This window comes from Arachis stenosperma, chromosome 4 (assembly GCF_014773155.1).
Source record: "Arachis stenosperma cultivar V10309 chromosome 4, arast.V10309.gnm1.PFL2, whole genome shotgun sequence".
Taxonomy (NCBI): domain Eukaryota; kingdom Viridiplantae; phylum Streptophyta; class Magnoliopsida; order Fabales; family Fabaceae; genus Arachis; species Arachis stenosperma.
This window is the reverse complement of record NC_080380.1, coordinates 785,359-1,072,079: the sequence shown is the minus strand read 5'-3', so window position 1 is coordinate 1,072,079 and position 286,721 is coordinate 785,359. Positions and strand designations below refer to the sequence as shown.

The 286,721-nt window shown below is 33.9% G+C and overlaps 27 protein-coding genes across 36 annotated transcripts in view; 11 read left to right on the top strand and 16 right to left on the bottom strand.

Annotated features, from left to right (window-relative positions):
* The window catches only part of LOC130973287 (uncharacterized), a 22,225-nt gene extending 6,995 nt beyond the window's left edge, over window positions 1-15,230 (bottom strand). The window contains exons 1-18 of the mRNA XM_057897749.1: window positions 14,965-15,230; window positions 14,770-14,871; window positions 14,491-14,672; window positions 14,072-14,333; window positions 13,915-13,982; window positions 13,608-13,677; window positions 13,148-13,513; window positions 10,215-10,294; window positions 10,039-10,090; window positions 9,666-9,819; window positions 9,430-9,517; window positions 6,762-6,864; window positions 6,585-6,672; window positions 3,814-3,911; window positions 3,179-3,361; window positions 762-1,013; window positions 124-219; window positions 1-45 (exon numbers count right to left, since the gene is read on the bottom strand). The exon at window positions 1-45 is cut by the window's left edge and continues 50 nt beyond it. Coding sequence (XP_057753732.1) covers window positions 1-45; window positions 124-219; window positions 762-1,013; window positions 3,179-3,361; window positions 3,814-3,911; window positions 6,585-6,672; window positions 6,762-6,864; window positions 9,430-9,517; window positions 9,666-9,819; window positions 10,039-10,090; window positions 10,215-10,294; window positions 13,148-13,513; window positions 13,608-13,677; window positions 13,915-13,982; window positions 14,072-14,333; window positions 14,491-14,672; window positions 14,770-14,871; window positions 14,965-15,162 — 2,487 coding nt within the window. The 5' untranslated portion in view covers window positions 15,163-15,230. The remainder of the gene's footprint in view (window positions 46-123; window positions 220-761; window positions 1,014-3,178; window positions 3,362-3,813; window positions 3,912-6,584; window positions 6,673-6,761; window positions 6,865-9,429; window positions 9,518-9,665; window positions 9,820-10,038; window positions 10,091-10,214; window positions 10,295-13,147; window positions 13,514-13,607; window positions 13,678-13,914; window positions 13,983-14,071; window positions 14,334-14,490; window positions 14,673-14,769; window positions 14,872-14,964) is intronic.
* Window positions 15,231-30,631: 15,401 nt separating this feature from the next.
* LOC130974098 (B2 protein-like) lies at window positions 30,632-35,480 on the top strand. Its single transcript, XM_057898849.1, has 5 exons — window positions 30,632-31,274; window positions 32,124-32,224; window positions 33,156-33,239; window positions 34,073-34,183; window positions 35,003-35,480. Exons 1-5 carry the CDS (start codon window positions 30,707-30,709, stop codon window positions 35,072-35,074), a joined length of 936 nt encoding a protein of 311 aa, XP_057754832.1. The 5' UTR covers window positions 30,632-30,706; the 3' UTR covers window positions 35,075-35,480.
* An 11,114-nt stretch (window positions 35,481-46,594) lies between these two features.
* Window positions 46,595-57,348, top strand: LOC130976005 (heat shock 70 kDa protein 17). Its single transcript, XM_057900731.1, has 14 exons — window positions 46,595-47,701; window positions 47,980-48,212; window positions 50,408-50,567; window positions 51,135-51,380; window positions 51,508-51,644; window positions 51,761-52,094; window positions 52,197-52,352; window positions 52,796-52,870; window positions 52,949-53,049; window positions 53,139-53,208; window positions 55,804-55,860; window positions 56,235-56,296; window positions 56,494-56,566; window positions 56,657-57,348. Exons 1-14 carry the CDS (start codon window positions 46,931-46,933, stop codon window positions 56,885-56,887), a joined length of 2,706 nt encoding a protein of 901 aa, XP_057756714.1. The 5' UTR covers window positions 46,595-46,930; the 3' UTR covers window positions 56,888-57,348.
* A 492-nt stretch (window positions 57,349-57,840) lies between these two features.
* Window positions 57,841-63,095, bottom strand: LOC130976006 (OVARIAN TUMOR DOMAIN-containing deubiquitinating enzyme 11). Of its 2 annotated transcripts, none has more exons than XM_057900733.1 (10): window positions 62,809-63,095; window positions 62,162-62,380; window positions 61,594-61,655; window positions 61,240-61,294; window positions 61,063-61,137; window positions 60,429-60,502; window positions 60,275-60,323; window positions 59,257-59,341; window positions 58,232-58,288; window positions 57,841-58,151 (listed from the first exon to the last, which is right to left on the bottom strand). In XM_057900733.1, exons 2-10 carry the CDS (start codon window positions 62,327-62,329, stop codon window positions 58,108-58,110), a joined length of 669 nt encoding a protein of 222 aa, XP_057756716.1. In that variant the 5' UTR covers window positions 62,330-62,380; window positions 62,809-63,095; the 3' UTR covers window positions 57,841-58,107. The 2 variants fall into 2 exon arrangements, with proteins under 2 accessions (XP_057756716.1, XP_057756715.1); XM_057900732.1 differs by having other exon boundaries at window positions 61,582-61,655; window positions 62,809-63,081.
* A 3,557-nt stretch (window positions 63,096-66,652) lies between these two features.
* Window positions 66,653-73,007, top strand: LOC130973524 (uncharacterized). 2 transcript variants are annotated; one of them, XM_057898090.1, is made up of 7 exons: window positions 66,653-66,973; window positions 67,808-67,997; window positions 68,413-68,502; window positions 69,762-70,011; window positions 70,102-70,201; window positions 72,277-72,342; window positions 72,509-73,007. In XM_057898090.1, the coding sequence occupies exons 2-7, from the start codon at window positions 67,850-67,852 to the stop codon at window positions 72,698-72,700; spliced, it is 846 nt and encodes a 281-aa protein (XP_057754073.1). In that variant the 5' UTR covers window positions 66,653-66,973; window positions 67,808-67,849; the 3' UTR covers window positions 72,701-73,007. The 2 variants fall into 2 exon arrangements, with proteins under 2 accessions (XP_057754073.1, XP_057754074.1); XM_057898091.1 differs by having other exon boundaries at window positions 70,105-70,201; window positions 72,509-73,001.
* Window positions 73,008-76,322: 3,315 nt separating this feature from the next.
* Window positions 76,323-77,728, bottom strand: LOC130973890 (uncharacterized). Its single transcript, XM_057898575.1, has 2 exons — window positions 76,684-77,728; window positions 76,323-76,357 (listed from the first exon to the last, which is right to left on the bottom strand). The coding sequence occupies exons 1-2, from the start codon at window positions 77,726-77,728 to the stop codon at window positions 76,323-76,325; spliced, it is 1,080 nt and encodes a 359-aa protein (XP_057754558.1).
* Window positions 77,729-79,057: 1,329 nt separating this feature from the next.
* LOC130973518 (uncharacterized) lies at window positions 79,058-95,025 on the bottom strand. Its single transcript, XM_057898082.1, has 20 exons — window positions 94,801-95,025; window positions 94,473-94,557; window positions 94,172-94,328; window positions 93,248-93,320; window positions 93,033-93,076; window positions 86,379-86,421; window positions 86,086-86,304; window positions 85,852-85,968; window positions 85,448-85,519; window positions 84,024-84,068; window positions 83,625-83,704; window positions 83,466-83,530; window positions 83,321-83,387; window positions 83,089-83,202; window positions 82,314-82,387; window positions 81,336-81,433; window positions 81,149-81,208; window positions 81,002-81,070; window positions 80,871-80,924; window positions 79,058-79,389 (listed from the first exon to the last, which is right to left on the bottom strand). The coding sequence occupies exons 3-20, from the start codon at window positions 94,300-94,302 to the stop codon at window positions 79,321-79,323; spliced, it is 1,494 nt and encodes a 497-aa protein (XP_057754065.1). The 5' UTR covers window positions 94,303-94,328; window positions 94,473-94,557; window positions 94,801-95,025; the 3' UTR covers window positions 79,058-79,320.
* A 1,058-nt stretch (window positions 95,026-96,083) lies between these two features.
* Window positions 96,084-104,287, bottom strand: LOC130976323 (membrane-associated progesterone-binding protein 4). Its single transcript, XM_057901161.1, has 8 exons — window positions 103,982-104,287; window positions 103,833-103,909; window positions 103,587-103,658; window positions 103,297-103,334; window positions 101,555-101,598; window positions 99,746-99,792; window positions 97,745-97,919; window positions 96,084-96,521 (listed from the first exon to the last, which is right to left on the bottom strand). Exons 1-8 carry the CDS (start codon window positions 104,102-104,104, stop codon window positions 96,354-96,356), a joined length of 744 nt encoding a protein of 247 aa, XP_057757144.1. The 5' UTR covers window positions 104,105-104,287; the 3' UTR covers window positions 96,084-96,353.
* A 1,014-nt stretch (window positions 104,288-105,301) lies between these two features.
* Window positions 105,302-113,007, bottom strand: LOC130976557 (choline-phosphate cytidylyltransferase 1). The gene is made up of 8 exons (XM_057901447.1): window positions 112,768-113,007; window positions 112,577-112,690; window positions 112,353-112,448; window positions 112,202-112,244; window positions 111,732-111,887; window positions 111,557-111,625; window positions 105,911-106,021; window positions 105,302-105,827 (listed from the first exon to the last, which is right to left on the bottom strand). The coding sequence occupies exons 1-8, from the start codon at window positions 112,881-112,883 to the stop codon at window positions 105,615-105,617; spliced, it is 918 nt and encodes a 305-aa protein (XP_057757430.1). The 5' UTR covers window positions 112,884-113,007; the 3' UTR covers window positions 105,302-105,614.
* A 3,279-nt stretch (window positions 113,008-116,286) lies between these two features.
* On the bottom strand, window positions 116,287-118,321 carry LOC130973929 (protein CANDIDATE G-PROTEIN COUPLED RECEPTOR 7). The gene has a single exon (XM_057898626.1). The coding sequence runs from the start codon at window positions 118,123-118,125 to the stop codon at window positions 116,800-116,802; it is 1,326 nt and encodes a 441-aa protein (XP_057754609.1). The 5' UTR covers window positions 118,126-118,321; the 3' UTR covers window positions 116,287-116,799.
* A 9,623-nt stretch (window positions 118,322-127,944) lies between these two features.
* Window positions 127,945-128,998, top strand: LOC130976486 (uncharacterized). Its single transcript, XM_057901359.1, has 2 exons — window positions 127,945-128,447; window positions 128,539-128,998. Exons 1-2 carry the CDS (start codon window positions 127,983-127,985, stop codon window positions 128,866-128,868), a joined length of 795 nt encoding a protein of 264 aa, XP_057757342.1. The 5' UTR covers window positions 127,945-127,982; the 3' UTR covers window positions 128,869-128,998.
* A 692-nt stretch (window positions 128,999-129,690) lies between these two features.
* On the bottom strand, window positions 129,691-132,429 carry LOC130973889 (methionine gamma-lyase-like). Its single transcript, XM_057898574.1, has 2 exons — window positions 131,625-132,429; window positions 129,691-130,268 (listed from the first exon to the last, which is right to left on the bottom strand). The coding sequence occupies exons 1-2, from the start codon at window positions 132,325-132,327 to the stop codon at window positions 129,691-129,693; spliced, it is 1,281 nt and encodes a 426-aa protein (XP_057754557.1). The 5' UTR covers window positions 132,328-132,429.
* A 957-nt stretch (window positions 132,430-133,386) lies between these two features.
* On the bottom strand, window positions 133,387-134,485 carry LOC130972958 (uncharacterized). The gene has a single exon (XM_057897310.1). It carries the CDS (start codon window positions 134,251-134,253, stop codon window positions 133,627-133,629), a length of 627 nt encoding a protein of 208 aa, XP_057753293.1. The 5' UTR covers window positions 134,254-134,485; the 3' UTR covers window positions 133,387-133,626.
* Window positions 134,486-141,935: 7,450 nt separating this feature from the next.
* Window positions 141,936-162,667, bottom strand: LOC130976049 (oligopeptide transporter 7-like). Its single transcript, XM_057900790.1, has 7 exons — window positions 162,473-162,667; window positions 161,845-162,317; window positions 160,952-161,049; window positions 155,419-155,988; window positions 153,656-153,911; window positions 152,948-153,130; window positions 141,936-142,554 (listed from the first exon to the last, which is right to left on the bottom strand). The coding sequence occupies exons 1-7, from the start codon at window positions 162,507-162,509 to the stop codon at window positions 141,949-141,951; spliced, it is 2,223 nt and encodes a 740-aa protein (XP_057756773.1). The 5' UTR covers window positions 162,510-162,667; the 3' UTR covers window positions 141,936-141,948.
* A 3,710-nt stretch (window positions 162,668-166,377) lies between these two features.
* LOC130976050 (serine/threonine-protein kinase WNK8-like) lies at window positions 166,378-169,767 on the top strand. Its single transcript, XM_057900791.1, is given in 8 exon segments — window positions 166,378-166,882; window positions 166,990-167,027; window positions 167,123-167,350; window positions 167,446-167,666; window positions 168,025-168,182; window positions 168,264-168,648; window positions 168,741-169,457; window positions 169,460-169,767. Coding segments are annotated over 8 exon segments (1,842 nt in total). The 5' UTR covers window positions 166,378-166,828; the 3' UTR covers window positions 169,501-169,767.
* Window positions 169,768-173,472: 3,705 nt separating this feature from the next.
* On the bottom strand, window positions 173,473-181,393 carry LOC130973285 (calcium permeable stress-gated cation channel 1-like). 5 transcript variants are annotated; one of them, XM_057897744.1, is made up of 12 exons: window positions 181,278-181,393; window positions 179,858-180,205; window positions 179,610-179,759; window positions 179,099-179,234; window positions 178,474-178,575; window positions 177,499-177,615; window positions 177,324-177,404; window positions 176,443-176,783; window positions 176,103-176,348; window positions 175,320-175,644; window positions 174,927-175,160; window positions 173,473-174,067 (listed from the first exon to the last, which is right to left on the bottom strand). In XM_057897744.1, exons 2-12 carry the CDS (start codon window positions 180,169-180,171, stop codon window positions 173,789-173,791), a joined length of 2,325 nt encoding a protein of 774 aa, XP_057753727.1. In that variant the 5' UTR covers window positions 180,172-180,205; window positions 181,278-181,393; the 3' UTR covers window positions 173,473-173,788. The 5 variants fall into 5 exon arrangements, with proteins under 5 accessions (XP_057753727.1, XP_057753726.1, XP_057753729.1 ...); XM_057897743.1 differs by having other exon boundaries at window positions 181,006-181,338; XM_057897746.1 differs by having other exon boundaries at window positions 181,010-181,338.
* Window positions 181,394-199,010: 17,617 nt separating this feature from the next.
* On the bottom strand, window positions 199,011-201,907 carry LOC130976748 (zinc transporter 5-like). Its single transcript, XM_057901671.1, has 3 exons — window positions 201,219-201,907; window positions 200,834-200,983; window positions 199,011-199,444 (listed from the first exon to the last, which is right to left on the bottom strand). The coding sequence occupies exons 1-3, from the start codon at window positions 201,813-201,815 to the stop codon at window positions 199,139-199,141; spliced, it is 1,053 nt and encodes a 350-aa protein (XP_057757654.1). The 5' UTR covers window positions 201,816-201,907; the 3' UTR covers window positions 199,011-199,138.
* A 1,112-nt stretch (window positions 201,908-203,019) lies between these two features.
* On the bottom strand, window positions 203,020-204,785 carry LOC130976749 (uncharacterized). The gene is made up of 2 exons (XM_057901672.1): window positions 204,275-204,785; window positions 203,020-203,269 (listed from the first exon to the last, which is right to left on the bottom strand). Exons 1-2 carry the CDS (start codon window positions 204,722-204,724, stop codon window positions 203,156-203,158), a joined length of 564 nt encoding a protein of 187 aa, XP_057757655.1. The 5' UTR covers window positions 204,725-204,785; the 3' UTR covers window positions 203,020-203,155.
* Window positions 204,786-210,014: 5,229 nt separating this feature from the next.
* LOC130972879 (major pollen allergen Ole e 10-like) lies at window positions 210,015-211,901 on the top strand. Its single transcript, XM_057897209.1, has 3 exons — window positions 210,015-210,121; window positions 210,523-211,032; window positions 211,757-211,901. The coding sequence occupies exons 1-3, from the start codon at window positions 210,046-210,048 to the stop codon at window positions 211,786-211,788; spliced, it is 618 nt and encodes a 205-aa protein (XP_057753192.1). The 5' UTR covers window positions 210,015-210,045; the 3' UTR covers window positions 211,789-211,901.
* Window positions 211,902-221,859: 9,958 nt separating this feature from the next.
* LOC130976361 (mitochondrial import inner membrane translocase subunit Tim13) lies at window positions 221,860-224,281 on the top strand. Its single transcript, XM_057901210.1, has 2 exons — window positions 221,860-222,097; window positions 223,810-224,281. The coding sequence occupies exons 1-2, from the start codon at window positions 221,984-221,986 to the stop codon at window positions 223,960-223,962; spliced, it is 267 nt and encodes an 88-aa protein (XP_057757193.1). The 5' UTR covers window positions 221,860-221,983; the 3' UTR covers window positions 223,963-224,281.
* A 3,206-nt stretch (window positions 224,282-227,487) lies between these two features.
* LOC130973674 (50S ribosomal protein L11, chloroplastic) lies at window positions 227,488-229,057 on the bottom strand. Its single transcript, XM_057898290.1, has 4 exons — window positions 228,762-229,057; window positions 228,525-228,697; window positions 228,379-228,442; window positions 227,488-227,874 (listed from the first exon to the last, which is right to left on the bottom strand). Exons 1-4 carry the CDS (start codon window positions 228,961-228,963, stop codon window positions 227,666-227,668), a joined length of 648 nt encoding a protein of 215 aa, XP_057754273.1. The 5' UTR covers window positions 228,964-229,057; the 3' UTR covers window positions 227,488-227,665.
* Window positions 229,058-231,464: 2,407 nt separating this feature from the next.
* LOC130973542 (beta-carotene isomerase D27, chloroplastic) lies at window positions 231,465-236,192 on the top strand. The gene is made up of 6 exons (XM_057898124.1): window positions 231,465-232,014; window positions 233,854-233,946; window positions 234,880-234,941; window positions 235,561-235,667; window positions 235,778-235,873; window positions 235,953-236,192. The coding sequence occupies exons 1-6, from the start codon at window positions 231,601-231,603 to the stop codon at window positions 236,000-236,002; spliced, it is 822 nt and encodes a 273-aa protein (XP_057754107.1). The 5' UTR covers window positions 231,465-231,600; the 3' UTR covers window positions 236,003-236,192.
* An 808-nt stretch (window positions 236,193-237,000) lies between these two features.
* LOC130974086 (methionine aminopeptidase 2B-like) lies at window positions 237,001-248,728 on the bottom strand. The gene is given in 13 exon segments (XM_057898837.1): window positions 237,001-237,476; window positions 237,668-237,885; window positions 237,970-238,113; window positions 239,522-239,618; window positions 243,129-243,223; window positions 243,320-243,411; window positions 243,491-243,576; window positions 243,578-243,637; window positions 244,390-244,489; window positions 247,128-247,235; window positions 247,322-247,358; window positions 248,358-248,500; window positions 248,598-248,728. Coding segments are annotated over 12 exon segments (1,275 nt in total). The 5' UTR covers window positions 248,485-248,500; window positions 248,598-248,728; the 3' UTR covers window positions 237,001-237,365.
* A 4,040-nt stretch (window positions 248,729-252,768) lies between these two features.
* On the bottom strand, window positions 252,769-261,901 carry LOC130973888 (protein BREAST CANCER SUSCEPTIBILITY 2 homolog A-like). The gene is made up of 19 exons (XM_057898573.1): window positions 261,706-261,901; window positions 260,563-260,679; window positions 260,305-260,442; window positions 258,547-259,670; window positions 258,256-258,404; window positions 257,796-257,915; window positions 257,509-257,706; window positions 257,351-257,432; window positions 257,215-257,265; window positions 256,928-257,006; window positions 256,722-256,833; window positions 256,534-256,605; window positions 255,474-255,669; window positions 255,224-255,400; window positions 254,138-254,283; window positions 253,988-254,050; window positions 253,696-253,909; window positions 253,054-253,221; window positions 252,769-252,949 (listed from the first exon to the last, which is right to left on the bottom strand). The coding sequence occupies exons 1-19, from the start codon at window positions 261,899-261,901 to the stop codon at window positions 252,893-252,895; spliced, it is 3,459 nt and encodes a 1,152-aa protein (XP_057754556.1). The 3' UTR covers window positions 252,769-252,892.
* Window positions 261,902-261,946: 45 nt separating this feature from the next.
* Window positions 261,947-268,031, top strand: LOC130972917 (U11/U12 small nuclear ribonucleoprotein 48 kDa protein). Its single transcript, XM_057897258.1, has 7 exons — window positions 261,947-262,053; window positions 263,274-264,436; window positions 264,614-264,728; window positions 265,025-265,132; window positions 265,285-265,971; window positions 266,069-267,344; window positions 267,669-268,031. Exons 2-5 carry the CDS (start codon window positions 263,274-263,276, stop codon window positions 265,912-265,914), a joined length of 2,016 nt encoding a protein of 671 aa, XP_057753241.1. The 5' UTR covers window positions 261,947-262,053; the 3' UTR covers window positions 265,915-265,971; window positions 266,069-267,344; window positions 267,669-268,031.
* Window positions 268,032-268,844: 813 nt separating this feature from the next.
* LOC130976686 (uncharacterized) lies at window positions 268,845-272,624 on the top strand. Its single transcript, XM_057901602.1, has 6 exons — window positions 268,845-269,350; window positions 269,507-269,537; window positions 269,671-269,684; window positions 269,796-269,846; window positions 270,488-270,549; window positions 272,163-272,624. The coding sequence occupies exons 1-6, from the start codon at window positions 269,111-269,113 to the stop codon at window positions 272,440-272,442; spliced, it is 678 nt and encodes a 225-aa protein (XP_057757585.1). The 5' UTR covers window positions 268,845-269,110; the 3' UTR covers window positions 272,443-272,624.
* A 1,013-nt stretch (window positions 272,625-273,637) lies between these two features.
* LOC130976059 (uncharacterized) lies at window positions 273,638-279,825 on the top strand. 4 transcript variants are annotated; one of them, XM_057900803.1, is made up of 5 exons: window positions 273,638-274,267; window positions 274,913-275,000; window positions 277,908-278,620; window positions 278,708-278,791; window positions 279,401-279,825. In XM_057900803.1, the coding sequence occupies exons 3-5, from the start codon at window positions 277,975-277,977 to the stop codon at window positions 279,484-279,486; spliced, it is 816 nt and encodes a 271-aa protein (XP_057756786.1). In that variant the 5' UTR covers window positions 273,638-274,267; window positions 274,913-275,000; window positions 277,908-277,974; the 3' UTR covers window positions 279,487-279,825. The 4 variants fall into 4 exon arrangements, with proteins under 4 accessions (XP_057756786.1, XP_057756784.1, XP_057756785.1 ...); XM_057900801.1 differs by having other exon boundaries at window positions 274,901-275,000; window positions 279,401-279,824; XM_057900802.1 differs by having other exon boundaries at window positions 274,887-275,000; window positions 279,401-279,824.
* The last annotated feature ends 6,896 nt before the right edge of the window (window positions 279,826-286,721 follow it).

Here is a 286,721-nt window from a genome sequence, read left to right as displayed (position 1 = left end):
AGAAGACCTCACCGATGGAACATCATCATTTATAGCAGCATTGATCTACAAAATGTTTATAAGAGAGACGTTAATTCATAACAAAAAAAGGAATTAAATATGGCATTGAGTGTGATAACTTACTAAAGAAGACAAAATGAAGCCTTGCTTCTCCATAGTGAATGAGATGAACACCGAAGAAGTCATCCCCGCAAAACATGTAATGGATGCAGCTCTCACCTTTCAAGTGGAAGAAACAAAAGACAATAAATATGGAGAATGCTAGCAATAGCACAAGCTCTTGCTACTGAGATCGACACTGAGCTTACCCATGGTGTATGCTTTGTAATCCTAGCTTTAGTTATGAATTATAATGCCTCATAACTTGGGGATAGTGTCAAAAATCATGTGATGCATTTACTGAACATTAAGTACCAATCTTATTTCCAAACTTTATCACATCCTTGCATGACATGACATCAATCTTACCTACAAATTAGTAAATACTATTATGCCTAGCCCATTTTTTAGATGTTTGCCTTGCTGTTACAACCCAAAGTATCTAATTCGGTACTTCCTTTACCTTTTCTCTCTACACCTTCAGTTTCTTGTTCGCGTATAAAGTTGGATATCCTAGTCATAGCATTTAGTATTCCTGTTCATTTAAGCAAGCCTATATTCCAAAATCTTAAATGAATCATACTCCTATGTACTAACTTTCAAATCTAAACCCTAAACAGTATATCTATCTGAAAAATGATTTTTAAAATAAATATTATTACCAGTGAAGAAGAATGACATAAGATACAAGGCATATGTTTCTCGATAGCCTCACACCATTCATGAATCCCACATTCAGATGCCTCAGAATTTACTACATCATCATCTTTGCCTTCTGATTCATACAATGGAGCAGATGACACTTTCTTCCCCCTTATGAAATCAGACGCAAATGGAATATCCGCCAACTTATCATCCGAAAGATCTTCTGTTCCTTGAAATCCAGATAACGCACGAAGACACTCATCCAAAACCTTAAAAGTTATAAAAGATTTATGGATACCCAGTATTGATGGTAGTTATCATAGCATTAAAGCAAAATCAGCTATAGTATACCATGGCCAGTAAGAAACATATTTGTAATAAAGTATCCTATTCTATCAAGGAATTTTAAAAGCATTTATATCATGTAAAGAACTCATGCCACACCAAACAAAGAGGTGCTTTTAACAACAACTAAGACATGTTCTAGTAGGAAGGGTCTCACTGCATGAATCAATGTTATTGTTACTATAAAAAATTATCATAACATGTAAATCTTTTCAGTTTCACCTATAGTGTTCCTAGGTTTCCCTCTACCATTGAACTACCCTTCATCTAATACACTCTCCTTGTTTAGGACAAGGAGATTTTCTTCTTAGAAACAAGAATATCACATAATATTACTATTGTAGAGTAATAAATACACTCTCAATTTGCCCCACTCATAACACACACATCAGGGAAGATAGCCTTGTGTGGCCTCCTACAACTAGTCATTGGTATTAATCATGTTAAGCATAGTTGTCCATATAAAAGATTTGACTTTAGAGGGAGCTTTGGACTTCCAAATGGGTTTATCAAGATGGAAATAACTTATGTTGGAGGAATGAGTAAGAAATTGGAAGAAGGATTTACAACTAAAATTACTGAAGGAGTCGAGATCATATCCTTTTGTCAGGATTAGAAGTCAAAGGAAAACCATCAAAGGGACCTAATACAATCAAAAGCTCAAAAGATTCTCTATCATTAAGGTTATGAAAAGTGGAAGTTCCAATAGAAAGTGGAGTCATGTGAAACGTAAAAGGACTGAATAGGAGAATCATGTTCGGAAGAATAGATGATAATGACATGGAAAGGCTAGTTTTGAAGAGGTATCTCCTATCCAACGGTTTGAAAGTAAGGTAACCTTGAGAAATGAATTTCCAAGGGCTAGAAGGAGTAGCGCAAGTAACGGCGTTAGCATCCCACCCATTCCTGTCCATACTATATTTACTTATGATAACTTGATGCAAAGACATTGAGATTCTAATGGAAATACCAGAGCCATTATGCCACCCAAAAAAAAATGTTCTTACTTCTTAGACACAATAAGCCAAGACCTAAGCCTCCATTTTTAGGACAACAACAAACTTCCCGATTCGCCAAGTGGACCCTCTACAAATCCAAAGTGCCATACCAAAGTAAGTCCCTCAATCTTTACAGCCATGTTCGCCACTCCCACTGGAATACGGAACAACAATAAGTAAAGAGCAATACTTGAGAGGCAAGACTGATAGAGAGTGATGTGACCACCTAGAGAGAAGTAGGGCAGTAGGCTCTTTCCGAATTGCCAACCGTTAGAAACCTTCTCTAAAACAGGACCCCAAAAAGAGATATATTTACGATTTCAACCCATCAAAACACCTAGATAAACAAGAGGACACTCCAAAACAGGGAATCCAACCAAAGACGCTAAATCAGAAGGTCCTGAGGAGTTCTATTAATCCCAGCTATAACATTTTTGAGCATATTGATCTTTAAACCATAAGCACACTCAATTGAAAAATAGAGAGAACATTTAAAACGCTCGCCCTATCAATTTCCAGGAACAAGATGGTGCCATCAGCAAATTGTAAATGGATCTCTACTTGGACTGAGTTCCACCCATACCTGGTGAATTGCCAAGTTATGAATGGACTCATAGCATGCAGTCATGCAGTCATGCAGTCATGCACTTTACTTATTTATCCTAAAATCTCATAATTATTATATCAATAGATTAGTGACTCCAAGCTTTCTACCATACCATAAACATTTGTGTGGAATTGAAATAGTCTTCTATTAAAGAAATCACTTCTCTCAAATGGAAAACAAAGTAGATGCTCAATTCATACAGAACGTATTTGAAATTAAATTTTTCCCAACTAGGGGAACCTGGTTACTTGGATCAGACAATGCAATAGTATCCTAAAAACAATACCGTAATGAACAAAAGAACTACATAATTTGGTAAACATGAACACAAATAAACAACAGAATTCCTTGTCTACAGCACATAAACATTTTGATTTATATTTTTGGTTACTGAACTATAAGACAAACAGAAAGGAACTAAAGGATGAGTCACTGAAGGATTTAAGAAGAATAAAGGCAAAATGAGTAATAGAAAACTTGCCACCTTAATAGCAGCTGCAAGAACTTTTTCACTAACAAATGCAGTAGGAGAACCACCATGTTCACTTGACTTCCTTGAAGATATTTCAGGGTATCCAAAACTAAGGAACCCAGACACAATTGCAGAAACTCGTTCCCAACAAGCAGTGACTATGCTGGGGTAATTGTGGCAAACAGCCTTCAGTGCCTGCAGAAGATCATACTGAATCAGCTACCATGATATGTCAACTTATTCTTGAAATATCAATAATGAAACACATCAACTAATTAACTATTGGTTTGAACTTTCCACTCAGCTTAGTGTAACTGTGTAACTAATCATGACAAATAGCAAGTGACCAAATTAGATTGAAGAATAAAGCACATTACAGTTTGCATTTACAAGCTTAATCATCAAATTTGCAGTACTGTGTACACCATCTAATTTCAGCAGCCACTCCCAGAATAAACCATCATTAAAGATAACAGTTACATTATTTTTTAAACAACATAAATTTGTCCAAAGTATGTAAGAGTACAAGAATGGAGGAGAATAGGCACACAGGTCAGACAAACTTTGACAACTACGTGCACCATCACATCACCTTACAACCAAATCAGCAATATATGTCGAAAATGTATATTAGCTAACAAGATTACCTGAAGTGCCTCAAGGCAAATGGTTGGGCAGCTCCATTGCAATGAATACTCAAATAACATAAAGAGAACACCTGACTTCTTTTCATTTTTAATATAACCTGAACAATGGCCAACAATTATTTACTTTAAGTCAAACCAATAAATATCAACAGCCTGACAACAATTATCAGTCAACACAACCAATAATATTTTGTAGCTAAACATGTGCTCCAAAGAAAAAGTTTATCGAATTAGAATGCTACTAGTATAGCACTAAGAAGTGGTACTGCAGATATTGTCACTAGTGAACATGAAGAAAAACAAATCATATGAGGAAAACTTAAGGGACATGCTTATATCTTGTCATGAGAGCATGTACTTGAAAGTGTAGACACAATAGTAGTTGATTAATACTCTGCCATAGGTATGCAAACAAATCAAGACTACAATTCTAAGTTCTAACACTCTCCTCAAGCTGAAGCACAAAGATAATAAGCATTAAGCTTGTTTGATGTAATGGGAATTTATAAAAATAATGTTCTGAAATAATGCCACATATAATCATTGAGTAGGAAGTTTACAAGTACCACCCCCACTGGTACCACCCCAGTGGGGTGGTTGAATCTGCACTATCCAGTCTGTCACACACATCAAGCAAAAGAATGTATGTCTGCATCTATTTCTTCTTTTTTCTGTCCATTCTCCAATTATCTATTGACCAATAAATGGTTCATTTCTTCTGTGTCTCTGACTGTCTCTGTTTCCCCTTTATTTCCCATTTTTGTTTTTTAATTTCAGTAATGCTCTGTACCTTTCTTATCTAATTCTATTTCTGTTCGCTTCACTTATAGTTTTCAGCTCTGCTCTCTGTGAGGAGATTCAGTTCCAATTCACTCGCCATTCAATTTAGTTCTTCATTAATCATTTCTATTTTACTTCTCCATTTTGTGTTTGTTTCTCTTTAATTTTTTCATTTCTATTATTCTATTCTTGAATCTTTTGAACTTGGCTTTCAGTTCTCCATCAAGATCATAATGTCAAACCTATACCTCCAGCTAGAAAACAATCTGTTGAGGCTCCACCAGCAGGTGATCACACAAAGGGAAGAGGCATGTTAACCATCATGATTGCTACCTTTTCCCTTTAGAAAGTAAGAGACGGATGCATTCCAAATTTGAAAAACTTAAAGTAAGTTGTTTCTAGTCATTTAGCTAGGAGATGGATTAAGGCAACAAGCAACAACAAAGCCTTATCCCATTAAGTAGGGTCGTTGTTAGGGATATGGTTTTTATGAGGTGCTCAGTGTCTTATTTCAAGAAGTATCGGATACTTGATGTTGTATTTAAGAGTGGTTCTTTCATTTCCTTAAGTAACAATGGTAAAGAGTCAGGTTGTCGGAGGCATGGAAAGGACTAGCTATAGGCTGGATAAAGGTAAATGCCAAATTCTAATAGCCAATAACCAGGTGGCTACCCTAGGTCAGTATCGATAGAATGAAGCCAAATTCTAATGATGGTATAATAAAACTTACTCTTAAGTTTTAAAGGTATTTTTTTCATTACATATAAATCTTGAAGCACTACATCTGACCTCGCTTGAATCCTATAGTTTACATCATCTTCTATCTCTCCATGGTCTTGTATAACACAACCAAGATACTAAAATCTCTTGATCTGTGATATGATATTTTCTCCGATTTCCTCTTCTATTTTAAAGTTCCCTCTTACTGGGCTGAACTTACATTTCATATACTCCGTCTTAATAGGACTTGTGCATAAACCATATATTTACCAAAGCTTGTCTCCACAGTTCTAACTTCCCATTGAATATTCCTCGATTCTCCCATAAAAACAATGTCATCAAAGCATGACCATGGTATAGGTTCCTAGATATGTTCAATAAGCACCTCCAAGTATGGACTTAGAGATGACCTTTTGTGTAATCCTACACCAATGGAAAATTCCTCTACTACACCACCTAAGGTTCTCATACAAGTTGTATCCTTATCTTACATGTCCTTAATTGTACAAATATATGTAATTTTTACTCCCTTCTCCAAAATTTTCTATAAGACTTCTCTTGGTTCCCTATCATATAACTTTTTCCAACTCAATGAAGACCATAAATAATTCCTTCTTGTTGCCCTTATTCCTTTGTAATTTCCATAATTTTGTATGTCCTCCAATATCTTCCTTCATTCAATTAACATCTTAGGCTTTAAAATCTCATTAAAAAGCTTGGTTGACCAACAAATGTCTTTCCCTCCTAACTCTTTCCAAACATCAATCGGTATATTGTCCGAACCCATTGATCTACAATTCTACATCTGGTTTTAAGAGATTCTGAAATCGCAAACTTATTTCTATAAATTACAAAGGCATTTGGGATCTTGAAGAAGCTCCTCATGGAATCAAGAGTGAACCCTACATTTTAAGAGAATGCGAATTGACTTCTTGCACTTTCCAGAATATGCAAATTAACCATTCTTTTAATTTTTCTACAATTTGTTAATGAAAATAGCACACATTCGAGAAAAAATAACCAGTTGTGCATTTAGGAACATTCAGGGTAATTGATTTGGAAATGACCTGGAGTGTAAGAGAGCATACACTTATTTGATTAACATGCACATTAACAAAAATGCACAATGTTGATTTGCGCTGTTGTAAAATGCAGAAGAACAAATGTGCATAACTTATAATTCAAGGTGAAGCGCCTTTCTCCTTTCATTTTATATAACATTAAGCATTAAAGCAAATTACTTTTGATATCAAAGAACTATCTAGATCTACCTGAAGAAACCTCCTCATAAAGCATCTTCCGCACTTCAGTTGATGATGAGGAACATAGAGCTAGAGTCAAGCAACCAACAGCAGCAGCCTACTATTACATTTGAGTGTTATATATAGATGTTACTGCACCAGAGGGGAGAAGAGAAGTATGAACAATCACTCAAAGGAAAAACTAACCAATAGACTACTCTGGTCACTTTTAAATTGAAATCCCTCTCTTATCCTTGTTCTAACAGATGTCACAACAGTAGCCAACAAATTTGGTGGCATTCTTGAATATCTGAAAAAGCAACAAACTTTGTTCAATACCAATTTTTCATGAAGAGCAATAGATAAGAAATAGAAAATCTTGGCTCAACAGCAAAAGAAGCCTTCAGACCAGATCCACAGTCTATCATGAGTAGGCACCACATGTTTTTCATACACCATATGGATGTTCAGAATCTCATCTATGTATATAAACATGAAATATTGGCAAAAAAAAAAAAAATTTCTTCAAAGAATCTCATCTAATATCAAATGCTATATCTATGGCATAATTAACACCCATGACATTTTCCAAGTATGCAGGTTACACAAGGCTATGTTCCCTAATATGTGTGTTACTTTTGCAATGTCTTGGGGCTGATATTTTATAGAATATTTTGTTTGGTATCTTTGGTGAGTGTTGGGTGTTCCTTACAACCGTAGATTAGTTTTTCTGGAAGACAACCTCTGTGGCAATGTGCACTATACACCATTGTTCAAATATTTGGTTGGACTGCAATTAATGCACCTACGATGATGGATTTTCAGACAAGCAAGTTTTATGGGATACAATTTGTAGTTTAACCTCTATTTGGTGTAAGGCCCAAGGTCTTCTTTAGAAGAATGTCCTTTAAGACATGAGAGATTGAAAAGGTATGCTTTAATAATATCCTTTTTCTTTCCTGGTTTCTCTTAACTACACATATGTTACGTAGTCGGTCCCATGCCTGGATAAAAAAGAGGGTTGTGTTAGACCCTTGACAATCAACATAAAAGTTTGTCGAATCTTCATGACATGGACCAAAGACAATAGTGCACTAAGGCTAGTCATTGCCTAGAAGCAACGCGTTGTATGGTTCGAGTATAATGTCAAATGAATAATGGCCGCTGCATCAATGCCTCGGTGTAGTGCAAAATGTACAAGGATTACCATGTTTTTGTCAACAGATGAGAACAAACAAACTAGTTCACAAAGGTAAAGGAAAGGTAAAAGATAATAAATGTAAAGATAAAGGCAACAGAATGTTGCAGTTTGGGAAATGGAATGTATGCACGCTTATAGGAAAATATATGACAAGGAGAATGATCAACATAATGTGCCTACAAGAAACAAAGTCGGTGAGGACAAAGGCAGAGGAGGTGGATACTTCCTAGTTTAAACTTTGGTATACAGGAAAGATGAACAATAAAAATGGAGTAAGTATTATCGTGGATAAACAGTGCAAGAAGAATGTGGTAGATGTTAAGAGAAAGAGCGGTCGAATCATTGCAATAAAACTTGTGGTCGAAGGAGAGACCTTTTATGTGATTTGCACCTATGCACCACAAGTGGGTTTGGGAGAAACACCATAAGACAAGTTTTTTGGAGGACCTAGAAAGTTGAATTCAAGATATACTGTCGAGAGATAAGATTTTCTTGGATAGAGACTTAAATAAACACGTTGAAAAAGATGTGATTGGATACAAAGAAATCCATGGGGGGGTCATGGTTTTAGTGTTGTCGAAGATATCTCGAAGTCCATATCTTTCCGCATTAGCTTTAGAAGTGCTTACTAAACATATTGAAGTACGTGTACCAGGTGCATGCTTTTCACCAATAGCATCGTCCCTATGGGAGAATCAAGATAAGATTTAAATCATAAACTAGATTTTTGGAGGGAAGCCTTAGAGGTGAATGGTTTGCCCACAAGCCATAGTAAAATAAAATATATGAAATGTAAATTCGACACAAGGAGGGAAACACTAACAAAGAAGTGAAAATTGGAAAAAGCACCGTATCATAAGTAGAGAGATTTATGTGAACCATAGAATTCAAGTGGAGTTATGTGACAAAACATTACCTTTAATACTTCAAAGTAAATTTTATCTCACTACCATTATACCAGCTATGTTATATAGAACAAAACGGGAAAGAATGAGCATAAGCATAAGCAAAAGCTTAGTGCTCAGAGATGAGAAAGCTTATATGGATTTGTGGCCAAACATGTATGGACAGAATAAAGGACAAATATAGAAGAGAAAGTTGAAAAGCATCTATTCTTAAAAAGATCGTAGAATCTCATCATAGATAGTTTGGATATGTGGAGAAAATATAGGCAGTACATCCAGTTAGAAGGGTGGATTCAGATGAAAGATAGACAAGTAGCAAAAAGTAGAAGATTTAAAAAGACCATACACAACAGTTAGAGAGCACAGTTGAAATATTATTCATCTCTTCTTTTATATAAAACCATTGCACGCATCCCCCCCCCCCCCCCAACAAAAAAAAAATCTTTTTCATGTCCAACTATTTCTACAGTACTCCTCTGATTTTAACAAGGTAACTATGCAAATATAGATTAAAACAACTGACTTGACAAAATTCTTATTTGGCCTCCCACTTTCATCATCCTATTTCAGTTTTTCAACCCCAATGCATTTTAAATGAGACCAAAGAAAATGACTAACTCCAAAATAACAGTATCAAACACCACGAAAAGCAAGAAACAAAATTGAAAGATTATCCCACTACAAATAAAACCAAAAACAGAAGGGAAACTTAAGATTGCAACTTCAACTGAAAAGTCCAAATAAATTGTATTGGAACAGAGGAACATACGGTGTAGATAATATCACAAGCCGAAGAATCTTGAACAACAAAGCCAGCAGTTTACCATGGGCCTCTTGCTGTATTGAGAACAAAATACCTACAAAATATAAATAAGGACACAAGTATAAATAGATAAGAAAAAGTTATTCATGGAAAAGTAAAGAGCAAAAAAATCAGCACAACACAAAAAAAAAAAATTTAAAACACAGCCTAAGTCAGTTAAATTTCTCAATTTCTGTCGGTACCTCTATGAAGTTCCAGTAAAATCTGCCCAAGGGAACTTGAAAGAGCTGTAAAAGATCCAAATTTGCTAGAATCCTTATATTCTGCTACTTGCAAGAAGATGGAAGAAAGACCATCCAGCATGGCCACTAGTGTGGATGCAGATGCCATTCGCACCTACATAACATTGACAACCTTCTCTAAGCTGGTAATAACTATAACAAGAACAACAATATCATAGAAGAAGTCTAAAACCTAAATGTATTATAGCAGAAAAATGCCAGAAAACTACGATATTGAAAATTGTGTTGGGCTAAAACTAACAGATGAGATGAATGCATATCAAAAGTATATGCAGCTACACTCAAATATAATTATATAAAATAGAGCTATTACCTTCAAACATGGATCAAATAACAAGCATGTCATTAAAGTTGCATCACGCTTCCTATGAATATGAAAAACTAAAAATTTAGTATTTTGAATATTGAAAGAAAATAGCAAAGTCAAATAGAGAGAAAAATATAATGGAAGTTCAATTTAAGAAAGGAAGGAGAATCCTTTGGTCATACCTTGGTTGTAGCACATCACTAGTTGGTAAAAGCAGGGACCATTGCATAGAGAAAGATTTAGAATCCGCTTGACAAAGGTCCTTCCAAACAATACCAAATTGTAATCCATAATTTAGCACACCAAAATAGTAATAAGGCTTAAATTATTCTCTCGGTCCTTATAGTTTAAAAGTTTGTAATTAAATCCCTATATTAGATAAAAATTTTCAATTAGATCCTCTCAAATTATCTTTTGTTAGAAAATACAAAATATTTTTGGAATAGACGTTTTTGCGTTTGACGTAGGATGAATTATGGAATATTCTAAAAGCAAATATTATAAGACTATTGCATTTTTCTAAAAAATAACTAGTAAAGATCAAATTACAAATTTTTATCTAATATAGGGACCTAATTACAAACTTTTAAACTATAAGGACCTACTTAAAAATTTAGTAAAGCTATAGATACTAATAGAATAATTGAACCCAATAATAATAGTAATAGTAATAATATAATAAATGTGACTCGTTACAAAAAATAAATTGAAAAAGAGGGGGGGGGGGGAATAGAAAGTCAATAATTGCCCATCATTGGTTCTAGAGGAAATATGTTCAAGATCTATCCCACTTATGTGTTCTTGAGCAAGAAAGGGGCAAAGTGAATAAAAAAAAGAAACATATAGGTTTGATATGACAAATCTTATTCCCCCTCTCTCTCTTGTGCATATTAAAACATTAATTGTATTACAAGTCCTAAGTTGATCAAAGATACGGCCTCTATGATCCTTCTCTATGGAGAAATGCTCACATCTTTAATTAACTCTTGGGTCAAGTTAGACACACTCGTTCTAATATGATATCAAAGTCTATCCAAACCAATGTTAGTTGGGTCACCCCGAAATGTCCAATCCTGCAACCTTCACACTCTAGAAGTCTGGTCCTAGGTGTGAGAGTTTATTACAAGCTCCATGTCAATCAAAGATATAGCCTTTTTTGTTTCTGTAAGTGTAAGCCAACTCTCTCCTCTTAAGCTAGATTTTGAGGTTGAGTTCAGACCATTCAATTCTAATATAGTATCAAAGTTGATGAATCCAATGTAGTTGGGTCACCCGCAAATGTCTAGTCCTGCAAACTTCACACTCTAAATATCCAATCCTAGGCGTAAGGGGTTTTACTACAAGTCTCATGTCGAACAAAGATATGGCTTCTGGTCTTTATAAGTGTGACCCAACCCTCACCTCTTGGGCTAGTTTTTTATGGTTGAATTAAACCCAATCAATTCTAATGAAATTAATCAGAAGCAATTACTTTTCATGCCCCATCTTGTATTATTCTTTCTTCATTTTAATGATATTTTTCTTTTATCTTTTCCACACACCTGCACTCCTCGTGCAGTTTGGTTCCATTTAAACAAAAGCAAGATTTTACCACCTCTACAATAAGATGAGTTCATAATATAAAATAATTATAACATTAACATGATTTGACAAACATTCAAACTTTTTACTTCAAATAACAATCTCTAGCAACACAAACTTATCAGTTCATTAAGGAAAGAAGAAATATATAGTACTTTTCATTTTTACGACAACAAATAAATAGAATTTCACCCAAAACAATCCGGATATAAAATTTCTACATCTTATGCTACTAAAAAAGATTGCTTTCTGAAACTAATGCTGCAGAAAGCAAGTTTAAAGAAAAATTCAAAAGAATCCAAATTTGAGGAATTGGCTTCATAGTGAGTTTGGACTAGTTTGTTTTGGGATAATAATAGGTTATTTATCTATCACTCAAGTTTCGAATATAATGAAAGTTCCAACAAAGATTATCCCAAAATTCAATGATATATCTCCCCTTTGTTTCCTAGCCATTATGGATAATGGGCCCAAAATACTTACAATAGTACGAAAATAGGTCAAACATTGGTTCTATATTCAACAAAGCTATTGTATTATGAATTCTGTTAAATCAAGTACTTACCACTAGACCAAAAAAATATTTTTAGTTAGGGTGCAACTCATTTTACTTAAACTCACTTGGCCATTACCAAGTGTCATGGTCTGATTTGACATCAACCATATATGGGCCTTGTAAGGTAGGATCCTAGCCTATTGCCAACAATCCCTCCACTCTGAAACATGTCAAAGTCATGCTATCCAAGAATCAAGCCTCCAACCCAATCTAAATCCAACCTAATCCGGGTCTTGCCAAAGGTAGAATGTTAGCCTCCAACTTACATCCCTCTCCCCCAGTACCTGCATCCGATACTTGGGCATTACCTGATAACCAAACTCATGGCGTTGATTCTAATACCACTTATAGGAGCCAAAAAGCTATTAGTTAGGGCACAACTTTTTCTACTTAAATTAGTTGGCTATTACCAAGTGCCAAGCTATAATTCAACTCTAACCTTGCGGCCTTGTCATGGCAGGGTGCTAGCCCATTGCCAACGAAATCTTTGCATTCTCTTTTACCAATTCTACGGTTTGTCGGATAGGAATAGGCATGTGGCCATTTTTCAGTGTAAAGCAACGTTAGAAGAATTACCAAATATTTCAAGTGATTTGAAAGTTGAATTTCATTCATAGTTTCTTATCTGGCTAGCTTTTTCTTCCCTTTTGTGGTCCATTTGTACCCCTACTTGCAAATTTCTATCTTCTCAATAGAACTCCTCTTTTATCCAACACAACTTTTCTAGCAAAGCTTTGAATTTGAAAATTGGGCAAAATAAACTTCAGATCTTCACTCTTAATTATTGAAGTTCTAATAAATTTACCTTAGAAAGTTGAGTAGGAAAAAAAGATGGAATTTACAAGCATCACCCTTCAAGATTTAGGTTTTCATATATAACTTTTTATTCTTATTGTTTGGGGGGGGGGGGGGGGGGGACCTTTCCAATCTCATATATTCACAATACAAAGGTTGCATCACAATAGTTTTGAAATTTACCTGTATACAAATGAGGGCAGCCACTCTAACCCTTGAGTTCAGTGTTCCACCGCTCTCTTTTGCTGATCCATCGCCATCACTAAAATCTGAATCTGAAGATGTAAAATTAACAGCAAAAGATTCACTATCTGACATATTTTGAGAATCCCAAGCTCTACTCAGCTTCATTTTTGAACACTCTCGCTTGCGCAAGTGTGGAGGCCTATAGGCAGTACGATTCGACCTGTTCACTTGTTCCCAGCTTGCCCGTGGACTCTCTGCATTACATTCCTTCTCCCCACGACCAATAAGAACCGGTGTACTTGGTGTTAGACCACAAAGTCCATATGTTAAGAACATTTGCAGAACGGCAACAAAAACCGACACCTAGAAAAAGAATCCATATGTCAAATTTAATAGGAATAAAAACACATTAATTTGTACTTCATAGTTCATATCAAAATAAAATGTCTTGACTTACATGATCAGAAACAGAGCATTTAGAATCAGTGAGGATCAAATGAAGACAGCTTAGAAAAGATTCATAAAACCTGCAAATAAGATACATCAACTTGTAAGAAATAACAAGCTGCCTAAGCATTATTATCTGCCAGTTTCATCACTGCCTCTGTCAATCACACCCACATGCACACACATGCAAAGGCTGACTTTTTTTAAAAACTGAAAGCAACTCTACCAACGGAAAAAAAAAATGAAAAACACAAAAACAAAGCTATGAAGCTTCTACATATCATACTTCGTAAAAGTCTTCTCAGCAAATGGGTTACCTGGACATCACATTATCTTCCACAAATGAACTTTTTTGTGCCAAGAAATCCATTGTTTTCCTCACCACCTATGTCAAAATAGATCATTCATAATATTTTGCTTGAATTAATAACTTAAAACAAAAATAGAAAGAAAGACTAAAGTAATATTGCATACCTTAATCATAGATCTCCACATATCAACTGAGAAGGATGAACCAGCTCGTGAGATTGCTTTGCTGAGCATCCCAAAAGCAACAGTCTGTAATTCACAGGAACTGCTTTCTATGGATAATCTCATATCAATCTTGTCTTTGCTCATTGAATGAGGCATCAACCAAAATGCAGCTTGATAGCTAGCAATAATGTTAAGTAGAAATTTAACCAGTAATGTATCTTCAGACTGCAACCATCTTCGTTGCGATGAAGTAATAATACATCTGGCAAGGAGCAGATAAAAGCATTACTGCAGTGATAAACCTTAAACTCTCTAGGCAATATCGCATTAAGAATATGCTGGTTAGTAGTAAAAATTGAGGTAGAAATTTTCATAGATGAGCTCAATGTGTCAATTCTGTTTTGACAGCATGAAAGAACCTGAAAGCTTGCAAACATTCAATAGCAGAGATTATTCCCGCGCTACTGCGAATTCTGTTTGACTCATCGTCTATGGCAACTTTTCCAGGGAAGAGATCCAGCATCTTACTGAAAGCATTAACAACACCGGTGAAAGATGAGGGATTCACATCGAAGGAGACACCACGACATATATCATGGATCTGTAAAATCAAAATATACGAGCAAGATCACTTTCGCTTCAAGAAACATTCGCCTGTAAAATTAAATCAATCAAGAATAAAGAAGAAAAAGTGATACCAAACGTGATGTCTGAGTATAAATATGAGTACATTCTTCTTGATTTAAGCAGCTGGCGGAAACTAAAACTAGTTCCATCAGAAACAAAATGTCCGACAAAACCTAGAGAGAGAGAAATTCGAAAGAAAATATCAGGATCAGATGTAGAGCGAAGAAGAAGAGAAGGAAGGAGTGAATGAGCGAGAAGAATAGGACCTCGTGAGAGGGAAGTTCAGGGAGCGCGGATAGCAAAGTGTAGGATTGGGAGAAGATGAGGTTACGGAGCAAATCGGGTGTGGAAGAGGAAGAAGGAGGGGCCGTTAGGGTTTCATCCCTCAGCGTCAAGAACGCAGTCCTCCACAACCTGACCGGCGGCGTTGGAGCTTCCGCTGCATTTGACGCCGTTTCCGCCATCAAAAGCAGTGAGTGTAGACTGTAGAGCGAGAGATCACTCAACAGTGACAACTGCACGGTGCTTTCCAGTTTGGATAGATTTTGGAGTGGTTTTGCAAAGTTTTTATTTTTTAAAAATAGGATATGAAAATTAGTTTTTAAAAAATATTTTTAATAAGTTATATTATTTATGTTTAATAAATTATATTAAAAATAGTTTTTAATAAATATAAACAATAAGGGTAACGCTAGGGAGACAATGAAATATGTCTACAATGGCTACAATGGACCGTTTTATAAGGCCCAATTTAGTTTAATAGGATAAATTAACCCATTAATAACCCTAATCTTTTATAAATGTTTGGTTAACTATACCACAAAATTATAATTAATTACATTTTTTCCCCAAAATCCTAATAAAGGAGATTGAGGCCATTTCACTCCCAATCAATTAACCTTGCATTTGTTGAACAGAACCAAGAAGACCTCTCAGCACCGTTTTGTAAGGAAGACTCCGCAGCGCCGCAAACGCCAACCAACCGTGGCCGTCGAGAAGACCCCACCGTCACCGCCCGAGGCCGTCGAGAGAACCATGCCGTGACCGCCCGAGGACGTGGAGAACAGCCCGCCTTCATCGCCCGAGGAAGTCCGTGCCCCGCCTCTGATCAGCGCCGAAGGGAGAGCGGCGGCTGAACACCCCGCCGTCACCGACCCGGAAACCGTCCGCGCTGTGCCTTCGGTCAGAGTTGAAGGCAGAGGAGCGCTCACGACCGAAAGGAGCATTCTAGCAGTTTTACTCGCGTGGGCAACGCCATCGCCGACCAGCTGAACATCCGATCCGAGGTAATATGTCGCGTTCTCGAAGTATCTGTTAGTATCTGTAGTTATTCATTTTTTGAATGCTTATTGCTGTTGCATGTTGTGTTAGAGATAGATTTTGTTGATTATATGAGCGTTTAACCATGGTGAGAAAGCTTTGGGTGCCATTGTAGCATCCCGGAGATTGTGGGATAGGTAGTTCATTTACGTTGTTGCAATTCATGTTGATTTAACTTTAGCGCGGGAAAAGTATGAAAAAGTTTGTTCCTTTTGGTTTCATATCATTTTAAATTAATTTTTTTTCCTTTTTTGGTGTGTATCTGTGTGGACTATGTGCATCTAATTTGACGTTTTCTTGGTTGACCATTATTGAATCTTCGTTGACATTATCACGGATGGTTACTTTAGTATGATAATGGATGTTTAGTCTTGAAATTTTGATAAAGATTGGTCAATTTTCAGTACCAAATATGTTTCTCTTGTCACTGTAACCAAATAATTAACCTCTCTTTATGATATTGATATGTAATAACACTAAAAGAATTTTGTTCTCAAGCCTGGACCCCCTGATTTTTAGACCTGAGCGAAGAAATTAAAGTTAGTATGCTCTAACAAGGTAATGTTTGCTACATGGACAAAGGAATGTGTTGGTGGCTTTGCGAGGCATCTTTGTATCATGCTGTTTTGTGCAAAACAAGCTTGACTTTATATGCATTAATATACTTAAATCCTGCTTCCAGCTACATGAGCCAGATAAATACACAGTATTAATTTTTTTGTACCGCAGGAAGCCGTAAAACAACCATTCTATCTCAAGTTCAGGCTCTCAACAAATCAAGCGTGTTAACCTACTATTAGGTGAATCCCCTTTGTTTAGTTTTTCTTATATAATAATTCTCACAACATGCATGTTGGTTTATACAACTTGATATCACGGTGTCCGCTTTCTATATGTTTGTATTTGTTGCGTTGTTGGATGGCTTCTAAGATTCTGCCTGAAACATGTATCTATAATCTTTGTTCCAACCTACTGATGAACAGCTAAGTGCCTTCGCTGAATCTTGTGCTAGAAAGAGGACTGAAATCATAATTGTATCTTTGGTGCATCTTATAATTTCTAAACGGTCTTGTTTATTATGTCATTCAACAGTTTATAATGAACACGCTTATTTTATCTTTTGGTTTTTGTATGATTATTGATTGTTAAATAAAAATTTCAATTCTATATGCTCATGTCAGACTTGCCTAAAGTGAATAGCTTTTTTGTGAATCATTTATTGGCATGTCCTCTAGTGAAGGAAGAAAACAATATCTGGAGCTCTCTACTTGATGAATTGTGTGAAACTAATTTTCCTTGATGTTTGGTATGCTTGTAGTTGAAAGATGTGCTCCTGGTATTCGATTGTTAGTGATATTTGACATGACCCATAGTTATTTTGATTGTTAGTTAAGTGTGTGGATGGTCAGTTGTATTGTGTATCTGCTGATATATGTATTGATGAATTAGTTTTTCATCCTAATTATAGATGGTTTACTGTTTCTGTTCCTTCTAATTTTAGATGCAATGAATCTTGCTTAGATGCTTGGTTGTTCCTAGTGAAGAACTCCATTGTTTCAATTTCAGTATATTGGAACGTGTAGAATAAATTATGGATGTAGATGGTTGCAATTGATTTAGTGTTAGATAAATAATACCTACTGAAGAGATTCATAGTTGAGCTATTGTTGTTGGTGGTGAGATTCTAGCACTTATAGTCTTTAAGATTGGATGAAGGTTGTCTAATTCTATTAGACCTTCTTGGTACAGGGCATGTGAGTGCATGGATTGGTTTTTGTGTGTTTGAGTTAAGGGTGCAGGAGTTGTCACTATTTGTGTATGTGTGCTATTTATATCATTATGTGCAGTATCATCACGTATATTGTTTTGTGCAGTGTCATCATTTATTTGAACATCATTATTAATGTGAGACTTATTATGACTACTTGTGTAATTTCAATTTGAAAGTTCAACGGCTGATTATTTTCTCCATGATATTCATGATAGGCATAATCATATGAAAAAGGATCCTGGCTTATGGTTTTATTGTAATACTGTTCATAACCTTCAGGTATTGCATGTTGCTTTAGAAAATGAAAATAAAACTCATAATTCTACATTTCTTGATATAAAAATTTGTCTGCTTATAAATCTAAGAGTACAAGGTTGAAATGGTTACAAGGTTTATTTGCTATGTTATTAAATTTTTTTTTACTTGTGTATAAACTGAAAAGATGTTTGCATTGAATTGCAGAGGACATATTGCATGATTTTATATGTGGCTTACCCATGAAGAGGACCATTACACAATAGATTGAAGAATTATCCAAGAAAAAGACGGACAAAAGAAGAAAAAAATAAGTCGAATAAAAGTGAAAATAGTACAATCCTCTTTGATATTGTTTATTTGTTGAATAGTTAGAGTTTAGTTATAAGACAGAATGATGTTTTTTAGTCACAAATGTATAGATATTCCTTTTTTTATTTTGCTTGTCTCAATCGAATAAACATCCAGTTAAGAATAAAAATAACTATCCGCATACCTAGTGAATTGAACATCCGTCGTATCGTAATTAAAAATTATGATTTGGAATTGGCCATTTTACTAGTGATCAATGATCATGTACTGCAGTTAGCCAGCAATAGTAAGGTAACTATTTTGTGACAAAACTGACTCACTTTTTTTGTTTCATGCATTTTATTATTCTATTATTTTTTTGGGTTCTAAAGGGTAAAAATTAATTACTTAACCTTTCTTTTTTTTATTATTGTTACTTTTCATGCATTGATGACACGAATATATCATACTTTAAAAAGAATTGCAATCATCTGAATGATGCAAATGCATAAACCACATACATAGATGTAGGTTAATTTTGAAAAACATTAAAATCAAGGGAGAATTCACTCTTATCTAATCTTGGTCACAATTTAATTTATACCACTATCAATAAAATTTATATATATTGAGAATGATAAAATTTTCTAGTAACTCTTTCTAACGACTAAAAACTTAATTTAATTTTAATACATTGTCAGTGTAAATTAGTTTTATGCAATTTTTGTTAGTACTATTTTACTTTGATTACGTGAATAATCATCTAAAAAGATAGGTGTGATTAGTCAATTAGGTAAAATGTTTTACACAATCAATACATGAAAATTAAATTCCTTAAAGTTATAAAAAAATTTGCTTTTTTATGTATTACAACCAAACATCTACTTGAAAATGAAAATAACAATTCGCATACCTATTAAACTAAACATCTAGCATAATTTAATTGTATCTACTTGAATCTAATACTAACAACCAAACATCCACGTAACAGTGAAAATAACCATCTGTACACTTAGTATAATGAACATCCAACATAATTTAATTGTATTTATTTGAATCTAATACTAACAACCAAACATCTACTGAACAATGAAAATAACCATTCGTATATCTAGTAAAATGAACATCTAACATAATTTAAATGTATTTACTTGAATCCAATCCGAACAACTAAACACTTAATAATGAAATTGACCATCTACAGACCTAGTAAAATGAACATACAACATAACTTAATTTTAAATCTACTTATTGTTAAATCAACAATAAGTTAAAATTTGAACCTCATGCCTCAGTTTCATCACATCCAACATAATTTATTTGTATTTACTTGAATCCAATCCAAACAACTAAATAATTAATAATGAAATTAACCATCCATTAAAACTTCAAAGGAAAGGATAACTTCAAACAACTAAACACATAATTTATTTGCACAACATAGGCATATAGAAGAAATAGAATTGGCAAAAATAAATAGTGAAGATAAGTTTGAGTATACTATTATCCTAGTAAGTATTTAGGATTAAAAAAATTACACAAAAACACAATAACATACATTAAAACCTCAAAGGAAAGGATAACTTTAACAACTTATATTGTCAAGCTAATTTTCAGTCACACTAAATTAGAATTGTTCCTACTAATTACCTGTGACCAATAATGAATCTAATAACAATTTCCTTCTCGCGCTCTAACTGAAGAAGTTGTTTTCCTATTCAAACAGGTATTAGATATATATTAAAGTTGGTCATGCCATTCTAATTCAATGTCCTCTCAATGTTAGGATCCATATAAACATCTATCAGCATAAAACTTTTCCTCTAATATTTTATCCCATTTTTTAAAGGTAGATACCAACATTGACTCTTAGCAGAAACAGTTTCTAGGGGAAATATAATATACCCTGAGGCATCCAAGTCTCTCGGACCGAATCACGCCTCTTCCTACTGTTTAAAGCTGTGTTTATTCCAATCACTACAAAGGCCTTCTTCTTAGGAGCACCTTCCCCCGGATATCCCCATGATAGTGGCCGTGCTATTCGAGTCTGAGAACCTGGCTTCATGAGAACTCCTAGTAGCTGCTAGTTCCATTTGAAGCATGAAAAACTGCTTATCTAAAGCCCTGGCATGCCTCAATATAAATACAGAGAGGGAAAAAAAGCAATTATTCATTTATTATTCAACCCCAAAATACAATAAAAATACAAATAAGAAAGCTCCAATTGCAACCAAATCTAAGCCAAAAAGGGAAAGAGACTCAGGTTAATTAGTTAAATGCTCACATGCTCAAATTATGTTTCCCTTTCAACAGACGCGGCGCAGGGGAGTAGAGGGCAGCCTTCTTCGTTGGGAACGCGTGGCGCATCGGAGCAGAGGGCAATCTTCTTCATCGTCGGGAAGGCGACGCAGAGTATCAGAGGCGTTGCGGCTTGCGGCGCAGTGGCACGACTTTCGAGTGCCGTTTTAGGGTTGGGTTTCTTCATCGTGAGTGGGGGAATCGCGGTGGTGTTGGGGGTGGCTTTGTGCATGGAAGAAGCCGCGGATGTCTCGCCTCACGGTTGGGGGAGTCGCGGCAAAGAAAGAAGTCGCGGTGGGCTGCACGTTGCGCCGATCAATTTCATGTGGGAAAAAGATTTTCAGGGGACGGCAGGTGCTCGAAGATTGCCGTAGAGGGGGGCGGCGTTGGCTGTGGATGCACGGCAATTGCTGGCGTCCAGTAGGTGAGAGGGTCCAACGAGAGTAAGATAAGCTGAGAGGCTAGTTGCAGAGCCTCAATTCACCAATATGAAAACCCTAATTTGTTTCAAATTTTAAATTAGAAAGAATTTAAAATTAATTAATAACCCATAATTTAATTTTAATTTCAATTAAACCCCATTGTATGCATTGTACAATAAAGCTATTGTTTCCTCATACTTTCCCATAATAATATTTATATTTAGTAAAATAATTTTAAAATTTACATATTATAATAGGTATAAATATAAGAGTAATATTTGAAAATTAATTAATGAATAAAGTTTTATTAAATTTTTTAATTTTGATAAGTAAAGCTTAATTTTAAAAAATTTTACTTTAAGTATTTTTAAAAGTACTGTTTTTTTTTTTAATTATAAGATTTTTTTACTTACCAAATATAAAATGAGTGTACAAAGCACTTATTTTAAAAATTTTACTAAATTAAGCCTACATGAAACTGATCTAGTTCTTTAAAATTGTTTAGTCATTTTAAAGAAAAAATAAGTTAATCTATACTATTTAATTACTGAGTAATTATGATTTTATCCAATGAAAATATTTTTATAAAATAATTAAAAAAAGATAAAAGAGGTTTTTTAATAGAAATTGATTTTATAAAACTTTCACTAAATTCAATACTTCGAATTCTAAAGAGTATATACCTTCTTTATATAGCAATGAGTCCATTTTTCTTATACTTTATAAATGCTCTTTAACTAAGCATAATACGCTAAACACGTAATTCAAATTTATTTACTTTTAGACATTTTCCAAAATAGCAATTTGCATAATTTTATAGGAATTTTGTACAAATTTTGAATTCATTTAAATAGCAAGCTATTTCAATCAATTCAAAATTATTTACTTTTAAGCTTGTTAAAATTTACAAGCTAAACTCACAATTTGGTCATAGTATCTTTGGTTACTATATGAACGAACTCTGCTAGGATTTTGGATCAAGAAGAAAATTTGGTTCAACGTAGCACTAAAAAAAGTCAAAACTTGAGAAGAAGTTGATTTGAATCAACCAGGTGAAGCAACAGACCTAGGTAATCCTCATACCGATGCTAATATGGATACTAGTGATCGACATCTAGAAACCAATGTTCAAGGACCGAAAGTTTTCTATAAGGATCATTTGCTCACTCTTACAGGTCCTGGCCTCGAAGGAGATAATATGGGTATTGAAAATATTGAGGAGTATGCCTCTGATCCAGAGAATCGCTGGTAAAAAGATATGGAGGAGGAAGAATCAGAAGAGAAGCCTTTTGATCCCTGCTCAACTATTCCTGTCTCGCAAACGAAGTTTGAAGAGTGGTGCAAATCTTGGAAGAATACCCTTGTGGTCAAGGTGCTAGGCAAAAAGTGTAGGTTTGGGATTCATAGAGCAGCGTCTAAACAGATACTGGGTCAGAAAAAGGTAAGATACATGTCATCGATATAGATCGTGACTACTTTTTTGTTCATTTTTCATAGGAGGAAGACTACACTCATGCCCTTATGGAAAGACCTTGGATAGTGATAGGACATTATCTTATTATTCAAAGGTGGCGACCGTTCTTCCTCACAACTGAGAAGGCAGTTAAAAAGATTGCTGCTTGGATTCGTATACCTAACCTCCCTATTGAGCTTTATAACCATCGTTTTTTATGTAGAGTGAGTTTAGTGTTGGGGCATATGCTCAAGATTGACTGCACTACTTCTATACACTCGAGAGCAAGTTTGGTATGAAACATATTTTGACATATAATCAGGATCCTCCAAACTTTGGTCCGTGGATGATGGTGAGAAGGCAATATCGACGTAAAAAAAAAGAGTCCTGCTGGAAGAGGTGCTTATTGCCATAAAGATCATTCCAAATATGGATATGAGAAAAATCAGGATGATGAGGATATGGGCAACGGCTTGAGATTTTCTATTTTGCATTAGGACAGTGAAGCAGATAGATAGCGAAGTGCATGAAGAAATTTAAAACAAAAGGCCCCTCTACGTGCTGAAAAGAAACAGCCCATTTTAAAGAAGGTTTTGAGGCAAGGAGCTGGAAAAAAACCAAATAATAAAAAGAACCTCCTATGGGAACTAAAACTGGGCCCAAAGATAAGCCCAACAAGTCTAAACCTAGAACCTTGAAGGGGTTGTCCCCATCCAGAACAAGAAAGCAACCGAGACAATAGAAGTTTGCTCAAGCAAGAAAACGAAAGACTCGAAATTAGCGACTATAAAAGTGGTTGTCTTGAAAATATGAGGCACATGCAGCAAGATCAATAAGAAGCTTTTTAAGCCTCAAGTAGGACCGAAAGTGAGTCAAGCCAGCTCATGAGCTAGCTCGAGCTCGACTCGTTAATAGTTCGATAAGCTAAGCTCATGAGCTAGTGAGTCGAGCCGAGTCTGAGCTTGGATAAGCTCAGCTCATTAGCTCGTGAGCTGACTCGATTAATTATTTAAAATTTTATATTTATTTTTTACATATAATTTTGATGTAGGACATAAATAAAAAAAATTATAATTTATTGATAGATAACAATATATAAAATTGATCTTTTTAAATATTTTTAAAATATATAAGTTATAATTTATTGATATAGAATTATAGATTATGTATTTATGTTTCTATTATTTGAGTCAACTCGTGAGCTTGAGCCAGCTCATGAGCTTTCAGTGAGTCGAGCTTGAGCTTAAGAAATTGGCTCAATTGTTAATGAGTCGAGCCGTGAGCCAAGCTCAATTTTTGTGAGCCGAGCTTGAGTTTGGTCTAGCTCGACTCAGCTCGGCTCACTTCCAGCCCTAGCCTCAAGGGAAGCCAATAAAATCCTGGAAAGCTTTGTTATGGAAAACAATTTCATCACCTAAATGGGAAATCAAGCTTCCTCTTCCAAGGACAAAAAACTTGATGACAAGTCGAAAAACATCGTGGGGAAACCACAGGATGGAGATACTGATATAGTGGTGGAGAACAGCACAAATGGTGGGGTTAATTCCACCACGGCACCGGGTTCGGGTAGCGGGGCTCAAATATAAGTCTGATCTTTATCTTTGATGACCTTTCTCTCTTTTATGTTAATAATGATGAACATTATTAGTTAGAATTGTCATGGTACTGGGGGCAAATCTTTCCACTTTCTTAAAGAATAGAACACAAACGTTTTTGGTAACATTCTCCAAAGGAAGAGGAAGATTCTCATAAGGCTTCAAGAAATCACAAATACCCTTGATCAGGGGAATAATTATTTCTTGGAAGAGCTTAGAGGGCAACTTTGGAAGGAATACTAGGAAATTCTAACTTAAAAAGAAATTATGTGGTATAAAAAATCAAAGAGTAAATGAATTAACTTCGGAGATCATAACACTAAATTCTTCCATGGTTTCACTATGATTATAAGAAGGAAGAACAAAATTAATTTCCTCCGAGATAATACGGGTAACACCATTTATGATCCTATTGTTCTGGAAAATATGGCTTTTAATTATTTTATTGATTTGTACAAAGATGATAACTTTGATTTTATTTTTGTGTTGCGGGGTGAATTTCCCACTCTCTATGATGGTGATATTTTGAGCATTGTTCAGAATATCATGCATCAGGAGATTAAAAAGGTTGCTTTTGGTATGGGAGGGTTTAAATTATCAGGCAGAGCTGGGCTTCAAGCCATTTTCTTCTAAAGCCAATGGGAGAAGGTGGGTAATGACTTATGCCTTCTCATTAGTGATATTTTTCGGGTCCTAGAAAAGGTAAAAGAGATAAACGAAATGCTCATCATATTCATCCGTAAAGTGGAGCATGTTACTAGCCTTAAGCAACTTCGCTTTATTAGTCTCTGCATTGTTTCTTACAAAGTGTCACCAAAGTCTTAGCTAATAATTTGAGGAATCTTACGAGTGATGGCCACTTAGTGCATTTTCATTCCCAGGCATCATATTTCTGACAATATTATTATCACTCATGAAATTATTCATTTTATGAGATATAAGAAGGACAAGAAAGGATGGATGGCTATCAATATTGATTTGGAAAAGGCATATGATAGATTAAATTGGAGGTTTATTCATGATACCCTTCTAGATGTTAGTTTACCGCTTCATATGATCAATCTCATCATGTCATGTATTTCAACAGCTAAAATGAGAGTTCTTTGAAATTGCGAAGAGCTAAAAGAGTTCACTCTATCTAGGGATATCCGACAAGAAGACCCAATTTCTCCTTACATCTATGTTCTATGCATTGAGCGTCTTTCTCAGCTTATAAATGCGGCAGTGAATCATGGTTTTCGGAAACCAATTTGCTTCAACAAAGATGGCCCCCTTCTCCCACTTGTGCTTTGCAGATGATTTGATCTTGTTTGCGAAAGCTAGTATTGACCAAGCAAATATCAAAAGATGTCTTAAAGCCTTTTATATTAGCTCTAAGCAGAAGGTCAGCCACTCAGCCTTGACAAAATAAGAGTCTTCTTCTCCAAGAGTGTGGAAATATTACGAGAACATAAGTCAGTGAAGTTCTCTAAGTTGCTATGACAGATAACATTGGAAAATATTTTGGAGTTTCTTTGCTGCATTCCAAGGTGTCTAAGCATACCTTTGATGATATCATCAACAAGTTGGTTTCGAGGCTAAATTCATGGAAAGCATCTTCTCTTTCTCAAGTCGAAAAATCAACTTTGGTGAAATATGTTATCTCTTCTATTCCTTTATATACAATGCAAACTACTTTACTCCCTTTTGCTACTTGTAATGTTGTTAACTGTAAATGCAGGAGCTTCTTTTAGGGAGACACTAACTAAACTAGGAAAATTCACTTGTTGAGTTGGGATAGAGTTGGAAATCCGAAGAAGTCGGGAGGCCTTGGGATTCGCTATGTGAGGGAAATGAACTAGGCTCTTATGATGAAGAATGGGTGGGGTCTAGTAAAAAAGAAAGATGCCTTGTGGTCTAAAGTGCTCAGGGAAAAATATAGTGCGGGTAATTATATTTTGCCCGTTGTTGAGCGCAGAAAACAAAATTCAAATCTTTGGAAGGGTATCTGCAATGCTTGGCCAAAAGTCCAAAAGCATCATATATGGAGGATTGGAAATGGATCTAAAATTCAGTTTTGGAACCATAATTGGATCCCCACCTTGGGAACTCTCAAGCCTCTAGCTCTGCAGGTAATTGATAATATTAGTTATGATAGCATGTTGATGGATTTCCTAACTGTTTCAGGATGCTGGGATATAAATAAACTGAAGGAGTGTCTTCCCGATGAAATAGTGCAAAGAATTGTAGCCATGTCACCTCCTTCTCCATGGAAAAAAAATGACCATATAGCATGGAGTCTCTCCATAGATGGAACTTTTCAACTGAAGCAAGCCTACCAGGCCCTTATAGAGAACAACACCACATCAAATTGTCCTTTAAATTACATCTGGCATTGGCGTGGCACAGAACTATCCGATACTTCATGTGGTTATGTGCTCATAGGGTGTGTGTGGTTGGGAGAATTATAAATAATTCTTAGGAATCTTAAGATGGGAATATCATATTTCTATGTTTGGTTCAAAATTTGAAAAGATATTCACAAGCAAGTTTGAATCCAGGAAATCAAAATACCATCATTTCAATTCCCACCTTTTCCGTGGGTATTTTTTAATCCCATGGAAATGGAATCCGAGTAACAAAGTAATACTTAAACCACACACACCCATAGTGCTATCCTTACAAATACTGAGAGAAGACGGCGTCATCTTACAAGCTCGGCCACCTGCCCACGATATACTTTCTTTAATGAAGATATCACCCATGTCCTCCGGGGTTGTGCTTTTGTGAAATGCGTCTGGTCTTCTTTTCTTCCCCTTAACTAATTTGGGAATTTTTTTCAATATGGATATTCAAGATTGGTTGATGTTTAACCTCTCCCAGAGGACAAGCAAGCAAACCATATTTGAAATAGCTATTTCATCACTTTGGTATTATTGTAACAAGGTGATCTTTGAAGGAGTTCGAACACCACCAAGCGTTATGGTGGAACATATCAAAGTTAGCTTGGAGGAGATTAATCGCTTCACCAATTTTGATATTCATCGGAATATGCAGTGCCCCCCATTAGTCGTTACGTTTGTTGGAAGCCTCCACAAGAGAACATTATCAAACTCAATGTGGATGGGTCTTTCTTGAGCTCTTCTAACAATGCTGCTTACGATGGTATCTTTCGAAATCATCTAGGAAGTTTCTTGAAGGCTTTTTCATGTAACCTTGGTAGTTGTACCATCACTCATGCTGAGCTTTGAGGATTTAATTATGGACTCCAATTATCAGTTACAAATGGTTATACTAGTCTCATTGTGGAATCGGATTCCTTGGCAGCTATAAAGCTCGCCAACAATGGCTGTCTTGCGACTCATCTGTGTGTATCTTTGGTGGAGGATATTAAAATCCTTTCAAACCATATCCCTAACATCATTTGGAATCACACTCCTCGCAAAGGAAATGCTACAACTGACCAATTTGCGAAAAAGGGTCAGACTTTTCCGCTTGGCCTTCATATCTTTGATCTGCCCCTTGATTTAAATCATGTTTTAGCTTTTGATTGCTCTGGCTCTCTAGTTTTCAGAGACCTTGATTAATTTGCATTTTTTGTTGTTTGTTCTAGACCTTTTGGCCTCTAATTCACCAAAAAAAGCTCAATTCACAATTTTAGAAGGTAAAATTAATCGTTCCATGAGTTATGATGATTTTAGGTTGTTTTTCAAATTTAATAATTAATCACAAACATATTTTAAAAAGTCGGTCAAATATTATTAAAACTTTTTAATTTGAATGAACTACCAACTCGACCCCTGACCATTTCGCATAATGACAAAGCAACTCTTGACGAATATTGTAATCCATTTCGGTCCCTGTTCCATACTTCTGTGACACAAGGCATACCCTGTGTGTGAATCTCTGGTAACTACGAACGAAAAATGTTGAGCTGTCACGATGAGCGTGTATTACCTTGCTAATGTGGATGAATGCTGCAGACGTAAACACCTCAAATGGTCAGGGAGTTAATTGTCTCTATCCACATCAACCAAAAACGTTGTCGTTTTGAGGGGAGGAGACTTCTTATACAAGTTAGAGCACTTGTCGTACAACTCACTGTATATGATCACCACCTCTGTTAAGCACTTCATTTAAAAATTCCTTCTCTAAGAACTTGAAACAATACCAACTCTAAGTATTTTTTCTCGAGTATTTAATGTACTCTTGATATCCTCCCCGACTATAGTGTATAGCAAATATCACCACTTAAAGAATCATAACCAAAGTCTCTTGATAAATAAGAAAAGCTACAAAAAAGTTTCTCTTACAAAATGATATAGTGAATCACAGAATAAATAAACCCTCTTCAAAGAGAATATCATTACAAATGAAGCACTATGAATAAGCTCAAAGTTATTTATCAAATTTTGATGAAAATTCATTTGAAAACTTATAAATTTTTATTAATATAATAGCATATAGATATAAAAGAAATAGTATAATGAAAGACAACTTAAAGACCTCTATTTATAGGCCTCCATGCACTCATATACGCTAAAAATGAGTGGGAGAAAACTAAGTATCAAGAACACACGCTCTTAGTAGGATCTTGTATCCCAAGAACGTATAGGATTGATCCTCCAAAACAGGGATCGATTCTCTAGTTTAAAATTACCCAAATTTAGCAAACAGACTTCATGAAAATTTATCCTCTGAAAATACATAAGGATCAATCATCTAATTTATTTTTTAACAAAATTTGAATTTCGAACTATGTCGCTTTGTGCACGATTAGGTTGAGTCTTACTCCCCATAATTCATCAAGACATGATTAGGATCATCATAGCACGTTCTATACCTTTCATAAATCATGGATTTTGAAAATCATATTTTGAAAATTATTTTAACTTTGATAAAATTTTATTTTAACTTGAGAGATAAGATTGATTTATTTTTAACAAGTAAAAACTAATATCTTAGAACTAAATCTTATTTGTTGGACTTCTTTTTGTTATATCATCTTCATTTCATGTATTATTGATTTCTTAATGAACTTGTGTTTAAATATAATATATGAATATTTTCGTAAAATCTTATTTTTACACGTTGTAAAAAAGTAAAATTTCTTTTTCGTTTTATATCAAATATTTGTCAAAACTTTATATTTAACAAAATCACTCATTAAACTAGATATTACATAATAAAACATATGTCATGCAACGAATTTTTCATTTACCATATAATCAATCAATTGTTTAGGTTATGTACAAGATATAAATATGTTGCTTTTTAAAATACTAGTTAACTCATAAATACACTTGTCATTCATCAAAATATATAAGCATGCATCTCATACAAAGATAAAAAAACATCCATTCAACTAGTATTTCTAACACTATATATTTTCTATTATTATATTTATTATTTTTCTTTTTTACATTTTTTGTAAAAAAATAAAAGAAGAAAGTGAGAGAAGAATAAAGATAAGAACAAAATAAATAATTTTAAAAATAGTTATAGATAAAAAAGTCAAATTTTATATTTTATGCATTATATTTTAGTATTTTAACTTTAATAAAAAGACACTAAAAATATATATTTTATGTATATTATTATATTTATAAAAAAATTATGTCTTAATAAATAAATGATAGACATATATTACCATATTTATATTTTAATGTTCATGTTTCTAGGACTATTGGGGTATCTAATCCCATTTGCTCCCCTAACTTTCGTCTCTCAGTCAGTGTCAGCTTAGTAGAATATTTTCGCCGTTGGTGTTCTTTCTAATCTCTACGCATTTTATCGCTCCATCGAAAATTTCTTCTGCCCCTACCGTACTCTAGCTTAGTAATTTCCACCGTCTGTCCAGAATTGAGCCCTGGAATTTGACGGCGAACTTAAAAAGTCACCTACAGATGCTTTACACCTAATCATTTCGAATAACATTTGCATCCTCTGTCTTACTGCGACTGCTGGCACAGAATTAACCGATGCTTATTCCCCGTTTCTCTAATCAAATCCTACCTATAAACTCACCTAATTGTCAATTATTTATAACAAAAAATGACATCATTTTCTATGGGTTCGAATCTCGCCTTTAACTTAAAAAAAAAAACACCTAATCTATTTTTACCGGGAGGGCCGCATCAATTCAAACTTTAGCTACATCTTCTAGAAATATGTATACTAGGAAGTTTCCATGTATACTAAATCAAACAAAAGGAAATACTCAACGCCATACCCAACTAATCCCTGCCCCCTGTAGTCCCTGTCCACTTCCCCCCACCCCACACACTCTTTCTATTTGTCTTTCACCTTTGTACGCGGTTTGGTTCCGTCACCAGTTGAATTATTAACTTATGAAATAAAATAATCAAAATAAAAAGGGAAATAGACCCACTCAATGAAAAAGTCAGTTCTTCATATTTCAAATTTAGATTATACTCCATCTTCTTTGACAATTACACATGCCCTGCCCCTGTCCCACTCAACTTCACTTTCGTGGGAATTTCATACCCCCCCCCCCCCCCCCCTCTTTATTAGTTAACACTTGTTCATTTCTTTATCATTTCTATCATTCCTATCCCAATTCTAATCTCAAGGGTTTCTTCTATCTTTAATTTTTTGGTGGCCATGGAGAACAACAATCAGCAATCTTTTTGGCAATTTAGTGACCAGCTTAGGCTTCAAACATCTAGTTTGGCCAATCTGTCTCTTAATAATTCAATTTGGAGCAACAATTATGTCACAAAAAGTACCACCGATCAGAGGAGGAACTTAGATGTGAAGGGCACTGAATTCAACCCATCAAAATCCTATGATCTCAATTCCGATTCCAATGGATCCCTTTTCTCTATGCCACATATTCAGAACCCTTCTTTTGGGGGTCTTAATGGAGGCTTCAACAAGGGAAGTTATTCCGACAATACTCCTTCTTATGTTAGCCTCAACAACAATAGTGGCCTCAACTTGAAGGGTCACAAGACAGGTTTTGTTGACTTTCAAGCAGGCAAAAAGGGCAGGAACAACACCAACACCAACACCAACGGCAAGAAGCATGGAGACAATAGCAATGATGTCGCAAAGAAACTCAAAACACTGCCACCATCGGAGTCTTTGCCGAGATATGAAACCGTGGGTGGATATATCTTTGTTTGCAACAATGATACCATGGCAGAGAACCTCAAAAGACAGCTATTTGGTGCGTCTTACTATCTCTAACCCTCAAATTACTATTACTATTATTATTAGAGAAAAAATCCTAAACTCAGAATTATCTGGAAACACAACGAAATTCTTGATAAAAAAAAAAATTATAGTTTCGCAAAATTTTTACTTATATTTTTTTTTATTAAGTCCTTACACAGATTTTTTTTAATTAGATTTTTATATTTTTTTTCTTTTATTTAAATTTCTATACCAATTTTTTTTAGTTTGGTCCTTTAGTGTAGGAATCTAATTGAAAATTTCACGAAACTATAAAGACCAATAGAGTAATTAAATCCAAAAAAAAAATTAATTCAACTTCTGAGCTTTATTTTTATGGGATAGATTAGTCCTTTGCAAAAAAAAAACCAATATTATTTTTTTTGACACAGAGGTTAATCAGTAAAAAAAAATCGAGAGTCAAGTTGGGTATATTTTTTTTGTCAAAAATCTCGTAATCCTTTCGAAATAATTATCAAGGATCGGGTGGGTATTCACTCTTATTATTATTATTATTGTTATTATTATTATTATTATTATTAGCCATTTTACACTAATAAAGATTTTAATTTTTGAGAAAATGATATTAAAAAATACAAATCATAAAATGATCTACAAAATATATAATGTTTAACAAAATAAAGCAAATGTATATAAATGTATAAATAAATTGACTATATTTTTAGTTTATTATATGAAATGAGATATATTTTTTAAATTTATTTTATTAAAATCGTAATTTGCATAAAGTAATGTGAACTTTGCAACTAGATTTGTGTCCCCCGAGATTTTAATTGTTATCTAAATGAGTTTTGATGGAAAATATTTGGGCTTTCTTTTGTAGGTCTCCCTCCACGATACCGTGATTCTGTTCGAGCAATTACTCCCGGGTTGCCCCTTTTTCTCTACAACTATTCTACCCATCAACTTCATGGAATTTTTGAGGTACATCTACTTTTTTATATCTTAGATTTTTCATTTTATTTTATTGTCTTCGTTTTTCTATATTTATTAGGGGTATCATGAAATTTTTGGATTGAATTGAATGATTTTTTTTAGAAAATCTAATCAAATATGATCTCATTTCAAACGATTTGGATTGGATTGAATTTACAGTTTTGTAAGTTAAAAAATTTAAATATATATAATAAATCTTAAGATTAAATTTTTAAATACCAAAAAATATTATAATAAGTCTCAATAATATATTAAAAAATTAATAATAACATAATAATAAAAATAAAATTATAAACTACTTAAAATAAATAAATAAATTTTGAATTCATAAAATATTTACTAAATAATAATACATAAATAACATAAAAATTTATAACAAATTAAATATACTATAAATAAAATTTTAAATATAATAATAAAATAATAATATTATAGCACAATCTCGATTTGGAAATTCTGAACAGCAGCAAGGTAAGGTAAGGTGTGGAAATTCTGTTCTGGTGCAGAGTTTGTGAGATGAGAGCGACAGAGAAGTGAGGGCCAGAAAATGAGAAATGAAATTAAGGGACAACTAGAAGCTTGCAATTTGCATACACCTAAGTTAATTTCCTAACTGAATAAGTTATAATCTTAACTCACTTGTGCTGAATGAATAATAATCTAACTAATTACTAATTACTAATTACTAATTAGATTCTAAATTAGCTAAATTGCTGAGTCATCTTTATTACACACTAGTTACAAGAGAGATGATAGGTGATTATGAGTTAATACTTTGGTGATTAGAAAAGAACACTTTATTTTGACCGAGATTGCATGTTTTGAAACATTTTCCAATCAAGTCATGTATATATTAATCAGTTAATCCATGTCTTTTACTAATCAAAATTTTCCTCTTCTTTTTCTTTTTCAAATTTAGGCTGCAAGTTTTGGTGGAAATAATATTGATCCAACAGCTTGGGAGGACAAAAAGTGCCTTGGTGAATCTCGTTTCCCTGCTCAGGTATGTTAGCCAATCAAATTTTCGGGTTGGTTTGAATTGGTTTTTGAAAGAATTGCCTATTTTGTTTATCCTTTAAAAAAGATTTTTATTTTAAACAAACAATTTTTTTCATATTTAAATAGATTTTTTAAAAATAGTTTTTAAGTATTAAAAATATTTTTTGTTTTTTTTTTAAAACAAAATTTTTGTTAGCTTTTAAAAAATTCAAATAATTTATTTTTTTTAAAAAAATATTCAAATAGGTTTTAAATTAAATAAAAATACTTAATTTTTTTTAAAAATTATTTTTTTATTAAAAAAAATCAATCCAAACTAACAATTCATCTTTAAAAATATAAGTATATTTATTATTACGATAGTCCTTTTTCTTTACTGTTCAAATTATTTCTCGCTTTCGCATAATAACAGGAAAGTAAAATCAAGAGTTTGCTGTTAAAAAATACCAAATTACCTTTGTTTAATAACTAATTTATTATATAAATATTAATCCATTGTTTGATTTACTCAAAATTTTTGTATGTAGAAAGTGTGAACAGATGTTTCATTAAGTGAAAAGAGAAAATAGATAAAAATATTTACTGACATATAACCGGTTCTGTTAGTTTGTGAAAACTCATGAATTGCCTTTGTTAAAAACAAGAGATTAAATTGAAGAAAGAATTTGTATATTATTAAGTGTATTTAAATTGTTTAGAATGATACAATATAAAAGGATATTTATAAGTATTAAGATAATCATAATAATAAAGACGTAATCTCCTATAATAAATATTCAGATATATTAAATAATACTAATTGATCATAGTTATATTCTAACACTTTTCATGATATAGGTTCAAGTAGTCACTAGAAAAATCTGTGAGCCACTTGAGGAGGATTCCTTCAGGCCAATTCTTCACCATTATGATGGTCCCAAGTTTCGTCTTGAGCTTAGTGTCTCCGAGGTATTTTCATGTTTTTACTTGCTTATTATTTCTATCCTCATTGATTTTTGGTTTTATTTTCATTATTTTCCGGGTTTAGGATTTTTTCTTTAAAAAATATTTAATTGGAAATACTAAAATGTGAAAATTCAAGTACAGTTAATTTCATGTAAAGTTGATAGTCGTTAGATGACAATTTAGTCAAACTTGTTAACTGTCCAGTTTAGGAAAATATTTTAATTAAGCTACTTTTAAAAAAATAACTTAAACAATAAATGATTATATTAAAAATAGTTTATAAATAAATTATTTTGTGTTTGAATTTTTAATTTTAAAAGTGCTTATTTTATAGAAATGTGATAAAAAGTAGTAGTATTATAAGAAAAATAATTTTTTTACTTCTTTATAAGCTCCTAAATAACTTCTTAAAAAGTTGCAATTTGGTTTTGAAAATTGTACCGGACATTAATACTACTACTTTTTATAAGTCAAAAACTCAAAAAACTTACTTTTGAAGCTTTCCAAACGAGTTAATGACTCTTATCTATCAACTTCACATGAAGTTAATTGCACCTGAATTTATTAGAGAAAGTCTAGAGGCCAACATTTTTATTAAATTCTGGCCAACACTTAACTATCAAAAGAAAATTAAATAATCTTACACCATTAGATATAATCTTACACTATTAAAAACATTATTAATAACTAATTGATGACTATAAATCACATAACTTGCTAAATTCCTAACACTCCTCTTTCAATCATACTAAAAATAAAAATAGAATCCAATCAATTTTTGCTCTGAAGTTACTGACATATATTTTTTCTTTTGGTATGCAGGCATTGTCTCTGCTAGACATTTTTGCTGATCAGAATAGCTTCGATGATATTTTCAAGGCTATACCGGCATAAAAGAGTAGTAATTCTAGAGAATAATAATATAAGGTGAAGAAGATAAGAACAAGGAATATAGTGGGCGATGATTGGATATTCAGCATATATATTTGGTGTTGTGCTATTTGTACAGAAGGCTGTTATGCCTGATTATATAACATTATTCTTGTACTATAAAATTCTATTGAAACATAAAGTGCAGTAAGGATGAGTAATCCTGCTTATGATTTATGTTATAAAAGGAGCTATAAATTGAGGTAGTGAAAAGATCTACCAGAAGGAAATGGGAGACTATAATGTAAACTTAGCGTCAGTTCAAATTTCAAATGGATGTTTGGTACACTTCACTTTTATCATGCGGTGAGACAGGTATGGTAAACATAAAACAAAAATATTATTTGTATAATAAAATTAGTTATTAATATATTTGTCTATAAATATATATGTGGTTTAATTTATTTTTAATATGTATTTATATTTTAACATATATTTTGTATTGATAGCTAATTTTAATGGCTAATTTTAATATACACGTAATATTACCCAACATAAAAATAGAGAAAAAAAGTTATAACCACATGTATGTTCATATGCCACATATATGCGACACATGAGCATGCCCATATTGGCTTGGCCCTTGGGCTCATTCCATTTCCACCGCATCTAATGATAATAACATAATTAAGGTCCATCAAATTCTGGATCTCTCCAATAAAAAAAAAAAATAGACAATATTAATTGTTTAATCTTATTTTTTGTTACGATGGGTAACCGGAGATTAATGGGCTGGATGGCGTTGGTTGGCCCAAACGTATGAAGGAGGAGGCTTCAAGTGGATCTGCAACTAGGGAACCTCCGTCCGACTTGCGTGTGTGATAGAATGGGGGGTGGTACTTGCAAAGACACTCCAATGTCTAAGTTAGCAAGGGTGTGAGCAGGTCTAGAGAGTATTGGGACTTAGAGATACCTGAGGGGTATCAGCGTATTTATAGTGGTGAACCAATAACCACCGTTGGAGTAGTGCCACCTTTTAAGGGTGTTAACCGTCCCTTTATCTTAGGGAGGTTAAGATATGACTCTGTGAAGTGGTTAGAGAGATTCTTGTGGCAGTTACTCATTTGAATGAGTGTTTATCTGCCAGCTAACTCTCGTACCCGACTTCTTTAGAGCAAGTCGTGGTGAGTACCAACTTCATAAGATGAAGATTGGTACTGGGTGAGGTCCAATCCTTTGGATTAGGCCTTTTGCTTGGTCCTGGACCTTTATTATTGGGCCAGGGTATTAACAGTGCCCTTACTCGAGCCCAATTTTCTTTTCGAGATTTGGGTTCGAGTATTCTACTCGGGGTCGTAGTCGACTTGTAGGAGGACCGACGTGATGGTCTGAAACCGACGTGACTTTTCGTAGCCTTTTGGTTCTGACAGTTACGTCTAATCAAGCGTCGTGTCCGTTAGGGATGTGCGTAGGGATTGATGGCCTTGGTAACGGTGCATTCTCATTAATGACTACCCCGCTTTTACCATTATGCCCCTAACGTGCTTATAAATACTTTCTCTCTTTTTCGTTGTTTCGTTTCTTCGATTTTTCAAATTTTCCCTTTCATCCGTTCGTGAAGCATTTTCATATCAGTTTGTGGGACTTCTTTTGTTGAAGGCTTTCGTCTTCTCCTACCTTTTTCCGGCAAAGGTTGGTTCTTTTTTCTCTCCCTTTGTTAATCGCTTTTGCTTGCATGCTTTTTATTTTATTTGGAGAGGGAGAAGTGACGTTGTAGGCTTCTGTTAAGTTTCGTATCCCCTTAGGGACTCTCGTTTTTTATTCTTTTTCTTTTTCCTTTGTAGGCTTTCATCGTATTTTTAGAAAAAATGTCTTCTGTAGAAGTTCTTGCTCAATGGGTTGATGTTACGGTCCTGGGGGAGGAACCCTTGGTTGATGCCGAGTTCATCACCCATCTTCGCACTCATCACCGCATTTGTACTTTTGAGGAGGATGAGCCCAAGTATGAGTTGGTGGCCCCGGGTCTGGAAGACCGGGTTTGTTTTGGGAGGGGTTCCGAGGAGGTCCCTCATTTTTTCTATATGTATGAGAACATGATTACCCGTTTGGGTGTTTTTCTTCCGTTTTCTGAATTTGAAATGGCTGTTTTATGCCACTGTCGAGTTGCCCCTACCAAACTTCACCCCAATTCTTGGGGTTTTCTGAAAATTTACCAATTTATTAGTCACACTTTGGACTTTCCGACCTCTTTGAGGATTTTCTTCTATCTTTTCCACATGACTAAGCCCTTCGGTGGGCTAAATAACAAGCAGCAATGGGTGTCTTTCTGAGCCATACAAGGTCGGAGAATTTTCACCCTTTTTGACGAATCCTTCCACGACTTCAAAAATTCTTTTTTCAAAGTTCAAGCTGTAGAGGGTCACCACCCCTTTTTCTTGGATGAGAATTCTTCCCCTCGTTTTCCCCTGTATTGGTTGGAGGCCTCCCCCTGTGAAAAATACAGTCTTGACGACCTAGACGAGGTGGAGGCGGCCATTGTGGGGTTTCTCCGAGAAGTGTGGGGGAGGGCCCCATACTTGGATACTAGAAAATTTCTCCAGGGATCGCCGACTTTTGTTCGGTCGCAACTAGGTAGCTTATATATATGTATATATATTTCTTTTTTTCCGACTTGTATCTGCCGACTTTGAGGTTTGACGACTTGTTGTTTTTGCTAATTGTTTCTTTTGCAGATATGGCGAGGAAGAATGCTCAGGAGTCTTACCAAAGAGTTCGGGAGGCTAAGGCAAGGTCTCGGGCTAGGACTAGTGGCACCAAGGCGATCATCTCTCCTCCTCCTCCTCCTCCCCAGAACACGGGGACTCCTTCCCAGCCCATTGTGATTTCTTCTTCAGCTTTGTCTCGGCCGCTCCCCTCCGCCCGACTTCTTCCTGAGTCGGAGAAGAAGAAGCGCAAGATTTTAGAGTCTATCTCTTCTTTTGATGGTGGGGTTAAGGCGGATGCTATTGAATTCGTCCGAAAGAACATCTATCCTCATATAAGTATGGATGATGTCTCTGTTCGGAACCACCTTACCACTCTGGCTGAGGAGAGTTTTAGGGCGGCAGGTATTTGTGGCAAGCTCTTGGATATTTTTGAGAAGACTCCTATCAGCTCTTTGGGGTTAACCTCGAAGGTTGAGGAGCTGGAAGGAAGGCTTCTTACTTATCAAAAACATGAGAGGGAGTTGAAGGAGGAGGTCGCTAAGCTGAGGGAGGAGAGAGATAGCCTTCGGGAGAAGGAGAGTAAGTTGCAGGCCCAATGCAACATGGAGGCGGGTTTGAGGAAAGCAGCACAGGAGAGTTACCAGAGTTTATTTCAAGATCTTGTGTCTGTGAGGAAGGATTTGCAGAATTCTCGGAATGCATATGCTGAGTTGGAGGACTCTATTGCTGATGGCGCCGAGGAGGCTTGGAGGATTTTCAAGGAGCAGGTCGGAGTCATTGCCCCTGACTTGGACCTTTCTCCTTTAGATCCGGACAAAGTCGTCATTGATGGTGCCATTGTGGATCCTCCTGCCCCCATAATCGTTTCCGAGTCAGAATTGAAGACTCGGGGGCAGAGGATTATTGAGTCCCCTCCTCGTTCTAAGGACGCTCCGAGCTCTTCTATCGTTCCTCCGACTTTTTCTTCATCTCCTGTGGATGCCTCCCTTCCCGGTCCTGGTGGCGCTCTTCCTGACTCTGGTGGTGGTGATCCGTCTACTCCTCTGCAGAAATAACTTTATATGGCTATATGGGGGCTCGGTCTGTGGGTCCTCCTTTTTTAAACTCTTTATATCTGTTTGTTGGTGGTGACGTTTGTTGAACAATTTCTTTTGACTTTTTAAGGCCGTAAACAAAACATTTAAAAATACCCTTTCTTAATAAGGGTTTAAGTTACCAAAATAAATACCCTTTTTGGATAAGGGTTTAAGTTACCTTATGCGTGCATGCTTTTCTGGTTTCGGAAGTTTCCTTAATCTTTTCTGAAAACTCTTGGCTTGTCTGTCTTTTTTTAAACCTTTTTGTTTTCAAAGATTTTTAGGACAGTTTTTAAGCTTTTTTTGGGTTTTTCGATCTCTTTTGTTATTCCTAGTACTCAATTTTGATTGAGTTTTCATAATTTAGGTTACTTTCGTGATTCATTTTTATTTTACTTGGTTGTTCATTTCGACTTATGAGTCAGAATGTTTCCGAGTTCCTCATGATCAACTTCTATAACCTCTTTACACCGACTTGTACCTCGTCGTTTTATCCTGACGACCATCTAGGTCGGTTCATGGGATTTTTATGTTTTGTCGAGCTTAAGTCGGTGCGTTTCGTCGAAAGAAAGAGAAAACAACAAAAAAAGGAATTTAAGAGATATTTGTAAGATGAAAAAGATCTTTATTAGTTGGGGAGATACTTTATTGCTACTAAGGGTTTTTGACAGTCTGTTTCCCTTAGCCCCTACTATGATGCCTCGTTAAAAACCCTTCTCCAAAAAAAACCCTTTGATTTTGGGAAAAAATCATGAAGTTGGGAAAAGAGTACATCAGGGAGTAGAGTTCGCTTTTAACTGTAGTACCTTTTCATATTACAAGCATGCCACGACCTTGGTAACTCGGTGCCGTTCAGGTCGGTCACTTTATAATAACCTTTTCCTAAGACCTCGTTGACTTTGTATGGTCCCTTCCAATTAGTAGCGAGTTTTCCTTCCCCTGACTTGTTGACTCCAATGTCGTTTCTGATCAAGATCAAGTCATTCGGCGCAAATTTTCTTCGAATGACTTTTTTGTTGTACCTTGTAGTCATCCTTTGCTTCAACGCTGCTTCTCTTATATGGGCATCTTCTCGGACTTCGGGGAGCAAGTCGAGCTCCTCTTTGTGCCCCTGTATGTTCCCGATCTCGTCATGGAGAATTACCCTTGGGCTTTGTTCATTGATTTCTATTGGTATCAATGCTTCTATGCCATAGACTAGTCGGAAGGGCGTTTCTCCAGTGGCGGATTGGGGCGTTGTCCTGTAAGCCCATAGCACTTGTGGGAGCTCTTCAGCCCAGGCTCCTTTTGCCTCTTGTAATCTTTTCTTTAGCCCTGTCAGTATGACTTTGTTGGCTACCTCGGCTTGCCCATTGGCTTGCGGGTGCTCCACCGAGGTGAACTGGTGTTTTATTTTCATACTGGCTACTAGGCTTCTGAAGGTAGAATCGGTGAATTGGGTTGCATTGTCTGTAGTAATGGAATAAGGTATCCCATATCTTGTGATGATATTTTTGTAGAGGAACCTCCGACTTTTTTGAGCAGTGATGGTGGCCAATGATTCTGCTTCTATCCACTTTGTGAAGTAATCTATTCCCACGATCAGGTATTTGACTTGTCCTGGTGCTTGGGGAAAAGGACCTAACAAATCCATTCCTCATTTTACAAAGGGCCATGGAGAAGTGATACTGATGAGCTCCTCTGGGGGAGCCACGTGGAAATTTGCATGCATCTGACATGGTTGGCACTTTTTCACAAATTCTGTGGCATTTTTCTGCAAGGTCAGCCAGTAGAATCCAGCTCGGATTACTTTCCTGGCTAGTGACCTTGCTCCGAGATGATTTTCACAGATTCCACTGTGGATTTCCTCTAACACCTCGGTGGTTCTTGAGGTCGGTACGCACTTTAACAATGGTGTTGATATCCCCCTTCTATAGAGAATATTTCTCACCAAAGTGTAATGTTGTGCTTCCCTCCGGATTTTCCTGGCCTCTTTTTCCTCTTTTGGAAGGATGTCAAATTTTATGTATTCGACCAAGGGGTTCATCCATCCGAGGTTTAAACCGACTACCTCAAGGACTTCTTGTTTGTCTTCTATTTTTACCACTGAGGGTTCCTGGAGGGTTTCTTGGATCAGGCTTCTGTTGTTCCCTCCTGGCTTGGTACTTGCTAACTTGGATAGAGCGTCCGCTCTGCTGTTTAGATCCCGAGTTATGTGTTTAACCTCGGTTTCTGTAAAGCGCACAAGGTGCTCCAGAATTTTCTCCAAGTACCTCTTCATTTTTGGGTCCTTTGCCTGATACTCTCCGCTTATCTGGGAGGTCACCACTTGAGAGTCGCTGTATATCGTCACCTTTGTAGCACCGACTTCTTCTGCCAGCTTCAATCCAGCAATCAAGGCTTCATACTCTGCCTGATTATTTGAAGCTGGGAATTCAAATTTTAGGGAAACCTCTATCTGGGTTCCTCTTTCATCTACCAATATTATGCCTGCACCGCTTCCTGTTTTGTTGGAGGATCCATCTACATAGAGTTTCCATGTGGTTGGTTTTTCCTCCTGATCCCCTGCGTATTCTGCAACGAAGTCGGCGAGGCATTGGGCTTTAATCGCCGTCCGAGTTTCATATCTTAAGTCGAACTTGGAGAGCTCTATTGCCCATTGAACCATTCTCCCTGCAACATCCATCTTTTGGAGGATTTGCTTCATGGGTTGGTTCGTACGGACTCTTATTGTCTGAGCTTGAAAGTAAGGCCGTAGCCTTCGTGAGGCTACTACTAAGGAGTAGGCAAACTTCTCTAGTTTGTGGTACCTTAGCTCAGGGCCTTGTAGAACTTTGCTGATGAAATATACTGGATGTTGTCCGACCTTGTCTTCTCTTATCAGGGCTGATGAGACAGCCTTGTCTGCTACAGATAAGTATAGGACGAGCTCTTTTCCGGCTACGGGTCGGGTCAGAATAGGAGGTTGGCTTAAGAATTTTTTGAACTCCTGGAACGCCTCCTCGCATTCAGGGGTCCATTCAAACTGACATCCATTTCTCAATAAGGAGAATAGTGGAAGGGATTTTAATGCTGATCCTGCCAAAAATCTGGAGAGGGCTGCAAGTCGGCCGTTCAGCTGCTGGATCTCTCTCAAACAAGTCGGGCTTTTCATCTCCAGGATGGCTCTACACTTATCGGGATTGGCTTCGATCCCTCTTTGTATTAGCATAAATCCTAGAAATTTCCCTGTCTCCACCGCGAAGGCGCATTTTGCAGGATTTAGTCTCATCCCGTGCAGCCTTATGGTGTCAAAGACTTGTGAGAGGTCTGACAAGAGGTCGACTTTTTCTTGGTCTTTACCAGCATGTCGTCGACGTATACTTCCATTAGGCTCCCAAGGTGAGAGGCAAACACCTTCTTCATCAACCTCTGGTACGTGGCCCCTGCATTTTTCAATCCAAATGGCATGACCACGTAGCAGAAATTAGCTCTGAGTGTGATGAATGATGTCTTCTCCTGGTCTGGCTCGTACATCGGGATTTGGTTATACCCCGAGTAGGCATCCATGAACGACAAGTATTGATACCCCGAGCTGGAGTTTACTAGGGTATCGATGCTTGGCAGTGGATAAGGGTCCTTGGGACATGCCTTATTTAGGTCGGTATAGTCCACACACATTCTCCATTTGCCATTTTGTTTTTTGACTAGCACTACATTGGCTAGCCATGTTGGGTACTTGACTTCTCTGATGAAGCCGGCTTCCAGGAGCGCCTGTACTTGCTCCGCTATTACTAGGGCTCGTTCTGGGCCGAGCTTACGTCTTCTTTGTTGTACAGGTCGGGACCCCGGGTAGACCGAGAGTTTGTGGGACATGAGCTCGGGGTCTATCCCAGGCATGTCGGAGGCCTTCCAGGCGAAGAGATCGGAGTTATCTCTTAGGAGCTTAGTCAACCCTTGTTTTAGGATTTTCCCTAGGTTGGCTCCTATGTGAGTATTTTTTCCTTCCTCTTCGCCGACCTGTATCTCTTCGGTTTTTCCTCCCGGTTGTGGTCGCAGTTCCTCTCTAGCCCTTGTACCACCGAGCTCTATTGCGTGGACTTCTCTGCCTTTTCCTCTCAGGTTTAGGCTTTCATTGTAGCATTTCCTTGCCAACTTCTGATCTCCCCTCACCGTCGCTATCCCCGCTGAGGTCGGGAATTTCATACAAAGGTGAGAAGTGGATACCACCGCTCCGAGTCGATTGAGGGTAGCTCTGCCGATTAAAGCATTATATGTTGACCCCACGTCGATGACTATGAAGTCTATACTCAGAGTCTTTGATTTCTCCCCCTTTCCAAAGGTGGTGTGGAGGGGCAAAAATCCTAGTGGCTTTATTGGCGTGTCGCCTAATCCGTACAAGGTGTCGGGGTAGGCTCTTAACTCTTTCTCATCCAACCCTAGTTTGTCAAAAGCGGGCTTAAAAAGGATGTCCGCTGAGCTTCCTTGGTCTACTAGGGTTCTGTGGAGGTGGGCATTTGCCAGGATCATAGTTATTACCATTGGATCATCGTGTCCAGGGATTATTCCTTGCCCATCTTCTTTTGTAAATGAAATGGTGGGGAGGTCGGATGACTCCTCTGCGACCTGGTAGACTCTCTTGAGGTGCCTTTTGCAAGAGGATTTGGTGAGTCCCCTTCCCACGAATCCCCCTGAGATCATATGGATATGTCTCTCGAGAGTCTGCGGTGGTGGGTCTCTTCTATCCGTGTCATCTCGCTTTCTCTTCCCGCGACCGTCCGACCTTTCTATGAGATATCTGTCAAGCCGACCTTCTCTAGCCAGCTTTTCTATCACATTTTTAAGGTTGTAGCAGTCGTTTGTGGAGTGACCATATATTTTATGGTACTCACAGTAGTCGCTGCGGCTCCCCCCTTTTTCTTAGTCTCCCTCTCCCTTTCTTTTGTTGAGGGAGGGTGCCCAGGTCGCCAACTCAGGTCTCTTAGCTTTGCATTTTCCTCCATGTTGATGTACTTTTCAGCTCTTTCCTATACATCACTTAGAGAGATGGGATGTCTTTTAGATATGGACTGTGAGAAGGGACCTTCTCTAAGCCCATTGACTAACCCCATTATGACTGCCACGGTGGGCAGGTCTTGAATCTCCAAACATGCTTTGTTGAACCTTTCCATATAGGCTCGTAGGGATTCTCCGACCTCCTGCTTTATTCCTAGGAGGCTTGGCGCATGTTTCACCTTGTCTTTCTGGATAGAGAACCTCATCAAAAACTTTCTTGAGAGGTCTTCAAAACTGGTGACCGACCTCGGGGGGAGGCTGTCGAACCACTTCATCGCTGCTTTCGTTAGAGTGGTCGGGAAAGCTTTGCATCGCGTAGCGTCGGAAGCATCAGCTAGGTATATCCGACTTTTGAAATTGCTTAAGTGATGCTTCGGATCCGTGGTTCCGTCATAGAGGTCCATATCGGGGCTTTTGAAGCTCCTTGAAACTTTTGCCCTCATTATGTCCTCGCTAAAGGGATCCTTTACTCCTATGGGCGGTTCTTCTCGTTCGTCGTGGGAGTTCCGGCTTTTGAGGGAGGATTCCAACTTCGAGAGTTTTTTTTCTAACTCTTTTCGTCGTTCCATCTCCTCATTTAGGCTCTTTTCTGTTTCCTTTTGTCGCTCCCGTTCTTGTTCTAACTGTTCCAGGCGACTGTGGACTAATCCCATGAGTTTAGTTGCATAGGATGGTCCTTCTTTCTCTGATTCGCGCCCTTCTGAAGAGTTCATCTTCGGATTTTTTACTCCGGAGGTGCCTTCCCTGTGTTGATCATTGGTTCCCTGGTGGAGGGTCAAGTCTGCATCATTATTACCTGTGTCCAGATTCTCTTGTTCAGAATCTGACTCCACATGACCCTCTTCGGGGGATCTGTCCGTCATCACTGGTTGATCTCTTGGGTCCCCGGCAACGGTGCCAATGTTACGATGGGTAACCAGAGATTAATGGGTTGGATGGCGTTGGTTGGCCCAAACGTATGAAGGAGGAGGCTTCAAGTGGATCTGCAACTCAGGAACCTCCGTCCGACTTGCGTGTGTGATAGAATGGGGGGTGGTACCTGCAAAGACACTCCAATGCCTAAGTTAGCAAGGGTGTGAGCAGGTCTAGAGAGTATTGGGACTTAGAGATACCTGAGGGGTGTCAGCGTATTTATAGTGGTGAACCAATAACCACCGTTGGAGTAGTGTCACCTTTTAAGGGTGTTAACCGTCCCTTTATCTTAGGGAGGTTCTTGGGGCAGTTACTCATTTGAATGAGTGTTTATCTGCCAGCTAACCCTCGTACCCGACTTCTTTAGAACAAGTCGTGGTGAGTACCGACTTCATAAGATAAAGATTGGTACTGGGTGAGATCCAACCCTTTGGATTAGGCCTTTTGCTTGGTCATGAACCTTTATTATTGGGCCAGAGTATTAACACTTTTTATTATTATTTTTTATATTTATTTTTAGTTACACTTTATTTTTTCAAATATAAAAAAAAATTAAGAAGATCTATTTCCATCAAACTCCACTGCAACTCTTCACACATGCTATTGCGTCGTAGCCACTCCTTCCATTAAAGACATGCCAAATCAAAAAGGCATTAGCTTCACTAGGATAGGGTAGTATCGGTCTAAGCATGGTACACAAATAACTCCTATGGTGTTAAAAAAGTAATAATTTATTAAAAAAATTTTATTAAAAATTTTATTTAAAAAAATTAATAATTTAAAAATTAAAAAATATATATTTTATTTTTTACATTAAAAAAAATAACAAAATTCACTCATATAGAATAAAACTCAAAATCATAAAACAATACTAATTTGTCAAACAACTCAAGTAACGAAAATTAAGATTATCATAAATTATCAGAATCAAAAATAAAATAATAAAACTATATACAAATAACACATAAATACTGAGCATAGAACAATAACACAAATAATCAAAACTAACACTCTGGTAGCTCACAATAATTTGTCAGAATCATTAAAAAAGTCATTCGTATTTGCTTAATTACGTTTAATAAAAAAAACTCTCAATTCACACTGATTTAGCTAATATAAACTACAATTTTTTATTGTCATTAAAGATTTGCTAATTTAACAAAAACTCAAATCCAATTTCATAAGTACTGTGTTGTAAATTAAAAAAATCTAAAACAACATGTAATTAACATAAAATTCTAAAACAAAATGCAGTAAATATCTAGTATAATGTAGCAAACAATCGTAAGAAAGAAGGTGCCGTAAATGAAGAAAGAGAATGAACGTAATGAAAAAAGAGAGTAATGTATAAACATATTTTTATTTTTAACAATTTGGTTATATTTTTTTTGTTTCCTACAATATCTTTTAACTTGTCTGGTCGAAAACTAATCCGTTGCAAATTTAAGTTTTATTTAAGAGTTTGTCGCTTATTAATAAATTATTATATATAAAAAACAGAATTTAAATCTCGATATTTGTTTAGCTCGACAAACCCAAATTAGTTGTATTTTTGATAATTTAATACATGCGTCTTTTTCACTTTTAACGTGCTTTTAAATACATACTAGTTACAATACGGTTTGAAAAGTAGCACCAAACCAAACTATCCCACACATTCCACAAAATTTCGATGAACAACACTAGGTGGCTTCTCGTTTTGTGCCACGTGTACATATTGCCACGTGTGATCTCCGCACTGGCTAAACCCTCTCTCACTTGGTCACTTCCCACGTCATAAAACATCACACAAAGCAAAGCTCTGCTCTAATTTCTTTATTTTAGTAGAGAAAGAAAATATAACTAAAAAAAAATAAAAGAAACGCAGAAAAACCCTTTGATTATTGTCAAACCCGTCACGCCTCGCCTTTGCTGGTCTGAGTATTATACCATCACTCGCCACATTCCCTGCAATTCATCGCCTAACTTCCTCGGCAACGAAACGCTTCCCGCAATGTCACGCTGAAGGGAATGCGATCTGCGTATTCAACCGTAGCTTTTCTCCTTCTTCCCCCCATCTCCGAAACGCATTCCCCTTCCTCAACCACCTTCTTTCTTAAGCCTTGAAACCGAACTCGTTGCTAAATCCTCAACTTTTCCAGCTGCGATAGACGATCCGAGAAGGATAAAAAGAAATGGCGTCGTTCTTCTCGAAGCTGGCGTTGATTCTCTCGTTTTTTCTGCTTTTCTTCCTCTTTCCTGCTCAATCCGCGGTGTTCAGCGTAGATCTGGGGTCCGAATCGCTCAAAGTTGCTGTCGTGAACTTGAAACCTGGTCAGACACCGATCTCTATCGCCATCAACGAGATGTCGAAGCGCAAATCACCGGCGCTGGTTTCCTTCAACTCCGGCAACCGTCTCCTTGCCGAAGAAGCCGCTGGCCTCACCGCTCGCTATCCGCAGGACGTGTACTCTCAAATCAGGGACCTCATAGGGAAACCCTACGGCTTCGCCAAGAAGTTTCTGGATTCAATGTACCTCCCTTTCGAGGTGAAGGAGGATTCCAGAGGCACAGTGAGCTTCGTGGTGGAAGGCGATGGTGGCGCCACTCAGTATTCCGCGGAGGAATTGGTGGCTATGGTGCTGGGCTATGCGGTGCATTTGGCGGAGTTCCACTCCAAGGTTCCGATCAAAGACGCCGTGATATCGGTGCCGCCTTATTTCGGGCAGGCTGAGAGGAAAGGGGTGCTTCAGGCGGCTCAGTTGGCGGGGATTAATGTTCTCTCGCTGATAAATGAGCATTCTGGCGCTGCGTTGCAGTATGGGATTGACAAAGACTTTTCCAATGAGTCCAGGCATGTTGTTTTTTATGACATGGGTTCTGGCAGTACCTATGCTGCACTTGTTTCTTTCTCAGCGTACAAGAGCAAAGAGTATGGGAAGACTGTGTCTGTGAACCAGTTTCAGGTATGTGTGAATGTATTAGCCAGTTTTAGGTACAAATTGACTTGCAGATAATCAACAGGGGACTCCAGTGACTTGTATTAGTCTAAAGCAATTAACCATTATGTGTTTAAATATGAAATCTGATGGAAACACAACTGTATTTTCAATATTTCGTATCTGATGCGTGTGATCCAGAAGTAAATGAAGTGATCAGTCATTCATTACGTAAATGCTTCCATGATTTCTTCCTGAAAAATTTAATCCTCTTAACTTGCTCACTCACTTTGTAATCTGTGTAGGTTAAGGACGTACGTTGGAACGCAGAGCTGGGTGGCCAGAATATGGAACTACGGTTGGTGGAGCATTTTGCAGATGAGTTCAATAAACAAGTTGGTGGTGGAATAGATGTGAGGAAATTTCCCAAGGCTATGGCAAAATTGAAGAAGCAGGTTAAGCGAACAAAAGAAATTCTTAGTGCAAACACAGCAGCTCCTATTTCAGTGGAATCACTTCATAATGATATAGACTTCAGGTACCAAATTATAAATCTTCTCAGCGCTTCTTCTCTAGTTTTGATTTAAATGAATTTGTATATTCTTATTGTATACTAACATTTTGAAATGCTAATCAAAATTTTGTGTCGTACTTAATAAACAATTATATTAAGCCACTAAAAAATGTAACCCTTGCAAACATACATGGTATTCAATAAAGTTATGCTGCTTTAAACAAGCATGCGGTGATCTTGCCTTGTATAATGATGCAGCTTGATATGTTCTGTGAATATTACACATTTTCCATGTTTGGTTTGTCTTTGGGTTTTGTGATCTGTATGCTTTGGTGATATATTAAGTTTAAAAGCATGACCTTCACTTTTCTTTATTGTTATTTTTCTTTATCCTAAAGTGTTAAGAATCCTAGCAGAGAATAATTTTGAAAGAGAAGGATTGAAAAGAGAGAAAGCGAGTGAAATTGACAGGGAGAATTTAGAGAAATTTAAGAGGGAATCTGTGTGAAACTTTCATTGACTTATCAATTGATGGGTGAGGGGAGGAAAAGGCTTTGGAGGGAAACCTCATTCATGAGTTTTATTATTCAGAGGGCTAGGATTTTGGAGCTTTTTGTTAATCCTCCAAAATCCCCATTGTCAAGTTCCTCCAAATTGGAGGTTTCATGAGATTTAGATTGTTACACTTTTATTCCAATAAACTATTGTATTACTATTTATTCCCTTTTACTTTTTTGTACTTAATATTCTAATAAAAGATAAAATTGTAAAAATATACAGTCTGTCTTCCAATCCTCACATTCCTAATTATTTTAAACTCGTGAATGAGAGGGGGTTTGAAAATCTCAAACCCTTCCTTCACTTCCCCTTCCTTGTCGTCTAAAACCTTTCTTTCCCTTTCCCTTGCAACTTGTAGACACACCCTTAAAGGTACAAGAAAATGAAGTAGAGAGCAGTATCATTACTACTGGATCTAATAACTCTGGAGTAACATATCAGAAATATTCTAATAAGAACACAAACCAATGTCTGAGCAATGCCATAGCTCAATTTTGATCTAATTCCAATTGTTATCTTTATCTTTTCATCTCTCACTCATTTATGGCATTATAGTCTCTTTCCTTTATCTGCCAGCTCATTGTTCTATTATACATTTTAGGACACCACACCCACCTTCATATTTCCCTCGTTAAGATTATAGAAATATCATCTAATCCCTCTTCTACCCATGGAAACAGCCACTAATGTAATTATCAGGTTAGGCTGCAGATATTACACCCTTTGGGTGCGGCCATTCCCCGGGCCCTACATTAACGCGGGATGCTTGTGCAACAGGCTGCCCTTTTCAAGTTGTCTCTGTCTTTTATGTGTGAGCTGTTAATGTTAGCTGGCCTAACTGATACTAATAGGAATCTAAGGGAAAAACTGAATACATATAATTTAATGGGCTGATTGTAGTCTCAGATCAATGAAATATAATCTGTTTATTCATTTTATACTTCAATTTTTATTATTCTTCTCTGCAAACAAAATTCAACACAAACGAAGTGCAACAAAATGGGAGATTAACCTATGTAGCATTAAAACTCGCAACGCATCATTTATGCAAGCACTGCTGTTCATATAAGAGATTTAACTTTGCGGGAAGCTTTGGACTTACAGATAGCCAATAGGTTTACCAAGGTGGATGGAGGTTATATCCAAGGGATGAGTTAGAAATTGAAAGTATTATTACAAGAAAACATTTCAGATGAATCTAGAGACCTGGCCTCTGACTGGATATTGCTATCTCCACTGGATTTACAAGCTAAAAATTTCCAAGAACCAAGAAGGAACTTGAGAAAGAAATGCATTTTGATGGATGAAATTCTTTTATATGATCAAACTTCTCTAAGGAAGTGCTTGCTTCAACCAAAATGATGAGAAAGAATATACATACCTATTTGTCAAGAAATGTCTTCAAAATAAATTCTTTTTTTGTCAACAAAAAAAAAAAAAATCTATTTGGTGTTTATTATCAAATTACAATACATTAGACTTTATTTAATACTTAAGGCTTCTAAAGAGATTTAAATATAAATGGTTTGAACACATGATTTATATTGCTACTTTGGTATTGTTTAAATCATGTAGCTGACCCACCTAGTGAGACAAGACTTAGTTGTTGCTAATGTTGTAATTCTTAAGGTCTTTTTCGATCATGCCTTCTATTCTTCCAGGAGCTCAATAACCCGTGAGAAGTTTGAAGAGCTTTGTGATGATATTTGGGAACAATCTCTTCTGCCAGTGAAAGAGGTGATTGAGCATTCTGGCTTGTCAATGGACCAGATATATGCGGTGGAGTTGATTGGAGGTGCTACCAGAGTGCCAAAGCTACAGGTTTGAATAATATTTTCAATTTTTGTTGTCATTCTTTGGGCAGTATGCTGTTAGGGAAGGTTGAGAGTTTATCTGCAAAGTTTGAGATCCATCCTTTTATTCCTTTGCATATAATATATGTTATATACAGCATTGATATTTTGACAAAATGTTTATTCTTGTTGTCAATCTTTGTAATCCTTCTCAAAATTGAACCCATTTTACTTGAAGATTTGCTTGGAGTTGGTATTGCTATCCTTTATTGATATAAATAGTGAAGGAAAGTGAAGAGAAGCTCATATGGTCATGTTCCGGTATAGACATTATAACTGAAATATGCAAATTAACTATCTTGAATGAAGTTTAAATATGACGAAATTGGGATTCAATAATCTCCCTACCAAGTTGTCAACTTATGTGTGGTACCTATTTATTTTGGAAATGGTACGCATCGCATTGTGTTTTTAGTGTTGTCTGAAACACCCATATTGTCTGTGTTTTTTGTTTAAGCAGAGTATTTCACTTAACACTACAGCATCATGCCCAGAGATTTACTTCTTATATATATACATATATATGTTATTACAGGCTAAGCTTCAAGAGTTCCTTGGGAGAAAACAACTTGATAGGCATCTTGATGCTGATGAAGCTATTGTTCTTGGTGCAGCGTTGCACGCTGCAAATTTAAGTGATGGAATTAAATTGAACCGCAAGCTAGGAATGATTGATGGTTCTTTGTATGGATTTGTGGTTGAGTTGGATGGTCCTGATCTTCTGAAGGATGAAAGCTCGAGGCAGTTACTAGTACCACGAATGAAGAAACTACCGAGCAAGGTAAACCAGTTCATGTTCTTGCTTCAAGTCACAGCATACTATAAGAAGAATTTCCTGATACTTCATATTGTAAGAAGAGCAAACAAATTGATTATACTAATGGTTTATTGTATTGCATACTTGCCAGATGTTCAGATCCGTTAGTCACAACAAGGATTTTGAAGTGTTGCTAGCTTATGAAAGTGAAAATCATTTACCACCGGGTGTCACTTCTCCTGAAATTGCAAAATACCAGATTTCTGGTTTGACAGATGCAAGTGAGAAGTAAGGATAAAAAACTTTGGAACTAGTTATGATTTGAGACCCTTAAGGAATTGTTTGCATACAAAATACTTAGAAACTCTAGTGCCCCCTCTCTGTGTTTCTCTAATATTTTCCAGATACTCATCTCGAAACCTGTCGTCCCCTATCAAGGCAATTATACATTTCTCTCTAAGCAGAAGTGGAATTCTCTCTCTTGATCGGGCTGATGCTGTTATCGAAATAACAGAATGGGTGGAAGTTCCCAAAAAGACCCTGACCGTAGAGAACTCGACTATTTCATCGAACCTATCAACTGAAGCTGGTGCTAACAACAATTCCACAGAAAGCAGTGAAAAAATGGAAACTGATAGTGGGGGTAATACAACCGACAGTATTGCGGAGGAGAAAGTAGCTGCTGAACCTGTCATGGAGAAAAAGCTTAAAAAGAAGACCTTTAGGGTACCATTAAAGGTGAAGATAATTACTTGCACCTAGTTTATGCTCTTGAAATTGTCTCGAGGGGAAAATTTGAAATGTGAGCTAATATACAGTATTTACTTTAACTTGTGGCAGATTGTTGAGAAAGAGCCTGGAATGTCTCTGTCTAAAGATTTTCTTGCCGAAGCCAAAGGAAAATTGGAAGCACTAGACAAAAAAGATGCCGAAAGAAAAAGAACGGCTGAGTTAAAAAATAATTTAGAAGGTTATATATATACCACTAAGGAAAAGGTTGGTAGAGAGAAATATGCTTATTGTTTCCTTTAGTATAGAAGGCCTTCATCATTTATATAACTTGTAAAGCTTTATCCTTTCAGTTTTCCATTTTCTTTGGGGTATTTGAACTCCTCCATGGCTCCATCCCACATCTTGGCCCAAAAAAGGAAAAAAAAAAAAGAAAAAAGAAAAGGGAGTGACATTATCAATTTGAGAGAGGCAAAAATATATTCTCCATCAAAATTCAACTAAAGAATGAAAGTTTTAATAAGCATTTCTACATTTCTTTTATTCTGTCAAAAACTGTCTATAGCCAAAGTAACTAACAAGCTTCAGTCCTTCAGTCTTTGTCTGTCCTCAAATATCAAAATAAACCAATTGAACTATTTATTATCCACTTGATAGTGCTGTATGCTATTTTTCAACTTTTCTTATTGCTGCGTTCTTTTTATTACCAGATTGAAACTGTTGAAGAGTTTGAAAAAGTTTCTACAAGTGAGGAACGCCAGTCCTTTGTTGAGAAGCTTGATGAGGTTAACCTTTTCCTTTGGTGACATGGAAAAAATGTTATCTTGTGAGAATTCTGACCCAATCTTCTTTCATTTTGTTAGGTGCAAGATTGGTTGTACACAGATGGTGAAGATGCCAATGCTACTGAGTTTCAAGAACGTCTAGATATGTTGAAAGCTGTTGGTGATCCAGTTTTCTTTAGGTTTGTATTTTGAGTTGTAGAGTAGCACCAGTAACTTTATTGTGCCTTTTTAGCATGGTGTTTTATGAATTGGTTAACATCTGTTTCAGGTTAAAAGAGCTTACAGCTCGACCAGCTGCTATTGAACATGCCCAGAAATATCTCGAGGAGCTGAAGCAGGTACCAAATTAAAAGCTTAAGATGTAATGTGTCTTGTAGATTTGTCTTCCCTTCATTTTCCATTGTTTAAAAACAGAAAATTTGTGACCCTTGTCCTCATAGAGAAGACCTTTAGCGGGAACACCTTTGACGTACTTTAGAATGTTGATCAGAGCATTCAAATGACCTTCATACGATGAGTTCAAAAATTGACTAGCCACACTTATTGCAAAGAAGATTTTTGAACACGTGGTAGTGAGATAAATAGATAACTTAGTTTCTCAACTAATTTTCTATACCTTCCTAGCTTAGATAAGGATTTCCCTTTTATGTAGTAGAAGTTTGATAATGGGATCAATAGGAGAATCAATAGGTTTGGCTCCAAGCAAGCCAGCTTCATCTAAGACGTCCATAAGCTGTGCATGTTCAATGCCTAAGAAGTAACAATTCTATCAAGGTGTTTGATATGAAAGTGCTGACATGGATGTTGTTTAATGCGAGTTATGCCATCATCACCACTGCTAGTAATGACAGTATCATCAACATATACAATCAAATATGTGCATCCTTGAGGAGTGTGGTGGTATAACACAGAGTGGTTTCTCCTTTTCATGCCAAATTGTTGAACAACAGAGGATTATCTACCAAACCAGACTCAAGGGGATTGCTTAAGACTATTAAAGGGATTTGTGGAGTCTTTCGACAAGCAGAAAGACATATGGTACCTGGAAAGATTTTGATAGAACTAGGAGCTAGCAGAAGGTTAGGATTTTATTGATGCACTGGGACTGCAAATTGCACTCCCTAGAAGGTTCTTACACAGTTCGAACTACCAACTTAGAGAGAGAGAGTTTCTCTCCAACTCTAAAGAATTAACAAACAGCAAAAGTATGAAAAACATAACTAACTACAACACAGCTATTTATAGGTAGTTAGGAGTACAGCTAACTAACCAACAGCCAGCTAGACCAAGCTAAAACTGCTCACTATCAGCTACTAGAGTAGAGCTACTTACCTCTTCTCTTGTAGAATAGCCCAAACCTGTTACTAGGTGCCATTCTATCAGATTTTTTTTTCTCGCTAGGCTTTGGTACCATGTTAACTGTGACCGAATATGTACACGATTAGCTACCGTTTCACAATAGATCCTATAATTCCTAATCCATTTAATAATAGATATTCTAACATCATCCACCCACCCCTCTCCTTCCCGCATATTTCTTGTCTTCTCTTTCTCTCTCTATGTGCCACGTGATCCTTTTAAAGCTCAAGTAGTTAATGAACTTTTAAAGAGATTATGGTAACCATGTGCTTGTTTTATTTGATAGGATAGATTTAGAGGATTGTGCTTGTTTTATTTCTATTATTTTAAATTGACTTTTGAAATTGAGCAATATCTCAAATCAATCAAAAATTTTCGTCGGACACTTCATTTTTCAACAAATTTTAATCACCAAAGCATTCGCTAAATTTTTTATTTTGTTAGACAAATCAGCCCCCACGTTAGATTGTTCGTCTATATGTAGGGATGAGAATTTAAAAAATTCTTGGGGATTGTTTTTGCTTAACTTTTTACCAAAAGTTGGCATGACGATTGATGTGTCTAATAAAATAAAAAATTAGGGACTAATTTGGTGATTAAAATTTTTTGAGGATTACAGTGTTTTAACTAAATTTCTTTTGGGGATTGATTTGGGATGTTACTCTTCCCAATTTGAAGGAATTTTGCAATATAGAAAATTTTGAAAGGTTCAAAATAACAAATGGAGAAGTGCATCTGGTGTAATTTTCAATCGAAAAGTATCACACTTAAGAACAAAAGTTACCACAAATGAGACTTCTGAGTGTGAGAATAAGAATAATATGTTGTGGAGATGTGAATGCTATGTTGAATGAGCTGACACTACTACACTAGATGAGATTTTGTTGAAAAGTTAATGCATGATTAAGTTAGGACTTAGTGGTACTATTGTGGAACTTTTGAATCATGCAGTAGGTGGTTTGTCTATGTGGAAGTTGGATGGGTGGACTTTGGAGGGTAGTTCAACTATTAGATGTAGAAGGTGGACCAAGAAAGGTTATAGGTGAAACCATCAAGAAACATTTAGCTTGAAATAGTCCATCTATAAACGGTCATGATGGCATCATTTGATCCATCTAGTCAACCAAGTGGAAAATGACCTAGTAGTTATATTGTATAAATGGAAATATTGATAAAGATGCTTATCTGTTCTTTATCTATTTTTTTATTATGTCAGCCCTTGTGATGCCATTATTATTAGATTTTGTTTGAGCAATGTTCAACTGTCTGTTGCATTTGGGATTCTAGATGTGTATAACTTTTTGTTATGAAACTATCAAACTCCATGAATATCTTAAAATGACTGCAGTTGCCTTTATTGAGCTTTAGTAGATTATAAAATGCTGTAATTTTCTTTAGAAAACCAGTTTGATGTTGAACAAACGAAACATGTGCAAGCACTTGGATATACGCTGGTCTGTCTGGTATATATCCGAAGTAGTGTCTGGTTTACATAGTTCATGTGCAGTATCAATTAGGTATTTGGGTATCGAACTGGAAGCATTTATATATTAATCTTTTTCTGACATCTGCAGATTGTTCAAGAGTGGAAGGTAAACAAGTCTTGGCTTCCAAAAGAACGAGTAGATGCGGTACCTGGTTTAACCTGATTTCAATATTCTATATACTATTATTAGAGAAAACGACAAATAAGTCCCTAACCTTTTATTTCGAAGACAAATAAGTCCTCGACTAATTGAAAATACAAAAGCGTTCCTCACTTTCTAAAACGTGAGACATCTAAATCCTTCCAGAGGACCTATTTGTCCGTATATATTTTGGACGGAAGGGTTTAAATGTCTCACGTTTTAAAATGTGAGGGACGCTTTTATATTCTCAATTAGTCAGAGACTTCAGTGTTTTCGAATTAAAAAGTCAAGGATTTATTTGTCTTTTTCTCTTATTATTATTATTATTATTATTATTTGGAAACTCATTCTTGGTTTTTGGGTCAATTATTTTCTAGATTCTAGATGATGCTGAAAAGTTAAAGAAGTGGTTGGACGAAAAAGAGACTGAACAACAGAAGTGAGTTAATGCAGTTTTAATTTGTGTTACCTTTGGTTATTTCAGTATTCTATTGGTGTCGGTTAGCATTTATTTTGATCTTCCTGACTAGTCGCTAGTGTTTGGCCATTGAGGAAATTGCATTATGATTACTGCATGGTGGGTTTGTTGTAATTGGTTATGGAATTTGATGTGTTGTTGTGTACTTTTTTCTGCAGGATTTCTGGATTCAGTACACCAGCTTTTACTTCTGAAGAAGTACTTTTGAAGGTGTTTGATCTTCAAAACAAGGTACTGTCTCTCTACTTTTCTTGATCAAGACAGTTTACAGGTCCGAGATGGGATCATTGCCTTATTTAAGTTTTCTATACTCATTTTCAGGTTGCCAGTGTTAATAAAATTCCCAAGCCTAAGCCTAAAATTCAGAAACCTGTGAAGAATGAAACTGAGAGCAAAGTGCAGGAGGATTCGGGTAATTCTAACTCCACCTCAACTGCCGGTGATCAATCCAGTGACAGTTCAGAAGGCACAAGTGAAGAATTTGCTGACAATCAAGAAGGTCCAAGTGATGAAAAGAATGATGAGCAAACAGAAGTTCATGATGAGTTATGACCGAGCAGGAAAGCATGTAGGCCCAGTTTTAATCAGCTACCTGCAGGACTTTTAGTTAGTAGACTAATTTCTAGTGGATAGGGGAGAGGATGCATTGTCAATTTTCGGCGATCAGGAGAATTTATCTGAGGAAGTATTTTCTGGATAAATGGTTAGTTTTAAGGTTAGAACATGTGGTTTCTAATTATTTTCCTCTTGCAACTTAACAGAAGAAAAAATTGAAAGCAGAATAGAGGAGCCGGTGTTGTGGGTTTTTTTTTTTCTTTTTTCTTTTTCCCTTGTGTTTTGTTTTTTTTTTTTTTTGGGGGGGGGGGGGGGGGGATTAGGTTTTCTAAATTTGTAGTTTACAATATGAAGGGTTATATTATCTGCTGAAAGATTATAGGGGAGTAAATGAATACTAAGACTCAGTCGCTCGACAGGGCATTTATAGAATTTTTTAAACAGCTTTTTCTTTTTCACTCCGATTTACACCAAGTAGCTGGTATAATTTTGTTAAAACTTAAAACTAACTCTGAAAGACTGAACAAGTTTTTTCACCCAAAAACAGCGTTATTTCCCTTCCTCTAATATTCCAGTTAACGGCAATGAGGAAAGGCGAAAAATAATAGATACATTAATCAGATTAGGTATTACATGTTTGCCTGTTATATTATTAATTATAATTTAAAACCGAATTTAAATGGTAAATGCTATAAACAATGAAATGAGAAAGATGCGTCTTCCACGGTTCTTTCCTGTCATCCAGGTTTCATCGTTTTGTCATGTTTCCTATCTTTATTTTGGAAATAAGAAATTATCTTAAAAACTGGCAGAAGAAAAATTTTTGTCAAAAAGAAAAAAGTTTCATAAATAGGTTTTACCATTCAACTTGGCAGAATATCACAGCTGCGTAAGAAAAAACAATGTAAGAAAGTTTGATAACTTCACTGAGTTTAGCCGAATAATGCTACTGGTATAAAACAGTGAAAAGAGATATGAATATAAACCTATACAAAGTAGAAAATAAAACTGTACAATGAAGTTTCAATAAATTTACAGAGGGAAGCCAAGCTTAGCATCATGCATTGACTGTTGTTTATCCCTGAAAGGGGATTTAAATTGATGATTTTCTGTACGCAATTCATATATTAAAATGTCATATAAAATACAAAAGTTGGAAACCCTTTATTACTTATTATAAAGTTAGTTGATGCATGATGTCAGCACCTGGCATCAATCTAGAAGAGCCAATATTTCTTCCTAGGTGCTCTAGCAGGAACATCTGTAAATAATTTGAGAAATAAATAAAAACATAAAAGATTAGGTTATAAGAAGAATTACTTTGATAGTTATCAACATTACCTCCACTTGCGTACAGTGAATTGTAGTGCACTTCACTCCAGAAGCTTAGCCATAGCTCTATAATAAAAGAATCAAAAGGCCATTTCAATTTTGTGTTGTGACTTTATATGAAACAAGTAAAAGTTTATCAACAACGAATAAGGGCTTATTTGCGTGAACTTCTAAGAAAAGATCTTTTTTTCGAGTTATCTTTTTTTAAAAAATCTTATGGAGAAGTAAAAGTAATTTTATGTTTGGATATCTCATGCAAAAAGATCTTTTTATCTATCAATTATGTTTGAGTATAATAATATAAAAGTATTTTTTTGTTTATTTATTACATGAAAAACATCTTTTTTTAAGGAAAAAAGATCTTTTAAAAAAAGATGTAAATTATAGCTTCTAAAAAAAGAGATTTTTTTTTTTATTTTTTTAGTGCTTTTACTTGTACTACTAGAAATTTGCCAAACACGCTAAAAAATAAAAAAGATCTTTTTCATTAAAAAAAATCTTTTTTTAACAAAATAATGATGCCCAAACAAGCACTAAGTCTTGTTCATCCGAGTGGTATTTGGTAACACACCATAATTTACTACTTATTGAAATATAAATCTTCCTTAAATGGTTTTGCATATATAGTTTGATTTAATAACTTACTCTTTGACCTTGCACCAAAAAACCACTTGAGCTTTGGGTCACTACTAACTTAATTATTGCAAGAGTAGAAAAAAGTAGGAACGCCTTATCTATCAATAATTTGCCGAAGTATAAACTTAAACTTACAGGAGAATGTTGAACAATTTTAATTCAAAGCTAGATACAATTACTTACTACCATTCTTTTCCCTTTTAAATTTTTCTCAACCATTTCTTGGACATGACAATTCATGTTTAATCATTTTCACCAGAAGTGAAACTTGTCGCTCTCGGGCAACATGGCAACAACCACCATGAGGAAAACAATATTCAAGCCAAACGCGATTCAAGTCAGGTATCATAGTAGTCAGCAGACATAATAGAAATATAGAATTGATTTAAAATACTTGCCTATAGTATAGTTTTTGTCCGTAGGAAGGATCTCGATATAGCAAGTGTCTCTGAACGAGGTGACTAAACAGATTTTGGCATTGAACTGAAACCAAATAAAACACATCCATGAGTAGTCAGAAATCAATTTTAACAATTGAAAGAACAGAATTATGGAAAAGTTATATCACAAATCTAGATATTACAATCATAAGAATATCAAAAGAAGTTAAAATTAGCACCCTCACTTTATTATTATTCTTATGAGATTTTATCAGAGTGAAAAAAGTTTGGATCACAACACATTCTTTGAAACAAAAAACCAAATTTATAAACTGTGAAAATCCAAGCATGTTGCAGACAATAGACTATACACTTTACCATGCTCAATAATGCTCCATTATATAACCCAATTACAGTTAACTTATTTTAAATCTTTGAATCTTTTGAAGACACACCCTTTAAATCTTTCAAAGATTTTATCATTCATTCACTCCATTTCTTCATTTTCTGTTACTTTTATATTGTTATTGTCATTTCCACTGGTACCAGCTTTTACAGTAACAAAAGGCAAACACAGACACATAGTGTATCAAAGATTAATCCACATATATCAACTTTTTGATTCAGTGCTGTGTATGACCATTATTTTATTGAAATATATAACAGTTTATCAACGTAAACAAGAAGATATAAAGGCACCTATGTATATTTTTGTCCAACATTATAATATTTAGGAGAGATGCTTCATAACACTGCATCATAGATATTTTTTGATGAGGTAGGCTACTACTTGATTATTGTTTCCCTTTACTCATCTAAATAAACAAGTTATATTTCAGATCAATGTAAAGTGGGCTATGGATTGCTCACAATGCAAGTTCAAAGGCTCCTTGCATACGATATAAGGCCATTTATGTGGGCTCTACGTAACAGCTTAAATATTTGAGAGGCATATTATGTCAAAATGTCATTCATACATAAAAGGGATGAAACTTGTCAAGATTTGACAGTTAAGTAAAGAAGTTAGATAATTTACCCGGTCTGCAGCTGCTTGTAGAGTAATATGATCTCCCCATTCTCCTGATCTATTGGCAGACAACATGCAAATGTTGAATTAGTGTAATCTCAGAGCTATATGCTCTCAATTTTGTGGGAAGAAAAGCAAAAAGTGATCAGCAGTGATATCTAACTTTTTCATCATCTTCAGGTAGCTTTTGTACTTCATTGGTACATAACCTTCATACAACTTTTTGTGATGCTTTAGCTGTTAAATACAGAAAAAAAAAAAGAAAGGAAAAACAATAAGCAATCATAGCCATTGGATTAAAAACAACAGCCAAAATTAAGGAGTCAGAATTGAATGCTATTTAATACTATTTGTTACTCTATATTACAACTAGTGGATTAATAGGCACTACATTTTTATTTACTAAAGGTTTGTTTTGTGTAATAATAACGAATGTAAGATCAGTGAAGATGGTAAGTATTTCCTATTTTAACTAGGAGGTCTTAGATTCGAGTCTTAGAAATAGCAAAAATTATATATGTACATGTATATGTGTGTGTGTGTGTCTACATGTATATATATGTGAGGATTGATAGAACTCTAATTTTTCCTTCAAATCCTCAACAAGTGGGGGGAAAAAAGGAAAAATAAAAGAAAATGAAGAATGAGCAACAAAACCAAAATACAAAAGGGAAAAAGAAAACCTTGCAAGATTATGCATGTAATACTACCATGTAGTGATTTTAATTCACTGAAATATTTAAAGTAGACACCGTCACACAGATATAAATGCACAGGGAGAGATTTAATAGTCACACCTGCTTGATAACCTGCCTCCTTACATGCTTGTGGTACTCAGGATTACGGAACAACTGATCTGCTAAAGCTCGAAACTGCCAGATAACATATTTGCATTCATTAGACAAGATATGAAATGAAAAGGAGATTTTATCAAAACTCTAAATCTGATCAAACAAAATGAAACAGGGATAAACCTGGCAATTCCCATCACCCTCCATCTGCAGTTCGGCCAAACCATATGTAACTAACCTACAGAAGATGTACAAGTGTAATTATTAAATAAAACAAAATACCTTGTGCATAAAACATATTTTGGTTTATATCAACTAAACTCTGTCTGTTCCTCATACATGTCTAAACTATCATCATGGACATAATTGCAATTCTCCAATGTGAAGAATTCTCAATCAAGATTATATTTTTATCCTGTGTTTCCTTTCCTAAACTGAAAAATAAAATTGAACTAATATGTGATACAAGAGAACCACATAAAAAATAATAAAGTGTAACTGTAAAGAAAAACTAGTGTATGCAACCTTTCAGACAACCTCTCATGGTCTAGTGTTGCGTCATTTACATCAGGAATCTCTCCATTAACACGAGGTGTGTGCTGCCAAGATACTGAATTAGTATTCTTATTCCATTGCAGGTAAAACTATAAAGCTAGCAGGAAAATAAAGGATTTTTTTCTAATATAAATTATGAAAAATATTTATTTTCCCAAAACCCATTTCTGAGTTTTATTTACTGAAATGCACGTTTTTTTTTTTGTATTTGGATAAGTTCGCCGCACCCCACCCCATCCCAAACTCTATAAAAATTAGCAAGTTTGCCTTACTCCCGGCGAACTCTATAAATTTTATAGAATTCGCCTTGCTCCGACAACTCCCCTTCAAATACATTAAATTAAATTGAGTTTCAAAAGTTAACAATGGTAAGCATTATCATCGTCTCCAAAATACATAAAAGTACACAGGAGTAAGTCGTATTTTATTTTTAGGAAATAGTTATTTTTTTTAATTTATAATTAAAAAAATCTTTGTGGTCTAATTTGTTTTGCAATTAGGAGGCGTAATTTACATAAGATGCAGCAAAATAGGGCAAAGATTTTCATACCGGAATTGAATCTAAATGAGAAAGTCGCTTCCCAAGCTTGTTTCCATCCCTGAAATTCTCGTCTTCTGCCAAGATACGAGCAATGGTTTGATCATCCTCTGTATCCTGAAAGCTGCTGTTCAAACTTGAGCTCGAGCTGCCACTTGCAGATCTCAGGTTTTCACTCATAATTTTCGTCGTAGTAGTAGTAGTAGAAGTAGAATCACCTCAAAAAGTACGCTACAAAATTGTTGAAAGAAAATAAATAAGCAGAGACACAATTTGATAATGAAGCACAGATTCTAACTAACAATTAAGGTGAAAACTCAGCTGAAATCGAATTCACGTGAAGTTGATACTGAGAGCCCTTGGATGAAAATTTAGTCAAATCAATCAAATCATTCCACAACTCTCAATCATCAACTTCACATAAAATCGACTTTACCTAGTTTCCTACAACAATTAATTTGTCTCTCAAAAACTTCATTCCCGCAAAATACATAAAACAAAAAGGTTGCATTAAAAATGAGAGCTTGAGAGGAGCACAACACAACTGCACAACTTAATTTATGAGCGCAAATCGTTTGAATCACGTGCTTCTTTGGGAATCATGTGCTTCTCAATGAGCTGTTAGATTATTTGTTAATAATAAACAAAAAAATAATTACCTCTCTGTTCCACAGAAAGAGACAGAACAGAATAGAACGCAAGAAATAAGGGTGGAATAAGGAGGGTAAGAGGAAAGTAATTGAATTGAAGGGAGATGAGAGGAACTTAGAAGAGAAGAAATGAAGGGAAATAGTTTGGGTTTGGGTAAAATGTTAGAATGGCAAAGGCAACACGCTTCGCTTGTTAAAGTCTGAAGAGCAGAGTTTCTTTCTTCCTCAACCCTTGGATGTTTTCTCGTCCGAAATGGAGGGCTACAGATGCATGAAATTCTTTCTTCGTGATTGTGTAAAAGCATGTCCCGGCCACAGGGGAGGTCATCATGTGTGTGACGAAAGTATGCAGTCGCCTATCTGGAAGTCTTCAACGTAGTAAAAGTCTAATACAACCACAACAATATATATCTTGTTTGTTATAAAATAATTAGTGAAAATTCAGATTCAGTCGACTTTACGTGAAGTTGATAGTTGAAGACCGTTAAATAATTTGACTGATTTGACTAAATTTTTATCGAACGATTCTTAACTATCGATTGCATGTGAGTTTTCACTTTTCACCAAAATGATTATTATGGTAGATGTCCATAATATTATCATATATAATGGAATATTAAAATAGAGTATGAAATTGAAATATAAACGTCTAATCATAATAGAGTATGAAATATTATCAATTAATAGAATATAAAATTTCATAATGTATTTGTATTATTGAGTAAGTAGGCTAAGCAAATAATATTATATTATTGTTTATTTTAAAATATTTATTTAGAGAAAATTTTAAGACATACTAAGAATAATACATAGTAAAAAAACTACATATAACTACTTATTTGAAATAGTCTTTTAATTCTTTTAAAAAGAATATTGTGTATGTAATATTAATATAAATGTATTACATTATATTGAGTGATACATATTGTAGTGTATACTTTATAATTCGATCAATGTAATTAGCTTTAGATATATGGAAGAATACTCCTTTTGAGGGGACTGTGATTTGAATTGTTGTGAAGGTGTGTTGATTTAAAAGAAGAGTGTATACCTAAGATATCTCAGAATTTTTGGAATTAGTGTATCTTAATTTGTTAGTTTATTATTCTGAGTAGAGTTCTCATACCATTAATCTACTATTATGTTTTCTTTGTTGCTTGATACATGTGTTGCTTACTTACTTGTTTTCTACTTGTTTGGTGATAATAGACAATCATTTGGAATTTAAAAGTATTTAGTATTTACTTGTGTGGGTCTCTTTGTTTATTGTCTTAGTAAAGGATTCTCATTTTTTTTTTCTATGGATTATGCTGAAGTATGGTTAAAAAAAGTTGATAGATATTATTTAATTACGTGTTGACTGATGTTATGAATTGAAATTGATTGGATTTATGTTAATAATAATATATGTCGATTACTGTTAGTAATATATTTGCTGTGCAGACATGACGACAGGTAGAGGAAGTAGGTCGAGTCGATCACGTCGTCCAATCATTGTCCTCTATCCTGACTACTCCGTTGATCTCTGTGACATCACAGACGAATCCAACAAACCAGCAATTCATCATAGTCCCAAACCCGAACCTCCTTTTACTACGCTCTCTACAGATCCAGTGATGACAGACTCCACGGTGGGTGATACCTCCAATGCCTCCAGCAGGATGCTCCTCCACCATCGCTCGTCATCCTGCTAAGGATTTGGTCTAATGGCATGCAGTCGTGAATATGTACAAAATTTTAAGTTTATTATGCGTTTCTATGTGTTTATTATGCATCTCTATGTGTTTGTTAATCTTAAGTTTAATATGCATTTCTATGTGTTTGTGAATGTTATGTTTTTTTTTCTCTCCTAGGTTTGTACCAAACCCCAATGCTTGCACACAGGAGATTACCGAGGTCATTAAGCCGATGTACGACTATCCGTGACTGACCTACACGCAGATCTCGGCTGAGATTAGAGAGCAATGGTTTCAGAAGTGGACCGTAAGAACCCAATAATGTTGAATTAATTAACTATATTTGAACTGTATCTTATTCCAACTAACTTTTGTAATGGTGAAGTACTTTGTGCAGTTGGAATTCGTCTGGAATGCGGAGCATAATCTCATTATCTAAAAGATATACGATCACCGAGCAACCAAACGACTACAGCAAATGATGAGTGACGTTCGTCAGGGGCACGATCACTTAACATTATGGATCCGTCCAACCATCAAGAAAGAACTGAGGGCCTATTTTGCTAATGATGACAGGTTCAAGTGTTGCCGTCTGAAAACGTCGCTAACAGGGATTCGCCCAGGTCGTCGAAGTATATGGGTGGGATGGCAACCTTCATGAAGACGAAGAGCAAATTGGTAGGTTTTTTGTTATTATTTAATATTTTAGTAGTTACTTGAATTAGTTGTTTAATTTGTTCATTTATTTTTTTGTTGATATATTAATTTATAGTCTAAGTTGTTGCACCGTGAGGCGACAATGACGAAAACCTTCAAGTATACCTATACTTTAAAAGCCGACAAGGAGAAATTTGCTGACGAGCGGTCAGTGGCCCATTATGTGAGTTTAAATTAATCCGAAGTTTTAAATTTGTAGTGGTCCCTCAGATAGAACTTCGACACTATAGTGGTTCCTGTGTTATTTCCGGTGCAGAATAAGCTGTCGGAATGCTGATGTGGCTATCTTTTTTAATGTTGGACAATGCCAATAGTTAGGTGACGTGAATTCATTATAATTTGGACCCAATTTAGTCCTTCCCCTAATTTGTAACCCTAATTCCATTGTGTTGAGCGTTTCTTCTGGGTTCCTCTTTGTCATCTTTTTCATTTATTTTTTTTCTTGATTTTGATAGTTTTGATGATCCTTTAAATCCAACAAATTGTATTTTTCTAATTGCTTTTCAAGTGTGCCAGCAAACTTTTTCTAACGCTACTATAAGAAACAAGATCAGTTATCTTACCCGATTCATATTGCTTTAAATGATGATTATATTATCGAGTCCAATCTTATATTTTGCACAAAATTGACTCGTCATGTCTTGCCATTTTCAATATATAGTAATATATGGTGAAAACCATTATATTTGGTATGATCAACAAAAATTTTTAAAAATTGATGCTTTCTTGGTTGCAACGTCTTCAACAAAAGGACTGAACTCTATAAATTTATTTTTTTTTACCCGTTACAAGTCACAAACTTAAACTTGAACTAAACACTAGTATTTTGCCTTATTTTAGATTGACTTTTAGATCAATTCGTTTTCTTTTTCTTATATGTTACCAAAAAAATGTTATTCTAATTTTATTGCATAAACAAATTTAAGTAAGCTAAATATTTTAAAAAACATTTATCTTATGTATATGTACGTATAAATATTTTTATTCTGTTAGCTTTATAAATTTTTTAGACAAATTAATACGACAAAAAAAATAATAAAAAAGAAAATAGAAGAAGTACTCAATAAAATTAAAATTATAAATCGAAAAAAGGATTAAATTGGATCCAAATTAAAATGAATCCACCTTACTTAATTATTAAAATTGTCCATCATAGTAAAATATGGCTATATTAATACTCCGATAATTGACTCAATATAAAAAATGAAGAAGTTTTATATGAAGATTCATCCTAAGTGAAAATTCAGGTGCAGTCGACTTTACGTAAAATTAATAGAGCTATTAAATAATTTAATTGATTTAACTAAATTTTCATCTAACGATTCTAAGATATCAATTTCACATAAATTCGACTTCAAGTCTTCACCTCTCCAAATATTAGAATCCCATTTAAACTTTAAAGGAGTAAATAATTAATTTTTTTATTTAAATACCCCCTGCAGTTCTGCTATTCACTTCTTCGACGGACCCACTCAAAGCTCACCGCCGTTGCACGGCGCCTCTCCTTTCCGACTTCTGTGTGCTCTACTTCGTCGGCTGGGAGCTTGTGCTACTTTTTCACCGCCTTCGCCTCTACCTCTCTCTGCTGCGCCTCTTTTTCGCCGCCACGTCCTCTCTCTGTTGGTGTTTCTTCTCCGCCTTATCCTCTCTTTTCTGCTCCACTGTCGCCTCCTCTTTGCTTCTCTTCTCCGTCTCCTCCTACGCCTCTGTGAAGCTTTGCTCCACCGCCTCCTCCTCTCAACGCGTCTGCTGTACCTCTCTACCTCTGCCATTTTTTCTTGGTACTTATGTTTTAATCTTCTATTCTTGATTACGTGATAATGTTGCTGCTGCTATATAGGAAATTCTGCTATCAATGTATTATGGCTGATTGTTTAGCAAGTTTCTGATTGAATTGTTGGTAATGTTGCTGCTGCTATAAGGGAAATTCTGCTATCAATTTGTTATTGCTGATTATTGAGCAAGTTTCTGATTGAATTGTTGATAAAATTGCTGATCATATTGTTTGATCAAATTACGTTAGGTTTTCAATTTTCATCTAAGGTTGTTAGGTTCAATCTTATTGATCATGATTGATAATAAAATTTAATGTTAGCTTTGTTCTTTGTTTTTGGGTTTGGTACTTGAGATTAGTTACATGGAATTTTGGTTCTGGTAGATGATTTTTTAATTTTATCAATAACCCCCTCGTCGGATATTTGACAACTTTGAGAGGAGATCAAGGTATCAATAGTGGATCACGGCTCATCGCGTCTTGCTAAATTTCCTCTACTCAATAGGTCTATGACACCGATATAGCGGACATTTCGTAGCTTGGGTCTCATTGTGGCTGGCTGGCATAAATTCTGCTGGTGTTCTGCTTGCTTTGTTCTTCTAGTCATTGTGTCATCTTTGTCTTTGAGTGGCATCTTCTTTTCTGCTAGTCACCGTCCCCAGTCGTCTTTCTCTGTGTCTTCGTCACTGTTGCCTTGTGCATGTTGTCTTAGAATACGAGTCTGATCCTTTTCTTTAGTTCCAATATGTTTTTTTTTTTATCGGATTGAATTGAATTTGCCAGGAAAATATGTCAATGTAAGCCCTTTTGTTACTTTGGTTTCTTGGGATATTAATTTCAGGTTTCACAGTCGCGCCCTTGCTATACTGTGAGTATTAAGCCAATGGAGGCACTGAAGGCTTGTTATGGGGATGGATCTTCTGATTCGGATTCTGAAGCTGCCCCTTCATGTACAACTAAAGCTCGCTCCGAAGAATTCACACTGTTGCCACCACCTCCTATCTCGCTCCTTGACCCTCTAAGTTTGCTTGGTATGGTTGGTTTTAAGTTTATTTTCTTTCAGCTTATAACAAAAGGGCATCAGATTTCTATTCATCCCATAACAAAAGAAATTTAAGTATGAATGTGTTAAACATGTGATATGTGATATGTGACAAGTCACTATTTATTTATAAGGTATTGTTTTTGTTTTTGTTTTTCATTTTTGGTTGGTCGTAGGCATTGTTGTTGTATAACAAAAGTACAACAGAGAATGGAATATGGTCTTACTTGGATAGGTTGAGGGTTGATGATCCATGAAGAAATTTGTAACATTCATTAATTGCACCAACCTTAGAATATGTTTCAAATTTTATTAAATTTTGCAGTTGAACAAACTTTTATTTTATTTTTTACATGTGCATGTATGATGATTTGGATGACAAATTCACTGTTTTGTTGATGAAGGTTCTCAAGATCTGGAAATAGGACAGACAACTAGAGTTAGGAGTTTCCCTCATGTTGATGGTAACTATGTCCTACATGTATACATACCAAGTAAGTGGATTATGGTCTCCTTGTCTGATTGCTATTAACAAGCACAGTCTTATCCGCTATATTTCATTTTTCATCTTTTTTTCCCCTTTGTTGGCCTCTGGTGGTGAGTTGTATTGGAAGGAGCCTTAGAAATATTGTTATAGCGAGGGTCTGATGGATTTCTTTTCCTCTAAATTTTGTAATTAATTGAAGAAGGGGTAGGAGAAATATTATGATGTACTGTAGTGATTTTAGAAGAAAGCATAAACGAAAAGGAACTCCAAAATTGTTTTGCATGTGCAGGATCAAATTTCAAAAGGAATAATCATCTGGTGGACTTGATATTATTTTAGAGTTCCACCTAGGAATTACCAAGTAGAAACTTATTGATTAGCCAGAGAAAAGTAGAAAAATCATTGGGAGAACATTCTGTTAGGATTTGAACAGAAAGAACTAGACTTAGACATTATGGAATCCTTATGGATATGATGTTGAAATTGTTCTGTAGTACTTGTTCATGGAAAGTATTGCTAGTTTATGGATTAGATCTTTATATACTGTTGCCTATGTTAAGAATGTTAGCATGTCTTATTCAAGTTTTGGTTTCCTTAATTTTATCATGGGTAGTGTTAAGATCAAAAACCATTTATTGCTTTTGGTGAAATGGTTCTTCTCATGATACTAGATATTATATGATCCCTATATGAACTAGTTATTTTCTTCCATTATTTTCTTCCGTTCAAGAGTTTAATCCTTTAGGCAAAGATAGCTATCAAAAGAATTGAATTTGAAGAAGATATAAGACGACAAGTGTGATAAAATGTGTGGTCAATAGTCGTAATTTTTCGGTTCAATGCTTGAATGCTAGTTAACATAATAATATTCCTCTAAATTTTGTAATCATCTCCTTGTTATTTATTGGCCATTTGTTTGATTAGAATGTGAATATAAGTGGACGAAAAGTGATTTAGTCTCTGCATATTTTTCTGGGCAATCCCTGAGCCAAGCCCATTTTAAACTTGGATGATTCTTCTTAGGTGAAAACTCAGGTGAAGTTGACTTCACGTGAAGTTGATATCTGAGAGTCATTAGATGAAAATTTAGTCAAATCAGTCAAATCATCTAACGGTTCTCAGGTATCAACTTCACGTGAAGTCAACTGCACCTGAGTTTCCACCTTCTTCTTATGACTTCAATACCCTTCACAATGTTCTCAAAAGTTGAGTTATTCTATATAATATTCAGTTATGTTGGACTCAGATTGCTATTGTTCTTTGCAGTTCATATTTCATCTTCATCAAAAAAAGAAATAGCCACTTTCTTGAAGAAAGTCACCTCTCAGGAACCTAATCTTCATGTTGTTGACATTGATCTCCCACTTAAAGTCCTCTGCAAAAGTGATGAGAAGCTTGAACAGGTTGTCTTGGGAAGGGAGTTTCACATAAGTTTGGGACGAACTGTTCCAATAGGGGTTCATCAAATTGACTCAGTGGTCTCAATGCTTCGACAGAAACTTCAAACACGACACCAGTCAGTTATTTTTTATTGTTATTCTATTATGAAAATGAAACATGTATCTATCCAACTGACCTTCTTATTTTAACTTATCTTGTTTTGAAGTAGTTATTGGATTGACTTCAACCAGTGGGAGGTATTTGTAAATGATGATCATACACGCACCTTTCTCTCCTTAGAAGTTGTTCAAGGAGGTTTAGTAGAGGTTTGCTTTGCAGCCCTTTCTTTCCTTTTTCAATCGCCCTATATTTTTTGAGTTCTATTTTCGCACCAAGTCATCAGTTGGATTTAGATATTGCATTGCTGGTGACATTAATGGCTTGGTATTTATATTTCATTTGTTTTCTATATAAATCTGTTGGGTAGAATTTTGGTAAAGGTAAAGCTTGAGGGCCATAAAACTCAGGCTAATAATGGGTAATGGTGACATGACGAAACTAAAATACATCAAGGATGAAATGTAAAACTGCCAATACCTTGTACAGTAAACCTTTTAAATATGTTTTTCACACAATGAGGATATCTTTTTTTCTCTTAGTCTTGCAACTTGCAAGGAAAATGGCACAGCTCAAGAAGTTACTGGAGCATATGAGAGTATCATGCAAATGAATAGTTGATAGAATGCTATATTATATTGAACAACAGAATATCTGTATACATGTAGATAAAGTATCTAGAAAATAGAGTTAAACATATATTATAACGATATTAGCTAACTTGATGAAAATTAAAACAGGAAATGAAAATGCAAGGTGAAAGCATAGAACTGCAGCTTTTAATAGGATTTGCCATATGATATGCTCCAAAATCACAGGCCTCTCCCTGCTTTGTCTTCTAATATATCTATGTGTTGTTGTCTAGATTTCAGATGATGAGCTTTTTTTTTTTTTTGGCATTATCCTATGGTGAGATCTCTTTGTATTAGATGTTTCCGTATCTTTAGAGAATCATGGGTTTGCTCTATTGACTTGCGTAAGCTTTCATGAACAAAATGAGAGGTTTTGGATCCTACAACACAGTTCTTGCTGTGCATTGATATATTTGGTTGGAAAGGCACTCTGAAGTATACTTCCTTCTTGACTATTGATTTTGTTCCTTCCGAGGTATACTTCATTCTGAGGTTCCCTTCAGTGCTGAGAACATAGTACTTTGTTTAATAATCTTCCTTGGCATGCTTTCATCATATTGTCTTGTCAGTTTTGTGAGCCGTATATTCTGCATCTATGTGGGAATGTATCATCCTCTTCTGTACATTCTTTTCTCTCTTGATAAAATTTCCTTTTTCCACATAGATTGTGCCACAAACCTTCCAATATGATCCTTCGGGTTAAAATCAAGCTAAAATTAAACATTGTCAAGATGCTAACAACAGGAAGCCAAAACCAAAATGATAGGATCAAGGTACTAGCAGAATTAGGGGATTTTATTGATGAACTAGGGCTTGTAAATCACAATCCCTTATTGAAGTACACTGTTGGATCTAACCAACTCTGGAGAGAATTTTCCTCTCCTGAACTAACAAACTGAACAGAATTTTCTAACTAACTAAAAACTAACTAACCCCTAGTATTTATAGGCAACAGCTAGGCCTAGCACTACTGCTCCTAAACCTTCTAAACTAGCTTAAAAGAGCCAACAAACAGCCATCTTGCAACAATTATGAATTAAGCAGCGAAAGCAGTGAAAAATCAGCCCATCAACTCCTTACCCTTCCTCCTATAAACCAAGCCAAACCTGTTTCTATCACAAACATCAAAGACAGAAGAACCAAACTGAATCTGAATTTACTGGAAATCTCACTGATAACAAAATTGAAACTGTTGTCCGCCTCACCTGCTCGAAGGTGATGTTAGATGTTAGAAGTTAGAACATTCAGAGGAGGAGGATATCAAACCGAAATTTGCTGGAGTCTTAACTGAATCAGCCGGCACTGGAAACCTGATCTCTACTGGAAAACATAGCATCTAACAGAGGGTGCTCCGCCTCCGAAACCGGTGAACAGTACTCAGATCTGAATAGGTTTCCGATGGATAATGTTGTACCATACAATAGACTAATACCCTATATGTACTAGTTATCAGATCAAATACTAGTAGTAACATATTGTTGTAACTTGCAACATAATCAGAAGACATTTTTCTTACAATTCTCTAGCATGATAGTTTTACATTCTTTCATTCATTGTGCTTGTTGTCCTAATTTGCCCTCTTTTGATCTAGTTACTTCATCCTATTTAGTTGTGATGTATACGAAACGTGTTTCCTTTTCAATGATTTTCAGATAACAAAGCAAATTGAATTGATCAATGCAATTTATAAGCTTCATAGCCTTCCTGAATTTTACAAGGTATAATCTTCTCTCTCTCTCTCTCTCTCTCTCTCAATGCAATTTCTTGATTTTTCTCTGACAAACTAGACCTACTTTCTACAGGATCTATATCAATAATTCATGTTTAATTTTATTTTATTTTTATCCTTTTCCCTCATATTACAACTAGACCTACTGTCTACAGGATCCACGGCCTCACATATCATTAGCATGGGCATTGGGTGACATAAGCCATTCCCTAAATAATACTGTAAACGAGGTATCAAAGAACTGCGTTGCGAAATCTCCAAACAAATCTATTTTTAGCTGTAAATTCAAAGGAATTGAGTGTAAGATTGGCAAGAAAATATATACAGTTTGTAAAATCTCAGATTGAAAAACAATGTTAACTATGAAGAGCATACTCTTTTTTGAAATATTCCTGGCTGCATAGATTTCCTTTGTAAAAAAGAAGTCATACTAAGCTTAAACACACTGATGATGAGCTTTTTACTAGTGAAATGTGAACAATAGGTTGCTTCTCTATATAATTTCTGAAATATAGGCCCATGTATCAATTTGGATACACTTATCATGCTTCACACAATGTAGAATGAGTTGATTAAACAACTGTTAGAATCGAGAAAAATACCACTACTTTGTTCAGTTGTTTTACTAAATAACGAGCGCCCAAAGTTTTTTCTTTTTGTTTTCTCCAAGTTATCAAGGAGTCTCCAATTGAAGTGTTTAAATGTATTGTATTATAAAATGTACAGGGAATCAGCTTCTTTATAGAGGAATTACGAAATAGAAATAACTAGAAAATAGGAAAGAAAGGAAAAATACTAGCCTAAAATAAAGGAAAGATTTCTAATCATAAAATCCCTAAAATTAAACTAAACCTAAAAAGGAAAAGATTTATAATTAATTCTATTTACATAAAAGATTCAAGAAAGGAATTAGGAATCTGATTTTGATTTGATCTAGTCAACACTCCCCCTCAAGCTGGCTTGAAGATATCATTCATTGACAGCTTGCTTATTATGCTATCAAAAGTCTTCTTGGGTAATCCTTTAGTTAGAACATCTGCTAATTGTTCCGTAGTTGGAACATAGGAGATGCAAATCTGTCCTCTCTCAATCTTTTCCCTGATAAAATGCTTGTCAACTTTAACATGTTTAGTTCTATCATGCAACACTGGATTATGAGAAATGGAAATTGCAGATTTGTTGTCACAATACAACCTCATTGGTGGAGAAATGGAAACTTTTAGTTCTTGTAGGATTTTCTCTACCCATAGTGCTTCACATATTCCATGAGCCACTGCTCTAAACTCATCTTCTGGACTACTTCGTGCCACAACACTCTATTTTTTACTTCTCCAACTAACCAGGTTTCCGCCAACAAAAGTACAATACCCAGATGTTGACCTTCTATCCATGACATTCCCAGCCCAATCTACATCTGTATAAGCTTCTACTTGAAGATGTCCATGCTTTTTATAGAGTAACCCTTTCCCAGGCGACCCTTTCAAGTATTTTAGAATTCTAAAGACAGCATCCATGTGTTCTTGACCAGGTGAATGCATAAACTGGCTTACCATGCTCACAGCAAAGGCTATATCCGGGTGTGTATGAGATAAATAGATTAGCCTCCCTACTAACCGCTGATATCTCCCTTTATCCATTATATTTTCTGGTTCAGCTGGCTTCAATTTTAAGTTGGCTTCTATAGGTGTTTCAGCAGCTTTACAACCAAGTAATCCCGTCTCTTTTAAAAGATCTAGGATGTACTTTCGTTGGTTCATAAAAATGCCTTCCTTAGACCTTGCAAATTCAATTCCAAGGAAGTATTTTAATGAGCCAAGTTCTTTGATTTCAAATGCTTTGGCAAGCTTCTCCTTCAAGTCTTTTAGCTCCCAAAAATCATCACCTGTCAGAATAATGTCATCCACATATACAATTAAGATGGCAGTTTTATTAGCTGCTGAATGCTTATAGAAAAGTGTATGGTCAGCTTGGCTTTGAGTATAACCAAGTCCCTTCACCACCATTCCAAGTCGTTCAAACCAAGCTCTTGGGGATTGTTTCAATCCATAGAGAGATTTCTTTAGTTTGCACACTTTGTTCCTCCCTAGTTCAGCTTCAAATCCAGGTGGAAGTTTCATGAACACCTCTTCCTCTAGTTCCCCATTCAGGAAAACATTCTTTATATCCAATTGATGTAAAGGCCAATTGTAATTCGCAGCAAGAGATAAGAGAATCCGCACAGAACTAAGTTTGGCAACTGGAGCAAAAGTCTCTCGATAGTCTACTCCATAGGTTTGTGTATATTCCCTAGCTACTAACCTAGCCTTATACCTCTCTATGCTTCCATCAGCATTGCACTTGATGGTAAAAACCCACCTGCAGCCAACAAATTTTGTATTCTGTGGCAGATCTACAATCTCCCAAGTTTCATTTTTCTTGAGTGCATGCCACTCTTCCATCACTGCTAATTTTCAGTTGGGATCATCTAGTGCTTCCTCTATATTCCTAGGCTCAAACAAATTTGTAATTTTAGAAGTAAAAGCTCGATGTTTTTGAGAGAGATTTTGGTAAGAGACATAATTGAAAATAGGATGGTTGGTGCTGTTTTTGAGTACTTTTTTGGTGCAGGTTCTGGTTTCTTTCCTAAGGGCTATTGGCAAATTATTATTAGAAGTGACAATTTCAGATTTACCTGAAAGTTCCTGAAGTACTACAGTTGGACCGTCTTCCGGGTTTTCAGATTGAGTTGGTACAGAGATGATGGGCTGTTCTCTAGTCTTCTTGGGATATTTCCGAACATAACACCAAAACTCCTTTTCTTGTGGTATTTCTTTTCCTGTTTGGATTCCAACTAATTCTGGCACAATTTCAGAATTGGTTTTCACATCTTGTTTTGCAATTGTTTCAGAATTTACTTGATTAGTGGAAGTTGTATCCTCAATATGTAAGATAGGAGTGGGTAAAGGTTCATGCAAAAAATTTTCTTCCCTTAGACTCTCCCCCTGAAGAGAATTCTTTTGAAAAAAGGTTTCATGTTCCAAAAAAGTAACATCCATACTTACATGAAATTTCTTGGTGTGTGGATTGAAACATTTATAACCCTTTTGACTTGGGGAATAGCCAATAAAAATGCATTTTTCTGCCCTTGGATCAAGTTTACTTCGATATGAAGGTGTATGTAAAAACACAATGCAACCAAATACTTTTAAAGGTAAGTCAGAATGCAACCTACATGCTGAAAAATTCTTTTTGAAAGTATCCAACAGTGTGCAGTAATTTAACATACGTGTGGGCATTCGATTTATGAGATAGGCTGCTGTTAGAACAGCATCTCCCCATAAATACTTTGGAACATTACCCTCAAACATAATGGCACGTGCTACTTCAAGAAGGTGTTTATTCTTCCTTTCAGCAATGCCATTTTGTTGGGGTGTATTGGGACATGTAGATTGATGTTGAATACCTTTCTTTTGAAGAAATTCACCAAGATTTTTATTAAAGTATTCAGTGCCATTATCACTTCTTAATATTGAAATTTTTGTGTCAAATTGTGTTTCTACCATTGTTGAAAAATACTGAAAAATTTTAGAAATCTCAGATTTTTCATGCATGAGATAGATCCAACATAGTCGTGTGTGGTCATCGATAAAAGTTACAAACCATTTTTTTCCAAATTGAGTTGTTATTTTTGATGGACCCCATACATCACTATGAATCAAGTGGAAAGGTTTAGATGCATGATAAGGTTGAGAGTAATAAGGAGCTCTATGGCTCTTTGAACGAATACAACTTTCACATTTAAGTAAGGAAGAATCAATATTTTTAAACAAACTTGGAAACAAATGTTTGAGATATGAAAAACTAGGGTGTCCTAGTCTATTGTGCCAGAGAATTATTTGGTCCTTTTTAGGCATAGAACTTATACCACTAAATCCTTGAGCTATTTTATCCTCCGAAATATCCTCAAAGTGATAAAGCCCATCCATCATCTTAGCACTGCCAATCATCTTCCCCGAAGTCCGGTCCTGAAAAATACCATGAGTGTCAAAGAATGTCACAGCACAATTGGAATCCTTACAGATCTTACTAATAGAGAGAAGATTACAAGAAAGCTTTGGTACATGTAGGACATTTCTTAGGTCAATGTTTTTGGACAGTTTAATTGTACCTTTTTCAGCAATAGATGAAAAACTACCATCAGCAACTCTAATTTTTTCATTTTCAAAGTAAGGAGAATAAGTTTTAAATAAAGGGGAGAGGCTGGTCATATGGTCAGATGCACCTGAATCGACAATCCATGGTGCATTCAAGTTTGAGGTGCAGTTAAGGGACATAGAAATACTAAAATTACCTATTTGAGCCAAAGAACCACTAGGAGTACTAGACACAGAACTGGAATTTAACAGCCTTATGAGCTGCTCAACCTGTTCCTTACTCAATGATGATTTTTCAGCCTCATGAGCAGTTGGGGTAGAGCGTATTTTGGGACCAGGTTTGCTGCCTTTAAAATGTGCTGATTTTCCATGAATCTTCCAGCAGGTTTCTCGGGTGTGACGAGGTTTATTGCAGTGGTCACACCAAAGATTGGAGGGGTGCTTCTGATTTGATGAACTTTTAAGTGCAGCAGGTGCCACTAAAAGTGCATTAGACTCCAAAGAGGTCTGTTCAGTCTTGCATTTTCCCATCATCACAGCTCTACGAGTTTTCTCTCTTCTAACTTCAGCAAATACTTCTCCAATTGAGGGTAGGATTGCTTTTCCAATAATTCTGCCACGAACTTCATCTAGCTCCACGTTGAGGCCTGCAAGAAACTGGAATATCCTCCCTTCTTCCACTGTTTGTTGGTGGTGTTTGGCATCAGCGACTGAATTCCACTTGTAGTTATTGAAGTGGTCAAGATCCTGCCACACCCGCTTCAATGTGTGAAAATATTTGGTGACATTGTCACTCCCTTGTTGAATTTCTCTAGCTTTTAGAGTAAGTTCATAAATCTGGGATTTATTCCCAAGATCAGAGTACATCTCCTTGACACTATCCCACAATTCTTTGGCTGTGGTATAGTACATGTAGTTACTGCTGATATCCTCCTCCATTGAGTTCACCAGCCATGTCATCACCATGGAATTTTTGGTATCCCACACATGATATTGTGGGTCAGTGATGTTAGGCTGGCTTTGCTCACCAGTGAGATATCCAATCTTCCCTCTTCCACGGATATACATCTGAACTGATTGAGACCACCTAAGGTAATTTGACCCATTGAGTCGAAATGTGGTGATCTGAACTGAATGAGAGTCACCACTAACTAGTACCCGTTGCTCAGATTTTAAATCTGATGGAGTAGGAGTGGTGTTCTCTTTCTGTTCATGATTAATGACTGAGGAACTGTCAGCCATAGCTATAAATTAGAGGCACAGTGCAGAGATCCTGCTCTGATACCAAATTGAAGTGTTTGAATGTATTGTATTATAAAATGTACAGGGAATCAGCCTCTTTATAGAGGAATTACAGAAATAGAATTAACTAGAAAATAGGAAAGAAAGGAAAAATACTAGCCTAAAATAAAAGAAAGATTTCTAATCATAAAATCCCTAAAATTAAGCTAAACCTAAAAAGGAAAAGATTTATAATTAATTCTATTTATATAAAAGATTCAAGAAAGGAATTAGGAATTTGATTTTGATTTGATCTAGTCAACATCTCCACCCGTCATCTGCCACATGAAGGGTGGTTTCAGCCGCAGTGGCCACTCAAGACTATATGAATCACATCAAACTTCTAGGCAGGAACAAGATCAACTCCAAAGGAGTGTCAAGTAAGTTAGGAAAGGAGGGCATGGGGAGTTCTTTGGAGACCTTGTCGTTATTCCTAGAGAAGAGGATTGATTAATAGGACAGTTGGACGAACTCAAGCATATGGAGTCCACTAAGAAGTCTTTCAGTGAAGCTGTGAGGAAGAAACCCGATGGAGGTTGAAGAGGAGAACGGCTTCTTATTGTCAAGTGATGAATCGGAAGAGGAGGGGAAAGAAGATACGAACAATAAGGAATATGGGAAAAGCAAAGATATAGGTGACAGCATTGTTATTAAACTCGGACTGGATTGGCCGATTTGGTCGAAAAATTAGTGTATCGGATCTCTTACCAGTCCGATTAAGATTACATACTATTTAGACTACTAAACCGGTCAAATTCGATAAAATCAGATCAATTAACCGCTGGTCACATGGGTCAGCAAATCCATGATATCAGCCGACATGTCAAAAATCATACACGGTTCACGATGAACTGTAGCTCTTGGCAAGCACAGAAGAGACAGTACGTCTCGTGCATCATGCGAAGAAACCCGATGGAGGTGAAAGAGAACAGTTTCTTATTGTCAAGTGATGAATCGGTAGAGGAAGAAGAAGAAGACACGAACAATGAGGAATAGGGGAGAAGCAAAGATACAGGTAAAATCATTGTTATTAAATCCAGATTGGACTGTCCGGTTTGGAAAAAAAACTGGTGAATTAGTCTCTTACCAGTCGGGTCAAGATTACATACTATGCAGACTATTAAATCGGTCAAACTTGATAAAACTGAATAAATTGACCACCGGTCACATGGAACAGCAATTTCATGATAGATATCGGCCGACATGTCAAAAACCATATACGGTTCACGATGAAAGCAGCAACGCATGTTCTATGAATTCTTAAGCTGGTGGAACTGAAGGGAAGCACAATTGAAACCAAAGTAAATGTTTTTATTATATTGTATGGTATCAATGGATATGTTATTCTACACGCATCTTATTGTCAAAAACACTCATTATGGGTATGTGCAACTTTTACATCTAGTAAATGCGTACAAGTTTTCAATGATGGCAAATTAGTGGCGAAGGTTCCATCAATACAAGAATACTCTCCACTCCATCAAAAAAGAGAACAAGCCTAACAAAGTGTTTAACTTAATTATACTTTATATGCATAAATTATGATCCAATTATCAAGGCACTTGCTGATGCGCCACTCCAGATTTTTTTCTCATCGTCCAAAATGCAGCGAAGTAACGGTTCTGCAAAACAGGATTATAAAATTCAGCAAATTCTAACAAAAGATATTTGCTATATCCAATGGTTTATTAAAAAAATGCATAAATGATAAAGGCAAATTTTTGTTTGATGTCATTGAATATCATCCATATACATCTATTCTTATTATATAAAAGTTGATATCTAAATTATTTTATATTGTGTTTAAGCCATATTTCCCCTTGTAACGATGTCATGTCAGCAATTTTGCTTACTTGATAGTTGGCAAAACTTGGAAATCAACCAATCATATATTAGTAAAAGATTTAAAAAAATATAATAGAAAAAATTCTTATCTATTATTATTCAATTAAAACATAAAGTACTAATTGAATACAATAAATATACATTAAAAGTGTCATAATAATAATAATTATAAAAATTTTCAGTTACAAATATTGGAATTCTATAACTTATACATGTTAATACTCTTATTATTACATTATTTGGTCTACTTAAGCATGCTACATAAGATTCTACTATTCATTATTTCTTAATCTCATATCAATTAGCAAAAATTCCTTCAAGTAAGTTTAAATTTGTCACATTTTCTTACTAAATACATTCAAATATATAATGATTACCTAATTAATTCACAATTTTATATTTACATCTTTTGTATTTTTCATTCTCATTCATTTTTCTAAACCCAAGTTCAAATTCGGCGCATCCCTTACTAAATATATTCAAATATATTATTATTATAAAACTCATTTATATTTTTTATGTTTCTGATTCTCATTCATTTTTTAAAATTTTTTTCTTTAATTATTTGCAACCCAAAAAACACCATATGAGAAGACAAAATATGACAACTAAAGCAAATGTAAAATGGAAGCAACAAATGAAGATATAGTTTTGTACAACTCTAATATAAAAGGCCTATGCCTTTTTTAAAAATATATGAATTTAAATTTTTAAAATATAAACTATATTTTAATTTATATTGCATTTTAGTTGAATAATTATATAAAATTATACAAATTATCAAATAAATATTCTACAAAATATTTTTAATATAAAAATTTAAATTTAACATTAGTTTACATATTATCTAATCTAATCAATCTCTAAATAATATAACACTTATTATAATACACTATATAATATAATTAATTTACCTCTCCGCGCATCGCGCGGGTCTCACCCTAGTTATTCATTAATTTGTCAAACAAGTCCCATTAGTTTTGTCTATTTTGTAAGTACCAAATTTATGGATGATCAAAGTATATTATTATCTGAAACGTTGCGAATTTACTATCTATATTATAAAAAATAAATATGAACATCTAAACCTCTATTAAGCGTCTCAGAATTTCCAACTTGAAACAACCCAATTATAAACAGCCATGAACTGATGAGAAATGCATAAAGGTATTTAACAAGATCATCCCCAAAGCACAAGATTATGGAAAGAAAGAAAGAAAACATATAGGGATTGGAGTAGAGAGGATTTGAAGCTTACTTGCATCATTGATCTAGGATTTGTGGTGTAGGTTGTCTCTATGGTTGTTTCTTTCTGTATTTGGAAAAAGCAAATATGATTAGTTACAACAATAAACATAAGCGATCATTATCCAAATCAGATGATATTACCTCAAATTCAAATCCATAATGCAATGCAACCCTTTTAACATCTTCTAAACTCAATTCAATGGACATCTCCTACAGACAAATTCAGTGTAAGACAAAACACCGAATAATAAGATACAATGCTGTGTGCCGAAAGAAAAAGAACCTTACATCTTCTTGCCCATACATATCAGCGAAGTGATAAAGTAGAGGGCCAAAATTTATCCAAACCTGTCATTGTGTCGATGTCAGCCAGCAATAGCATGATGGACAATACAACATGTGAAATGCAACAAGTTTATCAATTGAAGGATAAGAAAGAAGAGAGATGCAAAGAATTTTGGATAAAGGAACTTACTCCTCCGTCTTTCAAAATTTGTGAAATTATTTCGATGTACTCCACTATATTGTGAGCAGTGTCAATAAAGAAACAAGTGACAACTGCATCCCATGCACCTGTTTGGCCATGTAAGTCTCATTAGAAATTACAAAAGCAAAGAGTGTTATGATGTTGAATGTCATTCAGTACAGATAATTAGATACGAAAGAATTATAATGTTCATTTTATCAAGACAAAAATACATGTTACACACATCATTGAATAATTTCCTTTCCATTTTGTTGGTTGTGTGTCTAAAAATTGACATAGTAACTCGGAAGAAATTATTATTGTTGTTATTTGATAAAAATTTCCAAGTTATTACGGGCAACTATAAATAGTTCTATACGTTATTCTATTTACATGGGGCAATATATTAGAGTTAAAAATTAGTAACATAAAGTTTAACATTATCCAAAAATATAAAATTACACATGTACTTCAGTTAGGTAAAATTGACCCCACTTTTAGCCCCCAACCAAACATACCCTATGTTAAATTGCATGAGGATGATGATGCAAATTCATAGTTCTTAAATATGGCGACCACGGTAAGGAAGGGTAGTAGTTTGATTTGAGAATTTGAGATGTTCTATTGTTCTAAGAGGGATATTGCTCCAGATAGTAAGCAAGGCTCTTGTTGAGGACATTACTCAGATTGATATGGATAGGTACACTGAAAAACTTGTGCCAAGACCATATTTTCATTTGTAGTAAGATTAGAAGCCATCAGTTCAGACTCTCAAGCATCTATAGCAGCTCGTTCTCTACTCAAGTTAAGTTGGTAAGAAGTCAAGAATCATTTATCCAAATCCTGCCATAACACCTAATTTGACAAAATGTTGAACAATAAAGTTTACATTTAGGATTGGCAGAAAAATGAATTTTTACCCTGCTAGAGCCACAGATATATGATTTTAGATAGAAAATATATATAGCTAAAGATAATCTCTCCTACCTACTTGGCTTGAATCACTATAAACTTCAACAAAGTCACCTCCACACATGGAAAAGCCTTCAGTAATTCCTGCACTGCTTCCATAGTTGCAACCAAGTGTTAGGATACACACACACATACATACATACATAAATGAACAAGAGGGGAAAAAGCCTTTGACGTCAAGGCCATGGTATCAGCACTAATGCTTTTATCAAATTAGGCTACTTACATAACATTACACTTTTTAGATGCCACCTTTCCCTAGACACTGAAAAGTTTATTAAAAGTTTCGAGAAATTCAGCACATGATACTGAAAAATGGTTACAACTACTAGGAGGTTTACTTCGACTAACGAAATTCATGAGTGGTTTGCAGATACTCAGCAAATGAAGCTATATTGTGATAATCAAGTAGGTATTTGAGTAACCTATTTTCATGAGAACACAAAAATATTCATATTGATCGATACTGTGCACTGCGTAAGATAAAGGTTTTTCAAATGAAGTTATTACTGAATCTGTTAATTCAAATGATAAAGGGAACCTTGTATATGTGAAATCAATGTAGTTAGTATTGCTATTTTTTGCAATACTACGAGTATGGGTGGGAGTGAACCCAAACAGAGCCTTAAATCTGATTCCTAACAACATTGCATATCTTTTGCAAGCTTGGATTATGTAATGTGCTCCAGCATGTGGTGTTGGAAATCGTACATATAATATAATTCATGGATTTGTAAGTTTCGAATATTTGTAGTTATTTTTGGCTTTTTTCGCTTATATAAGTACATACCTGGCTGGATGAATATCAGGTAAGGAAACAGGACGAAGTTGGTCGTTATCTGACACTGAATTGCAATTACTGTGAATCCAAGGGTATATTGTCCACTCATCAACAGTTTGAGAACTTAAGAAAAAGAGGAAACTCAAAATCAGAACACCAGTCGTTACTTTGACTCAAACTAATAGGTGATTAGTTTTATCATTAGTAAGACTGACAACAAAGAGACAATCATTGTCCTTACTGATTAAGAATGAAACTTGAGCATATCATCATGTAGTATGAAAATTCATTTCCCTGGCTGACAAATCCTGCAACATAATACGAAATATCTATTATAATGATGATATCTAAAACATATTTCTATGTAACCCTGAAAATACACAAACCTAAACATGAAATCTCCAGAGCCAGCCGACCGAGTCCAGCACCAGGAACTAAGCAAGCAGGTGGACTGTTTGAGAAATTGAATGCTTTTAGTACAAAAATTGAGCAATACTACACCCAAATAAGGACTTTCTGCTAGTGTTAGGAGTGTTAATCTCTACCTCTCTTTACAGCGATTAGGGAACAGGTGATTAAGTTCTTCAAGAATTGGCTTGTAACACTGATCACGTTCTTTCTTACCCTAACAAGATACATATCAGAAAACATAAGTGAGTAGCTCTTAGCAAAAAGGTAATGGATGTGGGGAATCAACAACCAAAATAGCATGAGGGAAATGACAAGTGAAGCTTAGAGAATGTGCTCATTTCATTGTTTCTAATTAAGTTCACACAGTATCATGCATGCATCCTTCAGTTATTGATATGACACCACCCAGCAGTGGTGGAAATAACACCAAGTTTCAGATTGCACTGTTTAAACTAGCAAATCAAACTTTTTATATGATAGCAGAAATAGAATATTTGAAAAGCAAGAAGAAGTGAGAACTAAACAAGAAGTACCTCAGCAGCCCAGTCCCTAACTATGTTCCTAATTATACATCGCACCTGAGGAAAAAGCAGTAAACCCAAAATTAGAATCATCAATATTGCCATGCTAAGAAGTTGCAAAATAAAAAGCATCCAGAAGGAGAAATGTAAAAATCATACAATATGGTATGTAGCAGGATATAGACTGATCATGAAAATAAAAGCACTGAAGTTTTCCAGGTCGTGTAGTGATTTAGAGACAAACCCCATTTATTTCTTTCGAGAATGTATGTTCCATATTAAATGATGAGGAGACAGGCTGACAAGCATCATTTTATAGTCATAATGAAGAAAATGTAAAAGAACTTTTGAAAAGTGACATTACAAAGTGCACACATAATATCACTTTCATCCAAATTTGGTAACAATTATCATTCAGGATATTAGTCTGATACCAGGCATTTCAGTTCTCAAACTTAACTAGTGTGAAGAATTCAAGTTAAGAGTACATTGACCATGCACTTATCTTTTTTATTTTTCAATGATCTAAGAGAATAGCATCATTTTATTTGATAATTGTTGGTTCAGTGTTTCATACAATTACAGATTCCCTTGAGTCCAGAACAAATTGTCGATGGAAGCAACAGGAAAATGTTAAGCTGCATAACATCAAAACTCATTTTGTCATCCTCACTGTTTGAGAAGCAGTGGTTTCAAAATTACTCAACTTCTGCCTATGGATATTGATTCACTTCTATAATGAACTTTGGGATACCAGCACTCAGTTTATGACAAATCTGTGGATCAAATTCTGTAGAAAGGATAGAGAAAATGAAGGCAAAACAGATCCATATCCTAAGCCATATTAGCACAAGGTGTTGGAAGCCTCCATTGCAGCAGCCAAGAAGGGGGAGACAAAGATGGTCTAAGATAGAAAACATGGAAAGAGAAACAAAAAAGATTGGCCGAGGCCACGTGTGGAGTGATACAACAGCAAGCTAACAACAAATTTTTAAATGACAATCAGAATTGAGCGGCCCTAACTCACCTAAGCATTGTGGAACTTATAATCAACCCTCTTATGCCTTCAACTAGACATTTGAAAAGTGAAGTTTACAGGATTGACATTTGCAGATCGGTGGCCGAACTAACAAACAGCAAAAGGTCTAATACTATATTAGAATTAGATGTCCCTAAATCAACTACAAAAGCTATATCAAGGGATGCGGATCGCCAAGCATTTATACAGACTATCATGGTTGTATTCTCAAACAACATTGGACTTCTAATATTGACAAATTCAACGATGCATTGTCCATCTCCATTGTCAGGCCAGTAAAATCACAAAAAAGAAAAGAAAATTATTTCAACCAACTAAAATCCAAAACTTAGCACTATCCTAATTCCTAGCATTAAGCAGATAACAAGAACAAAAAAGAGCTGAAAAATAAATGTACCTTATCAACATCAACTAAAGGAACATTCAGTTGCAAAGATGGCTCTAACCATTGTTGACATGAAGAAGAGATCTGACATAAAGCAGAAATAAAAGGATGAGAAAATTCAAGTATAGCACAACATATACATTCACTGGTCAATACAAAATATCAATAGTAATTTTTTTAAAATTAAAAAAAAAAATATGTTGCTGGTGAGCACCAATTATCAGGTGAATAAAAGGAAAGTGCAGGAAGATATTGCTAGAAATAAATTGAAGTTTTCACTTGACAATTACTACGAAAAATATCAAAAAGCTTTTTGTTGCCATCAATGAGCTTGGCACAGCATAAAACCAACCCGGAAATTCTTAAAAAAACGGGGATTGGGGAACTGCAAATGTAAAACAAGAAAGAGGACTGACATTGTTATTGGAATCGGTGAAGGCTGCTCCACCATATTCACGGATCTCTCCATTATGTATCAAGCTTGGAAGATTGGTCCCAGTATTTGAATTATGGTGACTCTCAATGTCCACTTCCTGTTGTTATCTACAGAGTCAAATTTCTAAATGAAAAAAACAATGATAGGACCAAGGAAAAATCACAATTCTTATCTACTGAATCAAAAGGGGTCATGGAGTCAAATGCTGCAGAACCTCATTGGCATGCACCGGTGCCGATGATCTACGTGTATCATTGATACCTTCTGCACAAGCATGTTGACCAGATACAGAACATGTTATTCTCAATGGAGCAGACTCACACGGACAAGCATTAATCCCTTCAGAGACAAAATGATCCCTTTGACCATGCTCAGGATGTGCATCTCTGCTTAAGTCTATGTCCCCGCTCATATCAAGAGGCGGTTCAAAGGCCTGAAAGAGTTCATTGTACCAATATCAAACATTACAATAACAGAAAAATACAATCTACAGGAGTGAGTTATGACCTGAAGCATGCCGAATATGAAATGAGAATTTACTGCAATACACCTGCACCATTAGACGGCATAGAAAATATAATACTTCAGTAACTTTAGAGTTTAAAACTTGGCCTCTACAGTATTAAATACCATATGGACAACTAGTGGTCAATATAATCACATCCATGACCACTAATTTTCTTTGCAAGTAAAATTATTATATGGCAAGTAAAATCACTTATGACCAACAGCAAACGACCATTTAATAACAAAACAACTAAAGCCTCAGATTGCATAGCATGGATCCTCCTCCAATGCCTCCGCTGAGAAATTTGTCTCCCCTGGCGTTGGAGGAGGATCCAAAGACAGCCTCCTCCTCCTCCTCTTCCGCATCCTCTCCCAAGTATCTCTCTCTGACTCGATGATCAGAAGTTTCTACTCATGGCATCATCAAGTCCTAGTGGCGGCTCTTCAGTCTCATTGATCGGTGCGCTCTGCATCAGTCCATCCTCTGAAATTTATGTCGCTGGAGGATGCTCTCAACAACTGTGTCTCCAACGAGTATGAGCTCTGGGAGGAGAAAGACCAGATGCTCCTCACATGGTTGATGTCGACAAAGACCGAATTGGTGTTCACACTTGTTGACTGTGATGTGAGTGCTTGTGGGTCGTGGCAAGTGCGGATGAAACTTGCTGCACACAAGCTCGTGTGCAACAACTTAAGGTAGAGTTGAGCACAATAGCAAAGACTTCGCAACCTCTGAATGAACATCTCCTCCACACTTAAGCCATTGTGAACACCTTAGCCTCTATCGGGAGTCCAGTCTCGAAGCAAGAACACATTGCCATCATCCTCGCTAGGCAAGGAAGTGAATACAATGCATTGGTCACCTCCATAAACACCAGGCCTAAGCCATACTCTGTGCTTCAAATGGAGGTGCATCTCATGACTCACAAAGCTCGACCTAAATTGAACGTGAAGTTCTTTGCACGAGTGCTTTGGGCACATTTTGTGTCTAAGGTCAACACAGGTTTCAGAGGTGGATTTGGTAGCCACCGTGTTGGTAGAGATTTGTGGGCCATGGTGGGCCGGGACAAAGTGGTCGTTCAGGTTGCAGTTCCACAATCTGTCAGCCATGCAACAAGCCAAGTCATACGAGTTTCAACTGCTAACATAGGTTCGATCAGGTGTTTCAGCGTACACCTCTACCTCCACCACCATATGCCAACTATCTTCCACAATCTGTCAGCCATGAAACAAGCCAAGTCATACGAGTTTCAAATGCTAACATAGGTTTGATCAGCTGTTTCGGCGTACACCTCTACCTCCACCACCGTATGCCAACTATCTTCTAAATCTCCTCACTACGTTGCTAACCACTCAAGTATTTCTCATTCTCCCTATTCTGCTATGTCTCACAACTCTGCATCTCATGCATATACACCTGCACCTACATTTCACTCATCACAGCTCCCTCCCAATGCCTTAGTTGCCCCTACCAGGACTCCTGCACCATCAATTTCACACTTCTCTGCCTCTGCCGCAACACCTAAATCAGTGATAGACTCAACCTGGTATCCAGATTATGGAGGGACCTCACATGTCACTCCTGAATTCTCAAACCTCAAGCAAGCATCACCCTATAATGGATCTGACCAACTCCATGTGCGTAATGAACAAGGTTTGTCTATCTCTAACACTGGTAGATCTATCATAATATCCTTTAAACAGCCACTCAAACTAAACAATCTTTTGCTCGTTCAAGAAATTACAAAGAACTTATTAAGTGTTAGCAAATTTGTGTTAGACAATAATTGTTTTTTTAGGTCTGGCCTTACGACTGTTTAGTTAAAAATGCAACTGAACACTGCTCTACGTGTTGTCTTGGCAAGGCACATTGCCTCCCCTCTTCCCTCTCTACTTACAAGTTTCTTTAGAATTGGTGTTTACTAATCTTTCGGGACCATCCCTTATCACTTCCAATAATGGATACAAGTATTATATTGCTTTTATTGATGTGTACTCAAGATTCAGTTGGACATATTTTCTTAAAACTAAATTAGAAGCATTCGCAGCCTTTTTGCAATTTAAAGCTTTGGCACAACTATTCTTAGAAACTAAATAAAAGTTGTACAGTCTAATTTGGGGAGGGGGGTTTGAATATAGAGCATTTTCCAAATGCTTTCAATAAGAAGGAATAAATCATAGGCTAATGTCCTCACACCCACAATGAAAATGGTGTTGTTGAAATAAAACAGGGACACTTAGTAGAAACAGCTTTAACACTCTTAGAAAATGCATCAATGCCTCTCTCCTCCTTTTGGGAAGAGGCAGTGGTCACTGTCACAGACACTATAAACAGAATTCCACCTTAATCACTGTACATATTCTAACCATTTGAGAGGTGGTACAATTTAGAGTGTTTGGCTTTGCATGTCTTCCATTCTTAGGACCCTACAATAACAATAAAAATAAGTTCGTATTTCACTCATTTGAATGCACCATTTTGGGTTATAGTCAATCACACAAAGGGTTTAGGTGTTAAGACAATCAAGGCAAGCTCTTCAATTATAACTTTATAAGGATAACAAGTTTCATGAGACCAGGTTTCCTTATAAGGAGCATCTAGTGGCTTCTCCCTCAAACACCCTGCCACACACTCCATATATAGCCACTCCATTACCTTCCCAAAATGCAATCACTGCAGTGACCACCCCTCAACATCATGCATCATCTAATACTCTCCCTCATGCATCATTCTATCAACCTCCACATGTCACTACAATCGTCTCGATTGGCATTCCACACTCAAATCTGCATCATAATTCTCCTCACACTGCACAGCATTCTCCATAACATACTCGTGCATCTTTATCCTCAAAAAACATCACTATTACTCCACCTGATTCACCTATTCAGCAGCCTCCACTGTTACCCACCCCTACACAAACACAATCCCTGCAACACACTCTCCACTATCTTCTACAGCCTCAACTACATGTACATAAACCCATATAGCCCTCCTTCACTCACTTACAACTCCAGGAGATAGACCCATCACTAGGTCTATGACTTCTGGTCTCCTCCCAACCCCAAACATCTTTCTTAAGTCACAATCCACTACAATATCACCCACACAGTCACAAGATGTACCTAAACCAGACTCAAACACTAGCCATGGCTTTTGGCCTCAAACTGTCCCACAAAAACAATGATTATGATTCAATTTCTGATCCATCCCGTACAAGTCCATGGTAGGAGCACTGTAGTATGCCACTATTACACGTCCAGAAATTTCATTCAATGTCAACAAAGCATGTCAATTCATGCTTACACCTAAGGAGAGCCACTAGAAGGTTGTTAAGAGGATTCTTCGTTGTTTGGCTGGAACCTTGGAACTTGGAATCACACTTAGACAGGCAGCGACACCAAAGTTCCTCAACCTCAAGGGACACTCTGATGTAAACTGCGCCGCGGATGTTGATGATCACATGTCTAGTGTGAAAGCAAATATAGGAGCATTGTGGATCTCACAGCCGAACGAATTTGGGTTCAGTCCTTACGCATTAAACTAAAGGTTCCCACTGCTGGTGCAAGACCAGTAGTATACTATGATAACTTGAGTGAGATTATGCTTGCTCACACTCCAGTCTTGCACTCAAAACATGGAGTTGAATCTTTTTCTAAGAGAAAGAGAAAAAAAAAGTTGTTGATGGCACACATAACCTCAAGAGCAACCAACGGATATACCCACTAAAGCAGTGTCTAAAGCAAGGTTCTTAGAGATGAGACCTAAGTTAGCTGTAACAGTATTCCAATCCTGCAACGAGCCCAATTTCAAGGGGCATAACAATGTGAGTTGAAGAGTGACCAAGTAAGAGTCTAGAAGTGGCAAAAACAATTAAGTTGATTTGGTAGACAGTTAAAGAAGGTGCCAGCTAGGATAGATCTTACAACTAACTTAAGGATGACAGGTCTCTTCTACTCCTTTGAACTAACTTACTGAATAAGCTACTCTGCCATCTATATAAGCACAGAACTATGCTTGAACGCAGTAATATCAACTCTTTCTTCTCTTGTCTCATTCTTCTCCCCCGTCCTCCCTGTCTTTCTCAAGCTCTATCACCCATTTGGTTAGATAAGCGGATCAAATGATTTTATTGTTTGGCAAAGTTCACATCTTCAAAGGTGCCAATTAACTTTTGTCATTAAATGAGACCAGCTGTGGAGATCAAATGATGTTATTAACTTATTATCTTTTGCCAAATTAACTTCTTCAAAGGCACTAGTTAACTACAGAACCATTGAAATGGGTCTTGAGACTATTAAGAGTTTTTATTTGTCATTTTAAAATCCTGATTGTTGGATTGTCCTTCACCTAGTCAATATCCTTGAGGTTTCTGTTGCCTTCAATTAACATGTTCAAACCATCATAGGCATAAGTCTACCATTTTTTCCTTTAGTAAGTGCCGCCCTTACATCCTCTGAATTCATACATTTAATCTTATCATTTCATGTATGACCACTCCTTGAAGACAACATTTCCTTTTCTGTAAAACTTTTTAATGTTGGCACTTCATTTAGTATTTAGTTCCCTAAAGTATCACTAGTCTTAATTATTGCACAATAAAAGGTTACATTAACCTTTAAAGGAACCTTTTAAATTACACATAAAGCATACCTCCATTTTATCCACCAGGCACAAATGCTATGGTTAACATCTCCCGCTATCTCTTCATTATTTTGTACGAAATAACTGTCAACTAACTAGCAGTATCGTATGATATTCAATTATAACATCCACGGCGGTGCTAGCATACCTGTTGCCAAACTTCCATATACCTATTTTACTTTTGTTTAAGGGGAAATTTGGGATCCCAGTTCTTCTTTGACATCTCTAGTTTTGTTGTTTATTCCCTACCCTTCCATAAGATCTTTATTCAGCTAAAATCAAATTGGTTCCTTTATTAAACTTCCAGAAACCATACTGGTTCTCTAAAACGCAAGTCCCTAGTCATAGTCTCCATTCTATTACTCAAAACCCAAAGTTCCACTGTAGACAACAGAATAGAAGTTCTCAATTCTAACAGGGGTTGCCTTCAGGGGGCATTTCATCAAGATGAGGAGGAGGATAATAGAAATTATTATGCATCATCCTGTGGCAAGATCTTTGCCTCTATGTGAATTGGCTTTTTTGGTATCTTAAAGGAATCATGGCTTTGCCCTATGAAATTACAGCAAGTTCTTCTCATTAAGTTCAAAGGCATTGGCTAACATAAAAGTGCAAAGATTCTATGGAAGTCCGCAGTTTTTGTAAGGCTCTAGTGCATATCGATGTAAAGGAATTCCAGGAATTCCAAAGATTCCTTTTCAATGATTTCCTTTTTTGCGTCCCTTTGATCCTCAACACATGGTTTGTTTAATTGGGTATTTTCAGCTGACACTCAAAGGGATTGACATGCATTGTTGCTTGTTTCAGAGCTACGCTTTTTGTGCAAGGATTGTTTATCCTCCTTTGTATATTCTCTTTTATTCTACTGAAATAGATTTTTTCTATCAAAATCAAATTCTCAATTCTTAAAATAAAGTTCTCTCTAGGTTTCGCCCTCCACTATAAAGTATGCCTGTAAAATTTCTAATTCTCCAATAAAAACAGACAATTCTTCATGTTCTCCTACTTGCCTCTTTTGTTCCCTGCCCTGCTGCTGCATAATCTCTTCTATTCCTTAAACCCTGACTCTGCTTGCCAGCATTTTTCTCATTTTTGAATTGGATATGACCATTTAAAATTAAATATGACCTTTTATGAGTTTACAACATGGTACTGATGGTAGTGGCTTATGATAGTATTTGGGTATTAGTGGATGCATCAATTTAGTACTTTACACCTTAATTATTTTTTGCACCTTTTAGCATTTTCTTTTTGTTAAAGCGCCTTTTTATTTATAGAAAGCTATGTAATTCTTTTTTATTTAGGCATTTTATGATGCTTTGAATCTTACCATACAAAAGCACCCACATACCACAATTCATGATTCAAAATTTGGTCAACTGATTCAAGGTTTGACAGTTATGGAAGGATTTTAATAATTTAACTCCTACATATGCACCATTAACTGTGGAAGTTTGGAATGTCTCTATGATAAGCAATTTTGAGATGGCATCTATGCTACAAAATCCTACCACGTAAAACCAGATATTGCTGAAGTATAAGAACCATAAGTTTAACCAGTATATATTGAAAGAAATATAACGACTTCTAAGTTCACAATGCACACATCCAATAAAACAAGCATATGCTGTTGGTTGACACAATTTCATCATTTTGTTCATCTAGAAGAGTAACAACATTGCTTTGTTTCCGCAACTAGGCAAAATCCAAGTTATATTTCGTGAGTTTGTACTTCATATTGTTAAGGTATGTGTGCATCTGTATATACTTTATTTTATTAATTTAAACCAAACATGCTTTGGCATCAGCTGGCCAAGATAAGCTAAATGCTTAAAACAACTTTTATTTTGTTTTCAAAAGCTAAAATGATCAAATTGTACAGAATTTATTTCTGAGAGTGAAAAGAAAGAAAATCACATAACAAAGAAGTATGTAGAAAAAAGTTCAAAGGCTCTAATCATTCAATCCAGCTGCTATTACTCCTAGAGAGAGAGAGAGAGGAGATGTACCGTCGCAATCTTTGAAACTTTTGAGGATAATGAGATAACAAAGCCTACAGACACAAGAAGAGGTGGTAGAAAGCAAGGGGTTACAAGAATGAACAGACACTTTCAGGAAAATCATACAGCAACAAATGAACAGCAAAGGAACTATTACAAGGCATTAGAATTGTGCCAGTGTTCATAGCATGTGTGCTAGGGAATGGGAAGCAAGAAACTAATACCTTATGGGCAGGTGGAAGCTTTCTGAAAGATCTCTCATATCGACTAACATCCTCCTCTGCAGCATCAGGATAGCTGCACGCAAAGTCAATGAAAGAAATGTAGATACCTTGAGTGTTCTTTCAACGAGTTAGATGATAGTGTTAGAGACACAATTAATTTTAAAGCTAATAAACATACAGTAAATAAATAAATTACAACAAGTATAACAATAATATGAACAAATGAAAGCAACATAATTTCAAAGGCATTTCATACTTATGAATATAGGTACATTTGCACATTTCAAGTTATAAACTGAAAATTTATGGTGATGTTCAAAAATAAAAGGGAAAAAAACCACCAAGTACAACAGAAGTAATAGAATAAAAGTCAAAAAAAATAAAAAGAATCATTCCAACAAAGAAACCTTGCCCAAACTGGAAACAGCAAAAGTGATCCGTCTTAAATATAAGCAGTTATACTAATAATTTCAATAGATTAAATATTATATCTTAATAAAATTATGTCACTACAATCATGTTTTAGGAAGAGTTACATTTCACCACAACAAGCGAAAACAAAAATAAAACAGCCACGGAAAGAGACCTTTATTTCCTTTTGAGACATTCTAAGAAGGGTAAACAACCATTTTGACACGCAAACAATTCAAGTTCCAACAAAATAGTCCATGAATAAAAGAAAAGCACTCATGTCGCCCCCAAGGATCATAAAAGCTAGATAAACTTCACCTCCCCCACGCAAAAGTAGAATCTTTGGAGTGCCAAAATAGGGGTTTACACTTCCACAGCATCAATGTATTGGAGAGAAAAGAAATCATATTTAAAGGTAACAGTCACAACAAGAATAATAATAACAATAACAACAAGAGCAAGAGCAAGAAGAAGAACAAGAAAAACATGAACAATAATAATAATAGGTTATACTTGAGGTATGCACTAATGATGCGCCTAAGGGACTGGATTTCAAGAGCTTCTTCAAGCTTCAAACGGCGACTTTTCTCCTCTTCATCAGACATAACCATTCTTTGCTTCACTCCCCCTTCTTCTTTTTCCATAGTTTCGGCTTTCCACTTCTAGAGTACTACAAAGCAAGGAAGCCAGGTTATACTAACAGGGCGTTTTGGAAAGCACATGAAAATTCAATTCTACTAAAAACTATGGAATTGAAATCAATGGTCTAATTTGGTGATGGAATTGAACCCTAACTAAAAATTGAAATACACACCTTCATAAACACCAGCGAGCCCTCCACTAAAGTGTTTCTTTCCTCTCCAGCGCAAGTTCAGGAATTAGCGGCGGTCTTAAGTGTACTGCATATAGAAAAAGAGGGAAAAAGACGCGTAGAAGAAGAAAAATGAGAATGAAATGAAGAAAGCAAGAAGAGAGGTTATGGAAGTAATGACAATAACAGTCATTAGAAGCAGCAGAAGCAACATATTGATCAAACAGCATCAGCTTTGTTCAACGTTCAACCATAAAATTTAAAGGCTAAGTAGCACAAAAAGGATTTTTTTTATTTCAATAAAGAGAAGCCTGGGAAAAAAGGAGCAGACCTGATCGGAGCGAGCGGAACAGAGGGCACCGGCGGCGGCGGCAGCAGCGCCACCAGAGTAGCAGATAGGAATTGCGAATTGTGGATGAATGACGAATCAGTGGCTTAGGGTTATTGTTTTTTTAATTTTTACTTTTCCTTGTACTTCCACAACCAAAAGGGGAGGATTTTTTTATTATAAAAAAATAAATCACCCAAAATTAGGGGTGTTACGTGGATATGGTAGGTGGATAGGATTTTGAGCCAATCTTAATCTTACCTGGGCTTGAGATTTTTATTAAACTCAACTCTATTTTATATTTATCTTACCTGGGCTTGAGATTTTTATTAAACTCAACTCTATTTTATATTTATTTGTAGGTTGAGAATATCCAACCCTGTTCTTTATCCATTTCTAACCGTGGTATGTGATTCTATCTTGTGAGTTGTGAGTTATAAAAAAAAATTAATATGATTATATAATTTGATAATTTAAAATAAAATTAATTTTTATGTAAAAAAAAATTAACTTATCAATTAATAATTTTTGTTTAGTGACTAAGAATTTTTTGTATTTAGTGAAAAATCTTTGGTTCAACATACACTTTAAACATATTTTTATATAAATATATAACATATATATATGTAAAATACGGGTTGGTCGGTAGAATTGATGCTCAACTTGTACTCTATATCGGGTTAACAATCCTATCCGACCAGGTGGGGTCAGATTGGGTACCCACAGGTAAGGTGCTGCCCCTACCAAAAATGTACCAAAATTATTTTTTCATTCATAAAAATACTTTTAAATTTTATTATCGAAAAAAATAGAATTAAATTTTAATTTCACCCTAAAATTTGATCCGATATTCAATTTGACCCTTACAATTTTATTAACCCTAATTAGAACCCTCGAATTAGCATTAGAAGTGGCAACACTACCCGAACCCGCGAGTACCCACCCCACCCCCACCCGTTCGGGGCGGGTAATTACCCGCACCCACACCGAGGCGGGTTTTAGCGGAACGGGTTCTTGGGCGGGGTGGGGCGGGCGGGGCGGGATCGGATTTACCTAAATCTGACCCCGTCCCGCCCCGATATATATAATAGATATATAAATATATATATTTTTAATATATAATATATGTAATATATATAAAATAATTAGTAAACTTATCAATTGCATTCTTCTCAATTTGATTTCTACAATCAACAACAATTTCACATACTATTTTCCTACAACTAAGAAAAAAGAGGAGAATGAAAAATTGAAAATAAATTGGATTGTTAACCATTTAATTGATTTTGATGGTAGGGATAAAATTAGAACTAATGAAATATTTTAAGGATAAAATTACAATAAACTAAACAATATAGAGGTATGTTTAGAATTTTTTGAAAACTTAAAAGATAAAATATATACTTCGTGTGATGCATATGTTCTATACCTGTTGGATTAAATTGAACTCTTCTAAACTTGACTATCAATCAACACTAGAATAAATTAAGATTTTAACAATGATATTCAAGCACAAATATGTCCAAAGTATTCGTCTATTGGCAATAGATTCTTCTTTAAACTTTGCACCTATTGGCATGGTAATCACATCCTTCATATACCTCCAAACCCGGTTGGTTCAACTGAGATTCTTCAAAGCAAGCACAGCGCTTACTCATCTTTCCTGTCAAAGCGATTTCTAGTGGCCTCTGGACCATCCTAGGGTGGCCAATGTCACACCATACCTGACCAAAAGGGGAAACTTGTGTCATCTAAACAATCTATGTTAGCAATGGATAGTTTAACTAGAAAAATATGTCGATGATTTCACTGGCAACAAATCTGTTTTTGTCCCGACCCATTTTGAAGCAAAACAAATTTATAGAAGCTTAATCCCAGTTAGAACAGCTATCCTTTTTCAATCATGCATAAAAACTTGCTGTTTCATACCATTCAATTATGATATCAAGAGCCATGTCATAATTAGATGTTTCCACTAGAAAAAAAAGTTGACACAGAAAAAAGTTGAGTGTAAGTTGTACGAAATATTTCATACAACCAAAGAGCAGGTGGTAAGTGCTTCGTTTTCATAGTCACCGGTACATGATAAGTTGTATATTGAAAGCTTCAATTCTTAACAAAGAAGTGCACACTGCAGTCGAGTCAAACAAGAACAAAATAGCCTTTTTTTTACACCTTCACAAAGCCTTGTTTATTTATTATGATAATAAAAGAAGCATAATATAACAATCAACTGCACTCTAGTACAATGATGCAATTAAAGACGTGGAAAATGGGGTTACAACTTACAACTAATGAGAAGACTCAAGATAGTGTGGTAGAAGAAATTCCTATTGGTGTAGGACTACATCAAGAGTTATTTATAAACCCATAAACTATTGAACCCTATCAGGTCTGTAAAGACACCGTTCACACTTATCTCTCTTGACCGCCCCATGTGTGCTCTGTTTAGATTTAATTCTACCTCAAGTCACTTGTCTATTTGATAGAAGAATACGTTTCATTTAAGCACAATTTTTTCAACCTACTTAATTAAGATTATTGCAATTTGGTGATTGCTATAGTACCTAAAAGTGTTTGTCTAACTTATCAAAAAAGGTTGAAAATCAATATTTAATTTTAAAAGTATAGAAGTAAATAATTATTAAATATTCAAAATTTGCCATAAAAAGTAAGTTAGGCAAAAGTTAGACACTAAGTTATGGACACCATAGAACTCACCTTGCAATTTTCACTAGATTCTCTCATTTATTTTTCCTTTTGGAGCAGCAATAAACTATTTTGATTTGCTGAAGAATGGTGTTTGGTTGAAAAACTGAACAAATAAAAAAGAAATCAAGTAACCATGGCTCACCCCCTATATGAATGCAATTGGTTTTGGGAGACAAAATGTCAATTAATAAAAGCAACTCAGTTATTCATCTAAAATAATGACAGCACTTGATACCTCGCCACCCTCATCTTGGCTCCATCTTGAATTGCACGAAGGTAATTTAGCTTCTTCAATCTTCTGCTTTTCTAGAAGCTGTGCACCTCTGGCAGCCTTTGCTTCAACTCCTTTCATATATTTGGTTGGATTCCCTTGGCCATCATAGTATCGACCTACTAGCTTCCCAACATACCTATAGAAGCATGAATGAAGAGTCGAGTAAACATTCTGGCAATATGCTGTGAGATAGAGAAGCAACAGTAGCATAAAACATATATTTCCTTATGCCAAGACATAAGCTGCAAAATGGTTGATAGGGATAGCCACAAATAATTAATAAATAAATAAATGAATAATATAAAATTCACGCAACCAAGATATTAATATAAAAACTACGCCTTGTTCCACTAGACAAAGCCAGAACACCTTATATTAATGAAGGCATAAAAAGATTATTACAACAGGTAGATATGCAAGCTTTTAGGGTGTCTTTGACATCCTGCTAGTGCTCAGCTCATGGTTTATTTTAGTGGTGCTTTTTTATCCGACATAAAAAGGGATTGCAATGCATTGCTGCGTGTTCTATTTGATTTCTGCATTTTATGAGGATGCTTTATCATCTTTAGTACTTTTCTTTTCTATGGTAATAACATTGTGTTTCAATTAAACAAAAAAAGCTTCTGGAAAAATTACAACAACTCTAACAGAAGAAAAATGATTTCCAACCGATGGTCATTTATCAGAATTATAGTTCAAATTTAAGATCTCATTAATAAATTCATCACTGAAACTGTAACATAACAATGACATTTTTATAAACAAAAAAAGGTTTCAGGTGGTACCAACTTAATTGCTTTTGTTTTTCCCCCTGAAGCATGTTACCAAAATGGCCTAAAATTATAAAATACTTTCCTTACCCATGCACATGAAATAGTACAGCTATTTTCTAGAAGCTATTATATTAAGAAATAAAAAGCAAAAGAGCAGCAGAGAAGCTGCTTCATCTCCATGCTTATAGAACGGCCCATGAAACACTGATTACCATAACAGAGGCCATACAAGCCTGCAGCAACAGCACATTGCTAGGACTATGAAATTGTATGAAACAAATCATCTGATATTAATCCACTGTGCCTTAATAGACAAACTAAAGATGTGGCTTGAGTGGCATCTTGATTGAGAGAGAGAGAGAGAGAGAGAGAGCAGGAACTTCAGATGATTTACGAGATTTGGAAATCAAAGGACTTACAGAAAATCAACTCTTTCAAGATTTAAATTTTCTTTGTTGCAGTGGCAGAGAACTTGGTAGAATCAAATAAAACCAAAAGGGGACTGCCAAAAATGAAGCAGCCTAATACCTATAGACTAAGATTGACCATTCACATGCATAAAAAACAGATTTCCACAAATAAAATAAAATAAAAGGATGGATGTGAATTAAGAAATCCGAAGGTTAAATCCCAATCTATATTACACAAAGTATAACTTGTAATATGTTAAGTATCTAAGGAAAGTGGGAAACCACACCTTAAAAGCTAGTTGTTAAGTGGGAAGAATCAATCTCCTTAAATACAACGTCAAGCATCCCACACTATCCGATGTAGGACTTTGGGCACCCCATAATACCCATGTCCATAACAATACACCGACCTTGGAGAGCTAACATCCATGGCAGTTTCACTCTATCGACACTGATCCAGTGGTAGCCACTTTGCTATCGACTATCAATATTCGATATTCACATTAATCCAACCTACAGATAGCCCTTTCCATGGTGCCGACAACCAAGACTCTGATACCATTGTTAGGTATCTAAGGAAAGTGGGAAACCACACCTTAAAAGCTAGCTGTTAAGGGGGTAGAACTACTCTCCTTAAATAGAAAATCAAGCATCCCATACTACCCGGATGTGGGACTTTGAGCCCCTCATAATGCCCAAGTCCCTAACATAATACAGTATTATTTTATGAGTAACTTCTTTCTGAGTAAGAGACTAGGTTTTGTAGAATGAAAACTCACTTATAAGTTTTGAAGTAGAAATCCCTCCATTCAACAACGCTCTTTACCTGCCATCCACAGTTTAATACACGAGTCCTTGATATTACATTTACATATGACAAATTCAAATAAATCAGGAAAGTTTTAAATTAAACAAGAGTATGAAACAAGATGAAAAGAACAAGAAGATTGATGTAGATGCTTAGAATACGATATGCAACCAAGAGACTTATCAACTATTTAAATCACTAGATTTCTATTGAAACTAATTTTCATCAGCAATCTTGACAATTTGATACATCATATGAGTAGCCCAACTGAAAATGTTTCAGTCTTGAGAAGCCTAAGAAGATTAAAAGTTGGAGGTGTTTCAATCTTGAGGCCTAAGAAGGTTAAAAGTTGGAGGTCCAGGATTTTTAATAAGCAAGCTAAGGTAAAAAATAACACATGTTCAAATCTATATACCCTCTTAAATTGGAAAATTAGAAAACTCATGCTCATAAAAACACAAAGTGTATTTATGGAGTTCAACTATGTTACACCCTGTAACACTAAAGTAAATCCTGATGTAAATCGTACTATAGGAGTTACCCCAGGTAAGGTGAGACCTCAATGCAATGTATATGCAAGGAAATCATAATCTAAATGACAGGGAATCTGCTGCCTTTTTGATACACTTAGGTCTCCTTGATGATTTTCCTTTCTCTTCTAACCCATAAGGATATGGTCTCTTGACTCCCATGGTAGTTTCAATTGTAAATCCTTTTTTCAATTTCTAACACAAATCTTAAATACAATCTGTTTCCATGTAGACTACCCAACTTGTAAGTCCAAAGCTCCCTCCCTTTAAATCAAATCTTTTATATGGATAGTTGTGCTTACTAGAATTAATGCCAATTACATGTTGCGGGTTCGAAGGCCACATAGGACTATCTCCCTTGATGTGTGGGGTAAATAAGAATCAAATTTCACATCTATTTTTGCATTGTCCCTGTGATTTTATGGAACAAATTGTTTAGTATCTCTGATGGATGTTGGGTTCCCACTAACTAGGTTTGTTTGGTACCGAAGTAGGAAAGAAGCAAAATCTTTGTGGAATTGAGAATTCTTCTAGTACGAGAAACAGATTGGGAACAGAAAAGAAGCAAATCATATTGACCATAGTTGTCAAATCCCGAATTGTTTCTCCTCGTCTTAATGAAATTCCTCTTTTATTTAAAAAAAAAAAGAATAAGGGACAGAGGGAATTGTATACGTTCCAGGGGAGGGAGTGTGATACTTATAACTTGTTAGAGGTGGTGGGGTGGGGGTATATAAGATGTGGGAGGATGCGGACAGGAACAATAAAAATTGCTGGGAATTAGACTCACACTGGGAGAGAGAATCAAGCCTCTCAAAACGCTGGCACTATTACTCTTTCTTCTCTTCTTTATTTTGTACTAATACATTTAGGAGGGTAAAACCACTCTGGTTGTACTTCATATCCTGCAGTTTCAGCAATTATTTTACTATAATTTTACCTTCACTTGATACCAGTTGTTACAAACATCTGCGCCTTCCATTATATTAGAACCATACTTTTGTCCTACTATATTTCTCCAATATCCTAGGCACACTTTCTATATGAGAGTTGCTAAGCTCCAGGTGTTCTAACTAAGCCAAAAGATATAAATTTGAGATTGAAATAAAAGTAGAAGTTAAAATATCAGCAATTCTTTCTATGATTCAAGTTAAATATACTAGGAACTAGAGAAATATTCTAAAATCAAATGCACACGGAAAATTCTTTTAATCTCTAAGTGAATAAAGTTAAAGAACAAAAGAAACTACCTCAGTGCTTGAGAGACCACGCAATGAGTCAGTTAGTCCATCTCCTGCATGACCAACAAAAAGGAAGATAAAGAATTAAAAGACATTTAAAAACTATCAAATAACCCCCGCCCCCTCTTTTCTTTGTTTTTTTTCCAGGAGCAGCACTGGAGGAAGAGATTTGGTGCAACACAACCATAGTAATCCTTCAAAGAATATTTTTTTAATTAGTTAAGTCTTTCATGATAAAGAAAAGGCATCAATTTAAGGACAAATTCACGTCTAGTTACACCTTAGAGGCACTTATAAGGGACCAAAGTAATGTCTCAAAATATTTCAAGGAATAAGGTGATGCATATATATCTTTGAAGGAGTAATTTGAGTGTTCACTCTTCATTTAATTCCCTTTCAATTTTCAAGCATTCCTTTCCTTCTTCTACTCACTTATTTATTGTTTCTCTTTAATAAAATTCTCATTATTATTGAAAACAGAATTAGATGACCTTCAAGGTTGTTGAAATATAAATTAATACAAGATACAATCGCAACTCAAGCAAAAGAACATTATTTTACTTACCAAAAGTTTCCAAAAATGAAAGTATAAAGAAAGTCCATGGTTAAGCAAACAAATGTAAAATCTGATGATTAAAAATAGAGAAAGAAGAAAACCAAAGTGTTCAAGAACAAAACTGATTCTGTTTAGTTATCTAGTATCTTTTATTTTATTATCAGAATACGTAAGTGCAATTTAAGACAATATGAACATGAGAGATCTTCGAAAGACTCTTTCTACGATATATATTGGAAAATAGTAGATCATCAACATCTCGAACCAATAAGACTGTATCAAATATTGCAAAATCACAACTAAATATAACACAGAAACTAAAACAGAATGTTTGATCAAGAAAAGTTATTTCGATTTGGATAATTTGGAAAATTTTATTTTTGGGGAGAGCATATCTTTTGTTGCGAAGTTTTCTAAAAATTTCAAAAATGCCCTAACGTTTAATTTGATTAAATTTTACCCCTAACATTTGAAACAAGTTTTATCATCCTACATGCAGCTTACATAATATTTGGTTGTGTCAATGTCACCAGTTTTCTTGCAGGAAAAGAATTCTAGTTCAATATGTAAATATTAGATAGTAACTTTGCAAAATCTTTGAGGTGAAAACAGTGTTAACCCCACTCTAATACCACTCAAATATTTCTAACATGTTTCCACAAGGAAAAAAAGTTGTAATACTACTTGATCACATACGACTTTGCATGGACAAAATAATTATGACCAATATCTCATAATGGACTTCCCAAGCAAAAGATTATTTAAAGTGAAAGATTAAATGTCTTTCAATATGTAATTGCGAAGTTACCATTGGTGTCTGAAAAGACATTCCACCTACATGTCTAATACAATCATACAAACCAGACCAATAAAAGCCTTATCAATACGTACACCATCTTTAATACTCACCAACTTCTAGTTATTCAATTTCTCAGAACAAAACAATAATAAGTAAATGGTGTGTGAATCAGTCTAAAACTTATGCAGCCAATCTTATGACACAACAACAGAAACATTTAGCCTAAACATTAGGATTAAAAGAATAGAAAACATAATGAAGGAGGAAAAAAGCATAAAAGAGCTCCAGAAGTAAAGAATTCCTTGCCATTGCCACAAACAAAAAAGGAATAACAATGCAATTTTGACAATGCATGATTTAATCATTAGAAAACAACAACCCACATAACTCTACTACCTGTGAAGTTTCCAGATACAAATGCACGAGAAGCATCCCTGTTTTAATCAAGTTGAAAAGAAAACACTGTCAATATGAGTAATCGAGAAATTGGGGATGTGTTTATGAGACTCTAGTTAGAGCAAGAGGGAAAGGGAGAAAAGAGGAGGAGTTTAAAAGAATGTGGTTGTGAATCCATTTGACTCTTCAAACCGTTTTCTCTCTCTCTCCAAAATTCAAACCGAGTCTCACAAAAACACACCCTCAAATGAAATATTTCATACAATTCTAAGATCAACAAAGAAACATGCCTTCCAGCAAAATGATTGTATCCCCCTCCTGCACCATAATGAGATTTTCCTTTGGTTACATCAAACACAGATCTATTTCCAACAAAAGAAAAAAAAAACATAATAATAAATATAAGAGTAAGCAATCTAATCAGTAATCACGAATTCACGAGCAGACTCAACACGGTGCAAAACATATAGGTAGCTCACTACTTCAAAGAAACCCTAATTTTTTAGAACTATGAGATAGAAAACAGAGAGTAATACCCGAGAATTCCTAGAAGGATTGGCAACCGTTCGTCAGTTCCGTTAAATAAAGCAAGTTCTTCAGCACTGAACAACCTCTACCAGACAAAAAATGAAGAGTCAAAATTGAACAAGCACGGATAGAAATCTCGGAAATCCAGAATCCAAACCTGGGGAGTGTAGAATTTGGGGGAGAATGTGAGAAGCAGAGCAGCGAGAAGAACCAAAAGAGCGATCCCTGAAAGGGGAGAGGTTACTATACTCTTCAATGACATCTTGTAGAAGTAGTTCATTCAGTTTTCAGACATAGTGGCACCGAAAGAAACAGCTCAAAGTTTAGGTCAAACTAGAGACAAGCTTTGGAGGATAATCTGACTAAATCCCCAAGATTGGGATTGTACACTAATTCCACTCCTAAGTTTCAATTGCACTATTTTGGATTTCAGAATAAAATTTGAACTGTATAATAGTCGTCAATGATCAATGATCACACTTTTAAAATAACGTGATTATAGAATAAGTTATCAACTGTGACCATAAAATAAGTTATCATTAAACCGTAATCTAAAGCATGGTCATCAGAACTGAACTAGTAATCGAATCGATCAGACTAGTAGATCGTCGGATTATTGGTTCAATCAGTAAATCATAGAGATTGACAACAATAATAATCATGATCATAGATTAAAAAAAGTATCATAACCATAGAGTTATAGTCACACAAAAATAGGTCACGGATAGAAAATTATTACCTAAAGTCAAAAACAGTAATTATGTATGATCATGATTTTTATTAGTTATAATCTATGAGGATTTGGATTCTCTAAATTTTAAATTTCACTTTAGAAAATTGAGTGTGATTTCTCATCATTTATTTTATAAGTGGGATAAAAAAAAAGTATGAGAACGAAACTATTCAAATGTGAGAGATTACACATTATCCTCTAAAGTAAAAATTTAAAATTTAGAAGATTCAAATTCGAATCTATAATCATATTTTTAAATCATGATCATAGATAAAAAAATATTGTAGTAAATGTTAAAAAAGAATACAAACTCTCTTACTAAATTGTCAGACTGAAACTTGATGTATACAGAAGAAAAGTAAAACCAAAGAATCAGCTGTGGTTTCAGCACTTTTTTAGTTTTTTTTTTTTTAAATAAAATCTACTTATACTACTAAAATGTACTAACATGTAATTCTATTACCAAATATACTAATATATATATATATATATAATGTCTTTAGTATTGTGTCTAACTTATTTAACAAAAAAATTAATAATAATATTATTTTTTTTTTTTTAAATAAATTAAATAATTTAGATTATATTATATATATATATATATATATATATATATATATATATATATATATATATATTATATATATATATATATGTTCACTTTTTATGTGAGTATTTGCCCTTGACATTTTTATGGATTTAGATGTGATAGTAAAAAGAGAATAATGGTTTGAAGATTGAAAATAAGGGGAAAAAAGGCCAGGGAGCCGATGTGAATATTTACCCCATCTCATAATCTTTTACATGAAGCTAAACATGAAAAATTAAACAAGATGTTTAAGTTCTATAGTCAACCATATACACTATTTTCATGTATATTAACATGTACGTGCTCAAAAGTTTGACCAAACTTGTGAAATGGGTAGCCAGGCCACTTCTATGACCCTACCATGATCCAAGATAAACTATAGAATTTTATAAACAACAAATAAAAGCAGTTTGATATGCACATACTGCCAAGAACCACAGATTAACCACTTTATTTGTTAATGTGTGACTATGTTTTCTTCTCATCCTTTTCAATAATATGGGGATTGAGTTCTTCATCACCAAAATACTCTTCAAAATATTCTTCATCACTATCATCTTCATCGTCATCATAATACTCTTCCTTATCATCATCTTTATCACCCTCTCCACTTTCTAAATGAAATGCAGCTGATTGTGGACCTCTTAACCTTTCTTGAATTTGATCTATGATCACTGTCCCCTGATATATTAACAAGAAATATCAAAGAATAAGAAAGGAAAAAAATTATACTGGTTATATATGATGTTAACAAATTAGCTTACCATCTTATGAAAACCTTCTTCAAACATTTCTAAAAATCCAGCAACCAAACGATCAGCATTTTCGACCCATTCATTAGGATGCATACCAGCATTCTTTGCAACAATTTGAATCTGGATGAACAACGAAAATTTTTTTATGTCCATTATATTTCCAATATCTTACATGAAATTTAAAAATGTGTGCTATAAAAATAAATATGAATCTATCAGCAACAAAAAACTTCTTAATTTATGTTAGAGTAAACGACAAATATATTCCTGAAGACAAATAAGCCATCGACTACATGAAAATACAAAAATATTTTTCACTTTCTAAAACGCTGTTGAGGATAAATAAGAGATGAAACCAGCTGAAAACACAAATTAAGACCATCAAACTTCAAGGATCTGTAACTGAATATATGTCCAGGATCAAAAAGGTAACAAACTCACTTTCTGCATTAGGTGCACCTCTTACTAGTGAGGAATTTGTCGAAGCAGTAGCTCAAGGCTTAAATGAGGATTACAGTGCTTTTATTACTATGATAAATTCAAAGGCTGATGAAATAACTGAGAGTGAGGTGGAGGCATTATTAGTAGGACAAGAAATTAGTTGAGAGATTTAAAAGAATGTACTTGGCACTATGCATGTAAATTTGGCTCAAGGTTCAGAATCAAACTGCAAGAACACCAACACAATTACTCTACATTTCACAAATCAACAACATAACTATCAAGGAAGAGGTCAGGAGTTTCGAGGACGAGCTCGTGGTCGAGGATTTAGAGTGGCAGATCCTTCTATTACGGCAATTCAAGGCCGCAATGTCAGCTATGTGGAAGGATTGGACACATTGTATGGGATTGTTATCACAGGTTTAATCAGAACTATCAAAGACCTTATGAAGCAGCATCAAATCCACCAGCTCCACCGTCTTCAGCCTTTCATCAACCACAGTCACAAACAGACTCACAACCACGAGCATTGGTGGCAGCTGCGCCGTCAACCACACACCTTTGACAGATAGAGCGTGGTATCTGGACACAGGAGCATCACACCACCTTACATTTGATGGCAACAATCTAGTTACAGGCTCAGAGTACGAAGGCTCAGAGCAGGTGTTCACAGGTAATGGTCAAGGTATGTGCATCAATAATATTGGCAAAACTATATTATTTCCTGTATCCAACCCTCCTTATCAGCCCAACACACACTACTTTAAACTACTAAACCTACTACATGTTCCCTCAATCACGAAGAACCTCATTAGTGTAGCAAAATTTGCGCAAGATAATCACGTGTTCTTTGAATTCCATCCTTTTGATTGTTTTGTTAAGGATCAGGAGACCAACGATCTGTTTCTCAGAGGGTCTCTTAGAGGAGGACTTTATCATTTGACAACATTGGCATATTGGCCAGGGCAGCATCATCAAGCGGTTTACCTTCATCTGAAGGGAAGAAGCTTTGCAAGCAATAAAAGCCACTACATCTGCTAGTAGTGACCAGGAATCTCATTTTAGTGTACAAGAGTCTAGAATTAGTGTTGAGCATGAACAGAAAGGCAAAGAAAAGAAAAAGAAAAAGAAAAAAAAAAAAAAAAAAAAAAAAAAGTGAACAAAACAAAAGAAAAGAAGAAGGAAATACACATTGTAAAGCTGTGTCTGTGTCGCAGTTTGAAGTATGGCATAGAAGGTTAGGACATCCGGCTGCAAAAACAGTAGCAAAAGTAATGCAGCGTTGTAAAATTGTGGATGATGATATGAATAAAAGAGACACAACAGCTATTACTCCTTTGTGCAATGCATGTTGTCAAGGAAAACATCATAATTTGCCTTTCTCTGACTCACTCACTGACTATAACACAACTCTAGAGTTAGTCTACTCTGATATTTGGGGGCCAGCGCCAATCATCAGTAGTTCAGGTTTTAGATATTATATAATTTTCATTGATGCCAAAACCAGATACACATGTCTATACCTGCTGCAAAACAAAGCTCAAGCTCTCCAAGCCTTTACCCAATACAAATTGCTACTTGAAAACAAGACTGGACACAAGATTAAAAGTCTTCAAACTGACAATGGAGGTGAATTCCTCTCTCACAGTTTCACAGAATTCCTCATTCAGCATGGCATTGCTCATAGGCTTAGTTGTCCTCACACTCACCAACAAAATGGTAGAGTTGAACGGAAACACCGGCACATAACTGAAATGGGCCTAACACTACTCTCTCAAACCTCTTTGCCCCTAAGGTTTTGGGATCAAGCCTTCTTGACAGCCACTCATCTCATTAATCTACTACCCTCATACACTACAGATCAGAAAACACCATTTGAGCTCCTCAATCACAAAGAACCAGACTATTTGTTTTTCAAAACCTTTGGATGTGCATGTTATCCACAACTTAAACCCTACAACACTCATAAATTTGATTTTAAAACTCACAAATGTCTCTTTTTAGGTTACTCCTCTCATCATAAAGGGTACAAATGTCTCTCACCTTCCGGCAAACTCTACATTTCTAGACATGTCTTATTTGATGAATCTGAGTTTCCTTATCAATCTCTCTTCTTCAATCAAACTCCAAAACTGAAATCTGTTGTCCCACACCTCCAAACTATCACATCTGCACCATTGCACCTCATTCCAGCCCACACCATTGTCCAACAAAACCATCTCAATGCCCAAGCCACATCTCCAATTAGTACTTCCAACACCACTAGCCCTCTCATACATGAAACACCTGTTCCTAACTCAGATGCCAATTTACACCGTCAAATACTAGACCCTGCACAACAATCCCTTTCCCAACCATCTTCACCGTCCTCCACACCCTTAGCTCAACCTGAGTCTTCTGCCAATATTAGTGCTGCTCATAACTGTCCATTAACTGATACTGCTATGACTACTTCTACTTCTGTGTTTCCCTCAAGTAATGTAGGGTTAGCTGAGCAGCTAGAAAGAGGACATGTAGCTCTGCCCACTACAGCGCCTACTCGAACGCATCCTATGGTTACTAGAAGTCAGGCTGGAATTTTTAAGCCGAAACTGTTCACTGCACTGGTTCCGAATAATGTTGTAGACCTCACACAAGTTGAACCTTCTTCAGTGGTACAAGCACTAACCTCTCCACATTGGAAATCTGCAATGGATGAGGAGTATGCAGCACTTTTGAAGTGCAAGACATGGAACTTGGTTGAAGAGTCACCAACAGTTGAACCAATTGGATGTCGCTGGATATTTCGCATCAAAGACAGCCAGATGGAACAATTCAAAAACAAAGCGAGGTTGGTCGCAAAGGGATTTCATCAGCGAGAAGGTTTGGACTATGATCAAGTTTTTTTAGTCCAGTTGCCAAGCCTACAACAGTACGCACATTGCTGTCTATTGCTGTTTCAAAAGGATGGAGAGTAAGGCAGTTTGATTCAACAACGCATTTCTCAATGGGGATTTACATGAGAAAGTGTACATGGTGCAACCTGAGGGTTATGCACTTGGTTCTGGCCTTGTGTGCAAATTGGAGAAGGCCCTATATGGCTTAAAACAGGCTCCAAGAGCCTGGTTTCTAAAGCTAAGCAGCACACTTAGATTTGGTTTTGCAAGTACAACCTCAGATCCTTGTCTCTTTGTTCGACACAGTAAAGCTTCAACAATCTATTTTCTAGCATATGTTGATGACATACTGATGACTGGCACTAATCAAACTGAAGTTGATGGTCTGATCCAACAATTAAATAAAGTGTTCACTCTAAAAGACTTGGGGGAAATGAATTTTTTCCTTGGAATTGAAGTTGAAAGAACTAAAGCTGATACTCTAGTGCTGAAACAGTCTAAATATGTCAAGGATCTGTTGAAGAGAGCTGAGATGTTAGAGGCTAGACCCGTTACCACACCAATGGCTAGTACCTTAAAGCTTGATACAATAGGTACAACATTTGATAAGCCCTTTTTGTACAGATCCATAGTGGGTGGGCTGCAATACGCCACCATCACTAGGCCTGATATTGCCTTCTCTGTGAACAAAGTGTCCCAATTTATGCATGCTCCCCTGGAACAGCACTGGAAGGCAGTAAAGAGAATCCTTCGCTACCTAGCCGGGACAATTGAGTTTGGGCTTGAAATTCACAGAAGCAGCGACTTCAGAATCTTAGCATTTTGTGACTCAGATTGGGCAGCAGATCCTGTGGATAGACGATCAACAACATGGTATTGTATATTCCTTGGGGTGAATCTCATAAATTGGTCAAGCAGGAAGCAAACGGCTGTAGCCAGATCAAGCGCCGAGGCTGAGTTTAGAGCCCTGGCTGATGCCATGACAGACACTATGTGGCTGCAGAAACTCCTCCATGAAATGCACATACCGGCTGGACTTCCTCCAACATTGTTTTGTGACAATCAAAGCACAGTGCTCATGAGTCAGAATCCAATTCTGCACAGCCGATCGAAACATTTTGAAATTGATCTCCACTTTGTTCGACATAGAGTTGAGGACAAGCAGGCATATGTAGTCCATATTCCATCTCAAGATCAAATTGCAGATGTTCTTACCAAGCCAGTGAGTCATGATGCCTTCTTGAAGATTAGATGCAAACTAAGACTAGTTGACCAAGCCAAGCTCAAGTTGAGGGGGAATGTTGAGGATAAATAAGAGATGAAACTAGCTGTAGTGTAAGGCATGTGATTAGGAGTTAGTTATGCTGAGTTGTCAAGTTTGTTAGAAGGATAATTAGTTGTTAGAAAAATCTGTTTCAGCTGTAACTATAAATTCAAGAGAAAACCTACTCTGTAAGTAGTTTTTTTAAGAATCAATAAACTCAATTTCTCGTGCTCTTCTCTTCTCTCTTCTCTCTGTTCTCTACTCCCTTTCTCTCTCGCTCTTGCTCTCTTTTCAGATCTAACAGAGTTTTCTGATACCTTCAAATCCTCGGAATGATCGATTTGTCCTTATATACTTTAGACGGAAGAACTTGAATGTCTTGTATTTTAAAAAGTCAGAGACGTTTTTGTATTTTCAATTAGTCAATGACTTATGTGTCTTGAATTAAAAACTTAGAGACCTATTTGTCTTTCTCTCTTTTTGTTAAAACCTTTTGCTTTGGCATTTTACTTCTATGAAGAAGAATCCAGATTAACATTGCTCTTCTCTTAAATCTCGAATTCATCAAATACGCTATACAAAGGTTCTACTCTTTTACATATTGAAGTTGCATATCTGTTTAGATGAACATATAATTGAGATTAAGCACTAAAATTGTTTAATCTAGAATACTTTTGCAAACATTTATAGTTAGTTTTATGACATAATTGGGACAGAACCCATCAATGGAAACACCTTTGCTCATTTGAAGTAACTATATAATGTGCGAAATAGTGAATTGCAAAAGAAATAATATTACTTCTTTCTAGAACAATGACTTAGACTCATTCTGTTTTATTATATCTCTATAATAGTTTTGTCCAACAATCCTAAAATTCTTATATACTAAGAAAAACTACTTCCACAATGACCTTCAACATAGCATTCTTATTATAATTCCCTAAGGCCACTTTCTTTCACATACATATCCAAAAAATTGAAACTTTTATGGTTGTGCACATTATGTAAGATCTAATAGGCTAATACTAACATTATAGATAGCACTAGTTAGATAAGCTAATGAATTTCACTAACCTTTTCTTGTTGTTCTTTTACTTTCTCTTGTAAGGTTTTCAACCTCCTATTCACTCTCAATCGCTTTTCCTGTTTATATCAATACGACCATAGCAATAAGAAATCAGCTCCTTCAAAAAAGGTAGACAAATTGATGTTAATAAAAATAAATGAATCAATCATCACTTAATCCCACCTTAACATAGCTTACACCAAGATCTTTCCTTGAGTAGCCACGATCCAAGTTTCGTAATACATATTGGTTATAATCTTTTACAATCCTCATTATCACATCTGAAGTAGATATCCCTTCAGTCCGTTTCGTTTCCTTAAATTTTCCAACAGCCTTAACCTACATAACAGATCATTTGATAACTTTTACTTACTCAGAAACTCTTAGGATCAACAATCTTTAGTATTGTTTGCCTTTAACTAGTATAAACACTAAATTGTCTTTAACAAATAAATTTTATTAATTTATGTGTGTAAATTCTGAAAAATGTGGGTGCAAACTATGCAAAATTTCTATAAATATGAGTGCAAATGATCGCTGACTAAGGACAGACTAAAAATGATAATATTTGCTGGTGATGTAACATTCTTCTTACTTATTTTGTAAACATGAAAAAAAACTTAAATATTGAAGGGAAATGTCCTTATACATACAAATTCATAAACATCATTTCCTGCACCACTGGTATCTGCATATCTGTATAGAACATATACAAGAATGTATATTATACATTCATTATAGGCACATGTAATCAAGATGACATAATCAATTTGAAGAATGGAATTTAATTTCTAAGAATCTTACGGAAGAGAGTCATGAGCGACATAATCAATTTTGTGCTTGTCAAGAAACTCTTGATTGATAACCCAAGGTGCATCTGGAATGACTTCATCCACCCATCTGCTTAAAATACACAATAAAAATAAATTAAACCATACATATATTTATATAAAAATACATTAATAACTGATTTTAGCCACTGATTTTGATGTACAAATAGCATTTTTCATTAACATTAAAAGTCGCACTTGCAGTGACGAAGAGATTCATAACGTTCATCCTCGGTCATAACGGTTTTTCCTTTGTACTTGTGAGTCACTGCATCGCTACAGCATCCAACTAGAAGGTACGTGTTCGGAAATCTGAAACTCGAAAATGAAATATAATGAGGTAACGAAAGATTAGGTTGCAAAGGATATAATTATATGAGAAACTTAACGATTTCTTAGCTTGCTCGAGAGAACGGGCATGGCCGAAGTGGAAGAGATCATAAATTCCATCTGCGTAGACACGAACAGGACGATCCACAGGAGGAGGAGCTGTAGCAGACGCCATACTTGATCTCCTTCATTCACTCGTTTGCCCCTTTAATTTCTCTCTTTCTCATTTTTGTATTTTGTTTTCCCTTAGCTATCACATGCTAAATATGCGACTCTGCGTAACTCTCGTGTCCTATTTTGTTTTTTATTTGTATTAAAAGTTCTCTTTCCAAACTGCCTAGCCTAGATATTATTATTATTATGCACTTTTTTTTATCAATATTTAATCAATTTTAATAAGAGATAAATACCAAATCCGAAAGATTTTGGCGCTGACAAGATAGTACCTGACTTTTGTTATTAACAAAATAATCCCCAAAAAATTTTTAAATTTGACAAAATCACCCCTAATTCCTCCTCCTCTTCCTTTCCACCACCAATCCATTCTTCTTCTTCTTCTTCGGTGCCGGCGAGGGAGGACGCACGCGAGAGCTGGTCGAGATGGCACCTTCTTAACCATGATGCTGGAGAGTGCAGCGTGCGAGGTAGCAGAGGTGGGAGGCTTCGGGGTCACCGTAGATTCTAGCAACGCCGCACTCTTTACGTGGTTTTTCGTCGTCATCGGAAAAGAAGAAGAGAGACAAGTGTTGGTGTTGTTGTGGCTTGGGAATTGGAGAGTTGTGGTTGTGGGAGCTAACGTCACATGTTGTGGCGGTGGCGGTGGGTTTAGGGTGGGTTTTGTTGTGGAAGAGAGGGAAAGAAGAGGGTTTGGAGATATAGGTGATGGTGGTAGAGGTGGCGCACGACAATTGATGCGAGAGAAGAACAGAGATTCAAAAGTGAAGCAGCGGCTATGAGAAAACGTGTCGCCCTCCTCTATTACGGCACATTGGGTCGTACTCTCTTGCGTCGTTGTCGCAGGCATCCTGCCTCCCTCCCCCGAAGAAGAATGGGTTGGTTGGGTTGGTGGTGGTTTTAACATCGCTGGAGCTCTCTTCCGACAGTCACATTAGCATTTTCCGTTCACTGTGACATCATCTTTTCATGTTAGGGGTAATTTTGTCAAATTTTAAAATTTTTCGGAGACTATTTTGTCAATAACAAAAGTTATGTACCATTTTGTCAGCGTTAGAATCTTTCAAGTACCGATTTGATATTTACCTCATTCTAATAAATATTAAAGATTAAATTTTTCATTTTAAAATTTTAATAATATAAAAATAAAATATTAATTCAAAAAATAGTTAATATTAATAAAAGATATTAACTCTTAAAGGTGAGAGTCATTCGTGGTCCAAACTGAACATCCACTATATACATATGCATATCATTTTGAAGTTATAGATGTTAGCTTTCTAATGCTGCTAAAATTGTTTCATTTGGACTTCTATAACTCAAGTTATGCTTGTTGTAGTATAAAGAAGTCAAAGTTGACAGCATTTACATATTCTCTTCGAATGAGTTTTAGTTGTTCTTCTCCTCCTTTGTTATTGCTTAAAATCTTTTACAATTTCCTTCACATACCAAAACTTAAAGCAACTCCAAAAAATATTGATTAAAGTATAAAAATTTTAATTATAACAAAAAAATTATTAACTTTATTCAAAGAATTAATAAAGAAAAAAACTAAACATGCTCATGTATCACACACCCAAGTTCAACCACGCCATTCAAACTCAATCATATTGCACAAGGTGTTACATGGGAAACAATAAAATAAAAACGGTTCCAACGTGAGGTTTAGATGCCTTTGGGTGTAAGGTCTGACATCTTCTCCTGCAGGGATAAAGCTGTCCAAATTCTTCGTAAGGAGGTGAGGAATGGTACTTGTAAGAGACTCCGATATTTATATTAACAAGAATTTTAGGTAGGTCTTTAGTAAATTGAAATTCAAATCATTCCTGACGGATATTTATAAGTGTAGATGTGAAATCAATAACCACTTTATGAAGTAGTTTCACTTTCGTTGGTGGGTTTGTTATTGTCTTTTGTTAGAAGAGTTGTTGAGATTTTTTTCTAGATGAGTTAGAATTAGTTACTGATTTGTACAAGTAGGACTAGGATAGTGTCGCCGTGTCCGACTTCCATGAGATCGGGTAGGGTATCGGTCTGAATAATATCCATTGATTGGCTTTATTCATTTTGAGTCAGATAATGAACAAAAACATGACATATAATAAGATTCACCACAGGAATAAACTAAACGTCGGAGTTAGTAATCATGCTAAACATGGAAAAGATTTAGGAGTTAGTAATCATGCTAAACATGAAAAAGATTTAAGCCAGGCCAATGGCTTTCGATTAAGAGGCTCTTGTCCTGCCTAGTTTCCTGAATTTAGTTTCTCTAAAGTGAGTAAGTTAATAAAGTAATTAAATAAAAAAGTTAATCACTATTCAATTTGCAATTTTCATAAAATGCATGTTTTACTATCTTGATTTAAAAATAATTAATTTCTAACCTTACTACTTTATTAACTTTCTCATTTTAGAAGATATTCATCTTCCTACTTCTTCATACATTCCTAGTCTTCTTTTGTATGCTCTTGCATGTCATTCTATTTGAGAGTATGAAAGATTGTAAAAGAATACGAATAATATTCAATCTCAAAGGGAGAATCATGAATGGCAATATGAACCATATTACTTGCAGAAGCTGAATGGTTTGCGATGTGAGTAACTAGTGTTGCAACGGTGGTTGAAACTGCTTATCCTTTAATAAAATTGTGCCAGTCTTACTGATTAATTCTCTCAAGACAAATTTGCTTTCAACGAACCAATTTTCTCAACCAAAAGGGGAACTGCAATGGCACTATGGCAGTGATAAGAATAATCGGGATCATAAACAGGACGAGCCTAATCTTGTAGAACACATCACTTGAAAGAGACAGAGAGACTACAGAGACTGAAAGGCTGAGACTAAGAGACAGAGACCGAAATAAATTTCAGTATTTTGTTTAGTGCAAAGTGAGAGATAGAAATTGAAACAAAAATAAAACTCTAATTTAATTTGCACAAAAGGATAAAATTGGAATTAATTAAGTGAAATGGAAGTATTTTAGATATAAAATGTTATTAAAATTTTAGTCTCTATCTCTAAAACTTTTAATTCCCTATGTCTCTACTTTTTGGAGATACTGAAATTTTAGAGACAGAGACAGAAATTTTACTACTAGTCTCTCAGCCAACAAACATGATAATGTGTCTCTGTCACAGTACCTCAAAACAAACGCTACCTTAAACATTACAAGAAGCAAGAAACAATTGTACATCATTATTATTGGCTACACCTAATTTCAGAAAACACATCTCAACCATCACCTCTCCAATGTCCTTGAAGCTTGTCCCACAAATCCAATTACCACTAGGCCATGTAAATTTTGTTTCATTTTCTTCTTGAAGGCAAATTTGTGTGCATTGTTAACAGATTGTAACAGTTAGATTAACACAACTGTATTAACAGATCAGCACAATTACTAAGATGACCTTTCTGAATCTAAATCTAACTATCCAAATTTAGAATTCTGACAGTGCTAGTAGTTTGAGAACTTGTAATAGTGGCAGATATAAATGTTTTCAACTAATTCAGAAATCCAGACTCAGTGCTAATGATTGACCGAATTCTATAACAAGTTAACAAATTTTAACTATCACATGTTCACAACTACAAAGCTGAATGACAAACAGAAATACTACCCCATGTTTACAACTGAGAAACAAAATGTATTTGCAGCAACAGTAATATATGATTCACGGAATTACATGGCACCAATTCAAAGAGCTGAGCACAAGTCCAGAACAAAAAATATATATATATATATATAAACACAGGATTATCAATAAGGACTATACCTCACAAAATGTAACATATTCCTACTTCTGGTTGAGGTGAAACCTGAACTTCCTCCAAAAGTCATACCAACTTCTTTCAACCACCTAACCCCGGGAAAACATTATTTGTTTCTTCTCTGTTCTATTTCCTTCTTTTCAGGGAATTACAACTCAAATTCATCCTCAAGCTTGAGTGCCTCCGCCGCCGCTTCCTCCTCTTCATCATCAATAACGAAATACGGATTGTGAGCCTCCGGCTTGAACTTGTATCCAGTAAACAAATAGAAACCAAGTGTGGCCAGCTCGGCGGCGACGACGCTGGTCCAAGAATAGCGATAGGAGGTGATGGTCTCCAGCGCGTACACCACAACCCTGGTGAAGTAAATGTAGCAGATTACAACCACATAGTAATGTCTGAACAAGGTCAATTTCATCAAATTGACGGCAGCCTTGCCGTCGGTCCGGGCCGCCTCGCGGAGGTTCTTGATAGACCACACAATAGGGAAGAGAACAGCGCAGCAGCAAACAACATCCACCAGCAAGAACACCTGCTTCCATGTCATCCAGTCATGGCCATAAGGCCCGCTCTCATCAATAACAACCTGAGCGATATTGGCAATAACCTGAAGGGGAATAACAATCATCAAGACCTTCTTCTCCTTGTCCTGAAGATAAGGCTTGATGAAGGACCAACCAGTGCCAATCAAGACAATAAGAGTGAAGAGCGAGATCCCCTTCAAGAAGCTAAAGATGTAAAACAGCACATCCCAGCCGTGAGCGCTTCCAGTGCGCTTGATGTAGGACTTATCCTCAGCCTCGCAAAGGAGGTTCAGACCTTTCAAGATCACTACCGCCAGCATGAAGTAATGGATGCGGAAGGCGGTTAATCGCTTCCGGTAGAGGACGACGATCCACACGACGGCGATGGAGAAGTAAACAAGAGAGAAGAGAAAGTAAACCCTAGGGAGAACGGTGCGGCCGGCGGAGAGATAGTCGCGGATGCCGGTCTTGCCATCGAGGTTGTACATGGCGGATCGGACGTTCATGGAGACCTTGAGCTGCTGCGGGTGACAGTTGGCGAAGACGAGGTTGTACTGGTCGGAGTCGGTCTCGTTGTAGACGGTGGTGAAAGAGTCTTTGCCGTTGAGGGAGTTGAAGGTGTAAACGGTCTTGACGAGATCGGACTGGAGGGCGCAGCGGATCTCGCCGTCCTCGAGCTGCTGGAACACGTGGAGCCACGAGTCGAGGGTGCATAGAAAGAAGCCAACGATGGAGAGGTCGAGGTTGGAGTTGGAGAGGGAGATCTTGGAGACGGAGAGCTCGAGGCGGCCCGTGTGGGTGAAGCCGAACTGGTCGAAGGGGATGATTGGGCGCTCGTCGTTTCGGATCTCCGAAGAGCGGATCTCGGCCAGGGAGGGGGTTGAGAAAAGAAGGAGGAGGAAGACGGCGAGGGTACGGGCCCACAGAGGCGAAGAAGAATAAGACCCCATCGTCGTCGATGAAGCCTGGGGGGTTTGGGTTGGGATCTTTATCTGTGTTGTGTGAGTTTTGGTGTGGGGGATTAGATCTGCTACACGCTTTGTTTGTGACTTTTTGGTAATGTGGGAAAGAACTGGTGTGCTACCGTACCCACGATAGGATACAGACGGAGAGACCAAACAAGTCGACTTGAAATTGTCAGCATACCAGAATACACGAAGCACAATTTATTTTTTCCATTAATGATAAATATTTTATTAAAATCATAAAATGAATTAATATCCCAAATTAATCCCAGCAACGTTCGTATTTTGACATATTAGTTTTAAATTAAAAAAAAATAGTTTGACAATTTGTCCCGAATTATATAGTTTATGTTTAACAAAAATATTATTCGTAAACCAAAATCAACCAGTAAAACCATTCACTAATGTATTTGTGTATAAATATATATGGTTTGATTATTTTTAATGTATATCTATATTCTAACATGTATTTTATGCTGGTGGCCGACGCTAATTTTGGTGAGGGGACTAGGGACTCGCCAGCAAAGGTGGTGATAGGATCAGATTTCTAGAGCGACAAGTAGGGCTGGTAATGGGTAGGGTTTTGGACCCTACCCTAACCCTACCCGCGGGTTGAAAATTTCATTAAAAATCTACCCTACCCTACCCGCGGGTTGAGAATCTCTCAACCCTAACCCTACCCGCACCCTAAAATTCTAAACCATACCCTATCCTACCCTACCCGCAGAAATATCAAAATTTTTCAAAGTAAATATAAAATTCAATTATTTCGAATTTTATACGTATTAATAACATAAAAAATAAAAAATTAATGCTCTAAATTACTTAATTAACTAACTAGTTTTGTGGTTGTCCACTTATTATAAGTCATTACATAAGAGAGGTTGTGGGTTCAACTCTCACTTCCTTCACTATATAGAGAGATTTTTTTAAAATATGTGTTATATATGAGGTGCGGGTAGGGTAGGGTAGGGTACACCCTAAACCCGTACCCTACCCTACCCGCAGGCATACCCGGACCGTACCCTACCCTACCCGCTGCGGGTAGGGTAGCCTACCCTACCCGAACGGGTTGGACCGGGTTGAATACCCGCGGGTAGGGTATGAATTGCCAGCCCTAGCGACAAGGGTAGTACTTGCAAAGACACTCTGACGCTCAAATCATAATAGATCTAAAAAGTATAAATGAGAATTAGGAATGTATAATGTACTTGAGGGAGTCCCTGATTCTCTTTATATAGCTTATGTTGTTATCTTATCTTATCTTATTAGCTAAAATAAGGGGTATTTGAATTTGAATATTAGTTAAAAGTTTGTGGTTCCCTGGCCGGTATTCTAGGCCGTGGAAGGGCCCTAGGCCCGGAAGGCCAGGTCGAGTGCTCAACTGTTTTGAAAACCCGCTTGTCAGGTTCAAAACAATTGTCACCGCACTGAGATGGTATGCTTGCTTAGTCTTGTCGCTGAATGAGTTCGTTTTCTTGTGTTATTGAAAGGGGAAAGATGAAGTCTCATGATTTTGGCCAAGATCGAGGATCCGTGTGCATTCAAGCCGCTTGGCCGCTGCGTTTCTTCTAAGGAGGTTTCATCCGTTGCGATTCCCAAGGCGTCATAATTACGCTTAGTGAAAGGAGAGAAGTTTACTCTTTTTTTCCTTTTTTCCCTCCGCCCCTTTGTGATTTCTTTTTGAAATGTTGGGGGTATTTATCTTCATTATAACTATTTCTTCTTTTTTTTTGCTCTTTTACACTCTCACAAATGTTTTTGCAAATTTCTTTGACACTGTACTTCGTTTAGGTTTGCTTAACACTTGGTGGGTTCATATTGTTGCATTTCCCTGTGCGTTGTAATTCCATTTCTGTCGCTCGCTCTTTGAGAATAAGGTTGGTATTTTTTTGTTGCACTGTTTGTTTATTTTGCTTATGCATTTTCATTGTTTACTTACTTTGTAGAGGTGGTAGGGAGATAAGTGGATGTCATTGTGTTAGTATAGTCTTTAGGAATATGTGATCCGATAGTTGCTTTATTTGTAGCTTTTGACATATGTAGAGAATTTTTTCTATTTGTGTTTCTAGGTAGTGGACTGATAGTGGTGCACCTATTTAGATATAGGTATGGTGCGGTAGATGGGAGTTCAGGAAAATCTGGGTCCTATCTTTCCAGCAGGGGTATGCCGAGTCGTTACCATTGGGTAACATCCAACGTGTCAGGCACGCCCTCTCGGTTGAGCAAGAGGGACCTCCAAAGGATCTAGGATCAAGAGGTCGTGTTGGGAGATGGGGCAGTATGAGCTGGTACTCGCCAATGAGAATGAGAGGATTTGCTACCTAATGCGAGTCAAACATCGATTTAGAATTTCTCAAAAAGAATTGCTTTTCAGTAGTATAGTTTCAAGCCAACAAATGACCCTAATCAAAGTTTAAAAAGTTGTCACAATACAAATCAAAATAACCGGGAGTAGAATCCCTGGTCACTCCTTAGAAATTGCAATTGAGTGCTCAATTATTGACTATGAGATATCGAGGATTTTGATTAAACTAAACGAAAATATAAATAACAAGAAATTAAGCAATTAAGGAATTTAACTAAGAAAGATCTTGGCAAGGGTTGATGGTTAAGGATCACTATCCTTGTTACTAACAACAACATGATAATTACAAAGAGTAATCCCACTTCGTCATCTCCAACATCGGAGAAAAGTCAAATGGGCTTAATTTAATCATAATACATAAGTTCTAATCAACTTACTAATTGAATTAGCAAAAGATTAGCGTCAATAGAAACAAGACTATTTAAAATCTCCAAATTATTAATCAACTTGGACATTAGTAACTCAAGGTCGCACAATACAAAAATCAGCTCTAAAACTGAAAAGAGCATTTCATCAAATACTTAGAATGCATACAAATAAAACATAACAATTCCCAAGAATAATAAAAATCTAAAACTATCAAAACAAGATAACAATAATAGCAACTAAAGCAAACATCAAAGGACATAAAAACATAAATTTGCATTAAATAGAAGTGAAATTCAACAATTATTTATAAACTAAAATAGACAAAATAAAAAAATAACAAGAAAAACTAGGCAAATTGAGACAATAAAACAAGAAAATATAAAGAGAAATATTCAAGAACAAGAATTAAAATCTACATCTAAGAGAATTTAGCCTAAAACTACCATACATTCTAGAGAGAAAAGAGAGCTTCTCTCTAGAATTCTATCTTAAAACATGGTTCTAAAACTATTCTCTTTACTCCCGCCTTGATCCTCCTTGAGAATTGCATCAGATACTTCATAAATGAGTTGGATTGAGCATAAAAAAATCTTGAAATTGCGACCCATGTGTTTACTTAAGTAAATTACGTGCTGATAATCATGCGTACGCATAAAGAATACGTACGTGCAAATTAACTATCTTCCAAAAGTTAACATCCACTGTATACAAGTCGAAAGTCTTAAAAAGTTCTTTGTTTTCGTTTCAAATAAAAATAAATCAAAGTATGATTCAATCTTCTTTGTCATACACTTTTCACATTTTATGAATTAGGTGATCATATTGGATTAGGCCACTCAACCATCGGAATTGGACCCAAAGGGCAAGGGACATGTCCGGAACAATTCGTATCAAACGTCAAACAAAATAAATAAAGTAAAGTGACAATTAGGTTCTTGAATATTTCGACTTCGTACTAATTAGTCCTTAAAAAAAGTATTAATTTGATCTTTTAGGATAATAAACGGTGGACACATGACGTCCTTTTATCAATTTATCGACTAAAACTTAACGGTGATCCTTATATGTACGGTTAATTACTCTGACGTGTCTATCTATGAAAGATAATCATGTAGATAACAACATTTGGAGCAAAACTTCACTTATTTTGATAGGATTTGTGATAAATAATAGAGAACAGTTGATAAATGATATATGAAAACTCAAAAGATAATAAATGTCTTACTGTTCAAAACTACATCGTTTTCCTACTCGTAACAAGACATGCACCATTGTAAATAACGAAATACATAGACAATTCTATTTTATTTAGGACTATTCATTGACAGAAGGACATACATGTCCACCGTTTACTATTTTGAAAGATATAATTGGTACTTTTTTTCTTCAATGTCTAATTATTCCAAAGTCAACATGTTCGAAGATCTAATTGTTATTTTACTCAAATAAATAATTAAGAGTAAACGACAAATAAATCCCTGATTTTTTATCTCGAAAACAAATAAGTTATCGACCAATTAAAAATACAAAAACGTCCATTACTTTTAAAATGCGAGACATCTAAGTCCCTCTGAAAAATCGATTTGTCTTTAGATATTTCGAACGGAATAACTTAGATGTCTTATATTTTAAAAGATTAGGGATAATTTTGTATTTTAAATTAATTAAAAAATTATGTGTCTTTAAATTAAAAAATTAGAATCTATTTATCTTTTCCTCGTAAAAAGAAATTGATGTGCCATGATAATGAAATAAAAATTAAACCACTAAAAATTGTCTCTAATAAGTTTAGAAGTCCAAAATATATTTTTAAATTAAAACAATAAAAACACTTTAAAAAATTAAAAACTTAACAAAATAAGGGAATATTATGTATATTTTAAAAAAATAAAGTATTTCTTTTATTTCTAATATTATCTCTAACGTTTAATTTTTTTATTTAAGTATCTAATATTTTAAAATTATCTTAATATTATCGTGTTGTTAGTAATATATTAATAAAGGTAAAGGTAGGATAACATTGAGACAATTTTTAAAATATTAGAGACTTAAATATGACAAAAATATTAGAGATAAAAACGATATATTTTTTTTAAAAGAATTACGAAATCAAGTAAAATAAGAGTAAATTATTTTTAATCACATCTAAGTAAATTATTCTTAAATTATTCAATTATTTTTAATCACGTCTAAATAAATTATTCTTAATCCCATTATTTTCATTTTATGTATTTTTTTATTTTTTTTATGAAAAATTTTTTACTCATCATAAAATGCTTGTAAAATTATTAGTAGATAAATGTATGGAATAAAATAAAAAAAGAACACGATATATATACAATAAAAGTATAAATTATATATTTTTCTCTAATATATCAAATTTCTTTAATATTCATAAAAAATCAAAGTCTAGCCTATTTAATAAAATTAGTTGAACCTAAAACGAACCAAGTCACGAGTCTCTATTGAGTAGTCTAGCACATTTTTACTCCTAAACATAAGTAAAATTCTTAAATTCATAATACAATGTATTCCGTTAAAATTCACTCTTGTTTTACTTAATTTAATAATTTTTTAAAATTAATGCATCGTTTTTTTTTCCAATATTTTTATTTATAAATTTTTAACATTTTAAAATTATCATAATATTATTTTACTCTTAATTTTATTAACATATCATTAATAATAAGATAATATTAAAAAATAATTTTAAAATATAAAAAGTTTAAATAAAATAATTTAAATATTAAAAATAAATTTTAAAATTATTTTAAATCATAAAAATGAAAACAATAATTTATTCTTAAAAAAAACGACAAATGGTGCCGCGAAGCCATGGCCCATGACTGATTGACTGCAATGTAAAAGCCAAAAGTTCCATCCAATGCCAATAAATAATGCTGATAAATCTTATCGTGCACAACGTCGGCTACTACTATTGTACAAGAACCAAAAGGATCACGGTTGACAACTTGACATACAGAACGATTTTTTTTTAACCCTTATTTCGTTGACACTTTTTACTTTTTAGACAACAAAACAGATAATTAACTTTTTTACGGGTAAATTCGTAAAAAAAAAAATGTACCCAAAGGAATTAGCTGTCGACTAAAATAATAAGAAGTGAAAATTTTTACGAAAAAGCTCTACATTAATATAAAAATTACATGGATGGTATCTAAGTACTTTTCATTCCACGTGTTTTCTCCCACTTACACACTCGTTTATTTTACACGCGCCTCATTTAATGTATAAACGTAATTCTTATTTTACGTAATCAATCTTTCTCAACGTAAACCTTTTCATATAACGTAAATCTTTTTCGCATTTTTCTTATTGTTCTTCTTCTTCTTCTTCCTGTTCTCCTTCTTCTTCTTCAACTTAATTAAATTCGTTGTTCTCCTCTATTCGTGTTTTTCTTCTCTGCATTATGGATCTGAATTGACTTCAACATAATTAGTTTCGTCATTCATCTTCTTCTTCAATCTGCACGTCTGAATTGAAATAATGAATGAATCAACTTTAAATTAGTTGAATGAGTGCGATTTGGATAATTCTTGCGAAACGCATCAGTTTGATGAGATTTTGATTATTGAATTTTGAATCGAATTCAATGGAATGAAATTGCTAATTTTATTTGAAGTGAATTGAATGGATTGATGTTATCTATATTTGAATTGAATTGAATTGAATTGATAATATGTAACTGTGAGTAACTTTTCGGTTCGATAAGTTGATTCACCATGTGCATGTGTTCGGTTCGATATGCAGAAAGGAGTCTAAAAATAATTAGACGAATATAGTGTTTAGAGTTTAGAGTTCAGTGTTTAGGGTTTATGGGTTTATGGGTTCAGGGTTTAGGGTTTATGGTTAGAGTTTTAGGGGTTTAGGGTTTCAGGGTTCAGTGTTCAGGGGTCTAGTTTTAGTGTTTAGGGTTTAGGGTTTAGGATTTAGGGTTTAGGGTTTAGAGGTTCAGTGTGTTTCTAACTTTCGATTCGCCCAGTGTATTAATTTCGGTTCACTGTGTTCTTTTGGAGTTCGTAATGTATTGGTAAATATAGTGATTGCAATCACTGAGAACTTAGAATAAAACAGCAGTCAGACAATTCCAATAGATATATAAATTAACATCTTAGATGAATAATCCGTCTTAAATCAAATATAAATATTAACATTAACATTTAGATTAATATTCACATATATACATTTAAAGTAAGCATTTTTTTTCTTTTTAAACAAGTTAAACAAAATATCATTAATTACAAACAGCCAATCATAGTATATGCTATTTACTATTTAAATCTCCAGATGTAAATTTACAATAAGGGCTAGAGAAGGTAGTGAATTTACTATCATAGTATATTTTTCTTTGATGATTAAATGCTTATGACGTTTTATTCAGCACATGAATGATGTTCGGTTCAGTATAATTGGCCATTTCAATTCATTTCTGTTCTGCACAATTTAAAACTTTTTCTCCTCACTTTCTACTACTTCTTCACAAGGGAGAGAAAGAGAAAAAGACAAAAAAATACAGCAGCAATAACAACAAAAAAATGAAGATAAGGAGAAAACACGTGAAGAAGAAGTAACGCGAAAAAGAAGGAGAAGAATGAGGAGGAGGAGGAAGACGAATGAATCTCTGTTGCTGTTTTCGTTCATTTCTGGTTGTTCCTTGTTAAATCTTCTCGCGATTGTTCTCCAATAGTGGTTTTCGCAGAGAACGTGACTGAAGTTTGAGTGATTTTTAAAGAGATTCGAAGAGAATGAGCGGTTTCATATTGAGGAAGAAGTAACGTTTTTTTATAATGAGCGCGAAATAACGAATGATTTTCGAACACATGTTTTCACTTGTCATTAATGTGCGTGACTCTATTTAGATTTAGGTCAACTTGATTACATGATTACATAGATGTGTAGCAGTCCCGAAAAATTTAAAATTGACAAATAAGTTTTAAAAAGTCATATTAATTTGACAAAATTGGTAGAATATGAAAAATATATTCTAAAGTAATAAATGACTCTAGATATTAAATTTTGAAATACTTTTAAGTATATTTAGAAAAATTAGATCATTCTATTTTTTAATTTTTGTGATTTATGCCATGTAATTTTTTCCATCAATTTTACTTCTAAAATGAATTGAATGATCACAAACATTTTAAAAGAAATAAAAAGTAAGTCTAGAGACCGGAATTTTTACTAATTTTGTTATATTTTTATTTTAAATATATTATATACATATTAAAAATTAATTATCAAATTAGAGGTAAATTACATATTTTAGATAAAATAAAACTTAAAATTATTTAATTACAATATTTAGAAAATTAATTACATTTTAATCTCACACTTATTCTATATAAATCATTGTAGAATCTGAAATTTTTAAAATTTATACGTAAATCGTTAAAAATTATAAACTCCTAGAAGCCGTAAGAATGTACATAATAAAAATAGAAATATGAAACTGTCCGTAGGTCCAATAGTTTATGTACATTTTTTTTTGTGTATATCTTATTAGAAACATTTTAAGTGTACTGAGAATATGGTGCACGAATTATTTTAACTATTGATTTAAATTATAAAAAAATATATATAATATATATTAATTAAAGTTAACGGTTAAAATAATTGATGCATTGGTGCTTCTTAGAGTACTTGAAATGTTTCCTATCTTATTTTCTTCTTATGATGCTATCACTTTGAATTTGGTTTTTGAAATTAAGATATGAACAACTTATTCTTATGACAAAGTATTTGATGGAGCTCTCAAAGTTACGATACACGGACATTGACATGGACACGGACACAGAATACGACATAAATTATAATGATATTTTAATATTTTATTGATATTAAAACACAATTTAATTTTTTAATTATTTTTAATGTCTTATTTTAATTATATAAAGTATTTAAAATAGTTTTTATTTTTATAAATAATAACATATATTATTTCTAAATTTATTTTAAGAATACATGTTAAGAATAAAATTAAATACGTATTTTTTATTAAAACACAATTAGACACAGCAAAATCGGACGAATGTCAGTAAATATCGTGTTTAAAATATGACCGACACGCAAATATATTAACTCAACAAAATATCCGTGCTTAATAGTATAAAAGAAAGGTCTATTAGACAGAACTACTTCATGAGTAAAAAGATTCTTTATATTTATAAACAATTCAAACACTTTAGCACCAATTTAATCACACTCCAAAAATAACTAAAACATAAGAGCACAACACAAATAGCAACCCTGCACTTGCTTCATCGGAGGAAGCTAATGCTCTGTTCCAAGTTGAATACTTCAATGGCATTGTTGTCGACTTGTTTATCTGCTGGAAGAGAAGGAACCAGAAGCCTCCTGTTGTCTTCTAACTCTCCGCTGCTGCGCCTATCCCAAGCAGGTATCCCATGTTACCGCCGCACTGGAGTTCGAGGTGGTAGCAGCGATATCCACCCTGCTGTTAAGTTCTTTGAATATTTATAAATTACTTCCATAATTATTTTAGATTGAACATATATAATTATTAGAATTTAAAAAATTTAATTATTTACCAAAAAAGGCTGAAATATGACTGAATCACATGGGGAAAAAATAAAGAGATGAAATTATAGTGGTTAAAAATGTTGAGAAAAAATGTGAATGAACTAGAATGATAATGAACATATGGAAAATAATTAAAAAATTATGATAAATAATAAAAATAATTATTTAAAAACTTCACACTAAAGATTGGATTAAAATTCAATTTTTTTATTTTTTAAAAATAATTATTCATTGAAAAAAAAATGACAAAAAAATCACTTAATTTAAGATCGTTAAATTTTAAAAATATTTTTAAATTATATTTGTAAATAATTATATTAAAATTTAATTTTAAGTTTTTTTTGATAATATATATTTAACGAATCGTATTTTAAAATATTTAGAGCATATTTTTTAAGTTAACAAATTTAAAGAATATTTTTATTCAACAACTTAATAATTGAAGGATATATTTATTTTTATTTATCCTGTTCTTTATTTTTATTTTTTATTTTATTTGAATCCTTGTCCTTATAAGCAAAGAGCGAGGCGAAGAAGAGAAACAATGGCCGCGGAGTCGAAATCTCTAAAAGCATGCCTAATCAGTGTCGGCAACAGGGAGCAAGAACCCCTGTACGGTCTCTTCTTGGCCACTTTCTCGCCAACAATGGCGGAAATAGCTGCCCATTCCGGCTTTGACTTTGCGGTCATCGACATGCTGTACGGCTACGGCGACATCCCCAACGTCCTTTCCTGTCTTCACGCCCTCTCCGCAACTCACACCCCATCCCTCATCAGGCTTCCAGAAAGTTCCGCAGTATGGGCCAAGAAGGCCCTCGATATAGGCCCAGCGGGCCTCATCTTTCCTGGCATAAACAGCCCAAAGTCGGCCCGCGATGCTGTGTCATACTGTGCATACCCGCCGAAAGGGGTCCGCGGAGCTGCTCACCCCGCTGTAAGAGCCTCCAACTATGGCTTGGACCAAAACTACCTCTCCAAATGCGAGCATGACTTGTTAATCATCTGCCAGGTTTTTTTTTAATCCTCCTTTTATTTTTCAATACCATTCATTAGAATTGCAGATTCAGCATCACACATTCATATTGATTCTCTGCTGCCAGATTGATTCGGAGGTTGGTTTGGAGAGCGTGAAAGATATAGCTGCAGTTGATGGAGTTGACTGCGTCATGTTAGGCCCGTTGGGTCCGGGCCTGGGCCCAGATAAGCTGAGGACGGCGGAAGATGCCGTTTTGGAGTTGAAGTATTCCCGTGGGCCTGGGAAAGGCCCGCATCTAGCGGGGTTTCCTAGCTATCGGAATTTGCAAGAGGGTGGTGTTGAGCTCAAGAAGCGTGGGTACCATTTGGTTTGTGGATCTACGGATGTCACTTTGTTTAGAGACGCCGCTCTAGCTTCCGTTAACAGCTTCAAGAGCTCAACTTCCGGGAGCTAGTATATAAGCTCAAAGCCTACTCTACATATATCCATAATAACTAGTACGTGGGTTTTCGGTTCGGTTTAGTTTGGTTTTGGATCAAAAACTAGTCGAATCCATATATTTGGTTCTTATAGATACATAATTGTTCGGTTTGTTATTTTTACAACCGAAGTGAACTGAATCGAATCAACAGCAATTTGGTTCGGTCGATTTTTTCGATTTTTAATTCTTAATGAGCAAAATATGAATCACAATAATTAGAAGTTCAAAATAATCAATAAACTAAAATAATAAGAGCAAAACATTGAAATAGTTAGGAGTTGGAGGTTTTTGTTGTTAGTTTAAAGGTTAAAATGATTAAAAACATTGATATGGATGCATATTTTTGGTTCGGTTCGATTGATTTTTATCAAATCAATCGAAAACCAAATCAAACCGAACTAATCGGTTTTGTTAGAAAAAGAACTAAAAAACCGATTTTTTCGATTTTTAAATCGGTTGTTGTAATTTACGATTCAATTTTGCGATAATTTTTAGTCCAGTTCAATAACTTACACTCCTAATAACTAGTATATTTTGAAAAATATTTTCATAATATCATCCTTCTAAAAATTGTAATAACGGCAACTTAATGATTGATTGCACAATGAAGTGCTTTCAACTAAGCCTATGAATCATTCAAATGAATCACCTTAGAAATAACGCTAAATTTTAAAGAAGTTACATATACAAGTTTCAGAAACATAAAGAACTATCACTTAGCTATCGTTAATTCAATTTGTTTAGTCTAATTTTTTTAGTTTAATAATTGGACAATATACTCTTAAATATTGATAACTAACTTTTGTTTGGCAACTCAGACTCGTGAAATTTAGAGAGTGCCTTCTCAAACTGAGACCACTTCTGCTCTAGTGTCCCAACAAAACCAACAGAAAACCTTATAAGACCCGGTGAGATTCCGGCGCGTCGCCGCGCCTCCTCATCCATTTCACTGCTTGTGCTACTGCCAGAGCAGGACATGAGGGTCTCATAATATCCCAAGCTAACAGCCATGAGACCAAACTGAGCGCAATTCTGCAAGTAGTGCATTAACTTGTTGGCCCTATCCTCGGTCTCCATGTCTATGCAGAGAAGCCCACCAAAACCATAATCCTTGTTGGCTATGGATTTCAACAGTTGGTGGTGAGGGTGGTCCTCAAGGCCAGGGTAGATCACCTTGATTCCAAGATTCTTGAGCCTTGTGGCGTACACCAATGCACGATTGCAGTGTTCTTTCATCCTAAGGCTCAAGTGTGGTAGTCTCTCTGAGATTTCAAAGGCCACCTTTGCATTCATGGTTGGGCCAAGCAACATTAGGGGCCCGTCATGCAGATCCATCATTTTATTCAATAGGCTTTCGGATCCACATACAGCACCTGTATTTCCGTAGTCAGAATCGAATTTGAAATAGAATACTTTCAAAACACATTGTCAAGAAACCTAAAAATTTGACCAAAAAAAAAAAACCTAAAAATTAGATAAGATAGGGTATGAAATTGTTTTCTTTGCTTTTTATAGGAATTATTAATAAAAAAAATTAAGAATATGGTATAAATTCAAGTGCAGTCAACTTTACGTAAAGTTGATAACTAATCACTAATAATCATTAGATTCAATCAAATTATTTAACCGTTTTTAGTTATCAACTATACGTAAAGATGGAGTAATTTTAAAATTTTCACCATAAAATACGAAAAAGTTGAAGTAAGATGAATTAATTAAAAATTTAGGAAATTTATAAATGTATCAAAAATGAATTATTATTATTATAGATGTAGATTTAGTAATTAATACACATCGTATTAGACGTGGATAAGATGGAGGATAACTGTAATCTGGAGATAAACAAGAAGGTCTTTACACGTAAACGATTACCAAGTATTTCATCGTTAATAACCGAGTCAAATTACTCCAAAATTTATGGATATAGATATAAATGCAACCCGTGAACTTGAAAGATAAAACAAAGAGAAGACACATGAATAATCAGGCCAAGAACGGGTGCGGATTCTTTTTTTTGAAAAAAAATTAGATGGTATCAAGTGTTTAATTTTAATTTATAGTAGAAATTCATGTGCAGTCGAAGAGCCGTTAAATGAAAAAAATATAGTATAATACTTGATTTTTCAAAAATTGTGATTTTAATATTTTCAAAAGCATGATAATTTTTTTTATTGTATATGAAATATTTTATTTTTTCTTTTACTTCAAGCATTGAATTAGAAGAGAATATAAAATAAAATAATATACATATATTAAAAGTCTAAAATATTTATACAGGTGTTTATTAATTTAATTTTATAAAAAAAGTGTTGACTCAAGTATAAAAAATGAGCAATCTTTGTTGATTATTTTATCGGTATTTAATTAGCAATAATTTATATTTATTAAAAATAAGAGATTAAATTAGAGAAAAAAATTGTATATTATTATTGAGTGTGTTAAGTTATCTAAAATGATACAATATAAAAGAATATTTATAAATATTAAAAGAATCGTAATAATAAAGATAAAATATTCTATAATAAATATTCAGACTAATTGATCCTAATTGATTCTAATTATATTCTAACAATATTTATATTTTTAAAATTTATACACATAAATTAATAAAATTTATTTATTAAAAATAATTTAATATTCATACTATACTAATAAGGAGTAAAAAAATAAAAATTACTATTCTCAAGAGTTTCTAAAAAAAAAAACAAAGAAGTTATAAATAAACAAACCCGCGATTATGTCGGCCGCACCGCTGATAAACTTTGTGATACTGTGAACGACGACGTCAGCTCCGAGACGAGCCGGGGAGAGAACCATGGGAGAGAAGGTGTTATCAACCACAACAGTCAAACCGTGTCTATGTCCCAATGCACTTAGTTCTGGCGTGTTAGCGACCTTTAGGGTAGGGTTGGCAACCGATTCAAAATACAACACTTTCGTTTTCCCTTCCACGATGGCACTCTCCACAGCCTCCATATCATCGATGTCTACGAACGTGGAGGTTATATTACACGCCTTGGGAAAGAAGTTGGCAAGGAGTGCGTGGGTCCCACCATAGAGTGCTGTGGAGGCCACCACGTGTCCCCCGGTCCCACACAGCTGGAGGAGCACCGACGATATGGCGGACATCCCGCTGGATGTGCAGTAAGCGGCCTCCGTGCCTTCTAGGGCGGCCATCTGACGGCCTAGATTTAGCACCGTGGGGTTGAAGTGACGGCTGTAGATGAAGAAGTCGCGGTCGGGACCTAGCTCGCCGGCGAACATGCGTTTCATTGTCTCAGGCTCCATTACCGTAAATGTCGCTGATGCCTCAATGGACATGTTTACGCCGCCGTGTTCTCCGAATTCGTGACGCGTGCTTGCCAATGCTGCGGCTGGGTCGGTGAACATGGATGCTTTCTTTGTGCACGTGTGAGCTTCGGCGTCAGCCATGTTTGGAAATTGGAACGAGAGAGAAATTGGTGAGGGAGGAAACAGGATCAAACCACCGCTATTTATCTTCTTCTTCGTTCTTGTTCGTTATGGAGATCTCAATTGTTGATTGCTATTGATGAGTAGTAATTTGGGGTGTTTAATTTGCCTAAAAAATATGGGATGTTAATTCGTTAGGAAATGGGAAAATATTTATTTAATTAATTTATATGATTTGAGTTCTTGATGATGATAGATCTAAAAATGAATGAGTGAATATGGATGTAATATTTGTCTCGTCCCATGCATGGAATGTATTTGAAGTCTGAACATTTATATCCTCCAAATCTTCCTTGTATTTGAACATGAAAAAGTATGAGAAACTAATATATATTTTATATATTTTATACGAAGTATATAATAGGTTAAATTGAAATTAAAATTAAATTAGATACAATTAATTAATTTTGAATAATTTTTAATTTAAAATTTGAATCAAATCATGATTTTCTTTTGTCATAAAATTAAATTAGGATTATCTAATTAAATTAGAGGTAATTAATTAATTTTGAGTAATGGAAAAGTCTAAGAAGTCAGCAATTTTATTGAATTTTGGCCTGTAATCAGCAGAAGAAGGTGAGCCATTGAATGAAATTTCACACCAATCTCACACCATCAAATCATCATTAATGGCTAGTTGATGGCTGAGTCATTGAATAAAATCTCACACCAATCTCACATCATCAAATCATCATTAATGATTAGTTGATGGCTAACAATCACAAAAATTACTGACCCCTAGCATTGCTCTCGAGTAATTTTTAATTTAAAATTTAAATTAAATTATGATTCCCGTCGATTATGAAATCAAATTAGGATTACATTTTTCTCTCAATACCGTAAATTTCTCTTATTTTTTCTTGGAAGGAAAAATCGATATAATGCCACCACAATTACTAGCTGTCGTCGAACTCTTCTAACTGACGCGGTCGTCCACACAGACTACCGTACATAAGGAGAACGGAGGACGCGTATATTGCGTCGGATTTCTAAGTTTATATATTATTCTTAGAACATAAATCACAGAAAATATTTTTGAATTACCGTCGAATTTAGTGTAAACAATTTGTGGCGGATTTTCCAAAGAAAATTTACCCGGCGGATCATTTTTTAAAAATAAAAACAAACAACTAAAAACAAAAAATATTTTCACAACACCTACTAACCATTTATATTTCTTTCGAATATACACAAGTTGTTCAAATTAGACATCTAAAAAAAAAACCAAAAATTTTCCACGAAGATGGCGACAATTATATATTAAAAGAATGTTGGGCGTGCACGGAAGCTGTGATGGAAGCTTTTGGAAACCATGAAACCAAAACCCAGGCAGAGTGCCCAAATCCCCATGTCCATGGCTTTCCTCAGTACTTCCAAATCCATTTCCAAGTGTATGGCGGCTTCTTTTATTTCTGGATTATCTCCATCATCAGCACGAAGCTCTGCCTCCTCTGGAATGTCCTCTAACTTTGACTTCTTCTTTATCATATTTTTGTTGTTACAAACCGTCTTAGCAGATTTTGTTGCAATAGAAACCCAAATCTCCGCCCCTAAAATTGAAGGGATCACCTCGCAGTTGTCGTCTCCTATCCTTATAGCCCCTTTCAAGAGCTTGGTTTTCCCATCGAAGAGTTGAAACCTCATAACGTTGGTCGTGGCTCGCACATTCTGCTTGCTTGCGTATACAAATTCATGATTGGGAAGCCGTATCCTACGGAGAGAAATGGTAGTAGCTGCTGGATTGAGGAGGAGAGTCAGGAAATCGGGTTCGTGGTCTTGGAATTCGAACAGTGAAGGGTGAACGCGAACATAGAAAGCTGTGATTGTGAGTGGATCTGAATGTTGCGAATCCTTTGAAAATGATGGGTAATCGGGTGACCTACACATGATGAAAGATTATTGGATGAGTTTGAAGTAAGAAGAGTAAGCCATGGGGGTGGTGTTTATATATATTTGTTTTTGCCTTTTTGGGTTTGATTGTTGGTTTACTGTGGTGTCGGCTATGAGCACCATGTTTTTAAGACCCGTCGCCCATAGGGCTTTGGGGTCAGTCCATGGTTTTGTTTGTTTTGTCTGGAAGAGTTGATTCTGCTCTCTTTTCCAGCAAAGTGGAAACTCGCCAAGCACACGGATTTTTCAATTTTCAATTGGTCATATATTATTATTTTTTTATAGACTTGATAACATATTATTAATTGATAATTTTGAGATAACTATTAATTTAATACATGAAAGATTTAGTAGCAGATAATTTTTTTTTTTTAGAGTTTATCTATATAATCTAAATTTTTTTTAAAAGTTTATCTTTTTCATACAATAATTTTATTTTAAAATTTATTTAACATAAAATTATTAAATTTTAAGAATAAAAATGTGATATTTTTTTAGTAATATTTATAAAAAATTACATCAAAATATAATTTTTAATTATTTTTAAAAATATATTTTTAATATATAACTTTTTATTTATTATTAGCATCTTTTAAGATAGGGGCAGTTATTTACCATTAGAAATGGAATTTGTTCCGGGGCTTACCTAGAACCGGACGGTGGTTGGACTTGTTTGAGGCCCAAGCGCTGGAGGAGTGTGGTCTCCGACTTGGTTTACGTCTGGGAGCCGCCTCCGAGTTGTGTGTTCCAAGAGATGGGGGGTGGTACCTGCAAAGACACTCCGATGCCTAAGTCAGCATGGGGTAAAGCAGGTTTAGAATGTATTGGAACTTAGAGATACCTGAGGGGTGTCAGGGTATTTATAGTGGTGATCCAATAACCACCGTTGGAGTAGTGCCACCTTTTTAGGTGGATAACCATCCCTTTATCTAGGGATTGTTGGGATATGGCTTCTAGAAGTGGTTAGAGAGATTTTAGGGGCAGTTACTTATTTGAATAAGCGTTATCTGCCAGCTATCTCTTGAACCCGACTTCTTTGGAAAGAAGTCTGTGTTGAGTCCGACCTCTTTTGAGGAGGTCGGTGAATAACAAAGGCCAATCTTTGGATTGGGCCTTTTGGTGTATTTGGACCTGGGCCATACCGTTGGGTCAGGGTAGTAACAGTGCCCCTACTCGAGTCCAATCTCTTTTGCTTATGAGTTGGATTCGAGTATTGAACTTGGTCTGTAGCTGACGTGATTTTAAAAACCGACGTGATTTTAAATTTCTCGACTGCCAAGTCTAATCAAACGTCGCATCTGTTGGGGTTTTCGCATTTACACGTGGGAGCAGTTACATTGGTAACAGCGCGTTTCTTTAATGATCGCGTCAATTTACCCTTATGCCCCTGGCGTGCTATAAATACTTTTCCCTCTTTAAACGACTTGTTTTTGGCCAAGTCTTTTTTCTAAGACTGATTGGTACAACTCGTTCAGTTCGAGCTGTTTTGAGGATGCATGACTTGTTTTAATACAAATCGCTTGTTTTGAGACTTGTAATTATTTTTTAATATAACCTCATCTAGCTCGTTCGATGCGAGTAGTTTTAAGGTCTTACGATTTGTTTCATTTCAAATCGTTTAATTAAAACGTGGCTATTTCTTGATCTAATTTCATACAACTCATTTAAATTCGAGCTGTTTTTTAGGACTTCACAACTTGTTTCAAGTACAAATTGTTTATCTTGAGTCCTTTTAAACTATCAGATCATCTTTATAACCATCGGACTTCGTTGCTTTATCCATTATGCCCCTGCTCGAGGTCGAGCTTTATGAAGTCGGACTCGAGCAATCAAGCAGAAAGGATTTTCGAATGAAGCCTTTTTTTTGTTGAACTCATTCATTCTGAGTTTTCTAGATGACTTGTTTTTTATACAAGTCACTTTTTTGAAGCACAACTTGTTATATATCAAGTTGTTTTGCGCAATTTAAATTACTTAGATCATATGGTTATTTTTTACTCGATCTAACTCATGGGCTTGAGTTGTTTTAAATCATCAAGCCGTACTATAACCATTGGACACCAATTTATACCTCGTCGCTTTATCCGAGCGACCATTGAAAAGGCCAGCTCGTGATTTTTGCGCTTTGTCGAGCATAAATTGGCGCCTTAGGTGAAAGGATTATATGCTTATTCCCTCCCCTTTCTAGTTTTTACAAGGTTGTTGTCCTTGTGTATGATACAACTTGTTTTATCCAAGTTGTTTTGGAGGATAGTTTTTACGTTTCGATTTTGCTCAAAAACGTTTACAATCCTTCCTTTTTAACTCGTTTCTATACGAGTCGTTTGAAGTGATTCATTTTGATACAAATCACTTTTAAAGCTTTGCTTTTAGATAGACACGACTTGTGCTTGATACAATTTCGTTGAAAATATGGTTGACTGGCATAACTCGTTTTATCCAAGTTATCCTTATGTTGTTGTGAATGCTAGAACGAGTTTTCTTGGAACAACTTGTTTTTGTGAAAGTGTTCCATTTTATACGACTAGGTCGTTTATTTTTAGAACTTGTAGAGATGAGATTCTGGGCTTGAGATTTTGTACGATCCATTTGTTATCCGTGTGGATCGAGTTGTTAGATCGTATTTATGCCTCAAGGGGCATATTAAGTTACTTTTGCGACTTGTTCTAAACACAACTTTTTCAACCCGTTTGGCCCGAGCTGTTTCGAGGTGTTTTCTTTCCAATTCGCATATGTAACTTCTTTCCACCAATTGGTTCTTCGTCGCTTCATCCAGGCGATTTCTATATGATCGGCCCGTGACTTTCGCGGTTTATCGAGCTTCAATTGGTGTGTGTTAATTGTAGAAAATCAATTTTCATAAGGAATTGTTTTATCTCCTTATGTTGGAGGTGTGTTGCGACCTGGATAGTTTTTCACCTTCGAAGTTAGACACTTTGTAGTAGCCCTTTTCTAAGATTTCAGTAATCTTAGAAAAAACCTTTTTGATCTTTGTTTTTGGAAAACCTTTTACTTGGCTGACTGTCCCTTTCTTTAAGTTTTCTTTAACACTCGGGACAGCCTTTTGCCTTAGTGCTTTCAATAGGTTTCCTAATCTCTTTTTGGTATTCCTTACACTCAATTTTTGATTTATTGAGCTCTTATGATTTAGGTTATTTTTGCGATGCGTTTCCTTTTTTCTCGGTTTTTCTGACTTGTAAGTCAGATAATTTCCGAGTTTATTACGATCGACTTTTATAACCTCTTTACACCGACTTGTACCTCGTCGTTTTATCCTGACGACCATCTAGGTCGGTTCATGGGATTTTCACGCTTTGTCGAGCTTAAGTCGGTGCGTTTCGTAGAAAGAAAGAAAAACGAGAAGGAATTTATAAGAGATAAAAGATCTTTATTTATTTGCGAAGGTACTTTTATTGCTACTAAGGGTTTTTTACTATCTATGATCCCTTAGTCTCTACTACGATGCCTCGTTAAAAACCCTTCTTCAGAAAAAATCCTTTAATTTTTGGGAAAAAATCATGAAGTTGGAAAAAGAGTACATCAGGGAGTAGAGTTCGTTTTTAGTACCTTTTCATGCCACGACCTTGGTAGCTCGGTGCTGTTTAAGTCAGTCACCTTGTAATAACCTTTTCCTAAGATCTCAGTAATCTTGTAGGGTCCTATCCTTTTTGTTGTCAGCTTTCATTCGCCCGAACTCAGTAGCCTGATATTTTTCTTATCAAGATGAGGTCTTTTGCGGCGAATCTCGTAGCCATCCTTTGTCTCAAGAGCTCTTTCCTTATCTGAGTTTGCTCTCAGGTTTCTGGAAGGGGGCCACGTTCTTCTTTCGTGCTCTAGCATCATTGTAGAATGTTGTCTTTAGTTTTTAATAATTTTGGACTTAGCTTTCATGATAAGCCAGTGCCCCTACTCGAGGTCGAGCTTCATAAAGTCGGACTCGAGTATTCAGTCATGCCATTCTTTGAATCTTACTATTTGTTGCTATGTGACTTTTACAAGTTATTTTGGACTCTCTTTTTGGGAGGTCGGATAACTTGTTTTATACTTGTTGTGTCAACTTAGCAAGGTTGGATACTTATCTCTTGGCTTGAGGAGGCATCCTTATAAATCGCCATCCTTTCTCAATTTGTTTTAAACAAATTGTTGTGACGTCGGGTTTACATCCTCTTCGTGTTGATGTTTGATTATGATCACGTTGCCCTCAAGTTATTTTTGCAATTCGTTTCAGGTTTGCCCCTTACCAGCTTGTTTTAGTACAAGTGGCTTAATGAGGTTAGACCACGATTTGTATTTATAACTTCTTACACCCTTTGGATCTTGTCACTTCAAAAAGGTGTGCATCAGGAAGTAAGGTGCACTTTTTAGCTGTAGTATCCCTTTTGTTGTAGACATGGCACAATCTAGGTAGATTGTTTTCGAGTAAGTCGAGTATGTTGTAGTAGTTCTTTTTCAAGTCTTAAGTGACTTTGTTGAGATCTTTTTTGGTGTTGGCCTTTCTTTGTCCGATTTTGGTTTTAAGAAAGAAGTCGGACTTTTCTTTGTAAGCTCTTAAAGGAAGTCGGATTTTTATTTGTAGACTTGAATCCTCAGAGGAGGTCAAATTATCTTCATAAGCTTGGATATTTAGAAGAGGTCGGATTCTTCTTTCTAAGCTTGGAAAGAGGTCGGGCTTTCTTTCTAAGCTTGGGGTTTTTTGACCTCATTGTAGACTCTGATCTTTAAAAGAAGTCGGATCCTCTTTCTGATATTCTTCGAGGTTTTTGACCTCATTGTAGAGTTGATCGTAAAAGAGGTCGGATTTTTTACAGACTCCAAAATGAGGTCGGATTTTTTCTTTGTCGGATACTAAAGAGGTCGGACTTTTCTTCATGAGCTCTCTAAAAGAGGTCGGATTTTCTTTGGTGAGCTCCCAACTCATCCGACTTTATTGTAAAGTCTGACCTTTAAAAGAGGTCGGACTTTTATTTGTGAGCTCTCTAAAAGAGGTCGGATTTTCTTTGGTGAGCTCCCAACTCATCCGACTTTATTGTAAAGTCTGACCTTTAAAAGAGGTCGGACTTTTATTTGTGAGCTCTCTAAAAGAGGTCGGATTTTAAAGTCTGACCTTTAAAAGAGGTCGGACTTTTCTTCATGAGCTCTCTAAAAGAGGTCGGATTTTCTTTGGTGAGCTCCCAACTCATCCGACTTTATTGTAAAGTCTGACCTTTAAAAGAGGTCGGACTTTTATTTGTGAGCTCTCTAAAAGAGGTCGGATTTTCTTTGGTGAGCTCCCAACTCATCCGACCTTTAAAGAAAAGTCTGACCATTATTCCCTCCAATGAATACTGGGCCTTTGTCGCTCCGACTTTCTTTTTTCTTTGGATCAGATTCCAGTTTTCTTCCTGGAAGACATCCATCTTTATTGGTGTGCAAACAACATCAAATTCTACCGCAGGAATATTTCTTTCCATATTCATTGGCAGTGATGTAATTTGTGAGCAACCAACGAAAGATGTACCCAGTGAATTTTTCGTGTTATTCACTGCTCTGTTGTAATTGATATGTGAATCCAATGAAGAAAAAACTGGATTCATCACTTCATTGTCGGATTGGGTTGCATTCAAATGGATTGATGCTGCACTTTTTGGCATAAGTTGAAAAGAAAGGTTTCATTGTTTTTATCAACAACGTTTTCCCTTCTTTCTTCAATTACTGACTAATATGGGATATTTTATTTATTTATAAAACCTGTGTATTTGGAACATTCAACTGCTCCATTCCATGAGTGGGTATCATGGATTTTTCCGAGATTGTAAGTCGGCACAGATGCCATTGTCCATCCTATTTCACGAAGAGGTTGGGATTAGTCACGTTCCCTTTTCCTCTTTTTTTTTCTTCACGTAACTTCTTTTGCCAATTGAATTTTCTGAATTGAAAATTCTTTTATTCAATTGGCTTTCGAGTTCATTTTTTTTTCAAGTAACTTCTTTTGCCAATTGAATTTTCTGAATTGAAAATTCTTTTATTCAATTGGCTTTCGAGTTCTTTTTTTTTTTTCACGTAACTTCTTTTGCCAATTGAATTTTCTGAATTGAAAATTCTTTTATTCAATTGGCTTTCGAGTTCGTCTTGGTTTGCCTTCTACAATAGCCTTGGGATGTTGCTTTCTTCTCTTTTTGTTTGATTTAATCCAATTTAACTGTAGAAGTAGAATCATCATCCCTATTTGATATCCTCTGCCCATTGGGAGAAGTTTTTACGGGATTTCTGGTATCCATAGAAGCTGTACTCCAGCTTCTTTTTAACATGCTTTCATCTTATTCATGTCGAGAGGTTGTCCGACCATCTTGTTGATCATCCGCCATTATCAAGGATTGAGCTCCGGGTCCCCGGCAACGGCGCCAATGTTCCGGGGCTTACCTAGAACCGGACGGTGGTTGGACTTGTTTGAGGCCCAAGCGCTGGAGGAGTGTGGTCTCCGACTTGGTTTACGTCTGGGAGCCGCCTCCGAGTTGTGTGTTCCAAGAGATGGGGGGTGGTACCTGCAAAGACACTCCGATGCCTAAGTCAGCATGGGGTAAAGCAGGTTTAGAATGTATTGGAACTTAGAGATACCTGAGGGGTGTCAGGGTATTTATAGTGGTGATCCAATAACCACCGTTGGAGTAGTGCCACCTTTTTAGGTGGATAACCGTCCCTTTATCTAGGGATTGTTGGGATATGGCTTCTAGAAGTGGTTAGAGAGATTTTAGGGGCAGTTACTTATTTGAATAAGCGTTATCTGCCAGCTATCTCTTGAACCCGACTTCTTTGGAAAGAAGTCTGTGTTGAGTCCGACCTCTTTTGAGGAGGTCGGTGAATAACAAAGGCCAATCTTTGGATTGGGCCTTTTGGTGTATTTGGACCTGGGCCATACCGTTGGGTCAGGGTAGTAACAGAATTATTTTTAACGTAATAATTGATTCATCATCTATAAATACACTAATATTACTTAAGTATCTTTAAATTTCAATACATTAAAATCTGCTAAAATTTTTACTGACTTAAATTTCGAAGTATTTTATAAATACACCTCATTTTTTTACAAACAACTCGGACTACTATCACAAGATGTGGAATAAGCCAGAGTTCGCTCTATAGAAAATTTGGGCCTCGCTTTTCAGCCCAAAACTAATCGACCCTCGGAATAATAATTTCATTTTGGATCATTAATAGCATCATATTTAGTTATCCACATTTGTTTATTGCATTTTAAATAATAGTTTTTACAATAATATATATGTAAACTATGCCATTGAAGAGAAAGAAAAAATATTTCATAGCTAAAAAAGTATATCTAGTAGTGCATAATAAATGATATTGTATACCATTAGTAAAAATGTTAAAAATAATCAACAAGTAAAGAAAATTGGGATAGAAATGTTATCATTTTTTAAAATATTCTATTATTTATTAAAATTTTAATTATGCATAAATCAATACTATTTATATTTATATTTTTTAAAATTTTTATACATAAATTAATAAACACTGATTAAATAATAATAAAAAATACAAAAAATTGTTGATATAATATATTTTTTTTAAATCAAAACTCAAGTGTAAATAATTTGATGTGAAATTAATATATAAAAATTTGACTAAATTATAATCTAACAATTCTTAAATATAAATTTTATATAAAGTTACCTGCACATAAATTTCGAAGTATCCTTAAAAAAGAATCGGACAACCAGAGACGTAAACAACTTTTGCAGTGGGACAGCGAGCTAACGGACAACCGTCAAGTTCGTTGCCCCACCAATTAATACTAATGTCCTCTAATCCTAAGCAAAGATACAAAAGCACTCCCATAAATGCAAGGCCTGCATCCAAGGCTCCAGAGAGCACATAATTGTGGCGTTGCCACCATTCTGGCTTGTACCTGTACACAACAAATCCGGACAAAAATCCAACAATGATCCAACTTGTGTAGTTCACCGCCGTTGCCGGCGGCATCATCCCCGTGGCACCTATCAACACAGGCATGTTGATGAGCCTAATCCACTCCTGTTGTGGGAACGCCCTTACAGCGAACCATACGAGTAAAGGAGCAATGGCTCCACCCAAAAAGAACCAATTTATTTGAGAATAAATTCCTTGGTCTCCAAAGATTCTTTTTGGACCAATCAAACCCCAAATCACTGAAGCATCGTAAAATACTGTGTCGCCTGGACAAGTCCAAACAGAGGACGTGTCTTGACATATGTCTGGGATTGTTTCCATTAACCACCATGCAGTAGTTAAATACACAAGAGCTGCGATGATTGTTCCCACGACCTAATCAAATTCACCACATTCAAGACATTAGTAACCATGTGTCTCTATTTATTTTTCGAATATTGAAAAACTCTAGATCCCAACAGTGAAAAAGAGATATTAAATTCTATATATGATGATTCATCTAAGAAAGAAGGCAACCAATTTGAGCAAAATTCAGATTATATACTGTTACGGTGGGTAACCGGAGATAAATGCAATGGATGGCGTTGAATGGCCCAAGTGCGTGAAGGAGGAGAACTCCGGATGGATCAGCAACTCGGGAGGCTCCGTCCGACTTGCGCGCGTGAATGAATGGGGGGTGGTACCTGCAAAGACACTCCGATGCTTAAGTTAGCAAGAGTGTGAGCAGGTCTAGAGAGTATTGGGCTTAGAGATACCTGAGGGGTGTCAGTGTATTTGTAGTGGTGAGCCAATAACCACCGTTAGAGTAGTGCCGTATCTTTAGGATATTAACCGTCCCATTATCTTAGGGAGGTTAAGATATGGCTTCATGAAGTGGTTAGAGAGATTTTAGGGGCGGTTACTCGTTTGAATGAGTGTTTGTCTGCCAGCCAATCTCATATCCGACTTCTTTATACTAAGTCGTGGTTGACACCGACTTCTTAGGTGGAGGTCGGTGTTTTGCTAGGCTTAATCTATTGGATCAGGCCTTTTGGTTGGACCTGGGCCCTTAGCATTGGGCCAGGGTATGAACAGTGCCCTACTTGAGCCCAAGATCCTTTTAAGGCTTGGGTTCAAGTATTCAACTCGGGTTCGTAGCCGACTTTCACGGGTTTTGAAACCGACGTGATTTTCGCGACCTTTTGTTTCTGACAGTTACGTCAATTCAAGCGTCGTGTCCGTTGAGGAAGCGTTTAGGGATTGAGGGCTTTGGTAACGGTGCAATCTCATTAATGACTGCCTCGTTTTTACCATTATGTCCCTTAGCCTATTTATAAATACTTTTCCTCTCTTTCGTTTTTCCGTTTCTGCAATCTTTCAAACTTTTTCTTGCCTTGCTCGTGCTGTATTCTTGTGTTCGAAGCTTTCCGTTTCTTCAGCCTTCATTTCTTCGGATAAAGGTTAGTTTTGTTTCTTCCATGTCATGCCTTATGTTTGCATGTTTTGTATTGTGAGTGGGTAGGTTGGCCTGTAGATTCTAGCTTCGTATCTTTCCTCTTTAGGGGTCGTGTTTTTTTATTTTTCTTTTTCTTTTCTTCCTTTTGTAGGTTTCTGCCACTTTTCTTTATATAAAAAATGGCTTCCGTAGATGTTCTTTCTCTGTGGGTTGATGACACTGTCCTTGGGGAGGAACCCCTGGTCGATGCTGAGTTTATCATTCATCTTCGTACTCATCACCGGCTCTGTACTTCGGAGGAGGACGAGCCAAAATATGAATTGATAATCCCGGGTCCTGAAGACCGGGTCTGTTTTGGGAGAGTTAATGAGGCGGCCCCTCATTTTTTCTTCATGTATGAATGTATGATCACCCGTTTGGGTGTTTTTCTTCCTTTCTCGGATTTCGAGATATCTGTTTTGCATCACTGTAAAGTTGCCCCTACTCAACTTCACCCCAATTCTTGGGGTTTTTTGAAGGTCTATCAGTTTATTAGCCACGCTCTGGACTTTCCGACCTCTTTGAGGATTTTCTTCTTTCTTTTTCATATGACTAAGCCCTTTAGTGGGCTAAACAACAAACAGCAGTGGGTATCATTCCGAGCCATACAAGGTCGGAGGATTTTCACCTTTTTCGACGAATCTTTTCATGACTTCAAAAACTACTTTTTCAAAGTTCAAGCCGTAGAGGGTCACCACCCCTTTTTCCTTGATGAGCACTCCTCCCCTCGCTTTCCCCTTTATTGGTTGGCGGCCTCCCCTTGTGAGAAGTATGGTCTAGATGACCTTGACGAGGTGGAGGCGGCTATTGTGGGATTTTTCCGAGAAGCGTGGGGAAGGGCCCCATACTTGGATACTAGGAAAATCCTTCAAGGAACGCCGACCTTTGTTCAATCTCATCTAGGTAGTGCATGTATTCCTTATTTCCGAGTTGTTTCTACCGACTTAAATGTTACCGACTTGTAACTTTTGTTAGTTGTTTCCTTGTAGATATGGCAAAGAAGAATGCTCAGGAGGCTTATCAAAGGGTCCAGGAGGCTAAAGCGAAGTCCCGGGCTAGGTCTGGTGGTGCCAGGGCGATCACCTCTCCTCCTCCTCCTCCTCTTCCTAAAAATACTGGCACTCCCTCTCAACCCATTATACTTTCTTCTTCAACTTTATCTCGGCCACTCCCTTCTGCCCAACTTCTTTCTGAGCCAGAGAAGAAGAAGCGTAAGACTGCAGAGTCTGGCTCTTCTTCTTTTGATGGTGGGGTTAAGGCGGATGCTCTGGCATTCGTCCGAAAGAACATCTATCCTTTTTTAAGTATGGATGATGTTTCTGTCCGAAACCACCTCACCACCATGGCCGAGGAGAGTTTTAGGGCAGCGGGTGTTTGTTGCAAACTTTTGGATCTTTTTTAGAAGACTCCCCTTAGCTCCTTGGGGGCCACCTCAAAAGTTGAGGAGTTGGAGGGGAGGCTTCTTATTTTTGAAAAACATGAGAAGGAGTTGAAGGAGGAGAGAGATAAATTGAGGAAGGAGAGGGATCACCTCAAGGAGGAGGAGGGTAAGCTGCGGGCTCAATGTACTTTGGAGGCGAATTTAAGGAAAACGGCACAAGACAGCTACCACAGTTTATTTCAGGATATTGTGGCTGTGAGGAAGGACTTACTAAATTCTCAGAACGCATACGCCGAGTTGGAGGACTCTATTGCCGATGGTGCCGAGGAGTCTTGGAGAATTTTCTTGGAACAAGTCAGAGTTATCGGTCCCGACTTGGACCTTTCTCCTTTACATCCTGATAAAGTCGTCATCGATGGTGCTATCGTGGATCCTCCTGCTCCCGAGGTTGTTTCCGAGTCAGATTTGAAGACTCGGTGGCAGAGGATTATTGAGTCTCCTCCTCGTTCTAAAGATTCTCCGGGTTCTTTCTCCGTTCCTCCGACTGGTCCTGGCGGCGCCCCTCCTGAGTCTGGTGGTGATGATTCCTCTACTCCCTTGAAAAGATAACTTTGTTTTTTATGGCTATATGGGGGCTCGGCCTGTGAGTCCCCCCTTTTTTAAACTTATTCATTGTTGGTGGTTGTGTGAACAATTTCCCTTTGGCCTTTTAAGGCCGTAAACAAAATATTCTGATCTGTGCCCTTTTTTGGATAAGGGTTTTTAAACAAAAGTGAATGCCCCTTTTTTGGATAAGGGTTTTGAATTACCTTGTGCGTGTATGCTTTTCGATATTTTGAAAATCCTTTTGATCTCTTTCTGAAAACCTTTTTATTTGTTTGTCTTTCGGACTTTCTCGTTTAAGGACTTTTTTGGGATGCCCTTTAAACTTCTTCTTGGGTTTTCATATCTTTTTTGTTATTCCTCATACTCGACTTTCGTTTTAGCGAGTTCTTATGACTTAGGTTATTTTTGCGATGCGTTTTTCTTCTACTCAGTTCTACATTCCGATTTAAGGTCCGATGTATTTCCGAGCTTTCCTACTCGGAATGTTGTTCCGACTTATGAGTCGGATTTGCTTTCCGAGTTTTTACGATCGACTCATATAACCTCTTTACGCCGACTTGTACCTCGTCGTTTTATCCTGACGACCATATAGGTCGGTTCATGGGATTTTCACGTTTTGTCGAGCTTAAGTCGGCGCATTTCGTAGAAGGACTTAGAAGAATAAATAAGGATATTATAAGAGATATTATGAACGAAAAAAGATCTTTATTAATTAGGAAGGTACCTTCTTGCTACTAAGGGTCTTGATAGCCTATTTTCCCTTAGTCTCTACTATGATGCCTCGTTAAAAACCCTTCTCCAGAAAAAACCCTTTTGGGAAAAAAATCATGGAGTTGGGAAAAGAGTACATCAGGGAGCAGAGTTCGCTTCTAACTGTAGTACCTTTTCATATTACAAGCATGCAACGACCTTGGTAGCTCAGTTCCGCTTAGGTCGGTTATTTTATAATAACCTTTCCCTAATACTTCCTTGATTTTGTATGGTCCCTTCCAATTTACGGCGACCTTCCTTCTCCTGATTTGTTGACTCCAATGTCGTTTCTGATTAGGACCAAGTCATCTAGGGCGAATGTTCTTCGAATGACTTTCTTGTTGTACCTGGCAGTCATCCTCTGTTTTAATGCCGCTTCTTTTATTTGGGCACTTTCTCGGACTTCGGGGAGCAAGTCGAGCTCCTCTTTGTGTCCCCGTATGTTTCCGACCTCGTCGTGGAGAATTACCCTTGGGCTTTGCTCATTGATTTCTATTGGAATCATGGCTTCTACGCCATAGACTAGTCGGAAGGGTGTTTCTCCCGTGGCGGATTGAGGAGTTGTCCTATAAGCCCATAACACTTGGGGGAGCTCTTCAGCCCAAGCTCCCTTTGCTTCCTGTAGTCTTTTCTTTAATCCTGCCAGTATGACCTTGTTAGCTGCATTGGCTCGCCCATTGGCTTGTGGGTGTTCCACCGAGGTGAACTGGTGCTTGATTTTCAGACTGGCTACTAGATTTCTGAAGGTGGCATCGGTGAATTGGGTTCCATTATCTGTAGTGATGGAATAAGGTATTCCATACCTTGTGATAATGTTTTTGTAGAGGAACCTGCGACTTCTTTGAGCGGTGATAGTGGCTAATGGTTCTGCTTCTATCCACTTTGTGAAGTAATCTATTCCCACGATCAAGTATTTGACTTGTCCTGGTGCTTGGGGAAAAGGACCTAACAAGTCCATTCCCCATTTTGCAAAGGGCCAGGGAGAAGTGATACTGATGAGCTCTTCTGGTGGAGCTACGTGAAAATTTGCATGCATCTGACATGGTTGGCACTTTTTCACAAAGTCTGTGGCATCTTTTTGCAAGGTCGGCCAGTAGAATCCAGCTCGGATTATTTTTCTGGCTAGTGACCTTGCTCCGAGATGATTCCCGCAGATCCCACTATGTACTTCCTCCAACACCTCGGCGGTTCTTGAGGTCGGTACGCATTTTAACAATGGTGTTGATATCCCTCTTCGGTAGAGGACATTTCTCACCAAAGTGTAATGCTGTGCTTCCCTTCGGATCTTTTTAGCTTCTTTTTCCTCTTTAGGGAGGATGTCGAATTTTAGGTATTCGACTAAGGGATTCATCCATCCGAGGTTTAAACCGACTACCTCAAGTACCTCCTGCTTATCTTCTGTTTTTGCAACTGAGGGCTCTTGGAGGGTTTCTTGAATCAGGCTTCTGTTGTTTCCTCCTGGTTTGGTACTTGCTAGCTTGGATAGGGCGTCCGCTCTGCTGTTTAGATCCCGAGTTATGTGTTTGACCTCGGTTTCTGCAAAGCGCCCAAGGTGCTCCAGAGTTTTTTCCAAGTACCTTTTCATATTTGGGTCCTTTGCCTGATACTCTCCACTTATTTGGGAGGTCACCACTTGCGAGTCGCTGTATATCATCACTTTTGTAGTACCGACTTCTTCTGCTAATTTTAGCCCAGCAATCAAGGCTTCATATTCTGCCTGATTATTTGAGGCTGGGAATTCAAATTTTAGAGAAACCTCAATCTGGGTTCCTCTTTCATCTACCAATATTATGCCTGTGCCGCTTCCTGTTTTGTTGGAGGATCCATCTACATAGAGTTCCCATGTAGTCGGCTTTTCCTCTTGGTCTCCTGCGTATTCTGCTACGAAGTCGGTGAGGCATTGAGCTTTAATTGCCGCCCGAGTTTCGTATCTCAGATCAAACTCGGAGAGTTCTATCGCCCATTGAACCATTCTCCCTGCAACATCCGTCTTTTGGAGGATTTGCTTCATGGGTTGGTTTGTGCGGACTCTTATTGTTAAGGTCGTAGCCTTCGTGAGGCTATCACTAAGGAGTAGGCAAACTTTTCTAGTTTGTGGTACCTTAGTTCAGGGCCTTGCAGGACCTTGCTGATGAAATAGACCGGGTGTTGTCTGACCTCGTCTTCTCTGATCAGGGCTGATGAGACAGCCTTGTTTGCTACGGATAAGTATAAAACGAGGTCTTCCCCTGGTACTGGTCGGGTTAAGATAGGAGGTTGGCTTAAGAACTTTTTGAACTCTTGGAACGCCTCCTCGCATTCCGGAGTCCATTCGAATCGGCATCCCTTTCTTAATAAAGAGAATAATGGAAGGGATTTTAGCGCCGATCCTGCCAAGAATCTGGAGAGGGCTGCAAGCCGGCCATTGAGCTGTTGAACCTCTCTCAAACAAGTCGGGCTTTTCATTTCTAGGATGGCTCTGCATTTATCGGGATTGGCCTCAATCCCCCTCTGTGTTAGCATGAACACTAGAAATTTTCCTGCCTCGACCGCGAAGGCGCACTTTGCAGGATTTAGTCTCATCCCATGCAACCTTATAGTATCAAAGACTTGTGAGAGGTCGGTTAAGAGGTCGACTTCTTCCTTGGTCTTTACTAGCATGTCGTCGACGTATACTTCCATCAAGCTCCCTAGGTGGGGGGAAAACACTTTATTCATCAACCGTTGGTATGTGGCTCCTGCATTCTTTAATCCGAATGGCATGACCACATAGCAATAGTTTGCCCTTGGTGTGATGAAAGATGTTTTCTCTTGGTCGGGCTCGTACATCGGGATTTGGTTATATCCCGAGTAGGCGTCCATGAATGATAAGTACTGGTACCCCGAGTTGGAGTCCACCAGGGTATCAATATTCGGTAGGGGATAAGGGTCCTTAGGACATGCTTTATTCAAGTCGGTATAGTCGACGCACATTCTCCATTTACCATTTTGTTTTTTGACTAACACTACATTGGCTAGCCATGTTGGGTACTTGACCTCTCTGATAAAGCCAGCTTCCAGGAGCGCCTGTACTTGCTCTTCTACTATTAGGGCTCGTTCCGGGCCGAGCTTGCGTCTTCTTTGCTGTACAGGTCGGGACCCTGGATAAACCGAGAGCCTGTGAGACATGAGTTCGGGATCAATCCCGGGCATGTCGGAAGCCTTCCATGCAAAGAGGTCGGAATTAGCTCTCAAGAGTTCAGTCAACCTTTGTTTTAGGGTTTCCCCTAGGTTGGCTCCTATGTAAGTGTTTTTCCCTCCTCTTTACCGACTTGCACCTCCTCGATTTTTCCTCCCGGTTGGGATCGCAGCTCTTCTCTGGCCCTTGTGCCGCCGAGCTCTATGGTGTGGACTTCTTTGCCCTTTCCTCTCAGATTTAGGCTTTCATTGTAGCATTTTCTTGCCAATTTTTTGTCTCCCCTCACCGTTGCTATTCCCGCTGGGGTTGGGTACTTCATGCAAAGGTGAGGAGTGGATACCACTGCCCCGAGGCGATTAAGGGTAGTTCTGCCGATTAAGGCATTATAGGCTGACCCTTCATCAATGACTATGAAGTCTATGCTCAGGGTCCTTGATTTTTCCCCTCTTCCAAAAGTGGTGTGAAGGGGCAAGAATCCCAACGGCTTTATTGGCGTATCCCCTAATCCATATAAGGTGTCGGGGTAGGCTCTCAACTCTTTTTCATCTAACCCTAGCTTGTCGAAGGCGGGCTTGAAAAGGATGTCCGCCGAACTTCCTTGGTCTACTAGGGTTCTGTGGAGATGGGCATTGGCTAGGATCATGGTTATCACCACGGGATCATCATGCCCGGGAATTATCCCTTGCCCATCTTCTTTTGTGAACGAAATGGTGGGGAGGTCAGGTGACTCTTCCCCGACTTAATAGACTCTCTTGAGATGTCTTTTGCGAGAGGATTTAGTGAGCCCTCCTCCCGCAAATCCTCCTGAGATCATGTGAATATGTCTCTCTGGGGTCTGCGGTGGTGGATCTCTTCTATCCATATCATCTCGCTTTCTCTTTCCGTGAGTGTCCGACCTTTCCATGAGATATCTATCAAGCCGACCTTCCCTAGCCAGCTTTTCTATCACATTTTTGAGGTCGTAACAATCATTGGTGGAGTGACCATATATTTTATGGTACTCGCAGTAGTCGCCGCGGCTTCCCCCTTTTTTGTTTTTAATAGGTCTAGGGGGTGGCAGCCTTTCAGTGTGGCAAATCTATCTGTATACATCCACTATAGAAGTTTTTAGAGGAGTATAAGAGTGATATTTCCTGGGCCTCTCGAGACCGAGCTCTTCCTTTTTCTTGGCTTCCCTTTCCCTCTCTTTAGATGAGGGAGGGGGTCCAGGTCGCCAACTCAGGTCTCTTAACTTTGCATTCTCTTCCATATTGATGTACTTTTCCGCCCTTTCTTGTACATCGCTTAGAGAAACGAGGTGTCTTTTAGATATGGACTGCGAGAAGGGACCTTCTCTAAGTCCATTGACTAACCCCATTATGACTGCCTCTGTGGGCAGGTCTTGGATCTCCAAACATGCCTTATTGAACCTTTCCATATAGGCTCGCAAAGACTCTCCGACCTCCTGTTTTACTCCTAGGAGGCTTGGTGCATGTTTCACCTTATCTTTCTGAATTGAGAACCTCATCAAAAACTTCCTTGAGAGGTCTTCAAAGCTGGTGATTGATCTTGGTGGGAGGCTATCGAACCACTTCATCGCCGCTTTCGATAAAGTGGTCGGGAAAGCTTTGCATCTCGTAGCGTCGGAGGCATCAGCTAGATACATCCGACTTTTGAAGTTGCTTAGATGATGCTTTGGGTCTGTGGTCCCATCATAGAGGTCCATATCAGGGCTTTTGAAGTTTCTTGGAACTTTTGCCCTCATTATGTCCTCGCTGAAAGGATCTTCTCCACCCGAGAGTTGGTCTTCTTGTTCGTCGCGGGAGTGGTGACCCTTGAGGGAGGATTCCAGCTGTAAGAGTTTTCTTTCTAACTCTTTTCGCCGCTCCATCTCTTCTTTGAGATACCTTTCGGTTTCCTTCTGCTTCTCCCGCTCTTGCTCCAATTGTTCCAGGCGGCTATGGACTAATCCTATTAATTCAGCTACGTGGGATGGTCCGCCTTTTTCTGATTCACGCCCATCTGAGGAATTTACCTTCGGATTCTTCACTCCGGAGGTACCCTCTCTGTGTTGGTTGTTATCTTCCTGGTGTTGGGCCAGGTCTTCATTGTCGTTGCCCATGTCTAGATTCTCCTGTTCAGAATCTGTTTCCGCATGGCCTTCTTCGTGGGATCTATCCGCCATCGATGGATGATCTCTCGGGTCCCCGGCAACGGCGCCAATGTTACGGTGGGTAACCGGAGATAAATGCAATGGATGGCGTTGAATGGCCCAAGTGCGTGAAGGAGGAGAACTCCGGATGGATCAGCAACTCGGGAGGCTCCGTCCGACTTGCGCGCGTGAATGAATGGGGGGTGGTACCTGCAAAGACACTCCGATGCTTAAGTTAGCAAGAGTGTGAGCAGGTCTAGAGAGTATTGGGCTTAGAGATACCTGAGGGGTGTCAGTGTATTTGTAGTGGTGAGCCAATAACCACCGTTGGAGTAGTGCCGTATCTTTAGGATATTAACCGTCCCATTATCTTAGGGAGGTTAAGATATGGCTTCATGAAGTGGTTAGAGAGATTTTAGGGGCGGTTACTCGTTTGAATGAGTGTTTGTCTGCCAGCCAATCTCATATCCGACTTCTTTATACTAAGTCGTGGTTGACACCGACTTCTTAGGTGGAGGTCGGTGTTTTGCTAGGCTTAATCTATTGGATCAGGCCTTTTGGTTGGACCTGGGCCCTTAGCATTGGGCCAGGGTATGAACATATACATAGCCTAGGTTTCCTTGTTTTGAGTGTGGTTTTACTTTGTTTATTATTTAAAATTAAGTTTATATCAAGAGATATAAAATACAAAGAGAGTTGATCTCACAAAAATTATTTATTTTTTTGTTTGAGTGTTTGATTTTAAATGTGTATTGGAATTTCTTAGTTTTCTTTATCTAAATTGAATTAGCATTTAGAAATTACTACATCTGGATTAATTTAGATATGTTACAAAAGTGTGAATCTTTTGAAATTAGTGTTTGTAAACAATTTTGATTATAGTAAAAATTTTATTATTATTGTGGTAAAAACTGGACATAAATCACATTGCATTTCGTAATCGAACCAGAATGTATTGTGGTATTATTTTTCTATATCATTTATTTCTGTAATTTTCATTTCTTTTCTATTCTACTAATGCAGGACAAAATAAAAAACAAACATAATTTCATGAATTCTGCATACTGCACCATCAATTTTATTAAACACCAAAAATAATTCCTTGATTTAACCTCTTTATGAACCTTCAATAAATTTAAGTAGAGGTTAATTTTAACTAAATTTAGTTTGAATTTATAAATTACAGACATTTCGTTCTTAGGTGCAAGGAGCAATATTTAAATAGTTACATATGCATGTAAAGGTCTAGAATCAAGGCATAATGTGTACCTGTGCCATGAACATGACTCTGGGAGGAATCTTCATGTAGTGACCGAGCTTAAAGTCTTGCAAGAAAGTGATGGCTTGTGTCATGCTGATGTAACCATAAACCTTGAAACACATGTTAGCCACTGGGTATCCCGGGTAGATATATCCTATGATGTACTCAGTAATTATGTTCAGCCCCGGCGTCTGTAATAATAAGCAAACAAAGCTTAGAGAAATCTTAGGGTTTAGGGTTTAGTGTATATGGTTTACGGTTTAGAATTTATGGTTTTAGGTTTAGGTTTTATGGTTTATAATTTATGGTTTAATGTTTGGAATTTATGGTTTTAAAATTTAATATTTAAAATTTATGGTTACTATCAAAACCGCATGTAAGTTTAAGTACACTCAAATTTAAGCTGTCAACGAAAAAATTAGAAATAACCAACCTAAGAAGGAAGTATTAAAAGATGATGTAATTACCAAAGAGAAATTTTTGGGCCAATAATTTTTAGTATTTATTATTATTATTTAATCAATATAAATATTAAATTATCTTTAATAAATCAATTTTATTAATTTATGTTTGAATATTTTAAAAAATATAAATAAAAACTGAATTAACTTATGTAAATAAAATTTTTAGTAAATATAAATACACATCATTATTAATTAAATACTTGCCAAAAATAATATTTATTAGTCATATAGTATTGTTCGTTACGAAACAACCTGATTTGTGATTGCTGTAATAATCCCAATTGGAAGAGTGAAAAAGATTGCAATGGCACATGCGAGGAAAACACCCCACCAAGGCAGTTGTAGCTGTTCATTGTAGTACTCGCAAGCAAAGACGGTGGCAGCAATTGTCACAATGAGTATGGACACAAACCACCACTCTGGAACCTGCTTGTACCTCCGCATAAGCTTGGTGTGTATGTCCCTTTTCTTTTCCTTAAAACTTGATCTGCTTTGTTCCCAAATTTCTCTGCATTTTCAATTCCATATATCTCAAATCTACTATATACTTTATCAATAACTTATTGCATACTTGAACGCCACTTAGCTCTGATTTATCGATACAAATATTTTTTCAGAATAAATTAACATTTGTATTTATATAGACATTGACTAATATATCTATATACTATCTGTGGTTATAATTGTCGTTTTATTTTTATATGAGTATATTTGTCTGCGTCTGTATTTTTCATAAGTACAAATGATAATTTATTCTATTTTTTTTATGTACAGGTAAAATAATATAATAGAAAAAAATATTTAACTTTAGAAGTGCACTGACGACAATAAAATTTCAGCATTAAGCCAACCACGATTTTAATATAATTAAACTACTAAAATGTCCTAAAAATATTCGATTTGTTAATAATAAGAATGTTTTAAAAATTTATTTTTTATAAGTATTAAACGAATTTTATTTGACGAATTATTTGTGTATTTAATTCAAATTTTTTGTAATGATTTTTTTATAACTATTTAAAAAGTTCATACAGAAAATCATACAAAAATTTGATATCTAGAATTTTTTATTTTTTATAAAATATTTTTGGCCACTGAAAAAAATTATAAAAAAAAATTATATGGTGTAAAATTACTAAATTTTAAAGATAAAAGATGTTTTTTTTAGTCATACTTATGTATATTTAAAGTTTGCCTTTAAAAATATTTTGAAGGAATTTTTGTCAGTAAATTAATAGTCTAAGGACATTTTTCATAATTTACTCTTGAACATATATGATTTCATTTTGGATCATTAATAGCATCATATTTAGTTATCCACATTTGTTTATTGCATTTTAAATAATAGTATTTACAATAATATATATGTAAACTATGGCATTGCAGAGAAAGAAAAATATTTCATAGTTGAAAAAGTATATCTAGTAGTGCATAATACATGACATTGTATACAATTAGTAAAAATGTTAAAAATAATCAACAAAGTAAAGAAAATTGGGATAGAAATGTTATCATTTTTTAAAATATTCTATTATTTATTTACATGTTAGGTATAAAATTTAAATAAAAAATAAAAGTAAAATTAAAACCAAGTGAATATCATGATCTAGAATAAATGCCTGGAAAAATGTAAAATTCAATTATAATTAACTTCATATAAAATTAATAATTAAAAATTATTAAATAATTTAATAAAATTTAAAATAGCTTTCGATAATTATTTCAAAAGACAACGAGGTCTTTAACAAAAAAATTACCTAACTTGACTCTTGAGTTTTATTTTTATAGGATTGATTAACTCCTGTGCCCAAAAAAAGTCAACTAATTAGTCAAAACAAAAAGAGTTCAGAGTCGGATTTAGTATTTTTTTTCTTGGAATCTTCGTTGTCATTTTAAGATAATTGTCAAGAATCGAATAGAATATTCACTCTAAATTTAATTAAATTATTATTTAATAATTTTTAATTATTAACTTCACGTTAAATTAACTTAATCGTAGAAAAAAAAGACAGTACCTTCCGTGGAAGAGAGCAACATGCACAATGGTAGCAGTTAGTGCAGCAAAGCCCACACCATAAGTCATGGCAAAGAAAGTGCTGAGGTGGAGTCGTCCTTGTCGCTCGTAAGCAGCTATGTCCAAGTGAAAATTGGAATCAATTATGGCTGTGATGTTGTAAATTGATCCATTCGCTGTGAACAGTTCGTCGGAGAAAATAGGGTACGTCTTGGCATTATAGGCATTGAACCAATAACACAATGGAGTCAGAATGTACATCACAAACACAAATCCCGCGGCAACATTGGCAGTGGCAAACCATGGGCTTGCAAGTGGGCTTCCCAAGTAGGCCGAAATAGTAGACCAGTCAAATCCAATGGCACCAATGCCGAGCCCGTAAAGGCCTGACCCGAGCTGTTGGGCCAACACGTTGTTTGGAAATAGCCAGCATAGCCAAGAGAGAGAGGTTAACATTTGGAATATGTAGCCTGGGAAAACATAGTAGGAGAAGCTGCATAGAAAAGCTATGATGAAGAATTGCGATCGGGTTAACCCTCCCTTGGTTCGTTGCTCCTTCTCATGCAGTGCCCTGTGGGAAAGATATCCAAAAAAAATAGTTGAGTCAAAATTCAAAAGTCAAAACTTATTGGTTAGCAAATAAAGTTTAATTTAAAAAAAAAATACAGGTAGTAATATACTATCTGTCAATTTATTATTAATAATAATTAATTATTATATTTTAATTATAATTAGTATTAATATGTATAAACGGACACATTCACAAAAATATTTTTATTAGACATTGTTATAAAAAAGATATTTCTATTAGACATATCTATAAAAATATTTCTATTAAACACAATTATAAATAAAAATTGGCAGAAGTTGGTAAAATTTTTATTGATTATATAGCGGAACTGTAATTTTAATGCATTGACAGTATAGTCGTACAATTACATTCATTAGTTTGGATGACTATTATATAGTCAATGTGAAATATAGTTAATTTTAGGGATAAGTATTGTTTTGGTCCCTCACGTTGAGGGTCGGAATCGAACCCGTCCCCGATCTAATTTTCGATTTAGAATCGTCCTTAACGTTTTTTTCGTATTAAAATCGTCCTTTTTTATTTTTATTCCTAAACTACCCTTCCTTTTTAATAAAATTTAAAAAATTAAAAAAAATAAAACACCCAGCTCACCCCACCCCTCCGGTCTCCCCTTCCCCCCACCATCCACCCCCACCCCCGGTCTCCCCCTCCCCGTTTCCCCTTCCCGCCACCCCCACCTCCGGTCTCCCCTTCCCCCCTCCCCCACCCTCCGGTCTCCCCTTCCCCCCACCATCCACCCCCACCCCACCCCCACCTCACCCCCGGTCTCCCTCTCCCCGTCTCCCCTTCCCGCCACCCCCCCCCCGGTCTCCCCTTCCCCCTTCCCCCACCCTGCGGTCTCCCCTTCCCCCCTCCCCCACCCCTGCGGTCTCCCTTTCCCCCCACCATCCACCCCCACCTCACCCCCACCTCACCCCCGGTCTCCCCCTCCCCGTCTCCCCTTCCCGCCACCCCTACCCCCACCCCCCGGTCTCCCCCTCCCTGTCTCCCCTTCCCGCCTCCCCTCCCCCCCCCCCACCCCAACTGTGTTTTTTTTTTATTTTTTAAATTTTATTAAAAAGGAAGGGTAGTTTAGGAATAAAAATTAAAAAAGGACGATTTTAATATGAAAAAAAAAACGTTAAGGACAATTCTAAATCGAAAATTAGATCGGGGACGGGTTCGATTCCGACCCTCAACGTGAGGGACCAAAACAATACTTATCCCTTAATTTTACTAATGTGGCATTACGTAATTAAATACACGTGTAAATTTATTTTATACTGAGAGTGTATTAAAATTAAATTCTATTAAATATATATTAAAAATGGAATTAACATTTATTTATTTTTTTGGATTGAAATGAGAGTGGCATCTATATATAACAATATATAATGACAATACATGAGTTTGGTGTTCAAAATTTCTTTCCAATATTATCTTTTTTAATTAACTTCAGTCATTCAGCTTAAAAAAAATTCTACCAATTTCTCTCACCTTATATCTACTAGCGGCTCAACAGGCACTTTCAGCCACTTTTCTATTGTTTTTAAAAGATTAATTTTTATTTTTAAAATTATAAATTTCATAAAATAATTTAAAAATTAAGAATAAAAATTATTTAAAAATAATATAAAAATTTTATAAGTTATTTAAATTTTAGAATGTAAAAAATTTATAAATTTAAATTAAATAAGATATTAAAAAATTTATTATATTATTATTATTATGCGTAATAAAATCAAGATAAACATTTATAAAGTAATTATTTATAAATATTTTATAAGTTTATTCATTTATTTTTTCAACGGTCTTTAATTTGAAGCAAAGATAAAATATTATATTTAAAGTATTCTTTATTTTCATGCATAATTTTAAATTTATATTATTATTATAGTTTTTATTGTATCACACACTATTATTTACTTTTACTATTATTTTCTATACACATGTCTGTCATTGTCTCACTGCAATTGTTATATTGCCTTGTTAGGCATGGCAATTTTCTCCGGCGGGACGGGTATCCCGTATCCGCGGGAATTTACCCGCCTGAGAACGAATTGGGGAGGAATTTTACCCTACGGGAACAGGGGCGGGGACCCGTTAAATAAATGGGGTGGAGGCAGGGATCGAAGTCCCGTCCCGTGGGTATCCGTGCAATACCGTATGTACAAAATGACAAAAATACCTTTATATATATATTAGTTTCATATGAATGTGTGAAACCCTAAATCTCAATTTCATTCACTCAACGTCGTCACTTTCTCTAAGCCTCTCTTCTCAAATTCACAAATCCTCTCCAGTCTTCACCTCTCCTCTCACCGTGGTCCGCCACCCTCGTCCCTCTCACCGTCGTGTTCCCCTTTCTCACCGCTTCTCTCCTTTCACTCTCAAAGCCACCGCAGAACCATCGTCCCGCATCTGAGAAATTTGGCCGAGGAGAACATCGCCGTCGCGTGCCTAACCCAGCCCGAGGAGAATCGTCAAAGGTAGAAGCGTTGACGTCTTCGTCACGTGAGAAGTAGAATTGTCGCCATTTTCGTCGCGTTAAAAAAGGGTATCTTCGTCGCCATTCAGAAAGGTCGTTGGAGGCAAAATTGTGTTTGTTACAGTCCAGTCTTCGTCGCTATCGTTGGTCGCCATGGCTGCCATTCCTTCCACTAATTCAGCCTCTTTGATTTTTGTAATTTTTATTTACCTTAAACTTTTGTTAATTACTATAGCATTGTTGAGATTTTCTAAGTTAGCCTCTGTGATTTTGCATTAGTTGCTGCCTCTGTGTTAATGATAGAATTTTTTACCTGTGATTATGCTTCATATGAGTTTGTTTAATTGAATCTATAGTATTTGTTAGTCAATCAATTTTGCAGTGGCTAAAGAAAATTTGGTTAATTTGATTGAGGATATTCAATAATAGATAACTGAAGGTTTGAATTTTTCATTGATGATTGTTTTGTTTTCTTCAAGTTTTTTCTATTTAATGATGTTTTATTATACATATTAATTAAACTATATTTTATTATTTCATGTTATATGTTTTGAAATAACGCGATTATACTATAAGGATGATATTAGTTTTCATAACTAATGCAAATCTTCTTACTATTTTGTTTGTTATTTAAATACTCTCCATAAAAAAAATTACTTAAACTAAAACACAATATAAAAACATATATTACTCAAATTATCACTTGAGAAATTTAATAAGTTGATGGTGGTGATTCTTTTTTGTTTGGTATATACAGTAAAAAATTGATATATTTAAGAGTAAAAATCTTTAAAATAAAATTATAAAAAAATAAATTTTTTTGAATAACCAAATAAATATTTAAATTTTTTTCTCTTTCTTTTTACTATTTCAACTCTTAAAATTTACCATTATTTTTTTTCTCTCTTTTATTCTTCTGTAATTACTTATTGACTATCCTGATGTTTATACTTCTCTTCACTTAATATTTTATATGTATGTTGATTTATATAAGATTTTTGAATTTTTTTGGTTATTTTTAAAGTGTTATTCACTTTTAAATGTAACTGAAATTAATAACTTAATATGACTTGATAAATTGTTTTGCTTTATTCATTATAAAATTATGATATTATCATTACTATTTGCCAATTTAACTAATTATAAAAATAAAAAAAAAATTATTTTTTTGAAATTTTAGAAAATATGGATGTAATGACTTTTGAGTTAATAACTTAGGATTTAAAGATTATTTTTTAAATGAATATTGATTGGAAATAGAAAAATATTATAAATAATAAAAAATAAGTGAATGCTATATATGCTAATTTAGATAACCAAAATAAAATAAAATAATTAACAAAAAAATATAAAATTTTATCTTTTGTTTTGTAGTACAAAAATAATATATAATAATATAATAAATCGTAATGTTCTGATATAAAAAATATTAAATTTTTAAAATAAAATAAAAAATGTGATATTTTATACATTAGGTAATTTAAAAAATATTTATTATAAAAAAATTTAAAAATATTATGACCTAAAAAAATTATTTAATAAAATTAAGAAAGAGAAAAAAAATTAAAATTTTTTAATTAATAAAAAAAATTACTACTATTAATTTATTAAATTTGAGTAATATTAATTAATAATTAAAAAAATATTTTTTTAAAATTTATGTTTTAGAATAAGGGTATCCAACTCTTTAATAATATTTTTTATTTTAAAAAATATTAATTTTTACTTCACTTATCCAAAATAATGATGAAGAATGCTGTCACTATTTTATTGGTCACGTATACAATAAATTAAACAGAAACAAAATTCCTCTAACGACAAGTTAATTTTATCTATGGTTAATCATTTTTTATTAGTTTTATACTTTGGTCCATTTAGTTAAAAATAGTTAATAAATGGATTATTATTCACGCAAAAGTAATAATACTAAGACACTACGTAAATAATGGCCAAAGTATATATGAAATAAATCACTTAATCAATTTTTTAGTTCACTATCATCAGCTCATCCGTCAAAGAATTTTAATATTGGCAAAATTACTCCTATGGTTTCATCATAAATCACTTCCGTCACTATATCTACAACCACCTCCTCCAACCCACAAAAAAAAAAAAGGAAACGGAAAAAGTAAAACGCTTCCATCAATTAATGGTGAAGAGTGTTAGAGGATCAGCAATTTTTTTATTTGTAGTCATTAAGTAATTATTAATGATGTTTTTAACGGTGTGAAATTTTATTCAATGATATAAAATTACTTACTTTTTTTTATTGGTTACATACTAGCCAAAATTTAATAAAATTCTTGACCTCCTAAACTTTTTCTTGATGCGTTTCCTATCATATATTATCCAAGAGATGCTCAATATGCACGTTCACTTAATTAGAACAGTTAGTTATCGAATTAAAATAGGTAGGCCACCGGTTTTTTCCACAAAATATAAATTGGTATATGTTACTGTTATGGTATTTATTACCTGAAGAGTGAAACTTGTACTAAATTCGCTGGCCACCACATGGCTGCTGGCTCCACAAGGTACCTCCTATATATGCCGGCCCATCCGAATCCTAATACCTGCCGTTCATTAAGAGTTACGTTAATACTGGTTTCTAAGAGATTCGGACATAGACAAACCAATTTTAAAAGATATTATTGATAAAATTTTTTTGAATAATTTAAAGTTGGACAAACATATCCATTATTTACTGAAATTCATTAAAAGAATTATTTTCAGCTATGTCTTTCCAGACGAAAAGAATTATTAAAAGGTTAGGTGATAAGTGGATGCAGGTGTTACAGCTACAAGTCACAACAAAAGAGAGGAAACCAACTACAAGTCATGAAGCTATGTGCATTTATAATTTTATATAGATTATTATGAGCTTAATTATGTATACGTATAAATTGTGAAACAAAATGCTGCATTGTGCCAATTTCAATTTCATACTCAATAATAAATAAAGCAAAAATCGCAATAATACAGATAAAATTAGATAGAGTTGGCCTTTTTTTTTAAGGGAAAGTACGAGAAGCCAATGAAATATTTATACAATGCGCACAATGAAAGTTTAGGGAGTATTAGAGATATAATCATTAGTGTTATCTTTTTCCATCAGCTGAAGTTTTTAGGATGAGTTGTATTATGATATGGTATTAGAGCACTAAATCCAAAAGGTCAAGAGTTTGATTTTTGGTGAATTCCAAAATTAGTTTAAGTTTTTGGGAAGATGTTTATTATCACTAATACTCGGATGGTTATTCTAGATAATATGGGGATGTTCATTTTATAACTCAATAACCTATTGTACACATTGTACAAATAGTCCATTGTCTTCTTAGCGGGATCTTTTTTTTAAATAATTGACCTACCTGGGTGGAAATGATGACAAGGAAGGCAACAAAGAAGGAGATGTGCTTGCGGTAAAAGATTTTTACAGCGGTAACAATATGAATGGCGTAGACAGTGCCAGCACCGGAGTTGGCAAAGATAGTGATGAGAACGTGCTCCTTCACGTTGAAGGGCCCAGGGTTTAAGGTGAATTCCCAGCGCTTCCCTTTGAAGAAGACGCGCTTTGTGATCTTGGAAGCCATGAGCTGGCCCAACGGCACCACGGCTATCTGCGCCGAGATAGCCGTGATGCTGAGGGGTTCCGTTCGGTACCAAAAGAATTGGTTGAGGAATGATAGCAGCACGCAGGAGAGGCTTCCAAGGACCCACATTCGGAACGTGAGAACCGGGAGGGAAGGGTCGTCGGTGGTTGGCACCGTTAGCGCCACTTGTTCTATTGCTGAGTTTTCATGAAAAGTCTCTTCTTCTTCCGTCGAGGATTGCTCCCCGCTGACTATATCACAAGATAAAACAAATTAATCTAACTATCAACTTTACGTGAAATCGACTGTACCAGAATTTTTACCATTAATCTAAAGTCGGAAAATGAGAATATTACTATTAGTGTTTGGTGATGATTCGAATGACAATGAGATTTCAGATACTTACGGAGAGGGGATGTGATCTCGTTGGAGGGTTGCTCCATGCGTTCGCTGCAATAATAGCTCGATTTTCTGGTCAATCTGAGGGTTCTACTACATATACAAACAATGAACAAGAGAGAAATGAAATAGTTATATATATATATATTATATTTTACTTTTTACATGATGGGTCACGAGAGAGTCATCAGTGATTTAGTTGCATAGGGGAGGGAATGAGAAACACACCAAACAGGAATATATGTTTATATTTATTGTAAAAATATAGTAAACTGCATTGTGGTGTTCATTTGCACACGTGATCAAGCTTAGATATTTTGTTTATTATTTTCTTTAATTTCACTAATCCAAATAGGAATCAACTTGTTCGATTAATTTTCAACTAATTTAATTTAGAGACTTGTTATACATACAAGTCTTTTTTATTTACAAGTTTTACAAGTTGCTACACATACGACTCTTTTAATGCGTTATTCAACCGTTTCCTGTTTTTAAAGCGCTACACTCACCATGTATTATAAACGAATCTTCTTCTTCTTCCTCTTCCTCTTCCTCTTCCTCCTCCTCTTCTTCTTCTTCTTTTTTTTCTTCTTTTTTTTTTTCGATTTTCATGATTTCTGAAATCAAGTTTTGAAATCGTTTTGAAGATAATAGAACTTCAGAAATACACCCAAACGATTACAAAAATACACCCAAATGATTACAAAAATACACCCAAACAATTACAGGAATTCACCCAAACGATTATAGAAATACACCCAAAAGATTACAGAAATACACCCAAAGGATTTAAGAAATACACCCAAAATTCGTTGAAGTACACCTTATGCATAATTTAGAACTCTTTCTCTTTCTGCTGCTTCTTCTTCTTCAAAAATGATTTCAGAGCTTAATGTCAAAAAACAATAGAAATCAAGAATAACGAAGAAAGAAAACAAAGAGAAAAGCACGTAAATGAAGAAGAAGAAGAGGAAGACGAGGAAGAAAAACGTGCGGCAAGAAGAAGAAGAAGGAGAAAGAAAATGCAAGAAACGAAAGAAAAGAAGAAGAAGAAGAAGAGGAAGAGGAAGAAGAACGTGCAGCAAGAAGAAAAAAAAGAAGGAGAAAGAGAATGCAAGAAACGAAAGAAAAAGAAGAAGAAGAAGACGAAGAGAAAGAAAAATAGTTTAAAGCGCGTTTTGAGCGTTAGTTTTAATTAGACTAGTAAAACTTACAAGCCTTAATCGCTTGTATGCGAAGAATTTTTCTTCAATTTAAACTCCTGAATATATATGTTAATTGTCTTAAAGTTTCTTGAGGATGTAATAAGGAACAACTCCCTAAATTCAAGGTAGTTCTTTTAAAAAAATAAGGTGATTTGGATGTAGTTTCGTGTCAACTTCAAAGGATAATAAAAAATATTTATGAGGGATTTTGATGTCTATATTAGTAAGAATTTTAATCGATTAAAAGAAAATTAGGATTAAAAAATACTTAAAATGAATGAGATATTTATATAAAAAGTGATGATTTAATCATTATGGTAAAATCTTTTTTCTTGTAATAATGGATTGGTATTCTCCTAATATTTGGAGAGTTATCTTACATAAAAGTAGTTATTAAGTTTATAGATATCTCTTCAGAAGTAGTGGACATACAGGTTGTATCAATTGTGGGTTATGAAATCCGTGGTCCAACTAAGTTGACCAAGTGGACACATTTTGATTATAATTCTATTGTATTGAATAAGAAAGTTTATTAAGCTTCCTTAAAATGGTCTAATATTTTTTTGACTCTATGCTCATTGAAACAAAAAAAAAAAAAAAAAAATTCATCACAATCCTAGTTTCATTTTTTACCTTTCACCTTTTATCTTTCTTTCTTTTTATTATCTGTCGCACCGTCATCCTTGCCATCATCAACGAACCTCAATGCCACTGCCTTTTTTTTCTGTCGTGTTGTTGTTGCTGTGTCATGCCATCCTCGTCAAAAATGTCACGGCTGCGTCACGCTGTTCGTCGTCCATCTTTACCGTCGTGCCTGAACACGCCTGTTATCGTGTCAACGCCGTTTCTTTCATCTCTACTGCTTAGTGCCTCTTCTTTCGATTATTTTGCACCATCGAATTGTACCACTCCAAAAGTTAGTAGATGTTTCTTTTTCGGTTCTGTGGATGTTTCTTTTCTGTTCCGAATTCTAAAATTATATAGAAGGCTTCATAAGAAATTAGATATTTCTTTTATTAGAGATTAGATTTTTCTTTTATTCGGGATTAGAGGTTTCTTTTAGTTATTCTATTTGTCTTTTCTATTCAAAAGTGAATGTTTCTTTTCTCATTCTTTGGATATTTTTTTGGCGGAGGTCGACAATGACAATAGCTTGAGAGAAGTTGAGATGCGATCGCAGAAGTTTACATGAACGAGAACATTGATACGATACAAAAGAGGTATAGACATGATTAGGGATAGTTACTTTACTAATTCTTATTATTCAAAATTTCTTTGTTACTAATTATTCAAATTTTAACTCTTAACAAAATTTAAAATTAATAATTATTAAATAAAATTTTTAAAGTTGACTGATTTAAGCATTTGATCTTATACTTTTTTTAATTGGTCTAATATAAACAATGATTTGAGCACTTGGGTAAATGAAAAATTTTTAAATTTCTGGTTTTAAATTTTTTACTATTAATTTTTATTTTACTCTGATTTATAAAATAAAAGTCATTGAATAAATAAAAAATTTCTACTAATCTATTTATTGTTAATATGACATTTAGCATGAAGAAAATATTTAAAAAGTATTGAGATAAAATTTATGGTATTACGAGTGTTGCTGCTATTTTAGACTCTAAGTATAAAATGGTTGGAGTTGAGTTTTAATTTAAAAAAATGTATTTAGATCCAACAGAATGTTTCAAAGAAGTTGATAGAATTCATCAGTTATGTAATGAGTTGGCTAATGAATACACTCAAAAATTGAGTTTTGTTATGTCACATGATGGTGTTGATATTGGTACAAAAGAAGTTGATGAAAGTGAAAATATAAGTCTATTTGGCGGTGATAATTATATGGTGTATCTTAAAAGAAGAAAAATGATAAGGAATTCATACGTGAATGTTGAGTTTGATCATTATCTCGAAGAGGAAATTCATTCTCCAAATGATCCTAACTTTAATATTTTGAAATGGTGGAAGAACAATTAGATGAAATTTAAAGTTCTTGCAAAAATAGTTAATGATATATATGCTATTCCGGTATCCACTGTTATTTCTGAATCTGATTTTAGTACAAGTCGTTGTGTAATTTTTCCTGATCGCGAAAAATTTAAACAAGACATAATTAAAATTTTGATGTGTAGGTAAAGTTGGTTGTAGGTACTTTTAGAGACTAAAAGTGATCTATTATTTAATTTTTATTTATGTTAATTTTTTTACATAGTACTAATTAATTTGTTAATTATTATCTATTTTAATTTTCAAATTTAAATCTTGATTTACAAATTTTTAATGATAATAAAGCTGTGAAAAATAATCAAAAATAAAAATTAAAGACTCTTTTATATTTAATTTTTTTTAATTTTAAGTTATTTGAACTATTAATTTTGTATGAGTTTTATGTTTATATTTTAATTTATCTATAAATTTTAAATTTGTGCCTTAATTTATATATAAATATATAAAAATTAAAATATTATTTAATTTTTATAAAAGTGAATAAAAGTAGAGCGGATATCTATAAAGACGAGTTAGAATTTTGTAGTTTACTATTCTCAAAAAACAAATAATAATAAAAAAACGATAAGACAAAATTGAATAGGACAAAAACCCACCATACCCCGCATCGTCACCCCTTTACAGAACCTTGCTTGAAACTTTTTTAAGTTTAAAAGTAAAAATAAGCATAGAGTGTTATTGAAGTCAGCTTCAGTCTTCAGGTAACCAGGTCGCAGTTTGAAAGTCAAAATAACCAGATAGCGTTTGCCACTATCGTGTGTGACTTTGCAGCGGTTTGTTCTGAAGATGCAGAAGCTCCATCCATGCCTCAATTTCGGTTCAGTATGATCACCATCATGCCGCTCTCCACTCATCACAATCCCAGTTCCTGCCATTCTGCCATGCAATTTCGATCCCATTCCTCGTCCCCAAATGCCATCGCCATCTCCCTCCTCGGTTACCCATTCCACTTCCGATCGGAGTTCGATTCCTACTCCATTGCTTCCGAGGCTTTCTCTGAACGGATTTCTTCCCTTCCGATCCCAATTATGTGCCTTGTGACCCTTTAATATTAGCCCTAGGGTTCGCCGCACCGGAAAATTAGTAATCGTAACAAGCAGAAAATCAATTGTTGCTGTTTTTATTTTTCGTTTTCCTTTTCCAAAATGGATTCCGAGGGTGGCGTTGTGGAGAAAGATCCAACTGCGCGATATGTACGGGTACGTTTCTTCATTGTTTTCTGTCTTTTTCTGTTTGCTCTATTGGACTTAATTTCTTGGTATATTATATTCAATCTGTCATTTTTACTGGTTTAAATCACTTTCAGTATGATGAATTGTTGGGGAAAGGAGCGTTCAAAACTGTGTATGGATTCCCCTCTCACTTTCTCTCGTTATGCTAATAATTTTTTTTTTAGTTTAAATTTTATTTTTTTTGATGAATTAGTCCTTGTTGTGTAGATATAAGGCGTTTGATGAAGTAGATGGAATAGAAGTGGCGTGGAACCAAGTCAACGTGGAGGATGTTTTGCAATCACCGCAACAATTGGAAAGATTGTACTCTGAGGTTCATTTCCTCAAGTCATTGAAGCACGAGAATATCATCAAATTCTACAATTCTTGGGTCAATGAAAAGTCCCGGACTATCAACATCATCACCGAGTTGTTTACCTCTGGCAGTTTGAGGCAGTGAGTTTTAAGTGATCTTATTGATCTACAGTTATCCTTTTTTTCGGCACTCGATTTCGTAATTGTTTTAAGATATGCTCTTTCTTGATGTTTAGATATAGAAAGAAACACAAGAACATTGATATGAAAGCCATGAAGAATTGGTTGAGGCAGATTCTTCGAGGATTATGCTATCTGCATGGCCATAATCCGCCCATAATTCATAGGGATCTGAAATGTGATAACATCTTCGTCAACGGTAATACGGGACGTGTTAAGATTGGAGATCTTGGATTGGCAGTTGTGATGCAGCAGCCTCTTGCTCAGAGTGTTATAGGTAATAATGTTTGTCCTTGTTAGGGTTGCTTGGATTAAATCGGAATTAGCTATCAACATGATGATGACTAAGACCAGGTTTGGTAAAACTTTGGCGTTTCAAAATAAAAATTACTCAAAAAAATTACAAGTTACAAAAATTTAACATTTAAAATCAATTTAATAGACATAAATATGATAATGAGTAAGAATAGATGTAGATATTCATTATTATATAAAGTTATATTAGACTTTTTTCTAAAACACCTTTAGCTGTTGAAATCTAAAACCACAAGCATACTATCTTTTTAATTTACCAAACACAAAAGCCTGTCCAAAAAATTTTACCAAACCGGGCTCAAGTTGTTAACTTTGTGCAGGCACGCCGGAATTTATGGCACCGGAACTTTATGAAGAACAATATAATGAACTTGTTGACATATATTCTTTTGGCATGTGTGTGTTGGAAATGGTCACCTGTGAATACCCATATAGTGAATGTAGAAATCCGGCACAGATATATAAGAAAGTTACTTCTGTAAGTCTGCATTTATGGTTTTAATGTTACATATGTATCTAATGATTATCTTTAAATTTATCTCACATTGATTACTTTCAGGGTATAAAGCCTGCCGCTCTGGCTAAAGTACATGATTTGAAATTGAGAGAATTTATTGAGAAGTGTCTAGTTCCAGCAGCTATGCGACTGCCGGCGTCTGAACTGTTGAAAGACCCATTCCTTGTTGCTGAAATCCCGAAGGAGATCAATCATGATACACTACTGCAGCTGACTAATCCGCCAATATCTGAGCCTTGTCCTATGGAGACAGACTCAAGCTCCAGGCATACTTCACATGGTTCCTCTGTGAGTAGTATTGAAGAAACTTCCTTAGTTTCAGTGTTCGATCTTCTGCAGGTGACTCAGAAAAACGAATTCCGGTTAAGAGGGGAGAAAACTGCCACCAGTACAATTTCACTTACCCTGCGAATTGCCGATGCATGCGGTAACTGATATTGAGAACTTCTTGTGCTAATCTAATCATGAAGAAAATCACCATAACCCTGAATTCATGCCCTATACTATGCGTTTTTGTAGGTCGAGCAAGGAATATCCATTTTCCGTTTTATACCCATTCTGACACGGCCAATTCAATTGCTGTGGAGATGGTTGAGCACCTGGAACTTGCGAAGGAGGATGTAACTGTGATTGCTGAGCTAATACAAAACATGATTCTGAAGCTCATGCCCAACTGGAAACCTTCCTCTCATTCCTCTCTCAACTTGTCATCTGAAAAAGATCACTTGTACAAGCCTTCGGAAGAACTTCGGAGCTGTGGAACATCAAGTTGCCAGTGGCCATCACTATCAAGTGTTTTTGATACAAAAGCAATTCAAGATGATTCTGTTCGCTTACATCATGATGGAGAAAATCATTATATACAAGAATCTGTTATGTCAGAGATTTCATCAGAGTATGGGACTACATTTGCTTTAGATTCGAAGAGTGAAGAGCATGATAGCTTTAGTATGGACGGATGCTGCAAAGGATCCAATGGCTTAAATACCAATTCAGATGCCGGGTTCTGTGCTCAAGATGATAATGAACAATCAGAGAAATCAGCAGGCGTTATCAATTCACAATGCAGTGCATTCGAAAACTTTGACGTGTCAAGTATATGTTCTGTTGCTCTAGCCGGCATAGATAATTCAAACGAGCTACAGCTGGAGCTTGAGGCAATAGAAACGCAGTATCACCAATGTTTTCGTGAGCTCGTGAAGATGAGGGAGGACGCCATAGAAAACGCCAAAAGGAGGTGGATTACAAGGAAGAAAATATCAGTTATGTGATGCACTAAGATGATTTTGTCCCGGGTTTTTTTTTACCCTGTATTTTTTTAAGAGTATAGTGATAGTTAGGTACTGAAAATTTCGACTTCGGACTAATTAGTTCCTACAAAAAAAAAAAAGGTACCAATTTAGTCTTTTATGATAGCAAATAGTGGATATATAATGTCCTTCTATCAATTCATCGCTTAAAATTTAAGGGTGGTGTTTATATATATCGTTAATAACTTTAACGTATCTATTTATGGAAGATGGCTATGTAGATAAGAATTTTTGAAGTGAAATTTTATCTGTTTTGGTAGGATTTCTAATAAATAAAGAGCAATTAATAAATGTTATATGAAAATTTAAAAAATAATAAATACATTACTGTCTAAAATTATATTGTTTCTATGCTCATGCGGTAGCAATGGGACACACACCATCGTAAATAATAAAATATATGGATAATTTTATTTCGTTTTGCACCATCCATTGACGGAAGGATATATATGTCTACTGTTTACTATCGTGTAAGACCTACTTGATACTTTTTTTTATTCTTCAAGAGTTAATTAATCTAAGATTGAAATAATTGAGGATCTAATTGTCAATTTACTGGTGGCGAGAAGCGAACAGATACGAGAATGGAAGGATATATATGTCTACTGTTTACTATCGTGTAAGACCTATTTGATACTTTTTTTTTCTTCTTCAAGAGTTAATTAATCCAAGATTGAAATAATTGAGGATCTAATTGTCAATTTACTGGTGGCGAGAAGTGAACAGATACGAGTGGTGACTGGCGGTGAACAGCGAGCAGAGATGACGAAGACGAGACCAATGAGTGAGACGCTGTTGCTATGTGTATCTGTTCTTATGCTTGACCACAAGGAAGAAAGCGAGCCACCGCAAAGCACAGACCGATGAGATGACGCTGAGGAGACAACAGTGAAGGTGCAGGGACGACAAAGAGTGGGTTTAGGCAAGGTGACAGAGGTGAAGGTGCACGAACGACGCAACGTCGATAGGGGAGATAGACGACAAAGGAACTGATGGACGTAGAAGACTCGGTGACGAGATGGCAACTGTGCGGTATTGGTGACAACGGCTCTGAGAAGATTGAGTTCCACTGCCGTTTTAGGAAGAGTGCATTGAGAGTGTGAGGAAGTACGTTGGGGAAGGGGGATTGAGGTTCAAAGGGGAAAAGGAGGGGGATTAGGGTTCATAAGGGGGGATTTTGGATTTTTCAAGTTGGACTGGATAATTAATTAAAAATTCTACATTGAATTTTTCGATGGCCATCTCAGCATTATTCTCGTTGAAAATGTGCTCTGGCGAGATCAAGACTACGCTTGTCAAATTTTAAAATCATTTAAGGACTATTTGTCAATAACAAAAGTCAAATACTATTTTGTCAGTGTCAGAATTTTTCAAGTACTGATTTGGTATTTACCTCTTTTACTTTTTATCAAATTTTTTAATGCGGCAAAAAAGGACTCACTCAACCTAATTCATCCATATCATAGTGTGGGAATTGAATCGAATGGAATCACTCAATCTTCTACCCAATTTCCTAATACAATAAGAGATGAACTCATTCAACCTCAATTGTCTATACTATAGTTTTATCACAAAACTAAAAAAGAGATTTTTCACACATGTAATCACTCTATGATAGCTACAATAGTTTAAGTGGTATTTATAATCTTTATTAACTTAAAATAAAAAAAATATAAATCCATTAACTTAAAACTCAATCTAATAACTAAATAAATAAAATCAAAATATATAAAATTAAAATAAAAATTTTAGTATTTAAAAATATAAACTAATAACTACCAAATAATACTTGAACTTTTCGTATCACAAATATTTAAAATAAGTATCATTCTCCTCCTTTTCAAAAAAAAAAATGTCGTCAAATCTTATAGTTGAAAAAAATAATCATAAAAAGACATACAAAGAAGATATTTTTTTTCTCTTTTTTTTGTGTTTATTTTTGGTATTGATTATTGTTCTTTTTTAACCCGAAAAAACGTCAATACTATTGCTCAATGAATTTTTTTATTTAAATCATTTTTTTTGGTAAATAATAATAATAATAATAATAATAATAATAATAATAATAATAATAATAAAATACGAGAAGAGGGGAAAAAATGAACAAGGATGAACAATAAAAAGACGCATAATAGTTAAAAAAGAGAAGAATAAATTAAATAAATAAAAATTTAATTATTCTATTAAGTTCCTATAATTTTATTAAATTTACTATTAAATCTTTATATTTTTTTAGTTGATCTCTGTACTAAATTTACCGAATTGCTGCTCCTTTGCTTTCAATTATTTTTCTTTTAAGTTCTTTATTTTCTTCATTTTTATACATTTTTCATACCTCTGAAGAGTATTTGAGGTAACAAGATCTAAATTTTTAGATCAGTTGTTATACGAGTCGTTCTTACTTTTTAATTTTTAGTTTGATGGGATGTTACATATCCATGTAACCATATAATCAAGTTGATCCCAATACTAAAAAAATCTAATACCATTAAATGAAATGTAAAATATACGCACCCAACACAGACGAAATCGCTTTTGTCCAACGCTTCTTCTCCCCTACACTTCTTCTTCTCCTGCACTTCTTCTTCTTCTTCCTCTTCGCGTTCCTCTTTCTCCTCATTTTTTGCGTTCCTTCTTCTTCACGTGTTTTGTCCTTATCGTCATTCTTTTGTTGTTGTTGTTGCTGTATTTTTTTTGTCTTTTTCTCCTTCTCTCTGGTGAAGAAACAGTAGAAGGTGAGGAAGAAGAGTTTTGAATAGTGCAGAAGAAACCGAACACAGTACTCATGGTGAATCGAACACAATACAATTGTATAGTACTGAGTGAACGAACCTTGAATGCTAAATCCTGAACCCTGAACCCTAGACTCCTAAATCCTAAACCCTCAACCATAAACACGGTGACCGAAATTAATACACGGGGCGAACCGAAAGTTTGAAACACACTGAACCCCTGTACATTGAACCCTGAACCCATAAACCCTAAACCTTAAAACACTAAACCCTGAAATCCTATCGTCATTCTTTTGTTGTTGCTGCTGTATTTTTTGTCTTTTCCTTCTCTCTATGGTGAAGAAGCAGTAGAAGGTGAGGAAGAAGAGTTTTGAATAGTGCAAAATGAACCGAACACAGTACTCATGGTGAACCGAACATAGTACCCATAGTGAACCGAATACAATACAATTGTATAGTATTGAGTGAACGAAACATAATCCATTATATAAAATCAAATTTAAATAGCTTTCTGCAGAATGAAGTGAACACAATACTCATGGTAAAACAATTGTATAATACTGAGTGAACGAAACATAATCCATTATATAAAATCAAATTCAAATAACTCTGCCTACAATTTACATATTATCAATTAAATTCAATTCAATTCAGTACACCTCCGTCCATTTAATTCAATCCAAATTTGCAATTGAATTCTATTCAATTCGATTCAAAATTGAATAATCCAAACTTTGTCAGTTTGATTCGTTTCAGAAGAGTAATCCAAATCGCTCTCCTGATTTGAAATTGAGTCATTTATTGTTTCGATTCAGAAGTGCAGATCGAAGAAGAAAACGAAGAAGAATAAGAAGAATATAAATGCAACATAATCAGATTGAAATAAGAAAACGAGAAGATGAACGTGACCATAGAAGAACAACAAAGACAATGCAGATCAATAAGGAAGAACACAAGCAGAGAAGAAGGAGGAGGAGGAAGAGGTTTACATTGCAGCAGAAAGGTTACGTTGAGCAAAATTTTAAGTTGCAACACATTATATGTAGCGCGTGTATAACAAACGAGTGAGAGGGTGGAAGACGCGTGTGTGGAGGAAATTACTTGATTAACAACCATGTAAAAAATACATTGATACAGAGCTTTTCTAAGGTTGGGGTTTGAAGAATGAATATTTTGCAAATATTTATTCAAATAGTAGAGATACAGTACTTTCTATGATTAATAAGTACAAATATAATTTATTATTTAACATTCGCTAAAGAATACAAGGTATTAAGAAAGTGCTAAACAACTTAATGACAAGAAATTCTGAAGTTTGGATACTATATAGGTTTTTCCAACTTCTACAATTGCGGTGCTGTTTTGTTCTACAAAGCAAGCAAATTTGCTTGCTATTTACGCAACAAAACCTGAAATACATTACATTTCGACCTACTTTTTCTACAAGAGATTACCATCTTACTCAACAAAACGCCTAATGTACAATTGGTGATGACATTTCTGATTCCTTGGACCATTCACTGATTCAGGGTTCATTTTGGATGCCATCACCGGCAAACGGGGATTGAGGCGGAGACGATGTGCCGCTGATTCTACTCGGCAACGGCGTGTGCCTTTGTGAGTGCCGCTTTGTGCGCACTGTCATACTCTCAGTTTCCCAGTTGTTGCTAAACGTATCGTCATCGTCATCCTCGTCGTCCATGCTGTCCTTAAAAACTGGGTGTATGTAAGCATTATGTAGATAGCCTTTCAGGTTCAGGTGAGGTTCTGTTGCTTTTTCTAATGTATCTTTCATCATTGCTTCCTATTGTAAAATTATTGCACACACAAGAAGGAAAATTAGCATTTCATCAAATGGCAAACTTGTAGATCTCAATTCACTAACTAGAATATTTGATGAGTTCGAATCAGTTCTGTAGTTACATTAAGTACTTGTTTAGGTGTCATTAAGTTGATAAAAAGAGATTTTGTTTTTCAACGAAAAAGATCTTTTTTCATTTTTTAGCGTGTTTGACAAATTTCTAATAATAAAAGTAAAAATACTAGAAAAATAAAAAAAACATTTGTGAAGTTACTATTCACATCTTTTTTAAAAAGATAATTTTTTAAAAAAAAATTGTTTACATAATAAATAAACAGAGAAATACTTTTATATATACTTAAACATAATTGATAGATAAAAAAATCTTTTTGTATGAAATATCCACTTTTTTATAAGATCTTTTAAAAAAAGATAACTCGAAAAAAAAATTTCTTAAAAACTCACCTATCAAACCATAAATAATAAAAAAATAGAAATTTTACATGTTAATGAATAATGTATTTCATAAAATTTAAGAAAATATCAAATTATAGTAGTGTCAAAGGAAATTTACTTATTCGAAGGAAGAAGTGATGAGTAAGACTATTAAAGCATTTCACTACTCACCAAAATAACCATCTATCATGATATATAATTTCCCTCAAATTTTATTAGTTGACAACATAAAATTGTTTTACATTATATCATTGGTTAGACATTGATCACAACATATTAAAAACAATTACCTCCCAATGATTTTATGGAGTTCTAATAAATGATCAGTCAATAATAGAAACAATGACTTCACCATCAGTGATACACTGGAAATAAATACTAAGTAAAAGGAACAAATAAACATTACCTGTAATGGAAACTTAACAAATGCAGGTTCGAAACGGCCTTTGCAGTACCGATAAAACCATATGGTCAGTATTGGAAGCACAATGAGAAAAGGCGTCGACGAAGCAGCCTTTTTTGTTGTGAGGAGTCCCATCAGAACTATCTGTGACACTGTCAATGCAATCACAATACGGCCATGGACATCAGGCCAGAATTGTGCACCACTCTCATACTCCTGATTATAAACATTGATGATCTACAATTGGAAGAGATATCTTTGTCTTAATATATCAGAAAGACAGTGTATATATTACAATATAAAATTTCATGTTAATTTGTTTGCAGTCTTAATTAACTATTAATATCACAGAAATCATGAACAGATATAAAACTTCGGTTATCAACGATTCGATACCTGATGACGGAAAACTACATAGGCAAGTCCAAAGAAAATGATTATGAAGGGAAGTACAGCAGGTGTAACTGCAGCATATACTAGCCCCAACAGAAAGTACAATTGTATTCGGGGCTCTCCCGTGTTGAAACCGATACTTCCAGGATCCATGGCCTCTTCCCTGTCCTTCTCGGTTTTAACCAAGAAGACGTTCTTCAAGTGATAAAAAATAAGTGGCTTCAACATCAAAACCTCTGCAGCTATACTAGCCCATCCATCAACCATGATATAAGTTATAAAGAAAGTTGCTTTTAAAGGAATCGCAGTGCCAATTGTTATAGGATATCTGCCAGAAAAAATGTAGCAAGTGTTTAATGTTACCGACATATGCTAATGCAATATAAGTATACGAGCTTTAACAATTAGGTAAGGGAAATTATTGACCAAGACTATTAAAATCCACGAGTAACCATGAAATAATAGAGTAAACAGTAACTAAGCTGATGAGGGAGAGTATATTACTCTTATGTGATGTATCTTACATGAGAGGAATATTAGCATCTATTTATCTTTGAGACTCTTTGATGTGACATGGTTATATCCTGATTTCTAACTAAGATTATTTCACGGTGAACAACACAACACAAAACAATGATTCTCAAATAGCAGGTGTGTTTACAGAAGCAAGAAACGCCTATTTCATATAATGAGAAGTAATCTAATATATTGACCAAAGACATGTTTATCTTACTTGCAATATAAAAATTAACTTGCAAAGAAAAACTTTTATTATGAATGTCTTACTGATTGGCTGGCTGGTGAACGAAAGACTTCAGCTGTTGAAATGCGGATCCAGTGAGTACGTTCCCAAGAAATATATTCACAAAATTGAACAGATAATATCTAGAAGCTGATCTCCTTTCAAGAGATGATATAGATCCAAAGCCTTCAAATTTGGACATGATCATCAGTATTGTGGGAAGAAAGATTAAGAAAAGCTTCAACACGATCCCAGGTAGAAAACCTTGAATGAATGACTTAATGAAAGGGCTGCACAAAGATGTAAGTTTGTATAAGTAAATTCAATCGAATAGTGATGTGAGAGATTATGTTTTCAGAGGTCCAAGTATGAGATTAGACTCACACAGTAACAAGTGGCTTCAACCATGGTGCAGTCTTTTCGATTCCCTCAATACTTGCAAGTGCTTGAACAAATGCTATTGGGATCATGAAAAAGAAAGTGAGGAAGAAGAAAGCAACAGCCATGATTAACCTCCTGACAGAGAGGGAAAAGTATGGAATTGGCAGGTTTCGCCAATATACATCTCGTGGCTCTGGAGCCCATTCAGTCAACCAGAGTGTTGGGTTTCTAGTTTGTTGAGTTTGAGCACATACAGCGGCACCCCATCGTGTTTTAAATGAAACAAATGCCGCAGGCATGACAGATTTTGGATCATCTGTGACTTTTTTCCTCTCTGAAGCTATCTGCAAGGAGTGATCAACTAAAATTACACTAACCACAAACTCAATACTTTGAGAAAGAAAAACTAACCAATAAAATCACATTTAGAATTGACCATAATTTCTTCATATATCGGTTTTGTCATGATACCACTTTTTCCAAAAGCTTAAACTAATAAGAAGGGGCAACATGAATTGTTATACCTCTAACAAAGTTCAAGTGAAATTGAGTTGCACAAGGTCATTAGTTCAATTCTTTCAGAGTTAATTTGCGCAAATTCAAGTTAACAATCAGAAAGGTAGCAAACTATACAAAAGAGAGAAAAGCTACAACCAAAACAGCTTAAAAACAGAATGAAGCAGATGTATATGTTACAAGGAAAACATACAATAATTTATGTTGTCATTATACTAGTACAGAATATGCTGTAGCTTATTATGCGAACTAGGAAAAACTAAAATCAGATTCTCATTTTATAAGCATGAAGAATTTGTATATCAACAAACTATTGTCGTTACTAAATTTCGACAAAAGTAAAACAAAGTAGAAAGAGAAACACATACTTCTTCTGACAACTTGTCAATTTCAGTGGTATGATAATCAATGGCATCCACTTTCTTCCCCCAAAGACCAAGGAAACCAGTCTGGTACAATGATAGAAGAGAAAGCCAAATATAAGAAATTCCCAAGAGAGTTTTGATCCAAAGTTTAGAGCATATCAATTTACAACCAAAATACCTTCATTTCGGGTCTTTCAGAAGTTCTTTCAAGTTTATTTCGATAATAGACAAGCCAGTTCTGCAGTTTCTTCTTCTTCTTGACCAACTTTGCAAGTGTGTTTGCATCATATATAACCTGAATACATAACAGACAAATTGCCACATACATATCATTTCTATCATAAATTGAGTGCAATGATGTCATGTAATTAGACATTTAACTGATTTTTCTATCCCATAAGAAATCTGATCCACCGATAGAGCAACACTTGGGTACCCTTATTTATGAAGGTATTGGTAGTTTGGTACCACTTTTATAATCAGGGGTTAAGATCAATTCAGAAGTTTAACATATCTTAAAATATTAGTAACTTGAGTTTATTAGACATATAACAAATCCTGAACCACAAATAAAAAGAGTACCTGTACCCTTGAATTTTATGGGTGTATCTGAGATGCTCCCTAATAATGTAGTCACAGTTAATTTAAAAAAGAAAATTAAATTCAATTCACATTGTCAAACACTGTAAGAGGCCATCTTATGGCAGTTGGAAGTCCAGACATTGATTGTAGTAAAGGTTGAATTCCAACCAAAAGAAACCCGCCTAATGCACATCTATTAAAAAAGAACGAGATAAATGAACAAATATCATCAAATTCTCTTGGTCCCAAAAATTATAGCAACCTTTAGCTTTGATCCCTTGAAAACTCAAATTTGGTCCCTTATTATTTTCTTTTTTTTTAACATCTCCACATTTGGTACACGATCTTAACTTACTATTTTGAGTGATATGTGGCAGTTAAAGATACACACACATTGCAATGTTGATGCGGATCACTTCGTTACCTCATCACTAAATAGGAAGTTATTGTTGACGATAAGTAGTGGTACTGGTAAAAACATAAAGATTGAAACCGTAGCCCAAAAAGGGCTAACAGCATATTTAAAACAACAATAAAAATGATCATTCTTGAAGTACCCTGGAAAACCAACCTGGTGTGTAAGATAGTGACCTGGATGATTCACCATAAAAAAGTGCTCGACAAGCTCACTTACAGATTCATCAGGATCTGGTGGAATATTTCTAACAAGAACCTGACAATAATATATTTTATGTAAGCAAAATACACATGAAAGATCGTGTATGACAATTTAGACTACAGCTGTAATTTCTTGAACTTTAAGTATCAACATGCCTAAGAGCAGCAGAAATCTGTTTCATTAAAACCTTGTTTTGTACCTGTCATGTTGTATTTTAAGCAATTTATTTTTATTGCTCTCTACTCATTTTTTTTGCTTCTTTCTTGTATTCCTTTCCCACCAATAAAGGCCAAAAAAGAGAAAAGGATCACCATTGACTTTGCTTATTAATTGAACATTAAGCTACTGACATTATAGATGAAAATAATTAACTTGCACCAGTAATCAAAACCAAAAAAAAAAAAAAAAAAACCTAAGACCACCAAATGCAGCAAAACCAAATCTGGTCTCTTGGGTTGAGATCTAACAATTATAGTACCACCTAGAACACATGATATAAAATCAGAATTCCATTGCTTCATATCCAAAGATGATAAAGTAGTAACACATAAAACAATTGCTCAGAAAATTTATTTACTGTGAATTGATCAGGACGACGTTTCTCTGTTGCGAGGAATTCCAGCCTCATTGATGCAACTTTCTCATATTCCTTTAGCAATATATAGCAGACCCAAAAGGTAAATGCATAAGCCATTACTATGTGTCCCCAAAACCTGAGGCAATGTACAAAATTTTAATAGAGCACCAAACATGGCATCATATCAGGAATGATTATAATTTAGGTATGCACAAAGTTACTCTGCAACTTCAACAAGTAAGATTGTGCACAAAAAACAGAATTAGCAATAATTTGAACGGAGATTCGAGGACTAAGTGATGCTACCTCAGGATTAAATATAGGGATTACGATGGAAGAAAGGGTAATTTTGATATCTCCACATAAAAGATTCAAAGAAATTGAGGTATGCATTGAACATAAGGTTGCACTAGTTGAATATTAAACCTCAGGGATGGTTTAATACAATTTACTTAACAACATCAAGAAGGACTAGCAGAAATGTAATAATACTGAATGGTTGATACGAAACCTTTCGGATCGACTGTGGACATTTGAAACAGAGAGTTTATCAATATCACTGGAAGTTATGTTCTTAGCTCCTTCTAGACCACTACTAGTCCAATTGACAGGAACCAGAACAATCCAAGCCAGGAATGCTATGGGAACAAATATCTTAAGCCTGAAAAAAAGAAAACATAAAAACAGAAAATATCATAACTATAATATGCTTTGCTGAAATAGTGTATATATTCACAGAAATACAGAATTGTGCATTACCCTAACAGGTATATTCGCAAGTAAACAACGGAGTCCAATCCAGCATGGTCAATAAGCTCAGGTTCTGGCATTCTAAGTGCTTCTGGCATCCAATTCAAAAATCCAAGATATGCTCTCCAATCAAGGTTGACAAACTTGCGCACAAATACCCCTCCATGTACAGGGTCTGTTCTCAAACCCTTCAGATACCATTTTGGGAAGTATACACGGTCATTGAAAGGTTGAAGCCTCAAAATAGCAAAAGCCAAAAAGAAAAGAAATGCACTGCCAATGTTTATGGCAGCTGCAACCCCAATATCTCCAAGTGTAGTCATTTTATTTCTTTTAGCAGAACGAATGCATGCCTTCCTGAGATGAAAGTAAGAAAATGAATATTTGATAAAAAAAAAAAAAAGGGTTAGATTCATACCAAACACAAATCTAGTCCAAATTCATGGTAAACTAGCAGAAGGTCCTGACTTCCACTATCCAATAAGATTATATACAATGTTAAAATTTCGAAACTTAAGCATTCATCGCCATGACATCAAGTAAAACTTGAATAAAAGTTTTTCACATTGACAATACCTTTAAGAGCAAGCATTTAAAAATGAAAATTCATCAAAAAGAATGGCATATTAGTCCTCCTTCATATGTACATGAACAGAATTTTGCAGAAGAACTATTCTGTCGCCTTTTTCTCAAATTCTGAGGGTCAAATTTATAATTCTAAAACCTTCAGACATAACTTTTTGGATTGCAAAAAAACTCAGGTGCAGTCAACTTCACGTGAAGTTGATAGTTGAGAGCCGTTAAATGGTTTGACTAATTTCACTAAATTTTCAACTAACACTCTCCACTATCAACTTCACGTGAAATTGACTGTACCTGAGTTTTCACCAACATAGATTGAGAGTTTGCACCAATTCATAACAAACAATTACGATTGGATTCAATTATAATACCAAAAGCAAAACAAAGAAACTTCATCAAGTCAATCCATCTAGGTCACAAACATTCCACTCGAATAATAAACATAAGAGTTTCAATCGTACTCAAGCATTTCATAGTGCTAGTCCTAACAAATATTAAAATTTACAAAAAAGAAAAAACCAATTCCAAGAGTTTCAATTCGAAGATTCCAGAAAATAATAAGAATGAAGGAGTACAAACACAACGGCCAGTTCCGAGAAGAGCAGAGAGATGAAGACGCAGAGAACAACGAAAGGATGTGATTTGAGTTCGGATGGCTTTAAAACCAAACGAAGCAACAACCTTTATTATTATTTTTTTTTATTTGTTTTGCAGCGAAACTTACTCACACACGCGACTACTGAGTTCAAAAAATGACGAGGCTAGAACTAGAGATTTAATTGAGAGAAGAAGAAGAAGAAGGTCCTCGTGGTTTCTGGAAGAGGCAGTTGCGGCTGTTGGTTCTTACCTTGTGGTAATGCGCTTACAGTTAGTTGAAGAGCACAGAGAATGAGTGAGCGAGTGGTGTTGGTGTTTTGTGTGTAGACCTTTCTCAATTATTCAAAGTCATGATATAGTCTTTTTTTATTTTGGGAAATAAAGTCAATTTAGATTGAGTTTTTGATATGATAGCGTTGTTGTCGGATACTTTCAAGTTAACAAAAAATTTTAGTAAGATATTTTAATTTTGGTAAAAATTCATAGCAGTTGACTTTATGTACAGTTGATAATTGAGAGCCGTTAAATAATTTGACTAATTTGATTAAGGTGAAAATTCAGGTGCAGTCGATTTTATGTGAAGTTGATATCTAAAAGTCGTTAGATAAAAATTTAGTTAAATCAGTCAAGTCATCTAACTGAAAGCACGTGAAGTCGACTGAACCTGAACTTCCATATTTAATTAAATTTTCATCTATCGACTTTCAGTTATTAATTTTACATAAAGTTAACTGCACCTAAATTTTCGTTTTAATTTTTAAAAAATTTTCATTATTAAATGATTTTTTAAAATTTTATTTCGTTAGATAAAATAATTTTCATATCATTATATTTGTCAATATAAAAAATTAATATAAAGTTTTTTAAAAATTTTAAGAATTATTATATGTTTTATTAAATAATAATAATTGATTTGTCTAAAATTTTTGCCAAAATTTGACATAAAAGTTAATATATTTAATAAAATAAAAATAAAAAGTTAATTTTAAAATTAAAATCTGTTGAAAATTAAATTTTTTAACTAAAAGATTTTTGAGAATTGATTTAAGATATTATTTTATATTTAAATAAAACATCATAGAAATATATGTAATGTAATTACTAAAATTAAATAAAATATTTTAAAATCAAAATTTCAATTACAATATTTAGATTTCTTACATCTAAAATACATTAAAGTTTAAATATATATATATATAATTATATATTGTTCAAAGATTCAAACCCCATCTAAAATTAAATAAAATATCTGGAGGTATCAGACAAGACAAGTACGATGGAGCCACATATCAAAAGAATGTAAGTATTAAATTTAAGAGTGAATTAAACATTTAAACCAAATGTAATGCGACGGTGAATTCGGTGGAATTAATTAATTAATTAAATAAATAGAAAAATATTAAAAGATGAGGTGGCGAAACGTAGAGCAAGTAAACCCGTACCGCGTATCCGTGTGGATTATGCGTTGGCTGCGCAGGACGCTAGCACCTTTTTTTTAATTCTTTTTTATTTTTTAATCAAAGAAGGAACGGTTGGCAGTTTGGATAAGAAAACTTTTTTTTTTGGTTCGAAGTTAGATAATTCTATTAATGGAAGGAAAAAAATATATAGGTACACGTATATGAAATAAGTAAAAAAAATAGAAGATTTCTAATGCTTTACTATAAAAATAATATTATATAATAATCTAATAAAAAAAATAAAAATAAAGTAAGGTACATATTAATTAGGGATCGAAAATTTGTTGAAATTTTTTTTTTACAATTTTAAAGTTAATATTATTATCTCTTTTATATTATATATTATCAAAGATGAACTTATTTTTAATTTTTCATAAAGACCAACTCAAAATTATCATCATTATCTTTTGAGAGGAGCTGTTTTGTTTAGTATGTAAGATCCCATTCTCAAATTTCACGCAACATATAAATCACAAATCAGAATCTTTGGCCCCGTTTCTAGCAGCTAATAAATTCATTTTTAAATAAATCTCTTTTGATTTCTCACAATGAAAGATACAATGATTAATTATTTCTAGAAATTATAAGCATTTTCGGTAGATGGGTTGAATCGATAGGATGCGATGATGAAACTTTTGTAACACTGAAAGCTTTTCATGGAAGCTTTATTAGAGAAAAATCTTAAACTTTATTGGGATTTTCAACTTCCACAATTTTCGCCACAAATTTCATTGTCTCATAATCTCTAGACAAAATTCAATGGGAGTATGCGAGAACCATAACACGGTACCCAGTACTCACTTCATACAAACCACTTTTACTAAGGGCCCAATAAATTTTATCTTCTCCACCCCCAATTGTTGTTGCTAGCACACGCTAACTAGTGCCCTAAAAAATGCTTCTAATTAGAGTTTGATTCCACAAACCATTAGAAAGTATTAAGTCTTTTACCATTAATAGTGGTTGATTTTGCAGATTGAAAATTTCAGATGGAGGAACAAAACAAGGATGTGGAGGAGCAAGCCAAGGATCGTTGAAGATGCGGATACTGGATCCATCACCAACTCGCCAAACCAGCCCCTTTTCAACAACCTTATATCCTTTCAACATGCTTTGCCATCTCGTCGAAGGAACTACTCTGATCTCTGTATTTATTATAGAACTGTATCGAAATATTTATCTTTGAGGAGTCTAGATAGGAGTGATTGTGGTTAAGAGACAATTTTTTAACATTGTTTTGCTAATAGCGCCAAATTCTGAGCCCTTAGGTGCTTAAAACCTAATCCACCTTCTAATTTCGGTCTTGTCATAGTATCCCAACTAACCATTCGCTATGTACCTTTTTGACCCACTAAATTTGGGAGAGAATATTGTGAATCTCCCTAATTAAAGTGTCAGAAAGACGAAAACATGATAATGAATAAATTGGGATAGTCTCCCCAACAACTTTAATTAGAACATGTTTGTCTACAGAGGAGATAAGTTTTTTTTTCATCCTTGAACTCGTGTCCTCACCTTGTCCTTGATTTCTTTGAAGGTGGACTTTTTTTTATTTTTTGACTGTAGATGGAAGACCCAAATATTTATCATGTGCACCAATATGAGCAATTTTTTATTTTTGAGCCAGTAGTAATCGAACAACAGGAGGAGTATTATTACTAAAGGATAGAGCTAATTTATGCAAACTAACTTTTTGGCCATTAAACCCCTCGTATGACTGAAGAAGACTGAGAATATTTTCACAACTGTTTTCTAACGCTTTACAAAAAAAGATTTAGTCATTCGCAAATAATAAATGATTAATAGTAGGATATCTTCGGTTGATCTACATACTTTTAATGAGACCATTTTACTCTGCCTTGTTTAGCAAAAAGGATAATCCTTCTGCACAGAAAAGAAAAAGGTAGGAAGATAAAGGGTATCCTTGACGGATACCTCTATTTGGTTTAAAAAAAATAAAAAGTTGACCTTTAACAATGACAGAGTAAGAAAATGTAGTCACTACCTCCTGTATTCAACCAATCCACCTAGATTCAAATTCCATATTCTCCAAAATGAACCAAAAAAATGCCACTCAACATGATCCTAGGGTTTACTCATATCCAATTTAATAGCCATTATAATCGATAGGTCCCTCTTCTTTGTCTTTAGATAGTGCATACATTCATGAGTGACTAGAATATTATCTGAAACTGAAGCTCTTGAGTAGTCTACCACTGACAAAAAAATTGCAGACAACCTTAAAAATATCCTTCCCTACTAAACTCCAATAGAATTGAAATAATTTAGTCGTAAATCCATTATCACCAGGGGCGCTCTAGGGGTGAACACTAAAGACCGCACATTTTATCTTATCAAAACTAACCATTCTAGTTAATTTTATGATCATGGTTGCTGAAATTTTGGTTTCAAAATCTTCGAATGCATATGCTAGATTAGCTTGGTCAATCAATGTGAAGATATCTTTGAAGTATGTTTAGTTACTTGTGCAATTTTCTCATGAGTGGTAGTATATGTACCATCATTCTTTTTTAGTTTCCAAACTTTATTTCTCTAGATTCTGGATTGGAATGATTGGTGAAAGAAACTTGTATTTATGTCTCCTTCTTTTACCCACTTTACACGAAATTTCTCTAGCTTTCCTTATTTTATCCGCAAAGAATTATCCACCAGGGGGCAGATTTAGGAAGGAAAATTCCCCCGCGGGGAACGAAAACGGAGACCCGTATAATAAACGGAACGGGGGCAGGGATAGAGATCCCCATCCCATGGGACCTGTATGTATTAGTTTCCCTCAATGTAACCCTAGCCTCACTGCCTCTGCCTCACATCACACTTTCTTCAAACATGAAATCCTAGCCTAGTCCCTTCTCTTCAGACTCCAAGACTACCACACCCACTCTCTTCTTCAATTTTTCACTGCTGCCCGCCGCTCCCATAATCCCCTCACCATTGCACTACCCCTAAACCCCCCTTACCGTCGCAGATTACCTCCCCCAAAAGAAGGAACATTGTCGCCGTTTTCGTCATAGCAGTGAGAGTTTTCTCAACGCCATCTTCGTCGCACCACTGTAGCAGGGAGGGTTCTTTCAACGTTGTCTTCGTCACAGCAGGGAGGGTCGTCATCACCATCTTCGTCGCAGCAGTGAAGGTCACCGTCTTTGTCGTTCTTCATTGCCATCGTTAGCCTCCACCACTGGCTCCTCCTCCTTCTGTTAAGTAACCTTCTGTAATTTTTATTTACGTTGAAGTATTTGTTAATTTTTATCTTCTGTGGATTTGCTACTATCCTATGTTTTGTGTGTTTTGTTTCCGTTGTCAAAATGATTTCTGTGATTTGCTATTATCGGTGCCTCTATAGATTTGTTGTTATCACTGTCTCTATTCTACATGTTTTGATTTTGTTATCAATTTTTCTAAAAAAAATTGTTTTAAAAAGAAATTCACGGATATCCGCAGCCCAAGTCCCCAGTGGATATGAAGTCCCCATTACCTGTCACAGGAACGGGGCGGGGATGGAGATAGATAATGGAGGCTGAGGGCGGGGGCGGAGGGCATGTCCCCGCTCCCATGAGGACCCATTGCCATCCTTAAACAATCCTCTAATCATAAAATAATAAGATTTTAACTTACTTTTCACCAGATGAGATTGATTTTTTGTTTCACATATAAACACAATCTCGGAGGAGTGTGATTGGCACATCTCTTTAAGGTTATGGACGGTCAGGAGTCTCTCCAAACTCTGATAGTTCCATGAAATAACTCTCATGGAAAATTAAAGGAAAGGAATAAAGAAAGAAATTGACAAAAGTCAAACATTGACCTAGACGGCACAGAAATTCTGTTTTAAGAAAAACCTTAGCATAGCAATTTGAAAGAGTACATACTCGTTGTACTCCACTTTGACATGGTTTTGAGACTAAATGTTATTGGGAATAGATGTATTAATAACAAAAATATTGATATTTTTTGTGTCTTACACACACACACATATAAATACATAGATTTTAATTTTGATGCATTGAAAATGTAAAATATCTTATACAGTCATCTAATTATATATGTTCTCTCGGGTAACTAACTATTCACGTAATCAATATAAAAGGTAGTTATTTTTGCTAATGTAAGTTATGTAATTAGATACATTTGTAAAACTATAAGAAATGGGAAGATAAGATTTTTTTTCACTTTGAGTGTGTAAACCTTGACTATAAACTTTGTAAGGAGAAATCTCCGGCACCCACTAATACTAGCACTCGGACCAAGATAGCATTATACAAACAGTGAAAGAAATCCAACCGTTTAAATATAATGTTTATTAATTCTCGTATTTCAATTAGTATCCGTAATTCAATTCCTGATTGTAAGAATGTCAAGGATTACATGAAGACTATTGATGTACAGATTGAGTCTTTTAATAAGGCACTTGCAAGCATCCTAATTGCAAAATTGTCATCCATAAAGTTTACTGGTGTAAGGAATATACGTGAGCACATTATGAGGTTGAGAGACATAGCAGCACAACTGAAGACTTTAGAGATTGAGATCTCTAACTCATTTTCTGTTGCATCTTATTTTGAATTCCCTTCCTATCTAATATGAACCATTTAAGATGTCTTATAACACACAAAAAAGTAGTCCATTAATGAATTACTAGTGATATGTGTGCAAGAAAAAGAAAATTTAGTTTAGAAACTTGATGAAAGTGTCCTTTTAATGACAAATGAAGGGGTAAGAAGTAAGTTCATAAGAAGAAAAGAAAGGGTATTACATCCCATCTTATGAAGAAAGAAAATGCATGGTATTTTTTTTTTAAAAAGACACATGAAAAAGAGTGCCTAAAGTTTAAGGCTTGACTCGAGAAGAAAGATACTAAAATTTATGATCTTATTCCTTCAGTATGTTTTGAATTTAATTTTGTTGAAATATATCATGACACTTGATAAATTGATTTTAGTGCTAAAATTCATATTTTAAATACCATGTAAGGTTTTATAAAGAAAAAGAAACCGATAGGAAGTGAACTGAACTTTTATATGGATAATTGGATACGTTCACGTGTGGAAATTGTTGGAACATTTAGGCTTGTAAAATAGGGATTATATATAAATAAATACACTACTTGGGTTTTTGTACAAATCAAGTAAAGCCTCAACTTCATTCTCAATAATTGTCAAATGGTAAATGAAGAATAAGAGTTAAGCCAATGTAATTAATTTGAGAAGCACACAGTAAAGCCACAAAAGAGGAACAGAACATAGAAAATAGAATATGTAAATCAAAATATAAACTAATAGCAATGTCATATTTAAAGTTAGCCATAGAAGTGAATGAAAGAAAATAGAAAATAGAAAATAGAAAATAGAATAAGAAAACAGCCATCAAAGTCAATAAAAAGGAAAGAAAGGAGATTAGAGTTACCTACACAGCTGAGGTGAGATCGAAGAGAGAAACACGACAACTAATAGATATAACGTTTCTTCTAAGCAAGCACTAGTGCTTTCTGTGAGTGAGAAACGCATATTAGAGTTCTGAAGGGAGCGATGCGAGCAACACATGGAGAAGATCCAAGAACGGGTGTGATAGAGATTCAGTGCAACAGAGATTCGGTCCGATGGCAGTGTAAGGCTGAGAGGCTAAGAGGCTACTGACATTGGATAATGGAACGTGGCACGGATACAACACCCAAAAAACAAAGCCTTGCGGTAGAGAACCCTAAAACAGATAGAGTGATGGAATAGATGCTTGCGAGTTCAATAAGGATGAATGGAGTAAGAACAGAGTAGTGATAAGCCCAGAAAGTTAATGACGACATTGCAATTCAGACGCAGACAGATAGGAGCAAATTTTCGTTCCCTCCTATTTCTACCCTCTTCAAATTTACGTTCTCTATTAAACCTATAGTGCTAACAATAACAACATACAATTTCAATTTTTGTCTCCATTTTATTTTTAATTTATTATTATTACTTTTATATATTTTTAAATTAATTTATTAGATTAAAATATGAGATTAAAATAGTAATTTAGGACTAAATTAACCCAATAAAATTATTTTAAAAACACATAAAATTGTGATTTGTTAAATTATAAATTAATATAAAATAATTATTCTACTTTAAAATTAAAAATAATTTATTTAACTTAGGTCGCACATGATGACCGTGACTATAGATGTTTGTAACTCACGAATTAAAATCATGGTCATAGATCCCTTTTAAAATAGTGACTATAAATCTTTTTATGTCCCTTTTTAAAACGATAATTATAGATATTTTAAGTCACACTTTAAAACCGTGAGTATAGATTCTTTAGGTCACACTTCATAATCGTGACCATAGATCCCTTTAGATCACGAATTAAAATCATGGCTATAGACCTTTTTTAGGTCACTATTTTATAAAACCATGAGTATAGATCTTTTTAGGTCACTCTTTAAAACCGTGACTATAAATATTTTGAGGTCACTAGTTAAAACTGTGACAATAAACTCTTTGAGGTCACATTTTTTTGAAAAATTGTGACTATGAGTACTTTTTGGTCACACTTCTTAACGATGACAATAGAAAGTATGACCTAAAATTTAAAATAATTTTATTGAAAAATGGTCACGATTTTATAAATATGTATCATAATCTACACCGCTACTTTAAATTGTATTAGAAGGTCCTCTCCTGTATCTCCTATCCTGATAATATCTCTCCATACACTTTTTTTAGTTATCTCCTTATCACAATTCAATCTGATTACAACATACTTTTCATAATATATTTTTAACCCTAAAGCAGCTCATAACTTTACAAAATCCTTCAATAGTTCACCACAATATTCAAATTGTAAGGACAAAACAGGATTGAATCATCAGTGAATTGTAGATGAGATAATTTTATTAATTTAATCGTGTTGTTTTCCACCTCCAAAGGCTTGATCCTCCTCGCCCCCTCAATCTTTGAAGCATTCAGTTGAGGAAATCACTAATCAACACAAAAAAAAATAGTGATAGAGGATCACCTTATCATAGTCTATTAAAATTGAAAAAGTTTTGTCGGACTTTTATTTACTCATGAATTTGTCCACAAATATATAAGAAATAATCAAACAAAGATTGAAAACTAAACAAAAGTTTCTTACTCTATAACATACAAACATAAACGGTAAATAAAAAATTATATATAATGTCCATGAAGATATAAAAAAGAATCAACATAATTAGTGAAAAAAATATGATATAAATTCTTAAATTTATTGATAAATCTCATCATACATAGCTATTGTTACAATATGAATGTCCATTCAGTGTCTACTCAGCATAATCTATTCTTCCAATCAAGTATTTTTGGAAAGTACATACATTAAAGAATAAACCGTGCATGTTTTCTAATATTTTAAAAAGTGAAACCTTGCACATGTATAAATAGAGACATAGGTTGAGACATTTGACACACAATAAAATATAAAAACACTTTCCCTCTCTCTCTACGCGCAATATATAGAGTTCTTCTTTCTCTTTTCTCTTCATATACTATAACATATAATATTAGTAAATATATTAATCATCCCTTTTATATTGAGATAATAATCGTGGTGAATATTATTACTAGAGTTATCCAATTATATTTTTTTATTTTATATTTATTTTTCTTCCTTATTTATTTATTTTACAACACGTTATCAGCACGAGACTCTGATCAAATTTTAGGAAGACTCAGGTAACAAATTTTCATTATGTCAAAACTCTCTCATCTTAAATTTAATGCTCTTTGTATATCTGGAAATAACTATTTATCATGGACACTAGATGCTGAAATTCATCTTGATTCAATGGATCTTGGAGATACCATTAAGGCGGAAAATAATACATCCTAGAAGGATAAAGCCAAAGCCATGATTTTTCTTCGTCGTCATCTTGACGAAGGATTGAAAAATGAATATCTCACATTAAAAGATGCTACAGATCTGTGAAAAAATCTTGAAGAAAGGTATAATCATCAAAAGACAGTGATATTTCCTCAAGCCCGATATGAATGGACGCACTTGGTCATAATATATGAATAAATCCAGCCATCTTTCAGTAAAATAGAGTTCATTACCCTTTCGTTGAACTCTTACATTCATGTAATTAAAACCCGGATCGGATCACTAAATACAACTTGATGTGGTATTTGATGGATGTGGTGCATTGTAAAAAGTTGCGACAAAAGGACAATCGCGTTGAAAGGTTATGGATGAAAAAAAATTAGTAAGAATAATCATCAAATTATCAAAAGAATAAGTGAATGGCTATATCAATAAAAGATCATAAAAAAATTATAACTTGAACCTTAAAATGATCAATTTCAATAAAAAAATGCATAAATAATACATTCTTAGTTTATGAAATAGTCAAAGAAAAATAACAAATTAAAAAATTAAACAATATATTTTGACTCTAAAATTTAGACTCATAAATAATAAAATATACTATATATATATATATATATATATATATATATATATATGGCACGAAATCAATTATGAAAATATTCAATCAATATATGTGTTATTAATATACAGATGCATAACAAAATTATAAATATAAATATCATATAAATGTTAATTATGTATAATTGATAATTATATTAGAAAGATTAACGATTACAATGACTGATAATTAACATAATTAGATTTAGAATGATTGACCATTAGAATTAGAATTATTTATAATTAAAATTATTGACAATTAGTATTATTATTTATTAAATATTAATTTTTATATAATCATAAAAAAATACTTTTCTAAAATAAATTAACAAACAAAAAAGTATGCATATTAACACATCAATATTTTTATCGCCGGAATACAATCCATTGAAAAATAACATAATGATAATAATTACAATATTGGAGTAAATTATTTAACGAAAAGATTATGATAGTAGACTCCCACATACAACTGTTAGATTAGAATTAAGAGACTGGTTTTATAAGCCATGTTAATTTAAACAAAAAGTATAGATAGGTGAACAATAATTAAAAAAAAAAATTTAAAATTAAAATTCATATTTTTAATTAATTAAATCATTGTTAATAAATTTTAAATTTAAAAAATTAAAATTAGCACTTAAATACATTCATACTACGTATGATTACTTTCAGTTTCAATTCCATCATAACCTCATTTTTTATATATGTCCGCGGCATAGTCCACATAGTCCTCTCCGGTACTCCACCACAACTTGTTATTGTCGCCAAAAACAGCCGTTCAGACGCAGTAGAACGTCGTCGTTCCTCATCACCCTATTCAAACACAGAAAAATTCCGCAGCCTATGACGACGCCATCGTAGCTTCACCTAGCGCCACTGTCCCACAGCAGTCCGTGCTGACACCACCGCAGTCTCACGCCGACGTCGCCACAGCCTCTACGATAGTGAAAAACGAGAAAGTATTTAAGAGAAGAATACATCAAAAATACATGTAATTATATGTTAATAACGTTGATCGACGTGAAATTAATATTACAAACTTAGGAAGTATGATATGTGCATGAATAATGATAGGTACTCAAACCAAAAACTACGCAACAATAAAGTTAGCCATTTTTGTTTCTTTGGGAATAACAAAACAAAAATATTTCTTTTTTTCGTACAGAAAAATGAAAATTGTGGATGATACTCAAAGGATGGATCTATATACATTGTAGAAGGGCAGGTATTCCCACTACGATTTAAATTTTTTTAATAGTATATAATAATAATATTTATTTGTCCTAATTAATATATTAAATTTAATCCCACAATATTTTTTTACTCAATTTTTAATATTTAATAGTCAATTTAAGAATTTTATATTAGATGTTTATTAGAATGATCAATTCTCAATTTAAATGAGATTAGTGTTCTTTCTTAAAAATGAACTCAAAAGATATTATTTATCTTTTTTTTAAATGAGATTGGATTTTGATTGTGTGAAAAGTAAATTTTTAAATAATTATTTAGTGATATATATAGAAAGAGAGACATTTTGATTGTATTGTTAAAAAAAAAATTACTCAATTTTTTTAAAAATATGAAACCTACAAAATAAATTTCTAAATTATATATTATTATTTAAATTATTATTTTAGTGTTTTAATTTATAAATTATATATTTTAAAGACTAATCATATTTTAGAATAATAAAATATAATTATAACAATAATTATGTTATATATACATAAAAAGTAACTACCCGTATAGAATATATATTGAAATACAAAATATACATTGAAAATGAATTAAACAATAAATATATTTATACACAAATACATAATGATTATTGAATAATTTGATAACTGATTTTTATGTACATATAATATTTTTATTAAAAAAATTATTAGAATTTATCTATCTTGTGTTCTAAAGACACATAATAAAATTATAAATTAAAAATATTTTTATTGAAAATACAAAAAATTTTAAATTTTAATGTATTTATTTTACAGTTATTAAATGAAAAATTTTAAAACCTTCAATTAATGGTAAATTTGTCATGTGCCCTTAAGACACATATTAGCTAAACTCAATTAATTATTATTATTTTAAATATATTTTGTCCTCATTATCAAAATTTTCTGGATCTATCCGTCACTGGTGATGCTCATGGTGATAGATAATTGTTGTTCACGTCCTCTGTTTTTTTTTTTTGAATTATTGTTTATTTTACTATATATGCAGATGGTTATTTTTCATTCTAAAGTGAATGTTTATTTAATTCAGATTGGATTTAATTAGGTATAATAAAATTTGCTAGATGTTTATTTTATTAGGTACGTGGATGGTTATTTTTCATTCTAAAGTGGATGTTTATTTAGTTTAGATTGAATTTAAGTAGATATAATAAAATTTGACGGATGCTCATTTTACTAGGTACATGGATAATTATTTTCATTTTAAAATAACGGCTTGATGGAAAAAAAGTTCCATGACGTTGAAGTTGGTTGGTAAGAGAGGGATCGACAGCACAGTGAGACTGTGAGGATTTGAGAATAGGTATGCGACGATAAAAATATTAGAAGGTGAATGATAAAGTGTAAAATATAAAAGTAAAATTTTTCGAAAAATAATTTATAATTGACTTTTTTTTTATTTTCTGTAAATTAAAAATGTAACTCATTATTCACGTTATTTAAATTTTCTATTGTCTATTTAACAGAGTTATAATTTAAAATTTGTACAGTGTTTTCGACTTCATCAATATGATTCTAAGTTATTTTCAAACTACTCCTTGGCTTATGTCAGTTGGTTGGTACCTCATTTGGGAAATAGCCTCCTATATATGCAACTAGCTAGGATGTTTATCAAGAGTCAAACAACGCAGCTTCTTTAATTTCCCTCTTCCTCTCCAAACTACAATTGGTCAACATTTACCAACCTCCCAAGGAGAGTAAATTGGTAGGCTATATATCACAAATTAAATTTTGATGATTAATAACAAAAAATATAATTGCTTAAATATTTTTAAAATATTAGATATATTTTTTTTAAAGTCATAAATGCAAACTTAAAAGATATTAGATAAAAAAAATGTCACAATCGCAGAAATACCTTTTATACTTTAATAATTTAAATATTAACGTATATTTTAAAATTTTATTATTTTAAGTTTTATATTTAAAAAAATTAAATAATTTTTTAATTAACAACACAATCAAATATATTCTTATATATATTAAATGAAAAAAAAATTTAATAGACTCAAATTTAATAATTTAATAAAAATAAATTATTATTATTATTCAAAAAATTTAAATTGAAGCTTAGACACTTATCCCCCATAACCTAACAAGTACATCCCTCCCCGGATGTTGGTCAAACTAAATCATATGAGAAAGAAATTATTCTCTCTCCTACATTCGACCTTGAACCAGCAAAAAAGTTGTGCATTTCATGTTTTTTTTCTAATGAATAAAACAAAAAAAAATTTACAGATTAACAAAATTTTATTTTTGGTTATTATTTTTAGTTATTAATCAAATTCTTTTAGTCAAATAATTTAATAATATATTTTTAGTCTATATTTTTAAATATTATTGATTAATTGTTAGTCAAAAATAATAAATTCTATTAATTTTTTAATATTTTAAAAAAAATGAAAAAAAAGGATTTTCAACGTTTCTATAAGTCTCTCACACTATAAGAATCGAGAAGTGTTGCTACAGAAACTAATTAATTAATCCAACAGTACAAATGCGAAAATTTGTAGATGGAAAAAAGAAAAAAGCCAAAGTTTTTATGGAGAAGAATGCAATTTAATTCGTCTTATGTCCACTTAGCAATTAGAGACATAAAATGGACTCCTAAAAGAAGAGAAATATTTGTCCTTTTTTAAAGTTTATTATTTTTTTACATTTTTGGATTCATAAAATCAGCAATAAAAAAGTCTACGAGTGTCATATAAATTAAGATTTCGGATGAAAATGTATTAAAAATTCTTTTCACAATAATAACAGTTATCATCATAAATATTAGAAATCTTTATGCCGATTATAATTTTTACTCATGTAATTAGAGAGAAGAACAATCTCATAATTATAATAAATAGCTTTTTAAATTTTGCTTGAAATAATTTTTGTTAAAAATGCACGAGTTTTAGAAAACAATATGTGACTCTTTTTCAATAAAGCATTTATTTCTTTTTATTTTGGATTTAATTCCTCTAAAGTTTAAATTTTATTTTCGCTTTAGGCGCACAAAATTTTGTAATAAGACCTTTTTAAATAATTTTTGGCCTTTTTTTGCAATGAAAATATTCTATAATTACTTAAATTTTAAATCTAATTCATTGATTTAATACATATTTTAATTCATTGATTTAATACATATTTTAAATCTAAAATAAATGAATTCAAAGATGAAAGAGAAAATCTTATATGAAATTAATTAAAGATGAAAGAGGAAATAAAGATTGCATTTACTATTGATGTGTAACTCTTTAAATTAAATTAGCAGAGATTTAGTATATGTTGTATGCTTAATAATTTGTAGCATTTATATTATAATAATAAAATAACCAACGTGGATGATTAATACTTTTACGCTTAAGTAAAAAGGGTTAGAATTTATATCTATCTTGTATATGTAATAATTTATTGGTCAATAAATAAAGTTTTAATTCATAGAAGATTAATAAATAACAAATAACAGAATATCCTTTACGTTAATATTAATTGAAATCAAAAGGAAAGTTTTGAATAACCATGATAAATATAACTCATCTTTAAATACTTCTTTTTAAATAGATAATTTATCTCTCCATTTTATTATGTTTTAGAAGAATGGTTGAGATTTTAAAAGGACAACATGCAAATTGGGCTACTATTTTTTCTTATTTTCAAATGGGATACATATAATAAATGGAAAATATTAAAGATCAATACATTTAGTAAAAAAACAAAGAATTGATTAAAAACCTAATATTCATTTTAAAGTGGATATTTATTTAGTTTGAATTAGATTTAAATAGATATAATAAAATTTAATGGATATTTATTTTATTAAGTATGTAGATGATTATTTTCATTCTAAACTAACGGTTTAATAGAAAAAAAATTCAACAACACTGAAGCTGGCTGGTAAAAGGAGCGACCAACGGCACACTGAAAATTTGAAAATAGATATGTGACGATATAAAAATTAGAAAGTGAATGATTAAATGCTAAAGTATAAAAAATAAGTGTATAAGTTTTGAAAAAATAAGGGTTAAGTATGATTTTGGTCCCTAATGTAGGGGCTGAAAATTTCTTTCGTCCTTCGGCTTTTTTTTGCTCGAAAATGGTCCCCAGAGTTTCAGTTTGTTTTAAAATGGTCCTTCGGACCAAAATGCCCCTACCCCTTCTTCCCCAAAATCATGCCACCACCACCACCACCAAAACCAGAACCACCACCACCACTCCCCATCCACTGCCAAACTCAGAAAATCAACATCATCATAAAAGATCCAGAACTCAACTCAGATAAATAAAAATTCAGATCCAGAAATTTCACAAAAAAATTCAATTCACAGAATTCACAGAAGAAGAAGAAGAAGCGGGGGACGGCGGTGGGTGCGGCGGCGGGAAGAAGTGGGGGGCGGCGGTGGGTGTGGCGGTGGGAGGAAGAAGAAGAAGAAGAAGAAGAAGAAAAAGAAGAAGAAGAAGAAGAAGGGGGCGGCGGTGGGTATGGCGGCGGGAGAAGAAGAAGAAGATGAAGAAGAAGAAGAAGAAGGGGGCGGCGGTGGGTGGGGCGGCAGTGAGTGTGGCGGCGGGAGAAGAAGAAGAAGAAAGCGGTGTGGCGGCGGGCATGGGCGGCGGTGCAGCGGCGGGCGGAGGCGGCGGGCAGCGACGGTGCAGCGGCATGGGTCTCCCCCCTCCACCCCCCTCCCCCCCTTTTCTCCCTCCCCACCCCCTCCCTCCCTTTTCTCCCTCCCCCTTTTCTCCCCACCCACCCCCGCTTCTGTTATCCCCCTTTTCTTTCTTTTTTTTCTTTTTTTATTTATTTATTTTATATTTATTTTATTTTATAATTTTTTTTAATAAAGGGTAATTTGGTAATAAAAAAAATATAATTGGTAAAAAGGACGATTTTAAAACAAACTGAAACTTTGGGGACCATTTTCGAGCAAAAAAAAGCCGAGGGACGAAAGAAATTTTCAGCCCCTACATTAGGGACCAAAATCATACTTAACCCAAAAAATAATTTATAATTGACTATTTTTTATTTTCTGTGAATAAAAAATACAGTTCATTATTCACATTATTCAAATTTTTTGTTATGTGCCTAATTGAGTTGTGATTTAAAATTTGTACAATATTTTGGACTGCATCACTATGATTCTGTTATTTCCAAACTACTCCTTGGCTTATCGTCAGGTATTGATTGGTACCTCACTTGGATGTTTTATCAAGAGTCAAACAAAGCAGCTTCTTTAATGTACCTCTTCCTCTCCAAACTACAATTGGTCAACATTTACCAACCTCCTAAGGAGAGTAAATTGGTAGGCTATATATCACAAATTAAATTTTGATGATTAATAACAAAAAAATATAATTGCTCAAATATTTTTAAAATATTACATTTAATTTTTCTAAAGTCATAAATACAAACTTAAAAGAGATATTAAACCTAAAAAAATGTCTCAATTGCGAAAATACCTTTTATATTTTAATAATTTAAATATTAATAACGTATATTTTAAAATTTTATTATTTTAAGTTTTATATTTTAAAAAAATAATTTTTTAAGTATCAACACAATCAAATGTATTCTTTTATATATATATATATATATATATATATATATATATATATATATATAAAATGGAAAAATATTCTACTAGACTCAAATTTAATAATTTAATGAAAATAAATTATTATTATTATTATTATTCAAAAATTTAAATTAAAATTTAGACATTTATCCCCCATAACCTAACAAATACGGGTGTATTTGGTAACCACGTTGAAAGAGAAAAAGTACGTTACAGTTTCTTGAATGCTTCCATTTTTTGTTTGACTAATTTTTTTATCTATAAACACAGAAGTAATTTTGGTTACAAAATCATGTTTACAAGAAGAAAGAATTTTTAACTTCTGCGTTGCACTAACTGGTTTTTAGCCATTAACATTTAACTTTTATTTTTCTTTTATCAACTTTATCCTTTATACATATTATTATATTACTTATAGAATTCTTATTATTTCTCTTTACATGAGTTTTTTTTTTCTATTATTTATTATTTATATTTTTTACTAATTTTTTATTTGACATTATATATTTTTATAATAGTAATTTTTGTGCATTATATTTATTATTATCTTTTTATAATATAATTTATTGATCTCATTAGGTAAAATAAATTAAACAAAAAAAATTAACCATAAATAATAATAATAATAAAAAATTATAACATACTAAAAAAGAGTACTAAAAATACTAAAAATACTAAAAATATACTATATAAAACATATAAAAAAAATATTAAAAAAATTAAATATATATAAAAAAATAACATTATAATTTAATATCATGTCCTTTTTAATAATTATCTATCTAAAAGTGATTTTAACTAATATTATCTAAACAATATTTATTTTGTCAAAATCAATTTTAATATAGAATTGCCAAACATAAATCATATTGACACAAACTTACTTCTACCCAAAATTAATTTTATAAAATCACTTTTATTCAAACTCCAATTTAACCAATCTTAATCCAAACTCACGCTACATCCCTCCTTGCATGTTGGTTAAATCATATGAGAAAGAAATTATTCTCTCTCCTACATACCACCTTGAACCAGCAAAAAAAGTAGTGCATTTCATGTTTTTTTAACAAAGAAAAAAAAGTTTATAGGAGTCAATTTTTTTTAGTTAAATAATTTAATAATATATTTTTAGTCTATATTTTTAAATTTTGTTGACTAATTATTAATAAAAAATAATAAATTCTATTGATATTCTAGTATTTTTTTAAAATAAATAGAAAAAAAAAGATTTCTAACATTTTTATAAGTCTCTCACACTATATAAATCGAGAAGGGGTGCTAAAAAAACTAATTAATTAATTAATCCAACAGTATAAATGCGAGAATTTATGAATGGAAGAAAGAAAAACCTAAAACCATAAAAAGCCAAAGAATGTAATTTAATTGGTTTTATGCCCACTTAGCAATAAGAGACATAAAACCAGCTCCTAGAAGAAGAGAAATATTTGCTCCTATTTGAAGTTTACTATTTTTCTGCATTTTTTGATTCATAAAATCAGCCGCAAGAAGATCTACAAGTGCCATGTAGATTAGAATCCCAGCTGAAGCTGCGTTAAAAATTCCTTCCACAATGAGAGCAGTTGGACTATTATCATCATAAAGATTAGAGATTCCTATGCCGATTGCAATTCCCACTGGCGTAGTTAGAGAGAAGAACAATCCCATGACTATAATAGATAATCTTTTAAATTTTGCCTGAAATAATTTTTGTCATTAGTGCACGAATGTTAGAAAACAACCTATGATTCTTTTTCCATAAACCATTTATTAAAAATATAGGGGCTAGTACTTTTATTAAAATTTGGTCAATACTTAATTAACAAAATAAAAATAAGTAATTTTACATTATTAAATATAATCTCACACCATTAAAAATATTAATAATAACTAATTAATAGCTATAAATCATAAAATTTGTGCACAAAATTCTGTAATCGGATTTTTTAAAATAATTTATGGCTTTTTTTTGCAATGAAAATATTTTATAATTACTTAAATTTCAAATCTAATTCATTGATTTAATACATATTTTAAATCTAAAGTAAATGAATTGAAAGATGAAAGAGAAAATCTAATATCAAATGAAAGATGAAAGAGAAAATAAAGATTGCATTTACTATTGATGTGTAACTCTTTAAATTGAATTAGCAAGATTTAGTATATGTTGTATGCCTAATAATTTGTAGCATTTATATTATAATAATAAAATAACCAATGTGGATGATCAACACTTGAGTAAAAGTGTTAGAATTCAAATTTATTTTGTATATGCAATAATTTATTGATTAACAATAAATTATTAAATAAAATTTTAATTCGCGAAAGATTAATAAATAACAAATAACGAAATATCCTTTATGTTAATATTTGAAATCAAAAGGATAGTTTTGAATAACCATGATAAATATAACTCATCTTTAAATACTTCTTTTTAAATAGATAATTTATCTCTCCATTTTATTATGTTTTAGAAGAATGGTTGAGATTTTAAAAGGATAACATGCAAATTGGGCTAACTATTTTTTCTTATTTTCAAATGTGACACATATAATAAATGAAAAATATTAAAGATCAATAAGAATTGATTAATATTGACTTAAATGCATGACAAATTATAATATTTTTATTGCCATAATTAAAAACGGCTTTATCATAATTGGTATAATTGTAATTAAAATATTTTAATAAACAAAAATATAAGATGACTAATATCTCATTATTAATAAATGTCAGGAGACTTTTTTTTTTTTTTTGGTTAAAGACAAAATAAATTATTATTGAAAATAATTTTTTAGTAAACCTAAATCAATGTACATATAAATGCTAGTGTATATATATAAGTTAACCCTAAAAGTTGTTAAGTTAGCGCCGTTGAATTCACACAGGATGTACATCACTTTTTTTTTTTTAAATTAGGAGTAAAACTCAAATTCAAAATCTATTATAAATAAACATAAAAAAACTATGCGATTTAACTATAACTCATTAGTAATACTAACACTTATTGCATGAGATTTTACTGAACATTTTCATTCTTTAGAAGTTTATTATATTTTCATAATAACAAAATCTTTAGAATAGTACCTGAGTGATGCAACTTCCAAGTCCCATGCCTTCAAAGAACTGATGAAAAGTCAACGCAGCAACAAGAGGTCTTATTGTTTCTGAATTCATTGACGCTCCTAAAGTAATTCCTATCACCACCGAATGAACAACAATTCCCAACTCCAATACCTATCAATCAAATTTCTCTTAAATAATCATTGTAAATCAAAATTACAAAATTAATTAGCGTAGATTTGCAATTCCATAGCTCATAATAAAATCACTGAATATAAAACAATGTTTTGAAATTTAAAAACAGATAAAATCTTTTTTATTAAAATATAAAAATTCAGTGCAGTAAACTTCATAGAAAATAATAATTGAAAACTGTTAAATAATTTTTACCATTAGACAGTAGAATTACCTGCGATATGACGCGATGACGAAGAAGTTCTGAAGACTTATTACTAGAAACGTGGCCATGTGCATGACCATGTGTCACATGGGTGTGAAGATCCACGTCATTATTCTCAATATGCTCCTCTTCTTTCTCTACATCTGTAACGGCCACTTGTGCCATCTGAAGATGTGATTTCTGAAAATAAGCAGTGGCATAAGCATCCACCATGAGAGTTCCCATGCTAGTGCACATGGCCACAAATCCAGTGAAAGGAAAATCTCCCCAAGGATGATCGCTCAAACAAGGCGAGGTTAGATTTTCGAATGCATCCGGCAACACATGAATGAAGCCAGTGGCTAGTATAACACCCGCCGCAAACGCCTTAATTAAGAAGAAGACGTCCTTCTCTGGACTTATGGCAGGTATGATTTTACCAAGAAGCGGAATACAAACACCAATTGTACTTGCCATGAGAATAGAAACAAGAGCTACTATCTTAAACCTTAGTGCCTTGGCTTTGTCATGTGTTTCTTCTGATTTATCACATGTACACTCAGATGCCACTAAATTTGGGAGTACAAGCAAACTAAGAATGCAAAGCATGAATATTAACCTGTTCATGGTGAAATAATTGGTGTTAAAAACAGTGTGTGCGAATAGGAAAAAATGAACAGAAGAGTTATATTTATAGCATTTGAATCAATTACGTATATTTAGGTAAGTAGGTTAAAGTGCATCCTCATTTTCAGTACTTGTTGATAGTATGTTGAAATATTGGATTTAATTTCTTTAATTGAAATATTTAAATCATGTCATCAACGTTGGACTTTGAAGTCCTCAGTTATGTTAAGTGTGGTAATATGTCGACACTATGTGCTATCAACCAATTAAAATAGTAGTTTTGAAGTGCTTAAATATAGGAAGTCAACGAATGGAAGGAAAAGCTACCCCCATTATGTCGAAACATGAATAGAAGTGTGCTAACGTATGATCCATGAAATTTTATATGGCTTTTTTTAATGAGAGTTATTGAAAGATTACCTTCTTATTTGGATGGACTTGTTAAATTTTGTATATAATTAAACTTATTAACATTCTGTTATCTAAACTAAAAATAAAATAGTTAAAAATGTGTTTCCTCTAATATAAGATTATTTACACAAATGTCTTGTTTTTATTATTAACTAGTGTATATTCTTATACCCTTGTTCAAGTTACATTTACATAAATCTTATAACAGTTTATGTTTATTTGATAACATCTTTAAACTAACTCGGAACTAAGAAAGATTTTGAACTGAGTTGTTAAGTTTTTTTAATGTTTTTATATAAACATTGAGTTTTTTTTTATTAAAGATAGAGAGACTTAAACTCGCAACTTCTTAAATAAATATGGAAAGATTATAAACATTGAGTCTTTGTACTTCACAAGTTCTCTGTAAAAATTAATCAAATATTAGTCTCTAGTCCTAAACAAATTAAGAAAAGATTATCTAATATTCTTAAATTGATGAGGTTATCCAACTTGAATTTCGCCTGAGAAAATTAATTGAATATCTAAAGTTTTTATATGTGAATATCCAATTTAAATTATAACTTTATTCAGAGAATATATAATATTTGAGTTATTTCATAGACTTAAGAAAGTTTGAGAAAATAATATCTAATGTTCTTAGAATGATGAGATATACAACTTGATTTCTGCTTAAGAATGTCACTAGAATATTTAGAATGAATAGGGTAATTAATCAACAAATTTGAGATAAAAACTTTAGTTTCTAATACATTTTTATTACTTAGTAAGTCACTGATAAATATTACACATTGATCCCTCCCTCACTTTAAATAATATTACGGAAGGACCAATCCATCAAAGACTTCATAGTAACAAAATAAATAAATAAATAAAAACCAAATTATTTGATCTTAAATTTTTTGTAAACCAACGTGAGTGCTGAATATTTAAAAGTCTCCATGGCTGAAAGATTTGGGTAACATGACATGGGCAATGGGATCTCTCTTAGATTTCCATCTCTTAAACTGTTTCGACGCAGCTTTTAGTGCCTTCCCCCATCCCTGGATCAAATTTTAAACATGGTCATTCCTATGATATAGTTAACACATTGCCTGAAATAATAGTGTATATATATCCAAATAGGTACGTACAAAATTTTACATTCAACGTTTTTGTCTTTAGAAAAATTTTATTATATTAAAATCTCTAAATTTTATAAAAATAATATATATAAATTTTTATTTTAGTCAAATTTATTATTTTTATTTAGACAAATATACTATTTTTATTTGTTAAGATATGGACAGTAATTGTTAGACACAATAATATACGTTTATTTGCTAAGACACAGATTTAGATTAACACAGTAGTATATAAATACATACAAAATCTATGTATTTAATATTTTTCTTTAAAATTAAGACACGAATACACAAAACATAAGATACAAAATTTGACTTTTTTTATTTCTAATTATTTTTTAAATTATCAATGTATAAAACACAATGCATAAAATACGAAGGTAAATTGACATTTAATTTATACATATGTGTCTTATATATTATTAGTAAACACATTACAAAATTTGTGTATTTTTATGTTTATGTATCTTTATATATTTGTATATATGTCTATGTGTCTCAAGGACACTAACCAAACATTAGAAAATATGAAAAAAAATCTATATATTTTATTTTTAAAAGGTATAATATAAAGACCTCAGCATAATAAAAAAATTTTGAAGACGAAAATAGATAATGCAAAATTTTGTAGAGACCTATTTGAATATATATATACTCTCTGAAGTAATTACCCAAAATATCAACATAAACAAATTGCAAATTCTCTTTTCTTTTGTGGTCAACTTTCAACAAACGAAAATGGGGAACAATAACAGAGGTACCAGAAATGGAGATAGAACCGACAAAAATTCCTAGCAAATGCAAATCTAAAAATGAAACATAAGCGTATCTCAAATATCAAATCCAGTAAATATCAATTTATTATCCCCATTATTAAGTCCTAACTTAAAGACTTAGAACCAAACAGAAATAGAAATCAATTACCTTCTTGATGATGGGGTTGAAATTGCAAGTAGTAGGAGACAAATCAGAAACCATCTTCTTGTTCTTGTTCTTGTTGTTGATGAAATCAAGGTTGAGCTTCTTCCTAAGCTTAGAAGCCACCTTGATGGCGCTGCTTCTGGGTCTAAAGAACTTGGAATTGGTGAAAGAAAGCTTTGTGGGGGTTATGAGATCGAAATCCATGGGGCTATAAGGTCTGGGAAGCAAAGGGGACCAAATAGTGCTGCGAGAGTAATCAAAGTCATAGGCGGAGTTATCAGGGAACTTGCAAAGAAGTTCAAGTCCCATTAATGGCACCAAATATTCAACCACTTTCGTTGTTTTCAGCACCACTGGCCGTTCTTCTGATTCTTGTTGGTCTTCTTCTGCTTCTGCTTCAGCTTCTTCTTCTTCTCTGTATGGAGCAATCTCTGATTCCATTTCAGATTCCATTGGCAGTAACAGTGGGTTTTCGCCTTTTCGAACCGTTGCTTTCTCCAACACCTTGTTTGGGTTTGTATATGCTTTGTGAGGAAACTAGCCGTTACAATCAGGACTTCTTTTAATTTTGAGGTTCAGTAAGGTTCGAATTCTTGACCTTCTAAATCTAGAACTCTAATACCACGTCATGAAATCACTCATCCCAAAAGTATAACCTGACAGAACAATGTAACATTAATGATTATATCTCTAATATTTTTTACACCTTCATTGTACACATTGTACGCTTAAGCCATTGGCTTCCTATACTTTCTCCAAATTTTATTATCCACAAAAATATTCTCAAATACTCTTAAAATGCAATAAAAATAGCCAACATTTAATATGTATTATCAAAAAATATTTTAAAAATTGAATTTTGATGCAATTTTTTACAAGTATTATTAAAAAAATAAGATCTTTCTACTCTTAAAATTTAGTAATTTTTTACTAAGTATATATTTTTTTATTAACAACCAATAATTTTTTAAAAAAATTATAGAGATCAAATTTTTATTCGATTTTTTATGTGCATTTCTTAAATAGTTATCTAAATATTCTTATAAAATTTTAGATCAAATGTATAAATGGTTCATCAAATACAAAAGTCGTTTATCTTTTATAATAAAATAATATTCTTTTTGTATATTTTTTTCACGTTTTTAAATTATTTAAATACATTTTTGTCAGAAAAAAATTACTTGAATGCATTTTTGTCCTTATTGACTGTACACTTCAAAAAAGGTAAAAACTATTTGGACAGAGTTATGGAATTAAAAGGGATCTCAGCGAACAAAAATTTTTGTCTGGACAACTATGCATAATAGAATCATGACAAATTATAGAAAGACAAAATTATTTGGAAAAAGTAGGGAATGTCAATTATGCAGGGGAGGTCAAGAAGATCTTATGCACGTTTTAAGGGACTGTCCTAAAGTTTCTACTATATGGATAAAATTCATTAAAATAACAGAAATTCCAAGATTTTTCCATCTCAATTGGAAAAACTGGATTGAAGCCAATTTCAATCAACAAATGGGTAATAATCAGAATTTTGAGTGGAGGGACATCTTCATTCTAACTATATAGAGACTTTGGTATTGGCGCAATAGAGAAATTCATGAACAAAATTACAAGAGACTATCCAACCCACAAACAGAAATCATCAAACAAGTAACTGAAATTAAAGAAGTTATGGAGAGGTCTTACCAGGTCGGTTGCTAAAGAAGGAGAATAGAGAAGCATGTCAATTGGAAGCCGCCTCCAAAGGAATGGGTGAAGTTGAACATAGATGGGGCTGCACAGAAGAACCCAGGCAGAAGTGGTTGCGATGGTCTTCTGAGAAATAATGAAGGATGGTAAATTTCTGATTTTTCGTATCGAATTGGAGAAGTGACGGCGTTTACAGTAGAACTATGGGGAGTGATAAAGGGATTAGAGCTTGTATGAACGATGGGCTTCATAAAAGTGGTCGTAGAAGTAGATGCTGCTGCGGTGGTTTAGAGACTCAACGGAGGAAAGAAATTGACCTCCCATCCAATTTCTGTAATTAGAAAAGTAAATGAGTGGAAAAAGAATGATTGGAGTATACGTTTTGTACAAATCTATAGAGAAGACAATAGATGTGCTGATTGCTTAGAAAAAAGAGTTTAAATTTAGATGATGATTTTGTGTTTTGCGATTTACCTCCTTCAGATTTAGTTAGTATCCTCAATGATAATAAAATAGGGACTACTTTATCCCGTTTAGTTTGTATTTAGGCTTTTATTTTTTGGATTTTTATAATTTCGTTTCAATAAAAAAAAATTATATACACTATAAAACCAAAAAAAGAAAAAATTACAACAAAAGTCCAAGACCAAAATTTACAGTTTTTAAAGAGAATTAAAATTTATTAGACCAAATAGGCTAACAAATGTATATAATATAGTACTTATATACACTGCATAATAATTTTATATTTAACTAAAGTTAAATCTATAGTTTTACGGTTAATTTTATGCATGTCTCGCTTGAACTTAGGATTCATATTTGATTAATAAAGACTAACAATTCTTTTTGTACATTTTCGTAAATATTTTACGTTTTATACATTTTTATAAATATTATATTTTATTAATTTAGATAAAAAAAATTAATTTAAAAATTAATTTAAATATTTACTCTATAAAATTCATACATTTTTCATAATTTTTTAGCAAACTTTATAATCTCAATATATAACAAGTAAATCAATACATATGTATAAAAAGTCTTAATACATGAATAACTTCTTTTAATTTTTTTTGTTCTACTTCATCCTTCTCCTTTTCTTTTTCTTTCTTTCGACATGTTTTTGCTTTTTTTTTTCATGCTTAGTTATCGATACAAAATAATTTCTATATATTTACATTTTTTTTAAATAAAAAACTTCATTCAAACAAATTAGTTTTTAAATTGAATTATACATAAATATAATAAAAAATAGCACAAAAAACACATAAATTTTAGTTGCTATTTTGTGTTATTCAATTTAAACTTCTGTATTTTTTTCTATATTTCTCTTAAAAAAAGTGCGTTTACCTCAGTCCTCAGAATTATTTCATTACAAAATTTTAGTGTTTATAGTCAATAAATTTTAATATTTCCTTCCTATATTTCTCTTTAAAATGTTGCGTTTAACTTCAAAATATTTCATTGTATTTCCTATAACAATTTCTATATTAATCGTCAATAGATTTCTGAATTTTCATAAAAAAAAATTCTATACTTATTGTCAATAATTTTTTGTATTTTTATATAATATTTTTCTTCAAAAAGTTATATATTTACCTTAAAAAAAAGTTCTGTATTTATCAACACAAAATTTTAACGTCAATAAGATTCTATTTTTTTCATATGTTTCATTTAAAATATTGTGTTTATCTTTAAAAACTTTTACGTGATTATTGTAAATATTGTAATTTCTTCTTCTGTTCTTTTGTTGTGTTTACTTAATGAGAAATTGATGTTTATCATAACAATATTTTTGTATTTATCATCAATAAATTTATTTGTCGTCTTCCTATCTTTCTCTTCAAAAATTGTTTATCACAAAATTTTTGTATTTATTGCCAATAAATTTATATATTTTCTTCCTATATTTTTCTTCTTTAAGAAGTTGTGCTTACCTTAAAAAAATATGTTTCTCATGAGAAAAATTTTATCTTTATTTTCAATAAAATTTTGTGTTGTCCATATATTTCTCTTCAAAACGCTGTGTTTTATCTTAAAAAAATTGTGTTTATCATTATAAAATTTCTGTAGCTATTGTGAAAAATTTTGTGTTTTTTCCTATATTTCTCTTTTGGAAATTGTATTTACCTAATAAAACTTTATTTATCGTCAATACATTTATGTGTTTTTCTATTTTTCTTTTAAAAAATGTTGCATTTACATTAAAAGAAATTTATGTGTGTAATATCAAACACTTTTTATATTTATTGTCAATAAATTTAGGTATTTTCTTTCTATGTTTCTCTTCAAAAAATTATATTTACTTTAAAAAAATGTTTGTATTCTTGTTAATGATTTTTTTATGTTTTGTTCGTTTTGTTCCTTATGCAATTTTTTCTTCTTATTCATTTTTTCTTATGTTTTTTTTTATTCTTCTTCTTTATAAACATACAAAGAAAGAACCATACAAGCAAGCAAATAAAAAATAGCAATGTTATATCATCAACAAAATTTATTATTATGACTAATATTTGGACAATACAAATATTTTTATATTAAATTTTAAACCATATACTCCAAATCTTAATAAAACAAAAATAAAATATTAATCTAAAATATTTACTAATATTAATAAAAAGTGCTAATCTCTATTATTTCTTATAATAGGACTTTGTTGGATTTAATTACTAAAAACTTCTCTTTGTTATAGTTGGATTTTTTTTGAAACCTTAATCACCAGTATATTTATACTTGGTTTAGTAAAATTTTTATTTTTTAAAAATAGTTTATAAAAATTAATTTTTTTTAAAAAAATAATTTTTTAAAATTTGAAATATTTATATTTTATAAATTAAATTAAAAATAATTTTTAATAAACACATACAATAAAAAATATATTTGGTAAAATAATTTTTAAAATTTAAAAATATTATAATAAATATTAATGTAAAAATTAATTTTTAATATACGAGATTATATTAGAGTTTTTAATTTTGATAAGCACAAACCATCTTTAAAAGTATGGGTGTTTATGGGTTAGATGAAATCGGATTTTTCCTGACCTAGACCTGTCCTTAAATATACACCGAGTCTACTTTTAAACCCTAATTCGGCTCTAGACCCGATAAAACTTAAACATTTTCGGGCCACAACTATATTGGATCCAAACCGGGTGAAAAACGAGTCTTTAAAGATTTAACAATAATTTATAAAGAAACTTATTTATAAAGGAAAAATTTGTTACCGACATGTTGATATCCATATTTGAACTAGAATTTGTACATAAATTCTAATTTGATGCTTATTTAATCTATTTTCTAATTCAATAAGTGTGATTAAAAATAAAACAATAAGCTTATAATTAATATAACAAAATATTAAAATTAATTTAAAACGTATATATCTCTTTTAGTTCCTTAGAATGCACATGGTTGAGTGAAGCTGGATTCGCCTTGATCTGGATCCTACCCGAAATAATGACCGAGTCTATTTTTGAGATCCTTACCCGACTCTACATCCGATGAAATCATACCAAATTAGTTTCTAAAGTGTTCAAGACCGGATCGAGTCTTCAAACCAAATCGGGTCATGTGCACCCTTTATTAAAAGGTTTCTTCTTAGATGCTTTAAAAAATAATTCTATTTTTAAAAAACTGCAAATATAAATATATAATCTTATTGATTTACTATTAAAATAAAAAATTTATATCACCTCGTCAAAAAGTTTTATCAAACCAAAACTTAGATTAGATATAAAAAGACCTTAGATTCCATTTAGTTCTTTGAGTAGCAATCAAGCAAGATGAAAGTGGAGGTTGATGAAAGAATATATGCGTGAAAGAAAGAATTAGCTCTATTTTACACCCACTAAATCTTAAATAAAAGCAATTCGTCACTATTTCTTTATCCTTTATACTTTGAGCGAATTATTATTTTGCTTGTCTAGAGATCATAGTGCCACATCAACAAAACTAAAGTTACAAGAGAATCAACTTTAGATTTTATTCATGGAATCAACTACTTATATTGCTCTGTCTTCGCCAAACTTGTATGTTTTATTCAACCTCTGTTTTTTTCTTTGCTGTGATAATATTGATGCAATGGAATCAAGAGCCACCATTGTTGCAGTTTGTTGCATCTTAGTTGTGCCTTCCATCCTCTTCACTGCTCTCTGCGGTAAAGAGCATGCACCACTCAACTTGTTTTCTTCAGTTATTTATAATCAGCATTGCAAATAAGGTGAAAACTCAGGTGAAGTCGACTTCACGTGAAGTTAATACCTGAGAGTCGTTAGATGATTTAACTTATTTGACTAAATTTTCATTCAACAACTCTAAAGTCAACTTCACATGAAATTTCCACTTTGCAAATAAGGTAAAAACTCATGTGTAGTCAACTTCACGTGAAGTTGATAGCTGAGAATCGACAAAATGATTTGAATAATTTGATTAAAATTTTATTTAACACTCTCAATTATCAACTTCACTATCAACTTCACGTGAAATTAATTCACCTGAGTTTTCACCTGCAAATAAAAAGAAACTCGAAATTCCAACTTGTTTTTGTTAATTTTGCAGATGCTAGAATTCATGGAAAAGGTTCAAAAAACAAGATAAAATCTGTAGAGCGTTTTAACAAGTACTCATCACTGGGATATTCAGATTTTAATTCATATGGGTCTCCTTCTTCATTACCACTACCACCATTCAATTCGGTAATAACACCACAGCTGGCACCAGAAACTTCCACCCCACTCTCTCCATTCACACCTTCACTACCACCACCACCAAAGCGTGCTCCAAAGCCGCCACCACAGCCGTCATCATCGAATTCTGCGCACCATAAAAAGGCAGTTTGGTGTGTGGCAAAGCCCACGGTGCCTGATCCGATAATAAAGGCGGCGATGGACTATGCTTGTGGGTCTGGGGCGGAGTGCAAGAACATTCAGCCCAATGGGCCATGCTACATTCCTAACACCATGCTGGCTCATGCTTCTTATGCTTTCAATAGTTACTGGCAGAACACAAAGGTTGGTGGAGGCACTTGTGACTTTGGTGGCACTGCAATGCTTGTCACAGTTGATCCAAGTAAGTCTCATTAAATGTAAGAAAGAATAATAGTAGAATAATAAAAAATATCTATGGATAAAAAGAGAAAAAAATTTATAAAAAAGCTTGTATCTACTCTTCTAAATTTCGTGTTTATCATTGTCTTTCTTAAAAGAGTAGACACAAAAAGTATAAAAAATTGTCTTATAGACAATATGTTCAGTGTCTATATTTCTACTTTCAAATACTTTTTAAACATGTGTTGTCTATGTCTCTGTGTCCTGTCTCCAAAAACAAACGCTACCTTAGTGTTTAAACGATGAGACAGGGACAAAGAGATATAAAATCGTGTTTGATAGATCAGACATAAACAAAGACATTATGTCCAGAAATATTGAATTAGTGTATTTTGTGTTATTTTTGACAGGAAAGATATAGAGACACTAACAAGATATACGTTTTATTTTTTATTTGTTCTTTTACTATTTTTATTAATTTTTCATAATTATATTTTTTTATTATTATATTTTTCTTCTCAAAAATTTTAAATAAATAAAATAAAATAAAATAAAATTTTTATAATTTATTTTAGTTTATTATAAAAAAAAATAAAAAACACAAAATTTTGTACTTATATCCTTTATGTTTTATCTTATTTGGTTCTAGAAAATAAATGCAATCTTAATTTACTCAAATAGTGTAAGTTATTTATTAAATTAAAATTTATCAGTTTTAATTTTCTCTTATCGATGCTTTTTCACAGGCTTTGGTAAATGCCAGTTCGTGTTGACTTAGCTTCCACGTTGCATGGAACACAACTTCAGATTTGTATGTAGAATGGTGAAAATCTATGCTCAACATCATTTTTTTGTTTCTCCCTCAAAGAAATAATGTATCCAAAATTCTCATCGTAGCTAAAGTTTAAGTAACTTTCTCATGGTTTGTTATACAAGTATTTATTTATCCTTTACCTAATGTGATATTGGATTTAATTTAATTTTTTATTTAAACAAACAAGAAAAGATATCTTAATGTTGTCCAAACTAAGATGCTCTTGGCCAAGGACACACTCTAACTCTAATTCGTAGATGTGACGGTTTCGATTTCTAATTTTTTATTTTCTATACAAGGTTTCATTCACTATACAACTATTTTAAAAGAATATATATATATTTAAATGAAAAGACATAAAAGTGTATTCATTAAAAATTTATGTCTTAATAAATAAACGATGAACATATACTATTGTATCTATGTCTTTGATATACCTAGACACCAATCAAATGTACGTTTATTATCATTGTAGCCCAACAATAAAATCAGTTTCATCTTTTGGAGCATGGTAATTGAAAACATGAGGAAAATAGGAGTACAAGGAGGATAATTAGGAGGAAATGATAGGAAGCATAACTATTTTGAGCTAGGAATCAGGCTATCGTAACAGGAAAGTAAATCTTAAAGTAGCAATTTTTAAGGCAAGAATTCTAGAAGTGAAATACAACAGCATCTTAGACAAATTAAATAAAACAATTAATGGAGAAAAAAGATAGAGGACACACCAAATAAAGCTGAGGCCTCCCCTGTGTAATTAGTTGAAGACAAATGTCGATACGACCTTTAAGAGAGAGCTAGGAGATGCAACTATTGCTGTAGTCATGAAAGATTAGGGCTTGCAATATGCACTTTATCTGCGGATATCTAACCGATCCAATCTGGTCAGGTAAAGTGCGAGTTGAGTTTCAACCTTATCCGATCAACCCGCATCTTATATATTAATATATTATATACTTATATAAAAATATGTTTTAAATAGATGTTGAACCAAAGACTTTTCGATGAATACAAAAAATTTTTAGCCACTAAAAGAAGATCATTAATTGATAATTTAATATTTTTTTTTTACGTAAAAGTCAATTCTATTTTAAATTATCATTAAGTTATATAATAATAATGTTGCATCTTTTTTGTTACAAATAATATTTTTGAAAACAATATTATATCATCGTTGATAAAGACCATAGTTTGTTTGTATAAAACACAACACTCACATTTCTAAAATCAGAGGGGAAAATGTCTTAGATGAAAAACACAACAATAATCACTGTTAATGGACATACAAATTCTTGTTTGCAATCGCCATCACACAATTACAGGAAAGGTCGAAGACTTCAAAATAATAATGAAAATTTCTGTTATGAAATATTTGAATAATGGTAAGTGATGCAGAATGCAATGCCATTTGAATAATGGACAATTATCCGATTTTCTTCTAATTCTCTTTCATTAGTCATTATTACTTCAGATATCCGAAATTGATTCATGTGATATAATTTGTTATTTTCTAACACCAAGTCGTATTTTTTAAAATAAGAAACTTAATTGACCATTTCAAAATAGGGCCCTGCTACATATACATGCAAATAACGCATATAACTCTTACAAGTTGACCCAACCCAGGTTTAATTCACGCGCACTTCCTCCCTTTGAATGGAACGTCAATTCCACGCGCATCACTCAAACGGTTACGTTTCGAAAAAACCGCTCGTTATGGCTCACTCTTCCTCTTCTTTTTCAAAGATAACACAAATCCTCAAGTTTCGAGCAACATTCCAAACTGAAGAGATATTCGAACTCGTCGCGAATATTAGCAGAAACCATCAACAAAATATTATTCAAGGTACGTTACTGTTTTACTCATCTTGTACATTTTTCACATTTCTATTTTTGATTTCGAAATCGAAAAACTAGGTTTTACTGTTCTTCTATGTTCTTCTAGGTTTTACTGATCTTCTTGTTCTAAATCTCATATCACTGTTTTTACTGTTCTTCTTATTCTAGGTTTTACTCTTCTTGTAGGTTCCTCTAGGTTTTACTATTCTTCAAAGTGATTCTAGGTTTTACTGTTCTTCTTGTTCTAGTTCTTCTCGTAACTGATTTTTCGCTGTATATTGCTTAATTTATTGGGTGTATATGGAGTAATTTGTATGGGCGTATATGGTTGATTGTTGGGTGTATATGGCGTAATTTGTTGGGTGTATATTCCTGAACCCATATCATGTAATATAATCAACTGTTGCAACTATTCTAATATTGCCTGTCCTTTGGTGTATATTGCTTGACATTGTAATATTGCTAGAGCTTGTATATTTATTCATGTTTCAGTGAATTGAACATAATTTTGAACTGATCTAATTAAATACTTATGAAATCGGTTTGGATGTATGTGCCTCATCTAAGTTTTTATCGTTCATCTTATTCTAGCTTTTACTGTTCTTCTTATTCTAGTTCTTCTCCTAACTGATTTTTGTGTGTATATTGAGTAATTTGTTGGGTGTATATGGCGTAATGTGTTGGGTGTATATGGTTGATTGTTGGGTGTATATGGCGTAATTTGTTGGGTGTATATTTCTGAACTCATATAATTTAATATAGTCAACTGCTGCAAATGTTCTAATACTGCTTGTCCTTGGGTGTATATTGCTTGACATTGTAATATTGATTGAGCTTGTATATTTATCGATGTTTGATTCAATTGAACATCATTTTGAACTGATCTTATTAAATACTTATGAAATCGGTTTGCGTGTATGTGGTTAATCTATGGGTGTATCTGACTGATATCTATGGGTGTATTTTTCATTGCAGTAAAAATGGAAGGCAAAAACCAAGCTGGAGAAAATGTAAGAACAAATATATGTCTTCGATCAAATCAGTTTTTCATAATAGAAATATATCTAACTCTAATTTTGCTTTATTTACAGCAAACCAAGGACCTAAAGTGTGCAACCCATCTGTTGAGTGAGAAATTCAGAAATATGAGCGAGGAGAAGTGATGCAATAAGACTGTCTAGGCCATCCTCATTGTTATTGAGTCCATTTTGTCAGATAGATTCTAATGATATTGTCACTGATTAATGTAACTGTTATATACTCTTGTAAGAAATTGAACACATGCTGTAAATATATTTGATCCAATTATAAGTAAAAAATTTTTCCATAATTAAACTCTCTCTGGTGTATTCAAAATGTTCGATTTACAGGTATTATAATATGAAGGAAAACATCAAAACAAATATACACCCATAACCTGGCATTTTACACCCAAAAAATGTTGATTATACACCCAAACATCTATCCCCCTAATGATTTATCCCTAAAACCCTAAACCCTAAACCATAAACCCTAACCCCTAAAAACCTAAACACTAAACCATAAACCCTAAACACTAAACCTAAATCCTAAACCCTAAACCCTAAAACCCTAAAACCTTAATCCCTAAACCCTAAAATATAAACCCTAAACACTAAACCCTAAAAACCTAAACCCTAAACCACCTAACCTACTATATCCAAATCATTGATTTTTACACCAAATAGATCTCATTTTACACCCAAAAAAAGTTAAATATACACCAGACTTCTATCCCATGATGCTTTATTCCTAAACCCCTAAAATCCTAAACCCTAAACCATAAACCCTAAAATCCTAAACCCTAAACCCTAAACCCTAAATCCTAAAACTCTAAACCCTAGACCCTAAATCCTAAACCCTAAACCACCCAAATTATTGATTTTTACACCCATAAGATTTCATTTTACACCCAAGAAAAGTTAAATATACACCAGACTTCTATCCCCTAATACTTTATCCCAAAATTCCTAAAATCCTAAATCCTAAACCATAAACCCTAACCTCCTAAGCCCTTAAACCCGTAAACCCTTAAACCCGTAAACCCTTAAACTCTAAACCCTAAACCCTATACCATAATAAAAAAAAAAACAATAATTTATAACATGTAAAACCTGCAGCCTTGGTATAGTCCTTGTAAAATTTTGCAGCATCTTCAAGGTTTTTAAAAGTCATTCAAACCTTGGGAACAAGTTGCTCATCAACAACAGAGAAGAGCTGCAAAATACAACATGTTAAAAATAATAAAATACTATAGAATTTTTGCACCTCATAAAAAAAATAACAATCAAAGTAACATACACCCAAGGACTCCTGATATACAACCGAACGACAACAAGTCAATTAAAAATAACAAGAAAAATCATAAACTGTAAATACACCCAAACTTCCCTAAAATACACCCAAACCTCCTTAAAAATACACCTAAAAACTTCTGATCTACACCCGAGTGTCTGCTATAAATTACAGATAATTAATCAAAACTAATACATTAGATTCAATCCACAGATTATGTTCACGCATTAATTTCACAGTCTAGGTTCACGAATTATTCATCTAGACAATCATAATTAACTGAAACTAAATCAAACATCAGGAACTTCGTTCGATTCAAATTCAAAATTCACTTTACCGTGATTGCTGACAATCTGAGATTGAATTCACTTCGTCGTGATTGAACTAACACTTTGAGGTTGAATTATCCATTATCTTCAAAAGGACTTCAAAATTTGATTTCAGAAAATAGAAAATCGAAATAAAACGAAGCTAGCGTTACAGTTCGAAAACTCAGGTGAATGACGAAGACCAAAGAAGTGATAAATGCAGAAGAAAAAGGATCCAAAAGAACAAGGGAGAACGCGAGAAGGAGAACGAAGAAACTTGGCAAGAGATTCGAAGAAGGTAAGGAAATCTTTTGAAGATTGGAAGAGAGATATTCGCACGTTAATTGATTTTGATTGAAACTAAATTCTGTTATATAGCACGTGACTTGTACGTATGAATTGGAGCGCGTTTAGGGTTTTAGTAAGTTCGCACTTGTAAGACTTGTAAATGCTAATTGCTTGTATACTAAGATTAATCCTTCAAAACATTATAATGTAATACTAATAAAAATCAACTTATCAAACCAATTTCAACTACCAACATGAATATTATTATCTTATAAATATTAAAATTCGTTTTCATCTTAAAAAGTTTATATACTCTTTCCATACTCCATTATTGGCATACCCTATTTAAGTAAGCTACAAAAATTTTATGTACTGTTCCCATACTCCATCAATGGCATATCCCATTTAAGTACGTCATAGAAATTAAGTACATTTTCTTTCTTAGTCATTTCAAGCTCAAGTTTCTTTATCACTATCTTCTCTCTATCTCTCTTTCTTTTTGAATAGATACAGAACCACAATCAATTTTTTTTCGAAAATCAGTTTTAGAATCATCATTAATTTCCTCCCCAATTACATTCCAACAATCATTCAAATAACATCATGCTCGTTGAAACATGTAATTTCTAACCAAAACAAAGAGCATCTAAAAAACCTAGCATACCAAACCTACCAAAACATTTCAAATTTTTAATCCCATTCCGGTCTGAAGCGAGCAAGAAAGGAGAACCGAGTAGGGTTGAAAGTGAGTCATGTTAGTTTATGAGTCATATTGAACTTGACTCGTTAATAACTAAATAAGTTGAATTCGTGAGTTAATGAGTCGATCTTGAGTCTAAAATTGAGCTCAAAAATTAAATAAGCCGAACTTAAGCCTAAATAAACTCAGCTTATTAACTCGTGAGCCAGCTCGATTTATTAAACTATTAATATACATGTTCTATATGTATTTAAACTATTTATTGTAGATTGAATAGATGATGAAGTAGAATATAACAAATCTAGTTAAATTGTTCAAAATAGAAGAGAATAAGAGAAATGCATTTATATATATTTTTTTAATTATTTAAAATTTTATAATTATTTTTTATATATAATTTTTATATTTTTGATAAATAAATAAAAAATTTAAACAAACAAGAAAAGATATATTAATGTTGTCCAAAATAAGATGCTCTTGTCCAAGGACACATTCTAACTCTAATTCGTAGATGTGACGGTTTCGATTTCTAGTTTTTTATTTTCCATACAAGTTTTCATTCACTATGCAAGTATTTAAAAAAAAATAATAAATAAAAATATAAAATTTTGTGTTTTATAAACTGTATCTCAATGTCTCAATTTAAATAAAGAGACATAAAAACATGTATTTTATGTACACTTGTATATTATTGTATTCATTAAAAATTTGTGTCACAGATAAACGATGGACATGTACTACCGTGTCTATGTCTTTGGTATACATAGACACCAACCAATAGAAGTGAACGCGAATCGGATCGAATCGGATATGGCCAAAATTTTGATCCAATCCGCACTAAAATCATCGGATCGGATCCCATATCCTCAGTTTTTAAGCTTGGATCCGATCCGTGCATTTGCGGATCGGATCCGATCGGATATCGGATATATTCGCAAAACATAAAAATATTTTAAAAAACTTATTTTTATTAAAAAACATATCAATAAAATTCATTTTTTCTATTTTTTTAAATATGTTTACTCTTAAAATAATATTAAACATACATTTCTTAAATAATAAATTAAAATAATACAACATATATGATAATTATTAGTTGAAATAAAATATAAAAAGAATATTTATTTATTTATTTATTTATTTTTGCGGATATGTGGATTGGATATGCGAATACCTACACAAAATCCACAATCCGATCCAATTAGTGTGCAGATCTGATCCGATCCGATATCCTTGCGGATCGGATCTATATCCATAATTTTTGGATCGGATTTGGATAAATACCGCGAATTTGCGGATGGGATCCGATCCATGAACACTTCTACCAACCACATACGTTTATTGTCATTGTAGCCCAACAAGAAAATCAGTTTCATCTTTTAGAGCATGGTAATTGAAAAACACGAAGAAAATAAGAGTAGAAGGAGGATAATTAGGAGGAAATGATAGGAAGCATAGATATTTTGAGCTAGGAATCAGGCTATCATAACAGGGAAGTAAATCTTAAAGTAGCAATTTATAAAGCAAGAACTCAAGAAGTGAAATACAATATCATCTTAGACAAATCAAATAAAACAATTAATGGAGAAAAAAGATAGAGGACACACCAAATAAAGTTGAGGCCTCCCCTGAGTAATTAGTTGAAGACAAATGTGGATACGACCTTTAAGAGAGAGCTAGGAGATGCAACTATTGCTGTAGTCATGAAAGATTAGGGGTGGCAATATGTACTATATCCGCGGATATCCAATCGTTTCAATTCGGTTGGGTAAAATGCGAATTGAGTTTCAATCCTACTCGATCAACCTGCATCTTATATATGTATATATTATATACTTATATAAAAATATGTTTTAAATTGATGTTGAACCAAAGATTTTTAAATGAATGCAAAAAAATTTTAACCACTAAAAAAAGATTATTAATTGATAATTTAATACTTTTTTATACATAAAAGTCAATTCTATTTTAAATTATCATTAAATTATATAATAATAATGTTGCATCTTTTTTATTACAAATAGCATTTTTGAAAACAATATTATATCATCATTGATAAAGACCATAGTTTGTTTGTATAAAACACAACACTCACATTTCTAAAATCAGAGGGGAAAATGTCTTAGATGAAAAACACAACAATAAGTTAATAATCACTGTTAATGGACATACAAATTGCTTGTTTGCAATCGCCATCACACAATTACGTGAAAGGTCGAAGACTTCAAAATAATAATGAAAATTTCTGTTATGAAACATTTGAATAATGGTAAGTGATGCAAAACGCAATGCCATTTGAATAATAGACAATTATCCGATTTTCTTCTAAGTCTCTTTCATTAGTCATTACTACTTCATATATCTGAAATTGATTCATGTGATATAATTTATTATTTTCTAACACCAAGTCGTATTTTTTAAAATAAGAAACTTAATTAACCATTTCAAAATATTATAATGTAATATTAATAAAAATCAACTTATCAAACCAATTTCAACTACCAACATGAATATTATTATCTTATAAATATTAAAATTCGTTTTCATCTTAAAAAGTTTATATACTCTTTCCATACTTCATTATTGGCATACCCTATTTAAGTAAGCTACAAAAATTTTATGTACTGTTCCCATACTCCATCAATGGCATATCCCATTTAAGTACGGCATAGAAATTAAGTATATTTTTTTTTCTTAGTCATTTCAACCTCAAATTTTTTTATCACTATCTTCTTTCTATCTCTCTCTCTCTCTTTCTGAATAGATACAGAACCACAATCATTTTTTTTCAAAAATTAGTTTTAGAATCATCATTAATTTCCTCCCCAATTACATTCCAACAATCACTCAAATAACATCATGCTCGTTGAAACATGTAATTTTTAACCAAAACAAAGGACATCTAAAAAACCTAGCATACCAAACTTATCAAAACATTTCAAATTTTTGAATCTCATTCCAGTCTGAAGCGAGCAAGAAAGGAGAACCGAGTAGGGTTGAAAGTGAGTCATGTTAGTTTATGAGTCATATTGAACTTGACTCGTTAATAACTCAATAAGTTGAATTCGTGAATTAATGAGTCGATCTTGAGTATGAAATTGAGCTCAAAAATTAAATGAGCCGAACTTAAGCTTAAATAAACTCAGCTTATTAACTCGTGAGCAAGCTCGATTTATTAAACTATTAATACATATGTTCTATATGTATTTAAACTATTTATTGTAGATTGAATAGATGATGAAGTAGAATATAACAAATCTAGTTAAATTGTTCAAGATAGAAGAGAATAAGAGAAATGCATTTATATATTTTTTTAATTATTTAAAATTTTATAATTATTTTTTATATATAATTTTGATATTTTTGATAAATAAATAAAAAATGTATAATTGATAGATAAATAATATATAAAATTAATTTTTTTAAATATTTTTAATATATATAAGATAATTTGTTGATATAAAATTATAAATTATGTTTCTATTATTTGAGCCAACTTGTGAGTTTGAGTCCGTTCGTGAGCTTGAGCCATCTCATAAGTTTTCGATAACTCGAGATTGAGTTTAAGAAATAGACTTAATTATTAATAAACCGAGTCATGAAACAAATTCAATTTTTATGAGTCGAAGTTGAGCTTTAGTCTAACTCAACTTAGCTCGGCCTTAATTCCAGCTCTAATTAGAAGCCATACCATGAGACATTGCATATGTTTACTAATTGTGATTGTAAATGTTTAGGATTGTGATATATATAACAGTAAAACTCTCAAATTATTTGAAAATTAGATGAAAGTATTTTAGACCAAACCAACGAATATTAGGATGAATAAAATGAGAGAAAAGAGATTAAAACAAAAAAAAAAGAGAGAAAAAAAATGAAGAAATAATCTATAATTTTATCAAAATTTTAAAATTTTTAGAGTGTGTTTAGAAAGCATTAAAATGAGAAAAGAATTTTATTTCTTTTAAAAAATGAATTTTAATTTTATTTCATATTTAAATTTATGATTTGAAACAATTAATTACGAATGAAATGAATTATGTGTTTTTTACTATTTTATCCTTATAATTTTTTTATTTGTTATTTATTTATTAGGGATAGTTTTGACATTTCAATCTTTAATAACCATAGAATTATAAATCAAACTTTTTTTGTTTGATTTAATTTGAATACTGATGTAAAAATTTGAATTTTCTTAAAAATTAAAAATTATACTTTTATTATATCCCAAATCAAAGAAAAAAAATTTGTGAGAATTTTATTTTTAGAATTTTCTAAACACACTATATTAAAAACATCTGAAATTATTTTCTATCAAAATAATTTTTAGCTATTTTATTTTAAATAAATTCGTTATCAAAATTCTATTGATAATTCGAATTTAAGTAAAGTGAACTGATACAATTATAACATTTTAACAAAATTTGAAAAATGTAACTAATATTAAAATTATACTTATTTATTATTTAATAATATTTTTTAATTTGATTATATTTTTTATTTTTATTTTTAAATTAAAAAATACCGCTAATGTGAGTTTAATTATAAATATATTTTGTAAGTCTTTTTAAAATTTGAAAGTTATGATAAATGAACAAATTGAGATTTAGGGTTTTACTCCATTGTGTGAGAAGCGGCAAAGCCATACAACACAAAACGACCCCTAGGGTGCAGTGCGCAGAGTGAGTGAGGCAGAAAGCAAGCAAAGCAAATGGATTCATTCTCAAGTCCTTCGCCTGGATCGTCGCAGCAAATGTCGGCGCAAGACCTCAAGAAACAGCTCCAGAGCCAGCTCGCCTTGGAATATGCTCAGCAATTTCTCGAGGTACATATCTTTCCTTTCATTCATGAAGGCATTGCCATTGTTTCTTGAATCTTGCTTGATCTGGATCAAGTTGTATAGCGTAGTCATTGATTTTGTTTTATCTTTCATGGATATTTATCTTCACTGCTTCTAACGTAAGCTGTAAAGTCCAGAAACAAAGAAACTTCACTTTTGTTTTATTTTATTTTTAACAACGGCAGTAAGAGAGAAGGGGGGGGGGGGGGGGGGGGAATAGGAATCGAGCACGGTACCCGAGGCTGAGATGAGATGCAACAGATTTTAATCACGAGGAATTTGAGAGAGTCATCAGAATTTATTGTTTTTGACATTAAGTTAGCAATCAATGTTTAAAAATACGGGATAAAGTATGATGTTAGATTATTAAGAGTAAATACTCTTTCCGGTTCCTAACCATTTGTCCGATGGACTTCTCACCCCCCTAAGAAATCTAAAAACCCAAATCAGTCCCTATCTTCTTTTATATATATACATTCCAGTCCCTAGTTAGGGACCGAAAATGGCATTTACTCAAAATAGATAGGGACTGGAATGTACATATATCAAAATAGATAGGGACCGATTTGGGTTTTTAAATTTCTTAGGGGATGAGAAGTCCATCAGACAAATGGTTAGGGACCAGAAAGGACATTTACTCGATTATTAAACTAAAGAAATTAGACTAAAAGAATTGAGTTGATGGCTAAGTGATAACTAAAATTAATAAATTCTGATGACTGTTTAGCACTTCTCTTTTAACCACTAATCTGTGGTTTACTGGTTTCAACTGCAAGGTTCCCTTCTATTTAACAACCTATTTTCATTTTTGGGTAAGGGGTTTGTGTGCCTGATTTCTCAACAAATTAATAAAAATAATTTCAATCAGAGGAACGCTGCACAAAATATAGGTCCTGAATTTGCCAAAATGAACCTGCTTGCGGTATAGGTACCATGCTGGTTGATAATTTTCACAATTTGTCCTTTTGGTATTTTACCTTGCGTCAGAACTATAGTTTTATTGACAAATCATCTTGAATTTAAACAATTCCTACAGTCTTATTGTACTTATTTTAACTGTTATTTTATTAAAATAAAATATTATCAATGTGCTGTCTATAAAGGAGTACGTCGATGAGAAAATGACTAATGGGCAATTGGTCCCAAAGTCTACTAGAACTGAGCTCTAAATATGTTATTTCTTTGCCTGTTAAAACCAGAATGGTTTGTCCATTTATTTTCTTGTTTATGTAGCTTTTATAAAAAATTGAAAGGAGTTAGGAAATTCACCAAGGTTTGTTCATCATGTAGAAAGAGATGCAGTAACATGTAATCATTGAAGTTATCCTTTTGCACGTATCATCGCTTATGATAAGAGCTGGATGTTCAATGTTATGAAATACTGAAATGTCTCATGATGCAATTGATTTCCTCTATATGTTCAAGCATTGTCCCAGCCACTTACACATATTATTGCAAAACTGTTGTATCACAACGAAATATCGTAGCAATAGCCTGGGTAGGATAGTGAGGACCCTTCCACTAAACTGCTTGGCTGGGGCAATACTGGTTCTGGCATATTAGAATGTTGATTTTGTTCGGTTAGGCTGTTGTTATTGTTAGTTTTTTTTTTTTCTTTTCTTGGGAGCTGGTTTGGTTGGTCTTGTTTGATATGTGGATTCAGCTATTCACATGGTAACTTGTTTTTTTGTAAGCAGACAGTGAGAGGAAAGTGTTTTGAGAAGTGCATCACAAAACCAGGTTCAAGTCTCAGCGGAAGCGAAAGCAGTTGCATCTCTAGGTGTGTCGACCGATACATCGAGGCCACCGGCATAATTAGCAAGGCGTTATTTGGAGGGTCACAACATTGACGCCACAACCATTAGTAGAGGTCACCATGAAATTTGCATCTACATTGTTGAATCTTTAAGTTGCTCAACATGAACTAGTTAGTGGCGTTGGAGAATATTTGCTTGGTGTTTTTCTCCTTGATACCAAGACGATTATGTGCTTATTTTTTTGTTATCCAAATAGCTGAGATTAACGGTTGTTTTCAACAGTTTCATACTTGTTTTTTTTTTCTTATATCACTTAACTTCACAAGTCTTTTAATAAGAAGATATATCATTGAAATGAAGTATTCTGTATCTATTCATTTGATTGTAAAAGGGTATATGCGAAGATGGTTTATTCTTTCGAGAAAACATATAGCTCTAGAGAAGACATGGAGCGTTGTTATAATTTTAACCTTTGAACGCGAAAAAAGACAGATCACATTACATTATATTAAAGATTATTCATTTGAGAATTTTTTATTTCGGTACCTATATTATATATTACGGGGTGTTCAAAGTTGATTCAATTTGAACAAAATTGATCAACGGAACTAAAAAAAATAAAAAATCGAACAAACCGAAAGAAATAAAATTTTGTAGTTTTTTGTTCGGTTTGGTATAGTTTTTTATTTTGACACTAAAAATTTGAACCAAACCAAACCGGTATATATAACTGCATATATCTAGGAGTGTTCAAATCCAAACCGATTCAAATTCAACTGCTCATCCAATTCAATTCAAACTGAAAATCGATTAAAACTGCACTAATTTGGATTTGATTAGATTTTCTACTCATGAAACCCGGTCGGAAATAATTGATTTTGGGAACCCGTGAAGCTTCACCACTTAACGATAACTGCAGCCACCTCCTTGGCCGAGAAAGGATGTGATAACGGGATAAAATAGACATATTTGCTCAACCGATGGACCACCACAAAAATGGTGTCCATGTCCTTAGACTTGGATAAGCTAACCACGAAGTCCATCGTCACATGTTCCCATATCCTCTTTGGAACCGGTAAGGACACCCTTGTTGAGATGACACATCCCGCCACCCTTTGGTTGCGGCGTCGGTCTCGATAACAAACTCTTTTGAGGAATCTGGAATAACCAAAGTGGGAAGTGTTCCCATGAGGGATTTATGTTTTTGAAAAGCTGCCATAGCTCGATTGTTCCATTCAAAAGCATTCTTCCTTGTCAAATCTGTAAATGGTTTAGTATTTGTGCCATACCCTTGCACAAACCGACAATAGTACCCCATGAGGCTTAAAAACCCCTGTAAAGCACCTAAGTCTTTAGGGAGCGGCCAAGCAAGCATGGCATTGATTTCGCCTCAGCTGAGACTATATGGCCCAGATACTCAACGGAATCTACTGCAAAAGTGCACTTCTTGGCATTTGACACAAGCTGATGGGCAATTAATATGCGAAATACCTTCTGCAAGTGATCGGCATAACTCTCAACGTCGCGATTGTAGATCAAAATATCACCAACGAAGACCAACACAAACTTCCATAGTAGCAGCTTAAGGATGTCATTCATCAATGTTTGGAACAAACTCAGTGCATTGGTTAAACCAAAGGGCATTACCAAGAACTCATACTGCCCCTCGTGCGTCTGAAAGACAGTTTTGGGAATATCCTTGTCGCGCATCCTAATTTGGTGCTTGGAAAAAACTGTGGCTCCCGCCAATTCATCCAAAAGCTCATCAATGACCGGGATCGAAAAATTGTCTGCCACAGTTATCCTATTTAAAGCGCGATAGTCCACAAAAAACCTCCAACTCCCATCTTTCTTCTTGACCAACAAGATGGGACTAGCATAGGGGCTCATACTAGGCCAGATGATTCCCAAAGCCAACATTTCCGAAACCATTTCCTCAATCACCGCTTTTTGGTGGTGTGGAAAGTCGTAAGGCCTAATGTTAGGCACTGCAAACCCGTCCTTTAAAGGAATAGCGTGATCATGCGACCGATACAGCAGTAAACCTAGTAGGGATTGACAGACTATCTCATGAGCGTCCAACACCGTTGTATCAACTGTGGAACACTTGTGACCGAGGTCGAGTGAAAACTTAAATCCCCATAATACAATTCTGGATCACCCTTCAAGGTTAAAGCCTCCACACCCTTGAGTATCTCAATGAGTCCTTAAAATTGGCTCAAATGACTACGAGCTTATCTAGCCATGCCAACCCCAAAACCAATTCAGCCTCATCAATGGGGAATAGGTAGAAATCCTCAGTTCTGGACATCCCCTGGAAGCTCAGTGTAACCCCCTTGCATCTGCCTTGTCCCCTCGAATAGCGCCAATCTGCCACCCTTACATAGAACCTAGGCGTGGTATCCACGACCAAACCCAACTCTACTGGGATTTCTGGTGCTACAAAGTTGTCTGAGGTGCCACAATCCACCATCACCCGCACATGATGTCCCCACACCTCGGCTCACGCTTTGACTGACCTATGTGGCAGTTAGAGCATGAAAGTTTGAGCTCCAATTGCTCTACTGCCTCCAGCTTCGTGCTCTAACCAATCTCCCTCCTCAGCCTCAGGTTCCATAATCAACAACTTGAATTCCTTGTTCTTGCACACATACCCTGCTGAGTATGGTTCATCGTAGAAGAAGCATTCGCCTCGTACACGTTTAGCTTTGTAGTCCTCATTGCTAAGGTGCGGCGCTCCCCGCTGTTTCGGAGGCTCCATCCCTGACTCCGCACTCTTGCTTGCCGGACCTGTCGCCGCCGCTATGAGAACCAACCATTTAGGAATGTTTTGTGTCATAGGCTTACCAACTGTGGAGGGAGTTCTTCCTCTCCCGTTCTAACAGTTTTAACAGAAAATTCACAAAACTAAAACCAACTAATCAACTAGTATTTATAGGCAACTGTTAGGACTGAGAACTATTTCCCTTATGCCTGCTAGTGCAGCTCAAAGGAAACAACTAGATAGCTAATTTACAGCAATTAGTAACTAAAACAACTAAAACCCAGCAAGTAGACTACTTACCTTTCCTCTTGTAACTAAACCAAATCTGTTTCTATTAGGCTGAATAAAAATAAGAATGAAATAGTAAGATGAATGTAATGAAAAAACATAAATAGCGTATATATTAATGAGAAAACATATAGAAAATAGAGAAGACAACTGCAAAATTATATAGGGGTGAAAGGCTTTATTTTATAGATAATAAAGAAGGCAATAAGGAAACCTTAAGAGTCTATTTAAATTATCGTTTTTATTTTCAGTGTTTTTGCTATTAGGATTTTTCTTGGAAGAACAAGAAAGATAAAACAATGAAAATAATAATGAATTAAAATATTAAAAATGTGTAGGCATCATACGCATACATGTAAAAGGCATGAATATACACATTTTTGTCAAATATCTATTGCTATCCAAATTAGAGATTGTTTTGAGAATACTTTTACATGGTTTTCACCGAACTATTCATGACCATGACTCGTTCACATCCTCGGATTCTTCAAACAGATGAGAATGAGATCTTTGGCATCAAATCATTTTCAATCAAACTCAGCTCAATACAAGTATCATGCCAGTGATTGACGAAAGCTTTTCCAAATTTAACTATATAACGAGGGCATACATTTAAGTAATACAAAATAATAAAAACCAGTTGATGTTTTCTTTGTTGTTCTCGAAGAAAGAAAGAAAGAAAGAAAGACAGTGTACAGGAACAACCTAAGAATTCTCAAACTCTTAGCCAAAAATAAGATCTTATTACACAAGTTCCTTTTTCTTGGGTTCAAGAACAGGAGGATCAACATCAATTCCCATATTTGCTGCAGTGCCTGCTATTATTCTCATAGCAGATTCGATAGTCGAGCAATTCAAGTCTGGCAACTTTTCAGTAGCAATTGCTCGCAATTGGTCAATCGTGATCTTACCTACTTTTTGCATCTGCGGGTCTTTCGAACCCTTTTCCACTCCTATAAAATCAATTCAGACATTCAAAAGCAAGGACACAGATCTCATCAGAAGAATGATAATCTTGTAAAGACCACAGAAACATATCTGTATCTGCAGTAATTTGTTCATGGTAGAACATAGATAGACAATTTTCTCAAAAATTGAACTTCAGTTGGCAACCGAGAGCTAGCATATTACCCTTACAATCACTTTCCAATCTAGCTTGTATAAGAAATTGAAATTCCAAACAAATGGCACCCATAAAAATTCATGCTTCCTGACCCTTCAAAATTCAAATGCAATCTCAAACATTATTATGAATACCTAACATATATAATCTATCACTTAATTTCAGATGGTCACTAATCAAATTTAGTGAAATGACAGCATCCCACCATTTAGCTTACTCGAATAATGCTTAATTCGCAATTTAAGATTACATTTTCAAATTTAAGAAAGAAAATTTTCTGAAACAGAACATCAAGCATAACATCAAACACCTTGGAGGCAAAAAAAGAACATACCGGCAGCCTTAAGTAGTAGAACCGAAGCAGGTGGAGTCTTCAATATGAAAGTAAAGCTCTTATCCTGGAGAAGGAAAATGAAAAATATTAATGTCAAAGAAAAAGGAAGAAGAAGGGGGATGGAAATGAAAGAGTAAAGAGCTTACATCAAATACTGTGATTTCGACAGGAATGACATAACCGGCCTTGTCGGCAGTCCTGGCATTGTAATCCTTACAAAAAGCCATAATGTTGACACCCTTTGAACCGAGAGCCGGTCCAACCGGAGGAGCAGGAGTGGCTTTCCCAGCTTCCAGAGCCAACTTTATGATTCCCACAACTGCAACACCCAAACCATGAGTGAATTCTGCTTAGAGGAAATGAAAGTGAAGGTAGTATGTTACCTTTCTTGGCTTTGCCACCGGGCTTAGGGGGAGCCATGGCAATGACATTGAAGCGTCTTCTATGTGGAAGAGGGATTTTGGTTTTAGTGAACCGGAGAGAGATGTTGGTTTGGGGGTTTAGGGAAAATTTGACGGGAACAGAAAAGAGAGAAGAAGAAGAAGAGGAAGAGAGTGAAGGGGAGGAGAAGAGGGTTAAAGCCATTGGCAGAGTTGAAGCTTGGCACACTCCCTCAGGTTTGGATAAAAAGCCCCTATCCTTTTGTTTTAACTTCGATACCTCAATCCATTCGTAAATCTTCAAAATTGAAAAGCCGAACCTGTTTGCGCCTTCGGTGTAAACAATAATAATAATAATAATAATAATTCACATAATTAAACCCACATTCATCTAATTTTACACAAATCACCCACAATAAAAAACGTAACATGAATCACCTCAATCACATCTCTATGTAAATTAAATGAATTAGACTAGATTTAACTCTCTATATAAATCAATTGGTTCGATTTATATATATTTGCATATTATTCTAGTAAATCTAATCACTTTGTTTAGATTTACTAAGACAACATACAAACATGCATAAATCAAAATAAGGTGATTAAATTTATATGGTACAGACATAAATCCAACCGGTGTATTTCAATTTACAATATGTAATTTGAAAAAAATAATTAAAATACTATATCAACAAAATTATCATTTAATTTATGAAATTAAGTATAAAAATTATTTCTTTAAAATATTGATATACTATATATAATACACATACATTATAATTTTTTAAATAAATATTTTATTTATGGGTATAAGTAATTTGTAACATATTTATCAATTTTTTTTTACATATTCCGTTTACTATGTAAACAAATTAAGATTGCTTATATTTCGTTTACACCATAAACGAGATAAGACACGATTTTATTTAGTATTATCTCGTTTGCAAATGAGATAATAGAATTTTAAAAAAATACACATAATGAGATAAATTTATAATTATATCGTTTATACCGTAAATGAGATATATAAAGTTATAAATATAAAAATATAATTTTAATAAATATAAAAATATAATTTTTGAAAATAATAAAATAATATTAATAATTTAATTTATATCAATTTAAAAAATAAAAATTAATATACTTTGTTACCATTTAGATCGACTTTAATTAAATGATATCTCATTTATATTTTAAATTTTAAATTAATAACTTTTTTAAGTTTATTTGTACTAAACTATTTAAAATAGATGGTTTCAAACAACAGTAGAAATAGACGGTTAATTTTAAATTACTAGCTTACACATAAAAAATCACAAGATTTTAGAAAAAGACAGATAAATTTACGTAAAAGTAGTTATTTAAAGCTGTTCACTTAAAACTAGCTCATTATATTTCTATAAACCAACACATTTAATTTTTAATTATATATGTTCAAATAAAATTTATCAAAATTTTTAATTTTTTTATTATTTTTAATTATTTTTTAATACTAATTTAAAATGTGTTGATTTTTATAAAAATAATATGTTAGTTTCAAATGAACAATTTTAAATCACATCGATATTTTTAGAAATTAGTAATTTTTTGTTCGTGTAAGTTACTAATCTAAAATAATATTTAAAATTTTAAACTTAACTAAATGAAAAAAAATTGAATACGAGAAGAATTTAGTGCAACCATAAATACAGAGAATCGAAGAAGATAGAAACAGTATGTGAGCACTGTATAGTTATTGATAATTATTTAAATTATCAAATGAGTAAAAAATTATAGTTATTAAAAAACATTACATGAATATCTCCTATCACCTCTCTATGTAGTAGATTTAGCTCTTTAGGTAAATCTAATTACCTTGTTTTGAATCATGCATGCCTGTTATCCTAGTAAATCTAATAATGCTGTTTAGATTTACTAGGATAACCTGCATGTAAGCATAAATCGAAACAGCAAACTGGGTTTGGCTACATAATACATCTCAAGGACATTGTGTTTGATAACTCCCTGATCATTGCATTCGTAGAATGGTGGCGTTTGGAGACCCACACTTTTCACCTGTCATAGAATGAATGTATCATCACTCTGCAAAATATTGCGAACCACCTTAGATTACACACAGATGGAGAGTCAATAAATGGGTGCCTGCGTGACTTCCAGACTTGACACCAACTGTCGACATGGAAATACGTGAAGGAGCTCCTAAATGCCAGACCACCGTTCTAGCGCAACATGATACCCCTTCCAATTATTGATCCTTTTATATATGTTTGACTTTTATCCTATCATATCAGTAGAAACAAGATATACATAACCCGCCTTTTTGAATGTATCACGTTTATAAACATGATATATTGAGATATGTACGTGTCTTATCTCGTTTACCGTATAAACAAGATACGGCTATATTTATTTTGTTTACAGGTGCATTGTACAAATAAGTAAATACTCTAAAAAATGCGTATATATGTGATGCATAATTATAATATTTATTTTATTTATTTAAAAAAATCTATTTATACATGATTTTTTTTATTATTTTTTATGTGCACATCATATTTTTTTTTTTTATATATTCTTTTCCTTACACTGTATCAGAACGAACACTATGTAATCTATTCTTTTACATTAAAGTGTTGCCACTAATAAATATTGTAGTAGATAAGGTCCATCCAATCAAAATTTATTTTCAATATATGAATAAGGGAACATGTGGCTTATAGGCTTCAAAGTCATCATATCCGGACACTCATATGAATCAAAATATTTGCGCTGAAAATTGGATTCCTTATTGGCGATGCTATTACACATTAATTATTCCATCAAAAAGCTGTAATCATTGATGGTGGTTCTGAGCTTCCAAGTTGTGCTTCCAACCCCTTCACCACAACAGCAGCACCGCAGAACTGTAAGAAATGGCAATGGCGGCAACAGGAATAACGTGACGTGGTGTGGGATAGCGGAACCTTCCGGTGAGCCTGCTCCTTTGGGACAGAAGACGCGTTACAATGACAGCGTGGTGGAGAAGGCGTTCATGACTCTGTTTGCAAGAAAGATGGAGAAGTTCGCAGAACCTGTGAAAGAGAAGAGGAAGAAGGAGGAGAAGGAGAAGAAGGGTTTGTGGGATTGGGGTTATGACTATGAGAGTTTCGTGAATGTGTCGAAGAGGGTGATGGAGCGTAGGTCACGTGCTCAGCAGCAGGAAGTCGTTAGAGAAGTTCTCTTGTCCATGCTTCCTCCAGGTGCGCCTGCTCAGGTTCGCAATTACTTAATCAGAAACTCTTGAGGCAGTAATTTTTAAGATGAAAACTCAGTGTGAAGTTGATAGTTGATGGGATTGATTTGATAACTTTTTATTGGACGACTCTCAATTGTAGACTTTAGGTAAAGTTGATTGCACCTCATGAGTTTCTATCAATTTTTAGTATTTTCTTGTCATCATTTGATTAGTATAAATACTAAATTATTTTTAATGGTGGAAACTCAAGTGCAGTCGACTTCCTGTGAAGTTGATAGGTGAGAGCTGTTAGATGATTCGACTTCACGTGAAGTTGATAGGTGAGAGCCGTTAGATGAAAATTTAGTCAAACCAGTCAAATCATTTAACGGCTTTCAATTATTAATTTCACGTGAGTTTTCACCATTTTTAATATATAAATTTTGTTAATTTATGTGTATATGAAAAAATTATAAGTACAAACTGCATTGATTTATCTACGTAAAATTTTGATAAATATAAATATAAATTATATGTTTTTGTGTGTAAAATGTCTGGAAATATGAATACAAATTATTACCGAATAAATATTAGCTAAAAATGATAATATTTGTTGATCATATAGTATTGTTCAATTAATTATTTTTTATACCATTTTTTTTTCTAGACGTGTTCTGAATTTTTTTTTCTACCTTTTCTTTGCTAGTGATGATTTACTTAGAAAAGCACATGGGAATTAATGTTTATGGATTAAAAAAGTTTCATAAATTTTACCAACAAAAGTTTGACTAACTTCTTAAAAAAATCATGAAGTTTCCAACAGGTGTAATTATTTTTCTGGCCATTCTAATTATTTTTTTTATTTATTATGATTAGAACTGTGTGCAAGGTATGATTAAAACAATAAAATCTTAAAGTAACAAGTTAAAGAAATTTACTCAGAAGTAGTGTATTTATGTGTTAGCACCATTTTCTGGTGATGGTATATAGCACAAGTGGAGAAAAATGGCTGAAATGGAGTAAGCTGGCTAATTTGTCACTATGTATACTTTGTAACTCTGTTCTGAATTCAAGTTCTACTCTGCTTCTTGTGTCAGAATTAGAACGGAAACATGATAATAAGTTCTATATTGAAAGAGAAACTCTTGCGTGCAAGTAATTTTTTAACATTATTTAACCAGTATAAATACTAAATTGTCTTTAACAAATAAATTTTATTAATTTATGTATACAAAATCTGAAAAAAAATAGATGCAAACTGGATTGATTTATGTGTGCAAAACTCTAGTAAATATATATGCAAACTATATGTTTCTTGTGTGCAAAACGTCTGTAAATATAGTCATAAATTATTGTTGGCTAAGTACGGGACAAAAATGATAATATTTACCAATCATGTAGCATTGTTCGTATTGAAATACTAGAGTAACAATTAAGATTTTTTGAAAGTGACAAATATGTGTAAACTGGAGGTTGTAATTTATTTGTGTTAGCACCATAATTGTGATGCTATATAGTAAAAGTGGGAAACCATAGATGCCTGATATGTTTTGTGTGTGTTGTTTTGTTAAGTCGCCTTTTTTTTTTTTGTATTAAGACGGGCTAAATAACCCGAAAAAAGACCTAAACACAAACTAAACGGGGTAAAGAAACCCCTTTTTCATCATCAAAAAGGATGCTCACTACCTCTCTAGGAGGTGTATCCTAAAAGTGTAATCCTGGTTCTAACTCTAAGCCTTTGCGCACAAGGCAATTGGCACCTCTATTGCTTTCTCTATAAATATTTACAAAACAAATATTCCAATCTTTAACTCTCCAAGCATTGATGTTTCTAATCATACTATTTGTTAAGTCACCTTATTTGTGTTGTTTCTGCAGTTCAGAAAACTGTTTCCACCAACAAAATGGGCTGCAGAGTTTAATGCTGCATTGACAGTGCCTTTCTTCCATTGGTTAGTTGGGCCTTCTGAGGTAATTTAGTTACTAAATCCTACTCTATCATTTAATAATCGGGTCATGCTATATTCTCCAAGGTTCTAGAATTTTATAGTAATCTCAAGATATGCATAGGCTAGGCTCGAGTTTCTATTCAATGAAATGAACCGTGAGGATTGAGGCCTTGCACTTTACTATAATAGTTTTGCTTTTCTTGAATGTTAGATTAGTTACAAGTGATTGTTTCTATGCATGTGTTCATTTTGACAGCCAAATGCATCATCTCATGTTTCTGTTTGCAAGAACAGATGTTGTAAAGAGAGAAAGTAAAAATATGAACATTCTTGCATTTTCTTTTAGTAGAGCTTTTGGAAATTGGAATCTTATATTATTATGAAACTAACGTTCTGATTCGGTTGAATCGATTTCAAGTTATTCCTAAAAATCCTTGCTAATTCACAAGGAATAGTTTTCAGTTGTTGATGAATCCTCTCGAGTGCAGAGTACATGTAATGTTTGTCAAGAATTAAAAAAAAAAAGTAGTATTGTATGTTCTTCCAATGATTCTGCTATAGTGAATAACTAATTTTATCCTAACAGTTTAATATTGTGCCTTCCCATTTTTTTGGATGTTTGTAGAATAAGTTACCATTTGTATCCATGAAAAATACAGACGCTGACAAATGTATCCATATAAGAATAAAACAACAATTGTACCCACTGAAGATAGCTTCCGTGTTCAAAGAATACCCTAACGGACCAATTATACCAACGTCCGGGTACTTATAATTGTCGTTTTATTCTTATATGGGTACATTTATCAACATCTGTATCTTTTATGGGTACAAATGGTAATTTATTCGATGTTTGTATAATGTTGAGTTTTATTAATCTATAATCTATGTATTCTTTTATATTTTCTGCTATGACGGAGTTGTCATTAATATTTAGATACTTGAGATGTACTAGGTTGTGGAAGTAGAGGTAAATGGGGTGAAGCAAAAAAGTGGCGTCCATATAAAGAAATGCAGGTAGATTTTATGGCTATGATATTGGAAATTGAATGTGTGCATAACTTCTATGTGCTTCCATCCATGAATGTAGGTATTAGTTGGTAAATTGAATGATAGCTGAAATGTTAAAAAGTTCACAACAATTTTGTAGAGAGAAAATATACTGAACTAATTTTTTGGTCAATATTAGTCCTTTAAAAGGAGGAAAAGGCAAATAAGTTTATAACTTTTTAATTCGAAAATACAATGTCTTTGAGTAATTGAAAATACAAAAACTTCACTAACTTTTTAAAATACAAGATATTTAAGTCTCTCCGTCCAAAATATATAAGGACAAATTAGTTTTCCGGAGGGACTTAGATGTCTCGCGTTTTAAAAAATGAAAGACGTTTTTGTATTTTTAATTAGTCGAACACTTATTTATCTTCGAGATAAAAAGTCAGAGACCTATTTATCGTTCATTCTAGAATTTAAGTTTATAATTTAGAATTTAAAGTTAAGGATTTATGATTTTGCATCTAGAATTTAAGATAATCAAAATAATTTTAAAAAAGGTTGACTGCTGTTGGTGAAAAATATGTGTAAATCTTTTATAAATATTTCTATGTTCTTGTCTTAATACTTTTTCACCTCAAAGGTACTTGGAGAACAGTGGCTGTGTGGGAATGTGCGTCAATATGTGCAAGATTCCTACCCAAGATTTTTTCACTAACGAATTCGGACTTCCATTGACAATGATTCCGAGTATGTTCTCTTGTCTTTGATCATGATTCACTGGACAAAATTTCTTATTATGATAAGGTCCACATACAATTAATTTATTGTTAACATGCTTTTCCTAAATTTAATCTCAGATTTTGAAGATATGAGTTGTGATATGGTGTACGGCCAAGCCCCACCCCCATTTGAAGAGGACCCAGTTTCAAAACAACCTTGTTATGCAGAAATCTGTAAGCATATTCCTCTGGTTCAATGGACCAAATTATTTTCATATTTTTAATAGCAATTTTTTTTTTTATGAACTTGCAGGTTCTGTTTCAACTCCAAGTTCCAGTGTGTGTCCTAAACTACAATCTTGAGTAGGCACTCCATTGAGATTTAGCATTCATTTTACTTACAGAATATAATGACCCGACTGATTTTCCTTTATTATTAGATGTGGTATAGAATTTATAAAATCTAGGTTTCATATATCATTTAATATAATAAACAAAAGTACATTTTGTATATAATAAAATAAAAGTGCAAGTTCCAAATAAAAAAATTAGACAAATTGATTTCTATTTTTTTTATAATATTAGATAAATTAATATCCAATAAAATAGGCACAGAATGTAGTTTATTATCTTCTAAAATTTTACACAATTTCGTTTCTCAAGAAACGATGACATTATCAAAGCAGTCTAATCGTTAGTCTCTATTCTTTATCCAATCATTGTTTGACCCCATACTATATTTTAGAAAAATTAAAAACCAATTTATTACTTTATAGAAATATTAGAAATTAATTTATCTTTTTTGTTTAATTAAAAACTAATTTATTTAATCATCATTTATCAAAATAATTTGACTTTTAAAAATAACCAAATTAGTCTCTAAACTTACAAATAGTGAATATCCATTCGCTCCCTAATTTAACAATCGTTATCTAACATTAAACGTTATAATGCCAACATAATATAGCCAATAGTAAAATAACATAGTTAAAACTTTAATATGTTTAAATTGACGTGCGAAATTAGTTAAAAAACCAATTAATAAAAACGAGTTTAATTAACTAATCTAAATCACATATTTGATCATGCTAACGTCTTAGCTATGTCATCTTACCATTGAAAATGCCAAGTTAATACTTTAATGTTTTTATGTTAGCATTGTATTAACAAATAACAACAGTTAAATTAGGACAAAAGATTCACAATCGTAAATTTATAGACTAATTTGGTTATTTTCAAAAGTCAAGGACTACTTTTTTTCCCAATAAAATGAAAACTCTTGATGAGTGTCGAAAAATTTCGGAGAATCAATGGGGCATTACTTCATTATCTTTATGATAAGTTAGAAAGACAATCAGGTATGAACACAAGGTCATTTGATTTCAGAGACAGAAAGAGAGACAATTCTCTGCCCCAAAAACAGAAAACACGTCTCCAACGCTGTCTCTTTATTTAACTCTCAAGACAATCCAAATGCAACCTAAATAAGTCGAATGGTCATCTTTTCAACCTTAACAAGATCTATGGAATAAGATACTAACACGAACCAGAAAATATGCCCAATGATGAAGTGACTACCGTCAAATCGAAAGACGTGTGTCAGTATAGAACAGTACGGTTGATGTTACAGGAAGAAGAGTTGTTTTTTTAATAATAAAAAAAAAAAAAAAACAGTACAATGTCTATAGATATATAATAATATTAATCAAACCACTTTATATCCAAGTCAGTAGTCATCGCCCTTAGATATAACTTCTTTGCATGTTGGACGGAGAAGGATTGTATGTTCAAACTGTGATACATAGCTTCCTTTCACATCACAAAGAGGGGGGTAGGGCTGCATTAAGACCAGTTAAGATATCACAAATCAATCATTGTGAACCTAAATAAGCTTAATGCTAATATAGAACACAGCAATCACCGCAACAAACGCAACACTCATTCAACATTTAATTTGACAAAAAATATATCAACAAATTCACATACAAAATTTCTATTCTAGGTGGCTGATTAGTGTAACATACATACCTGAACAATGCCAGCGTCACACAGGTTCTTCAACGCCATTAAGTATTTAGTCTCCCCAAGGCGATCTAAATACCTTCTACAAAAGGCTAAAGTAGAGAAGTTTTTGTTAATAGTGGCCAATAATTGCTTAGCCCTAGGCAACCTAAGAGGTATATGACCAACGTCAAAATTTTTCATGTAGTGGCTGCACTCCAGGTCTTCGCGCACATATCCTTTTCCTGAATATAAATTCAAAACCAGTTCCATCAATGATTTATTTCAAGCCATTGTAACAAATATCTAACAGCAGAAGAAATTATTACCCGTAGATCCAAAGGTTTCAATAGCGAAAAATTCACCCTCTTCCATTTTAGTCTGCTCTCCTCCTTTCACTATGGGAACAGATTTTCCTGCATGTATTTGGTAGCGTCCTATGCTATGTCCATTCAGATTCCGTATACTCTTAACTGCAATAACATTCTCGTTAAAGTATACCCCGCAGCAGATATGATGCATAATATTGAAAAATGTTGGCAACTGATTAAAACTACCCCTTTGGCCTGTTTATTGGGCCCTTGTAAGCTTTCACATAAAGGAAATATTTCTCAACATTAAACATGATGCGTAAGGAATACAGAGAAAATTAATGCCATGAAGCTATAAAAAGGAACACTCGGCCATTTTAACTTCTCTTAAACTCATGTCTCAACAAAATGAAGGCATCAATAATCAAGCAAAATGAATGTAACACTAACACTGTTATATATATGATTAAAAGCACACACAGCATTGGGTAAACAAACCCAGGAGAATTGGAGGGGAAGAACAGCAGAAGTGGATGACCAAGCTCCTAGGATACAATTTTGAGGTAAGATACAAGGAAGGAGGGAAGAATAGAGTGTTGGGTGCCCTTTCCCAGAAGTTCCAGCTCTCTTCTTTATCAGTGGCCAGTGGAGTGGAGTGGGATAAGTTAGAAGACGAAGTGCAGAGGGATGAGAAATTGTGCAACGTAGTTCAGATCTAACGGAAGGGAGAAGAGGTTCCAGTGGGGTTTGAGTTGAAAAATAGAAGGTTGTTATACAAAGGAAGGCTGGGAAATCCCAAAAATTCAAAATGGATTCCTAAGTTACTACAGGAATTTCATGACAGAGAGCCAGCCTCACTCCTAGTTCTGTTATATTCTCTCACTCTGATGCCTACCTCCTCCTTCCCAGTTCTCACCCCCATCTCAAAATAAAAAAAAAAAGGAACAAATTCTGTTACTACTAATACTACCTCCCCTCATATACCCAATTCGGTTAGGATTACACCTCCTGACCCCCTCTCACGCTTCCCTCACTAACTGAGCCAGGTGGCAGGTTGGTTACAAGGATATTCCCCCTTCCACTCTTTCCTTCCCCCTTCCACTCTTTCCCTTTCTGCCCTCCAATCTTTTCTTTCTACTATAATGAAATGGTAATGGTTGAATCTTCCCTCACTTAGGATTAGATACTTCTCCTCTCATCTCATCAGCAATATCCGGGTATGTAACAAATAGTAGTGAAACCTAATCATAGATAAGGAAATAATTGGATATTAATAGCTACTTCAAAACTAATCCTAAGAGATTATTTGGTATGTCAAGATATGATAGAGATATTATAGAATACTCTATGTATTTCTAACAAGTAAAAAGTTACTCATGGTTGAATTTATAGGGATAGGAAGAACAACCATGAACCACAAAATAAATGCTCCTACCATAAAGTTCCCCATTACATCTAAAACAGAAAATTGTAAATAATCTACTTTTTCCAAGCTAAAATTCAATTTATCTAGATCAGAAAAATAAAATAAATATGAAAAGAGAGAGGAATAACAACAGTAGTTTCATACCTTGATACACCTTCCCATTAATCTCAACCTCGTAGGACTCCATGACCTCTTGAATTGCAGCACCAATATCACAAAGGCGCACATCAACTCCAGCTTCCTGCATAGTAAGGTAAAACATCTTGTAAGATTATAACACAGCCTCATTGGTGTAAACCCAGAACAAAAAACCAAAAGAATCAAGAAAAACATATGTAGTGGTTCATTAGTTTCCCATCAACAAAATCTTTATCTAAACATTCTCATTGTTGAGTACCCGACAAGTAGAATGAGGGAAAAGAAGAGAGAGGAAGGGAAAAATAGTTCTCTTGCCTTTTATTTACAGCAAAAGAATGAAAGAGAGATTTGAAAATAAAAGTAGAGTGGGACTTACTGATGCAACAAATAGGACAGCTGGAAATGTTAGTGGGGAGGGCATGAGTGTGGGATGATTCTGTTATAGGAGAGTTGAAAATGCATACAAGAGAGGTGACGGGAATTAAAAGAGGTAAGGAAGAATTTAGACAAGGAAGGACTGGTAACCTCTGATGCTGCCTTGCGCTCTACTTTTCTGCATTTTGTTCTTCCATTAATACACTCATAGAGGCTGGAATCCTGTCACCCTGATATCTTTCAGCCTCTCTGCTTTCTTCATTCTTTCGTCTACTCTCTCCACTTCTAATCCAACATTCTCTGTTCTTATTCTGCGGCACGGGAAGGGCTACCTATAGGCTGGATTACGGTGAGTATTGAATACTAATAGACAATAGCAGAGTGGCTACAGCTAGGTCAATGTTGATAGAGTGAGGCCACTGTGGACAGCAGGCCTCTAGGGCTGGTGTATTGTTAAGGACTTGGGTATTATGGGAAGTCCTATATTGAGTAGTATAGGATGCTCTATACTGTATTTAAAAAGAGTGATTCTTCCCCCCTTAAGAGCTAGCTTTCAAGGTGTGGTTCCCTACAAGACTAATATGTACTCATATAGACACATTAGAAACAATTAAGATAATTCACTGTTCATAGATGTTCATATGATTATCTTGTACATAATCCTACAATATCTGTTATATTAAGATTAGATTAGATATTGACCCAAAGCTGAAGATTAGATAAGATACTAAATACCAAGTTCAAGTGATTCCTTTCATGCATTGCATAATCATATGCAACAATGGTAAGAGTATCTTTCTCCCAAGCAATTCACTCAAATTTTCAAGTCTGTATGTAGAGAAACCATAAAAAGTGGACGCCACAGGTACCCATTGTTCATTGCTGAAACTTTCTTTTGCTAAGACACATCACCACTCCTATTACCCCATATTTATCTCCATGTCATTATTTGGCACAGTCTAGTCATGGATTTTAGCCAACATTCGCCATAGTTCTCTGGGGCCAACAACCGGCAATTGCTTTTGAGCATGATTTTCTACTAATGGCATCCCCATTGCAGTTGCCTACCTTTAGGCAGCCTATCCTCAACAGATCCAATGTGAAACAGCGATGAGTGCTTCAGCACCATCACCACTCTGTGAATGATGCTACAACCACGTTGCACTTTCTAATGATTGATCAGCACACAACCCCAAATTGCACAAGATATCCATCCCTATATATTAATTGCTAATTATTATTAAACTTAGTTTACAAATTATTGTTGACACTCAAATTCGTGATTATTGATGTTTAAACTTTGAAGGAGGAATCTTAACAGGGGAGAGTGGAGAATAAGGCCCCATTCCCCGCCCCGCTCTCACTTATAATTCCCCGTAGACAGATGAGCACCTGCAGATATCCATGGGGCAACCAGTAATTATAAAAATTCTTGAAATTTTAGTACCACAGTATGACTTATAGTGATCTAAGTCATCTAACAATTAGTGTAATACAAGTTTTATATATAGTAAGGATAAATAGAAATCCAAATCATACACTACAAATTTAGTAGTTTTATGTCAAATTTTTAGTAATTTTATATATCTGGTCCACATGAATACAGGTACCAGGGAGATAAACATGACCCATGCCCATGGTATATCTTCCTTTGTTTAATCCTGTCCCCACTAACCCAACACCTTTGACATCAAGACTAGGATACTTCACTCCTCTAGTATTTTCTCATGTACATCGTGTTTCCAATTCGTGATTTCCTAGGATAAATTAATATAGAAATCCTATCATCTTCAAAGGTTAAAGTTTTTGTTCGCACTAATGTTCTTAATCAAATAAACACTAATGACATGCTTCAGAAGCACAGACCTCTAATGGCTTTGTCATCTAAATTGCACATAATGGGTGGTTTAAATTCTATCACGAGATCTCTTGGATCATACATTTTGGTATATTCAGTGAATCCAGGTACGGCCTATGGATCAATACCAGTTTCTTCCTCCAAAGTTCAGAAAAAATGTCTTATCTAAAGAAGCAAAGATTCTGTGGCAGAACTTAACTTTTGTAGTGATTTGGTGTACTTGGTTGGAAAGGAAAGGAACGATAAGGATTTTAATGATTCCTTTTCTATTATTGATTTTATGTCAGGATTACCTTTTTCATTTCTCTCGTGTAAATCTAATGTGAAAAGGAATTACCTGGCATGGCTACGCAGTTTATCCCTTAGGGTATGTTTGGTAAGTGGGACAGAAAATGAATACAGAGAATAAAGTACAAAAAAATGTGTTTCGAGTTGGAAGCAGGTAACCATCGCAATCTGTCCCAAGACACAAGTTTTCTGTATTTTCTGTCCTTCCAAAAAGTAGAGAAAAAGGGGACATCAATTTTCTATCTTTCTGTTTTTAATTTTTCATATTTGTAGCCTGTCTCAACTAGCAAACACTAGCTTAGAGTGTTAAATGTTAATCATGTCCTTTTGCATGTAATATGAGGATGCCCCATCCCCTTTTTTAATACTCTTTTTCTTTGTAAAAATTCTTCTTTTCATATCCAAGAGCAATCAATAAAAAAATAAATCATCAAATTTGTTAAATAAAAACTAATGCGAAGTCCCAGGAGAAACCCTACATTCATCAAAAGTACCTAACAGTGAAATCCACAAGTTAACCATAAACCACTCAAAAACCAAATGTACAGCCGATCCTAAACTAGGACTACACACTTTTGAAGAGAGGGAAATTTTTTTTGTCTTTTTTTATATCATTTAAGAATTAGAATGTCATTACAAAAATGGTTCTAGATCTACTTTCAGCTTTTAATTACTTTGTAAGTTCCTACCGTTTCACCAAATTGGTAATTAGAACTTGCATTTTTAAACTTTCTAAGACCCCACTAACAGTGGATTTATATGTATATATATTATACATAGACATATATGTATATACATATTTATATTTAAAAAAGAAAAGACAATTATTCTTTAGAAGATTTGCTCCTATTATGATATAGCATGAATTGTAGTGTATGATAGCAGCAAATATTCTAACCATATCTTTCACCATTATGTTTCACTTTCTTGTTTATCTAATATTAGATTTTTGTCAATGAAGCCAAACAAGATCACTTATTAATGGAATTTCAAATTTAGTGGAACAATTAGTCTCATAAATGTCTTAATGCTTCTCTCCTGACATGGATGAAAACAACTTGCCGAAAGGTTGAGCATCTTTCTAGGAAATACCTTAATACCAGTATTGGTTGCTTCACGTGAGGCTTCAAGCAGAGGGTCAAACATCGGGTTGAATGCCACGGTAAAAGCACAATCAACAATATATCCTACAGACAAAAACTCATTATTAATGGCACTTAACAATTACTGAAGTTAACTTATTTAGAAGTATTAAGATGATATACAATCATTTTGGGTATTACCGTCTACATGGGTGCCAAAATCCAACTTCATTACATCATCATACTGAAGCACAGTCTTGTCTCCTGAATTTGGGGTCCAATGAGCTGCAACCCTAGAGAACAAAGAAATTTGTTGGAAGATGATTCCGTGATCTAAAAAAAATAAAGAATAAAAAGAGAGCATACTATTACCAATTCAAAGAGCATCCTGTGGGGAATGCAATGCCTGCTTGCAGGCCATCCTCTGATATTAGCTTCCGAACAGTATTCTCCAATGTTTTCACACAAGTCAGTCATCAGCATTCCAGGCTTTAAAATGCTTCTTATATATTTGCGAACCTAATTAGACATAGAGAAAGCATATGTAATAAGCTAATGTATAACACAAAGTCAAGATCCTATTACCAAGCACAAAATGCAATTTCACCCGGCTCTTCATTCGAATATAGACAAAGTGATGAGACAAACACAGCTAGAAAAATAACATCCTCTTGTGTTGACATGTAATGAAGGCTAGAGGAATAAGATGCAAAGAAAATTAATTTTTTTGACATTCAATTGTAGAAAAAAGAAGGGCAGCCCAGCCCAGTGCACGACACAGCTACCAATCACTGCCCCCAAGGCCCACCTTTTTCATCCGAACTAGAAAGAGAAGAGAAAGAAACTTTTTATTTGTAGTATTGTACTATTGTAGCTAGTATATTGTAATATTTTTACACTTTGTAAAATAAGTTATTTTATTTACATTGAGCCCAAATCTCTCTTGAAAGGTCCTCCTAGATCAAAATCCACACTTAATGTTCTCCCCAAGTTCTCAAGTCTGAAAATAGAGGGGCATGCATAAATGGAAAAAGAATAAACTACCATTTTCCGTTTTCAGCAACTGCTACAAAAGAATCCTGAGAATATTTAAAACATATGAAAATCTAAACAAAACATAAAAACCATTAATTTTCATTCACTTCACATACCCCAATTCAAATCCTCCTCCCTATCAAAAGAAGTTAAACTACACTAACATACAATTTTTGCATAAAAAAGTAGCCATCAAAACTAAGAGTTAATGCTGAAATTCAAAACAAAATTGAAACCTGACGATGAACTTCTGCTGCTCGACGAACCGAATTATAGATTGGTTTCTCAAGGCGCTCCAGCTCTCTCTTCTCCTCTGATGTAGTTCTCCATAGGTTACTGGCATAACAGTAACCATCATATCAGCTAAAACATACGGATATTTGAAAATTCACAATAATGAGGTCAACAAAATGAGGTATCAAGAAAGGACAAAAATAAAAATACCCAGGTCAGTGGCGACAATAAAATGATATGCAAGTAGTAGCTGTTTTTACCCTTGCAAGTGTTTCATCAATGGACTTCTCCATTTGCCAGGAAGCCCACAAACATCACTTGTGTAAAAATGAATTTGACAAAAGAGACAATATCATCTGAGCTCTAGTAATATCTTTACGTAAAATGTTTCTTTCTTTCATTTGGCTTCATTCAGATTTGAAATGGGTCCTAGAAGCTTGTACATGGATTCATGGTTGAGCAACTAAGGATAATCCGTTACTAGTTTGTATTTCCCTGATTTTATTTGTCCACTATCCATTAACATGACATAAGCAACTTATGTCTTCTCTAATACTCTTATATTACAGATGTTTACCCATAATAATGTTAGGAACTTGAGTATGAGTAGTATGGGATGTTTAATGTTGTACTTAAAGGAGAGTGGTTCTTCCCCCATAAAAGCTATTTAAGGTGTGGTTCCACAATATCCTTAGGTATTTAGCATAATAAAAATAATCTAATTGTTCCCAAATTGACCAAAGAAGGTGCTTGGGCAACCCTTTTATTAAGTAACTTCTAGGTTTGAGCTAAACGAAACCAGTTCTAAGAATAAAGACAAATAAGCTACGAAACCAAGACCTACGTATTCAAGTCAAAGTAATTAATGACATAATGCAACATGGAAAAGCCACATCCAAAAATGCCATAGCAACACAGCAACCACTAAAAGGAAGATAGCTGATATTGGGGAAAAATAAACCAAAATAATCTAAAAATTTGAAAAGGAAAATAGTGCAAATAATGTTCCCAAAAGTTGTAAAAACTTCTTTATGACAATAAACAAGACTAGGGAGTCAAACAATTGATTTAACCCAAAAAAAATAAAATTAAATCAATAAGAGAAATAAAATAATTAGCAAGTATAACCAAATAGTGCAGGCCAAATCAAAGAAGTTGCATGAATATCAGATTATATGGAATGGAGCTAAGTAGAAACCAGTGTGAAACAGAATCTGGGAAATAAAGCACAAAACCAATAGCAGGAGCTGTTTCTAAAAAAGGGAAAGAAAACACAACACAAGCCTGTTGAAAACAGAGATTGGAGGTGTGTGAGCCACAGGCCAAAGCTTCCATTTGAGTGTAAGTAAGAAACAGAGAGCACTTAGCATCAAAATGGTGAATGTGACCATGTCATGGATGAGGCTGGTTGAGGTGAAAGAGTCAGAGATAGTTCATTATCAGTCATAGCCATGGTGCAAAATATTGACTATTGACGACCTGAAGATTGAAAACCTGAACAGAGACCTTGAAGTTTTGCCTAACAAGATGATGTCAGGTAGGTGCCAGATGTGTATAAGATAGGTTGTGATATATTAGGTAAAACTATTAAATGAGATTTAGATGTTAACAGTTTATGTGCTAAGATGATTTATGACAGAAAACTATGGCATCACCAAATCAATACAGTGAACCCACCTAGTGAGATATGTCCTAGTTGTTTTATGATATATAATGCAGTAATACTAGGGAGCCACCTTTTTGCGGTCAATATCAGTCAATTTTTTTAAAATTATTGGTTATCTTAAATTCTAGACCTTAAATCATAAACCTTTAACTCTAAATTCTAAATTATAAACCCTAAATCCTCCAATAAATGAGAATTTTTAGAATTAAAAAAGAAAAGTTGGCTAATGTTGGCTAACTAAAAGTTGATTCCCTATAATTTCTCTACATATGAGTATACTAATATATTTTACACTAAATATCTCTTCTATAACATTATAAAACCAGAATGTAATTTACAATTTAAAACTATTAAAATTTAATATCAATAGATTAGTTAAAGCATGTCATGTTATTTAAAATCCATTGTTTATATGTTTGTTTTTCTTAAAATAATAAAATAGAATTATTAAGACATAACAAGATATAAAATTATTCAAACTTAAAAATATTAAAAATTAATATAAAATCAAGTTTCTTGTTCATATGTTAGAAAGTATATACACGGCTTCCATGACAACAGCATGAAAATGTAATTGGCACAATGTCAACAGATTGTGCAAGCTTCCACCATTTCCCTTCTTCAAAACCTGAATTTTTTATTTTTTCCGAAATAGTAAACAAAATTAAACCAGTTAAACTGGTCAAAACTGCCTGGTTTGCAAGGTTTCACAAGTTCATTGATCTAAAACCACTTATTAACATGTTGATTCATATGGTTCACATGGACTATTCTAAGAACAATTCCACTTAAAAACCAACCCATCAAATTTAGTTTTTTAAAATAGTGGTTTTCTTTGGTTATTTCTGATACTGAGCTATGCTAATAAATATGGTTGCGCTGCTTTTGTATTTTAAATCAAGTTGATGAGACATGTTAGATTATTCAGATAAGATGCTTCCTCTGTAATGGCATTTCATTCTTTCTCACTTTTAAAATTAACCCCAAAAATATAACATATAAAAGAAAGGAATCAAAGTCAAAGAAAAATAGATAAACCACATGCTCAAATTCAAAAATTTGCCATTAACTTACTCGTCTTTGTACTGCTGAATTTCACCTTCAGGAAAATCTCCAGATGGGAAAAGTTCAAGAACAGGAATTGATGGCGGATCAGACTGCTGAAGGATCTCTTTTTTTTTCCTGTAAAAAGAAAGACAACAACCATTCTTGAGAAGAAGTTATTAATGATTAGGAGAATATTCACTCATGCCAATTTAAGTCCTCACTTGCTTTTGGATTTCTTCTTTTTTTTCTTCGAAGTTTCTGTCAAAACAAAAACGTATGTTCAATGATCGATACAACTCAATGTATGGAAGGCCAACTAAATGAAAATTGTTGTTTGCATATGCCTAAGTCCTAAATGAAAACGGTGAAAGTGTGAAACACGTTGAATCTAGTGAGACCATAGTAATATTATTTTTAATTATGAATGTTGCTTTGATTATTTAGTTGTTCCTTCATTCACATGATGTTGTTATTTCAGCCTGCCTTAGATATGTTAAAATAATAAATGTTGTGATTCACATACAAGTAAATGTGAAAGGTTGCTGTATCTCCTCTGCAATGTGAAAAATGCTCATAAAAATCATAGATGAATGATTGAAAGCTTAAAGGTTACTTGATAAGCCATGATTTGTTTTCCTTCCAACCTACTCAATCCAAAACTTTGCACTATGGAGGAAAGTTTAGGGTTCCTCTAGTTGTACTGGATTCAAAGTGTTATTTACTTAAACAACAATTCAACTTTCTACTTGATGTATTAATAATTTATTTAAGATAGCTAGTCCAACTAATTAAGTCCATTAATTAAAAAAACTTAACCATATACTCCATTATATTTAAAAGCAATGTTAGGGGATAGCTATAAAGAAAAGCAATAGAGTACCAAGATATCATGATGTGTGTGCCACATGATGCAAGTGGAACTGCAGTGACATAGGTGTATCTTGAGCATCTCTTTTATGTTATGTATGTATATGTTACATTAGGTGCTTTAAGATACAATATTATATTACAAGAACAATCACCATCTGGAAACAGAACTTTCAATTGCAATTTGAAATAGAAAATTCATATTGATATATTTTACCATTCAAAAGATCTCGCAAGAGTGAATAAGTTAAAATAAATAAATAAATTGAATTTACTGACAAAACGGACAAATAGGAACTTGTATAATGTTTTTAACTCGCCAATGCCAATTTCATAAGAAGGATATTGGAAATTGTGCATAACAGATTCAAAGAACAACATCATCATTACCTTTTGTTTCTTCTCCCTCTTTTTGTGATGATGGAGGAAGCTCACCATCCCCTTCTCCACTATTTTCAGGTTCTAGAGCTTCTTTTTCCTCGAGTGTAGTGTTTGGATGAGAAATTACCTCCGCCATAGCTAAGACCTGTATACTTTGACAGACTCATATGGTGTCTTTAAATAAAACTCAAGAATAACAAATCAAATGCAAATCAAACACGATTAGAGATAGAAAGAGAGATGGAGTACCACGATCGTGGACAAAGAGAGCCGCACCGTTAACGGCAAGCTAGAGCCGTAGAGGGAGGGTGAAGTGCCCGACAAAGAAGAAGAGCAATTGATAAAGGTTTAGGGTTTATTCTTTGGTTTAATTTTGATATCAAAACAAGTGGGGATGCAAGTACCATCCATCAAACCAGTTTTTATAAACAAAAACCGGATTTTACATGCAAAAACCAGCTTTTTATTTTTAAAGTTAATTTAAAATCGATTTAATAATTTTGTAATTGGTTAATAACTGATTTTATCATTTTAAACCGGTTTGGTTATTAACTTAAACTAAATTTCTAGAATGAACATCACTTATACTATCTAGAATAACCATTCGGATACCACGGATAATAAACATCTCATGTCATAAAATCACTCAAGGATCGAACTCTTGACCATTCGGATCTAGAATTCTAATACCATATTATAAACCCACTAATTCCAAAAACATAACCTAACATGACAATATAACACTAATTGTTATATCTCTAATAATTCCTAAACTTTCATTCGCAAGTACGCTTAAACTATTGACTCTCTATACTTTTTCTTTTTTTATTAACTTTAACTATATACACCCTATCGGCGCAACTATACATGTTAGATGGATCTCATTGATTATGCATGGCTATCAAGTATCAATTCAAAAGTGAGTGACTTGACTGGATGCATCCCAATTATACTTTCTTGGATTTACTATAGATTCCTGAAGTATTCTTAGGATAGGGATGAGATTAATCTTTGTTGGTTATAAGATGTGGTTTTTTTGTTTACAATGCTTTTTTGTTAGTAGGTGTTATTTTCTTGGAGAATTCTAACAAGGTGAAAGAATATCAAAGTATCTAAAAGATAAGGATCTTTATGTAATTTTATTTTATTTAGGGTTTATTTGATATTAAATTAATTTAAAATTAAAGTATATTTTTTTACTCATTTGTATATGTGACACAATCACATTTCACTTTTTTAATTGCCAAAATGACCATTCTACTCTCCACACAAATAAATTTTTATTATATCTAATTTATTATCCAATTTTTTTTTTATTTTTTTGACAAATTCAATTGTAAATTAAAATTACATTACATAAGTGAATTATAATTAAAATAGCCCCTTTCATGTATTAATGACACACAATTTTAAAATTTAAATAGTACCTTTTGTACAAGATATATCTAGTACGGGTTGAGGGGAGGATCGGAAACCTGCGGGTCGAGGCGGATGTCGGACTATTCGAGTGGAGCGGAGGGAAGATACCTGTAAAGACACTCCGACGCTCAAGTCAGAATGGATCTAACAGGTAGAAAATGTGAGGAATGAATGAATACCTGGAGGGACCTGGGTCCTCTTATTTATAGGCGATGATAGTTATCTTATCTTATCTTGTTTGGCCAAGATAAGAGAGGTGTTTGAATTCGAAAGTTGGTTAGGAGTTCTGAAGGGCCGGTTTTGGACCTTCAGGTCGAAACGGGTTGTTCCCGAGAAACCGGGTATGAGGGCTGCTCCGTGCGCAGGATCCGTGGGTCAGATCCGTAACACCTTTCATATAATAATGAGTTAATGACACATAATTTATATTTAAACACTTGTTGAAAAATTCATATTGACATTTTATAAATTGAATAATCTATTATACTAGTTTTTATTCTTATTTATCCTATTTATATTTAAAATTAATTTTATTCTTTTTAGTTAAACCCAAATCAAGTATATTTATTGGACTTTTATATTGAAAATTATAAAATATCATTTTATTTATTTTAAATGACTAAAAGATTCTACTAGATTGAATGATGCTTGATTATGTTAGACATTATAATCTTAATTTGATCATTTTTATTTTTTAGTGTCTTTTTTTATGTGTGTTTATTTTAATCTGATTATCGTTCATTAAAAATTTCATTACAAAAATAATAAAAAAAGCTTTTTAAAATAATTAAAAGAATATTTTAGTACTCTAAATATGAACTAAGAGTTTTTTTTATTTTTAAATCATATTCAAATTTTTTATTTTAACATAATCAAATAATATGAAGGTGGAAACTCAGATGAAGCCGACTTTACGTAAAGTTAGTTGATACCTGAGAGTCGTTAGATGATTTGACTAATTTGACTAAATTTTTACGGCTCTTAGATGTCAACTTCACGTAAAGTCGACTTCACCTGAATTTTCACCTAATATGAATTGTCCTAAGAAGCATGTATCTCCTGGCCCGTCTATTCTTGCATCGGCACTCAAATTCTTCTTGTTGATTCTTCTTCTGTCAATACCAATAGCATTCGTCATTCAAAACTCTTCAGTTACGAATGCTGATGCAGACAGGAACTTTGAACCTCATCACTTTGAGAAGCAGATGAATCAATTATCAGCACTAGATAACAGTAGCAGAATACATGCTTCTCTTCCAAAGGCATTGGTCAAATTGAAGTCATCTATCATCTCAATTCTTTAGAGCCACTTTCTTGGGTTGTGGTCGTCGGAAGTCACAGTTGATTCATATAAGGTTCCTGAAAGGGAGGCTACCAAAAGGTAGCATTCAGATTAGCAACTTGGTTTGAAGGCACGCACGTACCTGCCTTTTGTTCCTTCCAATGCTAATTTTGATTTAATAAGTATAATTCATTCTTTTGCGTGTAAAAGAATAATTTTTCAAGAGAAATAAAAACTATTGACTGATATGATATAAAGCTATGTAGATAGTATTTCAATTATTAGATTCAAGATTGTGGCAAAGTATTTCAATTACTAATTTTAAATGTAAAACTATATATATATATATATATATATATATATATATAGAGGTTAGTACGAGTAAACAACTTAAATAAGTTCTTTTAGAAAAAGAATTTAAAGTATAAGAACTTTTATTAATAGCAGCTTATAAATAAGTTATTTTGTATTTGAATTTTTAGTTATAAAAATATTTATTATAAAGTTATAGCGTTTGGATAAATAACTCAAAAAATACAAGTTTTTTTCACAAAAAATTGGATATTAAAACAATGTTGATAACAAATGCTTTTCAATATTAAAAGTTGATTTTCTATAACTTAATCACTAAGATTACAATTGTTTAGAAAATTAATTCTTTATTTGTTCTCTTATTAGTTCCATTTTTTAGGTAGAAACGGGTTCTTCTACTTCATCTTCACTCATAGCAATGTTTTTGTATATGGTAAATAGTAATAAAATTTTAATTCACAATAATCTTGATGACAATGTCAAAGAAATTATTGTGTAATTAGTGTTTGCTGTTTTATTTTATTGTGTATGATATAGTAGATAAAAATAAAAAATAAATATAAAATGTGTGTCAATGTATATTTTATTTCTGTTTTTTATTTTTTTTTTACTTTTATTAGAATTCTCTCGTCTTTTATTGGAGTAAAAAACTTGCTATAACTAACTATAAAAATAATAGCAACTATATAAAAATAAAAGCACATGAGAAAAAAATAAAATTAAAACTAAGATTTTATACCACACACCATGTTAATAGGTGGTTCAGATAGAACATTATTTTAAAATGGTGGTGGAGAGTCAATATTTTCAGCATATAAATCATTACATGAAAGGGGGTCAGTATTTCCGTATTTTTGTACAGAACCAAGAATGAAAGTAGATTTTTTTTTTTGTTTTGAGGTCATTTTTTTCTACAAAAATGATAGAATGATTTATCAAAAAGAAAAAATTATATATTTCTACTTCTTAAAAAAGTTATAAATTAACTATTCTGGAAGTTAAGAATTCTTTTTAAAATAGTGTCAAATACGCATGACTTTTCATAATTCAAAAATCAGAAAAAGTAGCTTCTGCTACTTCCCAAACAAGTTCATAGAGTATTGTCTACGAAAAATAAAATAAAATAAAAAGATAATATAAAGATAAGATATATAAGATAAAAAATTAAAATTAAAATTGAATTTATTTATTCTGTTAGGTTAAATTTATAAACAAGGAGACTTTATTATTGTAATTGACTAAGATAGAAGAGTAGTTTAATAGAAAAAGCCAAACAGTAAGTTATCTACGCATATTTTACAGAATTTAAATAATTTCTATTTGTTACTTTTGTAGTCAGCACATTTGCAAAAGTCGTATCCTTTTAACAAATTTACTTAGAATAAAAAAAGTAAACAAAATATTCAGCACTAACTCGAATTATGGTTTTAATAAGTTCGAAAGGACATCAACTAAGATCTTAATGTACAAATTTCAGCTGACTATCCGACATCTATTATAAGAGGCAAAAGAGCAACATTAACATATTCTTCTAGCTTCTAGAATCACCAACAATAAGTAGCACCTTTTGCTTAAGCTTCTCTATTATCTGTAGGTAAAAAAATAGTAATAATAATAATAATATAAAATGTCACTATAAGAAGTTGCATGATAAGTACAAAGTTTTGATAGGTAGAGTTAGATGATGCATACCAAGCTAGAGTTGTTTGCCCATCTTTTGATTTCACTGGCAGAATTTCTGAGGTGGGAACATTGTGGAGAATCAAAACTCAGATAATAGGTTGAATTTTCAGTAGCTTCAGCAACCAAGATATGATTTTTGTCATCCCTTTCTTTTTTAATAAGATTACAGAAACCAACCTGCATATAAAGAAGATATTGAACTCATCCGATTTCTGAAATAAGTCAAATAACACATTACAGCCTAGACAGTACATAATAATATATTAATTATTTAATTCAATTGTCTTTTTATCTTTTTTTGTATAATAATATATTATAACATGTTGATTCAATTGTTTCACTCCACATTCTGAAAGAAAAGAAACACAAGAAAGGTGCAGAGATGAATATGTAAATATAAAATGATAATAAAATAATTGTAATAACTAATACTATAAATACTATTTTATCAAAATAAAAATAACAGCAAATTCTAAAATTCGCACTTCCAAACAATATTATCCAACTTCGCTCGACCGGCCGGTTGAACCGTAAACTCGATAACCGTAAAGATAAAGAAAAAAATAAAGATATTAGTAGTTAAAAATAGTAGTAAACATAAACAAATAGATAGATAGATAGATATAAATTTCTTCCATCCATTGAACTTACCGTGGATCCAGCAAGGTTGTAATTGATAGGTGGATATGAATCAAAATCAGTTGAGGGAGAGCAAAAGCAAATGGCAAGTAAAGAGTTGGAGCAGTTGTCTGTTCGAAAACCATTCCCGGCGGATGCATCAGTCACAAAAACCCATTGTTTTTTCTGATGATTTGACACATACGTGTTTCCCACATGCACAACATATGCAGCGATATCGAACTCACTGTACAGGGAGTTAGGGCTAATGTCAGATATTTTCTTGCTATTCCAGAAAAATATATATTAAGAAAAAGGAACATACCTCGAAAGTGAGATGCAACTAAAACTCAACAATGAGGCTGATATTCGAGAAATGAAAAATGGCCTGCAAAGGACGACAGTAATAAGCTGGAGTTAGAATCCGAGAACCAGTAGGAATTCTAGTTTTGACTGTAAAGTCTAATGTACGTACTTAAACTGTTGCTTTGTGTTAGAAGATAGAGGCAACCACTTGGTGGAAGATCCTCTAGTCTGCAAGCGAAGGATATCTAAATCAGATCCTGAAATTGGTGTAAGTCCTGAAATTGCATATGATTCTCCCTCAACCAGTTCTTGACACTGCGAGACATTGGTAATAAAATAGCAAATTTATTGAAGAATGAAGCTAGCACGACAAAAACATATGAAGCACTAACACTTCGATCGTGTCCGCGTTGGATACATTTCAAATACTACACTCATTGATATTTGTCCGATAGGTGAATCTTCTGTATCCAACTATATCTTAATAAAAGATAAAAAATTCTTACGTAGACATAAACACACCTAAATACCATCACATGTCAATCCAACCTTATTCTTAATATATATTATTAAAGGAAAAGTATAAGGAACCAAAAGCTTATCAGCCAAAAATTAAACAAAACTATATTAATTTATATTAATAATTAATTAATTTTAAATTTTTTAAGTTCAAAATTTAAAAAATTTTAAATTGATTAAGTAAACCTAATTAAAACCTATAAAAACCTTTCTCTTTTCTCTCACATTAATATATCCCCCTCCAACAATCACAAATTCGAAAAATATATAAAAGAACATTCATTTAATATGAAAAAGAAACATTCTTATACTTAGTAGAAGAAACATCCATATATATTAATTTGTAAAGATTTTGAATCATCCAAAAGTATTTGACTGGGTTTTGGCTGATATGCTTTTGGTTCCCTATCTTTACTCATTCTTAAAATGAGTTTAAAAATAACATATATTATTAATTATTAAAATAAAAAATATTTTAAATTTTTTGAATAATTAAATAAAAATATTAATAACAATAAAAATTACTTCATATTTTAATATCAATCAAATATTAAATATTATTATAATTTATCCAAAAAATATATGATATTTTATAATATATGTCATGTTCCAATATTCTTATAAGAGTTAAAAGAACTTAAAATTCGTGTGTTCACGTGTGGTGTGTCGTATCCACTATCGTATCGTGCATCATATATAACGATTATAATCTTTTCAATTACTTTAATAGCCTCACCTGCTTCTCTGTAGGATTCCAGATTGTTACTATGCCTTCTATACGCTTGTGTTGGCGAACTTTATAAGTTAATCCAACCACCCGTATCCGCATCAATGGTGTGACATCTCTGTGACTCAGGCCAGCATCTTTCAGAGCTTTATCAGTTGATTTTTCCTGCTCCGACTGTGTGATTGCCTGAAGATGTACATGGGATCATAAATATCTGTCTGAAATGTCGAATTCCATTGAGTTAGGAATATAACCTCACATTTAATTTGGCCTTATAAGCAGAGAAACATTTAAGCTGCTCTGGACTCATATCTGCCATTAGGAATTCAGGTTCTTCAGCAGTCTCCAGCATGTTATGAATCCTGGCCCCTTCTGAATCACCGTCATCATAAGTATGCAGACCGCTTCTTTCCTTTTGATACTCTGAGATGATGCTTTCCACAACAGCAGAACGTCTGAGTCACATCACCCAATAGAAATAAATAGGTTGCACAAATAACAGCCACTAAGGCATAGTAAGTAGCTTATCAGCTTTTCTAGACTTTGCTATATGATGCCAAGTAATTTGTTTTATTTGTTGTAAATTAGACAATATTAGATATTTTGTGTGGGAAATAGTATCAGCTAGACAAAATGTATGGTGTGTTTGCACAGAATTGGAACTCTTAGTGCAGTGCTAAGAGCCCAAGATACAAATTGGGGAAAAAATGTCTAGTTACTGTTACAAAATGACAAGACAAACGGAAAATGATCACAACTCAACCTTACAACTGTTCCCTCCTTTTCCAGCAGCAGCTTTAATGACTCAACTACTGCTTAATGGCATCTATAGCCGTCCAATTATATTTCAGATTTACCATTTATAAAATCAGTGTAAAATTAACAGCTTAGTACTAGAATTAGTTAACATCTTTTATCCTATTCTGAACTCATTCTTATATCAGGCACACTTGAGAAGAGGGGTGTGCAACACACTCCTTTTTTGTATCCAATTTTTGCAGGTTAACTTAATCTAGTTCAGTGTTTTATGTTCTACCCCTTGTTCTTCCTGGTGATCAATCTCACCTTCCGAGACATGACACTCTTGCATCAAAGCTATATTGTTCCTAGTCTTACAATTATCCTTATGGCATGAACACTAAATTGTAGGAGACTATTGACTACCTAATGAAACAAATAAGAAAAGAGATTAAATTTAGAATTTAGAAAATTTGCATAGAGACAAAAAGGGAAACAAAAGATTCAAGGAAATAACTAAAATAAGCAGAAAAGGGTGGGGGGGATAACAAAAGACGTCGATAAATAGTTTAAGGATACACCTCTGGTTGTACACCTCCATCACTTTATTCTCCATCCTCTCTGACCTAACAACAGACTGCCCATTGCTCAACCTAATGACAAAAAAAGTTACTTATTCTTTCCTTGATTGTGTCACTAGAATAATTCTGAAATGCTCTTTACCTATTTCAAGTATATTATCTATATGATGTATTCAATTAAAAGTTACCTTTCCTTATAAACAATAGGATATATGCGGGTGATTCCTGCCAAAGTTTGAGGGATTAAACCGCCATTGCTTTTTATACATCTGAAAGCCAAAGGTGGACCAGCCGCCTTACCTGTGAATTAGCTCAAGTTAACAAGCTCAGAGAACAAGAGATTATTTTCTCCTGAAATAAAAAAGAATGAATCCAAATGATGAGAAGTGCTTACAAAATCCTAATCGTTCAGCCCAATGAACTCTACATGTTCCATTAATGTTCAACAATAAACTAACTGCTGATGATGAAACCTGAAATTAGAACAGAAATTGACAAGACCATTTAACAAGGAATAACAATATATATTATACAAATGTTTGCTTATTGGAAAACCAAGGTACTAGAGTTCCACTATATTGGGAGAACCCAGGACTTGAATTCACCAGTTGAAGCATCAATGTGTAATAATATACAGTTATTATATGAATTATTCAATCACAATCGTAAACCAAGGAAAACCTCAAGCGGCGAAGCTGGCCCATCCCAGCCACATAATCTTGCTCCCCAGATCTGCATAAACATAATGAATGTAAATACTATTACCTATGTTTTGGTCATATATGGTAAACGAAAAAACCTACAAACACCATGTTACCCGAAGTTTCTGTCCCACAAACAATCTCCTAGCAGCAAGTTGCCTTGACAATGGAACATCTAAAACGGCATTCACAGAATACCTGCAAGGTAAAATCGTTCTAAAAGAAACGGAACCTTATATTTTGCCATTAGAAGCTTACAAGTCAAAATTCTTACCATCCATCAGTCAGTTCAACTTTTACTACTTCACTGCTCTGGTCCATAGTTTGTTTCTCAACAAAATTCCCACTTTCTGTAAAGTGATCAGAGTGAATGCTAGAAATGCACAAAATCATCATTGAAGATGGCGGTGCATCCCCTTCAAGGATTCTCTTGATTGTAGATCGGTGTGCATGATTGACTTCTCTTTCATATCTATGCACCATATGTCAACATTACTTATTAGTTTTATAGAGCCAAAATATGTCATCTGCTTTTCGTACAGCAGTTACATACTTACATACCTGTACTTAAGTTCCTCAAGCACATTTGATACTGTCAAAAATTTTACAGGTCTTGCAGAACAGCATCTCTCGTAGCATGCAAGTTTCCATACAATCCACTTGTAATGATTCTTCACCCAACTACATATATGAGCAATTTGAGTGTAAAACTACAAGAATCAAGGCAACACAAAAGAACATTGTTTATGGGTCATACATATGGGAAACAATAAAGAGAATTGAAAGTAGCAATCTTTGATAGAATATTAAATTCAAGATGGAGGTGCATTAAAGACAATAACCCAAATTTCCATGTTATTCAGATAAAAATTGAACATATAAGGTGGATTTTAGTTTCTGACATGCTTTAGCTGCCCAAGTGATTATTGATCTAACCTTGAATAGACTCAAACCAAAGAACCAAGTTACTCCTAACAGTTTCCACTAATAAAAGCAAAAGTTCAGGACAACAGCAACTTACTCATTAGAAGCAAAATGCGTGGAAGCCCCATGCTGAGCCAATAGATGGACAAAATCCTCTGCTCCCATACTATTTTGAGTAGATCCATCATGGAACATGTACTTTTCGGCATTGAATGATGTCACCTGCCTAACCTGGTTAAGAAAATGCTAAAACCAATACAAAAATCATTTTCTAATTTTGTTGCACAAAGAGTTGTTAGTATAAGCATAATGAGGGGTCCTAACTAACAGAAGATAATAATCAGCATTGATATAATGTAGCATTGATCTAATGCAGTACATTCATTACCTTCTGCCTGAATGTAGGCACTCCAAAGAATTCCTTGACCTGCATCCTTTGATGCCGAAATGGGTATCGGGTAGAAACCCTTCTGTTACATCCAGAAACTTCAGAAGATAATTCAGACAATTTTGGAACAGAAACTCCAACATCCTGATCATAAGGAACAGAAATTTTGGAAATACGAGGCCGTTTGAAGGGAGAAACAGCTACTCGTGATCCTAGTCTCCTTTTATCACTAGCAGCAGGCTGTCTGCTTGTATTCAGTATGTTATTGTTACAGGAAATAACAGCTAGTGGTTTTCTTGATGACATTCCAAGTGGATTTACTTTTGAAGATAAGCCATTTGGCAAAGAATGACTGTTAGTTGGTTCTTGTTCACAGTTGCTAAGTTTTGTGCTATATTCACTTTCGTTCACAACAGCATCAAATTTCATGATTAAGTTATTTCCAGTACCTTCACGAAGAAACTTGGTGGAATATTCTTTTTTCACAGAAGAACACGAGGGATACGCAAAACTTTGTGCCGTATAATTTCCCTGTGATGTTATTCGATGGACCGATGGAGTATTGCAATCACTTGTAAGACAAGATGAAGGCGTGTTACCTTGTGCCTCATTTGGAAATGATAAAATTAAGTCACCAGCATCTCCTCCACTAATGAAATCTCCCAGGTCTGGATTACCAAGAAGGCTCCTTGCACGTTGTAGCGCACCAGAAGATACAGATACAGATCTTCCCCCTGCAGTGTGGAATTTGATTGGAGCTTCTTTAACCAGAGGAGTATAGCAATCTGGTTGAACTACTTTTAATTTAAAATCATTCTTCGATGCATGACTACTATCAACTGAAGGGCTTTGAGACAATGCACGATCCATTGTCTTAGAACTGTTAACAACTTCATGTTGCTGTAAACGAGATGAATGTTGCATCTCACGTGCTTCATCAATGACATGTGATTTTCTTGTATAGTCGGGGCTTTGGAAGTTACCACCAACGGTGTGTTGTTCCAATCCCAGTAATGACTTTGCTCTATCCATACCACTAGAAGATATATTAACTCCTTTTCCGGAACCTGTTGTGAACAGAGAATTTGAGAAGCTGCAACTATCATCTGTTTCATTCTCCTCCCCTGCAGTTTATTAATCCAGTTCACAAGAAATCATTCAAGAGAAAATAAAGGCACTTCATTCAATTCAAACTACATATTGTTGAGAAAAATGCGTGGAATGCAAGTACTCCTTTATAACTAATCTCTTTCTCAGCATTCCTATAATTTGGTGATTGAATTGACCGGATGAAATAGGAAATTTTGTTACTTCCTTTTCTTCTTTTTCTTTTTCAGTTACATAGAGAGGCACATACCCCTGAGATAGACGAGCTAACGAAAACCTTCAACACCAACACCAACACCATCATCACCATCCAAGTCTTAAAATGCAACGACTAGTGTGAATCAAGCTACACAATAAAAATGAAATTGGACATTCATTGCCCCTCATGAAACAGAAAACCAACGAAACAATGACTCCATTATTTGCAGAATGAGATTCATTTTATCTCGCCAGATTAAGTTATTTTTATTAAAAAATTCAATCGTAATTCTAACTAAGAAATCATCGTAGAAAATACCTAAGTAACTAATACGTACACTATCCCGCAGAGTGAGGGACTGAGGGTTATTGAATAACTAATTTCTAATTTCGCTATCTTATAATACCAGGAATAATTAAATTAAAAGCAGGGAAGCGAACAGAAGGAAATACCTTGTGGAACGACGCCGTTAGCATCAGCATCGTTGCCGAGGAGAGATAAAGCTTTTGCGATGGAAGATTGACCCACTCGAACGGGATTTCCCATAGCAGTGCGAAACATTGCAGCCTCTTCACTGCGATTTGAGCAGCCTGGAACAGATTACCGCACATTAGCAATATCACAATGTTCACTATCTTTTACTTTATGTAATTATTTATTTGCTGAAGGCTACAAGCGAAGTGTTTTGAAGAAGCTTAGAACTTATGTACCTTGGAGAGGAAAATCGGGGATTGAAGGTGAAGCATTGGAAGAATCATTTCTGGCATCGGAGAATCGCTGCGGTGTCGACATTGATGGGGCTTTGTTTTTGAAATTTGATTTCCAAGCTAAAAAGAAATGAGGGATTAATTACTGCAACTTGTAAACATGGCGGGAAAGGAGGGAAATAAAAATTGTAGCGCGCTGCATCCTCTAACCTCTAGAATTTAAATATTTTCAACTTTCTCACGCCAAAGCATACGCAGTTCTATTCTGAAAACCGGTTCGAACCGTCTGGTCGAACCGCAAACCGAAGGGAAAAACGAATCGACCAGATATCAAAACCGAAAAATTCAAAAACTGTTCTTAAATCGTCAAATCGGTCGAGAATCGGTCGGTCGAACCAAACCGTGATCCGAGCGATTTTTTGAATTAAGCTTAGACGGTTTTGTAGCGCAGTAGGGCACGGGAGGTAACCCTTACCAGTAGGGGTATTCAAATCCAAATCGATCCAAATTAAACCGTTCATCCAATCCAGTCCAAATCGAAAACCGATTAAAACCGCACTAATTTGAATTTGATTAGATTCTATTTTTTGTAAACCACTAGATCCGATCGGATTTCGGATTTACTTTTCATAACCGATCCAATCCAATCCAAACCGCACAATATACTCTAATATTATTATTTTATTATTATATTTACAATCATACTTATAATATGTTCAATTTGTTATATATTTTTATACTATTCATGTATTATTATTATTATTTAATAAATATTTTATGTTCAAAATGTGATTTATTTATTTATTTTAATTAACCTATAATTTTATTTCTATTGTTATGTTATTGTTGGTTTTTAAGATATTGTTGAGACTTGTTATATAATTGTTAGTTACTTAAAATTTGATATTGAGATTTATTATATATATTTAATTTTTTTAATTTATAAAACCGCAAATCCAATCCAATCTAAATCGCTTGAAATTGGATTGGATCAGATCAAATTTTTTTAAAAAAATCATTCGATCCAAACCGCATCGCAAATAAAATTAGTGTTCGAATGACTTTTTAACTCAAAACCGATCCAAACCGCACCCGTACACCTACTTACCAGCCCCAGCTCCAGCCCTAAGCCCCTCCCCCCCTAACCAAAACGCGCTCCTGCCTCCCTCACACTCAGCCAGTCCGAGCTCCTCTCATCGAGCTCCTGCTCCTCCGTCACTTCCGTCCAGCCACCGCTTGCTACCTCGCCGACGCAATTGCGAACTTGGAAGCCACCGTCGCGGCATCGCATCTTCCTTCTCATCCGTTGCGTAGCAACCGTCGCAACTTCCTTCCCTTCCATCGCGCAGCCACCGTCGCAACGTCGAAGCCTCCGTCGCGCAGTCGTCCCGCCGGCGCCAGCTCTGTTCCACCTTCAGCCTTCGATCGTGCACCACTGCTCCCTGTCCCCCTCTTGCGCCAGCTCTGCCCTGTTCTGCGCTCCCTCAGTCCCTGGTATTCAATTTGTTTTTGTAACTATAATTGAATAAATTTTCATTAATTTTGTGAACTGTGAACTATTAATTTTTGTTGTTGTTAATCTTGTGAACTGTGAACTATTAATTTTTCTTTATGTTAGTTAATCTGTGAACTGTGATTTTTTCTGTTAGGATTATGGATAATTTTGAATAATTGCTGTTAGTTAATCTGTGAACCTTGCTGTTGTTACTGGGTTGAATAGTTGTTGAATAATGTTAACCTTGCTCCTTCTTCCTCATACTCTGCTCATTGCTCACTGCTCAGAGTCTCATACCAAAAGTAATGGTTGTTTCCTTACTTTCTCTATTGTTCATTTATTGTTCAGATTCAGAGACGTCCCTTCCCTCCTTTGCTTGGTTAGATCAGTATGATTTAGTTTATTTATTGAAGATCTTGCTTAGTTTTTTTGGTGCAGAATCACTTAGTTGGGCATTTGGTTAAATTGGGATAATTGTGCAGAACCATATATTGAAGGGATGACTGGATGGAGGTTGCAGTTCTTATTTTAGCTGGTTGTTTTAATTAGTAGGTTGCAGTTCCCGTTCTTGTTTCGATTGGATTAACTTGTTTTTGTTAACTTGTTTTGTTATATTGATCTTACTAACTTGTTAATTTAATAAATTGTGATTGTTAGGATGTTGTGCTGTTCTTGACATTTTGATAATTTGTTAATTTGGTAAATTGTTTTTGTTGTAGATTGTTGCTCTTAATCTTGATCTTATTATTGTTGTTTGTCATTGGTGGTTGTTAACTAAATTTTGATATTGGCTAGATGATAGTATCAATTAATTTAATTCATTGTTCTTGACTTCTTGTCATTGGGTTGCAGTTTGATCTTAGATTATGTATTTGGGAATTTTGATTACTGATGGCAAATTTTGATGTTGGTATTTTATGTTTGGTTATTTTTTTTGTTATTTGACTTTAGAGGTTATATTTGAATGATATTATAACATTGTGGTTAATCTAATACTTTTAATTTGAATGATATTTTAAATTTTATATTAGATTTTAATTATGTTTTAATGTGTTTATTTATATTTTATTTATTATTTTATTATAAAATAGTTATTTCAGTTGAATCAATGAACCAGTAAGTAGAACGGTTCGATGACCAGTTCGGTATTCAGAACTTTGGTTTTTACAAATAGGTCTCTCCTTCATCCTTTTGCTTTTTTTTTTTTTTTTTGTTGCAGATGACATCGTTCAGCACTACCATGAGTCACTGTCCTCAGCCACCTCCAACTCCTTCCTCAGCCTCTAACCATCTCCCCGCCACCTTCACATCCCTCAACAGCCTCCTCTCCCTCTCCAACACTGCTCTCCAAGTTACTCCTCCCTCTCCCAACCTAACAACCAACCTCATCCCATGCCCCTTTAACCCCAACCACCTCCTGCCCCCTGACTCCCTCTTCCACCACCACCTACGCTGCCCCTCCTCTCCTTGCCCCATCCCCCTCCCTTTCCACTCCCTTGCTTACCCTAACACACTCTACTCCCCTCCCAACCGCACCCTCTCACTCCAACCGTTCTTACACTTCACCTCCAACTTCTTTTACCGCCATTGCCCCGGTGTTGTTTCCTTCTCCAACGCCAATTCCCTCACCACAGAAACCCTCACCCTTCCATCCCCTCTCTCTCTCAATTGCACCGATTCGATAAACAACAATTTCGATTACCGGAATTTGCGTTTTCGCCTCCTTCCTTCCGAATACTGCGCAATTATGCGCGAACTAGAATCGTGGAACGATTTTCCCCCTAAGCACTCAGACTTTATTCTTCGCGCCATTTTAGGTTTAGGGCTTGCGAAGGAGCGTGACCTGGCGCCGTGGATAATAGCGAACTCACCTCGATACGGCGTCGTAATAGACTCGCCTATGCAGAAACACATATTCTTGCTGTGTTGTCTGTGCCTCAAAGCGATTCTGAGAGAAGCTCTTGCTTCTTACATGGAGAACCGAAATTCTGAGTGCTCCGTTTTAAACGAGGCACTGACGTGGCTGCAATCTCAACTTTCGATCTTGTACGGTGCGATTAATGGAAAATACTTCATTCTTAATTTCCTGAAGCATTGTGTTTTAGTTGGCGCTTCCGTGCATTTGCTGTTTCCTTTAGGGGAAGTGGTTTCCGCGGAAGCTTCTGATTTAGGGAAAGAATCCAAGGATTTAGGTGCTGACAATTGTGGCATCGATGATTCAAAATCTGATAATCGAAACGAGGAAGAGATCAATTGTGTAGTCACAACAAAGATTTTCGAGTCTCAGATTTCGGCAGCTGTTGCAGCATTGCATGAGCGGTCTTTGCTTGAAGGCGAAATTAGGAGAATATGGTTCTCTCATCAGCCAAGTAAACAGCAGCTGTATGTTGAAAATGTTATCTTACTCTCTTTTAGATGAATTCTGCAATTTTGTTCCGAGTCTTTATTAGTGTTGGCAATTTCTTTTATTTTGTCCCCTTTGAGCATTTTCAATCATACTGTTTTGGGGATATCATTATCATAAGCTACTCCTTAATATGTAGATTTTTTCCCCCATAGGTTTGCTGAGCACTGTTATCTGTCTGAGAGAGCAAGTGAGGAGCGGGGAAAGCGTGTTGATTATAGGCCTGTAATTGATCATGATGTTCTTCATCGGCAGAAGTTGGCAAAACAGGTACTTTAAGGATGGTTTATATTACCGAGGAGCATAATTCCCAATGTTGTATTTGCATGTTTGTTTCTAGCTGGATGAGTCTCCACTTTTTACTCCTCTATCATTGTTTATAATGCAGAAATACTTGATTTGATGATGGATGATGAGTTAGGGAAATTAGTTGTTTATGTTACCTTGGATATAAAACCAGTATGGGATCAACGGACTTATGAAATACATGTCCTAAGTAATGGAAATAGCATTAACATTTATGTCTGTCATTCCAATAACTGATACATATTTTCTATTAATAATAGGATGCATCTAGACAAAAGACAAGAGAGGAATTGCTAGCTGAAGAAAGGGATTACAAACGTCGGAGAATGTCTTACCGTGGGAAGAAGATACAGTCATCAGCTATACAGGTAGAAGTGCAGTATTGGTAGGGGGTTTTTGGTTGATATGTGTTTTTGCGCTATTTAGTCAACATTCTTTGCAGGGAATTTTTATTTATTTTTTAAATGACTTCTTATCTCTTATTTAATGTATATTCCCAATACGAAACTCCTCATTAAAGGTGGCAAGGGACTTGATAGAGGAATACATGGAGGAAATCAAGCAGGTTGGAGGGGTTGAGAATCCTGTGAAAGTTTCTGAAGAAAATGGGACGTTTCAATCTAAACCTCCCTCTGGTGATGTCATTCCTGTGGAAGTTAATAATTCACGGAAAACTGCTTATGACTCACATGCAGCGATAATCACTAACTCAAGTTACATTGAGCAAAGATCATACACTAAGTGCTCTGAAAAAACAAAACCTGAGGAGGATATGCCTTCTAGACATAATGAGCAACATAGAAGACAACATTACATGAGCCATGATTATGTAGGAGAGAAACAGAATGCTGGTAAAGTGAAATATGATAAAGATAATGATTCTGCAAAACCTGATAGACACAGAAGTCATAGCCAATCATATGAGCATAGCCATCATCATCAGAAGCAAGATTACTCAGAAAGAAAGAAGTATGATTACTCATCAAGAGCTAGGGATAGGTGGCAAAAGGACTCAGACAGGAATAACGTTTCAGACTCTTCCATGAAGGATGCATTTTCAGATCGATACATGCCTTCAGAATCTCTTGATATTTGTGAGGATGACATCTCCTCTGTTGCCAAATATACCAAGCCTGAAAGATTGTCATAAGGAACTTTGTTCAGAATGTCTTGGCTAGCTAGAATTGTTAAGTTTTTTCTCCGGTTGGTAAGTTATGCTAGTTATGTTTCTGATTTAAATGTTGAATTTAAAGTTTGGATGTTTACTCTTACTTTTAACGTGGTTTATTTGCATAACCTTGCAGTATTAACTTATCAAGCTTCAGCAATTTTACCAATGTATCCTTCTTTGTATCCTTAACTGTGAAAGTACATCTCTAAGAAAGCTTTCTTTGTTGTGTAGTCTTTCTGTTCTTTATCATTAATCTCAAGGTAAAAGCAACAAAATGCCAATTAAGTCAATAGCAATTAAATCTATTACGTCACTAAATTTTCAGTCACTACATGATTGTTTACTTATATTTTTTATTGTAATCAATTATGTTATGCATGTGCTAGGATAAAATTGTAACGGGGGATATTGGATAATATTCCTTGTTTTTGCTATTAAACTATTTGACTATTAAAAGAGCAATATGATATTTAGTTATTAATGTGAAGCAGCTCTACTGACACCTTAACACTTAACAGTCTTATGTTTTTTGATGTCTCAATAAGCACTGATTGGATGTGAATTATTGTTTTTTCGTCTTTTCATTTTTTCAAATCAATAATAGTTTGCCTCCTGTTTACTGCCAGTCTGTTCTAAACCATAGCTTAGAACAGTCCCGTGGAAAGGTTATCATTTAAAACCATGCATTTATTAGAAGAAAATTTATTAAGTGTTTCAGCATTATGTGATGTCTATATGCCTTTTTACTTGGCTAGCTACTCTTTTGCTCTGATTTCAAACCTGCTAGAACCAACAGAATGTGTCAGTATACTTGGCTAGCTACTCTTTTATTAAAGGATTGGTTTGTTTAGATTTTATGATTTCCTATTTTTTTAAGTTACAGCTACATATATGCAACTCCATCTTACTCTGGATTTCCTTTTTTGTTCCCCGTTGCTGCTTTGAATATGTTGCTTATATTACCTGTTTATGTTCTGAGTACTTTTTATTTCTTATTAAGCCTGACATGATCACTTATTCTGACCTGATGATGTATTGCTTCTCCGATTCCAGAGTGTTTTGCCTCTGATATCCTGCCTTTATAGTTACTCAATATCCTATTTGGCATCTTGCTTCTTCAATTACATTTAATTCTAATATGGTTCCTAGATATACTTCTATTCCTCCTCCATACACTGCCTTGTCAATTCTTTCTTATTGTGTCCACTAAGTTCTGTAATATATGATATATTTTTAATAGAAAAAAGTTTCTTGGCAAGTTGAGGTTGCTTATATCCTTGTTAGTTGGTGCTTTTAACTTGAGGTGTGCCCTGTATATTCTTTCTTTATGTCTTCTGTTCGATCTGATGAAGGAGGTTTGCAAAATTGTTACTACGAGAAGATATGTCACGTTGTGAAAATGTGAACAGGTGCTCCAATGTACTATAAATAGATCTTTTATGCTTGCTTTTGGGTATTGTTCATGAGCAATTTTTTTTTTTTGAACACTTTGAAATTGGGGGCTTCTATATTGTCGCTTCATGGATAAATTGTACTAAATAGTTTGTGTAACCAGATGTAGAGTTAGGTTCATGGTTTTGAATAATATTCTAAAGTGTTTTTTAATGCTTGAGAATAATTGCTGGACGAACATCTTTGCTCCAATATTCTGGTTACTTTTGTGTTTTCCGCATTCCCTATCCTGAGATAATTGTAATAGTTATGCTAATAAAAATTCTGTTTTGTTATTACAGGTTTTCTGAGTCTATTGAGGTCCAGATGCTGCAATAGATGAACTCTGTTCAACCTTTAAAATTAGTTTTACTAATTTATACATTTACATAATCTTGACATTGGTCTAAAGATGTTTGACGTTTTGATGGCCCAAAAATATTTTAAATTTTTTATTAAAAAACTGTGAAAATACCTAACATACCCTTTAGTTTAGCCGTAGTTTTGCCACAAATTATTAATGGTTTAGAGTTTAGCTTTAGCGTTTGCAAAGTGCCTTCATCGGTGACCTTTTTTGTAAATTACATTGATAAATTAAATTAAGGCGGAAAAAACTAACGATTTTCATGTGAAAAAGAATCCGATCTCGTTAAATAATAATGCTAGTTGCCATTTGCGTTAGTCCTTGGGAATTTTTGTCTAATACAATTGAATTTTTTTTATTTGCAAAAAAACCGTTAACTTATTATTGCAATGGAAAAAGTTTGGAAATTAAAATAATTTAGTGATAATTAGTCAAAAAAATTTTAATTTGATTTTATTTATATAAATTTTTTATATTTTTATTTTTTATCTTACTTTCTTATCATTTAACTTATCACATTATATTTCTAACTATTACAATATTTTTGCTACTTAGTATTACCCTATTACAATATTAGTATTATAATAACTCTGCTTAATTACAATAATAACTCAATATTTGTCATTTACAGTTATATCCCTAATTTTTTATTATATCATTTAAGTTTGCCTTAAAGCTAATTTGAAAGGAGCACTTTCATCTAATGCTGATCCAACACCAATATCGTTATGTCCTGAAACATTCCTGCCGTGTGCCGTGAAACATTATTCCTGCCAAATTGCAAAATAATAATAATAATAATAATAATAATAACATTATTCCTGCAAATTGCAAATTGCTTCCTCGAGCTCGGCGTCCATCGTCTTTGTCTGCTCAGCCGCGCTTCCGTCGCCGTTTGTTTGCCGTTCACGTTCGCGTCTTCGTTCAGCTGTTGTCTTCGTTCGCGTTCTTCGCCGTTCACGTTCGCTCGGCGTTCACTCGCCGTTTACCGTTCTGGTTCGCATTCGCGTTCGTCTGGAAGCCCCGTTGCTCTGCTTCAAACTCTGCGACCAACCCGCGCGCTCCACTTAGCCGTCGAACTGCTCTCTTTTGTCGCCGCCGTGAGTTCCCTGAACCCGCCACCAGACAATACACTCACACAACACCAATACTCTGCTTCAAACTCTGTAACTTCTAATTTCTATTAAAACCCGCCCCACTGCCACCCCTAGCTGCCGCGTCCTCTTCTCAGTATGTTTTTGCCTGTTTTTGTTTAATTTTGTTTTGTTGTAGAGGGTAACGTTCTGGTTTTTGTTAAACTTTGTGTTAAATAACATTTCGGTTACATCCAACCAGAAAAGCACAAAATAAAAATAAAATAAAAAAAAGAAAGAAAAAAGAATGCAGTCTCTGACCCTGAGCAAGAGGCTCTCTGCATCCAAGCCTATCTTCAGAATCTCTCCTAACCTCGTCACTCAATCATCAACCACCTCCTCCTCTTCCACCACCTCTCCGCCACCTTCGTCACCGATCTCCACCGCAGATGGCGGCTCCTCCTGCCATTCCTTGGCTCTCCTCAGCTTACTCCGCGCTCCCAGGTCCGCTACCCAAAGCCTCCGAACTGGTGTCTCCGGATCTGACGTAAGCATAACCGTTTCTCGATTCTCTTGTATCGCTGTCATTTTCTTGCACGATTTCTTGTGGCAACACTGATAGTTAGCAATACTGTTAGAATATTTTAGTTTTCGTTGTTTTCTTGTTCTCATGATTTATGTTTTTTCCTTGCTTATGGTGCAGGTTAGAGATGCAAATCTCGCTGGAGGCCAAGGTTGCGATTTTTATTTCTTTTTTGTTATTTGCTGTTTCTGATTTAGTTTTTGAGATATTTATTGTCACTGATGACTTCAATTTGCGTTGCTATGGTGGTGGTTGATGTGGACGTGTGGTGTGTGTGCTTTTAGTGCGCGCTTATGAGGTACTACTTATTAGTTATTACTATTTGATTGATAGAGAAGTTGGTTGGGTTGTAGGTTTTAGTTAAAGATTTTTGGCTAATGTGTCATTTGATTTGTGTAAATTTTACTAGGTTCTGAAACTTTATCGCCCCTGTTACGGAACCGGAATAGCAACTTTCAAGGTTTCATTCTGAGATTTCATATTTTTTGCTCTTAGCAGAAAGCAGATTTCTTATTTGATATGATTACTATTGCATGTTATGCTTCCTTCAGCTGTTTTATCTTGATTGAACTACTTCAACTAATCAATGGATTGATTCATCTTAATGAAGGTCTTTTGGACATTTTGTTTGGGGATAATCTTCTGGGAATTTCTTCACTCAGAGAAATAGCTTGGCTTTTAGAGCCAACTTTGTTTCCACACTCCGGTGTCTACCTTATAATATGATTGGGAAGTGGGACTGCTTGGATAGTGGAACATTTTCATAAATTATCAAGAACTTTTCCCCCCTCTTCTGAGCAAGATGATGAAGGAAGTGGATAGAAAACGAAAAGCTTTTATTTTGTGTATGCCTATTATCTCAAGTTCTCAACAATGTTTGAGAGATATATCTGTAAAGCTGTTTGCTCCATGCAGAGTCCGTTTTGCTCTATCATAGACAACAACAAAGTTTCTCCTTTCTTTTTCTATCACTAGATGTAATGGCCTGGCAATAGTGTGCTAAGTAGTAACTTTCCTTAAAACTACTACCATATATGTTAATGCTGCATCTTAGATTGTAAATTCTTCAGTCTTGTTAAACCTTGTGACAATGTCTCCCAGGTTCAGCCTCACGGTGCAGCTGGTTATGCCACTGCTACTACTACTGGCGATAGCATCCAGAGGTTAGTTGGTGTAAATTCAAAGCATTCAATGATAAAATTGATTTTAGTTTCAGTTTTTCAACCATCACCATCTTCTGTTGTATTAATATCTTATTTCTTGGCCTGATTGCTGAGACTAATGGCTTTTCTGGGACCTTGTTTGTTGGAATTTTCAAAGTTTATATGTAAATATAGTCATAACTGCTATTTTTAATAGAATGAAAAAAATAACATTCTTGGATAGTTGAAGGGGAAAATATGCAAGAGGATAAGACATGTTGAGTTAGCATCTATGAAGCATGAATGCAGCCTATTGATTTTTCTTTTTATCTTTTGGAGCAATTTCAGACCACATCTTGTCATGAAAGCCCAAAATAAAAAACTTTTTATTAAAGGGGCATAGAAATAAAGACTTATTTTATTAAAAGGGCATAGAAATAGAGGATACCAATTTTATTAAAAAAAAAAAGAAAAAAAAAATCTTAGATACCAAAGATGCATACAACATGCTCCATTTTTTGGTGAGGGACTTAGAATGGATACCTTGTCTGTGTTGGATTTATTTCTTTGATTTTGGTGTGTAGTCAAGTATGTGTCCCTGTCGTGTTAGGTGTCCATGTTCGAGTCCCTTCCCCATAGGTTACCATTAGTTTCATTATCAGAACACCGTGCCTGAACATTCTTCATTTTTGTTTGGATAACTTGCTGTTAATTAATCTAGAAGATGACCTTTAGTGTATTCATAAAAGAAATCAATTTAATCATCACAGATCAAAATCCACCCACCTCAATGTTGGCAACAGAAGAATCTTGCTCAACCCTAGAAACTTGCTTTTGCATCTATCTCTTTCCAATCAAGATTTTTAAACCTTGTCGGCCTAATTTTAGGAGTATTAATGATTTTCATCGTCATCCATGTGACTTGATATTGTTTTGATTTTTGAACTGCTACCATAAAACACTTCTCCATATACCCTGCAACTGAATCTGTGAAGCTTCACCTAACATGGTTAATTCCTTTCATGTTTACAAAGGCTCAAAGCTGCAATAATTAATTATTGCACTCATACACTTTGGTGCTTGTGATTTATTGAGTAATGTTAAAATGTTTTGGTGTCTTGACATCAAATCTCTTCTGGATCATGAAACATTTAACTGGAGGTTAGGTTATATGAGGTTACCAAATAAAAATTAAGACAATGTATTCCGTGTCGTCAAGTGTCTTGTCCTTCAATTTTAATCAACTTGGCCAGTGCTGAAGCAGTTGTGTTCATTAGTTTTAATTTGTGTAATATTGGCTTCAATATCATGTTGATCGATGTTTCCAGCACGTGTTATTTTTTATTCTAAGGGCCAAATGATTTGGGGGCTTTAGCCTGGATTTGAGTGGATATCTTCGTGAGATAAAAATCCAATTGTAATCTTGGTGCTTGTCCTAATTGGGTTCAGTCTATTCAAGCCTAAAGGGGGTCAGCATACTGGTCTTAGGTCTTAGGTCTTAGGTCTTGAAAATTTGACAATAGAAGTGTCATTGAAACATTTGTGAAATCCTCTTGAAAATAGAAACCGGCACTTTACAGGTCTTGTTTGATAAATTTCCATTTCTCCCTAACCATTGTTCGGCATGTATATAGGAAGGAGCGAGACAGTGGATTGAGGAATGTAGGTCCGAAGACAAAGAGAGAGCAGCTGCTAAAAGCCACTGCACTTGTCCCACTTCTTTTGATATTCCCAAACGCCTATTCCATGCTCGCAGCGAATCTCTTTGTATTCTGGCACATAAGTGCTGGTATTGAAGAGATTTTGGCTGATTATGTCCACCATGAGATGACCCGAAATTACGTCGTGATTGCTTTCAAATTGTTCCTGATAATTGCAATGAAGGATGTGTTCCTGAAATTTGTATTTGTATAATCAGATAGCTTACTAAAATTGTGCTTGCATTTCTGCATAATAAGAGCTCGATGAGTTGTAAACATGAGAAAACCCTTATTTCCAGTTTTCAGTTGGTTATTAGAGGTGAGGCAACATGATAATTTTCTGATCTATAAAGTTAATGAATGGCTTTTAGTGTGTATTGCTCAAATTTTGGCATTGGTGCTTATGTTATGGTTAAAATTAAAGTAATATTTTTTTAAAGATTTAATGTTATTTTTTAATTTAAAAAATGAAAAAGTATTACTAAAATAAAAAATTATATTTTTAACCAACATTTGTATAGTTATCATAACCAATTAACCAAAGGCACCATAGATACTATTTATATATAGAGGAGGAATTTGTTTACATCAAGTATGAGTTTTGTTGATTTACAATCTCGATTTTAAATTTTATGAAATCTAGCTATACAGGAAAATGTTGGAATTTAACAATCAGGTTGGTAAAATTTATCTCGTATAAAATATTATTAAACTGTGTAAGTTAACAAAGATTACATTTGGTTTATATATGTTTTTATATTGTAGAAAACTTTTGGAGTAAAGATTCAGAGTGGTTCATTAGTATTATGAAAAATTTAATTTTGATGTTATATTGTTATTTAAGGGTTTAAAATTTAGTAAATTTTATTAAACTTTTTTTCAAATAAAAAATTATTTATACTCTATGATATCTAATAACTATTGAATAAAATATATTATATCATCATTAATTATTTACTATCTAACTAGGGTGTCCGAGTGAAATATATTAATTTTATCATTAAGTGTAAAAATTTAATTTTAATATAATATAATATAATATAATAGATCATGAATAAATAAATTAGTTAAATTATATATCATTATTTTCTAGATACTTTTTTTAAATATTTTATTTGTTTGATTTATTAATTTTTTTACTCTACAAAACAGAATACGACTTTACGAGTTTGATCTAGTTCATTATGCAGCTAAATGCATTAGCTATGAAAAAAAAAAAGAAGAAAGACGAAGACACATAATATAATAGCTAATTAGCTACAAATAAGGTTTGAAAAAATATAGAAAATATTAAAATGAAGATATAAACCATTTAATTAGAAAAAAACACCATTCTCTTATTTTGTTTTAATTGACATCAATCTTAGACACCAAAAAAAATTGACATCAATCAATCTTCATCTTCATAATTCATTACTCTCTCTCTCTCTCTCTCTCTCTCCCTCTCTCTCTCAGTGTATATATATATATAAACTTAAAAAATATTTTGATTTAATTATTTACTAAGAAAATACTTCTTCAATTTTTTTATAAAAGAAATTTCTTACAAGAAAATTCTTTTTTCAAAAAGCTAATTCAATTCCACCTTAAACCTAGTTTACTCATACGGAGAGAGGAGGAGCGTTTCGAGGAGAAGAGGAGAGAGAGGTGTTCTGCCTCCGCCTCCGCCACTGTTACTGCCACGATCTGCCGTCCCGGTCCGTTGGAACCGCCACAGGTTCTGCCACCGCCTCTGTTTCTGCTTCTGCCCCTGCCTTTCCGTGACGCCGTCTCTTCCTGTTTCTGCCTTGCCACGCTGGTGCTGCATGGTGTGGGTGTTGTTGTGGGCTACGTTGCTGGTGTTGTTCGGCCAGCCACCCACCGTTTTTGTCCTGCTCCGCCATTGCCGCTGCAGCTCCGCCACCATACTGTCTCAGTTCTGCTCTGTCTGCTGGAGCCATTGGCTTGGACGTGACCGTCTGCCGAAGCTACTGCCGAGGAGCTACTAGCTACCGCCACCGCAACCTCACCTCCATTTTCTGCAAATTAATCACTTTGAGGTAGGGGTCTTAAATGAAATTAAGCGCTATTCTCTTAAAAGCCTATGAAGCGTTTGGTAAAATTTATTGCGTTTGTTGTGATTCTTTGATAATTAAATGAGTATAATGCTTTTGGATGAACTTGACTATGCTTAATTGTGATGACTTGATGATGTTGTTATATGTTGTATTATTTAGCTCTAAGCAACTTTTATCAAAAAACAAACGAATAAAAAAGCTCTACGCAACTAAAATTATGTGTATAGATTGGACAGAGGATATTCTAAGCATACGATTAAGCTTATTTGAGCCTTGCAAGTGACTAACTAAGATTGAGGTGGGTTATGTAGGGTTGGATTTCTGTTTTTATGTGTCTAAAGGGATAATTGGATTAATTAAGAAATTGAGTCAGCAAATTTAACTAGAGAACTTCTAATGATTATTGTGGTTTTAAGGTCATTAAGATTGGTGTTCAAGAATATAATATAGCAATTTAGTATAATGTAAATTAGTAAAAAATTAGGTAATCACTAGAATTACCCTAAGGTTAATTTCAAATATGGTTGAATTACTGACTTGGTGATCAAAGAGTACGTTTTGTAATGTTCTTGCCGTTTTATATAACATGATCTAAGCATAGTGTATGATGGCAAGGGTGTAACACAGCTGGTGTGACGCATGACAAACACTCAACGTCTTCCTTCTGCTGCTTTCGCAACCACCCCACCAATCTCACTGGATGCTGACTGCACTGGTACTCTCTCTCTAGCATTTTCGAATATTCTGATTGCTTTTGGCTGAATTTATTTGTGATAGAGAATGGAAGACGGATTGAGATGAGATTTACCAATTGTATTGCAGTTTGAAATCTTCTTATTCCATCTATTTCTGTAGGGATTCAAGTAACAGGGAATAGCTCTATATAAAATTGGAAGAAATAGAACTATAAATTATGTAACACACTATTGCTTTATGTGATGATCACGTTTATTTGATGGGAGAAACTCAGCTTATTGTGTCACAATATGGTTTTATGATGAATCTGTACTTCATGATTGTAATATAGCCGTAACTTACGGTTTACATCTGGAGAGAAAATAATCACAAATACATCTAAATCTTAACCCTGTCCTACTGGTCAAGGCTACATGCATCAAAGAAATTAAATATAAAACAACACTGCTATGCTACCTTGATATAACTGCAGTGTAGCCCAAAATAATAAGTTGTACTCATATTCAATAGTCCTTATAACCACGTTAGTCTTGCATCATTCTGCCCTTTGAGAGTTTTATTGTTTGCAAATGTCATATCCCTGTGCTCAGTTTCAGTGTTGTTGATCAAACATTAACATGCATTATTCATTTGTTGACTTTGAAAATGTTTACAGATTTAGTACTATTTTTAATGCACTAAATGAAGATCCACCCATATAAATGTTAGTTTTGAAAACATTAACATCTAATGTCAACAACACAACACGTACTTTTTAAAGAGTTCAAACCTTCAAATATAGAAAAAGAATGGAACATTGCAAATACTGCAGATTGCTACATCTTTTCTTTTTATTGTGTTTTGGGGGGAGGGGGGATGTTAACTATTTTGGCAAACACAAATTAGAAACTGTAATGATCTAGATAATTCTAGTAGCGCATGATTTTACCCAGGATCATTTTATATATATTAAAAATGTTAATTCTATTCATTCCCCCCTCTATTCCTTAAGTCAGGAATAGCATCCTTCCCAGAAAAAATCCAATATAAGAAGCTTACCTTCTTGACTTTTATCCCACTTGGTAAAAGAATATTATGCCTTGCATGAGGATTTCATCTAAACTAAAAAAGATCAGGATCAATAGAATTTCCTTGCTGGGGCTTGGGCTTCCTGCCTCTCTTCTGCAGCATTCAAGACCCAAGCTTGGGGTGTAGCTTCTTTTTTCGGCTTATTCAGCAACCTCAGTTTAGTGGCAGTAGCATCTTCCTTTTGATCATTCTGATAATTTAGACTTTGGTCTCAAGCTGGAGCTGCCGCAGCTTATGGCTAGAGCAATGGGAGGGGCCCTGACATAGAAAACCGTGTGGATAACGAGCCCTCTAATGACTTTTCTCCTTACATATTGGTAAACAACTTTATGGCCTGAAGACTTGAAAGGGTTCTTCCTAGCTTGGTCGATTCCCTCCGAGTGCATCACAAGATCCGATGAGTTACTCCCTTGCCTCGAGTGAGTGAACTAAACTACTGGCATGGGAGGATCTATCCCGACGGATTCAAATCATGAATGGACTCAGTGCACCTATCAACTGTAGGGGTTGAGTACATCAAGAGTAGGTCATTTCATTAGGGGATTGTGAATTGCTATGGAGTTCTCTTGCATTGTACAGACTAGCTCAACGTGTTATTTGCTTCTATTGCCTATCATAGGCTAGGCTTATAACCTTACATAAGATCTATTTCTTCTATAACAAATATTCTTTTTGTTTGAGAGATTTTACGCTTCAAATCAGATAGTGAAAAGCACGTTCACCTTAAACCTAATAATCTTACTCAGTTATATATATGAGGCCAATAATGTGATGTCACGAATGGATGAAGCAAGCACTTTTGGATGGTATTGATCAGAGCCAATCAAGCCTTTTCCATCATTGATTATTGTTGTTAAGTTGAAATATAACCATGATTTATTTACGATAGAACATTATGATGTTTGATGTGTGTAGCCAACTTCATCTAATTAAACAAGACGACTTGTTGTTTTCGTCATTGATCTATTGATTATGCTATACATAGTAAAGGAGATGCTTGGGTTAACGCAACAACGGCAAGGATAATTGTTAGAGATATAACCATTAGTGTTACCTTTTCCTATAAGCTTAAGCATTTGAGATGAGTGGTTTCATGACATGGTATCAGAGCTCTATGTCCGAAAGGTAAAGAAAAAAAAGAAGGCCTATGCGAAAAATCAAAGAGGTTCTTGTTTGAGGGGTGTGTTAGAGATATAACCATTAGTGTTACCTTCACCTATCAGCTATAGAAAGTGAGTTAAAGTAGGTTTTAAACTTTCTCATATTCGCTTCAAATATATTTCAAAGGACTTGGCCTCCCTAATGTTATACATAAGGGATTCAAGCGAGACTTTCATTTTTTTGGGTGGGGTTATTAGCATTTCTATTAACTCAATCTAATAACAGTGGAACAACAATTAAGTCATGTCTCAATAGGTAGATTGTATTAACTAAGTCTCATTGGGGATTGTACAGGCCTTTTTTGCACATGTTCAGACCACCTAAGATATTAATCCTGCACTTGATCCACTGTACCTGTGTATTGTCTCAATAATTATCAGTACATGAAAGAAGAGGATCTATTCATTTCCCATGAACACAATGGACCAAAAGATTGAACACAACTAAACCTTTCTTCATGCCTTGCCTGCATGCTGTGGACATGATGTCTGATTATCTATGTCTAAAGTCTTAAATTAATTCCCTGTTTAGCAATTATAGAGCATGTGGTAATCCTGAGAGCTGACACATGCAATTATTTGCAGAAACACAGATTCCTCTGCATAATTATCTAGGTTACTTTGGTTTTAAAAAGCTATTTCTTGATATGATTTAAAAGTAGATTATTCTTTCAACTACTAATATGTACCTTTTGCAGGACAACAGGAGATGGTTCGACAAAGTATATATTCCAATTTTGTGAGTATGGTCTGAGCAATTCTAAAATGGACTTGCCTAATTGTGATAACCAGTTGGAAGTTTCCATAAGGAAGACAGCTCTGAGAGATCTACAGAGTGATAATAAAATGACAAAGCCCACCTTTGTAAGCTCCTCATTGTTGAAGGATAGAGATGCTGGTCCTGATTCTAATAGTGTTTCTGGCTCCAAGAGACTCTTGCCTGATTTCCCAGTGAATCACCTTATTCAACAATCTACTGGAAATAATGCTGCAAATGGACATCTTGTGTATGTCCGCAGAAAATCTGAGGCAGAATTGGGCAAGAGCACTGCTTGCGAAAATCCAAGTATTAATGCTTATTGTCAGCATTTGAGCCAGCTTTGTTGTGAACAGGAGACCGCTCAACTAAAGCCTCTGATAAAGGCACCAAAGGTTTCATGTTTTCCAGCATTTGCACCTTTTCCAATGACTTCTTCAATGAGCTCATCCAGAAAGCCTTCGGTACCTATTTCTCTTGGGAAATCTCCCTTGAGGCTACCACCGGTTGAGTCGAATTATATGACAGCTTCTTCTGGCCCTGCCAGTGGTAATCCAAAGGGATTGAAAAGTGTGCATTGGGAGGAGCGATACCAACAATTGCAGATGTTTTTAAGGAAACTAGACCACTCTGATCAAGAAGAATATATCCAAAGTATGTCCAGAAACCATAAAATAATCCCTTAACTGCTTTGTTATTAAATTATTGAATTTGTGGATGGCTAACAATGTCCTTTGACAGTGCTTCGATCACTTTCCTCTGTGGAACTTAGCAGACATGCTGTAGAGCTGGAGAAGAGGTCAATTCAGCTATCACTAGAGGAAGGTAATGGAATCTTCTTGCTTATTTTTTTTTCTTTATTCATTGGGGGCTTGGTTGATGCTAAACAATGTTATCTACATGTGATGTGGAGTTGGACATTGGCTCAAATGATGCTAATCATCGAAAAAAAGCTAAAAGCATATATGCTGAAACAAAATGCACTGTCATTGCTGTTATACTTATCTGCCCGTGCTGTATTGTATTATGCTATTTTTAGGATTTTGTCAACTTTTTACTTGTAGATGTATTATTCTTTCTCCTCCCTTTAGTTTGAATTATAGTTGATGCTCTTTAAAGTCAACTGCTCCATTTTGCTTTTCTTTTTCTTCTTTACTTTATTTATTTATTTTTTAAATATATGTCATTCCTAGGATCAGTAATTCTAGAATGTGGGTGGTAGTATGTGGTCATGTGGACAAGATTTACATATAGTTTTGCATTTATTCATAGTTGCTGCTGTCAGTTAGCATCCCCAACCTGCTTATGTGCATTCATATCCATAAAAATGTTTCAGCAACTACTGTTTCAGTTTTAGCAAGCATCACATATTTTCAGACATCAGAAAGCTGATGATCTATTTTTTCTCACGATTTTGCATTACCACGGTGACAGCGAAAGAATTAAAGCGTGCTGCTGTTTTAGATGTCTTGGGAAAATCAGTGAAGAAATTCAAAGAACCTGAAGACACTGCTGAGTGATCAGATAAGTTGAAGATATCCTCATGATCATCCTAGCAGTTGAACTCTTATTAACTTAATGAAGCTGTAGAAATTTTATGACTGATGCCTTGTGTGCTTGTATGTTTCATGGGTTTCTCTAGTGGACTACGAATTTGTCTCACCACTTTATTGTGAAAAAATCAGGAATTTTGTACGGTAATGCTTCTTTCTTCAGGGAGAAATGTAAGCCGCTATGGCAAGATAGCTGTAGAATTAAGAAAAAGACGCTCTTATGTATTTTTTGAGTGAATCTATTTTTACTGGGATAAAAATTACCTAAACATATATAACAAAAGGAATTTTAATAAAAAAAGGGCGCTTTTTTTTTCCGGAAGCTACATGACATTCAAATAAGCATTAATCAGTATTGGTTTAGTAGATTTACTAGATTGAATCGTGATCAACATTTTTTCGGTAGTGTTCTCAGCTAATTTTTTTAGCTTATTATGGCACGGAAAGGAGAGAATGATAGATGGTCCGATTTGCACGTTTTAAAATTTTTACTTTATCGCATTAAAATCCCAGTCTAATTTAATAGAAATGGGAGAGTTTGATTTTTGCAGTAAAAAATTGGAAGGGGGGGGGGGGGTCCGATCCCTTTACCTTCTAAATATTCTGTATCTCAAATTAAACGTTTTCACATTTGAGATTAATATTTCAACGGTGCGTAATCTAGAAAAATATCACTACTAATTCAATATAAAAAATAAAAAGTGAGTATTTTCTACTCTTTAGAAATGGTTAAAAGTTAAAATCCCATTGTCTCCTTGAAAGATTTGATATTGACCACTGGATACTATTTTTTTGAAAGTCAAAAAATTAAACTTCAAAGCATAATACCTAGTTTACATGATGATATTCTTTTGTTTTAAGGTTCACTTCTAAAATGTTATCTAAATCTCTTCTAAAATGATATTTGAAAGATTCATTGAATAAAAATAATCTTAAAGACGCGAACAATAAATTAGTCCTTGAAAATGCTTAGTTAGCTAATGAAGGAGATGAGGTAGCAAATTCTAAAAAGTTACATAATTGTGTGACATTGTTATTTATACGTAAAATTCCAAATCCAAAATCCTAAAATAAAAAACTGCAAGTTGGTTGCGCATCAGAGCAGGAGTTTGCGATGGGTTTGCAACAGGTTTAGAAGTTGAGAAGTATATAGTATTGTTCCAATGATTATTTGAAACGCTAATTTGGGCTTGAACGTGAGGTTCAAACTCTTTTTGGGACAACGACTGACTTCAATTGGTGCCGAAGTGTTGCCGTTCGAGTTTCTCGTGAGGAGGTGGGGGTGGTACTAGCAAGAAACTCTAATACTTAAGTTAACAAGAGTTCAAGCAGGTTTTTGGTAGATTCGGTTCTAAATATACCTAAGAATGTCAGTATATTTATAATAGAAAGATAATCATCTTTTAAAAGGAGTTCCACCTTTACTGGTGGATATTCGTTCCTTTTTTCCTAGGAAAGTTATTGAGATTTCCCTTCTAGATAAGTGTGAAATATCTTAGGAGTTAATTATTCATTTAGATAAGTAGAGTTGAACTGTTGTCGTCACGCCTGACCTTCACGAGATCGGGTAGATATAGGAGAGGCATGACCCCTTGAATGGACTATTATTTATTTTGGGTCTGGCTATATTTTTGGGCTAAGGTATGAACAGTCTCCCTACTTGAGTTCGAGCTTTTATGAGGCCGAACTCAAACATTTGTAGATTTTGCATGATCTTTGGAGTATTGACACGTCACTTGGGTATACCGCCTTTCAGGGATAGGTCGGGTACTCAACATGTTTTTTGAAAAATTTAAAATATTGCACCTCTTCGCGCACGTTACCTCTATAGTTACTTTGGTAATCGTGCGTCATAAATGAGAGAGTAGGGAATTACTCCCTCACTTAGTGCCTTATAAATACCCAATTCTTTTTCTCTTTCTTCTTTTTCGCTCTTCCTAAAACGTTTGCAATGTTCATTTTCTCTGAAAAAATTTTTTCGTAACCTTCTTTATTTTATCATTTTGAATTTCTTGCTTAGAAATTTTTCCTTTGCTTGTTGGAGGTTCATGGATCGTCAGTGTCTTGTTGTTGAAGTGCCCTTTTTAGTTTCGCATTTTTTTGAGGTTGGTTCTTTATTTTTTTTCTTCTTTTCTTTATTTCGACGTTCTGGATAGTGTTACTTTTCTGTTAGTTACTAACAATATCTGCTGACATGAAATATTAACTCGTACACATGATCGTTAAGTGTTCACGTGTGCAAATTAGACAAATCAATTTTCAAAGTATTACCATGAATTTAAACATCAAACATAAGAAGAAGAAAAAGATGGTGGAAATAAAAATTCTAACATTCCACCATATAATACATTATAACTCTTGAAGAATATAGCTGGGGTGTATGGTTAACTAATGGTTTATATAAACAAATTGCAAGAAAAAATACTTACATGAACATATACCTATTATAATGAATACATGACTAAAATGATGAAATATTAGAGCACCTAATAAAAACTAAGGCATGTACACAGACTATCGATCAATTTACTAAAAATATAATTGTATTTTAAGCAAAGGTTTAAAAAACTATTCGAAAGCCATAATAAAGTAATTAAAAAATTAATCCAATAAATTAAGTTATTAACGTTCTTGAGTTTTGGCTATCATTGTCAGAATGCAACTGTCAAATAATTGAAAACCTTAATTTTTCCAAACAAAAAAGCCCAACCACTTTATTTTTATTCCTTTTTATGGTAATAATAAATTCCTTTAAAAGAACAAACACAATAAAAGAATTGTTTAGACACTTTTAATTATGTAAAAAGAATATAATTAGATAAAATAAAATTACAAAGTGAAGATCTAAACTTAAACAGATACTCACTATCACCAAAACCAAAACATGAACATTGATCATTCAAAATGCAATTGAAAAATAAAATAGAAATGACTAGAATTAATAATGTAAAAACAACTAGAGGAATTTTGCAATGCATATAGCTCAATTTAGAAAGAATAAGAAATGTATTGTATTGTGCTCATAAGAATAAGTAGTTTTGCTTTTATGCTTTTTCACTAAAAACTAAATTAAAAGTGTCATTACTCTTGTCAGTTGCAGGAAATTTGAAAGAATTTGTAGTGAGTTGTGACTTGTGAAGTCTTGCTCAATGTGATGCCGATCTTGGTTGGGGAAGAAAATCAAATTTGAATTTTTGTCTGTGCTTTCGTTACTTGTTTACGTGATTTTTTAATAATACATGGATATAATAGTACTATTTATATCAACAAAGTGATGGAATAACTTGTTTATAAACAAACTATTCCAATAATTGATAATAAGATTAATGACATTTATTTTTAAAATATACTTTAAGGATTGTACGATGAATAAACTAAATAGAGGAGTGTTAGGGCTAGCAACTTTTGTGATTTGTAATCATTAAGTAGCTATCAATATGTTTTTAATTGTGTGAGATTTCATCTAATAGTGTAAAATTACTCATTTTTTTGTTGATTACATGTTGGCCAAAATTTAATAAAGTTGTTGGCCTATACTTTTTCAACTAAATATATGAGTCGGAATTAAAAAATTGATAAGATATGATCAATGAGTAATGTTCATGCTCTTGATTTGAAGTTTTATCAACCTTCAATAATTAATAAAAGTGCAAAGATCAATTAATCAGTGAAGATATAAGATGCAAAAACATAAAAGTAAATAATAGAAAATAATAAAAGTTTATATTTTTTGTATCATTTTTATTTATACATTAATCAAGTTATTTGTAAAGACAAGACGGTATGTCTAAAACGAGCACAATAATTATGTGTTTATTGGATGCGCCACATTTATATAAACTATTAGATTTGATTAGATGAAAATCAAAGGCTAATATAAAAGAAGAGCATTGATGTATAAAACTAGCACAATAATTATGTGCTTATTGGATGCGCCACATTTATATAGACCATTAGATTTGATTAGATGAAAATCAAAAACTAATATGAAAGAAGAACATTGATGGACTATAATAAATACAGAATATCCTAGTACATAAATAAATGCTTTAAATGACAATATTTTAATACACAATACTCTAAATAGTAACAAAATTCTTTATTCTTAAATAACTAAATATAAAACATATAAATACAAAAATATGAGTATTCTTTATTCAATAAGATTAATTATTATGTAAAATTTTTTTATGAAATTAAAAAATTATATTAAAATAAAATTTCAAACTATAACATAAAAATATAAAATAATTAAAATTTTATTTTATATTACTTGATAAATAATTAAATTATTATATTTAAAATTTATTAACTAACTAATTTTATTAAAAAATTATTATATAATATAATTTATTTAAAATATTATATATAATACATAAAAATATTAATCTTTTTATTTTTTTAATTTTTTATTTTGAAAAACGGAATAAATAATATAATTCTAAAAACATGCCTATCATATTACATATTTATTTATATTAATAAGATCTAAACTAATCAAACTTACGTAATTAAAAACATAAAACATATAAATACAAAAAAATAAAAGTATTTTAAAAATATTATGATATTTTTACACTAATTTTTCATATATATATATATATATATATATATATATATATATTTGGTCGAATTAGAGAATAAAAAATATAACTAAAATAATAAAAAATACTTGGAAATAACAAAAATAAAAAATGATCTTATTATAAATATATAATTTTAAATATTATATATATGAAATTTTAAATGTTCATTTTAATAAATAAAAAATATTTATTTTTTGTATTTATATGTTTTATATTTTTAATTAAGTAAGTTTGATTAGTTTAAGTCTTACTAATATAAGTAAATATATAATGTGATAGACATATATTAAGAATTATATTATTTTTATTCTTTTTTTCTAAAAAAAATTGAAAAAAATAAAAAAAATAATATTTTCATGTATTATATATAATATTTTAAATAAATTATATTTTCAAAATATTTTGATAAAAATTTATTTTATATAATAATATATTTAACAAAATTAGTTAACATTTTGAATATAATAATCTAATTATTTGTCAAGTAATATAAAATAAAATTTTAATTATTTTATATTTTTTTGTTACATATTAAAATTTTATTTTAGTATGATTTTTTAATATCATAAACTTTTTTTCTTAATAATTAATCTCATTGAATAAATAATACTCATATTTTTATATTTATATTTTTTATATTTAATTATTTAAAAATAAAAGATTCTGTTATCATTTAAAGTATTGTGTATTAAAGTATTGTCATTTAAAGTATTTATTTATATACTAGGATATTCTGTATTTATTAGAGTTTATCAATACTCTTCTTTTATATTAGCTTTTGATTTTCATCTAATCAAATCTAATAGTCTAATTTGAATTTTGTTTGTAATGTTATATTAGATAAGACATGAACAAATAAGGTTGGGTAGCAAGTATTTTTAGAATAAATAAATTATAAAAATAATTTATATATCACCATTCCGAGCTAATAGGTCGGTCATCCTTTAGACTTTGACTTGTAAGTCGTAACACAATGTTCATAGCTAATAGAGTAAATTACCATTTCTACTCATAAAAGTTAAAAACGCTGATATATTTATCCATAGAAGATAAAAATTACCATTTGTACCCATAAAAATTAATTTTCGTAAGCAAAATTACCCAAACCCTAAATAATTACATAAAATCTCCAAACTATCATCTTCTCTTCTCTCACACACGCACCCACCCTCACTCACTATCTGCAGCACCTAAACTACCACTGCTGCAGCATTCTCTCTCTCCCTCTCTTTCTTTCACTCACTCATTTTTCCTCTCTCACCTCTTGAACATCAATATAGCCCAGCCACTATTCTCTTCAAAATTATAAAATAGAATAAAGTCAGATCAAATTGAAGAATAGAACATGCATAGATTCAAAATAAAACCCTAATTTCTGAGAACTTTCACCAAAAATTGTCAATTTCTCAGATTCAAGATCAATATGTTCGTTACAAATAATACATAACATTAATTCGATTTTGGTGATGATGGGAGGAGAAGACAAAAACACATCGCTAGGAAGAGAAGAGAGCAGCGACACCGAGAGAAGGAGAAGACGAAGATATGACATTTGAAAAAGGAAGCAACTCAACATTGAAGAAGTTGTGGTTGCAGAAAATAGAGGACTCAAAATTGCTACTTTCTGAAGCCAAAAACCTCCCAAAGAAGAAGAAGAAGAAGAAGAGGAGGGGAGAAGAAGAGGAAGGGAGGAGAAGATGGAGCTCGCGACGGCAAAAGGAGGAACCACCATTAATGCACAGAAGAGAGAGAAGAACGACAGAGAAGAGAGAGACATCAATAGGAAAAGAAGAAGAAGGAGAAAATGCGACGAAAGAGGAGAGAAAGAGAGAATAACGATTGAAGAAGATAGAAGAAAAAGAAGAGAGAGTGTGGAAAGGGGAGGGTGCTGCAGATAGTGAGTGAGGGTGGGTGCGTGTGTGAGAGAAGAGAAGGGGGTAGTTTGGGGATTTTATGTAATTATTTAGGGTTTGGGTAATTTTGCTTGCGAAAATCAATTTTTATGAATACAAATGGTAATTTTTATCTTTTATGGGTAGATATGTCAGTGTTTTCAATTTTTATGCGTAGAAATGATAGTTTGCTCTAGCTAATAACTTGACCTGAGTTGTTGGAGGAAGAGGAGGTGAAATTTGCTCACCAGAAATTTACCGCAATCTTAGTTTTCGAGGTGTGATATTGTTCTTCCTCGTTGCTTCGAACATTCAGTTTTTGATTTAACAATTTGGCCTCAGCAGAAAAAAGAGATGGTGAATTATTTCGTTCTTCTGCCATTGATTATAGCTTGTAAAAGAGGGTAAAACAAGTAGAAGAAATAATGGTGGGGTTAAATAAACTCGGCCCACGATGGGCGCTAAAATGTTTCTGCATCTGTTTAAGATTGAGCTTGCCTTCACCTGAGACGGATGAGGTATACGTCAATTTTAAGAAGAATGACGACGGTTGCAAAAACAGTCCAATACTCAAGTTAATAAAAGTAAAAATTGAGTAAAATACATTTCAAAGTGAATAATGTACCTTCTTTATTTTGACTTGTTTATATAGAGAAATTAAATTTAAATTGTACCATTATGCGATTAATTTACTTGACCTAATCTTCTGATGAATTACTGTAGT

Coding starts and splice junctions, on each gene's coding strand:
- LOC130973285 (XM_057897744.1), bottom strand. CDS start 180,171: ATGACTACACTTGGAGATATTGGGGTTGCAGCTGCCATAAACATTGGC. Junction 177,616..178,473: donor GTCACTATCTTACACACCAG/GTTGGTTTTCCA, acceptor TTATGTATTCAG/GTTATATATGATGCAAACAC. Junction 174,068..174,926: donor TTGTTAAGTTTCCATTACAG/GTAATGTTTATT, acceptor ATTTTACAATAG/GAAGCAATGATGAAAGATAC.
- LOC130972879 (XM_057897209.1), top strand. CDS start 210,046: ATGGAATCAAGAGCCACCATTGTTGCAGTTTGTTGCATCTTAGTTGTG. Junction 210,122..210,522: donor CCTCTTCACTGCTCTCTGCG/GTAAAGAGCATG, acceptor TTAATTTTGCAG/ATGCTAGAATTCATGGAAAA. Junction 211,033..211,756: donor GCTTGTCACAGTTGATCCAA/GTAAGTCTCATT, acceptor GCTTTTTCACAG/GCTTTGGTAAATGCCAGTTC.
- LOC130976686 (XM_057901602.1), top strand. CDS start 269,111: ATGCAGTCTCTGACCCTGAGCAAGAGGCTCTCTGCATCCAAGCCTATC. Junction 269,351..269,506: donor CTGGTGTCTCCGGATCTGAC/GTAAGCATAACC, acceptor CTTATGGTGCAG/GTTAGAGATGCAAATCTCGC. Junction 270,550..272,162: donor ACTGGCGATAGCATCCAGAG/GTTAGTTGGTGT, acceptor GCATGTATATAG/GAAGGAGCGAGACAGTGGAT.
- LOC130973674 (XM_057898290.1), bottom strand. CDS start 228,963: ATGGCTTTAACCCTCTTCTCCTCCCCTTCACTCTCTTCCTCTTCTTCT. Junction 228,443..228,524: donor TCGAAATCACAGTATTTGAT/GTAAGCTCTTTA, acceptor TTCCTTCTCCAG/GATAAGAGCTTTACTTTCAT. Junction 227,875..228,378: donor TCTACTACTTAAGGCTGCCG/GTATGTTCTTTT, acceptor TTGATTTTATAG/GAGTGGAAAAGGGTTCGAAA.
- LOC130976323 (XM_057901161.1), bottom strand. CDS start 104,104: ATGAACTACTTCTACAAGATGTCATTGAAGAGTATAGTAACCTCTCCC. Junction 103,659..103,832: donor ATCCTTCTAGGAATTCTCGG/GTATTACTCTCT, acceptor TGTTGGAAATAG/ATCTGTGTTTGATGTAACCA. Junction 97,920..99,745: donor TTCTACTTCAAAACTTATAA/GTGAGTTTTCAT, acceptor ATGCTTCTATAG/GTATGTTGGGAAGCTAGTAG.
- LOC130976005 (XM_057900731.1), top strand. CDS start 46,931: ATGGCGTCGTTCTTCTCGAAGCTGGCGTTGATTCTCTCGTTTTTTCTG. Junction 51,381..51,507: donor TGAAGAAACTACCGAGCAAG/GTAAACCAGTTC, acceptor CATACTTGCCAG/ATGTTCAGATCCGTTAGTCA. Junction 52,353..52,795: donor TATATACCACTAAGGAAAAG/GTTGGTAGAGAG, acceptor TTTTATTACCAG/ATTGAAACTGTTGAAGAGTT.
- LOC130976557 (XM_057901447.1), bottom strand. CDS start 112,883: ATGGCGTCTGCTACAGCTCCTCCTCCTGTGGATCGTCCTGTTCGTGTC. Junction 112,691..112,767: donor CTCGAGCAAGCTAAGAAATC/GTTAAGTTTCTC, acceptor TTCGAGTTTCAG/ATTTCCGAACACGTACCTTC. Junction 111,888..112,201: donor GAAATGATGTTTATGAATTT/GTATGTATAAGG, acceptor TCTGTTATGTAG/GTTAAGGCTGTTGGAAAATT.
- LOC130973889 (XM_057898574.1), bottom strand. CDS start 132,327: ATGGCTGACGCCGAAGCTCACACGTGCACAAAGAAAGCATCCATGTTC. Junction 130,269..131,624: donor TGCGGCCGACATAATCGCGG/GTTTGTTTATTT, acceptor ACGGAAATACAG/GTGCTGTATGTGGATCCGAA.
- LOC130973890 (XM_057898575.1), bottom strand. CDS start 77,728: ATGGCTGACAGTTCCTCAGTCATTAATCATGAACAGAAAGAGAACACC. Junction 76,358..76,683: donor TGGTTCTTTGGCTCAAATAG/GTAATTTTAGTA, acceptor GGTATTTTTCAG/GACCGGACTTCGGGGAAGAT.
- LOC130973929 (XM_057898626.1), bottom strand. CDS start 118,125: ATGGGGTCTTATTCTTCTTCGCCTCTGTGGGCCCGTACCCTCGCCGTC.
- LOC130976486 (XM_057901359.1), top strand. CDS start 127,983: ATGGCCGCGGAGTCGAAATCTCTAAAAGCATGCCTAATCAGTGTCGGC. Junction 128,448..128,538: donor ACTTGTTAATCATCTGCCAG/GTTTTTTTTTAA, acceptor CTCTGCTGCCAG/ATTGATTCGGAGGTTGGTTT.
- LOC130972958 (XM_057897310.1), bottom strand. CDS start 134,253: ATGTGTAGGTCACCCGATTACCCATCATTTTCAAAGGATTCGCAACAT.
- LOC130972917 (XM_057897258.1), top strand. CDS start 263,274: ATGACATCGTTCAGCACTACCATGAGTCACTGTCCTCAGCCACCTCCA. Junction 264,437..264,613: donor CAGCCAAGTAAACAGCAGCT/GTATGTTGAAAA, acceptor TTTCCCCCATAG/GTTTGCTGAGCACTGTTATC. Junction 265,133..265,284: donor TACAGTCATCAGCTATACAG/GTAGAAGTGCAG, acceptor TCCTCATTAAAG/GTGGCAAGGGACTTGATAGA.
- LOC130973524 (XM_057898090.1), top strand. CDS start 67,850: ATGGAGGCACTGAAGGCTTGTTATGGGGATGGATCTTCTGATTCGGAT. Junction 70,202..72,276: donor TTCAAGGAGGTTTAGTAGAG/GTTTGCTTTGCA, acceptor AATGATTTTCAG/ATAACAAAGCAAATTGAATT. Junction 72,343..72,508: donor GCCTTCCTGAATTTTACAAG/GTATAATCTTCT, acceptor TACTGTCTACAG/GATCCACGGCCTCACATATC.
- LOC130976361 (XM_057901210.1), top strand. CDS start 221,984: ATGGATTCATTCTCAAGTCCTTCGCCTGGATCGTCGCAGCAAATGTCG. Junction 222,098..223,809: donor ATGCTCAGCAATTTCTCGAG/GTACATATCTTT, acceptor TTTTGTAAGCAG/ACAGTGAGAGGAAAGTGTTT.
- LOC130974098 (XM_057898849.1), top strand. CDS start 30,707: ATGGAGAACAACAATCAGCAATCTTTTTGGCAATTTAGTGACCAGCTT. Junction 33,240..34,072: donor AATCTCGTTTCCCTGCTCAG/GTATGTTAGCCA, acceptor TTCATGATATAG/GTTCAAGTAGTCACTAGAAA. Junction 34,184..35,002: donor TTGAGCTTAGTGTCTCCGAG/GTATTTTCATGT, acceptor TTTGGTATGCAG/GCATTGTCTCTGCTAGACAT.
- LOC130976049 (XM_057900790.1), bottom strand. CDS start 162,509: ATGGAGCAACCCTCCAACGAGATCACATCCCCTCTCC. Junction 161,050..161,844: donor TTGTCATCATTTCCACCCAG/GTAGGTCAATTA, acceptor AATGAACGGCAG/GTATTAGGATTCGGATGGGC. Junction 153,131..153,655: donor TTACAGCAATCACAAATCAG/GTTGTTTCGTAA, acceptor TTATTATTACAG/ACGCCGGGGCTGAACATAAT.
- LOC130976748 (XM_057901671.1), bottom strand. CDS start 201,815: ATGAACAGGTTAATATTCATGCTTTGCATTCTTAGTTTGCTTGTACTC. Junction 200,984..201,218: donor GTCATCGCGTCATATCGCAG/GTAATTCTACTG, acceptor TTTGATTGATAG/GTATTGGAGTTGGGAATTGT. Junction 199,445..200,833: donor TTGGAAGTTGCATCACTCAG/GTACTATTCTAA, acceptor AAATTATTTCAG/GCAAAATTTAAAAGATTATC.
- LOC130976059 (XM_057900803.1), top strand. CDS start 277,975: ATGGACTTGCCTAATTGTGATAACCAGTTGGAAGTTTCCATAAGGAAG. Junction 278,621..278,707: donor TCAAGAAGAATATATCCAAA/GTATGTCCAGAA, acceptor GTCCTTTGACAG/TGCTTCGATCACTTTCCTCT. Junction 278,792..279,400: donor TCAGCTATCACTAGAGGAAG/GTAATGGAATCT, acceptor CCACGGTGACAG/CGAAAGAATTAAAGCGTGCT.
- LOC130976749 (XM_057901672.1), bottom strand. CDS start 204,724: ATGGAATCTGAAATGGAATCAGAGATTGCTCCATACAGAGAAGAAGAA. Junction 203,270..204,274: donor TCAACCCCATCATCAAGAAG/GTAATTGATTTC, acceptor AATTTGATCCAG/GGATGGGGGAAGGCACTAAA.
- LOC130973518 (XM_057898082.1), bottom strand. CDS start 94,302: ATGGAAAAAGAAGAAGGGGGAGTGAAGCAAAGAATGGTTATGTCTGAT. Junction 83,531..83,624: donor CCTAATCGCTGTAAAGAGAG/GTAGAGATTAAC, acceptor TTTCTCAAACAG/TCCACCTGCTTGCTTAGTTC. Junction 80,925..81,001: donor ATTATGGATTTGAATTTGAG/GTAATATCATCT, acceptor TTCCAAATACAG/AAAGAAACAACCATAGAGAC.
- LOC130973542 (XM_057898124.1), top strand. CDS start 231,601: ATGGTGGTTCTGAGCTTCCAAGTTGTGCTTCCAACCCCTTCACCACAA. Junction 234,942..235,560: donor GTCCATATAAAGAAATGCAG/GTAGATTTTATG, acceptor TTCACCTCAAAG/GTACTTGGAGAACAGTGGCT. Junction 235,668..235,777: donor TCCATTGACAATGATTCCGA/GTATGTTCTCTT, acceptor ATTTAATCTCAG/ATTTTGAAGATATGAGTTGT.
- LOC130973888 (XM_057898573.1), bottom strand. CDS start 261,901: ATGGAAGGGAAGGAAGTTGCGACGGTTGCTACGCAACGGATGAGAAGG. Junction 257,266..257,350: donor TTGTGGGACAGAAACTTCGG/GTAACATGGTGT, acceptor ATGTTTATGCAG/ATCTGGGGAGCAAGATTATG. Junction 256,834..256,927: donor GGCTGAACGATTAGGATTTT/GTAAGCACTTCT, acceptor GCTAATTCACAG/GTAAGGCGGCTGGTCCACCT.
- LOC130976006 (XM_057900732.1), bottom strand. CDS start 62,329: ATGAGTGAAAACCTGAGATCTGCAAGTGGCAGCTCGAGCTCAAGTTTG. Junction 61,295..61,581: donor CATGAGAGGTTGTCTGAAAG/GTTGCATACACT, acceptor CATCTTCTGTAG/GTTAGTTACATATGGTTTGG. Junction 60,503..61,062: donor GGAGGCAGGTTATCAAGCAG/GTGTGACTATTA, acceptor TGTATTTAACAG/CTAAAGCATCACAAAAAGTT.